Source organism: Tachyglossus aculeatus, chromosome 16 (genome assembly GCF_015852505.1).
Source record: "Tachyglossus aculeatus isolate mTacAcu1 chromosome 16, mTacAcu1.pri, whole genome shotgun sequence".
NCBI classification, from domain to species: Eukaryota; Metazoa; Chordata; class Mammalia; order Monotremata; family Tachyglossidae; genus Tachyglossus; species Tachyglossus aculeatus.
This window is the reverse complement of record NC_052081.1, coordinates 5,256,316-5,540,296: the sequence shown is the minus strand read 5'-3', so window position 1 is coordinate 5,540,296 and position 283,981 is coordinate 5,256,316. Positions and strand designations below refer to the sequence as shown.

Here is a 283,981-nt window from a genome sequence, read left to right as displayed (position 1 = left end):
CCCCTTTAGCCTGCAAGCTTGTTGTGGCCAGGGAATGGGCCTATCAACTCTGCGGTAGTGTATTCTCCTAAGCGCTTTGTATAATGCAGTGCACACAGTAAGCGCTCCATAAATATGATTGACTGATTGGGTGGATGAGCAAGTTTTTACCCCTGTTGGTCTCAACCTTCCCCTCTGCAGTAACGCTCTTCTGGACCAGCAACATGGGTGGTTTGGGAGCTGCGGTGAGGTGATCGTGAATCCTAAACAGGAACGTCAAACCCAAAGGATTAAAGAGTCTGGAAGGCTAATGTATGTACCTTGCTTTTCTTTTTCTAGCAATGGAAAAGGTTAGTATCGTTTCTTCGGAAACAAATCAATGTGTTTTAAATTGAATCCAAAAGAAGCAATCTTGTCCAGTGAAATGATGACTTAATTCCGTCAAGGATAACAGAGAAGAACCTTAAAGAAAAGGGTAAACAGCTGCCCTTCGTGCTATACTGAAACTGCTTTTTGATTTCGGGAAGGAACATGGCCTAAGAACAAGTTCCATCTGGAAGGGCTAGAATGTACACTCTTTTTTTTTAAAGATATTTGTTAAGCGTTTATTATGTGTCAAGTACTGTGCTGAGGACTGGGGTAGATATAAATTAATCTGATCAGAGTGCCTGTCACACATGGGACTCACAGTGCTCTGCACATAGTCAGAGCTCAAAAAATACAATTGAATGAATGAAAAGGCTTTGAACCCCCATTTTTCAGTTAAGGAAATAGAGGCACAGCAGACAAGTGGAGGTCGGGATTCGAACCCAAGTCCTCTGACTCCCAAGACAAGCCGCTTCTCATGCAACACTTCCTTTAAAGGAGACTTTGTGCTCTGGCCCTTGGTCCAGGACCACAGGGTTTAAGTTACATTGCTTCCCGCCGGATCGCTGATTGCCTTTTGCTTTACATAGGGATGGGGAAAACTGGCATTGGATGGGTACGTCCCTAAGCAGGATCTGTTTTGGGCCAAATCCTTTGACCAGGGTGTGTCTAATTGTGGTATCATCATCATCATCAATCATATTTATTGAGCACTTACTATGTGCAGAGCACTGTACAAAGCTCTTGGGAAGTACAAATTGGCAACATATAGAGACAGTCCCTACCCAACAGTGGGCTCACAGTCTAAAAGGGGGAGACAGAGAACAAAACCAAACACACTAACAAAATAAAATAAATGAGTTTTAAGTGCTGTAATGAGCTCTGGCGTAGATGCAAGATAATCAAGTCAGACCCAAAGGGGGCTCACAATCAAAGGGGAAGGGAGAACCGGTACCCTATCCTCATTTTACAGACGAAGAAATTGAGGTACAGAGAAGTAAAGTAATTTGTCCAGGGCCACACAGCAGGCAAGTGGCAGAGCAGGATTGAGAATAATAATAAAAATAATCATTGTGGTATTTGTAAAGCACTTACTGTGTGCCAGGCACTGTACTAAGCACTGGGGTGGATACAAGCATATCAGGTCGGACAAAGTCCCTGTCCCAAATAAGGCTCACAGTCTCAATCCCCATTTTTTAGAACCCGGGTCCTCTAGTTCCCAGGCCCGTGCTCTTTCCTTTGGGCCATGCTACATGTCTTGGGAAAGTACTATACAATAGAGTTGCAGGTGTGATCCCTGCCCAAAAGGATCTTAAAATCTACAGGAGGAGGTAAAAGGGTGTGAATTGCCCATGATAATGAGTGATGATGAAGAGTTTCCTTTCGTACTCATAAAAAGCATTAACTGAGGATGAAGCTTACCTGTAAGTGTGTGACTGAAATGAAGATATGAGGGCATTTTTACGAGAAGTATCCTCAGGACACAGAGTTATTACCATGCTGTTCCAAAAATACTGGACTCCGATGAAATGGAAATGTTTGTCAGCAAACTTGACCAACAAGAAAGCAGCTGTTCCATAACTGAAAGAGGAGAACAGTTTGTTGGGAAAAGGAAAGTGATGGAAGCCCAAGAGGGTTTCGTCCCCATTTGGAGAACGACAGTGGCTAGAGGACGGGGATGTCAAACCTAGGTTTTGCAGAAAGGCTTTCTGCAGCCCCCGAAGTCCCTGGCCCAAGCAGAGCTGAGATGTCCACCCCACCCCTTCCCTCTGCCCTCCTGGAATAATAATAATAATAATAATAATAATAATAAGTAAGCATTTAATAAATACTATTGTTATTATGGTATTTATTTAGCACTTACTGTATGCCAGCGAGGCTTAGTGGAAAGAGCCTGGGCTTGTGAGTCATGGGTTCTAATCCCAGCTCCACCACTTGTCAGCTATGTGACTTTTGGGCAAGTCACTTCACTTCTCTGTGCCTCAGTTCCCTCATCTCTAAAATGGGGATCAAGATTGTGAGCCCCAAGTGGGACAACCTAATAACCTTGTATCTATCCCAGCGCTTAGAACAGTGCTTGGCACATAGTAAGCGCTTAACAAATACCAACATTATTATTATTATTATTACATGCAAATCAGGTCCCTGTCCCATGTGAGGCTAATGCTCTCAATCCCCATTCTACAGATGAGGGAACTGAGGCCAAGAAAAGTGAAACGACTTGCCCAAGTTCACACAGCAGACAAGTGGCAGAGCTGGGAATAGAGCCCGTGCTCTATTCTATTCTTACTGTGTGCCCGTGCACACAGTAAGCGCTCAATACGATTGATTGGTTTAATTTCTCTGGGTCTCAGTTTCCTCCTCTGAAAAATGGGGATTAAGACTGTGAGCCCATGTGGGACAAGCACTGTGTCCACCCTGATTACCTTATATCTACCCTGGCGTTTAGAACGGTGCCTGGCACATATTAACCGCTTAATACCGTAAAAAAAATACCTGCTTGCCTTACCCCTCAGATTGTGAACACCATGTGGGACGGGGAGGTGACTGATCTCATTTTTCTCCCAGCATTTGGCACGGTGCTTGGCACCTAATAAGGACTTAATAACACCAAACCAGTGATGAGGGGTTAACAGGAGGCACAGCCCCAATCAATCATCAATCGTATTTATTGAGCACTTACTGTGTGCAGAGCACTGGACCAAGCGCTTGGAAAGTACAAGTTGGCAACATATAGAGACAGTCCCTACCCAAAAGTGGGCTCACAGTCTAAAAGAAGCTATTTACAGGTACTCCCACCCATGAGAGTGGTTTTGAGGAGGCAACTGAAAATCTATTCTGGGTGAGGAGACATTAGGTAGCACTCCCTGCTATAAAATGGTTAAAAGTAGTGGGGTGGCACCTGATCAGATAGCTGCATTATTATTTACAGTTCAGTACAGACCCACTGTGGCCTGAAGCTATTTCAGTCTATTGATAGTTCAGGTGACTGAACTTCATGAAGTAAAATTGGGGAATCCCCTAGGTGTTCCATAAAGGGCTGTTGGTTGACTTTGGTCAATTTTGGCAGGCGCTTGTGGTTTTTCCTTTTCCAAATTTCTGGCTTCAGGAATGGGCCAGAAAAAAAAAAGTCCCTCTTTCCCTACGGGTGTGACTGTATATCAGTGTTTGTTTTCTTTATCACTGTATCACCCGAGGCTCAGCTCCTGGCCAGAGATAATTTCTAATCCCTGTTCTGCCACTTCCTTATCTGCTGGGTGATAATGAGCTCGACTTTTCTGGGCCTCAGCTTCCTCCTCTGTAAAATGGGGTTGGAATACCTGTCCTCAACCCCATGTGGGGCAGGGACTGTGCGTAGCTCAGTGGAAAGTTCTCTCCCCCTCGTCCCCCTCTCCATCCCCCCATTTTACCTCCTTCTCTTCCCCACAGCACCTGTATAAATGTATATATGTTTGTACATATTTATTACTCTATTTATTTATTTTACTTGTACATACCTATTCTATTTATTTTATTTTGTTAGTATGTTTGGTTTTGTTCTCTGTCTCCCCCTTTTAGACTGTGAGCCCACTGTTGGGTAGGGACTGTCTCTTTATGTTGCCAACTTATATATGTTTGTACATATTTATTACTCTATTTATTTTACTTGTACATATCTATTCTATTTATTTTATTTTGTTAGTACGTTTAGTTTTGTTCTCTGTCTCCCCCTTTTAGACTGTGAGCCCGCTGTTGGGTAGGGACTGTCTCTAGATGTTGCCAACTTGTACTTCCCAAGCACTTAGTACAGTGCTCTGCACACAGTAAGCACTCAATAAATACGATTGATTGATTGATTGATTGAAAGAGCACGGGCTTGGAAGTCAGAGGTCATGGGTTCTAATCCCGGCTCCACCACTTGTCAGCTGTGTGACTTTGGGCAAGTCACTTCACTTCTCTGTGCCTCAGTTACCTCATCTGGAAAATGGGGATTAAGATTTGTGAGCCCCAAGTGGGACAACCTGATTACCTTGTATCCCTCCCAGGGCTTAGAACAGTGCATTGCACACAGTAAGCGCTTAATAAATGCCATCATTATTATTATTATTATTATTATCCTGGATCTGCCACTTATCAGCTGTGTGACTTTGGGCAAGTCACTTCACTTCTCTGGGCCTCAGTTACCTCATCTGTAAAATGGGGATTAAGACTGCGAGCCCCACGTGGGACGACCTGACCACCTTGTATTCTCCCCGGCAGCTTAGAACAGTGCTTTGCACATAGTAAGTGCTTAACAAATGCCATCATTATTAACTTGGACCTACCCCAGCATTTAGCACAGTGTCAATATTGTGAAACAGAGATTGTCCCCGGCCTGAACTTTCTCTAGACTATAAACCCATTGGGTAGGGGCTGTCTCTATATGTTGCCAACTTGTACTTCCCAAGCGTTTAGTACAGTGCTCTGCACACAGTAAGCGCTCAATAAATACGATTGATTGATTGATTGATTGATTGTAATTTCCCCCAGTGCTTAGTGCAGTGCTTAGCATGTAGTAAGCGCTTAATAAATAGCATCTGGACTCAAGCTGGGTCTGGGGAGACCAGAATACTAACCAATTTTTTGCAGTGCAGATAGGAGATGGGAGCAGCGTAGCTTAGTGGAAAGAGCCCGGGCTTGGGAGTCAGAGGTCGTGGGTTCAAATCCCGGCTCCGCCACTTGTCTGCTGTGTGACCTTGGGCAAGTCACTTCACTTCTGTGGGCCTCAGTTCCCTCCTCTGTAAAATGGGGATTGAGATCGTGAGCCCCGCATGGGACAGGGACTGTGTCCAACTAGATTTGCTGTAATAATGGCATTTATTAAGCACTTACTATGTGCAAAGCACTGTTCTAAGCGCTGGGGAGGTTACAAGGTGATCAGGTTGTCCCATGTGGGGCTCACGGTCTTAATCCCCATTTTGCAGATGAGGTAACTGAGGCCCAGAGAAGTTAAATGACTTGCCCAAAGTCACACAGCTGACAAGTGGCGGAGCCGGGATTTGAACCCATGACCTCTGACTCCAAAGCCCGGGCTCTTTCCATTGAGCCACGCTGCTTCTCTTTGCTGTATTCACCCCAGCATTTGGTACAGTGCCTGGCACATAGTAAGCGTTTAACAAATACCATCATTATTATCACCATCCAAGACTATGAGCCCCCAGTGGGACAACCTGATGATCTTGTATCTACCCCAGTGCTTAGCACATAGGAAGCGCTTACTAAATACCATCATTATTATTATTATTATTAGATCTGAACTTTGGAGGAGGCTTAGAACAGCGTTCGGCATGTAGTAAGCGCTTAATAAATACCATTTGGACACTAGCTGGATCTGGGGAGAGGAGAACACGGACAAATTCTTTCCAATGCAGCAGCAGGGGCCGCAGATCTGAACTTTGGAGCATTTGGCTGCGGGGAAAGAGGAAAAGAGCTGGAGGCTGGAGTCGGGAATTCCGGTCACGCTGGGAAGCACGGCCAAGCCAAGGGCATGGAGAAGGAGAAGGGGCAGGCCATGGGGCAAAGTGCCAATTTAACGTGGCCGAAGAAACGTGGCCGGAGGAGGGAAAAGCTGAAAGCTGAAAGCAGAAATCAGAAAGCCCGTCCTCTCTTCAAGGTTAAACCTTTGCCTCGACTCGGCCTTTTTCAGCCGGGAAAACCTGAGAGGAAAATAGCAGGCTGGTTGAATCAATCAATTTAAATGTTGGGAAGTTTTCTGATCCGTTCCTCTGGACCTCCTCGGGGACGCCTTCGTCCTGCAGGGACTGGAAAGAAGGGGCCTGGAGACCTACAGTGCCAGCGCTTAGAACAGTGCTTTACACATAGTAAGCGCTTAATAAATCAATCATATTTATTGAGCGCTTACTGTGTGCAGAGCACTGGACTAAGCGCTTGGGAAGTCCAAGTTGGCAACATAAAGAGACAGTCCCTACCCAACAGCGGGCTCACAGTCTAAAAGGGGGAGACGGAGAACAAAACCAAACATACTAACAAAATAAAATAAATAGAATAGATATGTACAAGTAAAATAAACAGAGTAATGAATATGTACAAGCATATATACATATATACAGGTGCTGTGGGGAAGGGAAGGAGGTAAGATGGGGGGGATGGAGAGGGGGACGAGGGGGAGAGGAAGGAAGGCCTCCTGGAGGAGGTGAGCTCTCAGGAGGGCCTGGAAGGGAGGAAGAGAGCTAGCTTGGCGGATGGGCAGAGGGAGGGCATTCCGGTAAAATGCCATTATTATTATTATTACTAGAAGAAACGTGGCCGGAGGAGGGAAAAGCTGAAAGCAGAAATCAGAAAGCCCGTCCTCTCTTCAAGGTTAAACCTTTGCCTCGACTCGGCCTTCTTCAGCCGGGGAAACCTGAGAGGAAAATAGCAGGCTGGTTGAATCAATCAATCAATCAATCAATCGTATTTATTGAGCGCTTACTGTGTGCAGAGCACTGGACTAAGCGCTTGGGAAGTACAAGTTGGCAAGAGATAGAGACAGTCCCTACCCAACAGTGGGCTCACAGTCTAAACTCTAACTCTAAACTCTAGCTTAGAGAAGCAGAGTGGCTTAGTTGAAAGAGTCGGGCTTGGGAGTCAGAGGATGTGGGTTCTAATCCCGGCTCCACCACTTGTCTGCTGTGTAACCTTGGGCAAGACACTTAACTTCCCTGTGCCTCGGTTACCTCATCTGGAAAATGGGGATTCAGAGCCCCACGTGGGACAACCTGATTACCTTGTATCTACCCCGGTGCTTACTTAGAACAGTGCTTGGTACATAGCTTGGTACATTGGAAAGAGCATGGGCTTTGGAGTCAGAGGTCACGGGTTCAAATCCCGGCTCCGTCAGTTGTCAGCTGTGTGACTTTGGGCAAGTCACTTCACTTCTCTGGGCCTCAGTTACCTCATCTGGAAAATGGGGATTAAGACTGTGAGCCCCAAGTGGGACAACCTGATCACCTTGTATCCTCCCTAGCGCTTAGAACAGTGCTTTGCACATAGTAAGCGCTTAACAAATGCCACTATTAGTAGTAGTAGTAGTAAGCACTGAACAAATACTATAATCATTATTATTATTATTATTGGAAGAAGGCATGTTCCTTTCATTCCCCTCCGGGGAATACCCACGAAGCAGTGTGGCTCAGGGCAGGGGGTCCCAGGATACCGGCTCTGTGACCTTGAGCGGGTCACTAAACTTCGCGCCTCAGTTTTCTTGTCTGTAAAATGGGACTCGTGGTGGGCAGGGAATATCACCGTTTCTTGTTACGTTGTATTTTTCCCCAGCGCTCAGTACAGCGCTCTGCACACAGTAAGCGCTCAATAAATACGACTGAATGGATGAATGGGGGTGAAATGCCGACTGTTTCCTCTCCCTCAAACTGTGCACCGAGTGAACCGGATTGAATGAATGAATGATATCACTATTCATTCATTCGATCGTATTTATTGAGGTCTTTCTGTGTGCAGAGCACTGTACTAAGCGCTTGGGAAAGTGCAACAATAATGCTGCTGAATGATCTGGAGAAGCAGCGTGGCTCAGTGGAAAGAGCACGGGTCAGAGGTCATGGGTTCAAATCACAACTCCGCCCATTCTCAGCTGTGTGACCTTGGGCAAGTCACTTAGCTTCTCTGTGCCTCAGTGACCTCATCTGTAAAATGGGGATGAAGACTGTGAGCCCCACGTGGGGCAATCTGATCACCTTGTAACCTCCCCAGTGCTTAGAACAGTGCTTCGCACATAGTAAGCGCTTAATAAATGCCATTACTATTATTATTATCTAGTGATCTAATAATGGCCTAATTGAAGTGCATCTACCTCGGAGGTTGCCAACCTGCTATGCGCTGAACAAATTCATTCATTCATTCAATCGTATTTATTGAGCGCTTACTGTGTGCAGAGCACTGTACTAAGCGCTTGGGAAGTACAAGTTGGCAACATATCGAGACAGTCCCTACCCAACAGTGGGCTCACAGTCTAGAAGATACAATTATTATTATTATTATTATTATTACTATTGCTGTTGTTATTATTATCATCACCCCTGAGAAAAGCAGATAAAGTTACCTGGGAAGCAGCAAGATGCAGCGGATGGAGCCCTTCTGGGAGTCAGAAGGTCGTGGGTTCTAATTCCGACTCGGCCACTTGTCCGCTGTGTGACGTGGGGCGGGTCACTTCACTTCTCCGTGCCTCAGTTACCTCAGCTGGAAAATGGGGATTGGGACTGGGAGCCCCACGTGGGACAGGAACTGTGTCCAACTCGATTTGCTTGTATCCACCCCGGCGCTTAGTCCAGTGCCCGCCGCATAGTACGCGTTTAACAAGTACCATGATGATGATTATGATGACAGTGGAAAGAGCACGGGGTTGGGAGTCAGAGGTCGTGGGTTCAAATCCCTGCTCCGCCACTTGTCAGCTGTGTGACTTTGGGCAAGTCACTTCATTCATTCAATCGTATTTATTGAGCGCTTACTGTGTGCAGAGCACTGTACTAAGCGCTTAGGGAAGTACAGGTTGGCAACATATAGAGACGGTCCCTACCCAACAGCGGGCTCACAGTCACTCCTCTGGGCCTCAGTTCCCTCCTTTGGAAAATGGGGATGAAGACTGCGAGCCCCCCGTGGGACAACCTGATCACCTTGTAATCTACCCGGCCCTTAGAACAGTGTTTTGCACATAGTAAGCGTGTACTTCCCAAGCCAACTTGTAATAATAATAATAATAATAATGATGGTATTTGTTAAGCGCTTACTATGTGCAAAGCACTGTTCTAAGTGCTGGGGAGGTTACAAGGTGATCAGGTTGTCCCACGGCTGGGGGGGGGGGGGGTGCTCACAGTTTTAATCCCCATTTTCCAGATGAGGTAACTGAGGCCCAGAGAAGTGAAGTGACTTGCCCACAGTCACACAGCTGACAGTTGGCGGAGGCGGGATTTGAACCCATGACCTTTTAGACTGTGAGCCCACTGTTGGGTAGGGACTGTCTCTATATGTTGCCAATTTGTACTTCCCAAGTACTTAGTACAGTGCTCTGCACATAGTAAGCGCTCAATAAATACGATTGATGATGATGATGACCTCTGACTCCAAAGCCCGGGCTCTTTCCACTGAGCCACGCAAATATGATAAGGGTGGTATTGGACTTCCCAAGCGCTTAGTCCAGTGCTCTGCACACAGTGAGCGCTCATTAAATACGACTGAATGAACGAATAATAAAGAGGCCATTATGATGATAATGCGATTGAATGAATGAATGAATGAATGAATGAATGAATGAATGAATGATGATGTCCTTCAGGAAGAGGGGTCGGTGGGGTCCAGCCCGCCTCCAGACACGTGCGGCCTCCGGGCCCCAGCCCCCGGATCCCCGGCCTCCCATTGGCTCGTCGGGAGAGGGCGGGGCGGCTCCGTCCAATGGGAGGCCGTCGCGCTGTCGGCGGCCGCTGGGGATTGGCGGACAGTGGCGCCAGAAGGAGGGAGCCGGCGGAGAGGGCGGGGCGGCTCCGTCCAATGGGACGCCGGAGCAATGTCGGCGGCCGCTGGGGATTGGCGGAGAGTGGCGCCAGGAGGAGGGAGCCGGCGGGAGGGCGGGGCGGCTCCGTCCAATGAGAGGCCGGAGCAATGTCGGCGGCCGCTGGGGATTGGCGGAGAGTGGCGCCAGAAGGAGGGAGCCGGCGGAGAGGGCGGGGCGGCTCCGTCCAATGGGAGGCCGGCGCAATGTCGGCGGCCGCTGGGGATTGGCGGAGAGTAGCGCCAGAAGCAGCGTGGCTCAGTGGAAAGAGCCGGGGCTTTGGAGTCAGAGGTCATGGGTTCAAATCCCGACTCCGCCACTTGTCAACTGTGTGACTTTGGGCAAGTCACTTCACTTCTCTGGGCCTCAGTTCCCTCATCTGGAAAATGGGGATGAAGACTGTGAGCCCCCTGTGGGACAAACTGATCACCTTGTAACCTCCCCAGCGATTAGAACAGTGCTTTGCACGTAGTAAGCGCTTAATAAATGCCATTATTATTATAAGGGGGAGCCGGTGGGAGGGCGGGGCGGCTCCGTCCAATGGGAGGCCGGCGCAATGTCGGCGGCCGCTGGGGATTGGCGGAGAGTGGCGCCAGAAGGGGGAGCCGGCGGGAGGGAGGGGCGGCTCCGTCCAATGGGAGGCCGGCGCAATGTCAGCGGCCGCTGGGGATTGGCGGAGAGTGGCGCCAGAAGGGGGAGCCGGCGGGAGGGAGGGGCGGCTCCGTCCAATGGGAGGCCGGCGCAATGTCAGCGGCCGCTGGGGATTGGCGGAGAGTAGCGCCAGAAGCAGCGTGGCTCAGTGGAAAGAGCCCGGGCTTTGGAGTCAGAGGTCATGGGTTCAAATCCCGACTCCGCCACTTGTCAACTGTGTGACTTTGGGCAAGTCACTTCACTTCTCTGGGCCTCAGTTCCCTCATCTGGAAAATGGGGATGAAGACTGTGAGCCCCCTGTGGGACAAACTGATCACCTTGTAACCTCCCCAGCGATTAGAACAGTGCTTTGCACGTAGTAAGCGCTTAATAAATGCCATTATTATTATAAGGGGGAGCCGGTGGGAGGGCGGGGCGGCTCCGTCCAATGGGAGGCCGGCGCAATGTCGGCGGCCGCTGGGGATTGGCGGAGAGTGGCGCCAGAAGGGGGAGCCGGCGGGAGGGAGGGGCGGCTCCGTCCAATGGGAGGCCGGCGCAATGTCAGCGGCCGCTGGGGATTGGCGGAGAGTGGCGCCAGAAGGGGGAGCCGGCGGGAGGGAGGGGCGGCTCCGTCCAATGGGAGGCCGGCGCAATGTCAGCGGCCGCTGGGGATTGGCGGAGAGTAGCGCCAGAAGCAGCGTGGCTCAGTGGAAAGAGCCCGGGCTTTGGAGTCAGAGGTCATGGGTTCAAATCCCGACTCCGCCACTTGTCAACTGTGTGACTTTGGGCAAGTCACTTCACTTCTCTGGGCCTCAGTTCCCTCATCTGGAAAATGGGGATGAAGACTGTGAGCCCCCTGTGGGACAAACTGATCACCTTGTAACCTCCCCAGCGATTAGAACAGTGCTTTGCACGTAGTAAGCGCTTAATAAATGCCATTATTATTATAAGGGGGAGCCGGTGGGAGGGCGGGGCGGCTCCGTCCAATGGGAGGCCGGCGCAATGTCGGCGGCCGCTGGGGATTGGCGGAGAGTAGCGCCAGAAGCAGCGTGGCTCAGTGGAAAGAGCCCGGGCTTTGGAGTCAGAGGTCATGGCTTCAAATTCCGACTCCGCCACTTGTCAACTGTGTGACTTTGGGCAAGTCACTTCACTTCTCTGGGCCTCAGTTACCTCATCTGGAAAATGGGGATGAAGACTGTGAGCCCCCTGTGGGACAAACTGATCACCTTGTAACCTCCCCAGCGCTTAGAACAGTGCTTTGCACGTAGTAAGCGCTTAATAAATGCCATTATTATTATAAGGGGGAGCCGGCGGGAGGGCGGGGCGGCTCCGTCCTGTGGGAGGCCGGCGCAATGTCGGCGGCCGCTGGGGATTGGCGGAGAGTGGCGCCAGAAGGGGGAGCCGGCGGGAGGGAGGGGCGGCTCCGTCCAATGGGAGGCCGGCGCAATGTCAGCGGCCGCTGGGGATTGGCGGAGAGTGGCGCCAGAAAGGGGGAGCCGGCGGGAGGGCGGGGCGGCTCCGTCCAATGGGAGGCCGGCGCACTGTCGGCGGCCGCTGGGGATTGGCGGAGAGTAGCGCCAGAAGGAGGGAGACGGCGGGAGGGCGGGGCGGCTCCGTCCAATGGGAGGCCGGCGCAATGTCGGCGGCCGCTGGGGATTGGCGGAGAGTAGCGCCAGAAGGAGGGAGCAGGCGGGAGGGCGGGGCGGCTCCGTCCAATGGGAGGCCGGCGCAATGTCGGCGGCCGCTGGGGATTGGCGGAGAGTAGCGCCAGAAGGCGGGAGCCGGCGGAGAGGGGAGGGCGGCCGTTGGGGCCACGTGGGGAGGAGCCGCTCGGAGGATTCATTCATCATTCGGCCGTGTTGATTGAGCGGTTCCGGGGCGCAGAGCGCTGGGCTAAGCGCTTGGGGAGTCCAAGTCGGCGACGTGTAGAGCCGGGCCCTACGCGACGGTGGGCTCCCAGGAGGCTCGGGAGTGGGGGCCCATGGCCGTGAGGAGCGGAGGGCGCTGAGCCGGGCCCGGCCGGGATATGGAGGGGGCCAAGGCGGCCACGGCCACGGCCACGGCCACCCTGCTCCTGCCCCCCTCCTCCTCCTCCTCCGCCGCCGCCGCCGCCCCCGCCCCGCGGCCCTGCTGGTTCCTGCCCACCGCCCTGCTGTGCGCCTACGGCTTCTTCGCCAGCCTGCGCCCGTCCGAGCCCTTCCTCACCCCCTACCTGCTCGGCCCCGACAAGAACCTCACCGAGAGACAGGTACGGCCTTATCATCATCACCATCATTCATTCGTGGAGACGGAGAACAAAACCAAACAAACAAAATAAATAGAATGGATAGGTACAAGTGAAATAGAGTAATCAATATGTACAAACATGTATCCATATATGCAGGTGCTGTGGGGAAGGGAAGGAGGTAAGATGAGGGGGACGAGGGGGAGAGGAAGGAAGGGGCTCAGTCTGGGAAGGCCTCCTGGAGGAGGTGAGCTCTCAGCAGGGCCTTGAAGGGAGGAAGAGAGCTGGCTTGTCAGTCAGTCGTATTTATTGAGCGCATACTGTGTGCGGAGCGCTGGACTAAGCCCCGACAAGAACCTCACCGAGAGACGGGTACAGCTTTATCATCACTATCATTCAGTCAGTCAGTCGTATTTATTGAGCGCTTACTGTGTGCAGAGCGCTGGACTAAGCCCCGACAAGAACCTCACCGAGAGACGGGTACAGCTTTATCATCACTATCATTCAGTCAGTCAGTCGTATTTATTGAGCGCTTACTGTGTGCAGAGCGCTGGACTAAGCCCCGACAAGAACCTCACCGAGAGACGGGTACAGCTTTATCATCACTATCATTCAGTCAGTCAGTCGTATTTATTGAGCGCTTACTGTGTGCAGAGCGCTGGACCAAGCCCCGACAAGAACCTCACCGAGAGACAGGTACGGCTTTATCATCATCATCATTCATTCATTCATATTTATTGAGCGCTTACTGTGTGCAGAGCGCTGGACCAAGCCCCGACAAGAACCTCACCGAGAGACAGGTACGGCTTTATCATCATCATCATTCATTCATTCATATTTATTGAGCGCTTACTGTGCAGAGCGCTGGACCAAGCCCCGACAAGAACCTCACCGAGAGACAGGTACGGCTTTATCATCATCATCATCATTCATTCATATTTATTGAGCGCTTACTGTGTGCAGAGTGCTGGACTAAGCCCCGACAAGAACCTCACCGAGAGACAGGTACGGCTTTATCATCATCATCTTTCATTCATTCATATTTATTGAGCGCTTACTGTGTGCAGAGCGCTGGACTAAGCCCCGACAAGAACCTCACCGAGAGACAGGTACGGCTTTATCATCATCATCATCATTCATTCATATTTATTGAGCGCTTACTGTGTGCAGAGTGCTGGACTAAGCCCCGACAAGAACCTCACCGAGAGACAGGTACGGCTTTATCATCATCATCTTTCATTCATTCATATTTATTGAGCGCTTACTGTGTGCAGAGCGCTGGACTAAGCCCCGACAAGAACCTCACCGAGAGACAGGTACGGCTTTATCATCATCATCTTTCATTCATTCATATTTATTGAGCGCTTACTGTGTGCAGAGCGCTGGACTAAGCCCCGACAAGAACCTCACCGAGAGACAGGTACGGCTTTATCATCATCATCATTCAGTCAGTCAATCAATCAATCATATTTATTGAGCGCTTACTGTGTGCAGAGCACTGGACTAAGCGCTTGGGAAGTCCAAATTGGCAACATCTAGAGCCAGTCCCTACCCAACAGTGGGCTCACAGTCTAAAAGGGGGAGACAGAGAACAAAACCAAACGTACTAACAAAATAAAATAAATAGAATAGATATGTACAAAATAAATAAATAGAGTAATAAATATGTACAAACATGTATACACTGTTGGGAAGTGACTTGTTAGTATGTTTGGTTTCGTTCTCTGTCTCCCCCTTTTAGACTGTGAGCCCACTGTTGGGTTGGGACTGTCTCTATATGTTGCCAATTTGTACTTCCCAAGCGCTTAGTACAGTGCTCTGCACATAGTAAGCGCTCAATAAATACGATTGATGATGATGATGATGATGCCCAAGGTCACACAGCTGACAAGCGGCGGAGTTGGGATTTGAACCCCTGACCTCTGACTCCAAAGCCTGGGCTCTTGCCACAGAACAACCCTGCTTCTCTATACTGTACTATACTATAGTCCCCAAAGCCAGCTCTCTCTGGGCTGCCCCCACCAGCTTTCTCTGGAACCCACCCACCAGGTCTCTGGACCTGCCCCCCTGTACCTATATGCCCTCCCTCCCTTCCCCACATCACCTGTATATATGTATATATGTTTGTACATATTTATTACTCTATTTATTCTACTTGTACATATCTATTCTATTTATTTTATTTTGTTAGTATGTTTGGTTTTGTTCTCTGTCTCCCCCCTTTAGACTGTGAGCCCACTGTTGGAGAGGGACTGTCTCTAGATGTTGCCAATTTTGTACTTCCCAAGCGCTTAGTACAGTGCTCTGCACACAGTAAGCGCTCAATAAATACGATTGATGATGATGATGATGATGATAAGAACCTCACCGAGAGACAGGTACGGCTTTATCATCACCATCATTCATTCAGTCGTATTTAGACTGTGAGCCCACTGTTGGGTAGGGACTGTCTCTATATGTTGCCAACTTGGACTTCCCAAGCGCTTAGTCTGGTGCTCTGCACACAGTAAGCGCTCAATAAATACAATTGATTGATTGATTGATTGAGCGCTTACGGTGTGCAGAGCGCTGGACTAAGCCCCGACAAGAACCTCACCGAGAGACAGGTGCGGCTTTATCATCATCATCATCATCATCATCATTCATTCATTCATTCAGTCGTATTTATTGAGCGCTTACTGCATGCAGAGCGCTGAACTAAGCCCCGACAGGAACCTCACCGAGAGACAGGTACGGCTTTATCATCATCATCATTCAGTCAATCAATCATCAATCAATCATATTTATTGAGCGCTTACTGTGTGCAGAGCACTGGACTAAGCACTTGGGAAGTACAAGCTGGCAACGTATAGAGACAGTCCCTACCCAACAGTGGGCTCACAGTCTAAATGGGGGCGACAGAGAACAAAACCAAACAAACAAACAAAAAATAAATAGAATAGATAGGTACAAGTTAAATAATTAAATAAATAGAGTAATAAATCTGTACAAACATATATACAGGTGCTGTGGGGAAGGGAAGGAGGTAAGATGGGGGGGATGGAGAGGGGGACGAGGGGGAGAGGAAGGAAGGGGCTCAGTGTGGGAAGGCCTCCTGGAGGAGGTGAGCTCTCAGTAGGGCCTTGAAGGGAGGGAGAAAGCGAGCTTGGCGGATGGGCAGAGGGATTGGGGGCATTCCAGGCCCGGGGGAGGATGTGGGCCGGGGGTCGATGGCGGGACAGACGAGAACGAGGTACGGTGAGGAGATTAGCGGCAGAGTCGTTCCTCTTCTCCTCCTCCCTTCTGCGTGGCCCTGACTTCCTTTGTTTCCCCCCGTGCCAGCCCCACAGCACTTCTGTCCGTATCTGTCATTTATTGATTTCTATTATTATTATTAAAAATGATAATAATGATGGTGTTTGTCGCACGCTTACTATGTTCCAGGCACTATACTAAGCTCGAGGTAGATACAAGCAAATCGTGGTGGACGTAGTCCCGGTCCGATGTGGGGCGCACAGCCTCGATTTCCATTTTACAGCTGAGGGAACTGAGGCATAGAGAAGTAAAGTGGCTTGCCCAAGGTCACACTGCAGACAAGTGGTGGAGGCGAGATTAGAACCCATGACCTCCTGACTCTCAGGCCCCTGCTCTATCATCCATTATGCCATGCTCTCCCCCCCATCTAGGGTATAAGCTCATTGTGGGCAGGGAATGTGTCTGTTGATTGTTGTATTGGACTCTCCCAAGTGCTTAGTACAGTCTTCGGCGCACAGTAAGCGCTCAGTAAATACAATTGAATGAATGAATGCTCTGCCTGCTAGAATATGAGGAATATTCAGAATATTCCCAAACTGAGCCCCCTTTTTCCTATCCCCCGTCCTACCTCCTTCCCCTCCCCACAGCACCTGTATATATGTTTGTACAGATTTATCATTCTATTTTACTTGTACATATTTGCTATTCTGTTTATTTTGTCAGATGTGCATCTGGCTTTACCTCTGTTTATTCTCATGACTTGACACCTGACCACATGTTTTGTTTTGTTGTTTGACTCCCACTTCTAGACTGTGAGCCCGTTGTTGGGTAGGGACCGTCTCTATATGTCGCCAACTTGTACTTCCCAAGCACCTAGTCCAGTGCTCTGCACACAGTAAGCGCTCAATAAATACGATTGAATGAATGAATGAATGAATTCGGGAATCTAACCCCCGGGGGTAATATTGTACACTTCCTAAATCCGGCCTTTCAGACATTAATTACCCCAGTCACCTCACACACTAGGTCCTGGTGGAGGCCATCAGTACCCTCCACCAGGAACGTTTAGACTGTGAGGATGTAATTCCCCATACCTCGATTTATGGCAGCCACTCCTCTAGTCTCAAGGGCACCTCTTGTCTTGTTTTCCCGCCCTTTATTTTTTTCTTTTCAAGTTATCTGGGGCATCTAGGGGTCAGAACAGGGCTCTTTGGCTTCCATTACGTCACTGGTTCGCCCTTAGCACGGCTCTGATGACCATTCGCCTCCAGATCACGCAAAGGTGATTGCTTACTGAAGAGGGGCTCCATGTTTTCTTGTCATCTATATAAGCCCTCCTTTGCCCATCAGCAAAGATTAAATATACCCTCCTTGGTCCTGAAGGTTAATTTCCTCCTCCCTTACAGTCTCCTCATCTGCCCAGATTTGGGGAGCAGAGATGGTTATGAGGCAGAAGAATGCTAGATATTAAATTGGCTTATTCATTTACTGGTATTTTCTGAGTGCCAAGCACTGGGTATATACCTATCTATCCTTGGCGCTTTAAGAGTTTATCAATCAATCGTATTTATTGAGCGCTTACTATGTGCAGAGCACTGTACTAAGAGTTTGACAGGGACAGTGAAATTCACCCATGGGTGCGGGGGTGAGCAAAAAGGCCAGTGCAGGACTCCCCTGCCCACAGCTTTGCGCGCCTTTTCTTATGCCGTCTGTTTATTTTTTGTGGCACTTTTACTAGGCGCCTGGGGCTGGGGGTGGGGAGGTGGTTACCGGAAGAATAAGGCCCGGTTCCTGCCCTTGAGGAGCGTATAGTCTAATTCATTCATTCATTCAATCATATTTATTGAGCGCTTACTGTGTGCAGAACACTGTACTAAGTGCTTGGAAAGTACAATTCGGCAATATAATAGAGACAGTCCCTACCCAACAAGGGGCTCACAGTCTAGAAGGGGGAGACAGATAGCAAAACAGAACAAATAGACAGGTGTCAATACCATCAAAATAAATAGAATTATAGATATATGCATGCTATTAATAAAATAGAGTAATACATATGAACAAATATGCACAAGTGCTGTGGGGAGGGGCAGAGGGAGGGAGAGGGGGTGAAGGGGAGGGGAGGAGGAGGAGAGGATAATAATAATAATAGCATTTATTAAGCACTTACAATGTGCAAAGCACTGTTCTAAGTGCTGGGGAGGTTAGAAGGTGATCGGGGGGGGGGCGCTCACAGTCTTAATCTCCATGTTACAGATGAGGTAACTGAGGCACAGAGAAGTGAAGTGACTTGCCCAAAGTCACAGAGCTGACAGTTGGCGGAGCCAGGATTTGAACCCAAGGCCTTTGCTCTTTCCACTGAGCCACGCTGCTTTAGAGGGGGTGCTCAGTGTGGGAAGGCCTGTGGGAGACAAATTGCAAACCTATAGGAGGAAAAATAGATACACAACTGATAATAGCAAGCAAATGGATAAAATGGATTACTGAAAGTACCATGAGGTTGGCTGCTGGGATGATAATCATTCAGTGGTATTTACTGAGTACTTACTGAGTCCTTGGGAATGTACAATACAATGGAGGAGACAGACATGAAGATAAAATATTGGGAGACATCATACAATGAGGGGAGAAGGGAACTTGATTGTAATCTGCATTGTAGCTTTAGAGGTAGAGAAGTAATTGCCAGGGTGTGATGCTTACAAGTAAAGTTGCATCATAGCCTCTTGTGAAAACCCTTTCTTTCCTGCAGTGAGTGCATTTAACACAATGGAGAGGCACAAAGCTCCCTACTAGGTGGATGTTTAGTAAACTGATTGCTTTGTCATGGGGCTCCCTCCTGGCTACATCGGGTGAGTGGGTGAAGGGAGTGGAAGAAAAGGAAAAGGAAGGCCTCTTGGAGGAGTTGTGCCTTCAATTAGGCTTTGAAAGGGGGGAGAATAATTGTTGGATATGAAGAGGCAGGGCATTCCAGGCCAGGGGCAGGGCCTGGGTGAGAGGTCGGCGTTGAGATACATGAGGTTGCGGTACAGTGAGTAGGTTGGCATTAGAGGAGCAAAGTGTGTGGGCTGGGTGATGTTGGGAGAGCAGAGAGGTGAGGTAGGAGGGCTTACAGCACTGCTCATTATGGGCAGGGAAGGTGTCTGCTAATTCTGTTGTACAGTGTTCTGCACGTAGTAAGCGCTCAATAAATGCCATTGGTTGATTGATTGATAATCAGGTCCCACATGGGGCTCCCAGGCTAAGTAGGAGGGAGAAGAGGTATTGAACCCCCCCATTATGTAGATGAGGAAACTGAAGCACCATGAAGAGAAGTGACTTGCCCAAGGTCCCACAGCAGAGCCCACGTCCTCTAACTACCAGTCCCTGGCTCTTTCCAATAGGCTCCGCTGCATCCAATGTAAACGTGCTGCTGCTAAGGCAAGGTGAATTCATTCATTCAATCGTATTTATTGAGCACTTACTGTGTGCAGAGCACTGCACTAAGCACTTGGGAAGTGCAAGTTGGCGACATACAGAGACGGTCCCTACCCAACAACGGGCTCACAGTCTAGAAGGGGGAGACAGACAACAAAATAAAACGTGTGGATGGGTGTCGTCAGAATAAATAGCATTAAAGCTAAATGTACATCATTAACAAAATAAATAGAATAGTAAATATGTACAAGTAAAATAGAGTAATAAATCTGTACAAACATATACAGGTGCTGTGGGGAGGGGAAGGAGGTAGGGTGGGGGGGTGGGGAGGAGTAGAGGAAAAAGGGGGCTCAGTCAGGGAAGGCCTCTTGGAGGAGGTGAGCTCTCAGTAGGGATGAGGAACAGGGTGAGAGAGTTGAAGGCTTGATTTAGGGGTGAAGGGTGGCATCTTCCAGAATCAATCATACACTATGGGCTCCCCGAGGTGGGCCTTGGATTCTGTCACTTTCACTGAAATGAACAGCAGCATCTCCTCCACCTTGCTGTGTTTCAATTTCCAGATGGGAGTGTAGGCAACTTCCCAAAATGTTGAATGGTTTGTAGGGAATATTGTGGGGGAACTGCTAACATCTCTTCTCCAGCCTCCTACTTCACAACTGCTGAAGGTTAGATTTGGCCCCCGGGGGTTGGCAGAGACGCTAAGTTAGACGCTGACAGTTGGAGCTGTTGTGACCTGTGGCTTTTTCCCATCTTGAGTGGATTTTCCTTTCAACACTCCAGAAAAGTTACTTTGGTCTCTGAGACTGGTTACATGAAATTTCAGCCTGACGGAAGCAATTGAACAGTTTTAAAATTGTTGGAAATTGGTCATTTTCCATGAACTCTGGGTAGTAAATATCAGGAGCGAAGAAAATAAACAATTTTAAGAAATGAGTTGGTATATCCTTGTGCCATTTCTGTATGATAGAGCAGGTGTCCCTTATTTGTTTGGACTTTATAAATTTTGGCGGGGGGCAGTGAGATCTTAGCATGTTTACAGTGTAGAAAAAGTACTTTAATCACCAGACTAAGGGGGAAAAGGTCCATTTAGAAATTAGCACCATGACTTCTACTTAGGAAGCAGGGGCAAAATTCTCCCCCTGGACCCAGAGTTCCTTTGACGCTATGGAAGCTCTTCTTGTGAACCCAGTAGAGATTGTACATATTTATTACTCTATTTATTTTACTTTTATTCTTTTTATTTTGTTAATATGTTTTGTTTTGTTGTCTGTCTCCCCCTTCTAGAATGTGAGCCCGCTGTTGAGTAGGGACCGTCTCTATATGTCACCGACTTGTACTTCCCAAGCGCTTAGTACAGTGCTCTGCACACAGTAAGCACTCAGTAAATACGATTGAATGAATGAATGAATGAATTCAGGATTCTTAGGTATTATGGGCTGGTAATAAGTCTTTTGGCACACTGACACTGTATTGAAGGAAGGGTAAGAGGGGGCGGGAGAAGGTGGAGGGAACCAACTGGTTTCAGCCCGAGGCTGTAGTAGCCAGAACAGCAGAGTGGCCCTGGTTTTCCCCAAGGGCTCTTGGGGGTGGAACACTATATCAATCCATCAACCCCTTTGCCTGTATAACAAAAGACTCCCCTCTAGACTGCAAACTTGTGGGTAGGGAACCTGTCTGCCAAGTCCATTGTATTGTACTCTCCCAAGTGCTTAGTACAGTACTCTGTATGTAGTTAATGCTCAGTAAATCCCATTGATTATGGTGATATGAGGAAAGGGATTTCTGGGGCAACCTGAAGATTACAGTGTCCAAATCATCATCATCATCAATCGTATTTATTGAGCGCTTACTATGTGCAGAGCACTGTACTAAGCACTTGGGAAGTACAAATTGGCAACATATAGAGACAGTCCCTACCCGACAGTGGGCTCACAGTCTAAAAGGGTGCTGTTTGTTAAGCATTTAGAATGTACCAAACACTGTACTAAGCACCCGGGTAGAGACGAGATCCTCAGATGGGATACAGTCCCCGTCCCACTTGGGGCTCATGGTCCCAGTGCTTAGAACAGTGCTTTGCACATAGTAAGCGCTCAATAAATGCCATCATTATTATTATTATTATTTAGGGGGTGTGAGGATGATGTGGATGATGATGATGATGTCTTGTGGGGGGGAGAGGTCAGAACCTTATCTGTCCAAGATTTTCTCTGACTGATGTCTGGTTACACAGCAAAGCAGCTGATTGCATCACCTTATTAGCTGCTGTATCTACTCAGCCGGTTGACTGTGAGCCCACTGTTGGGTAGGGACTGCCTCTGTATGTTGCCAACTTGTACCTCCCAAACGCTTAGTACAGTGCTCTGCACCCAGTAAGCGCTCAATAAGTATGATTGAATGAATGAAATAGAGATTAGGGAACTAGCAGGCAAGCCGGTGGGTTTCCCACTGTTAGAATTAGAATTATGTGGACTATGCTGAATTTACAGTGAGCTAACTACTGGGTCTTTGTCTTATCCGTATGGAACACCCCTCCTTCCCTTCACCAACCCCTGTTGAGAAACTGTGTGCGGCAGCATTTCTTTAAGGGAAAACTGAGGACTTGGGTGTTCGGGGGGGATGGAGGAGGGTCCTTGATATATAAGGCTTCTCATGCTCTCCTAGCACTAATTGGAAGAAATAGGGTCAGAGACAGATGAGATGGGGAGATGAGGGAAAGCGGGGAGAGAAGGAATAATGAATAAAGGGGTTATTCTGAAAGGGAGGGTTGCATGGGGCCGTGGGTGTGGACGAGACGGCGGGGGAGACATTGTGGAGGTAAAGAAACACTCATTGTGGAGCGGAGGTGGGAAGGCGAGGTAGAAATTTACCTCATTATCTCCAAGATAAAATTACCCTAAGTTTGTGGGGCCTGATACAGTGAGCCCCCCAGCCCTAGGAGGTCCGACAGCCAGTCGCAAGGGTGGCCATACAGGTTGAACCAGCATGGCTCCCTCCTCCCCCAAACTGGGAGATAGGCCATACCGCTCATGCCCACAAGGTAGGCATCATCATTTCCTAGTATCAATTTCCAAATAACCTATTGTCCTGGGGGGAGGGGAACGACTAAAAATAGTATAAAAACCTCACCCTGTTTCAGCACACTTTAATATAGTCGAAGGAGACGATCTGCAGAAGTAAAGATGACTGAAAGTTTCCCTGACCAGCAACAGTCTGGAGTCCTGGGGCCCACTGTGTGAGAAAATTGATCGATCAATCAGTCCATCAGTGATATTTATTGAGCGCTTACTGTGTGCAGAACCCTGTTCTAAGTGCATGGGAGAGTGCAGTACAACAGAATTAGCTGTCACGTCCCCGGCCCATAACGAGCTTACAGTTATATGACCTAAAATACGTACATAAAGGCTGTGGGAAAAGCCTTCACTTCTCACTGGTCTCTTATTCCAGGGTGTTTATAGCCTGTTTAAACACAGGGGGGATGGGGGAAGTGGGATGTAGTTTGGACATCCCAGCTGACTGGGGGTGGAACATTATATCTTGGGTACTTGGGGATCATCCTGAAGAAATACAAAGTGCCCCCTGACCGGCCCTCGAGGAGTTTGCAATCTGAGTCCACTGCAGTTATACTGGTAATTTTGGACCTCGTCAGTGGACACTTGGTTCTTCGGTCTGAGGTTCTTGGGGAGAGTGGGCTCTTAGTCTTCGGCCTTCAATCAGTCAAGTGGTATTCATTGGGTGTGAGCATTGTACTGTGCGCATGGGAAAGTACAAATCAACCGAGTTGATAGACACTATCCCCACTCACCTAAGTCACACCAGCTGGGACCCCAGGATAAAGTCGCAAGGGGTGATTTATGATTTGTCGAACCATCTGCTTGGCTGCATGGATGCTAAGGAAAAGGGAGAAGTTCCCCTGGATATAAAACCCAACTGGGACCCCAGGATAAAGTTGCAAGGAGTGATGTATGAGTTGTCGAACCATCTGCTTGACTGCGTGAATGCTAAGGAAAAGGGAGAGGTTCCCCTGGAATTAAAGTCCAACTAGTAAGGCTTTTTTTGTTCTTTTGTTTCTGTTTTTTGGTGTTTGTTAAGCACTTACTATGTGCCAGACACTGTACTAAGTACTGAGGTAAATACAGTTAGGTTGGACACAGTCCGTGCCCCACATGGGGCTCACGGTCTTAATCCCATTTTCCACATGAGGTAGATAAGTAACTTGCCCGAGGTCACACAGCAATCAGTTGTGTGCTAACTGTGTGCAGAGGACTGTACTAAGCACTTGGGAGAGCACAGTATAACAGAGTTGGTAGAAATGTTCCCTGCCCACGATGAGCTTACAGTCTAGAGGACATGTAAGCAGACGAGGGGCAGAGCCGGGATTAAAACCCAGGTCCTTCTCCCTCCCAGGCCTATGCTCTATCCACTGGGCCACGCTGTTTCCCATTTGTGGAGAGTTTATTTAACATTTTGTGTTGGTTACTTATTATTTACCGATCGTATTGGTAACTGGTCACTATCTGGTCATTTCCATTATTATGGCTATGTCATGGTTGAGAAAAGTGAGGCACATTGGAATTCAATAAAATCACCTGAGAACATGCAGGAAATTCATGTGGAAAGTAGCAAGTATTTAATTCCATTTTACAGATGAGGACACTGAGGTCCAGAGAAGTTAAATGACTTGCCCAAGGTCACATAGTAAGCAAGTGGCAAAGCCGGGATTAGAACCCAGGCTTTTCTTCTAGGTCATGCTGCTCCTGTCATTCCTTCTGTCAGAAAATTGGCACGGCAGGATCCTGGATTCTATCCAGTACCCTAGGCTGTTTTGGAAAAAAAAAAAACAAAAACCACTCCCTAAATAACCTTAACACAAACACAAACAACCCAGATTACCAGAGTGGCCTTTCACTCCCCTGGTCAGCACTGGGTCAGCGTGGTGGGGGTAGGAGTGGAGGAGACCAGAAGAACCCTCAATTTTCCTGGATTACCGTCAAGGCAGGCCTGAAAACTGGCATTCTAGTACGGGTCTGGTCTGCTGTGTGACCTTGGGTAAGTCACTTAATTTCTCTGGCCCTCAGTTCCCTCATCTGTATAATGGGGATAAAGACTGTGAGCTCCATGTAGGACAGGGACTGGGTCCAACCTGATCAGCTGGTATCTACCCCGGTGCTTAGAACAGAGCTTGCACATAGTAAGCGCTTAAGAAATACCATCATCATCGTCATCGTAGCCAGGTATGGGGTCCAATAACAATAATAATTGTGGTATTAAGCATTTACTATGTCAAGCACTGTACTAAGCGCTGGAGTGGATACAAGCAAATCGGGTTGGACACAGTCCTTGTCCTACGTCGGGCTCACAGTCTCAATCCCCATTTTGCGATGAGGTAACTGAGGCCCAGAGAAGTGAAGTGATTTCCCCACGGCCACACGGCAGTCAAGTGGTGGAGCCGGGATTAGAACACATGACCTTTGGACACTCAGGCCCGTCCTGTATCGACTACGCCATGCTGCTTACCCATCCGACTGGCCCGCTCTGAACTCATCCTTGTTCTCCCCCGCTTCCAGGTCTTCAATGAAATTTACCCGGTCTGGACATACTCATATCTGGTGCTGCTGTTTCCCGTGTTCCTGGCCACGGACTACCTCCGCTACAAGCCCGTCGTCCTGCTGCAGGGCTTCAGCCTCATCGTCACGTGGTTCATGCTGCTGTACGCCCAAGGCCTGCTGGCCATCCAGTTCCTGGAGTTCTTCTACGGCGTGGCCACGGCCACGGAGATCGCCTACTACTCGTACATCTACAGCGTGGTGGACCTGGACATGTACCAGAAGGTCACCAGCTACTGCCGCAGCGCCACGCTGGTGGGCTTCACCGTGGGCTCGGTCCTGGGGCAGATCCTGGTGTCGGTGGCCGGGTGGTCCCTGTTCAGCCTGAACGTCATCTCCCTGACCTGCGTGGCGGTGGCCTTTGCCATGGCCTGGTTCCTGCCCATGCCGCAGAAGAGCCTTTTCTTCCACCACGTCGGCCCCGCCCCGCAGCGACCGAACGGGATCAAGGCACAGAACGGGGACGTGGTCAGCGGGGACCGGGCCTTGAATAACCTCCCGGGCTGGGAGGACATAGAGTCCAAGATTCCTTTAAATGTGGAGGACCTTCCCGCCGTGGAACCGGTAGGCGGAGGCCAGGCCATATGGTCTGGGGAGGGCCTGGGGGTCCAAAGATCGATCAATCAATCAATCATATTTATTGAGCGCTTACTGTGTGCAGAGCACTGTACTAAGCGCTTGGGAAGTACAAGTTGGCAACATATAGAGACAGTCCCTACCCAACAGTGGGCTCACAGTCTAAATCTGCCCCCCCTCCCCGATTCGTTTTGATCCAGCTCCGCTCCTTCTCTGCTTCCTCTCCCTTCCTTTCTTCTCCGCCCCTTCTCACCTCTCATTTACTCATTCGATTGTATCTATTGAGCGCTTACTGTATGCAAAGGACTACACTAAGCGCTTGGGAGAGTCCAAAAAAACAATAAACAGCGAGCTCACAGTCTAGAGGGGGAAACAGACATTAATATAAAAAAAAATAACAGATATGGACGTAAGTGCTGTGGGGATGGGAGGGGGGATGAATAAGCAAGTCGGCAATGCAGGAGGGAGTGGGAAATGAGGAAAGTAAGGCTTAGTCAGGTAAGGCCTCCCTCTCACCTAATAGTAATAATTGTGGTATTTGTTAAATGCTTACTGTGGGTCAAACACAGTACGAAGTGTTGGGGTTAAATATGGTCCCTGTCCCTCGTGGGGCTCGCGATCTAAGTGGGTGGGGTGGGGGGGAGCAGGTATTGGGTCCCCATTTTATAGATGAAGACACTGAGGTACGGAGAACTGAAGTGACTTACCCAAGGTCACACAGCAGACAAGGGGCGGAGCTGGAATCGGAACCCTGGTCACCTGACTTTCCACTAAGCTAAGCTGCCTTCCCACCGGAAAACTTTTACCAGGCAGCCAGAGAGAATATTGCCTCCCTCCTTAGCTTTCCCCTTTCCTCGGAGGACGTTTAAGTCCCCAAAATGTGGAGGAAGCCACCTGTTTCCTAGATATTAACGTGTGGGCTTCATCGGACTCATTCACCTCTATAGCTGGGCTGCCATCAGCCAGGTCCATCAGGGACAGCCTCTCTTGAGTCCCAAAGATGAGTTGGGGCCTGAGTGCTTACTGAGAGCAGAGCACTGTACTAAGCACTTGGGAAAAGACAGCGTGACAGAGTTGGTAGATGTGATCCTTGCCCACGAGGGGCTTTCAGTCTACAGGGAGAGACAGCCACAAGCTCTGAGGTTCAACAGCTGGGGCGGGGTGCGTTCTCCAAAGGACCCTGACTAAGCCCTTTCCTCATCTCCCGCTCCCTCCTGCCTCGCCCTGACTTGCTCCCTTTATTCATCCCCCCTCCCAGCCCCACAGTGCTTATATCCATATCTGTCATTTAGTTATATTAATTTTTGTCTCCCCTTTTAGTCTGTGAGGTCATTGTGGGCAGGGAATGTGTCTGTTTATCGGTCTAATTTCCCAGAGTGTTTAGTACTGTGCTTGGTGGAGAGTAAGCTTTTAGCAAATACCACCCTTATTGCTATTCACAGGGAGAATCCTCGAGGTTTAACCATCATTTTCTTGGCAAATATCCACGGAAGGTTGGTAGGGGTCTCCCATCCCAAGAGTGGGCCTGGGTGTCAAAAAGACCTGGGTTCTAATCCTGGCCCTGCCATCTGTCTGCTGTTTGATGGGCAAATCACTTTACTTCTCTAGGCCTCAAATACCTCATCTGGAAAATGGGAATTAAGAATGGGAGCCCCACTTGGGACAGGGACTGTGTCCAACCTGATTAGCTCATAGCTACCCCAGTGCTTAGTACAGTACCTAGAGTATAGTAAGTGTTTAACAAATACCTTTTTTTAAAAAAAAAGTCACTTCTCCCAGGGCAATAATTCATTCATTCAGTCATATTTATTGAGTGCTTACTGTGTGCAGAGCACTGTACTAAGTGCTTGGGAAGTACAAATTGGCAACATATAATCCAGAAGCTCTTCACAGGAGGCTCTACGGACTCAGAACTCACCACAAAAACCATCATTTTGAAGCCATCGGTCTTCTGATTTTCATCCTGCCCTTCTCCTAAGGAGTCCTGAGCCCTTTGCCCATATCATCAGTCAATGAGTTATTGAGCACTTACTGTGTTCAGACCACTGTACTAAGCGCTTGGGAGAGGCCAGCACAACAGAGTCGGTAGGCATGTAAAGTCTGACTCATCCTTACAACCGCCTTGTGAGTTCAGACGGGGTTGATACTAGTTCCCCATGTGAGTTTAGGAAAAGTGAGATGTGGGCAAGTTTGGTGACCGTCTTAGCCTCACCCAGGTCATGGGAAGACTCACCATCAGAATCTTGGCCTCAACTGCATTTGTTTAGGCAGGAAAAGGTTGGGAGGAGGGCTGCCGGGGCCACTCGTATTTCCCTCCCTCCTCCTCCTCCTCCTTCTCCTCTTCCTCTCCCCCTCCAGCCCGTGTCTCTTCAAGGCCCGGGTCTCGGTATCATGGTGACTCAGCTGACAGATTATTCATTCCAGGGCAGGGTTTTTGACCCTGAATGGTTTGTTTGGGTGTCTGGGCGACTCAGAATCCACATCTGCACTGGACGACGGCCTTGGGCCTGGGCTGAGGCTTCCAAACTGGAGCTGGGCCTAGCCACTGGGCCATGCTGCTGTTTTAGAAAACTAAAACAAGGAGAGATGAATCTTGTCCATCAGGACAAGCCAAAACTTTGGCAGGCTTTCTTTCACCGACCTGCTTGGCTGCTCCCTCAGAAGGAAAGGGACTGTTTTACCCCCAGACTCCAGACCAGAAACCGAGGGCCCAAAAGGAGCAGCAGACTCTGGCGGCCTTCCCCTCCCTTAGTTACATGGACTTGACCCGAGCCCTGCCAGCTTCGGAGCCTGTAGAAATCCTTCCCTTTCGCCCCGTTGACCTACTTTGTTAGACTGTAAACTTGCCCTCCAGACTGTAAGCTTATGATGGGCAGGGAACGTAACCAGCATTGTACTCAGTCGTATTTATTGAGCGCTTACTGTGTGCAGAGCGCTGTACTAAGCGCTTGGGAAGTACAAGTTGGCAACATAGAGACGGTCCCTACCCAAGAGCGGACTCACAGTCTAGAAGGGGGAGACAGACAACAAAACAAAACATATTAACAAAATAAAATAAATAGAATAAATATGTACAAGTAAAATATAGAAATAAATAGAGTAATAAATATGTACAAATATATATACATATATAAAGGTGCTGTGGGGAGGGGAAGGAGGTAAGGCGGGGGGATAGGGAGGGGAAGGTGGAGGAGAGAAAGGAGGGGGCTCAGTCTGATTGAATTAAATACGATTGAATTGTACTCACCCAAGCACTATTACTGTGCTCTGCACACAGTAAATGCTCAATAAATAGCTTCGATTGATAGATTGATTGATCAAAGTAGGGGCAGGAAGAGGCAGAGAGGTGAGAGGTGAGACAGACAGCCCCAAAGGGAGGACAGCTGTTTGTGCCTAATGTTCCAGGAATCAATCAGTGGTATTTATTGAGCGCTTACTGCATGCAGAGCCCTGTGCTCAGCACTTGGAAGAGGACAATGCAACAGAGTCGGTAGACATATTCCCTGCCCACAGTGAACTTATTGTCTAGAGTCTACAGTCTAGGGAACATGTAAGAGGTGAGAGGAAAGTGTGTGTGGGAAGCTAAACTTTTTCTTCCCATCATCCACCCCACCCACTCTTCCTCCAACTCCTTGCCCCCCTCAATCCTCCAGGGTAGAAATTTAAATATTTAGTTTAGATGGGGGGAGGGTGCTGCTGTGGTTTGTGCATTTCTGTCTGACATAGGCCCTGTGTATTGAGGTTCTAAGAACCTGCCGGTTCCAGGGTCCAAGAAAGACATTCCTACTTGTCACCCCTTCTGGATCGGAACCGAGGACAGGAAATTCTGAGGTGGATGGTGATTTCACTTTCCTTCCAGGAGTAGGAACTTTTTAGCGGCCAAAACTTTTCAATGTGGCCCAAATTTTTTTTTTTTAAATGGTACTTGTTAAGCACTTACTATGTGTCAAACACCGTTCTAAAGCACTAGGGTCTAAACAAAGTGAATTAGGTTGGACGCAGTCCCTCTCCCAAGTGGGGCTCACAGTCTTAGTGGGGGGGGAGAACTGAGGCACAGAGAAGTTAACTGGCTTACCCAGGGTCACCCAGCAGATAAGTGGCAGAGCTGGGCCTGGGCTCCTTCCACTAGACCACACTGCTTCTCAGATTGTAAAATGGCGGGGCCACCCTGTCTGAGGAATCTCCGGAAGGTTAACACTCTTTCCCAGTTTATTGTAAAAGCTCCTTCCTCGTTAGTTAATGACCAGGGGCAAGGTTCACCTGGAGCCTAGGCAAACCGGACCCAGCTCTACTAGGGCCCTACTGGGAATTAAACCGATGAACATTCCAAGCGTTTAATCGGCCAGATTAGCCTGGTGGAAATCACAGCTCCCCAGGACGAGGACAGGGATATGTCTAGACCTCCTTAGACTGTGAGGTCCAGCTGGGACAGGGATATGTCTGACCTGATTATCTTGTATCTACCCCAGCTCTTAGTCGAGTGTGTGGCTCAAAGTAAGTGCTTAAATACCAAAAACCCATAATCCCTGCCCTTTAGATTGTGAGCCTCGTATAGGATGAGGTCACTGAGGCCCAGAGAAGCAAAGTGACTTGCCCAGCGTCACACAGCAGACAAATGGTGGAGCCAGGAGTGTAACCAGGTCCTTCTGACCCCCAGCCCCAGGCACTTTCCACTAGGCCACGCCATTTCTCTCCCGCCTCTCAAGATCAATTCTCCGGTCTTAACATTGCCCCTCTCAGCACGGAGATGGTCGTTTGCCATCTGTGGTTACCGGTATCTGACCAGCACCTTTGGGACCGTGAACCCCAGGTGGAGTGGAACTGTCTGATCCGTCGTGCCTGCCTCTACCCCAGGGCTTCCCATAGTGGTTGGCACATAGTGAGCGCTTAATAAGCACGCACAGAGCTGCCATCCTAGCAGCGTCTGACTTATGGCAGCCTCCAGCCCCGTTCCTGGAGTTGGACTAGAATCATTTTACGGGACAGGTTTGTGGGGTGTTGAAGGAACCCCACTCCAAGTCCCGGTGCATTCATTCATTGTCGTATTTATTGAGCGCTTACTGTGTGCAGAGCACCATACTAAGTGCTTGAGTGTACAATATAACAATAAACAGAGACATTCCCTGCCCACAACAAAGCTCTTATCCGCGGTCGAGCACCGAGCACTTCGTATCAAAGTTTACTGTTTTCCATCACCTCCTATTATCTTGTTGTGTCTGTTTCTTCTGCCTGATGCGTAATAAAAGATATATCTCATTTTCAAACACACAATAGGAGTGCAGGCAAACAGTAATAATAATAATGATGATATTTGTTAAGCGCCTACTATGTGTCAAGCCCTGTTTTAAGCGCTGGGGTAGGTACAAGCTAATCAGGTTCGACACGGTCCCTGTCGCACAACCTTAGTAAAGTCCACAAGAAGCGTGGGACTTGGCATAGCAGGTCAGGACAGTGAGTGGACCAAGGGAAAGGACAGGAAGGAGCTTCTGAAACACTCCCAGGTCCAGAAGAGAGAGCCCACAATCTGACTCCAGCATTTTGAAGCCAGACAAAGAGGATCCCACCGCCCCCCTCAAAACACACCGGCAGTATAAACTTGCCAATCCTGGAACCTATGGATTCCCTCGTTTCCTGCCCGGAGGAACGGGGCCGCGCTGCCCACCAACCTGCCCGATGGTTGTGAAAACCCTGGCAAGACTCCCCCAGCTCCCATTTCCTCCTGACTTGGGCACCCAGTCCAGTTCCGGTTCTTGCCTTACACTGACCGGCGGCTAACTTTAGCCCCCGGCTGTTAACTTTCAGAGCCCCGGTTAAGATCTCAGTGTCGTTTTATTTTAGTCTCGGTTGTCTGACCCCGTTTTCCAGTGATTCGTCATTCCAGGCGGGAGGTAGAGGGTGGTGAGGGGGAGCGGTTGGCCTGGTTAATATTATCATCCCAATCACAGCCCCAAACTTGGATGGGAGCCGGCCCTCTGGGCTATGGGAACCACACAGCTGAATCCCCTCCTGCTATCTGGGGCTCCTGAAGGTCATCTGGTCCAGCCCCCTGCCTCCACGCAGGTGGCTGCCAAACCTTTCTGGCCAAAGGGTTGCCTTATCCTTAAAGCTCTCTAGGGAATGGCAACTTGGAAAGAACTTAACTTCCTTGCCGGTTGGTTTTATGCCTTTTTGTTTATAGTAATAATATTTATTATGTCATTCATTAAACGCTGGGGTAGAGGATCCTTTGATCCGATGATTGCTCTCCCACGTGGAGTCCACAGCCTAAGAGGGAGGGAGAGTGGTTATCATATTCCCATTTTAAGGTTGAGGAAACTCAGGGCCAGAGAGGATAAGTGACTTGTCCAAGGCTGTACAGCAGGCCAGTGGCAGAGCTGGGACTTGAGTCGAGATCTCTTGACTTCCAGTCCTGGGCTCTTTCCACTGGGCCACCCCACCTCCCAATACACCTGCTGCTCCACTCCTAAGGCAGAGGAATCAGGCAGGGCACCTGGGTGAAGAAACGACGGTTCGGAGAGGCTTGATTTTTGCTGGTAGAGGAGAGTGTTTTCTCAGGTAAAACTTGGTTTTCTCAGAAGAGAAAGGGGCTTCGAAAGGTGGAAGGGGCTTTGACAGTGGGTGTGGCCAGTTACTGATTCCTCTAAGCTGTTTTGGGGATGAGGTTAAGTGGATCCAAGCTGGAGAAAAAGGGGTGACAAGGAATAATCATAACCCTAGTATTTGTAGAACACTTACTACATGCCAAGCACTGGCCTAGAAACAAGGTAGTCATGTTGGGCGCGGTCCCTGTCCTACGTAGGGCTCACAGTCTGAATAGGAGGGAAAACAGGTATTTAATCCTCATTTTATAACAGTTGAAGAAACTGAGGCCCAGTGAAGTGATCTTCCCAAGGTCACCCGGAAGACAGGTGGCAGAGTGGGGATTAAAACCCGGGTCCTCTTGACTCTCAGTCGTGGGCTCTATCCACTAGGCCACATTGCTTCTCTAGGGGTGTTTGTCCTTGCTCTCTCCCTTTCTTTTACCCAGATGTGGTGGTAGTGCTCCTTGTGGGCAGGGAACACGTCTACCAACACTGTACAGGTAAATTGTCCCAAGTGCTTTGTATAGTGTTCTGCACACAGTTAAGTGCTCGATAAATACCACTGATTGATTGATTGCCTGGTCTCCTGCCCCCCACCCCACCCCACCATCAGCCACCCTTCTGCCCACTGAAGCCAGGGATGTCATCCCCCCCATCTTACCTCCTTCCCTTCCCCACAGCACCTGTATATATGTATATATGTTTGTACATATTTTTTTACTCTATTTTATTTGTACATATCTATTCTATTTATTTTATTTTGTTAGTATGTTTGGTTTTGTTCTCTGTCTCCCCCTTTTAGACTGTGAGCCCACTGTTGGGTAGGGACTGTCTCTATATGTTGCCAATTTGTACTTCCCAAGCGCTTAGTCCAGTGCTCTGCACATACTAAGCGCTCAATAAATACGATTGATGATGATCTGTCTCTCTGACTGCACCGTCACTCCAGACTGGGTTGGTTCCCGGCAGGTGGCTGACCTCATCGTTTTCATGCTTTGGGAATGGGCAGGACCCACAAGCCATCCATCATGGGAAGCTCTACCCATTAGTCCGCCCTTTGTTTCTTTCTTCCTCCCCCCGACCCAGGAGCAGAAAGACCACCTCCTCGTGCTGAAGGTGCTCTGGAACGACTTCCTGATGTGCTACTCCTCCCGCCCCCTGCTCTGCTGGTCCGTGTGGTGGGCGCTGTCCACCTGTGGCTATTTCCAGGTGATCAACTACACCCAGGGGCTCTGGGAGAAAGTGATGCCCTCCCGCCACGCATCCATCTACAACGGTGGAGTGGAGGCCGTCTCTACCCTGCTCGGTGAGATAGGGGTCTGGGGACGGGGGAAGGGTAGAGGAGAGGATGGGGATGTCCAGATTTCCCTTGGGCAAGTTCAAGAATGGAGAAGGACTCATTTTGGGTTTTTTGTTTTGTGGTATTTAAGTACTTACTCTGTGCCAGGCACTTTGCTGAGCACTGAGGTAGGCATGAGCTAATCAGGTTGGACACAGTCCGTGTCCTACATGGGGCTCACGGTCTTAATCCCCATTTTGCAGATGAGATGACATCTTTTAGACTGTGAGCCCACTGTTGGGTAGGGACTGCCTCTGTATGTTGCCAACTTGTACTTCCCAAGCGCTAAGTACAGTGCTCTGCACACAGTAAGCGCTCAATAAATATGATTGATGATGATGACACACCTGTTACAGAGAAGTGAAGTGAGTTGCTCACAGTTACACAGCCAACAAGTGGCGAAGTCAGGATTAGAACCCAGGTCCTTTGAACACCCAGGCCTGTGCTCTGTCCAGTAGGCCACGCTGCTTCTCGGTTGTTTTGGCCTTTGGTTCTGCGAGCCGCCGAGGGAGTTTGGAAATACCTTGGCCTTGACAGCTCACTTTTGAGATTATTAGTTTTCTCTCTTGTCTCCTGGAGTCCCTCTTTCAAGGTTTGCCTGGGTCTCGAGTTCAGTTCCCATGTTGAAAGGTGGTCTTTGTTTGGTCATTTTTGATGTGGGACTTTCCTCGCCAACACCATCCTTCAGGCAGACAGATTTACAGGCTCAAAGTCGAAGTGAGAGACTCTTCCCAGTTGTGTCACTGAATCGTGTTTGGAACGGTGGCCGTATTGATGCTCTCCCCTTGGTAGGAGCCGTTGCGGTGTTCGCTGTTGGTTACATCAAGATATCGTGGTCGACATGGGGCGAGATGACCCTGTCCCTGTTCTCCCTCCTGATCGCGGCCGCGGTGTACATCATGGACACGGCGGGGAATATCTGGGTATGCTACGCAAGCTATGTTATCTTCAGGATTATCTACATGCTGCTCATCACTATCGCAACGTAAGTATTCTCCGCTGTTAAAAGGAATCTTGGAGAGAGTCGTGTAGGAAAATTGGGGCAAGGGCATGCTTTTGTTTTTTTTTTTCCCCCTTTTTTTGAGGTGCACATTGTTCCTGGAAAAATGGGGGGAAATTCACCTTTTAGCCAACTCCCTCTGACTTAGAGTGTTAGCCCCAATATGGGACAGGGACTGCGTCCAACCTGATTTATCTTGTGACCTCTCCAGTGCTTATTACAGTGCTGAGCACATAGTGTGCACTGTTAAAGAAAAAGAAGGGAAGAAACAAAAACACAGAAAATACTATGTTCTCCTTTCCTCCAAAGAAGTACGTCTGTGGCTTCCATATATGCCTTGTGTGAAGTTTTGTTTTTGCTTATGTGCTTGCACACATGGGTACAAAAAAGCTGTTCTCCGACTTCGGAACGTACCAGAATACATCATCCCTTTGCCCCCACGGCCAGTAATGGTCTCGTCTGTACTTTCTGCATCATGGCCTTTTTGAAATATGCATTTCCTATATTAGGGTCATTTCACCTGCCCCTGAGCGGGAGGATGGTAATCAACAGACCCACAGCCAAGCGAAACAGACCTTTAGAGCTTGAAATGAATGGTCAAGTTTGATGTGGTTAGAACTGGAGGGAAGGTGAAGCTCCTCGGTGGGAGCACTTGGTGTATTTTCTTTTTTTTTTTTCCCATCGGTCTGCTGTTGTGCTGGGGTTGTACATATTTAATACTCTATTTATTTATTTATTTATTTTACTTGTGCGTATCTGTCCTATTTATTTTATTTTGTTAGTATGTTTGGTTTTGTTCTCTGCCTCCCCCTTTTAGACTGTGAGCCCACTGTTGGGTAGGGACTGTCTCTATATGTTGCCAATTTGTACTTCCCAAGCGCTTAGTACAGTGCTCTGCACATAGTAAGCGCTCAATAAATACGATTGATGATGATGATGATGATACAAACAATCACGGTTCGAGAAGACGAAATCCTGCCGGGGGATGTCCTCCTTTCTCAGTTCCCAGCTCACTGCTGTCTGTTCAACCAGGCACACTGGATGAGTTCCTAGGGCAGGGTCACAAACACAGTCGGGTTGGAAACAAAGGTAGCGTAAGGCGACTTGGGCCTCCCTTCTCCGCCCCATCCCTGCTCCACGGCGTTGCTATTCAGTGTCTCCTCCTCTTCCTCCTCTGAAGGTTCCAGATAGCTGCCAACCTCAGCATGGAGCGCTACGCCTTGGTGTTCGGGGTGAACACCTTCATTGCCTTGGCTCTGCAGACTGTTCTCACCCTGGTGGTGGTCGACGCCAGCGGCCTGGGCTTAGAAATCACTACCCAGGTAAGGTCCATCCCCGGGTGGGATCCAAGAGTCTCACTGCATGTTGGAGCTTTGGGCCTACTGGACCACCCACCCACTCCGCGGCTGAGACCCCCATCCTACCCCGAGGGATGGAGGAGGAGCGTGGGACACCTAACCCTAATTTTCAAAGTCAAATTGGCTGGCTTCTGGTTATTTTAGCCAGGAGCGGGTGATGGATGTCTGCTCTCACACATACTCTGTCCAGGGGCTGGAATCCCTCTCTCCTGACTCTTTCCATCAGGCTTTGCCTCTGTGCCTTTGTGTTGGCGCTTAGAAAAGTCTTCTCTGCCTGGTTTAGGGGCAGCTGCGAGTCGGAGGATATGGTTGAAGTGTTGCTGCCCACCTCAGGGCAAAAAATATTCACCTCCAGGTGTCCAAAGGCCCTCACGAACTCCAGCCGGAAGAAAAGTGCTAATGTCAACATCATTTTGTTGTCTCTACCTCTTTATGCTCTACTCACAGATTCCCTCTATTGATAATAATGATTGTGGCATTTAATTTGTGCCAAGCACTATAGGGTAAATACAAGATAGCCAGGTCCCACAAGGGGCTGACAGTCTAGCAGGGAGAACAGGTATTGAACCCCCATTTTGCAGACGAGGGCCTGGAGAAGTGAAGTGACTGGCCCAAGGTCACACAACAGGACGATGGCGAATCTGGGATTGGAACCGAGGTCCTCTGACACCCAGGCCCCTTTATTCTTTCCCCTGGGTCACGCTGCTTCCCTAACCACTCTCCTCTTGTTTTCCTTCCTGCAGTTCCTGATCTATGCTGGTTACTTTGCACTAATAGCCCTGGTTTTCTTGGTCAATGGTGCAGTCAGTATTATGAAGAAGTACCGAAAGCGGGAAGATCCAGAAGCCAGTTCTCCAGTGAGGTCCTCATAGGGCACCGAAGGATGGCATCTCAAAGCCAGAGCCGTGCGCGGCAACCTGTGCCTCGATGTCTTTTTATTTTTTCCAAACTGTAGGCGTATATTTATGACAGTGTTTGAATGTGCATTTCATTGCTTCAGAGCAATAAGTGGAATTTTCCTTTGACGCTCCTGGTGTTACACAGTTGAGCTCCAAGTTGGAGGAAACAGAGCTTCTCTCGTAGGTTGTGTGTGGGGAGAGTATTTAAGAGTGGGAGGGGTGGGAGTGGGGGGGTTGTTTCAAAGGTGCCCTTGGAGAGACGGGCTTTTGGACTTTCGGCTCGGGATACTGGGGCGTCTCTTGCCCATAGGAAGTCCACCGCATGGGTCAGCGAGAGCGAAGGTCAGCGTTCCAAAGGTCACGTCCTTCTACATCCCCTTGGCTAGCGCTCAGGGCTATCTGGGGTTGTTGCATGATTTCACATTGCTGTCCACTCCCGAGTTTTTATGTGCGTCGGACTCGGTGAATGTTGTCCATTTCCTGGCGGTACCTGCTGTGAGTTAGTGTCCCGTCGCCTGAGGAGTGGCTGCCGTTTGCGCATCTCGAGTTATTATTTTTCCACTGGTCCCGGTTTTTCCGCCGCCCACGGGGTCCGCGTTTGCTTTCAGTCATGCGATACGCGCCATTCGTTTGGCCGCTGGACTGGAATTAAGACACAGAGGCCGGGGGATCACTCCCAGTGTAAGCGAACGGGTGTTTTTAGAAAATTTGGAGACGGTGAGATGCCTTTAGGGTGCCGCCATGAGGGAATCTAATCTGTGGTGAGAAGCGGCCCGGCTATTCCCAGACAAGGCTGAAATGGTCACGTACCAAACCCCCTGCTGCTGTTGAAGAAGTTGGAGGAAATCCCTCCCAGGGGGTCTTGCCATGCCATTCTGCCTGGGGCCTCTTTCCAACCGAGTTGATGGGTTCAGGGTAAGTATACTCAGTACAGTGTTCTGCACACAGTAAGTGCTCAACAAATGCCATCGAATGGTGGTGTCAAGGGAGGCAGAGCCAGATTGGTACCTCCAGTTGGCTCTGCAGTTGGTGAGTTTGGAAGCTCCGATCAGCTCCCTTAGAGTTGTTTGTTGGTGCCCACCTGAGACAGAGGTGGGTCCCTGGAACAAGTGGCGGGGGGAGCTGCCCCATCTCGGCTCCAGTCGAACCTCGGTTGGCAGGAGCCGTCCCCTGAAACTGGACTCCATGTGAGAGTCGACCCCCACCCCAGCACTTCCCCTTCCCCCAGGGGAAGGGGCTGGAGATCACACCCCTAAGAGGGTCACACAGATCTGCCTCTCCCCCAAGATCGGCTTACCCTGTGACCCCCTTGGCCAAGGAAGTGACCAGTGACCCATTCACTCTCTCCCTCCTTCCTCCTCACTCTTCCTCCCAATCAGTCAGTCAATCATATTTATTGAGCGTTTACTTTTTTTTTGTTTTTACACCACGGTTCTAAGTGCTTATTGGTGCCTGGCACTGTACTAAGCGCTGGGTTAGATGCAAAGATACAAGGTGGTCACTGTGGACACGATCCACATCCCACATGGAGCTCGCAGTCTTGGTCCCACAGATGAGGGAACTGAGGCACAGAGAAGTTACAGGGTGCAGCGCACTGTACTAAGCACTTGGGAGAGTGTGCTATACAGAGCCAGTAGGCAGGTTGCCTACCCGCAGTGAGCTTACAGGCTAGAAGGGACCTCCCACCACTGGGGCCAAGGGAGGAGGAGGAAGACCAGAGATTTTCTTCCAGGCTTCCGGGTGTTCCAGAGACACAGCCCCTGCCTTCTGGCCAGGCCTAGGCAGCTTGGAATGGAGGTTTACTGTAGAGAAGCCCAAAAAAAGATGGGGTTTGCACTAATTAACTGTGGGTCTGCCAAGGTGAGGAAGGAATGACCACCCCTGTTTTGCAAGCCTTGAATCAGACAAAATAAACTCCCAAACTTTGTTCGCCTGTCGCAAGAGCCTCTGAATAGTGGCTTTTCAGAGGACACAGTGGAACAGTTAAAAGAGAACAAAAGAAAGACCCAGGTATTTTCCCTAGTATGGAATTGTTCACTCCGAAGCAAGTTACAAGGTGATGTTTACTGTTTTTGTGTCTTGTTTTTGTTGGCCATTAAAAAGATATCTTGCCTGATGAAGTGGATGGTGGTTCAATCAGAATGTTCAACTACCAAAGCAATATTTCCCTGTTACTTAAAGAGAAGGTAGTGGGGTGTGTTCTAAACTGAGCCTTTTACCACCGAATATGTTTTGTTTCGTTTTTTGTTCCACCCGGGGAGATTGGGATTGTTTGTAGAGGTACCCCCCATTTTGCACAGATGTACTGTATGCAGTTTTGTGAACAAGCAAGAATTGTGTTGAACTTTTTACTCAATTCTGTACACAGATGATTAAACTATTTTTTATCAAATAAATATTTTACAGTATGCTTTTCCCTTTGGTGTTTTAAAAGTTCTTTTCAGTCTCCTGCAGAGATAACAGACGTTGTAATCAGCCCTCACATCGCATTCCCCAGGTATGAAATTCCACGTCATCTATTCCTCTTCCTCCTCTCCCTGGATCTCCCTACGGTCATGTGCTCCTCAGTTAAATTTCACCTCTGTGGCTCCAGGTCTACGCTGATCTCCACTTTGTTTACTTCATGTCTTTTCACCCTGCTCATTCCTTCTTCACTCTTTCCTGGTGACTCGCATCGGATCCAACTCCTATATATATATATTTTTTTAGGCACCTTCTGGGCTGTAGTGTCAAGATCCAGAATAGTTTTTCCCTCTGCCCATCAAGTCAGTACCATCGTCTTTCAAGTTCCCTTTGGGAATCCGCCTCACCATCGCAACCTTTCATTGTCCCTCCCCATCCCCGCCCCACCCGCCCGACATTCCCCACGGATCCCCACGCATCGGGAGGGCGATTGTCTGCCGGGATTGCAATCCGTTCGGGTCTTGCGGGAGATTGTAAGACTTTTCAGCAGGGTGTGACCTTTCCTGTTGGCCTTGGGCTGCACGGGGTGTGTACTGTTGCCCCCCGGGCCGCTGAAAGGTACATGTCGTGTGCATGTTTGGTGGATTCAACCTGCTAAAGCCACTGGGGCTATTCAACCAAAATGGCCATCATTTTTAGTTCGTCGCTTTCATCTAAACGTGAGATTAAAATGCCTGTCAATGAATTCTAGTGCACTGAATGTTTTATTCCAACTGCTGAGGATCAGTGTCAGACTCGAGTGCTGAAAAATGAATAATATATGTATATATACGTATTATAATTTTTATGGTATTTGTTATGCGCTTACTGTGTGCCAGGCACTGTACTAAACTCCGGAATAGGGTCAGGTTGATCAGGTTGGACACAGTCCCTGTTCCACGTAGGGCTCACAGTCTTAATCTTCATTTTACAGTTAAGGTAATTGAGGCCCAAAGAAGTGAAGTGTGGCTTGCCCAAAGCCACAGTTGGCAAGTGACAGCCAGGAGTAGAACCCACACCCTCTGACTTTTTTTTTTAATGACATTTATTAAGCGCTTACTATGTGCAAAGCACTGTTCTAAGCTCTGACTTATAGGCCTGTGCTCTTTCAACTAGGCCAGTTCCCTGAACCTTCGTAAGAAGGCTCTGTATTTCACATCCTTATGCATAATCATGCCATCAAAAGTTTTTATTGAGTGCTTAACCGTGCAGAGCACTGTACTGAGCACTTGGGAGAGAGCGATAGAATAAGTACACTCAATCCCTGCCCTCAAGGAGTTTGCAATCCAGTGAAAGAGCTTTAAAGGTGCAGTTTTGCTAAATGCTTTTGTTACCAAGCTGTTTTTACCCCCGCATCTGACCAGCTCAATCCGAGTGCCAGTTTGTTTATCCAATTGCATTCAAACCGGTTTCTCTAACCTGGAATCTTGACCGGAGGGAGAATCAAAATTCCAGGCACACCTGGAGCTTGGTGCGCAAAGGAAACTGCTCCCATGGGAAAATCTGGGAAAATCTTCTATATTTTGTTCTTTATGGTATTTTTAAGTGCTTACCATGTGCCAGGCATTGTTCTAAGCGCTGGGGTAGACACAAGCCATTCAGGTTGGACACAGTTCGTATCCCAGGTGGGACTTAAAGTCCTAATCCCAAGTATGGTAATTGGGGCACAGACAAGGTAGGTGACTTGTCCAAGGTGACCACACAACAGATAAGAAGTGGAGCTGAGTTTGCCTGGTTTACATGGCAACAACTAGTTCCATTCCAACCCTGGAGAAGGTCTCCGGCTATTTTTCTGCATTCCTGTCCCCGGGTTTCCAATTGGTGAATTCCCAAGGCCCAGCAGGATCCAGTCGCTGAAATGGAAACCAGTGGCAAAAGCCAGTTATGACGAGGCAGAGACTCCACTCTCTTTGTGAAGGTGATGAAGGAGCCTGGGGATTTCAGTTACAAATTGCTCAGGGTTCTATCGGGGGCTCCAGTTTGAAGGACCTAAGGAGCAGGGGCCAGAGGGGCCATAGTCTTCCCAGGGACTGGGATAACTACCTTTGCCTCCTCAAGAGGAGGAGGAAGCAGACTCACACGACTAAGGAAGATTCCCCCTGAGCAGAGGGAGATGGGTAGACCACCTCCATGTGTCCCTTGGCCCGAAGGGCAAGGTTCACCCAGGGGGAAAGAATTCTGCTCCCAGAATGTCAGCACTGGGACAAGCCATCTCGTTTAGGAGAGGCATTGGCTAGAGGGTACAAGGGAGAGATTGAAACAGGGTTCCCTCTCCATAACCCTTTTTTTGGGGGGGGCAGGGCAAATCAGTGGCCCACCCAGACTTTGGAAGGTTGTGGGGAATCTAGATTTCCTCTATGTGTCACAGCTACCATCCTCCAGGAGTCCGCACCCACCAAGATGGATGTGATGGTGCACTGAGATCCCACCAGAGATGTTGGACCTGAGAACACCTTATCTTCCCTCCCAAACCCTGTCCTCCCCTTGACTTTTCCATCCCTGGAAACAGTATCATCATCTTCCGTGTCCCCCAGATCAGTAACCGTGGCATTGCCCTCTACTCATCTCTCATTCAACTCACGTGTTCAATCTGTCACCGAATCTTGTGGGTTCTACACAGCACTGCTAAAATCTGCCCTTTCCTCTCCATCCAAACTGCTGCTACGCCGATCCAAGCGCTTGTCATATCCTACCTTAACTGCTGCATCAGCCTCCTTGCTGACCTCCATGCCTCTGCCTCTCCCCATTCTAGTCCGTACTTTACTCTGCCACCAGATTGTTTCTCTGAAAAGCAGACCAGCCCATATCTCCGCTCTCCTCAAGACCCATCCACCTCTGCATCAAACAGAAACTCCTTACCATTGACTTTAAAGCACTCACCCCTTTGTATTTTACCTCATTGATTTACTATACTATAGGCCAGCCCTCACACTTGACTTCTCTAATGCCAACCTACTCACCATACTTCAATCTCTTCTATCTCGCTACTGACCTTGGTCATGTTCTCCTTCAGGTCTGGAACTCTCTCCTCCATATAAAGCTGACCATACACTCCCCTTGTTAAAATCACATCTCCAAGTGGCCTTCCTGACTAAGCCCTCATTTCTGCTACTACTACTTCCTCTCTCTTCTGTGTCACCTATGTGCTTGGCTCTGTCCCCTTTAAACATTTGATATTCACTCCACCTCAGCCCCACGCACTTCCATAGATAGCCGTAATTTATGGACAGGAAACTTGCCTACCACCTCTGTTGTTTTGTCCTCTCCTAAGTGCTTAGTACAGTGCTCTGTTTGAGTAATATTAGGGATAAATTAGTACCAGGGAGTGCCCTTATTAAATCAATCAATCAATAGCCTTTACTCAATCAGTTACATCATGATTATTATGAGTTATGATAACTGAATGTCAATTTGTCTGTATTAGGTTTTTTGTTTGAGAAATGTTTGGGATAAATTAGTACCAGGGAACTTCCTTGTTCAATCAGTCAGTGGTATTGAGTGTTTTCCGTGTGCACAGCACTGTACTAAACACTTGGGGAAGGACAATGTAAAAGTTGGTCGACATCCCTTGCCCACAGTGAGCTTGCTTTATGTAGCGTCTTCTAGTTCACAGAATTTGGGAGAGTACAAATAGAGGTAGATGATTCCAGCTCTAAAAGAGTGCTTATTGACACAGAAGCCATTTAAAAGTTAACTTGTCTTCACTATAGGGTGGCACACTGTCCAGTTTGATACTGGACAGTCCGGATCCTATCTGGTTTGGTTGGAACAGCCTCGTGTCCGCTGCTTGTCATTACCATGTCCAGTTTCCCTCCACCACGGCTGCCCCTCAGCTCTGCAGCTCAGAAGTGACATCTGTTCAGAGACTTGCGGGGGAATGCAGTTTCTGGAGAAATAAGCAAGTTAGAGGCACCCCAAAGAACTGTTCAGGGTTTGGGTAAACATGATGGCATGTATGACATCATATTACCCTACATGTCTGGTGTGCTTTGTGTGACATCACATGCTTCTCAATGTCCTGTAGCTTTTTTTCTTTGAGTACTGTTTGCAGCTATTAATCAGCAAAGTAGTTTTTTTCTATATATAATTATTTGTGAAGGGGAAATTGAGTGCTCTGGCACTTCCAGTGATTTGGGGAACAGCTGGAAGTTTCATTTTCTTTCCCACAATAACTGTAGAATTTATGGGCTTTTGTGTCTTATGGTATTTAAGCGCTTGTAAGCTCTGCAGTAGATACAAAGTAATCAGGTTGGACAATGTCTTATGTCCCACATGGGGCTCACTGTCTTAATCCCCATTTTACAGATGAGGGAAATGAGGCACGGAGAAGTGAAGTGACTTGCCCAAGGTCACACAGCAGTCAAGTGGCGGAGGCCGGATTAGAAACCAGGTCCTTCCGACTCACAGACCTGTGCTCTATCCACTAGACCCCGCTGCTTCTTGTGTACCAAGCACAAGAATAGAATAAAAAAAAACCAATCAGACACCATCTCTGTTCCACACAGGACTCTCAGTCTAAGGGCTCACAGTTCCACAGAATGTTGGCAGATTTTTCCTCAAGACCAGAATTAAAAACTCGGTGTCCGGATTGCCTTATCCACTGAGAACAAAGAAGGCAAGGAAGTTGGCAGAGACAAAGGGACTGTTTGCTTCTGCCTGAAGCTGCTGGTGCCCCATCAGTGCCAACTCACCGGAAGGCCTGGAATCTGAGCCAAAGAGGTAGAAGCCCAGAACCTGGACACCTGCATGAAGTTCTCATTGTTCGGAGAGGCTCAGAATGATGCAATATGACACGACATCACTCTGTCCTTAGGCCCGATCGGAGGCAGGCCTCAGAGGCCATTTTTCCATTCGATTTTTAAAATCCGGTGGGCGGCTTTATTATGATTCCTCTTCCTTTTGAAAAGAAGAAAAAAACCGAGGAGTAGGAAAAGAAGACGGTGTTAATGATGGTATGGAAATAAAGTTCTTTTTCTGTCCTCAAGAGACCCAGTTTTCAGTAGGGTTCCCATGAACTCCTTCCCCCCCTTCTCTTCATCAAGATTTTTAAAGATTTAGTTCCGGGCTGATTAAGTGATAGGCACTGGGCAGCCCCTTGTCATCAGTGGGCTGTGATTCATTTGTGTAGCTGAGTCCTCCCCTTCTCTCAGGGCCAAGGCCCTGATCAAGTGGTTTTTTTCTTTGTTTTTACTGCTTCTTGTCAAGCACTTACTTAGTATATATGCTAAACCCTGGGGTAGATAAAGATAATCAGGTAGGGCACAGTCCCTGTCCCCACATAGGGTTCACAGTCAAAGTAGGAGGGAAAACAGGTATTTAATCCCTATTTTACAGAGAGATGACTGAGGCACAGGAAAGTTAAGCAACTTTCCCAAGGGCACCCAGCAGACTTTGGTTTCACCTACTTTTCTCCGCCAAATGGGAAGAGACACTTGCCATTCTCTGGAATGTTGTCTCTCCTCTGTCTTCGCAACAGAAAAGGGATGGTCAAAGCCACCAAACCACCCACCAGAATCACCCCTCGATCACGTCAGGGCCCTCCCAAACCTGGCTGTCCCAGTTGAACAATTCCAGGGGATTAGAGCAAAGGAATCAGAACAGCCGAGAACAGAGGAGAGTGGAAATGCTGCGCATAAATCGAGTGGGACCCCAGCCCCGGGTCCACTTCGGGAAGCCCAGCTTTTAGGCTTCGTGGACCCTTGCACCAAGTTGAAATTGGCAATTACGGTGAGAAATAACACTTCCCTCATCTTGGCTTGGTCCCATTAGAGGATGGGTATCCACACATTGGAGTCTTCCTTACAAGCGGCATACGTTGCGTGCCCGGCAGCGAGGGCCCAGATGATGCCACTCTGCAGAGAACAAAACTAACACCTCTCTATAGACGGGCAGCAGTCTTGCTGCTTCTACCTCAGCTGGCGGGGGGCACCTAAAAGACACCATTGGCAAAGTGGGGAATAACGTCTCTCATGGGACCGATCCAAAGAACAGCAGCCGATGCAAAATGACACTACTGGCTTCTCCACTCAGGAGTTCGCCCTGTGGCCTCCCATGTCTCTTCAGGGCAAGGAGGTATTGGAGACCGCCTCCCCAGACCCCAAACGCTGCCGCTTCTCCACCCACCCGAACTTCCTCGGTTGGCACAATGAGAGGAGGAGAGGACAGCGTCGCTCACCCATCTCTTGGCAGGCCACAACTCTCTGATCCAAGGGGAACAGGCCCAGGCAGCTTCTCCTTCTCGAAGGAGGAGAGGGATGCCATCTCGCATCCTCACTGCTAGAGGCACCATAGATTCTAAAATGGGCATTTGGACCTTTGGGCACCTAAGGTGAGCTCCGTGATTCCAAGCCCAGTATCATTACATGGTTTCTTTTTATCTGAGCCAGTTTGGAGAACCTGCCTTAAGTCATTTGAAGCTTGTAGGACAATCAGGGAAAGGAAGAACAATGGAATCCTTACACTTATCTTGACAGGAGTCCAGATTACAGGATTCCATCACTCCTTTCCCCATAACCTTCCTCCCCCATTTTCTTTAAACGTTTTTTCCTTGCGCATAATTTCTGATTCTTTCAAGAGCTCACATACTCAAAAAATCACATCTGTCATAACAGATGCGATTGTCACCAGCATCTTCTGGTCTGGTATTCCCATGAACACACCCATGTTCTTAACATGTCAGGTGGCCATAACAGGTGTAAAGGTCTCACAAAGGTTTGTTTGTAAGAAAACAAAGATGAGGTCATGACAGTGGGTATGTATTGAGGTAGGGCTGGTACTGGTTCCAGCGGGAGCAGACATTTGCTTACATCAGCTGTGTTAACTCCCTTTCAAGGAGATAATGTTCCTAGGCCTGCTCATTTGTCCTCCACTTTGAGAGGAACCCATTCCTCCGCACAAAAGCAACATAAATGAGGAAAAGACATTTCTGTCTATGGGAAATGTCCATCTCTGGGAAACTATGCCAGCTATATGCCTACAGACAAAACTTTTAAGAAGAAAAAAGTGTCCTCACAGAGAGTGATCTGACTTCATAGCCACTTCTTCATAGGCACTTCCTAAGCGGGAGAACCCATGAAACCAAGGAGGCGATAAAAGTATTGATTAAGCGCTTATTGTGTACAGGGCACTGTGCTAAGCTCTGGCAGAGAAGACGCAGTTGGAAATTAGACATCATCTCTGGCCTTGGGGGTGACTCACGATCAAAAAATTTAAAGTGGGGAGAAGGGATTGGAGGTAGACGCATTAAGAATGATGAAACATTAAAACACAACACAGACAGAATAGGCTCAAAGTCTCAACGACAAGAGGAATATGAGGTCTAGGTGAACAGTCATCTGCCTCCAGCTTGTTGTGGAAAAGATGCCAGATACCACCTTTTAGTATGGAATTTTTTTTTTCAGCACCCAGACATTCCCCTGCCTCGTTTCCAAGTTCCTTTGCTCAAAAGTGACTGTATTCAAAGATACGGAAAGTCTCTGAAACAACTGTTGGGGTCAGGGGTCACTCAGGATAGTTATATTCTTGTAGTTTTTAGCTTTGTTCTGAAAATGGTGCTTATGACATCAACACCATACTATTCTGTGTGTCTGGGTTAACACGTGTAGCCCCACAGGCCATCTCCTTGTCATTCTCATCACAAAGTTCTTGACCTGAAGAACGCATTACCACATGCTAGTTTACCTGGGAACATTGTAATACAATCACAACCGGTAACAAAGATTGGTTGCAGTCTTTTTAGATTGCGGGGCCCTCGAGGGTCAGGAACTAAGTCTCCATCCCAATCAGGAACGTTTTGCTACCCTGTTTCTTGTGCTGTTTCCCAGTGCTTTGGTCTAGAGTTCTGCACACGGTAAGTGCTTAATAAATACTATTGCAGCTACTTTGCAGTCCTATATTCCTTTTGCCTTTTCTTCAATACTCATGAAATCAATTTCTTTTACCAGAGATAGAAGGGAGCATGGTTTATAGACTCAAGAAAAGCCCCTCTTTTTTATATTCATCAGTATTTCACTAATTTCAATCACTTATCCTGAAAGGACACCTAGGATTGTGTCTACCACCACTACTGTATTATGGCCTCCCAAGCACTTAATATAGTGCTCTACAGCAAAAGATTAATAAAAATAGCATTGACTGATTATTTAGCTAGAAATCTGCATCACCATTATCCCTATTGGGAAGCCCCTATGCCCTCCTCCCCTTCCTCAGAGCCCTCTTGAAAAAGGTCGAACAATTTTTTGTTCAAAAAAAAAAATCGTATTTTCAAACATTACTTCAGAGGAAGTGCTTTGGAATACCCCTGATCCCTAGTAGCCTGAGTAGGAAACGATTCTTATTGCCAGTGACACTGCAAAGCCTACCAGTAGAGCCCATTTGGTCATCAACCCATCTTGCCCACCCTCCACCAACTCTCCCTGGAGGGAAAGTAACCCATTAGAGCTCTGAGCCATGCCTTATCTGGTAGAAGAGGATCTCATCTTTAATCTGTTCTCTGCTTTTATCTTCATAAGTGGAGTTTCAGACAAGTTTTTGTTCCCGATCCAGTTTCGCCAAAGGCCAAATGCTTGCAGGCGTGTTTCATAATAAACTGCCCCAGCACTTCGAAACAATAGTGAGTTACATGTGGGGAAAGGTCACTCCAAACTGATATTTTTTCTTCAGGACTGATTTGCTTCCCCTCATTTTCCCTGACATGGGTCCGGACTTTTTACCTCTCGCTCTCTTTGCCCCATTTGGTGGATATTTCCAAGTCTATATTGGAAAAAAAACCATATAAATACCTCTTAGAAAGTAAGGATTTAATTGGATGAGCCTAGAGTTCCAGGAGATACAAATATGAATTACTATTGCTGTTTATGGATAGATTGGGGAAGACAGTGAAGTGCTGGGTTCCCACCTCTTCTCTGGATGAGTGTGAAGCCCACATAGACTGTATACTGTTAATCAGTACTGGATCTAAATGTGCAAATTGAGTGAACATTCAATTGGGTGAGTACCCCAAAATTCAAATTAAGTGATTGCCAGATTGATTAAAATGAACAAGAGGATCATGTTTCTGATGGGTAGGTTGTGACCAGTGTACGTGAGGATGGTTGGAACAAAACAAAAATGAGTGATTGTTAGTAGGTATGTGTGTAACTAAGGGGGGCTGCTTGCCTTCCTGGAGAATATCCCAGTTCTGGGCCTACATCATGAAGGGCTTAAAAAAAAATCTGTGATTGACTGATAACACTAGGCTGGTCTATCAGGTTAGGAACATCACACGTCTTTGGATCACTAAACTATGATTTCCCACAGGTGACTAAACTTCCCAGAATACCCTACTCTTGGACCTGCCTCGTGGGGCCCCAATTTTAGAAGTCCTAAATTCCTCCCATTCAAGTCATTCATCCCTCAGTCAAGTTGCATAACCAAAACCCACAACCACCTGGGCTTTCTAGTCAGCTATGCCCACAGGCAAAACGCTTTCAAAGAAAAAATTCCCTGTTTACTTTGCAGTCAGCTCTCCCTGTGAGCAAGTGAGCTAAGGAAGCCTCCCTCTTGAGAGAAGACGTGTGGCTGGGATGGCCACCTTTTTCTTTATACAAGTAAGCTCTTCCCCAAACCGAGTGCCCCAAAACCCTCTGAGAGCAGACCTCCCTCTCAGATCTTTCCTTTTATTCACTTTCTTCATTTCCTTTTGAACAGAGGCCTGCTGGCCTGATGCTTCTCTACCAAACTGTGCGCCAACAAAGCAGAGTTCTCTGCCCTGCTATAGGGAAGGAATAAGTGCAGGGGTGCGATTTAAGAGAGGAATTCTAGATGTATGTGAACAGTGCCTGTGGGCAAGCCAAGAAAGTGAACCTGACAGCTTGCTTTTGTGATTATTAGTTTCCTCTCCTGCCTCGGCAACCTGCCATTTGTGAGTGTGCTTGGTGGAAGCATGGCAGTTGGATCCTTTAATATGAAACGTTGATTTGGGAGAAGGGTTTATTGTCTGAAGGCTGGGGATGACTCCTTCTCTTAGCAAAGCAACTATGATTCCAACAAGCTCTTAAAAGATTGCTGCATCTGGTTCATTTGCCCCTTATCCAGCAAGGTTCTAGTGAGGGAGAACTAGTCTCTAGGAGTTCTCCATTGCTTATTCCCAAGAGCTTATTGCAGTGCTAAGCACAGGGTAAGGGCTCAATAAATACCTTGTGATTGATTAGTAACAAGGCAGGTCTATCACATTAGATACACAACAAGTCTCTGGATCGCTTAACTAAGATTTCCTGCATCTTGCTACACTTCTGGCAGAAGGCTTAAAGTACTTGGAACAACGCTGACCACTGACTGCCTCATCATGACGGGCAAGACTTGGGGGAATTTGCCAGTAGTAGATCGCCCTCCATACAAGCCGTGTTTCCTTCATGGAAACTTTGTTCTATCTTCCCATCTTGTGAATAGTCTTTCAGTTTGCCACATAGCAGCTGCTGTCAAACATTCCCTTCAAGTCCCACCCACCCTGTGAAGTTGTATGCAATGACATTTCCTCAGTGGTAGGGAATTAATATTCCTAGACCTCCTACTTGTCTTTTGGATACTGAGTCTGGCTTTTGGGGGTCACTGGAAAACTGGGAAGCTGGGTGTTCCTTCTGGTGATTACATGGTGCTGAGGCCAAGAGGGTTAGATCTCACTGAAGTGAAAGTCTGTTTACATCAGGCTGAGGTTTTTGGTGTGTCTGTTATCTCTAAAAAGAACTCTTCCCATGTTGGGAAAAATTAATTTGTTTAATTGTTTATATTGCTATATATTAACTCAGACTTTTATTTATTTTACAAGGAATCAAGAAATATATAGCAACTTGGACATTTGATACTGTCAAAGAATGCTGTTAACTTTTTGTGTGAAATGATACGTTTCTATACTGCGATGAGCTATTTATATATATATTATATATACACATATATGTGTTCTATCCCTGGTTTAACTGCTATGCAACTGTAGAAGCAGGGCTGGTTGAATCTAAATGCCTTATTTGGCTTATTCTAGTTGAATTGGTTCATACTGTTGAAGGTCTACCAGTCCGTTCTATTGGTGATAAGATCTTAAATATTTTCAAAATGGTCAAAATGATGGATTCCGTTATAATCTCTAATTGGAGTTGATAGATGGCTTCCTGAATGGCATAACATCGGTTGATCTTTTCTTCAAGTACTCCTATACAGGTAGATTTAAGTTTGGATTTTGTTTTTTTATCTTTTTGATGTTCTTTAATTTTCCATATTATACAGACAATGGGAATTTTAAAGTGGACTGAAAAAGTAATTGCCTTTTAAAGAAAGTTTGAGTGCCTGTAAGTGCAAACATTTGGGAAGAAACTATCCGGAAACAAAATCCTGGAAAACCAGTTACTCTTTCTTTTGCATACTTTAAAATTTGCTTATCAGTCCGTAGTATTTGGTAAGTGCTTACTGTGTGCAGAGCACTGTATTAAACGCTTGGCAGCCTACCACACAAGCGTTGGTAGACATGTTCCCTGCCCTCAAGAGTTTTTTTCTCCTTTTGATTGGGGCACCGTCAGTTAACTTGCAAGAGCTTGCAAGAATCTTTGCCTTATTTTAAATGCCTCTCCTATAATTAAAATTTTGTAATGGTGAAAACCTGACATTTTGAATTCAGGTCCAGGTACATAAAGTGACTGAATCGTGATGAAACATGATACTGGGCTTCAAATTCAAAGCTGAGCATAGTTCCAAATAATTTTAACTTCATAAGGATCTTTCTACCCTCTGAATAACTGGCAGAATTGTCACATTTAAGCGAGCTAATATTCTGTGAGCTCTTGGTAGAAAGGCGATGCTGCTCATTTACCTCCTTAATTCTGTAATAATCTAAACCCTATTACAATGGAAGCTGCATTTTCCCTCTGCCCTAATTCCCATTTGGCTCTTCAGTGACAAGAGCAGTGAGGTAAAGAAATGTCCCTCAGAACATCAACATCAATCGTATTTATTGAGCGCTTACTGTGTGCAGAGCACTGTACTAAGCGCTTATTGTAACAACACTCTTAGATTCAAAATTTCTCTCGTTTCAAGATTACAACTTTAGGAAAAAACCCCTCCAGGCTGAAATGGCAACCTGGTCGGAGGTGGGAAGGGCTTTCCCAAGGAGTTTAGGCCTCAAGGATGCATTTTTGTTAAAAAAAAAAAACACACCAAAAAACCAGGTACTAGTGTGTCTAGCCAAGTAAGATTTGAGTATGGATTTGTTAAGCGTTTAATATGTGCCAGGCACTCTTCTAAGCGCTGGGTTGGATGCAAGGTAATCAGGTTGGATACAGTCCCTGTCTCACATGAGGCTCAGTCTTAATCCCCATTTTACAGATGAGGTAACCGAGGCACAGCGACGTCGTGACTTGCCCAAGGTCACATTAGCAGACAAGCGGGTAGGTCCGAGCTTCATGCATTCAAAAGTATTTATTTTAGCTTATTTTAGGAGGGAAAGTTCTTCTGCCTCTTTCGACCTGAGGGGAAACGATCGCAAATGACGGTTGAGCCCACAGGCGGCCTGAGGGGGAAAGCTTTGCCGTTTCCATGGAAACAGCAGAGCCCGTTCTCTCGCGAGAGTTGGGCGCGCGAGCAAGACAGGTGAGCCGCCCGCCGGCAGAGGTGAACGTAACGGCCCGCTGACGCGCATGCGCCGTGGAAGTCTGGCCCGGGCAGGTGAGAGGCCCGGATGGAAGGGGGTGGGGTACCTCCGTTGCCATGGGAACGAGATCCAGGCCTGCGTGGCTTGAGCCAAGCTGGAAAAGGAAGACGGAAAATCCTGCCTTCTGAGCGCAGAGGATGGAGAAAGGAATGGAGGGCAGAGGTCAGTCCCAGGGGGTGATGGTGCTAGTGGGAAGGGAGAGAGGAAATGCATACGTGGGTTTCACACTTTGGGTGCAAAAAAAAAAAAAAACAAAAAACCCTGCTCAGTTGCAACCTGTTAGTTGTGAAATCTGATCCCTGGATACAGTGGCCCTCTGGAGCCTGATCATTTTCAATTGCAGCCCTGTGGCTGCATAATCCATGGCTCTAAGTGCTTTTTCGACTCTTGATACAATAATAATAATGGTATTTGCTCAGCGCTTTCTATGCGCCAAGCACTGTGAGAAGCAGCGTGGCTCAGTGGAAATGGAGTCAGAGGTCATGGGTTACGATTGAATGAATATGTTTGTACATATTTATTACTCTATTTTACTTGTACATATTTATTCTATTTCTTTTATTTTGTTGATTTGTTTTGTTGTCTGTCTCCCCCTTCTAGACTGTGAGCCCGCTGTCGGGTAGGGACCGTCTCTAGATGTTGCCAGTGTGTACTTCCCAAGCGCTTGGTCCAGTGCTGTGCACACAGTAAGCACTCAATAAATACGATTGAAGGAATGAATGTTTGTACGTATTTATTACTCTACTTGTACATATTTATTCTATTTTGTTAATATGTTTTGTTTTGTTGTCTGTCTCCCCCTTACAGGCTGTGAGCCTGCTGTTGGGTAGGGACCGTCTCTAGATGTTGCCAAACTGTACTTCCCAAGCGCTTAGTACAGTGCTGTGCACACAGTAAGCGCTCAATAAATACGATTGAATGAATGAAGGAATGGGTTCTAATCCCAGCTCTGCCAATTGTCAGCTGTGTGACCTTGGGCAAGTCACTTAGCTTCCCTGTGCCTCAGTGACCTCATCTGTAAAATGGGGATTAAGACTGTGAGCCCCACACGGGACAATCTGATAATAATAATAATAATAATAATGGCATTTGTTAAGCGCTTACTATGTGCAGAGCACTGTTCTAAGCGCTGGGAGGGTTACAAGGTGATCAAGTTGTCCCATGTGGGGCTCACAGTCTTAATCCCCATTTTACAGATGAGGTAACTGAGGCTCAGAGAAGTTAAGTGACTTGCCCAAGGTCACACAAGCAGACATGTGGGGGAGTCGGGATTCGAACCCATGACCTCTGACTCCAAAGACAGCACTCTTTCCACTGAGCCACGCTGCTCCTCTAGCGCTCCTCTATCACCTTGTAGCCTTCCCAGCGCTTAGAACAGTGCTTTGCACATAGCACCTAACAAATGCTATTATTATTATTATTATTAAATGCAAGGTGATCAGGCTGGACCCAGTCCCACGTGGGGCTCACAGTCTCAATCCTCATTCTACAGATGAGGTAGTTGAGACACGGAGAAGTTAGGTGACTTGCCCAAGGTCACACAGCAGAAAAGTGGTGGAGCCGGGATTAGAACCCATGACCTTCTGATTCCCAGGCCCATGTGTTCTCTGCTATACCATACTGCTTCTCTAGAAAAAATCCGAGCAAAAGACAAAAAAAAAAACTTATGCTCCTTTTTTTTGGAAATATTAGAAATCCCAGGAGCACTAGGCATATAGTTCTCAAGCAGCCAGTGACCACTTTAAACTGGACAGGAAAACAGGTATTTTCTAAAATGGGCTCCAAAAAAAATTGACATGAATAAATGGCTTATTCTGGTTCAACCTGAAAATAATTTAATCTCATCGCTCTTTTGAGGTGCTCCGTTTAGACAGTACACAAGGAGGGAGTTGTTAATATGGCAGTAGCAACTTTCATTAGTACTTAATGTGACTATTACTGTTTGCCGCTGTATTACTCTACTAAAGGGCTAAGGTGTGCATTGCTTGAACTAGCTAGTAAAATAAAAATACAAGAAAATACTATTAGCATTTAATTCATAGATCTTTGAAAATGACTCTTTCAGCAGACTGCCCGGAGTGAGAATCATGTACAATGCTCCAGGGATAAAGCTTAATTGAGAGGGCTGAAGGGAGTTAAATCCTGTGACGCATTTCAGTAAGGCTCAAGAGACAGTCTTAAAAACACTCTCATAATCTCGAATCGAGTAGCAGGTTTTTAGAATTAAAAGAAAAACGTTCGATTAGTCAAACAGTAATATTTAGTGAGTGCTTATTAGGTGCAGAACACCCTACTAAGTGCTCGTGAGAGTTCAGTAACAAGGAGTTTACAGACTAGAAGGGGAGGCAGGCATTAAAATAAATTACAGATATGTTTATAAGTTTTGCGAGACTGAGGGTGGAGTGAATAGCCAGTGCTTAAAAGGTACAAATCCAAATGCATAAGCAACCCAGAAAGAAGAGGGAGTAGGGGAAATGAGGAATTAGTCCGGAAAGGCTTCTTGGAAATGTGATTTTTAGGAGAGTTTTGTAAGTGGAGAGAGTGGTGATCTGTCATAGATGGAAGAAGAGGGAGTTTTAGATGTGGCCAAGGGGTCAGCCATGAGATAGAGGAGTCTGAGGTACAGCGAGTCTGCCAACTCTATTGTATTGTTCTCTCCCAGAGTTCTGCTTTTCTCAAAGTAGGCAGACAATAAATGCCACTGACTGGTTGCTATGTAGATGCCATCCCAGCTCTCAGAGGTTTCAGTCTAGTGGGGAACTTTCAGTCCAAATTAATCTTTAAAAAAATTAACTTGATTCATCTCACACTCACGGCCTACTTGAATTAGCACTTCGATTTGGACGTCCCATTTTCAAATAAATGGGGCTGTTTTTAAACAGATGATGATCATGCCGCGTGTATTACCCTATCCTCTTCTGTATTTCCCAGCCCGCCTGAACCTTGTTTTGCCATTTGCTGAAAAGTTCGGGACTCTCCCCGAGAACTTATTCTAGGGATTGCTATTTCGGCTGCCTGGCAAAGTGAATTAAGACTCTTCCTAGGGAGAAAACTGGTCATTCAAGGCAGCTAGAGAAAAGCAACACTATTTATTCACTCAGTTGTGTTTACTGAGTGCTTACTGTGCACAGAGCACTGTACTAAGCGCTCAGGAGAGTACGATATAACAGGGTAGAATCAATCAATCATATTTATTGAGCGCTTACTATGTGCAGAGCACTGTACTAAGCGCTTGGGAAGTACAAATTGGCAACATATAGAGACAGTCCCTACCCAACATTGGGCACAGTCTAAAAGAAATGTCTAAATAGAAATGTTCCCTGCCCACAAGGAGCACACAGTAAGCGCTCAATAAATATGACAATGAATGAATTGATCGATTGGAGTCATCGGGGTAATAAATTGGCCTTGAAGAGAGATAGGGACCATGTCTAATTCCCACCTGGGTACTGTCTCTGAGCACTTAGTACAGTGCTCTGCACACAGTAAACGTTTAATGTATACTACTACTGTATACGAATTGGAATGCATGTCAGCTTTTTAAGTTATTCAGCCCTCTTATCCTTCGTATTTAAATCCCTTTAGAAACCTAACCAGTGTTAAAACTTCTGCCTGTCTTTTGTGATGAAAACTTTCATTATTCTCATTTTTTAAATGGTATTTAAGTGCTTACTGTGCCAGGCGCTGTACTAAACGCGGGGGTAGATACAAGCGAATCAGGCCCCTGTCCCACTTGGGGCTCACAGACTTAATCCCCGTTTTCCAGATGAGGTAACTGAGGCACCGAGGAAGAGAAGTGCCTTGCCCAAGGTCACACAGCAGACAAGTGGTTCTTATCCCAGGTCCAGGCTCTACCACTAGGCAATTCTGCTTCTTATTCTGCCTCCCAAACCTTGTCCTCTCCCTGACTTTCCCATCTCTGTTGACGGCACTACCATCCTTCCCGTCTCACAAGCCCGCAACCTTGGTGTCATCCTCGACTCCGCTCTCTCATTCACCCCTCACATCCAAGCCGTCACCAAAACCTGCCGGTCTCAGCTCCGCAACATTGCCAAGATCCGCCCTTTCCTCTCCATCCAAACCGCTACCCTGCTAATTCAAGCTCTCATCCTATCCCGTCTGGACTACTGCACTAGCCTTCTCTCTGATCTCCCATCCTCGTGTCTCTCTCCACTTCAATCCATACTTCATGCTGCTGCCCGGATTATCTTTGTCCAGAAACGCTCTGGACATATTACTCCCCTCCTCAAAAACCTCCAATGGCTACCGATCAATCTGCGCATCAGGCAGAAACTCCTCACCCTGGGCTTCCAGGCTGTCCATCCCCTCGCCCCCTCCTACCTCACCTCCCTTCTCTCCTTCTACTGCCCAGCCCGCACCCTCCGCTCCTCCACCGCTAATCTCCTCACCGTACCTCGCTCTCGCCTGTCCCGCCATCGACCCCCGGCCCACGTCATCCCCCGGGCCTGGAATGCCCTCCCTCTGCCCATCCGCCAAGCTAGCTCTCTTCCTCCCTTCAAGGCCCTGCTGAGAGCTCACCTCCTCCAGGAGGCCTTCCCAGACTGAGCCCCTTCTTTCCTCTCCCCCTCGTCCCCCTCTCCATCCCCCCGTCTTACCTCCTTCCCTCCCCCACAGCACCTGTATATATGTATATATGGTTGTACATATTTATTACTCTATTTATTTATTTATTTATTTATTTTACTTGTACATTTCTATCCTACTTATTTTATTTTGTTGGTATGTTTGGTTCTGTTCTCTGTCTCCCCCTTTTAGACTGTGAGCCCACTGTTGGGTAGGGACTGTCTCTATGTGATGCCAATTTGTACTTCCCAAGCGCTTAGTACAGTGCTCTGCACATAGTAAGCGCTCAATAAATACGATTGATTGATTGATTGATTGATTATTTCCAGCCGAAGGGGCCGACGTGGCTACTAGGGAGGTTGCTCTCCTCCTCCCTGTCGCCAGGTGAACATCTAAAGAGTGGAACAGGTTTTACCATCACAGGGCCCTGATTTTCAACTGGGATTTGTCTGTTTCCCTTTCTGGGAGGTGGAGTAGACATGTTTCTCTCACATCATCTGCTCAGTGTCTACATTTTAATGGCGGGGGCCGGGGGGCAGACACCCAAGTCCCTCTAGGCTGTAAATTCATTGTGGGCAGGGAAGGTGACTGCCAACTCTGTTGTATTATAATCTCCCAAGCGCTCAGGACAGTGTTCTGCCCATAGAAATGCTCAATAAATGCCACTAGTTAATTACAAAGTTGGGGAGGATTTCTCCCAGACACTTTTCTTGTGGGCATGTATCATGTACTATAGTTTGTTTTCCATCCTGTAGAATTCTTGAAAGACGACAGAATGAATGAAAGGGGAGGGTCTTGCTCCATGGAAACTGGAGAATATGAAGATGACTTTGAAAAGGATCTGGACTGGTTCATTAATGAAGAAGAAACACAGCACAGTGGCAACACTGAGGTACCAGTTATTTTTATTGATACCCATTAAGCTTGTGTACCCCTGGTTTTTTGTGGTATTAAGTGCTTTCATTCATTTATTGTCATATTGATTGAGCACTTACTGTGTGCAGAGTACTGTACTAAGCACTTGGGAGAGTACAGCAGTAAACAGACACGTTCCCTGCCCACAATGAGCTTACAGTCCAGAGACTACGATCTGCTTAATATGTGCCAGGTACTGTTCTAAGAACTGGGGTAGATACAAGGTAATCAGCTAATCAGGTTGGACGCAGTTCATGTTCCACATGGGGCTCACCGTCATAATCCCCACTTTACAGATGAGGAACTGAGGCACAGGGATGTGAAGTGACTTGCCAACGGTCACACAGCAGACAATTGGCAAACCTGGAATGAGAACCCAGGTCCTTCTGGTTTTCTTGATTTCAGAACACTGTACTAAGTGCTTACGAGAGTACAACCAAGTAGACACAATCCCTGAGGGCCTCTTGGAGGAGGTGTGATCCCTGACCTCAAGGAGCTTAAAATATTTTATTGAGCTCCCCTACATTAGTGCAGTGCTCTGTACTGAGCTCTCTGGAAGCACAACAGAAGCAGAATACACATTCCCTCTAGACTGTAAGCTCAGTGTGGGCAGGCAGTGTGTCTGTTATATTGTACTCTCCCAAACGCTTAATAGGGTGCTCTGCACATAGCCAATGTTCAATAAATAGGATTAACTGGCTGACTGATTCCTTGCCCACGAGGAACTTCCACTCCTAAGGACTGCAGGAGCCTTAACCCCAAAACTCCCGAGCGTTTAATCAATTATATTGAATTAATATTTGTGTGCTGTGTAAGTTTATATATGCAGTTCGGCAGGCTTCTCAGGTACGCTAAAGAACCTGGTTTCCTTTTAGATCCCCGGCGAGGCGGAAGAGGATATGAAAGTGGATATCAACCCAAAATCCAGAAGGGAGGAGAGAAGCGGAGACTTTGCACAACGGCCCCCACGTCACGACGGAGAAATGAAGGATGAGCCGTTCCCAAGGAGAAACGATTTCCTCTCCGGGCCGGGCTTTACATCTTCGGATCCCGGATCCGATTCAGAAAGCGAAAACTCCTCCCAAGAGTCCAAGCTGGAAAGTGACAACGTCGAGGACGAGGAGGACGAGGAGGAGGAAGAGGAGGAGGCGGAGGAAGCCAAGCGGTACATTTCGGAGAAGGTCATCCTCGCCAATAGGCTCCTGGAGAGCGAAGAGCCAGTGGATGAAAATCGAGAACGAAAGCTCAAGTTCAAAGAGAAACTGGTCGACCTGGAAGTGCCCCCTCCTCCGGAAGGCACGGACTTGGGGACAAAGGATTCTGAAATCGAGGGGGACGTCTCTGGGAAAATCTCCCAGCTGCACATTTCGAATGAAATCCGCCCCGAAAGCATACTCCTTTCATTTACTAACGGCAGCAGCAGCAGCAGCAACAACAGTCTAAAGGACGGACAGGTCCTCGTGGAGCGATCTGGAAAGTTTGAACTCTTGAATTTGCAAGATGTGGAGAGCCAGGGCTTCCTGCCTCCTATTGGGATGCCTTTCTCCAAAACGTTTTCTCAGGAGGAAGCTCCCCGCTCTTCCTGCCCAACTGCTAAAGGGCCAGGGCGGGTTAGAAAAGACAGACCTTCAGTCCGTCGACGCTTCAATGTTTTCTCATCCTCGGGAGAGCCGCTGGCTTGTTTCCCTCAGCCTGCGTCCAATCCCAAGCATCGCCCAAGCTCCGCGGTCAACACGGCAAGGAGCGGTGGGAACAGGAAATCTCCTCGCCGGGCCAAATCGGCCAGCATCTCCTCCGTCAACTCAACGTACTGCCTTTCGCCCCGACAGAAAGAACGGCAGAGGCAGCTAGAGCTCCAGAAGGAAGAGCTAAGGAAAGCGGTGAGAGCAGAAGCCGGTCACGGGCCCCGGGGGCTGTAAGAGAACTCTGTCCCCCTGGAAGTGCCAATCTGAAGGGGAAAGAAATCGCCGCTCCAGCGGGAATTCCCCATCGGCAGACTAAATGGTCACTTACAGGAATTTGAGTTTACATAATCAGGGTCGTACGTTAGAGAAGCTGCGGCCCAGTGGTTAGAGCACGGGCCTCGAAATCAGAACCGGGGTTCTAATCCCAGTTCTGCCACTTGTCTGCTGTGTGACCTTGGGCAATTCACTTGACTTCTCTGTTCCCTTGTCTCCCTCCTACTTGGACTGTGAGATCCCAGCGCTTAGTACAGTGCTTTGCACATAGTAAGCGCTTAAATGCCATCATTATTATTATTATTGTACTTGCAGGACAGAGACTGTGCCCAACCTGATTAACTTGTTCTACCCCAGTGTTTAGAACAGTGTTTGACACAAAGTCACCATTTAATCAGTCAGTGGTATTTGAGTGCTTACTATGTGCACAGCACTGTACCAAGCACTTGGGAGAATACAACAGAATTAGCATCATCAATCGTATTTATTGAGCACTTACTATGTGCAGAGCATGTACTAAGCGCTTAGTACAGACACATTAGCAGACACAGTCCCTCCCCACAATGAGCTTACAGTCTAGATTCCTCTGGCCAATGGCCTTTCCATGCTATTTAAGGCCTGATCCTCCATGATGGCAGATCCCAAAGGAAAGGCAGACTCAAAACTTTTGACTCTCTACCCCGTCTCCGAACGGACCTTGTTTTACCTACTGTGATTTCATTCATACCTTTGTAATTTTCCAACAGGAAGAAGAGCGGAAAAGAGAAGAGGAGGAGATGAAGAAAAAAGAGAATGAGTTGGTGTTCAAAGCTTGGCTGCTGAAGAAAAAAGGACAGGTTCTAGAAGAGAGGAGAATCCAGCGAGCAAAGGAGATGGAAGACATGAACAGCAGGGTATGTAAAAGAGCTGGCTAAGGAGGCATCCATTCTATATCTTGATTCATAGTGCAGCCTCAGAAGTCCTCTTGAGCATCCTGTAGCTTGAATGTGAGCTCCCTTGAAGGCAGGGATTTGGTTTACATAATCTGTTGTGCTTTCTCAAGTGCTTAGTACAGAGCTCAGCACACGGTAAGCGCTCACTGAATTCCGTTTGAGTTAAAAAAAAGTCGGTCTGCTAAATGATCAGCACCTGAAATTCATTTACACTTGGTGCCGCAGTTTATTTAATAGTAATAATAATACCAATTATGGTATTTGTTAAGTACTTACTTTGTGCCAGGCACCATTTTAAGCGCTGGGGTGGATACAACAAATCAGGTTGGACACAGTCCATGTCCCACATTGGGCTCATAGTCTTACTCCCCATTTTACCATTTTTCCAGGCTCACCAACAGGATCCAGGCTTCCATAAGTTGCTTGGCAGGCAGGCCCCACGTAATAATTATGGTATTTGTTAAGCACTTATGATGGGCCAGGAACTGTACTAACCGCTGGGGTGGATAGAAGCAAATCAGGTTGGACACAGTCCCTGTCCCACATGGGGCTCCCACTCTTAATCCCCATTTTACAAATGACACCTGTCCACGTTTTGTTGTCTGTCTCCCCCTTCTAGACTGTGAGCCCGTTGTTGCCAGTTGTATATGTTGCCAACTTGTACTTCAAGTGCTTAGTACAGTGCTCTGCACACAGTAAGCGCTCAATAAATACGATCGAATGAATGAAAATGAGGGAACCGAGGCCCAGTGAAGTGACTTGCCCAGGGTCACGCAGCAGACAAGCGGCAAAGGCGGGACTAGAACCCAGGTTCTTCTGAGTCCCAGGCCTGTGCTGTATCCACTGGGCCATGCTGTTCTTTGTAGGAAGGGGAAGTACAACTCTGAAAACAGTTTTGAATCCCCCAACTGGGCCCAAGGCTACCTCCTCAGACTGATGGGGTGTCCTCGGACCAAAAGCTAAGTATAGAAGCAAGGAGGAACCTAGGAGAGTTTGATGAACATTCAATTGAAAGGGATGTTAACACAAGTTTGTTTTTTCCAAACAGCTAGAGAACAGAGATCCACAGGAAGCTTTCCGGTTATGGCTTAAAAAAAAGCAGGAAGAACAGATGAAAGATAAACAGATCGAGGACCTGAAACGACAGGAGGAATGTTTGTTCTTCCTTAAGGGGGCAGAAAGCCGCGATAGGGCCTTTAAGCAGTAAGTTCAAACCTGGGGCCTAATTTAAAACCTAAATTGGAGAAACGTCCATGTAAAAACCAAAAACCCCTCTGTCCTGATTTTTAGTTTAACCTCCTAAAGAATGTGGGGCCCTGGAATTCAATTCTGTAAGTCTTCCGAGTGGTTATTCTACAACAGTGGAAAAAAATAATGTGCAAATTAGAGTTAAGAATGGATACAGTGTTTTATCCATTTGGACCGCAGCAAAATCGGGACTAGACTCTGAGGTTCTCACGCATCCAGGCTTGGGAGGTTAAGCATTTTCAGGTGAGATCTATACTTCATAAAGTCTGTTATAAGCAAGATGCAGGTAATTTAGGCCTCCAAATCTCCATTTTTGTCGTATCGTCTAAGTCGTTCTCTATATTCACAAACCGGATCCTGTTTCTCTAGATGGTTAAGGAGGAAACGAGTGGAAAAGCAAGCAGAGCAACAGGCCGCCAGAGAGCAAGCCAGACGGCACCGGATAGAAGCCAGACGAGTGAAACAACTCCAGCACATCTTAAGCGCCTTTTCGGAAATGACAGCCTTTCGGTTCACCGACAAACACAGCTGAAGAACTCAGACCTCCACCCAATACTTGTTCTCTTTCATGGCAATAGATATCCCTCCTAAGCTTACAGGCTGAGTAATTTTTTTTTGTATACTGAGTAAAAAATAATCATTCACTATCCAAATAGTAGTGACCTGTCACCCTCTCTCCAATGACTTTAACTTATTACACAGTAGTTTTCTGGACGGCAACAGAAGGGAATTGATCTTTATCAACTTCTTGCTTCTTCCCTTTCCATGCTACACAAGATGTCACGTAGCATAACCAGGGCCCTTTTTTTGCCCCATGGTATTTAAGTGCTATGGGTCAAACACTGTTCCAAGTGCTGGAGTAGATACAAATGCCCATGATATTCTTTTCTTGTCACCCACTGAATGATTTTTTTCTTGCTACCCTGAGGGCATATAGCTAAAGGAATAGCAGGGGTAGGAAACCAATTAAGGGGGCCAGCAGTTTGCATTCAAGAAGATATAATCACAACATCATTACCATTCAGGATACAGTAGGAAGAGGATTTTATTGCTCGCTGCCAGCTTGAGTTACAGCAAATGCAGCACCTAGAAATGGTTTTTTTGTTTTGTTTTTTCCTCAGTGGCACAAAACTCATGTCCAGTCAGAACATTAATCAGACTTGGAAGTCTCTCTGGCAGGCACTTCTGCAACAGATCTGCAAGATATGGTATAGGCGCATAGGTGGGGCCACTTTAAAGTAGGAAAAAGTAGCAATTTCGTAAAGCTTCCAATGAAGGGATAGTTTTCTTAGGCCTTCAGATGGCCGTTTTATGTTTTTACAAAACATTTTCAATATGCTATACAATTCTCAAATGTACACATTTGGATACATTTTTACTACGAACTTTGTGAAAGCCCAAACCAGGATATCAATAATAATAATAATAATGAATTGGCCAAACATTTTCTGAGGTGTGTATTATTGCCAAATACTGCAACTCTCAGAGCTAACAAAACGCCAAGGTCTTTTGCTCCTTTTCTTTATCCTTCCATCCACTTGCAAAAAGATTCCCTTGCACAAATCTCGCTTACACACACACACACACACACACACTCTCTCTCTCTCTCTCTCTCTCTCTCTCTCTCTCTCTCTCATTTTCAAGTTGCACCTTCACCAAACAAGAGCCCATTCAGCACTACACAGGAATTGTTTCCTCTTCCCATCCAGCAGAGGAGATATTTTTCATGACTGTCTCCTGCCTCTCATTTTGAAATTTACCATCACTACAACCTTGATTTTAATAGGAGCACCAAACCCCCCCAAAAACCTGACCAGCTAGAGGTCAGTAATACAGTAGAGCCTGACCTAGGAAGACTTAAAAAGATAAAATAAATAAGCAATTTATCTTAACTCTCAGGGCAGAAAAATTTTCGAATCAGTGAGGAAAAAAAATAAATCGCATTAACTGCTTGGACACAGGAAATCACCTTGAGAGTCCAAGGTTGTGCTTTGGAAAGCTGGCTCACTCACCTCTATGACCTCTTTTTCTCACCCTGAGAAGAAATCAGCTAGGGATCTGGAATCCAAAGCATGTAACAAGTCTATAGCATAAATACAATGTTTAAGTAAAAACAGCATGATACAACTGTCCAGCAAAAATCTCCACACCCAAAAGCAAAGAGATAATGACCTAGATGATAGGAAAGAGACAACAAGGTCCCCGAAACCCTAGCAGGAACTGCCTTAAATGTGGTATAATTTTAAAGGGCGATAAGTTCTCCTTGGCAGTGATTGCAGCAATTGAAAGTTATATTTTCATATCGGGTGAATGGGTGAAACCGCCCAATATTTTTTTTGGAAGCCAGGAAGGTGGCTGGAGTGGACTTGGAAAATGGTTCTTCCGACGACCCACTGGAACAGGAAACTGGATCCAAAACTCGCAGAACCTAATAGAAACAAGAGTTGAAAGCAAAAGATGAGATTTCCATTTAAAGGATGTACACCTGCTGTCTTCTAATAGAACTGAAAAGTACAGGTTGAGGCTGCTCCCGCATTCCATCCCTTTAAACATTTTGATCCATCTACTGAGTGCAGAGCCCTGTACTAAGCACTCGGGACAGTGCAATAGACAACAGTAGATATAATCCCTTCCCTCAAGGAGCTTCCAATTTAGAAGGCGCACACTAGAATCCATTAGAGGTAGGGGGAAGCACAATGTCAGGCTCAAAGAGAACGTTCTAGATGCAAATATAATGGCTAGCAAAAGTTATTAAGCACCTGTTGCATTTTACCTGAGAGACAAATTTGATCCTTATCCTCTGAAGGCTCAAAACTTAAGGCAGTGGTGTTTAGTAGGTAGGGTGGGTACCCAATAAATAACGTGACAAAAGCGGCGGTGATGTGGCCATCAGCATCAGCAGCCTATATACAATGGTTCCCTATTTTTATTAGAAACATTCCTGGGGGGCCACAAAACTCATTCTTTTAATAATAACAATAATAATGATGGCATTTATTAAGCGCTTACTATGTGCAAAGCGCTGTTCTAAGCGCTGGGGAGTTTACAAGGTGATCAGGTTGTCCCATGGGGGCTCACAGTCTTAATCCCCATTTTACAGATGAGGGAACTGAGGCCCAGAGAAGTGAAGTGACTTGCCCAAAGTCACACAGCTGACAATTGGCAGAGCCGGGATTTGAACCCATGAACTCTGACTCCAAAGCCTGGGCTCTTTCCGGTGGTGCTGATTTGAAAGCTTCATTTAGACATGAATAAATGCCCACTAGAGAAAACTGGTACCTAGGTTCCAAATAATTGTCATTTCCTTAAAGTCTTAATATCATTTGCACGGAATGGTCTTTAAAATTTGAACACTTCAAAATGATTGGAGTCACAGTGCCGTGCCGAATCTTTCCCTGTGGTTAGTGAGCAATCGATATAATTTATTGGCCTAAGTTTTATGGATTTAATTTTAGTTGTTCTATTCTTCCACCACCAAGACTCAGCCACCCGTGAGCCATTTGGGCTGGCCCATCAGCAGCTGGCCTTGGCTTTTTCCACCGATGTCCCTTTTCGGGTTGTAGCTTCACTTTCAGAGAAGCATCATGGCGCAGTTGAGAAGCGGCATGACGTAGTGGATAGAGCACGGGCCTGCGAGTCAGAAGGTCATGGGTTCTAATTCCGGCTCCGCCACATATCTGCTGTGTGACCTTGGGCAAGTCACGTCACTTCTCTGTGCCTCAGTTACCCCATCTGTAAAATGGGGATTGAGACTGTGAGCTCTACGTGGGACAGGGACTGTGTCCAACCCGATTTGCTTGTATCCCCCCTAGTGCTTAGGACAGCGCTTGGCACATAGTAAACACTTAAATACCATTATTATTATTATTAAGTCCCCAGGGCCTCTTCTTCTAGACTGTAAGCTCGTCCCTTAGACTGTAAACTCGCTGTGGGCACAGAACATGTCTGCCAACTCTGTTGTATTATACTCTCCCAAGCACTTGGTGCAGTGCTCTGCACACAGTAGGTGCTCAATAAACACCACTGACTAAATCTGAAGCAGCTTCTGCAGCCTTCCATGTTGCTATTTTGGTCATCCCTGGCTGCTCGAGGTAGGCGGGGATGGCAGCCCCGGGTCACAAGCCTCAGAAGAAGGTTTGTACCTTCTTTCCCACAGCCCACCCACAGGTTGGCACGATCACTGTTTCTTGTTGCCGAGGCCGGTCTGCACCAGCCCTTGAACTAACTTTACCTACACGGAGAGCCCAGGGACCACGAATGCTTTCTTTTCGGTTACAATGTTCAGCTCACTGCCCCCCACAGCCACGGACTTCTGTCATCTGGTTACCACACTTGCTGGGGATTTAGAAATCAGGTAACTTCAAAGCAGTGGCACGGCTACCAAGAGTAAACACCTTGCATACACTCAAGGAATTGGATGAAAGGATTCAGGATCCGAGCGGCAGTCCCTAAATCAAAATGGTTTTGTGGCAGAAAGGCTTAGGGACTTTTAGAGAGGGGGAGAGGGAAGGAGGGAAAAGGTGGCGGAGGGGGACGATAGAGGAGGAGGGAGGGAGAGAGAATGAATTTACCGTTTCGGCCATTTTCTCAGCAGGGCTGCTGCAGAATTCCACTGGCTGCGGAGTCTTTTTAGGAATCTTTGTGCCAACATTGCCCAGGAGATGTGAGTTCACTGCTTTGGCCAACTTGTGATTTGTTGCTGCCAGCTCTGCAGTGCTGTGGGGCTGGGCATTAGGGTAATAGGTCTGCTCTCTACCCCACTGCAGGGAAACCAATAGCTCCTCTAGTAATCTGCACACACATACAAAAAAAAATCCACATTACACTGTTGAAATAACTGTTGGGAAACAAAGCCCCAGTGGTAATTGCTTTTCATTAACGAAATGGAGGGCAGAAGCGGGTCTGTAGCTTATATAACAAAAACCAGTGATGTCTTAATCACGTAGCCTGAATAGGACTGAACCTTAAGAGACTGGCTATTTTTTTTTAAGTGGTATATGTTAAGTGCTTACTATGTGCCAGGCACTGTACTAAGCACTAGAGTAGATACACGCTAGTCAGTCCATTTCCCATATAGGGCTCACAGTCTTCATTTTACAGATGAGGGAACTGAAGTTTTGGCCTTCATCTCCTAGGACTAAGCCTGGCTTATCCCAAGGGTCCTTGTTCGTATGCCACACACCATTTACATATTTCTCCATTTACACCCCAAATGGACCTCCCGTCCCACTGCTCACGACTGAAATGGCTGGAGGGAGTACATATCTATTCTATTTATTTTGTTAGTATGTTTGGTTTTGTTCTCTGTCTCCCCCTTTGAGACTGTGAGCCCACTGTTGGGTAGGGACTGTCTCTAGATGTTGCCAACTTGTACTTCCCAAGCACTTAGTACAGTGCTCTGCACACAGTAAGCGCTCAATAAATATGATTGATTAGAATTTCTTGTCCCTGAGGCTGCCGGGAGATGTCAGCCTGTGGAGTGGGAGTCGAAACGAAGGGAGATATGTAAATCCATCACCCTTACTTTGATGTCTACTGCCAGCTGTATCATGAGCCCCATACGGGACAAGGGTGGTGTCTGACCTGTTCTGTTATCAAAAAGCAGCGTGGCCCAGTAGAAAGAGTAGGGGCCTGGGAGCCCAAGGACCTGGTTTCTAATCCTGGCTCTGCCACTTACCTGCTGTGTGACCCTGGGCCAGTCACTTCACTTCTACGGGCCTCAATCCCCTCAACTCCAAATGGGGTTCCCTCCAACTTGAGTATGAGGCCCGTGTGGCACCTAATTATCTTGCATCTGACACACAGTTAGCGCTTAACAAATACCATAGCCATTATTACATTTGTATCTATCCTGGTGCTTAGCATAAAGTGCTAAATACCATAACTGACAGACTAAACCCCACCTTAATTTGGTAGGCTTTTGGGAAAAGCCTTCCTCCACATACCCCCCGCCCTACCTCCTTCCCCTCCCCACAGCACTTGTATATATTTGTACAGATTTACTACTCTATTTATTTTACTTGTACATATTTTCTATTCTATTTATTTTGTTAATGATGTGCATATGGCTTTAATTCTATTTGTTCTGACGATTTTGACACCTGTCTACGCGTTTTGTTTTGTTTTCTGTCTCCCTCTTCTAGACTTGTGAGCCCATTGTTGGGTAGGGACCGTCTCTATAAGTTGCCGACTTGTACTTCCCAAGCACTTAGAACAGTGTTCTGTACACAGTATGCGCTCAATAAATATGATTGAATGAATGAAAAGCATGATTGGCTCTGAAAGACCCAAAGCCTGAAATTCTCTGTGTGACTTGCCTGCCTCGGGGGCTTCTGACCGGGCTGGGGGTCAGGGCTGGTGTATATTGTTGACAACCCAGAGCAGAATGTGCCGGAGGTAGATTATCACATCACTCATCTCCCTTACATGGTAGTTTCGATAATGAAAACAAAAGCGGGCAGGCCAGCTTCAGCTGTTGGCAGTTGGCAGGGGAAGGGGAGAAGGGAGGGAGAGGGAGCCCCCATGGGTCATACTTTTGGGTACCGATCATCTCCTGACGAAACTGTTCCCGTTCACTCAGGAGATCCTGGATTGCGCTGTGGGCTTCCCTGGTTTGACGCTGAAGAACGGCTCTGGCGTTGGTCAACTCGTCTGCCATAACCCTGGAAAAGATAAGATCGAAAATCTGGTCACTAGGCGAGGCCCCGACAGGTTTAAAGGTTAGTGTCCCCAACCACTTCCTTGGATGAACTGGCTTTTGCAAGGTGGAAACACCAACCGTGAGCACGTTCGTCATGAAACTACAACAGTTTAATTCACCTTCAAAATCTCCCGGAACGTGCCATGAAATAGGCCTAAAACGTCCCTTTTCTGAAGGGGCAGAATTTTTATTAATCACTTTAAAAAGACTTCATGAATTTTGTACTGATGAAAGGGTCAGATTTAAAGGCCAATATTTAATCTACAAAAAGGAGCCACAGATGGCTACTGGGTTAAGCCACGTCTACATGCAGACCTTTACCCTCTCGGCTGTAAACTCACTGTAGGCAGGGAAGTTGTCCATTCATTCTGTTGTACCGTACTTTGCCAGGCACTTAGTAGAGTGCTCTAAACCCAGTAAGTGCTCAATAAATACCATTGATTGCTTAACGGTAGGTGGGCCTCAATCTTATTCTGGACCCATCCAAGGTTTCTGAAAATAATAATGATGGTATCCACTAAGCGCTAAATATGTGCTTTGTGCTGGGAGAGATGATCAGTTTTGGTTTTCCTAGTGAGATTAGGAAGGGCCAATTAGAACTAGAGTTGCTCAGACTGTGAGCCCCATGTAGGACAGGGTCTTTGACTGAACTGATTATCCAGTCACCTGCAGGCCAGGAATTTGCTGCGCCACACGTCACACTGGATGGACATCCGCTCCAGCTGTTCCAACAGCTGGGCCGTGTTCCGGCCCAGGGCCTCATTCTCTAAAATCAACCGGTTTTTCTCCCGAGCCACCCGCTCGAAGTGGTACTGCGCGTCGTCCCCGACAGACGCCACCAGCAGCTTCTTTAATTCCCGGTTCACCTGCAGGACAGCAAGACGAAGACAAGCTTCAGAGACGCAGCGTGGCCCGCTGGACAGAGCCCGGGCCTGGGTTCGAATCCTGGCTCTGCCACTTGTCTGCTGGGTGACTCCGGGCAAGTCAGTTCACTTCTCTGGGCCTCAGTTTGGGAATTAAGACTGAGTCCCATGTGGGACATGGACTGTGTCCAACCTGATTAGCTCAAATCTACCCCGGTACTTGACACAGAGTAATGTATAGACAATATACCTATATACATATATATATATATATACACACACACACACACACACACACACACACACACACACACACATATATATACATATATATTATATATATAGAGAGAGGTCTATATTATGGCAATATATATATATATAGGTCTCTATATATATTAATATATATATTATAGGTCTATATTATGGCAATGGAACCCAAATAGTCTCCTCTCCGTGACTGAAACTACATAGTCTTGTTAATGTAAGGAAACTGATTGATTGAAAACTGATTGACTATAATCAATCAAGACTGATTGATGATAAGGATTAAGGTCCCAGTGAAGCTGGGTATCTGAGGAAGTTAGATTTCACTATAAGTTACCACTCTAATTTCATTAGATTTCATTTTATCCCTCACTAAACTGATACACATATATATTTGGCTTCATTAACACACACCTTTGACTTCGAGCTCCATAAAGCAGGAAAATACAAGTCCTCTTTATTTGAATAGCTATTGTTCTTTACACACTAGATCTCACATCAAAATTTTTAAATTGCAAACCATCCACATGTTGATAATGTCACATTCATCCACACGCTGACAATCAAAAAGACGATAAAAAGATAAAGGTAAAAAGATACAAAGATTTTTAAAATATTTTCCAAAGAGTTAAATTGCAAATGTTTTGCTTTGAAATATTTAGTTTGAAAATTACAGGGCCTGGTGGCTACAGCCCTGGGCTACGGCTCAGAACTACTTGTTCTAGCCCATGAACTGGGTGATTTCAGGTGACATTATTCAATGGTATTTATCGAATTCTTATCATGTGCAGGGCACTGCATTAAGCATGTGGGAGAGTCCAATACAACAGAATTGGCAGACACATTCCTAACCCACAGCAAGCTTACAGTCTAGAGCACAAGCTTGCGTCCAGAAGAAATCTCTGGACCTCAGTTTCCCCAACTATTAGGGAGGAAAAATTATAATAGTAATAATGCTTCTCAATCAGTCAATCAATCAATCGTATTTATTGAGCGCTTACTATGTGCAGAGCACTGTACTAAGCGCTTGGGAAGTACAAATTGGCAACACATAGAGACAGTCCCTACCCAACAGTGGGCTCACAGTCTAAAAGGGGGAGACAGAGAACAGAACCAAACATACCAACAAAATAAAATAGGATAGAAATGTACAAGCAAAATAAATAAATAAATAAATAAATAGAGTAATAAATATGTTTCTCCCTCCCTTACATGGATCCTATGAGGATAAAAATGAGGTAACAGATGTAAAACCATTCTGAGTTACTAAGAAGCAAATATTTTAGCAATTCACTACTCACTGAGCCAGCCGGGGGTTCTCCTACTCACCCTCCACCCTACTATCTGAAGTCACGGGCAGAGTTGGGCAGAAGTGGTGAAAGTTTCATGGGCCCCGGGGGTGGGAGATTTGGGATAGGGGCAGGGAGAAGAGCGGAACGCCATCTGCCAAGATGTGCAAAGAGCCGGAGCCGTCTGGCGAAGGTGTCAAGAGGCTGGGAAGGGGCAGCCTCCTGACCATCCTCACCTCCGTCTGGACGTGTAGCTGGTTGGAAAGCCCTTCTTTGTCCTGAAGTAGCCGCTTTTCCGAGTTCCTGAGCTTCTCGACCACACCCTTCAGCTCCTGCAGCTCCTTTCGGGGGTCCACGACACCTTCCGACGCCCCCAGGAAGTCACCCTTGTGGTGCCCCAGGGGCTTGGCCACCTTCCCGTTTCTGGGCGGGACCTCATGGGTGACCGCGGCCCTGGGCACCACGATGCGCACGGCTTCCACTTCCACTGCTTTGTGGGACGGGGCCTGGCCGAGCCGCAGGACGCCTGGGCCAAGGGGAGGCGGGGAAGGCGGAGGCCCGGCTTTCTTCCGAGGGCTCCGCAGGCCGGGCCGACCCAGCGGTTGGATCCCGCTCGGCGTCTCCACGCACTTTGGGGGCGGCTCTGTTTCCATGCCATCTCCCGCGCCACGGATGGGGACCGGAGGAGGCTGGACTGCTGACCGTTGGTGGTGGTAGGGGTGGGGAGGGGGAAAGAGAGAAAAAGAGAGAGAGAGAAAGACGATTACTCATCATGCAGGCAGGCTCTGCTCGGGAATTCTGAAAGAACGCAAAAGTAGGAACATTTTCCCAAATGTCCAACTCAAAGGACACCAACTCCCTGAGACTGATGTGTCTGCCCAGTTAAGCTGCAGAGCACAAGGCCCTTTTTAAAGTAACAGCTCTGAATCCTCCTTTCAAGCATTTTTTTACAAGGGGCACTCGGGTTAAACTGTCGAGTTTTTGGTACCATGTCTGACCCAATTTGCTTGTATCCACCCCAGCGCTTAGTATGGTGCCTGGCACATAGTAAGCGCTTAACAAAAAACCACATATAGCAATATTACTTAAAATCCAGTCTTTGTTCAAGACATATGAAGCTTCACTGGATTAAATGGATCAGGTTTTGAATCATAAGGTGCTGGAGAAGTTTTCATTTTTGCAGTTATTTATAAAAAGGGCTAACGGGTGAAAGGCAGCTTTGAATACATCTCAGTGATTCATCTGGCTGATACATGAAGGGTAGGAAAACTCCCTCCCTCTCTCTCGCTCTCCCCCCACCTCCAACTAACCAACCCCTATCTTAGACTAGCATTTGGACTTTAATTCTCAAGGCAACGGCAAATTTGAGGGTTCAGGAAGGAGACTGAAGATGGTGTCTTATCCCGAAAGTATGGGAACAAGTCAGGACTTGTAAGGGGAATTTCCACTGCATTATCTTTAAGATGGACGCCAGCTTCCCAACTGAGTATTTTACAAGAGTCACAGGGCCCAGGAGGCGACTTCCTAACATCCTTTTTTGGCCCTGTTTTCTACCTGAAAGCCCAAATGCAAGGCTGACACAGGTAGCCACAAAAGGACAGGGCTTAATAAAATGGTCTTTAACGGCTAACTTTGCAGACTATCAGCCAATTAATAGTATTCATAATTAATAGTATTTATTAAGCAACTACTGTACCAAGCACTTCAGAGAGGACAACAGAGAAGACACAATCACAATCCTTGCTCTCAAGGAGCGTACAGTTTACTGTGTGCAAAACACTGTTCCAAGCACTTGGGAGAATAACAACAGACTGGCAGACATAAGCAAACACCTAGCAAACAACAATTATACACATGCTTTTTTCCCTTGAGTAGATTCATTAGGAATATTTCCACCCAAGCATATCAAGTAAATGAATTCAATGTAATTCCCAAGTGCTGTTAGGTTCTATCTAAAGGAACTAATATCTGCTTGTTACAGCATTAGAAGTGAGATATTATGACCATTTAGGAGGGCAACGTCAGAGCCGCTACCACTAATCCATTGTATGTCGACATCACGTTATGGCTAATGGAAATGTAAGGGGAAGCAGTGTGGTCTAGTGGATAGAGCACGGCCCTGGGGGTAAGAAGGACCTGGGTTCTAATCCACGGCTTGTCTGCCGTGTGACCTTGGGCACTTCTCTGTGCCTCAATTCCCTCATCTGTAAAATGGGGATTAAGACTGTGAGCCTCATGTGGGATGTGGACTTTGTCCAACCTGTTCGGCCTGTATCTATCCCAGTGCTCATACAGTGACTGGCACATAGTAAGCACTTAAATACCATAAAAAAAGGGTTCAACGTTTGATCTTGCCTTATTTCCTCCTCACAACAAAAGTAACCTACGACGCAAATACAATTTGCAGCCTACACGATACTTTTACATCTCCTGAATCATCCTTACGATCATGAGTAATGTTTCCTCAACTAAAACAAAGGTGTAAGGCTTAAATTATCTTTCCAGGCCTTTGAAGGGACCAGACAAAATAATTACTACTAGGCTATATACATCTACACTGCTCCTGCCTCTCTGGATTATTTATAGCAAAGAAGAAAAAGAACACAGCTTGTTAACTTTATGGTCCTCTGGCTTTTCCCCAATCCGAAAGAAATACCAACTGCTGTTTCACGTCTGGGAGTAAAGGGGTTGGGGGAGGGGGGAGATAGGTCAAGGGAAGAGGTTAAGATTTCCCTTCTAAAGAACTACTTTTCTTATTATGCAACTACTGCTGTGGCCTTTTTATAAAAACGAAACCCCCTTGAAGGAGGATATGTCCTTATATACATAAGGTATATACATAAGCGCTGGGAAACAGCTGCACCATACTGGTCACTTTAAACTTTCTCTTTTATTCTTTTTTTTGCTGCACCATTAGTTGATATATATACATATACATATATACATTTTATATATATATATATATATATATATATTCTGTGCAGTGCTTTTTAGAGAAGCAGCATGGCGTTTTGTTGTCTGTCTCCCCCTTCTAGACCGTGAGCCTGTTGTTGGGTAGGGACTGTCTCCATATGTTGCTGACTTGTACTTCCCAAGCGCTTAGTAGAGTGCTCTGCACACAGTAAGCGCTCAATAAATACCATTGAATGAATGAATGATAAAGCACGGCCCTGGAAGTCAGAAGGTCAAGTGGCTTCACTTCTCTGTACCTCAGTTACTTCATCTGTAAAATGGACTGTGAGCCCCATGTGGGACAGGGACTGTGTCCAACCCAATTTGCTTGTATCTACCCCAGCGCTTAGTACAGTGCCTGGCCCATTGTAAGCACTTAAATACCACAATTATTATCATCATCTAGAGCATGAATTTGGAAATTCAACCTTTTCCACTCAGCCTGCAGCCATCCCTCCACAATCAATGGTATTTTTTGAGCGCTTATTGTGTGCAGAGCACTGTACTAAGTGCTTAACACTGTGACTTTCAGGATAAAAAGATTCATTTATTTGCTGAACGTACACTTACCTTTGCTTTCCACACTCCCCAGGGAAGTCATTTTTCCTTATCTTGGACAGCTGCCTTTTCGGTTAATCACTGCAAAATCCAGACATATAAAAAATTAAGGAGCTACAGTTATGGAACAACATAGAAACCAGCAAAGACCCGCTGCTTTCTCAGAACCTTTGGAAATGCCAACTTTTCCCATGCCTCTCACAGGGAGGAATTTACAGATTCTATGGAGGAGCTAGATGAAGTGGCCTAGTGTGGACATCATCACCCTGGTGTCAACCTAATCGCCAACAAAGCCATCAAGCTGACATTTGACTGATGATATCTGCATCAAGATGGTCCAGCTTCTTTCCACAGTCCAATCTGTGTAGGCTTTAATTGATATCTTGAAAAATCTCATTGTTTACTATGATTGTGTACACCGACGCTGTCAGGAGATATACTCTTGCTTTCCAGACAAACATTTTTGGCCAGAACAGGTGAAAAATCTCATTGCTTACTATGATTATATCCACCGACGCTGTAGTATTATGCTCTCTCAAGCGCTTAGTACAGTGCTCTATACCCGGTAAACCTTCAGTATATACGTATTTATTACTATATTTATTTATTTATTTTACTTGTACATATTTATTCTATTTATTTTACTCTGTTAATATGTTTTGTTCTCTGTCTCCCCCTCCTAGACTGTGAGCCCACTGTTGGGTAGGGACCGTCTCTATATGTTGCCAAATTGTACTTCCCAAGTGCTTAGTACAGTGCTCCGCACACAGTAAGCGCTCAATAAATACGACTGAATGAATGAATATCTTCTGTGCTCAATAAATACTTGTTGCTCCAGCTGATCGCAGTGATTTAACCTCCTCCTTCTGACTGGCTAGTACAGTGCTCTGCACACAGTAAGTGCTCAATACAATTAAATGAATGAACAAGTGTCTGAGACGCAGCAAGGCCTAGTGGATAGAGCATGGGCCTTGGAGTCGGAAGGACCTGGGTTCTAATCCCTGCTCCATCACTTGTCTGCTCTATGACCTTGGGCAAGTCACTTCACTTTTCTGGGACTCAATTACCTCACCTGAAAGATGAAGATTGGGGGCCCCACGTGGGACAGGGATTGTGTCCAACCTGATTATCTTGTATTTGAGGAGAAACGTCAAAAGTTTAGACACATTCATTGGTGATAAATCCATAATAATAATTTTGGTATTTGTTAAGCGCTTACTATGTGCCGAACACTGTTCGTAATAATTTATTTGAGGAGAAAAGTCAATAGTTTAGGTTTGTTCATTGATGATAAATCCGTAATAGGTTATTCGAGGAGAAAAGTCAGTGATGCTTTAGAGTGTGTAGGTTGTGCGAAGTTCAGTTCAAGCCCCTTGAGGGATGTGCAGAAACAGCGTAGGATGCAGTCTGTGCTCCTGAAAAGCGAATATTACGGGGATAAATCAGAGATGTTAATTACTGTCTCTGTCACCTAACAGACGGATGTCAAAGACAACACCTACCCACATCTAGACCCCAACGTCTAGAACAGTGCCTGGCCCACAGTAAGCGCTTAACAAATACCTTATGTATATAAAAAAAAGTAGCTTTCAGAACTCTAAAATGTATTACTATCCCTCTAGTCTGTCAGCTCCCTGTGAAGAGGAATTTACCTACTCCACTTTACTATACTCTCCCAATCGCTTAGTACAGTGCTCTGCACATAGTAAGCCCTCAATAAATACCATTGATTAATTGATACTGGCCTCGATTAGACATAGTGTCGGGCCAATTATCCTGCTAATCTTAAACTACCCTCACAGTAAGGTTCTAATGAATTATAATCCATGGTCTTGCTTTACCCCTGGTTTCACAGAGAATTAAGAACATGTCCCATTGGGTCACACCACACAAGTCCATCCAGCTCAGAACTCAATCTCTGCCTACCATACTTAAAGGACGCTCAGATGCATAATAGGGTAGAGGTTGTCTTTGACATCCATCTGTTAGGTGACAGAGACAGTAATTAACATCTCTGATTTATCCCTGTAATATTCGCTTTTCAGGAGCACAGACTGCATCCTACGCTGCTTCTGCACATCCCTCAAGGGTCTTGAACTGAACTTCGCACAACCTACACACTCTAAAGCATCACTGACTTTTCTCCTCGAATAACCTATTATGGATTTATCATCGATGAACAAACCTAAACTTTTGACTTTTCTCCTCAAATAAATTATTACGAACAGTGACTGGCACATCGTAAGCGCTTAACAAATACCAAAATTATTATTATGGATTTATCACCAGTGAATGTGTCTAAACTTTTGACTTTCCTCCTCAAATACCCTATGACAGACTTATCGCTATGAACATACCTAAACTTTTCTGGAATCCACAGCTAATTCTTATGCAATTTTTATAACAGGTGTGATAAAGTGCTTTGTTTTGTTCATCTTAACTTGCCACCCTCAACTTTCGCTGTCCCGATAATCACACTGCCCTCCCTCTTCTATGAGTTTAACCACGATCCCTCTCAGCCTTCTTCCCAATTCTAGACTTTTCTTTTTACCCTCCCATGGAATAATAATAATGATGGTATTTGTTAAGCACTTACTATGTGCCTGGCATTGCTTTAAGCGCTGGGAAACAGCTGCACCATACTGATCGCTTTAAACTTTCTCTTTTATTCTTTTTTTTTGCTGTGCCATTAGTTGATAGTTAAAGGGGAATAAGATCATCATCACCTCTCAAATTACTAATATCAATCACTGCTACTCTTTACTAAATACCGTGTATTGAGCACCTAGTGTGTGCAAAGCACTGTACTAAGTACTCCCATCTCGTTATCACCCCAAGTCACAGGAAGCTGGCATCTTAGCCTTCCCAGACTAAGCCCCTTTTTCCTCATCCTCCCTTTCCCTTCCGCATCCCCGACTTGCTCCCTTTGCTCTTCCCCCCTTCCCTGCCCCAAAGCCCACATAATAACAATGGCATTTATGAAGCGCTTACTATGTGCAAAGCACTGTTCTAAGCACTGAAGCACTCACATGTATAGATCTGCAATTGTATTTATTTATATCGATGCCTTTTTACTTGTATTGATGTTTGTCTCACCTCCCTTGACTGTGAGCTCATTGTGGGCAGAGATTGTCTCTAATGCTGTACTGTACTTTATCGCTTATCTGCATTCATTCATTCAATCAACCATATTTATTCAGCGTTTACTGTGTGCAGAGCACTGTACTAAGCGCTTGGAAAGCATAATTCAGCAACATATAGAGACGGTTCCTACCCAACAACGGGCTTACAGTTTTTTACTTGTACATATTTACTATTCTATTTATTTTGCTAATGATGTGCATATAGCTTTAATCCTATTTGTTCTGACGATTTTGACACCTGTCTACATGTTTTGTTTTGTTGTCTGTCTCCCCCTTCTAGACTGTGATCCCATTGTTGGGTAGGGACCATCTCTATATGTTGCCGACTTGTACTTCTCAAGCGCTTAGTACAGTGCTGTGCACACAGTCAGCGCTCAATAAACACGATTAAATGAATGAATGAATAGAAGGGAGGAGAGAGACAAGAAAACAAAACAAAGCAAGTACACAGGCATCAACAGGATCACACAGTAAGTTATCATTCATTCATTCAATCATGTTTATTGAGCGCTTTTTGTGTACAAGAGCACTGTACTGAGTACTTGGGAAGTACAAGTCCCAAGCTGGGTAGGGACCGTCTCTCTCTGTTGCCGACTTGTCCTTCCCAAGCGCTTAGTGTTTGTACATATTTATTACTCTATTTTACTTATACATATTTATTCTATTTATTTTATTTTGTTAATATGTTTTGTTTTGCCGTCTGTCTCCCCCTTCTAGACTATGAGCCCGCCGTTGGGTAGGGACCGTCTCTGTATGTTCCAACTTGTCCTTCCCAAGCGCTTAGTGTTTGTACAAATTACTCTATTTTACTTGTACATATTTATTCTATTTATTTTATTTTGCTAATATGTTTTGTTTTGCCGTCTGTCTCCCCCTTCTAGACTATGAGCCCGCCGTTGGGTAGGGACCGTCTCTGTATGTTGCCGACTTGTCCTTCCCAAGCGCTTAGTGTTCGTACATATTTATTACTCTATTTTACTTGTACATATTTATTCTATTTACTTTATTTTGTTAATATGTTTTCTTTTGTCGTCTTTCTCCCCCTTCGAGACTGTGAGCCCACTGTTGGGTAGGGACCGCCTCTATATGTTGCCGACTTGTACTTCCCAAGCGCTTAGTACAGTGTTCTGCACACAGTAAGCGCTCAATAAATACGATTGATTGACTGATTGATTGTATGAATACAAATCGGCAACAGAGACGGTCCCTCCCCACCAACGGGCTCACAGTCTAGACGGGGGAGACAGACAGCAAAACAAAACAAGTGGACGGGTGTCCATACCATCAGAATAAAGAGAATTATAGCTATTGAGACATGACGAATAAAGACAGCAAAACAGGTAGACGGGTGTCAATACCATCAGAATAAAGAGAATTGCAGCTATAGACACATGATGAATAAAAGAAATAAGTAATAAATCTGTACAAATATATATAAGTGCTGTGGGGAGGGGAAGGGAGTGGGACAGAGGGGAGGAGGAGGAGCAGAGGAAAATGGGGGGCTCAGTCTGGGAAGGCCTCCGGGAGGAGGTGAGCTCAATAAATAGGACTGATTGAATGTAGGGTGCTCCCTTCAGCCCTAGCTCTAATGCCCGGGCCTACTTAGAGAAGCAGCGTGGCTCAGTGGGAATTGGAGTCGGAGGTCATGGGTTCAAATCCCGGCGCCGCCAATTAGCTGTGTGACTTTGGGCAAGTCACTTCCCTTCTCTGGGCCTCAGTTCCCTCATCTGGAAAATGGGGGTGAAGACTGTGAGCCCCCCCGTGGGCCAACCCTATCATCTTAAGCGCTTAGTACAGGGCTCTGCACACAGTAAGCGCTCAATAAATACGATTGGTTGATCTTGTAACCTCTCCAGCACAGTGCTTTGCACATAGTAAGAGGTTAATAAATGCCACTATTATTATTATTATTAATAATTATTATTACTTACCGGGATGTCCTGGCAGCTGTCTTCACACGTGGATCATAGGCCCCTCCACTCCACTTGGCAGCTCCTGGCGGGGGGGGGGGGGGGGGGGGGGGGGGGGGGGGGGATAAGGATCCTGTGTGCCAACTGCACTGCTGCAGTCTTCCCAGCGTTTAGTGCAGTGCCCTGCACACAGCAGGCGCTCACTAAATACCACCAACTGCCTGGATCAACCCCCCTCCCATCCCGGGAAAAGCAGCCGCATCCTCTCTTCCAACAACTTCCGTTCCCTCTTGACTTCCTGTTTCCGGCTGCCTCTCTTATAATAATAATTAAAAATAATGATGGTATTTAAATAAATACATAAATACATAAATAAATACTATGTGCCAAGCACTGCTCTAAGCGCCGGGGTAGATACAAGGCCATCTGGTTGTCCCACCCGGGGCTCACAGTCTTCATCCCCATTTTACAGATGAGGGAACTGAAGCACAGAGAAATTAAGTGGTTTGCCCAAAGTCATACAGCGATCAATCAATCAATCAATCGTATTTATTGAGCGCTTACTGTGTGCAGAGCACTGGACTAAGCGCTTGGGAAGTACAAGTTGGCAACATATAGAGACAGTCCCTACCCAACAGCAGGCTCACAGTCTAGAAGGGGGAGACGGAGAACAAAACCAAACATACTAACTAAATAAAATAAATAGAATAGATATGTACAAGTAAAATAAATAAAGTAATAAATATGTACAAACATATATACATATATACAGTCTTTTAGACTGTGAGCCCACTAGAAGGGGGAGACAGAGAATAAAACCAAACGTGCTAACAAAATAAAATAGATTAGATATTTACAAGTAAAATAGAGTAATAAATATGTACAAACATATATACATATATACAGTCTTTTAGACTGTGAGCCCACTGTTGGGTAGGGACCGTCTCTATATGTTGCCAACTTGTTCTTCCCAAGCGCTTAGTACAGTGCTCTGCACACAGTAAGCGCTCAATAAATACGATTGATTGATTGATTGACTGAATGAATGAAAAACGATTGAATGAATAAATACGACTGAATGAATGAACAACTACCATCATTACTACTTCTAGACTGTGAGCCCACTGTTGGGTAGGGACTGTCTCTAGATGTTGCCAACTTGTACTTCTCAAGCGCTTAGTACAGTGCTCTGCACACAGTAAGCGCTCAATAAATACGATTGATTGATTGATTGACTGAATGAATGAAAAACGATTGAATGAATAAATACGACTGAATGAATGAACAACTACCATCTTTACTACTCTAGACTGTGAGCCCACTGTTGGGTAGGGACTGTCTCTAGATGTTGCCAACTTGTACTCCCCAAGCGCTTAGTACAGTGCCATACACACAGTAAGTGCTCAATAAATAATAATAATAATAATAATGGCATTTGTTAAGCACTTACTATGTGCAAAGCACTGTTCTAAGCGCTGGGGAGGTTACAAGGTGATCAGGTTGGCCCACGGAGGACTTACAGTTTTAATCCCCATTTTCCAGATGAGGTAACTGAGGTCCAGAGAAGTGAAGTGGCTTGCCCAAAGTCACCCAGCTGACAATTGGCGGAGCCGGGATTCGAACCCATGACCTCTGACTCCAAAGCCCGGGCCCTTTCCACTGAGCCACGCTGCTACGATTGACTGATTGATTATTACTTATTATTAAGTATAATTATCATTATGATGATACTTATTATTATTATAGTCAGTGGTCACGGGTTCAAATCCTGACTCCGCCAATTGCCGGCTGTGTGATCTTGGGCAAGTCACTTCTCTGTGCCTCAGTTACCTCATCTGTAAAATGGGGATGGACTGTGAGCCCCCCCCGTGGGGCAACCTGATCACCTTGTATCCCCCCAGCGCTTAGAACAGTGCTTAGTAAGCTTTTAATAAATGCCATTATTATTATTATTATTATTTTATTATTATTATTATTACTTCCAGCCCAGAGAGAGCCGAACATCCGGGTCACCGCGGCGTGACGTCGCCCCGGGTGACGTCACAGAGGGGATTTCCGGAAGAGGGCGGGCCCGCGGGCTGGGCGCCGTTGCCAGGGCGACGAGCCGTTTGGGCCGGTTGGGCAAAGTCTCGCGGGATTTCCCCGGCCTGGCGTCGCCGGCACCATGGTGAGTGGCGGCCGGCCGGGCTGATTGACGGGCGCTGGGGCGCGTTGTGCGGTTCCCTCAGGCGCGTTGTGCCGTTCCCTCAGGCGCGTTGTGCTGTTCCCTCAGGCGGGCCCGCTGCCCTTTGACCCCCCAGGCGGCCCTCTGCGGCCGGCCCTACCGCCGCCCCTTCGCCCAGGGGACGGAAGTGACCGTTAGCTGGGGGCCCCGCAGCCCACCTGCCCATCATCATCATCATCAATCGTATTTATTGAGCGCTTACTATGTGCAGAGCACTGGACTAAGCGCTTGGGAAGTACAAGTTGGCAACATATAGAGACAGTCCCTACCCAACAGTGGGCTCACAGTCTAAAAGGGGGAGACAGAGAACAAAACCAAACATACTAACAAAATAAAATAAATAGGATAGATATGTACAAGTAAAATAAATAGAGTAATAAATATGTACAAACATATATATATAGGTGCCCAATCTAATAATAATAATAATAATAATGTTGGCATTTGTTAAGCGCTTACTATGTGCAAAGCACTGTTCTAAGCGCTGGATAGCTCTCTTCCTCCCTTCAAGGCCCTACTGAGAGCTCACCTCCTCCAGGAGGCCTTCCCACACTGAGCCCCTCCCTTCCTCTCCCCCTCGTCCCCCTCTGCATCCCCCTCATCTTACCAGTCAATCAATCGTATTTATCAATCCATCGTATTTATTGAGCACTTACTATGTGCAGAGCACTGTACTAAGCGCTTGGGAAGTACAAATTGGCAACATAGAGAGACAGTCCCTACCCAACAGTGGGCTCCTTTGCCCAGGGGACGGAAGTGACCGTTAGCTGGGGGCCCCGCAGCCCACCTGCCCAATCTAATAATAATAATAATAATAATAATAATGTTGGCATTTGTTAAGCGCTTACTATGTGCAAAGCACTGTTCTAAGCGCTGGATAGCTCTCTTCCTTCAAGGCCCTACTGAGAGCTCACCTCCTCCAGGAGGCCCTCCCACACTGAGCCCCTCCCTTCCTCTCCCCCTCGTCCCCCTCTCCATCCCCCTCATCTTACCAATCAATCGTATTTATTGAGCACTTACTGTGTGCAGAGCACTGTACTAAGCGCTGGATAGCTCTCTTCCTCCCTTCAAGGCCCTACTGAGAGCTCACCTCCTCCAGGAGGCCCTCCCACACTGAGCCCCTCCCTTCCTCTCCCCCTCGTCCCCCTCTGCATCCCCCTCATCTTACCAATCAATCAATCGTATTTATCAATCCATTGTATTTATTGAGCGCTTACTGTGTGCAGAGCACTGTACTAAGCGCTTGGGAAGTACAAGTTGGCAACATATAGAGACGGTCCCTACCCAACGGTGGGCTCACAGTCTAAAAGCCTCCTTCCCTTCCCCACAGCACCTGTATATATGGATATATGTTTGTGCATGTTTATTACTCTATTTACTTGTACATATCATCATCATCATCAATCGTATTTATTGAGCACTTACTGTGTGCAGAAGACTGTACTAAGCGCTTGGGAAGTACAAGTTGGCAACATATAGAGACAGTCCCTACCCAACAGTGGGCTCACAGTCTAAAAGCCTCCTTCCCTTCCCCACAGCACCTGTATATATGGATATATGTTTGTACATGTTTATTACTCTATGTACTTGTACATATCATCATCATCAATCGTATTGACCGCTTACTGTGTGCAGAGCACTGTACTAAGCGCTTGGGAAGTACAAGTTGGCAACATATAGAGACAGTCCCTACCCAACTGGGCTCACAGTCTAAAAGCCTCCTTCCCTTCCCCACAGCACCTGTATATATGTTTGTACATGTTTATTACTCTATTTATTTTACTTGTACATATCTATTCTATTCATTTTATTTTGTTAATATGTTTGGTTTTGTTCTCTGTCTCCCCCTTTTAGACTGTGAGCCCACTGTTGGGTAGGGACTGTCTCTATATGTTGCCAACTTGTACTTCCCAAGCGCTTAGTACAGTGCTCTGCACACAGTAAGTGCTCACTAAATATTAGTGAATGAATGAATGAATGTGGTCCTGCCGGCCAAGTCCATCAGTCAGTAAATTGGATTTAATGAGCACGTACTGTGTGGAGAGCACCGTGATAATAATGGTTTTTGTTAAGCACTTACTGGGTGCCAGGCACTGTACTAAGCGCTGGGGTGGACACAAGCAAATTGGGTTGGACCCAATCCCTGTCCCTTGTGTATATATGTTTGTACATATTTATTACTCTATTTATTTATTTTACTTGTACATATCTATTCTATTTATTTTATTTTGTTAGTATGTTCGGTTTTGTTCTCTGTCTCCCCCTTTTAGACTGCGAGCCCACTATTGGGTAGGGACTGTCTCTATATGTTGCCAACTTGTACTTCCCAAGCGCTTAGTACAGTGCTCTGCACACAGTAAGCGCTCAATAAATACGATTGATGATGATGATGATGTGAAGCTCACAGTCTCAATCCCCATTTTCCAGATGAGGGAACCGAGGCCCAGTGAAGTGACTGGCCCAAGGTGTTTAGAACCCAAGGTCTTTCTGACGTCCAGGCCAGTGCTCTATGCGTTAACCACACTGCTTTCCATTGGTTCGTTTAAAAAAATTAAAGGCGAGGGAGAATTAGGGGTGCGGGAAGATCGGAGAATGGCTAAGAGGGAGAAGGAGCAGAGAGGGAATTTTACCACATAGGGGGGCTAGGCCCTAAGTATGATGGAGAAAATCCACAAATTGTGTAGGAACTTAACCACAGGTGACATATTATGGGATGGTTGTATCTAAGTATCATCATCAATCGTATTTATCGAGCGCTTACTGTGTGCAGAGCACTGTACTAAGTGCTTGGGAAGTACAAGTTGGCAACATATAGAGACAGTCCCTACCCAATAGTGGGCTCACGGTCTAAAAGTATCACCTTACTTCCCACCCCGTACCCACAACACTTACATTTATTCGTTCAATTGTATTTATTGAGCGCTTACTGTGTGCAGAGCACTGTACTAAGCGCTTGGGAAGTACATGTTGGCAACATCTAGAGACGGTCCCTACCCAACAGTGGGCTCACAGTCTAGAAGGGGGAGACAGAGAACAAAACAAAACATATTAACAAAATAAAATAAATAGAATAAATATGTACAAATAAAATAAATAAATAGAGTAATAAATACGTACAAATATATAAGCATATATACAAGTGCTGTGGGGAGGGGAAGGAGGTAAGGCGGGGGAGAGGAAGGAGGGGGCTCAGTCTGGGATAATAATGATGGAATTTGTTAAGTGCTTATTATGTGCAAAGCACTGTTCTAAGCGCTGGGGGTGGATACGAGGTGATCAGGTTGTCCCACGTGGAATGTAATGTTTGCAGATGAGGGAACTGAGGCTCAGAGAAGTTAAGTGACTTTACACCCATATCTGTATAATCTTTTTCCCAATAAATTCCACTGATTGTCATCCAAGATTCACCTGAAATCAGGTTTTGATGGTGGTTGGGGTGACTGAGTTAAAGTAGTATTTCATAAAGCAGCGCCCAGCGCCTAGAGCAGTGCCTGGCACATGGTAAGCGCTTAACAAATACCATTATAATAATAATTATTATAATTATTATTATTATTCTGTTCCTGTTAGTGCTGCGGGATTGGAAAACCAGTGAAACATCCCCATCTAGTGGTAAAGGAAGGATACAGCATCCAACCTCATCTAATTAGATGCCCCACAGTATTCATTCATTCATTCAATCGTATTTATTGAGCGCTTACTGTGTGCAGAGCACTGTACTAAGCGCTTGGGAAGTACAAGTTGGCAACATATAGAGACAGTCCCTACCCAACAGTGGGCTCACAGTCTAGAAGAGGGAGACAGAGAACAAAACAAAACATATTAACAAAATAAAATAAATAGAATAAATATGTACAAATAAAATAAATACATCAATAGAGTAATAAATACGTACAAATATATATACATATATACAGGTGCTGTGGGGAGGAGAAGGAGGTAAGGCGGGGGGATGGGGGAGAGGAAAGGGGGCTCAGTCTGGGATAATAATGATGGCATTTGTTAAGCGCTTACTATGTGCAAAGCACTGTTTTAAGTGGATACGAGGTGATCAGGTTGTCCCACGTGGAGTGTTTACAGATGAGGGTACTGAGGCTCAGAGAAGTTAAGTGACTTTACACCCATATCTGTATAATCTTTTCCCCAAAAATTCCACTGATTGTCATCCAAGATTCACCTGAAATCAGGCTTTGATGGTGGTTTAGGTGATTGAGTTAAAGTAGTATTTCTTAAAGCAGTGCCCAGCGGTTAGAACAGTGCCTGGCACATGGTAAGCGCTTAACAAATACCATTATAATAATTATTATTATAATTATTATTATTATTCTGTTCCTGTAAGTGCTGTGGGATTGGAAAACCAGTGAAACATCCCCATCTAGTGGTAGAGGAAGGATACAGCATTCAACATCATCTGATTAGATGCCCCACAGTAGACACACTTATAATAATAATAATAATAATAATAATAATAATGGCATTTGTTAAGCGCTTACTGTCTGCAAAGCACTGTTCTAAGCGCTGGGGAGGTTACAAGGCGATGAGGTTGTCCCACAGGGGGCTTACAGTCTTAATCCCCATTTTACAGATGAGGTAACTGAGGCACAGAGTAGTTATAAGAAGAATTGGGGTATTAAGCGCTTACTGTGTGTCACCCACTGTACTAAGTGCTGGGGTAGATACAAGATAATCAGATCCCAGATGATACAAGATAATCAGATCCCAGATGGGACTCACATTGTAAGTAGGAGAGAGAATAGGTAAGCTTTATTGAAGGTACATCAAGAGGCCTTCCCTTATTAGGCCCTCGTTTTTCCTCTCCTCCCACTCCCTTCTGCGCTGCCCTTGCACTTGGTTGATGATGATGATATACGTTAAGCACTTACTACGTGCCGGGCACTGTACTAAACGCTGGGCTGCATACAAGTGGATTTAGATGGGCACAGTCCCTGTCCCACATGGGGCTCACAGTCTCAGTCCCCATTACAGATGAGGTAACTGAGGCCCAGAGAAGTGAAGTGACTTGTCCAAGGTCACACAGCAGACAAGTGGTAGAGTTGGGATTAAGCCCCATAACCTTCTGATCCCCAGGCCCGGGTCCTCCCTCAGCCCCACAGCTGAGGGAATAATTTATAGAGACAGTTATTCTACATATGAATAATTTATATATATATATTAATGTCGGTCTCCCCCTCTAGACCGTAAGCTTGTTGTGGGCAGGGAACATGTCTTCCAACTATGATGTACTGTATTCTCCCAAGCCCTTAATACAGTGCTCTGCACATAGTAAGTGCTTAATAAATTACAATTGATTGACTGATTAATGTACTGGAAGTCTTACTGTTCAGTAGATGGCACTCCTGTTCCATCAACAACAAGGTCCTTTGAAATATGCCTCCTGTTGTATTGTTATATTGTACTCTCCCAAGCGCTTAGCACAGTGCTCTTTACACAGTAAGCGCTCTATAAATACTGTTGAGAGATTGAAAATACAGGGATAGTACTGGCACACACACACCCCCGCCCCTGCCATAACAGCAACAACCAAAAAATCTCTCCTCATCCATTGTAATAATAATGACTTTGACCTTGTTTCAGTTGAGAATCGTGGAGTATTTAGCAGTAGGAATTCAGTAATCTCAGCCCTTTCTGAAGTAGAAGATAATTATCGTTATTCTCTGTGCCTCAGTTACCCCATCTGGAAAATAAGGATTGAGAGTGTGAGCCCCACATGGGACAGGGACTGGGTCCAACCCGATTTGCTTGTGTCCGCCCCAGTGCTTAGTATAGTGCCTGGCACATAGTAAGCACTTAACAAATACCATAATTATTAATACTGTTATTATTGAGGGAAAAAAACGTGAAAAGATTATTTACTTGTATAGTAGTACACCTAATGATTTATTGGAGCTCCAGTGAATCAAATGAAGGCCAAACTGGCTCCCGTCCAGGGGGCTTATAATTGATTTCCTCTTCCCATTCACCTGGATCTCATCCGCCCCACTGTTGGGTAGGGACTGTCTCTAAATGTTGCCAATTTGTACTTCCCAAGCGCTTAGTACAGTGCTCTGCACACAGTAAGCGCTCAATAAATACGATTGATGATGATGATCCGAATAACTGATAGGACTGCTTCCTGCTCAATTTGGGGGCTTCCCTCTGATGGAGTCAGAGGGCAGGCACAGCCCTGGGGAGGTAATATGAACAAGGAGAATAATAATAATTGTGGTATTTGCTAAGAGCTTATTTTGTGTTAAGCACTGGGGTAGATACAAGATAATCAGTTCACAGTGTAAGAGGGAGAACAAGGTATCAAATCCCCGTTTTGCAAATCTGGGAGCTGAGACCAAGAGAAGTTGAGTGACTTGCCCAAGGTCACACAGCGGGTAAGTGGCCGAGCCAGGATTAGAACCCAGGTCCTCTGAGTCTCAGGCTCTTTCTGCTAGAGCAGGCTGCTTCTCAAGGGCACATTTACCTTAGAGTTGGACATTTGCTCCAAGCAACAGTACGGACACAGATGTTCCTCTTGAGGTTTTGTCTTGCAGGGGAGAAGCAGCGTGGCCTGGTGGATAGAACCCAGGCCTGGGAATCAGAGGACCTGGGTTCTCATAATAATAATAATAATAATAATAATGGTATTTATAAGTGCTTACTTTGTACATAGTACTGTTCTAAGCACTGGGGGGATACAAGGTGACCAGGTTGTCCCACGTGGGGCTCACAGTCTTAATCCCCATTTTACAGATGAGGGCACTGAGGCCCAGAGAAGTCAAGTGACTTGCCCAAAGTCACACAGCTGACAACTGGCGGAGCCGGGATTTGAACCCATGACCTCTGACTCCAAAGCCCGGGCTCTTGCCACTGAGCCACGCTGCTTCTCATCCCAGCTCTACCACCAGCCTTCTGTGTGACCTTGGGCAGGTCACTTAATTGTTCCGTGCCTCAGTTTCCTCATCTGTAAAGTGGGGATTCCAAGCCTGTTCTCCGTCCTACTTAGAGTCTGAGCCCCATGTGGGACAGGGACTTTGTCTGACATGATGATCTTGAATCTACCCCAGCCCTTAGTACAATGCTTAGCGCATAGTAAGAGTCCACTGTTGGGTAGGGACCGTCTCTATATGTTGCCAACTTGTATTTCCCAAGCGCTTAGTACAGTGCTGTGCACACAGTAAGCGCTCAATAAATACGATTGATTGATTGATTAACGAATACCACAATTATTATTATCATTATTATTGTTATCATCATTGTTGCTGCCATTGGTATCAGTGAATAGAAAAACGTAAGTATCATCATCAATCGTATTTATTGAGCACTAACTATGTGCAGAGCACTGTACTAAGCGCTTGGGAAGTACAAATTGGCAACATATAGAGAGAGTCCCTACCCGACAGTGGGCTCACAGTCTAAAAGTATCGTACATCTGGGTGAGAGAAGGATCAGACAAACCCCAAGCACTGACTTTTTCTGAGAGCAGATGGTCCACTGCAAACCACAGAAAAATGACGTTCTCAGAGCAAAAGAGATTTTGTTAACTCAGTTTGGCTTAAATCCTAATGCAATTAAAGTCTGTGAGCGGATTAGGCTTAGGAAGATTTAATGGTGTTTGATAATTCAGTTCTGCCCCCCTGAATTTCTTTTGCTAACCTCGCTTCTTAAGGGGGAGAATATGACAAGGGGCAGTGTCAGCCGATGGAAACAGAGCCAAAGGGAGGCAGGTCCGGCTTCCAGCTGCTTTCCCAGGGGCGGATTTATGACTGAGCAATCGTTCTCCGAGGACAATCTGTGCAGGCCAGAAACTCGTCTGGGCCCAACCGAAGCCGAGTTAATATTTGACATAATTCAGAGTAAATGGGTATCTGGATTTTGACGAACATGTGCGATCGGATGCAACTTCAGGCTGTTCAGAAATCCAGCCAGCGACAGAAAAGATGAAAGCGTAGACCTTCTGGTCACCGGCCTGCTATTTCTGTCGCTATCACCGCTGCATCTAAGAGTGCCACCTTACAGGAATTGCTGCGGTTACTTGCCTTCGGCATATGGTAATAAATCTTTAATAGGCCATTATATTCCCAGAATGTTCAAGGTAATGTGAAATGCGCTCTTTGGAACCCTCATTCAAACTACTTTGTTCTAACTCTCGCTGGTATCAGCTGGCTGAAGGTCACGATTTCCCTTACTTGTGGTTTCAAGACACAGTACTCCTAGTGTGTTTGAGAAAGCCATTCTAAAGGAATGTGGATTCAGAAAACACCAGAAGGGAGGGTTTCAAGAAGTATCAATCAAACTTATTGAGCGCTTACTATATGCAGAGCACTGTACTAAGCACTTGGGGAGAGTACTGTACAACGGAATTAGCAATTACGTTCCCTGCCCTCAAGGAACTCACAGTTTAGAGGAGGAGACAGACATCAATATAAATAAGTAATTGATAATATAGAATTTAAAGATATGGACGTAAGTGCTGTTTGAGGATGGGGCGACTCTCAAATAAAAAACACAGGTATATTGCACATTCTGTCGGATTTCAGAGGGGTGGAAAAGTTCTAGTTTACCAACCGGACAGGACACTCCAGAATATGTGAGTGGGTTACTGCATGAAGCATATATCGGCTTTGGAATAAATGACTTGTGAAATTATAAAAATTAGTTTGTTCATTCAGCCCCTATTTGGTTTGTTCAAGGTAGTTCCCCAAGTTATATCTCTTCTCATCCGACACCTTGTTGAGTCTGCTTTTTGGGGACTTCGTCATTGAAGGTTTTAATATTTTTGGGGAGGCAATTGTTGTGATGTCTATTTGATACATATTTATTGTTCTATTTATTTTATTAATGATGTTTATATAGCCATAATTCTATTTATTCTGATGGAATTGACACCTGTTTACTTGTTTTGTTTTGTTGTCTGGCCCCCCCTTCTAGACTGTGAGCCCATTGTTGGATAGGGACCGTCTCTATATGTTGCCGATTTGTACTTCCCAAGTGCTTAGTACAGTGCTCTGCACACAGTAAGTGCTCAATAAATACGATTGAATGAATGAATGAGTGAATTTTTATTACACAGTTTTTCCTGACGTACAGTTATGGTTCGGATTTTCTCTTTTTGGCATCAGTTTCCCATTTCAAAACATTTCCAGATCTGCGAGGCCTCCTGGAAGAGCAGATATTTGTTTGTTTACAGTGCCAAGCGCTTAGTACAGTGTTCTGCACATCGTAATCACAGTGACTGCTCAGGACATATAACTGATTAATTCTTTTGTTTAAAAAAACTCCTTAGGAGAATAATTGGGTTGCAGGAATCAAAAGCCATTGGTAAGAGCTATATAAATAGCTATACTGTACCTGCTGAGATGTAGAAGGGAGGGAAGAATTTGTTATCACTATTACTATTATCTCAGATGGCCTCTCTCTTTGAGCTGCAAAGGACTTGATGTAGATATGCTATTACTCCTCAAAATATCCCTCCCGGGTAGGGTGTATCTGCTGCAGTTCTGTCTCCCTGGGTTCAAGGAGTCTCAGAGTGATTCAGTAGATTGATTCACCCATGAGTCAGTGGAAGAACCGAGGCAAGGCCCCAGAGGTGGTTTAAGTGGTGGCTGTTCCTTCAATGTTCTCTCAGGCGCTGTTATTTCAGAAATGCAAATATTTGGAGACCTTCCAACTGGCACCGGCCCGCTTCGGTTGAGTTTGAATAATTTTTTGATACCACTCGGCGTCTGCCTCTTCAGAACCGAGACTCTTTTTAAACTGTAAATTATCCAACTTTTCCTCCTCCATTAAATACTAGCTGCTGTTAAGTAGTAGTAATAGTAGTAATAGTATCCATCAAGCCCTTACTGTGTGCAGAGCGCGGTACTAAGCACTGAGAAAGAATATTCAGGAGGGAATTAATAATGTAGATTGTAAGCTTCTTGAGGGCAGGTCTCCGTGTCTGCTTCCCCTATTGGGGTATATGATAAATATGGGCCTTTGCTGAAGTATGAAGGCCCACAAAATGACTGAGCACAGAGCTGGCTTACCTGCTGTGTGACCTTGGGTAAGTCACTTCACTTCTCTGTGCCTCAGTTACCTCATCTATAAAATGAAGATTAAGACTGTGAGCCTCATGTGCGTCCAACCTGATTAACTTGTATCTACCCCAGCCCTTAGTACAGTGCCTGGCACAGAAAGCCCCCTGAGATGACTTGATACTTATTTTTTTAGTATTATGCATTATGGTGTTTGTTAAGCGCTTACTATGTGTCAAGGATTGTTTTAAGCACTGGGGTAAGTACAAGTTAATCAGGTCGACACAGTCTCTGCCCTTCATCAATCAGTCAGTCAAATTGAGCGCTTATTGTGCATCTTACTGTGTACTAACTGCTTGGGAGCGTACAAGTAGTCACGTTCCCTGCCCACAGCGAGCTTACACTCCAGAGTGCGTACAGTCTAAGTAGGAGACAGTGACTCTCCAATTTTCAGATGAGGGAACCGAGGCCCAGAAACTGAAGTGACTTGTCCAAGTCTGTAAAACAGTCAAGTGGCAGAGCCGAGTCCTTTCTGACTCACGGCCCGGGCTCTTTCCACTAGGCCATGCTGCTCACCATCCCCATCTTGACGTTTAATCCCCTGCGTCAGCCTGGCAAGTGTGAGGGTCATTGTCTAGCCGCACTCCGGGCTTGAGAAAACATTTGCTTTGTGAGGAATTTTCCGTTTCCTCCCTTGATTGGGAGTTCGAGTTAGGCACACAGAAACCTAGGACACAGCACCCAGGATGTTTGATTTTTTGGTGGTGCTGTTGAGCCATCGGATAAAGAAGCATTTGACTAAACGTCAGATAGGTTCAAGTATTAGGGGAAAAATCACTACTAGCAATCAGCGCTTAATAGGATTACATCAGATAAGACAGCAGGCGTCCTAAGTCGAAGAAGCCTAAAACAAAATCCAGTCACATTCGTAGGCTTTCCTTCTCGTAGCTTTTGTTGCTTATTCATATTAATATCTGTCTCCCCTTCTAGACCGCAAGCTCGTCATGGGAAGGGAACGTGTCTACCAACTCCGTTGGATTTGACTCCCCAAAAGTGCTTGGTACAGTGCTCAGTCACCACTCAGTAAATACCAATCAATCAATCATATTTATTGAGTGCTTACTGTGTGCAGAGCACTGTACTAAGCGCTTGGGAAGTACAAGTTGGCAACATATAGAGACAGTCCCTACCCAACAGTGGGCTCACAGTCTAAAAGACTAAAATAATATGAAATACAATTCATTGATCTCCTCTCCCCACCTCTCTGAACTCCTCAGAGATGGCCTTTCTGGACTTTTGACCAACTGCTGTCCCGTGCACTGTAGAAGTGGGAGAGTTGGAATCATAAGGGCCAACTTGAGGCGACGGAAAGTCCTGTGATAAACTTAAATCTCGTGAATAAGAGGGATTTGATGGGAAGATGCCGGGTTGGGGGGAAGAAATGACTTCATGGGGGGAAGAAAGAGTAGAGCCATTGAGAACAGAAAACCCGCACAGGCTCAGAAATGTAGGAATTTGTGTCGTGGTTGAGGTAACTATTTTGGACAGGGCCAGCTGAGGCCTTCTCTCTCTGTTTCTGTAGCAACAAGAACAGAAAGTAAAATTTTAGAGGGACATTTGAAAACTATTTCTGTTTCATTTAGCTTCTCCAATCCAGTGAATAACAGCTATCAAATAAGGGAATGTACCCTGGAATTAGGAACAAAATTTGATGCTCAAAAATGCAGGAGGGTAGTTCTTTTATTTTCTGGCTGAGGGAAGATAGAGGGAAGAAGACAGTAATCTCATATTACCAACATATTCGCTAAATGCCTTGATGGGAAGAAAGGAAAATCACTAAGCTAGTCAGATCTTTGACCCCCCCCCAAAGGTATTTTAAACTTGATGTTTAATCATTAAGCTGGTACTCTAGAAGCTATAATTTGAGCTGGCCTGAATATAATGGCATTTATTCCCAGTAAGGCATTGTTATTATTTTTTTTTTTGTGGCAACATGTGTAAGAAGAATGATTTCAGAATCTCTGTTTCTTTTCACTTTGGGTTTGGTGGGGGTGGGGGTGGATTTTAAGTAATGGTTCTTTATTTTCCGTTGTGTTGCCTTGAATGGCCAAAGCCTTTTCCCACCCCAAGCTTCATCCATTTAAATGGAAAAACAAGCATTTATTTCATCCATTCAGTTTCCTATACAATATTTATCTCCTTATGCCTCCAGGACCTCAGGCCTCAGAATGTAGTGGCTGTCCTTCCAAAAGAGCTCAGGGTTATTGGTTCTTCAGAGGATGGTAAAGCCTACCCCGTCCCATTAAATACAACATCGAACAAACTGCAACTTAAAATATCCCGTCGCTTCCATGTGTTGGAAGGAAATTTGTACCTTTCTATCTGACAAGGATGTTGAAAAGATAATTGAAATTTGTTTGTAAAGCACTTTGAGCTCCCGAGAGAAAGGTCATTGTCTAAGTACAAAGTATTTTTGCTACTTTGTGAGATCAGCATTTTCAATATTGCTTCCCGGTGATTTTAAGCACAAATTGTCAGGAGGAGGAAGAGAGGGGGAGGAGATGACTTTCATTGGTATTATGTAACATTGCCAACAGGACGCTTTGCATTGCTCAAAAAGGAGGCAGTTTTAGTTCATTTAGTCTGAACTAGACAAAAAGATAAAACACAGGCACAGCAAGTTGGCAGTAGCCTTTAGTCCTGCGTTTAATTCGACCACAGAAATGGAGAAGCTGGCAGACACATGGTTGGAGAAATGGGGAGAGTTACTCTCCCAAGTGCTTAGTACAGTGCTCTGCACACAGTAAGCACTCAATAAATACGATTGAATGAATATTGGAAGGGATGGAGAGAGAGGTGGGGATATAGGGACAGAGAGATGGGGCAGAAGCAGGAACCCTTTTAAATATACAATCCATTAGCCTTTCACTGTTGTTCTAATTTTCAAACCGGGTGGGCACCATGATTTTTGGGTGGTCTCAGGAAAATTTTCCTTGAGACTGTTTTAGAAGATATACAGTGTGTTTAGGGGAAAATGACATCTGGGGATTTCTAATCAAAACCATTGATTGATGTCACATAAATTCAAGAAAGAGGAAATGTGGAATGGGTGTATATTTCCTGCCAACATATACCAGACCATCATATCTTGTCACCATACATAGTAGGCCTTTATAGGCAGGAATGGCATAAGTGTTTGCTATTTTCTGCTCCGAGGATAACATTGAATAATAATTGAGGTATTTAGGGGTTTACTTTTTAGGCAGGAATAACATTAACGTTTGCCATTTTCTGCTCTAAGAATCCCATTTAATAAGGGACTTCAGTGAGAAGTGACCCGTCCTCATTTCCTTATACGCTGAGGTCCCTATGTGGGACAGGGACTGTGTCCAACTTGATTGCCTTGCATCTACTCCAGCACTTCGTACAGTGCTTGACACATAGTGAGAGTTTAATAATACTAATAATAATAATTGTAGTATTTAAGTGCTTACTATATCTTAAGCAATAGGCTAGATACAAAATTATCAGATCGGACACAGTCCCTGTCCCATGTGGAGCTCACAATCTAATGGGGAGAGGGAGAATAGGTAGTGAATCTTCATTTTACAGTTGAGGAAACTGCAGCACAGAGAAGTGAGGCGACTTGCTCAAGGTCGCACAGCAAGGTTAACAAATGATGCTATTACTAGAGAAGCAGTGTGGCTCAGTGGAAAGAGCCCGGGCTTTGGAGTCAGAGGTCATGGGTTCAAATCCCGGCTCTGCCCCTTGTCAGCTGTGTGACTTTGGGCAAGTCACTTAACTTATCTGGGCCTCAGTTACCTTTCATTCATTCATTCAATCGTATTTATTGAGCGCTTACTGTGTGCAGAGCACTGTACTAAGCGCTTGGGAAGTACAAGTTGGCAACATATAGAGACGGTCCCTACCCAACAGCGGGCTCACGGTCTAGAAGGGGGAGACAGACAACAAAACAAAACATATTAACAAAATAAATAGAATAAATATGTACAAGTAAAATAAATAGAGTAATAAATATGTACAAACATATATACATATATACAGGTGCTGTAGGGAGGGGAAGGAGGTAAGGTGGGAGGGATGGGGAGGGGCCTTATCTGTAAAATGGGGATTAAGACTGTGAGCCCCACGTGGGACAACCTGATCACCTTGTAACCTCCCCAGCGCTTAGAACAGTGCTTTGCACATAGTAAGCGCTTAATAAATGCCATTATTATTATTATTATTATTATTATTATTATTATTATTATTACTACTACTATAATATTAAAATTGGCTCCAGCTCGAGCACTGAAAATATTTTCTAATACATGCTTTCATTTTGGGGAATCCCAGAGTGAATTTACAAGCACTCCTCTTTTCTGCATCAAATATTAAAATTCTTCGCTCTTACCTTTCAGAGTCAAGATGAGAGATTTGTGTTCCTCGCCGAATGGTATGACCCAAATGCATCTCTTCTTCGCCGTTTCGAGCTACTATTTTACCCGAAGGACGGGTCCGTGGAAATGGTAAATGAGTGTCTCTTTGCTTAGAAGTCAGCCTGTGGTAATCTTGTACTTTATTCATTAGGTTTGCTGCTATTTCAAATTTCTAGGAAATGAAAGTCTTTAGATTAAGAGAACCTTATCAGTTTTACCATTTTAATGAAGCCAAGAGGGAAAAAAGCCCTCAGTTTTTCCCAAAGAAATATTCACCCAAAGCAGGCTAGGCCTGTGTAGGCAATATGAAGGGAAAAGTGGTCAATTATCCAGTCATTTTCTCCATGTTGCAACCAAGCCAGATAATATAGGCCCAAAGTGGATTATTGGCTTGAATTATCCAGTTTGATGGATCAAATGAGCCAGATAATTGACAAATCTTAACATTGCATGTGATTTTGGATCCGGTCAGTGCCAGGAAGAGCTATAAACACCATTACTTAGACAAAAAACACATTTGTCCAGCTGAAAACTGGCATTTTGAAAGCCAAATTTAAAGAAAGGAACATCTCAGCGGGAAGTCGAATGTGAAAACAACAAAAGCCAACCACCAAATGCCAGAACCTTTGGGTAATGATTAGCTATTTAAATGATGGAGGAAAACAATCATAACGGCAGTAGGAGAGAGTCGAGGTTGGAGACTCGAGTTTACTGCATGGAAGGTGGCAGTGGTAAACCACTTCCGTATTTTTACCAAGAAAACCATATGGATCCGCTACTAGAACGATTGCAGATGGAGAGCAGGGCATTCTGCGAGAAATGTGTCCGTGGTGTCGCTATGGGTCGGAAACAACTCGACGGCCCAAGACAAGACTCTTGCAGTGAAGGATTTGATCACAAGTAGTTTAATTAAAAGGCAGGGGACCCACTTTTTGTGTTTGCATTTTAAAATGTCCATTTTCAAGAGTCCATTTGCTTTCCCTCCAGTGTATTGATGTTTGAAATGTTTTAGGTAAGAGATGGTTTCTCCCTCACCACCCCAGCCTACAGCACACAGAGAAATGACAGGGAGGCAGCCAGCTCCACCTTGTACCTTGGCAATTCCCACAAAAATGATCCCAGCTGCTAGGAGTGGAGCGAAGGGAAAAACAATCAATTATCCAGTCGGTTGGCTCCGTGAGGATAGCCAAGTTGGATAATGCACACTCCAAGTTGATTGTTTGGCTCGAATCGTCGCGTTGTGTCAGATCAATGGGTCAGTCGTATTTATCATCATCAATCATATTTATTGAGCGCTTAGTATGTGCAGAGCACTGTACTAAGTGCTTGGGAAGTACAAATTGGCAACATATAGAGACAGTCCCTACCCAACAGTGGGCTCACAGTCTAAAAGGGGGAGACAGAGAACAAAACCAAACATGCTAACAAAATAAAATAAATAGAATAGATATGTACAAGTAAAATAAATAGAGTAATAAATATGTACAAACATATATACATATATACAGGTGCTGTGGGGAAGGGAAGGAGGTAAGATGGGGGGGATGGAGAGGGGAGAGGAAGGAAGGGAGCACTTACTGTGTGCAGAGCACTACACTATACTAGGTGCTTGGGAGCACACACTATAACACACTATAACAGAGTCGGTAGAGACATTCCCTGTCTGCAGTGAGCTCACATTCTAGAGGGGGAGACAGACATTAATATGAAGAAATAAATGATGGATATGGACATGGATATGAGGGAGGGGTGAATAAAGGGAGCAAATCCAAGGGCGAGGGTGATGCAGAAGGGACTGGGGGAAGAGGAAATTAGGGTTTACTCAAGGAAGGCCTCTTGGAGGTGATGTGACTCCAGTAAGGCTAGTGGTGGTCTGGGGGATGTAAAGAGGGAGGGCATTCCAGGCCAGAGGCGATATACCCCAGGATCTGCCTTGGTTGACCTGGGCACTCAGGAGACTTCCAAGATAGCTGTCCGTGCCCCCCAATTCCTTCCCGGGCTCATCCTGGTCCCTACACAGCTTTGGGAGATGTGGCAAGAACAGGGTTGTTGTACACTTTCCATTATCATCATCATAATAATACTATGTAATTATTATTAGTAATAATAAATACTATTATTTATTAGTATTTATTGGTACCAATAATTGTGGTAATTATTATTATTACCACAATAATAATTGTGGTATTTGTTAAGTGCTTCCTATGCGCCAAGCTCTGTACTAAGCCCTAGCATGGATACAAGCAAATCAGGCTGGACACAGTCCCTGTCCCACATGGGGCTCACCATCTCAATCCCCATTTTACCGATGAGGTAACTGAGGCACAGAGAAGCCAAGTGAGTTGCCCAGGGTCACCCAGGACACAAGTGGCGAAGCCGGGATTAAGAACCCAGGTCCTTCTGACGCCCAGGCCCAAATTCTCTCTACTAGGCCACGCTGCTTCTCAGATGAGCCTTGTCGTTCACAAGCATCCAATCCTTTCTTGTAGTTCGACGTGAAGAATCACCGCACTTTCCTGAAGCGCACCAAATACGACAACGTTCACCTAGACGACTTCTTTATCGGCAATAAGGTGACCATCTTTTCCCGGCAGCTGATGCTCATTGACTACGGAGACCAGTACACTGCTCACAAACTCGGCAGCAGGAAAGAAAAGTAAGTAAGAGCGTGGCCGAGTTCTTCTCCTGAACGTTGTCATCATCATCATCATAATAATGGTATTTGTTAAGCGCTCACTGTGGGCCAAGCATCAGCAGCAGTGGTATTTATTGAGCACATTACTGTGTGCAGAGCACTGGACTAAATGTTTGGGAGAGTCCGTAGGTGTGATCCCCGCCTCTAAGGAGTTTATACCATCCCCCAAATGCCATTGATCCCCTCTCAGGGTCACACCTGGAGAGTTTCCAGTACTTTACCAGTCTTGGCTATGGGAGGGAGAGTCAAGCGGAGGCCTATCCATTCCATTCCTAGTTTGGCCAGTGGCTAGTAGTAGAAGGCGATCTGCTACAAGTCAAAACTCACCTGTGCCAGTCAGCAGCGGCATGGGAAAGAGTCGAGCGGGGAGACTCAAGTTTACTGTGTGGAAGGAGGAAAGGGGTAAACCGCTTCCGGATTTTTCCCGAGAAGACTCTATGGATCCACTACTAGAACGATTGCAGATGGCGAGCAGGGCGTTCGGAGAGAGACGTGTCCAGGGTGTCGCCATGGTTCGGAGACGCTCAACAGCATAAGACAAGACAAATGCCACTGATTTGCAAAGCATTCTTTCTTCAACATTCTGGAAATGTTGGGGATGGTCTGCCTGACAAGTCTAGTAGTAACAGCATTTATTAAGCACTTACTGTGTACAGAGCACTGCACTAAGCACTTGGGAGAGTACAGTACAGCAGAGCTGGTAGACGTGACCCTTGCCCATAAGGAGCTTATACTATTCCGTCAGTACCGCTGATTGATTCCTTAGGACTCCTCGTAAGACATGGGGATTGAGACTGTGAGCCCCATGTGGGACAGGGATTGTGTCCCAACCCAGTTGGCTTGTATCTACCCCAGCGCTTGGTACAGTGCCTGGCACACAGTAAGCACTTAATAAATGCCACAATAACATTTATTACTCTTTCTGCAGAATGTTGTGGATGGACTGCCTGACACGTCTAGTAGTAGTAGATACTGTATCAGCCTTCTCTTTGATCTCCCATCCTCATGTCTCTCCCCACTTCAATCCATACTTCATGCTGCTGCCCGGATTGTCTTTGTCCAGAAACGCTCTGGGCATGTTACTCCCCTCCTCAAAAATCTCCAGTGGCTACCAGTCAATCTGTGCATCAGGCAGAAACTCCTCACCCTGGGCTTCAAGGCTGTCCATCCATCACCTCGCCCCCTCCTACCTCACCTCCCTTCTCTCCTTCTACAGCCCACCCCGCACCGTCCGCTCTTCTGCCGTTAATCTCCTCACTGGGCCTCGTTCTCGCCTGTCCTGCCATCGACCCCCAGCCCACGTCCTCCCCCGGGCCTGGAATGCCCCCAATCCCTCTGCCCATCTGCCAAACTAGCTCTCTTCCTCCCTTCAAGGCCCTACTGAGAGCTCACCTCCTCCAGGAGGCCTTCCCAGACTGAGCCCCTTCCTTCCTCTCCCCCTCATCCCCCTCTCCACCCCCCCATCTTACCTCCTTCCCTTCCCCACAGCACCTGTATATATGTATATATGTCTGTACATATTTATTTATTTATTTTACTTGTACACATCTATTCTATTTATTTTATTTTGTTAGTATGTTTGGTTTTGTTCTCTGTCTCCCCCTTTTAGACTGTGAGCCCACTGTTGGGTAGGGACCGTCTCTATATGTTGCCAACTTGGACTTCCCAAGCGCTTAGTACAGTGCTCTGCACACAGTAAGCGCTCAATAAATACGATTGATTGATTGATTGATAGTATTAATAGTATTTATTGTGCACGTACTGTGTGCAGAGCACCACACTAAGCACTGGAAGAGAATACACAGGTGTGAATTAGACCTGGTCCCTGTCCCTCGGTGAGGGACTCACAGTCTAAGAGAAGAAAGATAAATTGTACAGATGGGGGAGGAGCAGGACTGCTAACACTCTCCCAAGCGCTTAGTACAGTGCTTTGCACACAGTAAGTGCTCAATAAATATGATTGAATGAATTGAATGAATGAGTCACACAAATAAGTCGTGCTGGTTTTTGCTTGGGGATAGCCATGCCAGGTCCTGAGTGTATTTCCACACCACCAACCACCGCACTGAAGAGCAGCATAGCCTAGTGGAAAGAGTTTGGACCTTGGAGTCAGAAGACCTGGGTTCTAATCCTCGCTCCACCACTTAATAATAATAATAATAATGATGGCATTTATTAAGCTCTTACTATGTGCAAAGCACTGTTCTAAGCACTGGAGGCTACAAGCTGATCAGGTTGTCCCACAGGGGGTTCACAATCAATCCCCATTTTATAGATGAGGGAACTGAGGCACAGAGAAGTGAAGTGACTTGCCCAAAGTCACACAGCTGGGATTTGAACCCATGACCCCTGACTCCAAAGCCCGGGCTCTTTCCACTGAGCCATGCTACTTGTTTAGTGTGTGACCCTGGGCAAGTCGCTTCACTTCTCTGTGCCTCAGTTCCCTCATCTGTAAAATAGAGATTCAGACTGTGTGTACCTGATTATCTTGTCTCTACCCCAGTGCTCAGTAAGTACAGTGCCTGGTACACGGCAAGTGCTTAACAAATACCGTAAACAACTGGGGTATTTGTTAAGCACCTACTATATGTTGTGCACCGTACTAAGCGTTGGGAAAGAGACAAGATAATCAGGTCAAGCCAAGTCTCTGTGCCGCATCTCGTTCTCGCCTGTCCCGCCATCAACCCCCGGCCCACGTCCTCCCCCGGGCCTGGAATGCCCTCCCTCTGCCCATCCGCCAAGCTAGCTCTCTTCCTCCCTTCAAGGCCCTGCTGAGAGCTCACCTCCTCCAGGAGGCCTTCCCAGACTGAGCCCCTTCCTTCCTCTCCCCCTCGTCCCCCTCTCCATCCCCCCCATCTTACCTCCTTCCCTTCCCCACAGCACCTGTATATATGTATATATGTTTGTACATATTTATTACTCTATTTATTTATTTATTTTACTTGTACCTATCTATTCTATTTATTTTATTTTGTTAGTATGTTTGGTTTTGTTCTCTGTCTCCCCCTCTTAAACTGTGAGCCCACTGTTGGGTAGGGACTGTCTCTATATGTTGCCAATTTGTACTTCCCAAGCGCTTAGTCCAGTGCTCTGCACATAGTAAGCGCTCAATAAATATGATAGATTGATTGATTTTTAGACAATGATCTGTGGAGTTCAGACTGGAAAGGGGAGAGACAGGAGGCTGATGCCGGAGTAGGAGAGGAAAAGGCCAACGGGATTTGCCGACTGATTGAATTACGTAGGTTGAATGAGAGGGGTGAGTCGAGGAGAACGCCAAGGTTACGTATCTTGACTTGTGAGACGGGGAGGATGGTGGTAAAGGCCTTACCGTATTAAAAAGCTGCAGGACTGAGGAAAGATCGGTCGTAACCAACTCAATATTTGGGGGCACAGCACCATTTTCCGTATTTATTTTAGGTAGCTGCAGTGTATGAATTTGGGAGGCAGATGGAGCTAATGAATTTAGGCCGGCAGAACTCTTAATATATTCCCTTCATTATTGAGGGGAAAGATGGATGGCTTCACGGGGGGAAAAAAGGCACCAAATGTTAGCGAAAACAGGAGAAACCGAAACGTTCGGGGCCCAACCATATTAAATCAGATACGGACTTGGCATAAGATATGTGCCTGGATATTTGAGAAATAAAAACGCGTATGATGTGTACCTTCATTGACTGTTCTGAGTCAGTTTTTACCTGTGTGTGGGATGTGGGATTAGACCACACTGGAGAGAATTACAGACGTATCTAAAATTGAAGTGTTTTAAAAACTGAAACCTTCACCTTAGTTCGCTATTTCCAGAAAGACGAGCCTGATGAGTGAGCGTGTGTATGTGTGTCTCTCCATCAACTATACAAGGCAGTGTCTGTGGTCTTTAAAATTTGCTAACATGGGAGTTAGTGGAGAGTAAATTGGATTTGATCCAGGCCAAGGGTGGGGTGTGAACTCGGATATCTCTTATTCCCCATAACAGTGAGGCCTAGTGGAAAGAGTTAGAGGACCTGAGTTCTAATCCCATCTCTGCCAATTATCATCATCATCAATCGTATTTATTGAGCGCTTACTGTGTGCAGAGCACTGTACTAAGCGCTTGGGAAGTACAAGTTGGCAATATATAGAGACAGTCCCTACCCAACAGTGGGCTCACAGTCTAAAAGGCCAATTGCTTGCCATGTGACCTTGGGCAAGTCACTGAATTTCTCTGTGCCTCAGTTCCCTCAACTGTAAAATGGGGATCCAGTACCTGTTCTCTCTCCTACTTAAACTGTGGCCCCCAGGCAGGACAGGGATTGTGACCCATCTAATTAACCTGTACCTTGAACAGGATTTGACACAGAGTAAGCACTTAACAAATACAATTTTTTAAAAAAAGTCTCAGCCTCTTGAAGTAAAGTAAGAATTTGAAGGTTCCATAGTTCTTGATTCATCATGGGCCCATGGGGCAGGGCAATCAATCAATCAATCAATCGTATTTATTGAGCGCTTACTATGTGCAGAGCACTGTACTAAGCGCTTGGGAAGTACAAATTGGCAACACATAGAGACAGTCCCTACCCAACAGTGGGCTCACAGTCTAAAAGGGGGAGACAGAGAACAGAACCAAACATACCAACAAAATAAAATAAATAGGATAGAAATGTACAAGTAAAATAAATAAATAAATAAATAAATAAACAGAGTAATAAATATGTACAACCATATATACATATATACAGGTGCTGTGGGGAAGGGAAGGAGGTAAGATGGGGGGATGGAGAGGGGGACGAGGGGGAGAGGAGGGAAGGGGCTCAGTCTGGGAAGGCCTCCTGGAGGAGGTGAGCTCTCAGCAGGGCCTTGAAGGGAGGAAGAGAGCTAGCTTGGCGGATGTGCAGGGGGAGGATGTGGGCCGGGGTTGACGGCGGGACAGGCGAGAACAAGGCACAGTGAGGAGGTTAGCGGCAGAGGAGCGGAGGGTGCAGGCTGGGCTGTAGAAGAAAAGAAGGGAGGTGAGGTAGGAGGGGGGCGAGGTGATGGACAGCCTTGAAGCCCAGGGTGAGGAGTCTCTGCCTGATGCGCAGATTGATCGGTAGCCACTGGAGATTTTTGAGGAGGGGAGTAATATGTCCAGAGCGTTTCTGGACAAAGATAATCCGGGCAGCAGCATGAAGTATGGATTGAAGTGGAGAGAGACACGAGGATGGGAGATCAGAGAGAAGGCTGGTGCAGTAGTCCAGACGGGATAGGATGAGAGCTTGAATGAGCAGGGTAGCGGTTTGGATGGAGAGGAAAGGGCGGATCTTGGCAATGTTGCGGAGCTGAGACCGGCAGGTTTTGGTGACGGCTTGGATGTGAGGGGTGAATGAGAGAGGGCACACAGTGACAAGCCCTTAGAACAATTAAGAGCTTAGTACAGTGCTCTGCACATAGTAAGCGCTCAATAAATACGATTGAATGAGTGAATGAACAGTGCTTGGCATGGAGTAAGCGCTTAACGAATACCATCATTATTAGATGGGGAGTCGAAGTGAAGGGAGAAGAAACACAATCCCTTAGACTGTAAGCTCATTATAGGCAGGGAATGTATCTGCTAATTCTGCTGTATTGTATTCTCTCGAGCGCTTAGTACAGTGCTGTGCACATAGTAAGCGCATAATAAATACCATTTCATTCTTTCAACTCAGTCGTGTTTACTGAGCACTTTCTGTGCGCAGAGCACTGTGCTAAGCTCTCGGGAGAGTACAATATGGTCATTGATTGATCTAAAAAAGATGAAGATGGAGGGTAACGCCAGATATTAGAAACCTTAGAGTCCAGGTTCAAGTCATCATCATCATCAGTCGTATTTATTGAACGCTTACTATGTGCAGAGCACTGTACTAAGCGCTTGGGAAGTACAAATTCAGTACAAAGTACAAGTCCAGTTCCAATGTTTCCCTACCGCTCTCTGCCAGATTTTTGGATATGGTATTTAAGTGCTTACTATGTGCCCATCACTGTTCTAAACCCTGGGGTAGATACAAGTTAATTAGGTTGAGCACAGTCCCTGTCCCACATGGGGCTCTCAGTCGTAATCCCCATTTTACAGATGAGGTAACCAAGGCCCAGCAACGTGACTGGCCCAGGGTCACACAGCAGGCAAGTGGTAGAGCTGGGATTCAAAGCCAGATCCTTCTGAATCCCAGGGCCGTGCTCTTTCCACTAGGCCACACTGCGTCCTTCAGTGAATAGGGCACAGGAAAGAGGAGTTCAGCGGCCTCAGATGAGTTTTCTCGGTTCCTGAAACGACCGGAGAAATTCCATTCCCAATATGCCCCCGCCCAGCCCCCAACCTCCAACGATCACGCTTTCACCCTCGCTTGATTACACGAGCTGTTATGGAAGCCAATTGAAATTCATTCCATTTGAACTCAAGTATATTCTGTCTGGAAAACAGAAAAAAAAAAACATTTCCAAGATTACAGTGGCGACCAACCTTTCGTGATGCGGCGTGGCGGTAGTCTGCCGAGAGATAACGGCAGCGGAAAGATCAGTTTGGGTTAACGGCAATAAGGAATTGGCTGGTCCTTTCGGGAAGATCGTGTTAGCAACAGGCAGAAAGACACGACATTGCCAAGAGTAAATACGGCCGCTTAGCAAAGGGATTGTGTTTGCTCACTGGTGTTTTTAGCCGTATCTACACATGTAAGCTCATTGTATCTGTTATATTGTTCCATTGTACTCTCTCGAGTGCTTAATACAATGCTAGGAACATAGTAAATGCCACTGATGATTGATGTGCATTAAATTTCCCGGTTACTTACCTTGTGAGTTGAAATATGAGCAAATTACATGCGGAGGTTGCGCTTCAGGTCAGGCTATTGAATTATAGCAGTTTCTTGAGCTCTAGGATATTCTTTCAATGGTATTTAAGCGTTTACTACGTGCCAGACATTGTACTGAGCACTCTGCAATGTTCAAGATAATCAGAGTGGACATAGTTCACGTCCTACATAGGGCGCACTGTCAGAATCCCCACTTACAGACACAGAGAGGTTAAGTGACTCGCCCACAGTCAAACAGCAGACATGTGGCGGAGCAGGGATTAGACCTCAGGTCCTCTGATTCCCAAGCCGGTGCTCTTTCCATTAGGCTACCCTGCTTTCTTTTCTGGAAGGTCTCGTCCAATGTGGATGTTACTTTCGTCACAAAGCTTGCGTTTGGCAAAAGTTGTGCTTGAGAAGACAGAGAATGTTCTGCACAGAAGAGGGGAAAATATGTCCCAGTATGGAAAATTTTTAAAATAACTATGGTAACTAATGCTTTACTGTGCATATATTAACTACTCAAAGCTCACAATGACTTGGAGGATGGGAAACATTATGGTGCTTGTTCAGGGCTTACTATACCAAATACCAAACAAATACTTGTGCCAGGAGGTGTACTAAGCACTGTGGTAAGTACAAGTTAATCAAGTTGGGCTACAGTCCCGGTCCCACTCGGAGGTCTTAATCCCCATTTTACAGATGAGGTAACTGAGGACCAGAGAAGTGGGCAAGTGCTCAATAAATACCTGTGATCGATGAAGATTGACTGAGTTAGGTAGCCACTCAGCAAGAAAGGCAACTGGGGCTTGTGGAGTGAGTCTGTGCTGTTTCCAAGGGGTAACCGCATCACAATAATAATAATAATAATAATAATAATAATAATAATTATTATTATTATTATTATTATTATTAAGCACTTACTTTGTGTCAAGCACTGTTCTAAGCCCCGGAGTAGATGCAAGGTAATCAGGTTGGACACAGTCCCTGTCCCACATGAGACTCACCGTCTTAATCCTCGTTTTACGGATGAGGTAACTGAGACCCAAAGAAGTGAAGTGACTTGTCCAAGGTCACACAGCAGACAAGTGGCAGAGCTGAGACTTTAACCCACGTCCTCCGACTCCCAAGCCTATGCTCTTGCCACCAGGTGATGGATTTTCATCCATGGTGGGCAAATTCTGATGCCATAAGTTTTCCACTCTTCTAGTCAAAGCCCAAGGCCCTGAAACCCATGTCGAATGAGAGTTTTCTTTAAGGATTGTTCAGGCTAGATTTCCCAATGTGCCTTACCCCAAAGACAAGGCAGATACTTTGAGAGGAGCGTCAACTTCTCCCGACAATGGGGATCAGGTGGTCCCATACAGTGTCCCTCCCTAAAGTCCTGACTTAGGCATTTGGAGGCCCAAGTCCCTTATAGAGGCCGTTCTAAGCGGTCGTCTTGGAAACAAACACATTTTCATTATGTCTTGTAGAGGTGTGCAGTGTTATGATTCAGCGTGTGGCAAGCAGTTTCCGAGATTAGATTTTGATTCATGTGGCCTATTTTAGTTTTTTGGGTTTTTTTTTTAATTTATTGGCAGTGTGTTTGGGGAATTGGAAGTGCCAATCAGATAATTGTATTTTGGAACAGTTATGTCTGGGGAGGAAGAAAGCAGTGAAACCAAGTTTAGTTATTTTGAAAGGAGACTGAAACATTATAAACCTTTTGTGAGCGTTCATTCGGAAGGCAGCGATTGATAAGAATGAAAGGACACTGTAGGCATAAATAAAAAGAGGGGGGTCATTAGGGAAGCAGCCTGGTCTAGTGGAAAGAGAGCAGGCCTGAGAGTTAGAGGATCTGAATTCTAATAGCAGCGGTGCAGCTTATCTGCTGTGTGACCTTGGCCAAGTCACTTCACTTCTCTGTGCTTCCGTTTCCTCATGTGTAAAATTGGGATTAAATTCTACTTCCTCTAGTGGGGCAGGGGTTGAGTCTGCCCTGATTAGCTTGTATCTACCCCAGCGCTTAGTACATTGCTGGGCACGTAGAAATCACCTAAAAAAAAATCTCATAACGATGATGATAATTATGACTATCCTTTAGTAAGAAAACAGAAGAAATTCTGGTAGTGTCCTCTCACTCTCCGGATTTCTGCGCAGACAGACCCTTTGAAGCAGCGTTTCTCAGTGGAAAAGAGCCCGGGCTTTGGAGTCAGAGGTCATGGGTTCAAATCCTGGCTCCACCAATTGTCAGCTGTGTGACTTTGGGCAAGTCACTTCACTTCTCTGGGCCTCAGTTCCCTCATCTGTAAAATGGGGATGAAGACTGTGAGCCCCCCGTGGGACAACCTGATCACCTTGTAACCTCCCCAGCGCTTAGAACAGCTCTTTGCACATAGTAAGCGCTTAATAAATGCCATTATTATTATTATTTGGCCATTACCGTTGGAACGAAGCATATTGGGTGGGTCATTAGCCCCATCCTGTTCAACTCATTCTACGCTTGAGGATGTGACAAGAGGTCTGCAAGTTGGTGTCAAAATGGGATTTCAGTCCCCAAGGCAACCCATTCCACGCAAAGGGCTATTTTTAGACTGTGAGCCCACTTTGGGTAGGGACTGTCTCTATATGTTGCCAATTTGTACTTCCCAAGCGCTTAGTACAGTGCTCTGCACACAGTAAGCGCTCAATAAATACGATTGATGATGATGATGATGATCAACATAAGCCTTTTTGATAGTTATCCAGGAGCTTCTAGATGGTAATAATGGCTCTCTGGAGGTATATGCCTGAGCGGGCTTGTAGAGAGTTCTCTCAAAGTCTCTGCAGCAGCGAGAAGCAGCGTGGCTCAGTGGAAAGAGCCCGGGCTTTGGAGTCAGAGGTCGTGGGTTCGAATCCCAGCTCCACCACAAGTCTGCTGTGTAACCTTAGGCAAGTCACTTAACTTCTCTGAGCCTCAGTTACCTCATCTGTAAAAATGGGGATTAAGACTGTAAGCCCTACGTGGGACAACTTGATCATATTGTATCCCCCCCAGCGCTTAGAACAGTGCTTTGCACGTAATAAGCGCTTAACAAATGCCATAAATACTATTATTATTCAGCACCAGCACTGTTCTCTTCAACAATCAGCTGAAAACAATTCAGGTGATGTGCTGTAGATTGTGAGCTCATTGTGGGCAGGGAATGTGTCTATTTTTTTATTGCATTCTCCCAAGTGCTTAGTACAACGCTTTGCCCATAGTAAGCGCTTAACAAATGCGACTGAATGAATGAATGTGCCGATCTGCTCCAAAGGCACCTGAAACACAATACAAAGTTTTCCTTTGACGATCCAGAACTTCTATCGCCGATGCTAAAGTCTGCATCCAAAGCAGTGCCTATTTGGGAAATTTTGCAGGGCTTAATCCCCTCAGAGCAGTGCCTATTTGGGAAATTTTGCAGGTCGTAACCCCCCACTTTGCAGTTGAGGGAACTGCAGCCCAGAGAGGTAAAACGACTTGCCCAAGGTCACTCAGCAGACGGATGGCGGAGCTGGAATGAGAACCCAGGCCCTCTAACTTCCCAATAGGCTATACTCCTTTTAATACCACACTGTTGCAGGACTCTGTCAGCCTCCCAAAGAGCGAGCTGGCCTTGATTTGCTTTCCTACTTTGCCTACCGACCCTCTGAGGATGGCATCTGAGGAGTTTGCAGTACTCTACCTGTCTTGGCTGTGGGAGGGAGAGTGAAGCAGAGGCCTACCCATTCCATTCCTAGCTTGGAAAGTGGCTAGCGAGTGGAAGGCAATCTGCTAGAAGTCAAAACTCACCTGTGCCAGTCAGCAGCGGCATGGGAAGGAGTCGAGTTTGCTGGGTGAAAGAAAGCAGTGATAAACCACTTCCGTATTTTTACCAAGAAAACTCTCTGGATCCACTACCAGGACCACCGCAGATGGAGGTGGGGGAGATGCGTCTGTGGCGTCGCTTTGGGTCGGAGATGACTCGACGGCATAAGACAAGACAAATCGCTGCCCACAAAGAGCTTCCAGTCTAGTGGGAGAGACACACACCAAGAATTTACCGCTGGGAGGGAGGCAGTGCTTAAATAGTAGAGTAGTTGAATCGATATGAACAAAACTGTAGTGAGAGGTCATGATTGCAAAAGCATTTCATAGTCATTGCAGTAAAAAAGGAAGCATTTCATGAAGTATCCTTTTCTAACCCATTTTTTAACAGGCACAATACCTCTTACTGTAAACTTGTTATGGGCAGGTAACCTGTCTGCTATTTCTGTTGGATTGGCCTCTCCCAACCGCTTAGTTCAGTGCCCTGCACGGAGTAAGCACTCGGGAAATAGCATCGATTGACTGATGGCTAGATGCTTCAAGGTCAAGAGCGAGGGATAGAACACAGTGAGGGTGGGTGGCTTCAGAGGGCACGTGCTTCCGTGTCGCTGGGAAGCTGAAAATAGAAAATCGGCTTAATTTCACCCAGTGTTGTCACCTGTCTGGAAGCAGAGGACAGATTCATTTAATCACTCAAACCCTTTCAACCCTGTTATTCTAAATAATGATATTCCATGCTTATTCTGCAGCTACCCTGTAAATTTAATACTATTAGAGCAGCGATAAATTCCCACAAATGACCGGCACATTCTCCGCCACGCTCCTCAGAACCCTCAGTGTCTCAGTCTACCCTTCCTGGAGAATGGGGGAGAAGAGAACTCATTCAGTCGGTCTTATTTTTGAAATAGCATCCCTAAAGACTATGGCAAATGCTATTGGGGGTATTTCTGAGGTAATGAATTTGCTCCCATTTCATGCTCCATCACTGCCGGAGTTCTGAATTTGCCAATAAGTTTTCTCGCAAAAGTAGTTATGATGAAAAGGCAGCAGTGACATTTAAAAGAGAGAGAAGTTGTTTTATGCAAATGTTTTTCATTTAGTGTAAATATCACAGAACTCACACTTATTACAATTTCACTTGAGCGATAAATGATGGGAATGGCTTGTGACAGGGAGAATGTTTCTTATGGGGTATCTTTCCTGGAGAGGAGTCTGTCTTGGGTTGAGGCATTCATTGCCAAACTGTGATGCCGATTTCAACTACTTGGCATGTCTCCTTAATCGTTCCTCAACTTCGGGTGACTTCTGTGTAAAGTGAAAGTAAGAGTAAGAATTTTGGGTGGTACCCTGTTCATAGGACGGAATGGTAACGAGCCAAATTCTAGAAATTTCCCCCTAGAAATAAATAGGCGCTACTGAAATTCGTGACTATAGTATTGATTGTAATTTATTCCTGTAATGTCTGTCTAGACTGGAAGCTCTCTGTGGGCAGGGAACATGTCTACTAACTCCATTGTATCATACTCTCCTAAGTGCTTAGAAGCACTGTGAGCATTCAAATAATTGATTTGATTTCAGGAGTGTTGCGTGTAGAGCACTGTATCAGGGACTTGGGAAACATGCAATAGAAATCAAAAATGAAATCTCTGCCCTCAGTGATATTAACAGACAGTAGATATATTTGAGAAAGCAGGGAATTTGAACAAAAGTTATCGCTGCTACATTTCAATATCACGGTAATTTTATTCTATTATGGCAGTGTAGAGAGCATGAAAAATCTTGTATAAAATTTAGCTATTATTGGCATGACCTCTTCTTCTCCTTTTCCTTTTCTCCACCCAAGCTTTGTTTAGTGGTCCTTTAAAAACTTTAACTTTTTGACCCCGTTCCCTTCAAAGAGCCAGACCTCTCCATTCAGTTTCGCATTTATTCTTGTTGCTCTGACAAAAATCTATAAACAAAACAACAAAAGCCCGTATTCAAGATCTTAGTTTTATTGGAATATTTAACATCATGGAAAAAAGCATTTAGCAATCCCAAATGACAAAATTTTAAATGAAGAGATCATCTGAAGGGAAGGCTAGCTTTACTTGTTTATCTGCATACTGAGTAGGCCTTTTATGGAAGCTATTATGGATCATGATTTCCTAGAACAATTTTCCATGAGCCCTAGGCTTCTTTGGGCCCTCACAGGATCCCTGTTTCTCAAGATTGATATTGAATTCTCAGCCTTATGGCCATGGTCATGACATTTGGGAAGCCATAATTCCTGAGATCTTGTTGAATGACTAATGCGCTCTGGATGCATTTAATATAGTCCAATCGGGAATGAGGAACTCTTTTTGTATATCAGTAAAACACAATTTGTTGTTTTTAAAGGGTCAATAAAATGAAACGCGGTGAGAAAAAAATAAGGGAAATACTGCTTTTACTCAGATTATGGACCTCAAAATAGAATGTTAGTATGTCCTACTTTTAAATGAGGATGTTTTTAGAAAATTGTCTTCATGGACTATATTGAAAGAATATCTTTAATAATAATAATGAAATTTGTTAAGCGCTTACTATGTCATCATCATCATCATCATCATCAATCGTATTTTTTGAGCGCTTACTATGTGCAGAGCACTGGACTGAGCGCTTGGGAAGTACAAATTGGCAACATATAGAGACAGTCCCTACCCAACAGTGGGCTCACATTCTAAAAGGGGGAGACAGAGAACAAAACCAAACATACTAACAAAATAAAATAAATAGAATAGCTATGTACAAGTAAAAGAAATAAATAAATAAAATAATTAATTAATATGTACAAACATATATACATATATACAGGTGCTGTGGGGAAGGGAAGGAGGTAAGATGGGGGGGATGGAGAGGGGGACGAGGGGGAGAGGAAGGAAGGGGCTCAGTGTCAAGCACTATTCCAAGTGCTGGGGGGAATACAAGGTAATCAGGTGTCCCACATGGGGCTCACTGTCTTAATCCCCATTTTACAGATGAGGTAACTAGGGCACAGACAAGTAAAGTGACTTGCCCAAAGTCACACAGCTGACAAGTGGCAGAGCCAGTATTAGAACCCATGACCTCCAACTCCCAAGCCCGGGCTCTTTCCACTGAACCACACTGCTTCTCAAAGTTTTCAATTATTTTTGTTCATATGTATTTCCATACTAAACCAATTCCTTTTACTTTTTATCTTCTGAAACATTTATTTTATGTTTGGAGCCCGTACATTTGAATGAGATTTTTCTTCAATACTGAATTTTATTTTTTTCTTTGCTCCATATTCTTCTTTCGCGTTTGGAGGAAAATCACTTTATTAAGCAAAACAATATGCTCTAAAAGAGATTGTTGCAGAAAGCAGAATTAGTACGGTATCTATAAATTATTATTTCTTTCTTCTCTAATGTATTTATCCAGACTTCCAGAAAGCAGGAATGAGATGTTGTTGTTATTCTTTCAGGGACTGGGTCATTAAGTATTGTAAGATATACCAAATGTCTACCATTAAATGACTTCTCAGTATCTAAGATTATTCATCCCAATCAGGTGGCTAACATTTAGTCAGTCAACGAGCTTTTAATGAAGGTGCATTATCTTGAGCAGCAGCATGGCAGAGTGGTTAGAGCACAGGCCCAAGAGTCAGAAGGCCATGGGTGCCAATCTTGACTCTGCCCTTTGTTGAGCACTTACTGTGGGCAGAGCACTGTACTAAGCACTTGAGAGAGTACAGTGCACCGGATTTAGCAGGTGTGTTCCCTACCCACAATGAGTTTACAGTCTAGAGGATAATATTATTCATCATAAAGCATGCAGCGTGGCTCAGTGGAAAGAGTCCGGGCTTTGGAGTCAGAGGTCATGGGTTCAAATCCCACCTCCGCCAATTGTCAGCTGTGTGACTTTAAGTCACTTAACTTCTCTGTGCCTCAGTTCCCTCATCTGTAAAATGGGGATTAAGACTGTGAGCCCCCCATGGGACAACTTGATCACCTTGTAACCTCCCCAGCACTTAGAACAGTGCTTTGCACATAGTAAGCACTTAATAAATTCCATTATTATTATTATTACTTCTCACAGATAGACTTTGGGCTGCAGTCCTAGGAGCTCTGCTTAAATGAGAATTCCTAGGAAATGTCAGTGGCTGGAAAACGGAAATTTGAGGTTTTCAGGGCTGGGGAAAACTCCACCGTAGAGAGAGGACTGTTAGCTATAGGGTAGCACTCCCCAGAATTAAATTCTCTTTTGACTGTTCTCTTTTTTGGTGATAGCGTCTCTTGTTGCAAGCTACCTAGCATACCCCAGTTTAGGCAAGACCCTCTAAGGCTGATGTTTTCCTTTTTAGGTACTATCTGTTAAAATACTCTGGAAGATAGATTATTGCCGCCCCTCTTGCTGTTCCTCCAAAACACATTTTGATTACCATTTGTGGATCAGTCCAGCCTGAGAGACAAGGCAGAGAATGTACTTAGTGTGAGGAATTATAGTCTCCAACTCATTATCTCCTGCAGGCTTTTAAATGTGCGGCAGTGAAGACAGAGCAGTCTGAGTTCTGTTGGTTTTTGACTGTCACGAGTCACCGCTCTCCGCGGAAAACGCTGCAGCTGGGATGCAGTTTATTGGCCCCCGAGGGCTGTTGAGGACGATCACCAGTCGAAAGGCAAGAGTTTTCCCGTTGTCTTTCACACGACGACCAGTGCTGTGGTGCTTGCTAGCCTGGCACCATTAAACCAAGAGGTCTAAAGTTCTACACCACATCCTTTTCTCCAACTAAGAGTAACTTTAAAACATAGAAAACCTCAGTTTTCAGATTTGCCAGCACAGGTAACTTTGGGAAGTCTGCTTGAGGGGGGCAGTTTCCACGCCTGAAACAACCACGCGATGTGATGGGGGAAAGACCCCACGTATGGGCTGGCACTGCATTTGATTATATCATCAGGTTTGGCAGTTGAGTTTGCCACATTGGTGCCGATTGGCATGTGCTTCCTCCGCCTTCTGCCATCCTTGTGCGCCCTGGATGTTTTCTGTATGAGGAGTTCTTTGCCTCAGGAGTGGCTTTACTTGAATTTTTTTTAAATGCCTATCATAACCAGATTTTAAAAATTGATCTCCCCTGGCTTTCAGGCTAGAATAAAGGGGCCTGATAAACGACGAGGGGACAGGAGGAAACATGGGGACAGTGGGAATTGTAACAGGCCAGTAAAAGCGGGAAAGGAGGCCTGCTGTTTTTGCCAGATTTGCCAGCCTTTCCAAGTTGTTTTTGCTGGCAAATCTGAAACTGAGGTCAATGTCTATGTTTTAAAGCTACTCTTAGTTGGAAAAAGGATGTGGCGTGGAACTTTAGACCACTGTTGGTTTAACGGTTCCAGGTTAGCAAGCACGGCGGCACTGGCCAGTGTGACAATGGGAAAACTTGTAGTGGGCCAGTAATGTCAGGAAAGGAGGCTGGAAAGATTGAACTGAAGAGAATTTGGCTCACAGAAGCAGGAGGGTAACAATGATAATTATAATAATTCATAATTATTGTATTTGTTTTGTTTTGTGTATTTGTATTGTATTTGAATTTGTTACTATGTGTCAGGCACTGTGCTAAGAGCCGGGATGGAAACAAGCAAATCAGGTTGGACACAGTCCCTGTCCCACATGGGGAATCACAGTCTCACCCCCCATTTTCCATATGAGGTAACCGAGGCACAGAGAAGTGAAGTGACTTGCCCAAGGTCATGGCAGAGCGGGGATTAGAGTTAAACACGTACTATGTGCCAGACACTATATTAAGCGCTGGGGTACATAAAAGGTTGGACACAGCCCATGTCCCATGTAAGACTCGCAGTCTTAATCCCCATTTTACAGATGAGGTAACTGAGATAGAGAGGTAAAGTGACTTGCTCAAAGTCACACAGCAGACAATGGCAGATCTGGGATTAGAACCCAGATCCTCTGACTCCCAGTCATGTGCTCTATCCACCAGGGCATGCTGCTTCTCACAAGGCAACTCCGCTTCCCAACCAGGTCCCTCTGGAAGCTGCAACGTCTTCCCGGTGATTTAACACCGGCAGGCTCATATTCTGGCTTTTTATACGTAATCTTCTCTTTTAATTTAGAAACACAATTTTCATTTGGCAGTACAAGACAGGAAAAATTCCAGTCTGACCTCAAAGCCAGGCTATTTTAAAATCCAGGCCCTCTGATACGTTGCAGTATTAAATACAATCATTCACTTTGCTGTGAAGCTGAATTCGCGGAGAATGGTTCTTTCGGAGAAGCCGTGACTGAACGTTTGTAATACCGTGGGCAGATTGGCCTCCTGAGAGCTATTTTTCTTTTCTCTTACAGAACCCTGGCATTAATCAAACCAGATGCTTTAGGGAAGATCGGCGAAATCATCGAAATAATTGGCAGTGCTGGACTTACCATAACTAAACTGAAAATGATGCTAATGTCCAGGTAAAAACTGTTGGTGACGGTCTGTTATGTCCGGTTTGCTTCTCGTCGTTTAATGCGAATCCCTTCCGTTATCTATCGCCTCTTATAAAAACAACCCTCTCGGGGATGACAGAAAAAATCATCGAGTCGCCTAATTGTGGTGAGGTTTTTTCCTAGAACAAGAGTAGTTAAAATGCAAAACCAGAAATGTTCTCCACCCCTTCCAGCAAACTAGCGCCGTATAAATAATTGAGTTGACGTTCATGTTCTCTCTGTTATTGAAATGTTTTGTTAGTTATCCCCTCTATTCCTCCACCCTTGCCTGCTTTTAGAATACAAAGTAGTGTGTTAATTGTAACTCTCTGTTCTGGTCTAAACATGTAATTTGCTATGTAACAAGGACAGAGAATAAAATGAGTGTTTGTTATATATCCTCAGCTTGGTTCATGGCATGGTAATGTCGAGGTTTGTACAAGGGCTCCCATCCCACCACGTTTCTTTTACCTTGTTGCTGCAATAGTAGGTGCACAATAAATGATTGATTGGTACGAAAAGCAATTATAAAACATTTTCTGCCATATATATTTCCAGGGGTACAGGATTCCTATTTAACCTGCCAGACAGTCACCCCACCGATCCTGACAGTGTCCCCTTACTAAGAATTAGACTACCCCCACTAAAGGGACCAGGAAAAACTTGGATACTAGGGATTGAGATGGACAATCATGTAGAGTTACCTCTCTCTTGCTTTTGAGTATCTTCTGCTCCCCCTTCCCCTTTCTCTCCCCTTTATCCCCCCATCTCCAGCTCTCTCCCCCTCTTTCTCTCCTCCCTCTCCCCCCTTCTCCTTTTTCCCCCAACACTCCCTCCTTCCTCTCCCTCCCTCCCCATCTCCCTTTCCCTCCAGTTGACCTGAGTACCTTTGAGAAAGTCAAAGGGATCAGTGGGCTCTTTGTAGGTAAATGTGGGATTCTCCGTCAAGTTGTTTGGCAAATATCTTTTTATTTCCATTTTAGTTGATTCCTGACTCTCAACTCAAGTTCATTTTTCTTTGAACTTCATTCATAAAGCTTCCCTGTCCACATCGTCTCTGAGGAAACTTCCCCGGTATCTGGAAACCTCCCCACCCTTTTCTAAACTTGTTTTGGAGCCTTGGCTATCAGGATTTAGGATTTCCAAAGGCCACTTGGGTACTTTCTCCTCTTAGGGCCATTATGGCAACCCGCTTAGTAGTGCAAGACACATGTATTGGTTTTGTCTTTGAGTTTTGGTGGAAGGATTTTTACATTTTTCTCTGGGGCAGATCTTTTTTTTATATTTTTCCATTTTTTGTTTGGGTAATTCATTTTTGGCCAGAAAAGCCTGAGCATTTCACTGACTCTTGCTTTCCATTGGGTTTTCAAAATATCATCATTAATTGTTTCTGGATAGCCTTACTCTGGAAGCACCCTTTTTATTATATTGCCGGGAACATGTCAGCACTACATAAATTTGGAGGCTTGAAAGATCAATTCCTCGATGAGGAAATTTTGGATTCTGTTGCTATTTTTTACGCCGGGTGCTGACAGCTCCTGGGAGCACGGGTCACATCTTTCTTAGAAACTGCTTTTTAGATAGGAGGGTGAGGGCAGACGCCTGCTTTGATAAGCAAGTTCTCCAGTCTTGTCAGCTAATCAGTTCACAGTCCGCTGTCCTGTATGTCTACTCTTTTCCCTGTCCTCAAGCGAATCTCTGGAGGGAAAGTAAATGAAGCAGGAAGCTCTTGTTCCAGTTCCTTGATCTCCGCATGCTCTTTATTTTACCCTTTTTGACAGAGGGCTAAAATACCCTTCTTACATTAGGTGAAGGTGGCAGCATATACATTCTTACCCACTGGGTTTCAGATCACCTAGGTGTCTGCTGTACACAGGCATTTGTCTCGGGAAGATCCAGGAAAGAGGAGGAATCCAGGAGAAACACTTTTAAATAAGACCATCCTGATCTAGTATCTGACTTCCAAGGCCAGGAGGACCCTAGTGCTTGTGTGCTTTCTCTCTCTCCCTGTCCTCTCTTCCCCCCTACCCCTTCTCTCTCCATTTTTCTCACCTTTTCTCTTCACTTCTCTCTCTCTCCACTTTTCTCTCTCCCCACTTCACTCTTTCTCCTTTTCTCCATTTTTCTCTCCGCTTTTTCTCTCTCTATTTCTCTCCCCCTCCATTTCTCTCCCCATTTCTCTCTCTCATTTCTCTCTCCCTCTTTCACCTCATCTCTCTCTTTCCAACTGACCTGAGTACCTCTGAGAAAATCAAAGGGACCCGTGGGTTTTTCTATCGGTCTTTATGTCCAAGGAAGGGTGAACTTCCATTTCATTTCTCTGGAGGATTTAGAGGGTAGGAGTTATTTGGAAATGGGAATGAATTTGTCTATTTTATAAACACACGAGCCTTACTTTCTTGGCAACCAACATTTCTGAAGCTATGAGCGGGGCCATGCCCGGGCTTTTTTGCCCGTGAGGGTAGGCCTGATGTCAAGCGCTTCCATTCATGGTGCCTGCCTGGCTGGGCCAGTCAGAAATGAGTGCTGCTGATGATATCTGTGAAGGAATTACTATGTGCAAGGCACTGTTCTAAGCTCTGGGGTAGATACAAGCTAATCAGGTTGGACACAGTCCATGTTTCACATGGGGCTCACGGCATTAATCCCCATTTGACAGATGAGGTAACCGAGCCACAGAGAAGTGAAGAGACTTGCCCAAAGTCACACAGCCCACAAGTGGCGGAGCCAGGATTAGAACCCATGTCCTTCTGACTCCTTCTGACTGGGCCATACTGCTTCTCATGTTGCTGGGAGGAGGGAGGGATGGGATCAGTGCCTTTGCAGGCGGCATCTTGCGACCCTTCTCTGTCAAGAATGGGTTCTGTCGTCCAGGTCGCCCTTCCGTCCCCGAGCATGTACCCATTCCCCCTCTGCCCCTATTTTGGGGGGCTGTTGCAGTGGCATATTGAACTGGAGTGTGGTGCTACCCTTCGGCTCACAATAAGGCCCCCCCGGCGGGAGCGGAGCTCTTCAGCGGTGCCAGATTTGCCATCCGTGCCATATGCTCCGTCTAGCTCCCGCGGCGCCTGTTTTGGAGTTATCATTAACAGGTGGGGAGAAAATCGTAAGCGTCAACTTTGAGAAAAACAAGTGGAACAGTTGCTTCCTAGTAGCATTGTGGTGGAGAGCACAACACAGTGCTCTGCACATAATAATCATTCCATAAATACAGCTGATTGATTGTAGAGCGTAAGCTCGTTGTGGGCAGGGGACGGCTCTGCTGATTTTGTGGTATCGTACTCTCCCAAGCGCTTATTCATTCACTCAGCCGTATTTATTGAGCACCTACTGTGTGCAAAGCGCTGTACTAAACGTTTGGGAGAGTGCAGTGTAACAATAAACAGACACATTCCTTGCCCACAGTGAGCTTACAGTCTAGAGATGGGTTCTATTTATTTAATTTATTCTATTTATTTATTTTATTTTGTTAGTATGTTTGGTTTTGTTCTCTGTCTCCCCCTTTTAGACTGTGAGCCCACTGTTGGGTAGGGACTGTCTCTATATGTTGCCAACTTGTACTTCCCAAGCACTTAGTACAGTGCTCTGCACACAGTAAGCGCTCAATAAATATGATTGATTGATTGATTGATTTAAAGTGCTCTGCACATAGTAAGTGCTCAGTAAATATCACTGATTTATTGAAAGCTAACCGTTCCCCTCCCTGACCTACAAAGTAACGGGTGTTACTTGATTGTGTCACAGGAAAGAAGCCACTGACTTCCACGTGGATCATCAAGCAAGACCTTTCTACAAGTAGGTACTCCATTCTGGGTTTTAAAAAGGTAGGGGGGCCCTGAAGGAAACCTGCCTTCAGGGCCAGTTGGGGTGTTTTTTGCAATTGTACATTTCCTATTTGCATCTTTTGCATCCCCCAAAGATGGTAATGGAGCTACACTGCTTCATAACGCGCTCCGTCCCTCTTATGAAGTGCTTTTTGGAAGATAAAAATACTCCCTGGCATCTCAATAGGAGTCTAATTATTAAATATGCCAAGCTTTAATTACATGGATCTTTCCATGTTCAGACACAATTAGCCTGTTTAATTAGAGTGAATAATGCACACGTCTCTTCTTTTTATACTGATGCTTTCATAATCGTCTGAGAATGAGTTTCGTCCTGCGGGTTTTTTAACCTGTTTTGCGATTTTTTTTCGGACAACTGTTTGGGTCAAAGTGTGCTTTCAGTGTCCGTGCGTGCCGTAAGATGGGAAGATGTCTGTTTTTCCATTGCAGTGGAGGTGTGAATCTAGTTGGGTATAATTCCGGAAAGGGCCAGAAAATTAAAATTGTAATGAACTCAACCCTCCCATCCGTGTCGCACGGTGGAGCCGGAACCTACATTTAGGAATCAGGGTAATAATAATTACGGTATTTGTTAAGCACTTACAATGTGCCAGGCACTGTACTAAGTGATGGATCATCGTTTATGGGAAAGGGAGAAGAGAACGTCTCTCCTTTCCCTTATTCTGTGCCTGAAGCAGGCTTATGTCGGCGTCAAATGGAGGCCCTGCCTTGGGCAGCAGGCTTTGTGCCGAGAGTGGATCAAATGAATCGACCGAACGAATGAATCATATGAATGAATGAACAAACGCGCCCCCCAAGTCTAATCCCAAATCCCCAAAGTGGTCCTCTAATTCAGGAGAAAAGCCGAGTGGAGAGGGTGCAGAGGGGTATTTATTGGCTGACATAGAGTAATACGATGAATCTCTTTTGCAGTGAACTTCTGCAGTTCATTACAAGCGGTCCCATTGTTGCCATGGAGATTTTGGGCAACGATTCTATAAAGGAATGGAAGGCGTTACTGGGACCAGCTAACTCCAGCGTGGCTCGTACAGATGCCCCAGAAAGCATCAGAGCAAAGTTTGGAACAGATAACATAAAAAATGCAGCCCACGGCCCTGATTCTTTCGCTACTGCCGCCCGAGTAAGATTTTTTTTTTTTTTACCGTTTTTCCTTTTGTGCTCCTAAGAAATATTTTCATTTGATCTGCTTTTACACTAGTCAAATGAAGTGGCAAGCATTTCTAGCTAACACAGTGTTTGTATTCCATTAGAGTCTTAGCAGAGATAATGTTATTCCTGTGTTTCAGGAAATATTTCTCTTGGCCACCAGAGAATAATAATGACGATGATGGTATTTGTTAAACGCTCACTATGTGCTAAGCACTGTTCTAAGCGCTGGGGGAGATGCAAGGTAATCAGATTGTCCCACGTGGGGATCATGGTCTTAAAATCCCCATCCTCTGTCCTCCCAAGCCCGTGCTTTTTCCACTAAGCCTCGCTGCTTCTCCGAAGAAATGGCAATCTAGATTTGTGTAAATAATCCACTTTTTTTTCTTGGGGTTCGTTAAGCGCTTACTGCATGTCAGGCATTGTTCTTAGCATTGGGGTGGTCAAGGCTGATACTGTCCCTGCCCCACGTGGGGCTCACGTTCTAAGTAGGAGGGAGAACAGGTATTTATTCCTCAATTTTCTGTTGAGGAAACTGAGGCATGGAGAAGTTAGGTGACTTGCCCTTGTCATGCAGCAGGGAAGTGGCAGAACTGGGATTGGAATCAGCTCCCAGGCCTGTGCACTTGCCACTGAGCTTCATGTTAATATTCATTCATTCAATCGTATTTATTGAGCGCTTACTGTGTGCAGAGCACTGTACTAAGCGCTTGGGAAGTGTAAGTTGGCAACATATAGAGATGGTCCCTACCCAACAACGGGCTCACAGTCTAGAAGGGGGAATAACGATGGTATTTGTTAAGTGTTTGCAAAGCACTGTTCTAAGCACTGGGGAGGTTACAGAGTGATCAGTTTGTCCCACGTGGGGCTCACAGTCTTAATCCCCATTTTACAGATGAGATAACTGGAGCACAGAGAAGTTAAGTGACCTGCCCAAAGTCACCCAGCTGACAGTTGGTGGAGTCAGGATTTGAACCCATGACCTCTGACTCCAAAACCCGGGCTCTTTCCACTGAGCCACACTGCTTCTCGATGACCCTTGGTTAGACGTAGGGGTGGCAGACTGGGGAAAAAACAGTATTGTGGGATTCTAGGAGTGTTTGAGAGGAGCAGGAGGAGGAGGGCAAGGAGGAGCAGAGAATGCGTCTCCAGGTTAGAAATTGACGTTTCAGCAAGTGTTTCCCCGTGAAAGAAACAAGAGTCATCACCACTTACTTGCTCATCTGGCAAGATCTTGAATCCAGAACATTTGTAAAGTCATTTCGGCCTCTTTATATCACATAAACTATTGCTGGGAATTGAATTTTCAAGATTGGTAGTGGCTGGATTTCGCCAGATAATTGTTGAAGTTTAAGTACATTTTGAGTTAGTGTGTTCCGTGAAAGCTCAGCTCAGTTAAGATCTTGCTTTGTTTCATCGAGCACTTTTGGAACATAAATCCTGGCTATCTTCAGTGGCTTCAAGAGTCCACTACTTTTTCTTTCCTCCTAATTTCCTAGAATTAGAACGTGCCTGAAAGCGTGCTTCCCCCCAGCCCCATTTAAACACCAGAAATGCTTTTGAGATGTGAACAATCATAATAATAATAGAACTTGTTAATCGCTTACTATATGCCAAGCCCTGTTCTAAGTGCTGAGGTAGATACAAGTTAATCAGGTTGGATGCAGTCTCTGTCCCACAAGGGGCTTACACTCTTAATCCCCATTTTACAGATGAGGTAGCTGAGGCCCAGAAAAGTTATGTGACTTGTCCAAGGTCACTTATTCTTGGTACCACTGCCACCATAGCAGTGTATTAAGTAGATGCAGAGGGGCAGGGAAAGTCCTGTGCCGTCTTACCAGGGTAAAAATAGATCCCTCTTTTTTGTTTTCCAATCACAGTGGAGAAATTCTCCGCTGTAGGCTTAGCCTGCAGGCTGTTATCATGTCCCCTTTAGTTGTCACTTAGTCAAGCCGAACAGATTTAGCTCCTTTAATCTTTCCTCATAAGTCATCCCCTCCATCCCCTTAATGATTTTGGTTTCTATTCCTGGGAACCCCCTCCAGTTCATCTAAGTCTGCCTGATAGCGATTCCAGCCGCATCCCATGGTAAAGGCGCTCTCGGGCAGGAATATTCCTTCTGGAAGCTTCCGTACCCTGAATGCGATAGCCGAGTTCCAGCTTCAGAGAGGCAGAGGCTATCGCTAATAGGGAAGGGCATCGGGGCGGGGAAGTGGTCTTTATGAGCGCTAACTATGTGCAGAACACTGTGCTACGTGCATAGGAGGGGAGGATAGAGCTGGGAGGTGCCGATCCCTGCCCACAAGAAGCTAACAATATCGTGGGGGAGACAGAGCCTAAAATCAATTGCAGTCAGTCAGTAGTATTTATTAAGTACTTACTGTGTGCAGAGCCCTGTTCTAAGCGCTTGGGAGAGAACAGTACAACAATAAACAAATGCATTCCATGCTCACAATGAGCTTACAGTCTAGAGACGAATTTGCAATCTAGAGAGCAGCAAAGAGCCTTTTTTGGAAAGATGGGCAGCCTGCACCTAGCCCTTGGTCTGGTTGAATTAAAGGCGAATTGGCCCTTGCCAATTGCAGATAGCAATCAATCAGTGGTATTTATTAATAATAATAATAATATGATGGTATTTGTTAAGCGCTTACTATGTGCAAAGCACTCTTCTAAGCGCTGGGGGGATACAAGGTGATCAAGTTGTCCCACGGGCGCTCACAGTCTTAATCCCCGTTTTACAGATGACGTAACCGAGGCTCAGAGAAGTTAAGTGACTTGCCCAAAGTCACACAGCTGACAAGTGGCGGAGGTGGGATTTGAACCCATGACCTCTGACTCCAAAGCCCGTGCTCTTTCCACTGAGCCACGCTGCTTCTCTATTGAGCGTTTACTGTGTGCAGAGTACTGTTCTGAGGATTTGGGATCAATCAACCAACAGTGGTGTTTATTGAGCACTATCTACAATAGAGTCGGTAGACACGTCCCCTACCCACAGTGAGCTTGCAGTCTACAGGCTATATTTGACTGCATTTTTATCCTACTCCTTTCCAGCCTCGCAGGTTAATTTCTGTTCTTAAAAGAGACCATCCGGATTTTGGGAAAGTTTTCTGATGCTTTCCTGTACCCCATCCCAGACAGTGATCCACAGACCCTTCCCTGCAGGTGCTGATAGGCCCTGAACAGGATAAGGTTATTTATAAAGTCCGTGCTTTCCTGATATGTGGCTAGAACGTGAGTAGAGGGGGAGGAGGTGAGGGCGCGGTGAGTGAGGGAGACTGGTGTGAAGCACCCCTTCCTCTGTACCTGACCTCAAAGTGGAGGGTGAACCCCTCCCTGATGTAGCTTCCGTCCCACTTGCCCCACTTTTCCTCCCTTATATCCCCAGAGACCTTCCCTCCAATCCAGACTTTGGGCTTGGAAGTGGTCCCCTACTCTTTCTTTCCTTCCCCAGCAACCCCCGTAAGCCTAGGCAGGAGGATTCTTTCATCATCCTAATAATAATAATTAAAATGATGATATTTGTTAAGTGCTTACTATGTGCCAAGCATAGCTGGGGTAGATATTAAGCGCTGGGGTAGATATAAGGTAATCAGGTTGTCCCACGTGGGGCTCACAGTCTTCATCCCCATTTGACAGATGAGGTAACTGAGACACAGAGAAGCGAGGTGACTTGTCCAAAAGCAACACAGCTGAGAAGTGGCAGAGCCGGGATTAGAACCCACGACCTGTAACTGCCAAGCCCGTGCTCTTCCCACCAAGCCTTACAATCATTCGTATGCCCTCCCGCATCTCACGCTTGAACTTGCTTCACGTTATTTGATTTTATTTTTTTTTGGTGGAGCATTTACCCGAACCCTTGAGCCAAGAGGGCACTTGACCCAGTGAACTCGAAAAGTTACAGATGCCGTTTTAGGCCACCAAAACACCAAGCCGTTCAAGGGCTCTTCACGGCCGACATCCAGTAATGGTCCTCATCTGTGTTTGTCTTCAGGAATTGGAGCTGTTCTTTCCCTCCGGCGGAGGTTGCGGCCCGGTGAACACGGCAAATTTTACCAACTGCACTTGCTGTGTTATTAAGCCTCACGCTATTAGTGAAGGTAAGAACTGTGCGGCGGTTATCAAACTTCTGCCTGAAAACGGGAATAGGTTATGACTGTCTTTGGTCCACCCATTTGTTGTACTCTGAAAACAGACTTTGTTTCTCTGCTGAAAGGAGGACAAGGCAAACTTGTTCACGGTACAAGAGGGCGAATAAAGGTGGAGGAGAAGTCAGACAGGCCTGCTTTATTTTTTAGTCCCAATGCTGACCCTTTCCTCACTCCCAAATTTCCCCAGGAGATCCCACCCTCCCTCCTCAAATCTGACAAGGCCCATCTTCTCCAAGAGGCTTTCCCTGACTAAGCTCTCCTCTTCCCCCACTCTTGCTCCCTTTGTTCTTCCCCCCTCCCAGCCCCAAAGCACATATATATGTATCTGACATTTATTGATTTATATTAATGTCTGTCTCCCCCCTCTCTAGACTGTAAGCTCATTGTGGGCAGGGAATGCGTCTGTTGATTGTTGTGTTGTACCCTCCCGATTGCTTAATATAGTGCTCTGCGCACAGTAAGTGCTCAATAAATACAATCGATTGAGTGAATGAATCAATGAATGAATTCCAAGCCTGGAGCTATAGAAAGCCAAAGAGATGAAATGTACTTTTGTTACTCACTAAGGCTGTTGAATATGCAATGGCTTCTCCCCATCCTATTGCAAAAAAACCATTGCGAATATTATATATTCTTTCAGCTTCTTGCTCTCTCAACTGTGACTTTCAACAGAGCCACACAAAGAGACTGTGAACCCACTGTTGGGTAGGGACTGTCTCTATATGTTGCCAATTTGTACTTCCCAAGCGCTTAGTACAGTGCTCTGCACACAGTAAGCACTCAATAAATACGATTGATGATAATGATGATAATAAAATTGAGGTTCGGTAGTTGGGCAAAATGGATTTATGTCTTTTTGGCCTAAACCAAGTATTCAAATTGATAGTGCAACACTGTACTTTCCCAAGAAATTTGTGTCGTACAGTAATATCTGGTTGAAATTTCTTTAGGTTTATTTACGAAGTCACCATTTTCTTGAGTTTCCTTTTGGTTTTTCCTCCTTCAAAGCCCAGGTTCCTTTGTTAAGTGTGTCCAAGTAAAGTCCGTAATTTATGTTATTTCCAAAATACCTTTATAAGAAGAAGATATGTAGCAGGCACTTGGCAGAATTTTTTTTTGTGGTAGTCTCCCCGCTTTCACTAGAGGTGGAGAATGGTTAGATTCTATGAGGCTCCCTTTGCAAATGGGAAGCCTGAAGCATGGAAAAATTCAGTTACCTGCCCAAGGTCACCCAGTCAGTGAATGACACAGCTTAAGCTCCAGCCAGAACAATACTCCGGAAGGCTAATTCGGATGGAAACATTTTAGAAATTGCAGGTACTGGGAGTAGCACTATTGTACTTTTTTGCCAAAGGTTTTCGGAAGCTGATTTTCAAAGTAGAGTGCCTCGCCCCTGTTTTCCAAAGGTGTGTTACATTCGATCCATGTAAACACACAGAAATAAACACCGAGCTGTGGTGTACAGCAGCTTCACGAGGTTGAGTCACGTCCTTCACCATTTGATGATGATGGTAGAGAAGCAGCGTGGCTCAGTGGAAAGAGCCCGGGCTCTGGAGTCAGAGGTCATGGGTTCAAATCCCGGCTTCTCCAGTTGTCAGCTGTGTGACTTTGGACAGGTCACTGAAGTTCTCTGTGCCTCAGTTCCCTCATCTGTAAAATGGGGATTAAGACTGTGAGCCCCACGTGGGACAACCTGATCACCTTGTAACCTCCCCAGCGCTTAGAACAGTGCTTTGCATGTAGTAAGCGCTTAATAAATGCCATCATTATGATTATTATTTGTTAAGCACCAACTATGTCACCTGCACTGTTCTAAGCACTGGGGGAGATACAAGCTGATCAAGTTGGACCCAGTCCGTGTCCCACATGGGGCTCGCGGCCTTAATCCCCATTTTACAGATGAGGGAACCGAGGCTAAGAGAAGTGAAGTGATTTGCCCAAGGTCACACAGCCAACAAGAGGTGGAGCCGGGATTAGAGCCCATGTCCTGACTCCCGAGCTGTGCTTTTTCCAGTAGGTCACACTGCTTCTCACCATTTAGGAGACTCAAACCATGTTTACGTCACTCTGTATTTGCAACAAATTTCATATATATGTGTATACATATATACATAATTTTAATAGCAAACCAGAATGTAGCATTCATTTATTTAAAGCACACCCCTTTAATTTTGGGCCCCCCCCCCCCCCCCCCGGGCACACACATAGAATACAAATAGCCCATCTAAAGCAAATCCTCCAGTTCAAATTCTTCATGAAAACAAAACTAAGGGAGATTACCTGTCAGGAAATACCAAGCCTAACCAGTGTTCATAACTGTCCCCTAAAGTTTAGAAATCAAAAACGATAACAACAATTGATCCTTTGACTTATGCACACAAAGAAACTAATGAAAAAGGAAGAATGTTTATATGAAGGAAATCTGCTTTTCCGGGGCAACTGTAATGGATAAAAGACAGTTGGCATTTGTGCGTGAGTGTGTGTTTTGTGCCCTCCCCGCCCCCCACAATTTCCCCTCAGGTTAGGGGACTATGGTGGCTATTTCCTTTGTTACTACTCAGAAAACTTTAGCACATGACTGGTACAAAATGGAGGCTTAGTAGATGCTACCTGATTAGCCGGAATTCCGAACAGAAAGATTTCTTTCAAGGAATTGGGAGGTGCTAAGGAAGGAACACCCATTTAGCCTGGCATTTTGTCATTAAGGAAGCTAGGCTGCCCATAGCAAATTCAATATGAGTGTTCACGTTCAAAAAGGTTTTCTTATTAACGTGGACATTTTCTGAATTAGTGACCACTGGGTAGGCAAAAGAAAAGTGAGAATCGTGTTTTCAGTCAGTGGTGTTTTCATTTTCAAAGGTGACCCTAGTGATTGTGAGATCGAATAGGTGCATGGAAAAAAAAATGATATGCGAGACTGACACTCCCTTCAAGAAGCAGCATGGCCTAGTGGCAAGAACACAAGCTTGGGAGTCAGAGGACTTGGGTTCTAATCCCTGTTCCGCCACTTGCCTGCTGTGTGACCTTAGGCAAGTCACTTCACTTCTCTGTGCCTTGTTATCTCATTTATAAAATGGGGATTAAGACTGTGAGCCCCATGTGGGATAGGGACTGTGTCCAACCTCATTACCTTGTATCTACCCCATCTTAACAAATACCATTTTTTAAAAATCCATCAATCAGTGGTATTTATTGAGTGCTTATTGTGCGCAGAACACTGTACAAAGCGTTTGGGAGAATACAATGTAACAGAGTTGGTAGATGTAATCCCTGCCCACAAGTAATTTACAAGTGGAAACAGACATTAAAATAAATTAAGACCACTTACGTAAGGGCTGTGGGGTGAATAGCAAATGCTCAAAGAGTACAGCATGGCCTAGGGGCAAGAGCCTAGGCTTGAGAGTCAGAGATCATGAGTTCTAATCCCGGCTCCGGGCACTTGTCTGCTGTGTGACCTTGGGCAAGTCACTTCACTTCTCCGGGCCTGTCACCTCATCTGTAAAATGGGGATTGAGACTGGGAGCCCCACGTGGGGCAACCTGATTACCTTGTATCTCCCCCAGCGCTTCGAACAGTGCTTGGCACATAGTAAGCACTTAACAAATACCATTGTTATTATTATTATTACTTCAGATCCAAGTGCATAAGCCACACAGAAGGGAGGGAGAGTAGGGGTAATGAGGATATAATTGGGGAAGGCCTCCTGGAGGAGAGGTAATTTTAACAAGGCTTTGAAGGTAGGGAGATTGGTCATCCGTCAGATATGAAGGGAGACTCAAACCATGTTTACGTCACAATGTATTTGCAACGAATTTCATATATATGTGTATATATATATATAATTTTAATAGCAAACCAGAATGTATCATTCATTTATTTAAAGCACACCCCTTAAGAGAGAGTCCCAAGCCAGAGGGAGGGTGTGGGCGAGGGGTCGGCAGCGAGATAGATGTGGTTGAGGTACAGTAAGTAAGGATGGCTTTAGCGGAGCGAAGTGGACAGGCTGGATTTTAGTAAGCAATCAGTGCTGTCAGAGGGGAGAGGGAGAGGTCATTGATTGCACACTAATTGCCCTTAAATATGGATTCTTGCTGCTCAGCTGGGGGGTTTGTCCCACTCAGGGCCTGCCTCTCCACAGATCTCCATAGAGCCTTTCTCCTTTCAGAAACGCTGCCCGAATAGCCGGTCTGTCTGCTGCCTTGAGCATCTCTACAGTTGAGTGCCAGGACACAGTGTACTTCACTGTGTCATAAAATCATTTATTCTCACTTCCTTCCCCACTTGCTCCAGCCTGCTTTCCGTTGAGGATATAACAGCTGCTGGGCTCTACTGCTGCCTTCATCCTCCTTGCGTGGTTTGCCCGGCAGCATTGGGTGGCTGTAAGCACTTTTTTTATGGTATTTGTTAAGAGCTGACTATTCTAAGTGCTGGGGTAGGTACAAATTAATTAGGTTGGACACAACCCTTATCCCTCATGGGGTTCACAGTCTAAGCAGGTGGGAGAACAGGTATTTGATCCCCATTTTACAGTTGAGGGAACTGAGGCACAGAGTAGCGAAGTGACTTGCCCACAGTTTAAGTAGAAGGGGAGAATAGGTATTGAGTCCCTATTTTACAGATAAGGCAACTGAGGCACAGGGAAGTGAAGTGACTCATCCAAGGTCACACAGCAGGCAGGTGGCAGAGCTGGGATTAGAACCCAGGTCCTTTGTCTCCCAGGCCCATTGTCTTTCCACTGGGCCATGTTGCTTCATTGCTTCGGGACTGGCGAGCTGACTGGATGCCAACATTGCGTTACTTTTTATCGTGCCTGCAGTATGATGTCAAATAAGGGTGATAGGTAACTCTGGAAGGATAGATCTGGTTTTTTTATTGGAAGAGAATATATCTATATAATGTCTAAACAAGATGCATGTTATATTTCATTTGGACTGTTTGTCAGACCAGCATTAGAGTAGTATTCAGTGAAGCAGTGAGGCCTAATTCATTCATTCATTCAACTGTATTTATTGAGCGCTTCCTCTGTGCAAAGCACTACACTAAGTGCTTGAGAGAGCATAATGCAATAACAGACACATTCTCTGCCCACAATAAGCTCACCGTCTTTAGAACAGTGCTCAGCGCTTAGAATAGTGCTTTGTATCATCATCATCATCAATCGTATTTATTGAGGGCTTACTGTGTGCAGAGCACTGTACTAAGCACTTGGGAAGTACAAATTGGCAACATACAGAGATAGTCCCTACCCAACAGTGGGCTCACAGTCTAAAAGGGGGAGACAGAGAACAAATACAAACATACTAACAAAATAAAATAAATAGAATAGATATGTACAAGTAAAATAAATAAATAGAGTAATAAATATGTACAAACATATATACATATATACAGGTGCTGTGGGGAAGGGAAGGAGGTAAGATGGGGGGGATGGAGAGGGGGAATTGTAAACTAATAGAACTGTAATTGGAATTGTACATAGTAAGCGCTTAATAAATGCCATTATTAGAGGGGGAGACAGAAGTTAATATACAAAAGTGAATGAAGGAATGACAGATATATACATATGTGCTGTGGGGATGGTAGGGAGGACGAATGAAAGGAGCAGCGGGGAGAAAAGGAGAGGAGGGCTCACCATAGCTAATGAGAAGAGCCCAGGCCTGGGAGTTGAGGACCTGAGTCCTAATCCAGGCTCTGCCACTTGCCTGTCATGTGACCTTGGGCTAGTCATTTCCCTTCCCTGGGCCTCATCTATTCAATACCTATTCTCCCTTCTTCTTAACCCGAGAGTTCCTTAGGGGACGGGGACCGTGTCCAACCCGATGAACTTGTATGTCCCCTATCGCTTAGAACAGTGCTTGACCTATAGTAAGCGCTTAAAAAACACTGCAATCATTATTATTACAGTAGTCTTTTCTATTCCACACCTGTTGCCATATTTGAAGGTGTTCAGCTCCTCCTGGTATTCCCTAATTAATTCATTTAATCATATTTATTGAGCACCTACTATGGGCAGAACACTGCACGAAGCGCTTGGAAAGTACAATGCAGCAAATTCCCACTCAACCCTCCCACTTCTAAGGAGGTGCCCATTTCCACAGAGGAATACAGTGGCTACTCTGACCCCGTGGGTTGTGGGTGATCTCATTCGGTCAGTGGTATTTACTGAGCCCTGACCGTGTTCAGAGCACTGTACTAAGCGCTTGGGAGAAAACAGCACAACAGAGTTGATGGATACATCCCCTGCCCCCAGTGAGTTTTGCAGCCTAGATGGGCCGGCGGACATTAATGTAAATAAACGACAGATTAAAAAAAATAAAATCAATCAGCCAATCAATCGTATTTATTGAATACGATTGAATATGTAATAAAAATGATGGCATTTGTTAAGCGCTTACAATGTGCAAAGCACTGTTCTAAGCACTGGGGGGGGATACAAGGTAATCAGGTTGTCCCATGTGGGGCTCACAGTCTTTATCCCCATTTCACAGATGAGGGAACTGAGGCACAGAGAAGTGAAGCAAAGTCACACAGCTGACAAGTTTCATAGCTGGAATTAGAACCCACGACCTCTGGCTCCCAAGCCTGGGCTCTTTCCAATCAATCAATCAATCATATTTATTGAGCGCTTACTGTGTGCAGAGCACTGTACTAAGCACTTGGGAAGTACAAGCTGGCAACATATAGAGACAGTCCCTACCCAACAGTGGGCTCACAGTCTAGAAGGGGGAGACAGAAAACCAAACCAAACATACTAACAAAATAAAATAAATAGAATAGATAGGTACAAGTAAAATAAATAAAGAAATAGGGTAATAAATATGTACAAACATATATACATGTATACAGGTGCTGTGGGGAAGGGAAGGAGGGAAGATGCGGGGGATGGAGAGGGGGATGAGGGGGAGAGGAAGGAAGGGGCTCAGTCACTGAGCCACGCTGCTTCTCATCCATCCGTACATAAGTGCTGCGGGGCTGAGGGTGGGGTGGATAAAGGATGCAAATCCAAGTGCAAGGATGATGCGAAAGGGAGTGGGAGAAGAGGAAATAGTCGGGGAAGGCCTCTTGGAGGAGATGGGCCTTTAATAAGGTTTGGAGGCTTAGAGATGAGAAGCCTCAAGCAGTTATCAGGGCCGAAAAGAAAAGCTGCCCGAGAGTGGGGAAATGACTAATGGGGTGTGTGATTTCTATGGGTGGGTGCAAACTGAGTCTATTAAAAATTTCAGGACGTGCCAGACGCACACAGGTGTAACTGATGTTTGCGTCAGCCACCCTGCAGTTCTATTAGTTTGTACTTGGGAAGGTTGAAGGTGACCTTGTGTTTTCAGTCCATAGTACACAAAGCAGCGTGGCTCGGTGGAAAGAGCACAGCTTGGGAGTCGGAGTCTAACCCCAACTCTGCCAATTACTTGTTGGGTGAACTTGGGCAACTTCTCCGTGCTTTATTCAGTACCTTTTCTCCCTCATATTTAGACCGCAACCCACGAGGGACAGGGTCTGTGTCCGACCTAACTAACTTATAACTATCCCAGCCGTTTAGAACAGTGCTTGACACATAGCAAGTGCTTAACAAATACTATAAAAAAAAGAACTTGGAGAAGCTATATAATAATAATAATAATAGCACTTATTAAGCGCTTACTATGTGCAAAGCACTGTTCTAAGCACCGGGGAGGTTACAAGGTGATCAGGTTATCCCTCCTGAGGCTCACAGTCTTAATCCCCATTTTATAGATGAGGGAACTGAGGCACAGAGAAGTTAAGTGGCTTGCCCAAAGTCACACAGCTGACAAGTGGCGGAGCCAGGATTTGAACCGCAAAGCACTGTTCTAAGCACCGGGGTGGTTACAAGGTGATCAGGTTGTCCCACCTGGGGCTCACAGTCTTAATCCCCATTTTATAGATGAGGGAACTGAGGCACAGAGAAGTTAAGTGGCTCGCCCAAAGTCACACAGCTGACAAGTGGCGGAGCCAGGATTTGAACCCACGACCTCTGACTCCAAAGCCCGGGCTCTTTCCACTGAGCCACGTTGCTTCTCTATATTACTCGTAAGTCAAGGAAATGACATATTAGAACATGAGATTTTTATGGGGATTTTAAAATTTTGCCTCCACATTTTCTTTGCTAGAACCATGGATATTGTGCAGGAAAAGCAAGTTTTGAGCTGGTCCATTTTATTAGGTCTAGATAAGGTAGGAAACCCTGGCTTCTGTCGCCTCAGTCAATCAATCAATCAATCAGTGGTATATGTTGAGTGCTTACTTTGTGCAGAGCACCATACTAAGCGCTTGAGAAAGGACAATACAACAGAGTTGGTAGACACATTTCCTGTACACAAGGAGCTTACCGTTCTTGGTTTGTACATAATAATAATAATAATAATAATAATGTTGGCATTTGTTAAGCATTTACTATGTGCAAAGCACTGTTCTAAACGCTGGGGGGGCTACAAAGTGATCAGGTTGTCCCACGTGGGGCTCACAGTCTTAATCCCCATTTTACAGATGAGGTAACTAAGGCTCAGAGAAGTTAAGTGACTTGCCCAAGGTCACACAGCAGACATGTGGTGGAGCCAGGATTCGAACCCATGATGACTAACTCCAAAGCCCGTGCTCTTTTCCACTGAGGCACGCTGCTTCTCTAAATTACATTACATCTGGAATGATGTTGGTGAATATTGCAGAATGCCTAATTTGGGCTACTAGAGTGGAGATTTCAAAGCAAAGCCATTTTTGCTTTCCGAGATTATCTTTTAAAAAGACAAACAAACATTGAAAAAACTTTGATAAATCAAGATCTCTTTATATAATTCAAAAGCTACCGAAACAATTTTCATAAAACCTTCCAGACAAATTCATATGTGGGTTGAGAACCAATATGAAAAATTGGCCCGGAAATTACATTCAGGCCAAAAGCTCGGAGTAACTCATCTTTAACTATATCATCCCCGCCGAGAATCTGTAATGTAATTTATAGGGCCTTTGGTGTCTTAAATCTCTCAGACTGACTTTGGGATCTGGTACTCTGGAAAAGATTAGGAAGTTGATGTTCAGCAGCTTGTGGTTAGCTTTGTCTTTGTGTTGCATTGAGCTTATGCCTGCCTGGTAATTTCAGTTGGTGTAGTTAAACTTTGCCATCCTGAACAGTTCCACTCTAATGTTTGTTCTTAGAGAGGGGAGAATACTTGTAGAACAACTTTAAACCTCAGAAAGTGACACTCCCATAAATTCAAGACATTTTTAGGATTAATTATTAGCACATTCATGCCCTACCTGATGATATTGTTTGTACCCCAGCACTTAGAACTGAGAGTTTGTGGAACCACATTTCTAAATTTACTAGTAAATACTTCTAGATTGTAAAGTCCTTGAGGACAGAGATCATTTCTCCCTCCTCTATTGTTGTACTCACCCAATCAATCGTATTAATCAATCATGTTTATTGAGCACTTCCTGTGTGCAGAGCACTGAACTAAGCACTTGGGAGAATACGATATAACGGCATTGATAGGCACGCTCCCTGCCCAAGGGCTGAGTGCAGTGCTGTGCACCCATTTAATTGGATGCTTTTAATTCTCCCAGCCCATCTTTCCCTCTCTACTTCTGGCTCTTCCTGGTCTTAGGGAGTTACAGTTTTATGCTGCAATTCCACATAACCCAGTATTTCTACCGCCAGTTGTCAGCTGGGTGACTCTGGGCAAGTCACTTCACTTCTCCGGGCCTCAGTTCCCTCATCCGTAAAATGGGGATGAAGCCTGTGAGCCCCCCGTGGGACAACCTGATTACCCTGTACCCGCCCCAGCACTTAGAACAGTGCTTTGCACATAGTAAGCGCTTAATAAAGGAAGCCCCTTCCTTCCTCTCCCCCTCGTCCCCCTCTCCATCCCCCGCATCTTACCTCCTTCCCTTCCCCACAGCACCTGTATATATGTATATATATTTGTACGGATTTATTGCTCTATTTATGTATTTATTTTACTTGTACCTATCTATTCTATTTATTTTATTTTGTTAGTATGTTTGGTTTTGTTCTCTGTCTCCCCCTTCTAGACTGTGAGCCCACTGTTGGGTAGGGACTGTCTCTATATATGTTGCCAGCTTGTACTTCCCAAGCGCATAGTACAGTGCTGTGCACACAGTAAGCGCTCAATAAATACGATTGATTGATTGATTGATTGATTTGTAGGTTCATCTAAGGAGTCTTACTTGGGCTCCTCAAATTGGCCTTCACAATGACTGTGACTTCAGCAAAATGCAACGTCATTTCCCCCCTCTTGATTGTAAGCTCGTTGTGGGCAGGGAATGTGTCCGTTTTTTGTTGTATTGCTGTATCTCTTCCTTGGGACATTTGGCTTGAGAGCAGTTCAAAAGTTTCAGTGAAGACCCTTGTTGTTTCCCGTAGACCTACAGACTCCTCACTGCGTTCAGGATCAGAGTAAAGACTCCGGGGAGCCCAGGGTAGGGGAATACCGAAAGTCTACTAAAGTTCATCTTCGACATTCATTCGGTCGTATTTATTGAGCGCTTACTGTGTGCAGAGCATGCCATTCATGTCTCCAGACACAGATTCCCCTCCCTGGCATCATTTTTAACACAGCAGAGATCAGAATGGGGTCGAGGGGTTGGGGTGGGGGGTCACTAAAGCGGTGCTGTTGGGGTAAGTTCTTGAGAGTTACTTTTTCTGCCACCCTGAGGAAGAAGGCTAAGGCAGCTGCCATTTTTTCCTCCAGGCCTAGTTGTATATTTATTTATATCATCATCATCATCATCAATCGTATTTATTGAGCGCTTACTATGTGCAGAGCACTGTACTAAGCGCTTGGGAAGTACAAATTGGCAACACATAGAGACAGTCCCTACCCAACAGTGGGCTCACAGTCTAAAAGGGGAAGACAGAGAACAAAACCAAACATACCAACAAAATAAATAGGATAGATATGACAAGTAAAATAAATAAATAAATAGAGTAATAAATATGTACAACCATATATACATATATCAGGTATACCTGTATATATACCTTCCCTTATTTATTTATTCTCATTTATTTCACCGTGGTATATTTGTATTTCTGGCTGTATCCTTCCCTCTGCTCCCCTCATTTGTAAATAATTATTGTCCTTTTTTTATTGCATCATAAACTCCTTAAGGGCAGGGAATAAGTCATCCCGCTTCCCTTATACCCTCCCAAGTGCTTAGGACAACAGGCTTTCAAGCTCAATATTCACCACTGATTGTAAACTCATTATGATCAGGGAGCGTGGCTCCTAATTCTGTTGAATGTACTCTCCCAAGTACTTATTACAGTGCTTTGCATATAGTAGGCATTCAATGTAAATATCATTGATTAGTTGATGTTCCCAACTATGTTTTTTCGGAATATGCTTCTCGTGGAAAAGTGGCTCACTTAGTCCTCAGTTTGAAAATTTGGGTCAAGTTAAATGACACTGGGGCAAATTCTCAGAGAATACTTTTTTGAGCCAAGTGAGTACGCAATTTTTAAATCCAACTTTATTTTCAGTCCTGTAATTTCAGGACAGATTTCTTCAGTGCTTGTAGCTGAAAAGACGAGCAAGAAAGGAGAAGCAGTGTGGTTTAGTGGAAATAGCTCCGGCCTAGGAGTCAGAGGAACTGCATCCTAATCCTGGGTCTGCCCCTTGTCTGCTGTGTGACTTTGGGCAAGCCACTTAACTTCTGTGGGCCTCAGTTTCCTCATCTGTAAAATGGGGATTAAACCCTACTCCCTCCTATCTAAACGGTGAGCCCTATGTGGGAAAGAGACTGTGTCCAATCTGATAACCTTGTAACTGATGCCAGAACAGCGCTTAGCACAGAGTAAGCGCTTAACAAATGCCATAATTATAATAATAGTAATTATTATTATGTGGGTACCTGGCCGTCCTGCCTCTGTTAGTCCTGCCCTCACTTGTTTCTTGGACTCAGCTTTGAGCTCTGCGGCTTAAACGTGATGTGGAGAAATTGGAGAACATCCAGAGGAGAGCAGCAAAAATGATTGAAAGTTTGAAAATTAAGGCAAAAGGAATGGGTCTCATAGAGACTAAAAAGTAGTAGGTTGAGAGGGAACTTCACAATTTAGTCTTCAAGCATAGAATAATTGTAATTATAATTCATTCAATCATATTTATTGAGCGCTTACTGTGTGCAGAGCACTGCACAGGGCACTTGAGAGAGTACACTGCAACAATAAACAGACACACTGCCCGATTGTTAAGTGCCTACTATCTGTTAATCCCTGTTTCAAGTGCTGGAGTAGATACAAGTTAATCACGTTGGATATAATCCCTATCCTACCTGGGGCTCACAGTCTAAATAGGAGGGAGGACAGGTATTGATTATATGAAGAGATTACTATATGTCAGGGAGCATCTTTTCTCCAAGAACAGGGTACCCTCAGTACAGTACAAGAGGGAAGCCAGAAGAATTTGAGGTAGCTATTAGGAAGAATTTCTTGACAGAGTTGATACCAAATTATTTTACAAGGGAAGTGGGCAAACTCTGTCCCTGGGGCTTTTAGAGAGGAAAAAAAAGGAATTGTTTCTTTCTGGCGCATTTCAGAGACAGTCAGTTGGACAAAATAACTTTTCATGGTTTCCTAGTCCTCCCCTTCTATGGCTCTGTGATAAGAGAGCCTCCTTTTCATGGCCAAGCAGTGGAAAATCACCCTTACTTCTATATTTTGAAGCCTGGCTTGGCTAATCACACCTGACGGGAATAAAGAAGCATCTGTTGCTAGGCAGCCAAAAATCCAGGAGCCTAGCAACCGTAGTACCTGCGGAGGGAGCGTGATGCAGCGATGAAAGACGTGTGATGTAAAACACAGTCAGAGAGAGCTCTGTAAATGTCTGCCTGGATGGAAAGAAGCTTTAGGGGACTAGATAAAGGAGTCACTGAGAGCAAGAAGAAATTCCACTTCATCTGCCAGGAATGGTTGACACGTAATGATCGGAACTGGGGTTACCCTGTAAAGGCATACAGTAGGAACCTGAATCTTTTAACATCATCATCATCATCATCAATCGTATTTATTGAGCGCTTACTATGTGCAGAGCACTGTACTAAGCGCTTGGGAAGTACAAATTGGCAACGTATAGCAACATTTAACACGTGCCGGTTAATTTAGTATGGTACAGATTGACGGCGACTTGAGCACCTGTGTAAGGAGAGAGCCTCACTGACATTTGTAGCATGCTTAATTTTTAACGTGCGATATCGGTCGATGCATGAACTCTGCAAAGTGATCGCGCATGCCCTAAAGAACTGAACATTTTTTCAATTTAATTCTCTTTCATTCATTGTCATATTTATGGAGTGCTTACTGTATGCAGAGCACTGTACTAAGCGCTTAGGAGAGGACAATAGAACAATGAATAGACACGTTCCCTACCCATAACGAGCTTGCAGTCTTACCGAAGTTCAAAAATAAACAGTTTAGGAAACTCCTAACTGTTGAGACTACCAATGGAGGTTCTCTTTCGAGATGTGGTTAGCGAATTTCTTTGATTTTAATTCGTTGGTTTGGATTCCCTGGTCTCGTCAGAGTCTGTTGCCCACTCCCCACCCTCCCTCCCTTCATTCATTCAGTCGTATTTATTGAGCGCTTACTGTGTGCAGAGTACTGTACTAAGCGCTTGGGAAGTACAAGTTGGCAACATATAGAGACGGTCCCTACCCACCAACGGGCTCACAGTCTGGAAACATGAATCTTGCGTTCAGTCTGAAGAGGTTACGGGCTCTGCATAAGCCAGCATGTCATCGATCAAGGAAGGAGGCAAGTTCATTCTATTTAAGTTTAAAAACTCAATTTCCACAGAAGGTTTGCGCAGACTAGAAACGTTAGCGGGTGCAAGAAGCAGCGTGGGCTGGTGAGTAGAGCCCAGGCTTGGGAGTCAGAAGGACCCATATTCTAATCCCGGTGTCCCCACTTGTCTGCCAAGTGACACTGGGCAAGTCACTTCACTTCTCTGGGCCTCAGTTACCTCATCTTTAAAACGGGCATTAAGACCGTGATCCCCACCTGGGACATATAGACTCTGTCCAACCTGATTAGCTTGTATTTACCCCAGCACTTAGAACAGTGCCTGGTACATAGTTATAGGCAGGAGACATGTCTGCTAACTCTGTTGTATTGTACTCTCCTAAGCACTTAGTACAGTGCTTTGCACAGAGTAAATACTCAGTAAATACCACTGATTGCTTGATTGAGCAGTTCAAAAAGCATGCATTTAATAATAATAATAATAATAATAATAGTAATAATAATAATAATAATAATGATGGCATTTGTTAAGCGCTTACTATGTGCAAAGCACTGTTCTAAGCGCTGGGGGATACAAGGTGATCAGGTTGTCCCGCGTGGGGCTTACAGTCATCATCCCCATTCTCCAGATGAGGGAACTGAGGCTCCGAGAAGTTAAGTGACAGGCCCAAGGTCACACAGCAGACATATGGTGGGGCCGGGATTTGAACCCATGACCTTTGACTCCAAAGCCCGGGCTCTTTCCACTGAGCCACGCTGCTTCTCTAACTAAGATTCTACTTATCACAAGCATTGGGAGGGTTGAAATATTTCTGTTTGGGGATTTCATGTCAAAGTGACATGTAGGTGGGTGGCTTGAATTACTCTTTTAGATAAAATTAAAAAGTATTCAGAACATTTATTCAGTTTTTATGTAGTTTATATGTAATATGTATATGCACATGCTTGCATTTAAATGAGCATATAGATATGACAGTGTATGGGTGCTTGTGTGAGAAGCAGTATGGCGTAGTGGAAAGAGCCCGGGCTTGGGAGTCACAAGGTCATGGGTTCTAATCCCGGCTCCACCACTTGTCTGCTGTGTGGCCTTGGGCAAGTCACTTTACTTTTCTGGGCCTCAGTTACCTCATCTGTAAAATGGGAATTGAGACTGTGAGCCCATGTGGGACTGTGTCCAACCCTATTTGTTTGTATGCACCCCAGCGCTTAATACAGTGCCTGGCACATAGTAACAGCTTAACAAATACCACAATTATTATTATTATTATTAGAAAAAGGAATAAGAAAGAGCACGTACTGTCCATAGCTTTGAAAATGCTGAAACTGGTGGATTTTCATCAGTGTCTGCAAGTGCAGCTGTTAAGGCCAAAACCCAACCGACAAGTCCTTCTCATTTGTGCACGCATCAACTTTCCCCTCTAATTTCTAGGACATAGATTCCAGGGATGACTTTGTATTCCGTCCCTATTCTCTTCCCATATTTCAAGAAATGCAGTGCTCATCCAAGCAGTTGCTTTGCCTGTGAGAAAATCCTCTTTCTAACCCTTTAATTCCCTTAACAAGTGAGGTGTCTTTTCTGTCGCAGTTTGGAGCAGCCTTCAAATAGATCCAGGCCAAAGGTAGGAGTTTGGGTTGGCTGTATTCTGAAGAAAGAGAAAACATTTGTAGCTTGAAGGCAGGGAGGGCAAGGAGCAGGCCAGTTAAGAGGGAATGGGAAGGTAGTTCTCCAGCTAACGTGCTGTTAAGGACATCAAGCGCTTAGTACAGTGCTCTGCACACAGTAAGCGCTCAATAAATACGATTGATGATGATGTCTAGTTAGCGTTCTGGAAAGTCACTTTTTTTTTTGATGGAATTTGTTAAGCTCTTTCTATGAGCCAGGCACTGTACTAAGCACTGGAGTAGAAACAAGCTAATCAGGTTGGACACAGTCCTAACCTCCCATTTTACAGATAATAATAATAATGATGGCATTTATTAAGCACTATGTGCAAAGCACTGTTCTAAGCGCTGGGGAGGTTACCAGGTGATCAGATTGTCCCACGTGAGGCTCACAATCTTAATCCCCATTTGACAGATGAGGGAACTGAGGCCCAGAGAAGTGAAGTGACTTGCCCAAGGCCACCCAGCAGACAAGTGATATAGCCGGGATTAGAACCCAGGTCCTTCTGACTCCCAGGCATGTGCCCTATCCACTAGGCCACCTTGCTTCACGGCAATGAGATAGAAGCGAAAATCTCCTGGAAAAAGGAGCCCGTTGGTTTGGGGAATTGAAAGTGGCAAATTTCACATAGAAAGATGAGCTGAAGTTGAGGGGATTTCCCCCTCCTTCCCGATCTTCTCCAAACCCGCAGATCAGAAACCTAGAGTCCACATAAGAGCCGTGAATCATCAATCGTATTTATTGAGTGCTTACTGTGTGCAGAACACTGTAACCATCCCCCTTGTCCCCCCTCCATCCCCCACATCTTACCTCCTTCCCTTCCCCACAGCACTTGTATATATGTATATATGTTTGTACATATTTATTACTCTATTAATTTATTTTACTGGTACATATCTATTCTATTTATTTTATTTTGTTAGTATGTTTGGTTTGGTTCTCTGTCTCCCCCTTTTAGACTGTGAGCCCACTGTTGGGGAGGGACTGTCTCTATATGTTGCCAACTTGTTCTTTCCAAGCGCTTAGTCCAGTGCTCTGCACACAGTAAGCGCTCAATAAATACGATTGATTTGATTGATTGATTGGAAAGTTTGAAGACCCAAGTTGACCTGCCTAGCGTACTTCTCAATCATCCTGTCGACTCAGTCCACACGGTCTCCTGCGCTTCAGGCCTACCACCCACACAAAGTCACAGAGCCACACCAACCCCGGGACAAGCCCGCAAACCTATTTCCGACCCTCCCTGCCTGCAGATGTTTTCACACAAAGCTTAAGTGTGTGGTGGCTTTTTTTTTAAAGCGTTTACTATATTCCAGGCCCTGTAAAAAGCCCCACAGTAGTCCCACAGTAGAACTCATGTTACACTGCTCTGTTAACTTCTAAAACACGAGCTTCCCTATGAATTTGCTCATTCATTCATTCAATTGTATTTATTGAGCGCTTACTGTGTGCAGAGCACTGTACTAAGCGCTTGGGAAGTACAAGTTGGCAACATATAGAGACGGTCCCTGCCCAACAGCGGGCTCTCAGTCTAGAAATGGGAATAAGGATGATGGCATTTAATTTGTAATTCTTCCAGGTTATTTTTTAGGATACAGTCTGTCCCGCTAGTAGATAGAGCACGGGCCTGGGCGCCAGACTGTCATGGGTTCTAATTCTGGCTCCGCTGCTAGTCTGCTGTGTGACCTTGGGCAAGTCACTTTGCTTTTCTGGGCCTCAGTTGCCTCATCTGCCAAGTGGGGATTGAGCCTTGAGCACCAGTGCTTTGAACAGTGCCTGGCACACAGTAAGCGCTTAACAAATACTATTATTATTATTATTCCTCATTTTTGCCCAGAGGAGGTTGTGTAGGTAAAACTGAGGGGAGAAGCTGCCTCTGCATCACCATTATGCAGATGTTTCCCGCATAACTGGCATTGGTTTTTTAGAAAGATTGTCTTTTCATCGCGTAAAAGTCTGTGTTTTTAGTCCTTAAAGATCATAATTTAAAAGATAGTAGTGTTGACCAGCCATTATACTTTCCAAGTGCTTAGTACAGTGCTCTGCACACAGTAAGCGCTCAATAAATACGATTGAATGAATGAATTAAACCCTATAAAATTTTAGTGCTCAGTGTGAGCTTTATATAGCCACTTTTAGAGGAAGAGGGAGGGTGGATAAGGAGTGCGCATGTTTCATTCATTCAGTCGTATTTATTGAGCGCTTACTATGTGCAGAGCACTGTACTAGGCACTTGGGAAGTACAAATGTTTAATAGCGGAAAGTGGGAAAATCCCCCCTCTAGACTGTAAGCTCCTTGTGGGCAGGGAACATGTCTCCCAACTTCACTGTTTTATATTCTCACAAGCACTTTGCACACAATAAGTGATATTGATGATGATGATGATAACAATAATAATGGCATTTATTGAGCACTTACTATGTGCAAAGCACTGTTCTAAGCGCTGGGGAGGTTACAAGGTGATCGGGTTGGCCCACGGGGGGCTCACAGTCTTAACCCCCATTTTACAGATGAGGTAACTGAGGCACGGAGAAGTTAAGTGACTTGCCCAAAGTCACACAGCTGACAATCGGCGGAGCCGGGATTTGAATCCATGACCTCTGACTCCAAAGTCGGGGCTTTTTTCACTGAGCCACGATGATGATGATTTATCTACTGTTCCTTAAAATTGGGATGTGGTGCTGGTTCTCAGTCTAGCAGCCCTTTACCAAATCCTGCTTCCTGTCCGCAGTTCATTAGATATGATTCTAAAATATGCCTGCTGACCTCAGAACAGAACAGTGTAGAAAAAAAAAATATGCAGCCAATGAGATCCAAGAGCCCATCTTTTCAACTGATTAAAAATTACTGGAAGATTATCAAGTGGTATAGCCTAGTAACCAATTGCTGTCTAGGAGACAGAAAGCTTTTGCGCCTGGTTTTTTATGCCCAAAGTTGTTTGTTATGCATATTTCCTAGGATTAGTATTAAATTCTCCCTGATGAATTTAGTAAGGCTTGTGCTTTCCTTTTTGTACTCTTGTCGTTGACTATTAATCCCAACTAGCACCTAATCTCTCACTTTGATTTGGCCCCGTTTTGAGGGCCATTAAGTGGTAACGTGTTTCTTTTTTCCACTGAGTTGCAACTTGAAGTCGATCAAATTCCCATCATTTTACTTTCGTAGAGAAGCAGCGTGGCTCAGTGGAAAAGAGCCCGGGCTTTGGAGTCAGAGGTCATGGGTTCAAATCCCGGCTCCGCCACTTGTCAGCTGTGTGACTTTGGGCAAGTCACTTCACTTCTCTGTGCCTCAGTTACCTCATCTGTAAAACTGGGATTAAGACTGTGAGCCCCATGTGGGACAACCTGGTCACCTTGTAACCTCCCCAGCGCTTAGAACAGTGCTTTGCACATAGTAAGCGCTTAATAAATGCCATTATTATTATTATTATTATTGTTATCTGTCCTCTTCCTCCCCGTATGACTTCAAGCGGAGGGTTTTTTAAATCCTTACTTTTGTTTCCCTGCACGTGGCTGTCACCCAAGGTAAATTCAACTTCTGTACTGCGGAAGTTCACATCCATTTTTTTATTTATTTTATTTTTTTTAATAGTATTTGTTAAGTGCTTACTTTGTGCCAGCCACTGTACTAAGCCCTGGGGTAGATACAAGCTAATCAGGTGGGACGCAGTCCATGTCCCCTGTGGGGTTCACAGTCTTAATCCCCATTTTATAGGTGAGGTAACTGAAGCCGAGAAGTGAAGCGACTTGGCCAAGGTCACACAGCAGACAAGTGGCGGAGTGGGAATTAGAACCCAGGTCCTTCTAGCTCCCAGACCTAGGCTTTTTCCACTAGGCCACACTCCTTCTATTTTCTTTCCTTGCTACCTTCGTTGTGATTTGGATAGGTAACCCTTTATCTGCATGCTTACAGAATTAATTTGACTCAGTGAGATAATTTCACGGAACTAGCATGGATTAAATCAGATGAAGATTAGGGATGCCTTCTCCCGAAGCAGAGGAATGAAGATTAAGGAATCTAACTGTTCCATTTTAGCCCAACACACCTTGATCAATCTTTAAGATTGATTATTCTAATTCTCATGCCCCAGAGGAACACTGCTTGTGTGTTCACAACTTGATAAATTTCCCTCTCAGTAAATACACTTACCCCTAGGAAAGAAACATATCATTAGAAGAACACATGACGGGAACCAGCATTTCCTGGTTGTCTCTAGCTGTGGCGGGCGGGGATAACAGCAGAAATTGAAAGTCACAGAGACTCCAAAATAATAATAATGGCATTTATTAAGCACTTACTATGTGCAGAGCACCGTTCTAAGCGCTGAAAGCCCCTTTAGTTACTAGTTTCAGCTCCTTACTCCACCAAACCTTGTAGGAGATTTATTAAACAAATAGAGAAACAGACTCTTTGGGATCAGGCTCTCCACCTCGGTGAGTTGCAGAGAAGCAGTGAAATGGCCGAAAGGTAGGATTGCCACGCACGCTGAATAATGAATTGTTTGTATTGCCTTGGGGCCCCTCTGCAGCGTATTTCACAAAATATGATCAGAGGATGAAATGGGCCTTGTTTAGTAGAACAAAGTTCTACTCGTCCAGTGGATGGCTAAGTAAAAAATGACTTCAGTAAGTGGAATGTGTGAGCATCAGTTAGGTTTGGGGGTGGGCGATTCCTTTGTAATAATAATAATAATAATAATAATAATAATAATAATGGCATTTATTAAGTGCTTACTATGTGCAAAGCACTGTTCTAAGTGCTGGGGAGGTTGCAAGGTGATCAGGTTGTCCCACGGGGGGCTCACAGTCTTAATCCCCATTTTACAGATGAGGTAACTGAGGCCCAGAGAAGGGAAGTGACTTGCCCAAAGTCACACAGCTGACAATTGGCGGAGCCGGGATTTGAACCCATGACCTCTGACTCCAAAGCCCGGGCTCTTTTCCATTGAGCCTCGCTGCTTCTCTTTGTAACTTGTTGGCCACTTAACCTCCCAAAAGTTAGTAACTAATAGCTCTCCTTTGGGCAGGTATGGTCATTGTTCATTCATTCAATCGTATTTATTGAGCGCTTACGGTGTGCAGAGCACTGGACTAAGTGCTTGGGAAGTACAAGTTGGCAACACATAGAGACGGTCCCTACCCAACAGTGGGCTCACAGTCTAGAAGGGGGAGACAGAGAACAAAACCAAACTTATTAACAAGATAAAATAAATAGAATAAATATGTACAAATAAAATAAATAGAGTAATAAATACGTACAAACATATATACATATATACAGGTGCTGTGGGGAGGGGAAGGAGGTAAGGTGGGGGGGATGGGGAGGGGGAGGAGAAGGAGGAGCATAGCATTGTTGCTATGCTGACTGTGGTTTTTCCGCCATCATTCTGCTCATCCTTAATGCCATTGTTGGGTAATCCATTTCCTGGTTCCTCTACCCATTGGTCCTTTTTCTTTTTTTTCTTTTCTGTTGCCTCTCAAATGCACCACCTTCCCTGGATCATACGAAATTGCCTATGGTGGAGTGGTTGATAATGCTAACCTAAAATTAAGAGTGGACAAATCCTTAGCAAATTTCTTCTGGAGGGATGGTGGTTTAGTTGGGTAGTGGAGAGAGTGGTCATGGGTTCTAATTCTGGCTGTGCCCTTTGTCTGCTGGGTGACCTTGGGCAAGTCACTTCATTCCCTGGGCCTCAGTTACCGCATCTGTAAAATGGGGGCTGTGAACACCATGTGGGACAGGGACTGTGTCCAACCCGATTTGCTCATATCCACCCCAGTGCTTAGTGCAGTGAGTGCTTAAAAAAATACCACAGTTATTATTATTATTATTATTAGAGCAGCATATAGACTCGAGAGTGGGGCTAAAGTCTGGCTAGGGCTGTGCTAGAGAAGGGGATGGAAAGTTAATATGGGCCTCAATTTCCAATCCTTGAATCCTTCAATCCACTCCAGTCCTTCAGTTCCCTTCTCCATCCTCTCCCCTTTCTGATTTGGCCGCCACCATCAGCAGGAAAGGACATAGCTGACGGCCCCCCGTACCATTACACGCACATGATTTTTCATTCACATGCACCCAAGGAGAATTCAAATCCCAGCAGTGCCCAGTGCCAATCCTTCTTACCCCCGCCGTACTCTTCCCCTTCAGGAAAAATGGCTCAGACCAAAGACATGAGTATCAGGCCAGAGGTGATCCCTGTCCCTGTTGAATTCAGTCCAGGTCAATGAATCAATCACATTTATTGAGCACTCACTGTGTGCAAACCACTGTACTAAGCACTTGGGAGAAGACAGTATAACAATGTTACAGACACAATCCCTGCCCACGATGGAATCGATCGTATTTTTTGAGCGCTTCCTGTTTGCAGAGCACTGTACTAAACACTTGGGAGAGTCCTATATATTGGAGTTGGTAGACGTTCCCTGCCCACAATGAGCTTACAGTCCAGAGATGGAGGCCAGGCTCAGTTTTTTTGACCCGTGCAGGTCACGATCCAAGTGGCAAACCAGGTCACCTATTGGGGTCTTATCAGTCTCCAACATCGGCGATCGTATCCCCTTCTCGGATGGACTCCGAGTGCCAATCAATCAATCAATCGTATTTATTGAGCGCTTACTGTGTGCAGAGCACTGTACTGAGCGCTTGGGAAGTACAAGTTGGCAACATCTAGAGACGGTCCATACCCAACAGTGGGCTCACAGTCTAGAAGGGGGAGACAGCCAACAAAACAAAACACATTAACAAAATAAAATAAATAGAATAGATATGTACAAGTAAAATAAATGAATAAATAGAGCAATAAATAGGTACAAATGGGAAGGGTCGGGCTGAAGCCGGGACCCCTCTCCACCCCACCCGCCGCCATCTCGTTCCCCTCCTCCTCCACTCAGCATTTACATGTGCCTCTGAACAGAGTTTATTTGGTCATTTTTGTTTTTAAGAGTCTTTTCTATTATATGTTTCTTCCCTCTGCATTTGATGGCCTTTGGCTTTGTAGGTCTGTATTAGTTTGGCCTTCCCCATTATGTCTTGAGCTCCTTGCCATCGGGTGGCTCTCCTCAACTTCCATTGCACCAGAATTTTCCATCGCTCCCAGCCTTTTGGGTATTTGGGAGTTAAATTGTTGGTGGCTATGAATTGGTTGAAAGAGCATGGTTAAGTTTCCCTAAAGTCCTATGCTGAACCCCCTCCTTTTTTTCTATGTGTGGTTTCTGTTAAGCCCTTACTGTGTTTCCAGCCCTGTTCTAATCTCTGGGATAGATAGCAGCGTGGCCCAATGGAAAGAGCCCGGGCTTTGGAGTCAGAGGTCACGGGTTCAAATCTCGGCTCCGCCAATTGTCAGCTGTGTGACTTTGGGCAAGTCACCTCACCTCTCTGTGCCTCAGTTACCCCATCTGTAAAATGGGGAATTAAGACTGTGAGCCCCCCCGCGGGACAATCTGATCACCTTGCAACCTCCCCAGTGCTTTGCACATAGTAAGCGCTTAATAAATGCCATCATTATTATTATAATTATAGCTTGGGAATCCCTATCCCCTTTTATGGTGGCGAGTCTAGCTGCAGAAATTCCTGATTTCAGATACGTTCAGAGGAGGAGCAGTGAAGCAACTTGCCCCAGGTCACAAAGCAGACAAGCGGCAGAGCCAGGATTAGAACCCAGGTCCTCCGTCTCCCAGGCCGGGGCTCTCTGCACTAGTTTTGAAAACAGCACTGCTTCTGCTGCTGCCCTCTCACAATTGGGAAAAAGCCGGTCGGTTGAACTCCGAGGTGTCGGAGGGTAAAAATCTGCTGCATTATTAAAAAAAAAAAATCACCTGAAAGATCCCGACCCCAGGACTGCTCTATTACCAAGCTGACCCAGATAAAGTTTGTCGAAGAGGTTTTGTTTTGGGTTTTTTTTTTTTCCTCTTTTATGCCCACACACTTCAGGGCAGCCTCGCTGTTCAGTCCCTGGCAGGTTTTCTTTCTGCAGCTAGATTAAGTGTACACGCTTTATTTGAAGTTCCTTGTTCCAGTTCCTGAAGTGTACTCTCCCTCCCACCTGCACGCACACGGCCGAATAGACAAAGCACAACATCCTTGGGCAAATAACAATCCGGAGGGTAGGTATTGTATGCCATAGCAACCACGGGATCCTGACTATTTATTTTATTTTGTTAGTATGTTTGGTTTTGTTCTCTGTCTCCCCCCTTTTAGACTGAGAGCCCACTGTTGGGTAGGGACTGTCTCTCTATGTTGCCAATTTGTACTTCCCAAGTGCTTAGTACAGTGCTCTGCACATAGTAAGCGCTCAATAAATACGATTGATGATGATGATGATGATGATGATGACAAATGTTAGAAGCCTTAAACAGGATTTGGGCTTTGAGCTAGTCAGGGTTTTCCCTGTGTGAAAGGCTTGTGTTCCTCGAGAAGCAGCGTGGCTTAGTGGAAAGAGCCCGGGCTTGGGAGTCAGAGGTCGTGGGTTCGAATCCCGGCTCCGCCACTTGTCAGCTGGGTGACTTTGGGCAAGTCACTTCACTTCTCTGTGCCTCAGTTCCCTCCTCTGTAAAATGGGGATTAAGCCTGTGAGCCCCACGTGGGACAACCTGATAATTTTGTATCTACCCCAGCGTTTAGAACAGTGCTTGGCACAGAGTTAGCGCTTAACAAATACCTTATTATTATTATTGTCATCTAGTCTTTCCTTTCCCAAAATCAGACTTGCCGAAGCAATCTCTGACCGAGATGGAACTGTCCAGAAAATTCAGTCCATCATCATCATCAATCGTATTTATTGAGCGCTTACTATGTGCAGAGCACTGTACTAAGCGCTTGGGAAGTGCAAATTGGCAACATATAGAGACAGTCCCTACCCAACAGTGGGCTCACAGTCTAAAAAGTGGGCTCACAGTCTAAAACGTGGGCTCACAGTCCATTCATCCATCCATCCATCCATCAATGGTATTTACTGAGCGCTTACTATGCGCAGAGCCTGATAGAGTGATAATAATAATCACTGTGGTATTTGGTAAGAGTTTACTATGTGCTGGCACTGTACTAAGCACTGGGGTGGATGCAAGCAAGTTGGGTTGGGCCCAGTCCCTGTCCCACATGGAGCTCACAGTCTTAATCCCCGTTTTACAGATGAAGCAATTGAGACATAGAGAAGTTGTGACTTCCCAAAGTCAAACAGCAGACATGTGGCAGAGGCGGGATTAGAACCCAGATCCTCTGACTCCCAAACCTGTGCTCTATCCACTAGGCCACAAAAATCCCCAACAAGCCCACAGCAAGCGTCTCTCAATCCACATTTTAATAAGACCTTTCACTGCGTTTTCACAGTCCTTTAATTACACATGGCTCTCATCCGGCTTTTAGGCCGTGAACCCATTTTTCAGTTGTTTCATTAGCTGTCGTGTCAGAGCCAACTTAGTCATTCATTTTCTGCTTCAGCTTTAATCAGCTCAACGTATTAATCAAATATTAATCCAAACTCCTGCAGCAGAGCTAACAAGGAAGACCATTTCTTTGAAAGTAAATTTCTAGTTAGCCTGTGGAACAAAGGGCTAAACAAGAAATAAGCTTTGACCTCAGGGAGCTAAAAATAAGCTCAAATTTATGAGCAAAAATAGTAACCAAAACAGACTCAACTCAAATGAAGGGAACACAAATATATCCATATATAATAAAAATAATAATGGCATTTATTAAGTGCTTACTATGTGCAAAGCACTGTTCTAAGCGCTGGGGAGGTTACAAGGTGATCAGGTTGTCCCTCAGGGGGCTCACAGTCTTAATCCTCATTTTACAGGTGAGGTAACTGAGGCACAGAGAAGTGAAGTGACTTCACACTGTATGTATATATGTGTGTGTATATGTATATGTATACATATGTATATACATATATATATATATATCCACCTATCTACCTATCTATTTATAGAGAGAGATATTCATTCATTCAGTCATATTTACTGAGCAATTACTGCATACAGAGCAGTGTACTAAGTGCTTGGGACAAATAATATTAGTTTAAGCAGATCAAGGTTTAATCCTCATTTTACAGATGAGGTAACTGAGGCACAGAGAAGTGAAGTGACTTCACACTGTATGTATATGTGTGTGTATATGTATATGTATACATATGTATATATATATATATATATATATCCACCTATCTACCTATCTATTTATAGAGAGAGATATCCACTCATTCAGTCATATTTATTGAGCGATTACTGCATACAGAGCAGTGTACTAAGTGCTTGGAACAAATAATAAGATTAGTTAAAGCAGATCAAGGTTTTAATACATAAATGGTGGGATAAAAGAGAATGCATCATGATTTGGCAAATGGGAGATAGAATCCTACATGTAATTGAAATCCGACAGTATTTAGAAAACAGAGATCGGGGAAATCTGACCCCGGAGAATCTGACTGGCCCATGGTCAAATTTGGTTTTCCTCTAAGAGGAGTTTCCTTTTCTATTTATTTTTGGATATGGGACAGACACCTCCGACTGTATGGGCAGGGAATGTGTCTGATTAATTGTTGTATTAAACTCTCCCAAGTGCTTAGGACAGTGTTCTGCACACAATAAGTGCACAATAATATGATTGAATGAATGAAGAAGGAAAGTTTGGGGGATTCAGCTTCATTCTGTAGTTTGGGAAATGATTCTGCCTCTTTGACTGTAAGATCCTATGAACGAGGAATGCCTTCCTCACCTTGTTTTATACTCCCCAGGTGCTTAGTACCCACTGATATTACTCTTTTTATTTATATTAAAGTCCATCCCCCCGCCCCCCCCTTACTGTAAGCTCATTGTGGGCAGGGAACGTATCTACCAGCTCTGTTGTATTGTAATCTCCCAAGCATTTATTCATTCATTCATTCATTCAGTCGTATTTATTGAGCGCTTACTATGTGCAGAGCACTGTACTAAGCGCTTGGGAAGTACAAGTTGGCAACATCTAGAGACGGTCCCTACCCAACAGTGGGCTCACAGTCTAGAAGGGGGAGACAGAGAACAAAACAAAACATATTAACAAAATAATGTAAATAGAATATGTACAAGTAAAATACATGAATAGAGTAATACATACAAACATATATACATGTATACATTTAGTACAGTGCTCCACACTAAATGCTCCATAAATACCACTGATAGATTGATTTAGCAGAGCACACGGTGCTATTAAGTCTACTGATGAAAATGCCCAGAATTTGCACCTTCTAAAATATGCTGAGCAACCGTCTGAGATCGACTTGAAACCTTCCAGTGACGTTCTCTGCTAAGGAAACCCATGATAATCTGCAGTACCTATGGGCAGAAAGCAACAGCTAACAAGAGAGCAGTTTAGAAGCAGCCCACGCTCTCACTTCAACGTTTGGCCCAGTGGAATGTTGTAGAAAAAATATATATATGTCTCAAAACTGGGTTTTCTAGGTGTCACAAAGGACATTTTAGGCTGAAGCAGCATTGTCACAGAATCACGTGTTCCTATTTGACCAGAGGCACTCATATCTGTACCCTTTGGGCACTTGGTATTCACCCCATCTTCAGCCCCACAGCACTTATGTACATACTTATAATTAGTTTATATTACTGCCTTATCCTCCTCTAGACCGTAAATTCATCTGGGCAGGGAATGTGTTTACCGACTCTGTTGTTTTCTCCTAAGCGCTTAGTGCAGTGCTCTTCACACAGCAGCTGCTCAGTAAATACCATCGATTCATTGATTAAATAAAACAAAATCAAACCGACGTCTCCCAGAACGGTCTAATTAAAAGCTGCCTGTTGATTCCTCAAAGGGTCCGCTACCTGAAGCTCGTCAATAGTTTATGATAATAATAACAATGGTGTTTATTAAGCGTTTACTATGTGCCAAGCACTGTTCTAAGCACTAGGGAGATACAAGGTAATCAGGTTGTCCCACATGGGGCCCACAGTCTTAATCCCCATTTTACAGATGAGGTAACTGAGGCCCAGAGAAGTTAAGTGACTTGCCCAAAGTCACACAGCTGACAAATGGCGGAGGCGGGATTAGAACCCGTGACCTCTGACTCCCAAGCCCCTGATCTCTCCACTGAGCCATGCTGTTTATCTGGGAAGCTAGGGCATGGAGTCGTCAGGAGAATCGATAAGCTTTGGAGCCCCGAAAGGTCTCTTCCCTCTGTTAAAATGATTGCACAACTATGCAGTCGATTCTGAATTCAGATTCTTTTTTATCATTTTCTTAGTATCATCATCATCAATCGTATTTATTGAGCGCTTACTATGTGCAGAGCACTGTACTAAGCGCTTGGGAAGTACAAGTTGGCAACAGAGACAGTCCCTACCCAACAGTGGGCTCACAGTCTAAAAGGGGGACGATGATGTCTGTGTAATTGAGTTTGCATCCCCATTTGCATAGGTTGGCAACCAAATTCCTTTAGAGTCCACATGCCCAACTGAATACAAATATTTCGGTGGGCATTAAAACAAGTTAGACTTGCTCATTATAGCTAGCAGTCACCTCTCGACAGAGGGCCACGTCGTTGATTTTTGGAACATAATAATAATCATCATCATCATCATCATCAATCGTATTTATTGAGCGCTTACTATGTGCAGAGCACTGTACTGAGCGCTTGGGAAGTACAAATTGGCAACATATAGAGACAGTCCCTACCCAACAGTGGGCTCACAGTCTAAAAGGGGGAGACAGAGAATAAAACCAAAAATACTAACAAAATAAAATAAATAGAATAGATATGTACAAGTAAAATAAATAAATAAATAAATAGAGTAATAAATATGTACAAATAATAATAATAATAATAATGTTGGTATTTGTTAAGCACTTACTATGTGCCAAGCACTGTTCTAAGCGCTGGGGTAGATACAAGATAATCAGGTTGTCCCACGTGGGGCTCACAATCTTCATCCCCATTTTCCAGATGAGGGAACTGAGGCCCAGAGAAGTTAAGTGACTTGCCCAAGGTCACACAGCTGACAAGTGGTGGAGCCGGGATTTGAACCCACGACCTCTGACTCCAAAGCCCGGGCTCTTTCCACTGAGCCACGCTGCTTCATGCTGAAAAAGCACAGTAATGATAGACTGTAAGCTCCTTGTGGGCAGAGATTGTGTCTCCAGTTCTATTATATTGGGGTTTTTTCCCCCTCAAGTGCTAAGTGTAGTGCTGGGCACCCAGTAAACAGTCAATAAATACCACTGATGGATTGAAAGCTTCAGTACAGCAAATTACTTATTTTCTAAAGGGGTGTCCTGGTTTGGGTTTCATTTTTCTCATTGTTTCATTTTAAAACCATTGAAGCCTAGTTTGGAAAAAAACACTGTTTAAATCAATCAATCAATCATATTTATTTAAACATGCAGTGCTAAAAACTAATATTTTCAAACTACATAAGGTATTTAACAAGTATCAAAAAGAAGGCAGAAGGAACCTGTTTAATAGTTTGAGCTCAGTTACAGACTGTCAACTTAGACTTCAAAGATGCATGCACCATAGGCAATTGGGTGAAAAAAAACTAATACATAAGGAAAAGTCAGATTCTGGTGAATAGAAGAAAATTAAAATTAAAAGCATATGCTTCAAGGACCCGCTGATACCATGAGGGGAAGACGGCATTAAAATTCATTTTCCACCAATTTTGGAAAGCAGGTGGCATATTCACATCAAAGAACAGAACCAAACGGGAGGAAGACCACGGTAGATCATGAAACTCTAAGGAGGCAGATTGAAATGGCTTTGAAGAGTGCCAAACTAAAATTTTTTTCAATGGCATTCCTTCAATATATTTTATTTTAAAATATATTTATTATATATATTTTAAAAAGACCTGTGCAAAAATACTTAAGGTACTGCGGTTTATTTGGCCTGAATTACTCGGAATAGCTGAGTGGTATTTCCCAATATATCAAAATCTCCAACTCGTAATGTTAGTGACCAGGCTGTTCTATATCACTGGTAGTGACAGAACAGAAAGAAATTGGATGGGAGGCAAGACCTAGTGAAAAGAGCATGCGCCAGGGAATCAGAAGACCTGAGTTCTAATTCATTCATTCCTTCAATCATATTCATTGAGCACTTACTGTCTGCAGAGCACTGTACTAATCCCTGCTTTGCCACTTGTTTTCTGTGTGAACTTGGGCAAGGCACTTCACTTCTCTGGGCCTCAGTTGCCTCACCTGTAAAATGGATATCAAGACTGCGAACCTCATATCCAACCTGATCAGCTTGTGTGTACTCCAGTGCATACTGCAGTGCCTGGCAATCAATCAATCAATCGTATTTATTGAGCACTTACTGTGTGCAGAGCACTGTACTAAGCGCTTGGGAAGCACAAGTTGGCAACATATAGAGACAGTCCCTACCCAACAGTGGGCTCACAGTCTAGAAGGGGGAGACAGAGAACAAAACAAAACATATTAACAAAATAAAATAAATAGAATAGATATGTACAAGTAAAATAAATAGAGTAACATAGTAAGTGCTTAACAAATACTCTCTCTCTCTGTTTGTGTGTCTTTCTCTCTCTGCTGGACTTTAGCATAGAAATTGTCAGTTTCCTAAATAGTAGATATTGGAGAACTACCAACAATGGTTTTGAGGTTCCTGGATGAAGGCAATCGTGAACTGAATCATGTTCAGTGAAAGCTCATGTCAATTTTTACTCTCTTTTATCCCCAGGACTTTTGGGCAAGATTCTAATAGCCATCCGTGACGCAGGCTTTGAAATTTCTGCCATGCAAATGGTAAGTGACTTGTGGTGGATAACCGTCTATTGGGTAATTGTTTTTTTTTTCCTTTGATAATTTTAATTGAGTTCAGTTTTGAACTGTCTGCATGACAAATGGTTTTATATGGACCGAGAAATGCAGTTCATTAGACACAACAGACTTTTGCTGGAATGTAAAATGTGTTTTAGCCCGAATTGTCATTCTTGAAATATGGCCACTTCCCCCGTAATGCCTTTCTCTGCAACTTTTGAATCATAACGGGCATCATTGGTGAATGCAAGGTTTAGAGAGATCAGCAATCAGTCGTTTGGTTTTGTAAAGCAAACTCAGCTAAACATAGGGCTCTAAATTGCGAAGCAGATAATAGCCCAGAAGTTCCAGATATGCCTTCCGCAAGCCTATTTATTTCAGCAAAAAGAATAATCATTAGTATTTATTGAGTCCCTGCTGTGTGCAGAGCATTGTACTAAGCACATGGGAGAGTAAAATAAAATAAAATAAAAATAAATATATAAAATAAATAAAATAAAATAAAATTAGTACAAGTGATCTCTGCCCTGAAGAAGCTTACCATCTATCTGGGGAGATGGACACTAAAATAAATTACAGATACAGTATGAAGACATGTACACAACTAAAGAATAAGGGCTTAACCTTTCATACTTCAATCCATCGTATTTATTGAGCACCTAATGTTTACAGAGCATGAGAGAGTAAAATAAAATGAGTACATGAGATCCCTACCTTGAAAAAGCTTACCATCTAGCCAGGGAGATGGACACTAAATTAATTACAGGTAATGGAATATGAAGGGGTGTACCCAACTAAAGAATAACGCCTAGAATTTATTATACTTCAATCACTCGTATTTATTGAGTGCTTACTGTGTGTGGAGCACTATACTAAGTGTGTGGGAGAGTAGAGTTTAACAGAGTTTTGTTTTTGGTTTTGTTCTGGTTTTGTTCTCTGTCTCCCCCTTTTAGACTGTGAGCCCACTGTTGGGTAGGGACTGTCTCTATATGTTGCCAACTTGTACTTCCCAAGCGCTTAGTCCAGTGCTCTGCACACAGTAAGCGCTCAATAAATACGATTGATGATGATGATGATGATGAGTTGGTAGGCAGGGACACGTTCCCTGCCCAGAACAAGCGCAGTTTAGAAAAGGATGAAAGATGTGAGTCCTCGAATTCAAGGTCAGTCAGTTATATTTATTGAATGCTCGCTGTGTGCGGAGTACTGTACCAAGTGCTTGGGAGAATACAATATAGCAACATAACAGACACATTCCAAGGCCGTGACGAGCTTACAGTCTAGAGGGGGAAGGGTCATTCCTTTCCTCAGAGACCGTTAGCGCTCTCCGCCTGTATCCTCTGTGATGGTGTACAGCAGTCTTAGCAGACTCAGGGTCCAGAGTGGAATTCAGTTCGGGTCACAGGACAACGCGCGGTGGGAGGAGAAAGTTGCAGCAAGCCTCCCCTCCCCAGTCTCCTCTCCTTGCTCTAGGATTGAAAGGTGACGATTGCTACTACATTTGCCACTGCCCAGGGACCCAGGATTTTAGAACTCTTCTCCTGCCCCTGCTGCTTTTCAAGGGGAAAATATCACCTGGCTGGTTGAATAAATGCCATTAAAAAAAAAAAAAGAAAATAAAAATGATGGCATTTATTAAGTGCTTACTATGTGCAAAGCACTGTTCCAAGCGCTGGGGAGGTTACAAGGTGATCAGGTTGTCCCACGGGGGGCTCATAGTTTTAATCCCCATTTTACAGATGAGATAACTGAGGCCCAGAGAAGTGAAGTGACTTGCCCAAAGTCGCACAGCTGACAAGTGGCAGAGCCAGGATTTGAACCCATGACCTCTGACTCCAAAGCCCGGGCTCTTTCCACTGAGCCACGCTGCTTAACACTGGTTCAAGAAAATAATAGAGAGTTCTATACACTAATTTCCTTTCCTCTTATGTTTAATAAGAACATATTAGGCTGCTGATAATTTTTACAGAAAATGTATTCTGGAATTGGTACTTCTTAAAAGCGAGACACATATACGAGTGTCTAACAGCACATATGGCTCATCTTTATTCATTCATTCATTCAGTCATATTTATTGAGCGCTAACTGTGTGCCGAGCACTGTACTAAGTGCTTGGGAAGTACAAGTCGGCAACATATAGAGACGGTCCCTACCCAACAACAGGCTCACAGTCTAGAAGGGGGAGACAGACAATAAAACAAGACATGTAGACAGGTGTCAAAATCGTCAGAACAAATACAGTTAAAGCTAGATGCACATCATTAACAAAATAAATAGAATGAGATTGACTTGCCTGATTTGTACAGAGGTAGTCTCTGAGCTGGTAGCCACCTAGATGCTTTAATTGGGGACATAATCAAGTTACATTCCACTTAGAACAGTTGCATATATGAACGCAATTTCTGTTCAGGATTACTCCCGACACACAGCATTCCAACACGCATTTTTCACTAGAAGGAGAATGGGGCTTTTCATTTTCTCCAGTATTAGGCTTTATTAATTGGATTTCTCTAGCATCCTTCTTCTAAAGCCTATATAAGGTGCATAAAACCCAGGTTGAAGACCAAATAATACTTGCCTAGTCATAACAGTCAAATGCTAAGTGATGCTTTCTTTCCTCCTAAAGTTCAGTTGACATGTTTTTTTTTCTGCATTCTCCCTCTCGCTTTTCTAGTTCAACCTGGACCAGGTTAATGCTGGAGAGTTTTACGAAGTGTACAAAGGAGTCATCACCGAATACAACGTAAGTACGGGAGCAGTCCTGAAACGGGCACAGTGAAAAAATGCCGATGATCTCAGTTTACTTTCAAAACATCGGTGCTGGAAATCCTCTTAGCCAATCATTTGCTTTAACTGTGGACCTGCTGGAGTATTCCAGATCCGAAGAGGCTATTGTTTTTCAGTGGAACAGAAGCCAAAAAAAAAAAGGGAGGGGGCGGGAAAGTGAGAAATGAGGTGTCAAATACTGAATTTTGGAATTTTCAACAAGGAAAGCCACTATTACTCAAGTTGGGCGCTGGACAAACCCCTTTTAAGTGAAGAACATATTTTCTGAAGCATTTTGGCCTAGATCCCATAGAGCAGTACTTAAAATATTAAACCCTCTTTTCCCCAACTCCCTCTCTGCATCGTCTGTGCCCCTGGATCTGTGCCCTTTGGACATCTGGTGTGCACACCACGCTCAGCCACACGGCACTTAGGTACATATGTGTAAATTATTTATATTAATGTCTGTGAGCTTACTGTGGGCTTGGGACGTGTCTTCCAACCCTGTTTTCTTGTACTCTTCCAAGACCTTAGTACAGTACTCTGCACACAGCAAGCACTCAGTAAATACCATTGATTGGTTGGCTGATTTAATCTAAAGGCGATCTTCAGTATAGTATGATAGTAAACGTGTCCCAGAGCAAGTAAATTAAAGGAACTCCAGCAATGTATTTATACGGCAATGAATGAAGCTTTATATAGCATTTGAAAACAAACGCTCTTACTGTCTAAATAGTCCAAATCTCATCCCGTTTTTCAAAATTAGACAATTTTGTGCCAGGTTTACAGCCCGATCAGCAATGCAGTTTCCTCCGTTTCCTTAGAAAACAGCTATTTAAGGCTTTAACGACCATCAAGATGACAGTGATTCCCTTGTTCTCGCCTTAAAGTCAGTTGAAGATGTTTTTCTTTTTCTCTTGGCCTCACGCACACACAAAAAAAGAATTGGAAAGGAATTATATGGGGTCCCTGGAGATCCTGCCAGTGATTGCCTGTTTGGGGAAGGAGTCTACTTTCTTCCTGAGTGATAGAGTTCTACTTTCTGCAGGAAAGACTTGAAGCCATCTTTAAACTGCAGTCCTGTCAGCAACTTAGAATTAAAGCAAAATTGAACTTAATTAGCACTCTGCTGTAAGAGTCAGGAAAACAGTGACCACTTCTAAATCATCCTGAAGTTACGTTGCATCTTCCCTTCCATTAATTTGTGTCTTTCTTATTTTTCCTTCATTTAAGCAAAATTGATAGACTCCTTTAAAAGAAAGTCCATGTTGCATTGGAACAGCAAGTGTATTTAAAATTGCGGAATGTAGAAAAGAATTTCCATAGCGACCGTAACTCAGTTCTTCTCTGCACTTGATTTATCATCCAGTCTTCCCATAGCACAGAGCAGAGTGACATTGGGGAATGAATGCTATTAGGTTTTTGTCTTTCTCTGTAATTAATTCATTGGCTGCTCATTCAAATCCTTTATATACTCTGATGCTAAATTTTTGCTCCTGGTAACGGAACGTTGTTAAACCAGGTTGAAGTCCTCTCATTTTTCAAAATGCTGCATATGTTTTTTACACACAATTAGTCTGACCGTATGGGCCAATTTAGGCAGGACTGGCCTGGAGTTTTGTCCCAGACAGTTTTAGAAAAATATATGAATGCCCCAGATTGGGACAATCTGATTAAACTGGACAGCCCGTCTTTTTATTAATAGCTAGGGATCTAGCTGTGGGAATGGAGCAAATTTAATTCAACTTCAGTTTTGAGAGAAATGTCACCCTTTCTCCCTTCCCTTCACGACTTCCCACTCCTAATATCCACCGTCCAAGTCACTAAGAGATGCACTGTGGACTAGTGGATAGAGCATGGGTCTGGGACGCAGAAGGACCTGGGTTTTAATCCTGGCTCTGCCGCTTGTCTTCTTTGTGACCTTGGACAAGTCACTTCACTGCTCTAGACCTCAGTTCCCTCATCTGTAAAATGGAGATTAAGACTGTGAGCCCCATTTGGGATATGGACTGTGTCCAACCCCATTAACTTTATATCTACCCTAGCTCTTAGTACATGCCTCGCATATAATAAGCTCTTAGCAAATACTATTAAAGACAAACAAGGAGAGGGGAAGTTTCACCAGCTAGGGATGGTGTCCTGACGCCTCCCTTTTCCACAGAAAGAATGTAGGGGTCATTGTTTGTGATCACCCTCATCTCATTTACGCAGTCTTGTGAATCTTTAGCATATGATTTCCTTTAGTCTAAAATAAGCCTATGTAACAAATCATTAGTATTTTAAAAGCAACAACAGAAAAGGACATGTTGAAGCAAACTGTTTTTTCTACCCCTCTTCACGTTTGGAGAATAAAAATAACATAAATTTGTTCATTGAAGCAGCGTTAATTGTTAATTGAAGCATAAGTTGAAGCAATGTGGCTCAGTGGAAAGAGCCTGGGCTTTGTCGTCAGAAGTCATGTGTTCAAATTCCGGCCCTGCCAATTGTCAGCTGTGTGACTTTGGGCAAGTCACTTAACTTCTCTGTGCCTCAGTTACCTCATCTGTAAAATGGGGATTAAGACTGTGAGCCCCCTGTGGGACAACCTGATCTCCTTGTAACCTCCCCAGTGCTTAGAACAGTGCTTTGTAGTAAGCACTTAATAAATGCCATCATTATTATTATTATAAATTGCTATCCATAATCTGTTTGCATGTTTGGCTCCCATAGGTTCCTTGTGGGCAAGGATCGCGTCTGCCGACTTTGTTGTATCATATTTTCCCAAGCTCATAGTCTGGTGCTCTGTACACAGTAAGCATTCATTATAAATGTGACTGATTAACTGATATTCAACTTTCTATCACGCAGGAGATGCTGACAGAAATGTGCGCTGGTCCTTGTGTGGCATTAGAGATTCAAGAAGGTGGTGCGTCCAAGACATTCCGAGAGTTCTGTGGGCCTGCTGACCCTGTAAGTGTCTGCGTTATCTTAAAAACAAGAAGACAATGCCTAAATGTTTTAAACGAAAGTATTTCAGTAGTGTAGAGTCCTGCAAGGTGCTTAATGGGTATTTTCAGTCCTGCACTCCAAAAACAGAGGAAACCTGACTTTTTGTATGGACTCCAGCGACACACAGTAACGTTAAAAAGTAATTGTTTATTTGTTTTGAGTTGGGCCTCTGTATCGTGGCCTGAGAAAAGCAAAAGGACTTCTCCAATATGATCATGGCATAATGAAACAGAGGCTACAGTGTAAAGTTATTTTCTCTCTCTTTTCCGGGCTAACTGAGCTGCCGATTCACCAGTCCAGAGAGAGATTATGTCAGGGCCTGTTATTTGGAACAGCGGTGCCTTAACCTACTAAACAAATTCATTCTGTGGGGCCGGGGAAGTTTTTGAGGATGAAGGAGTGTCTTCCCTTGCCTTATTTTTATATTTGAAGTTGCCTCTTGGAGATTTTCTTCCCCCCACTGGGCTAATTTGTGTTCAGGGATTTTCTTCACAGAGTCGGGCGAATTGAGTGGATCTAGGGAAGCAGCGTGGCTCAGTGGAAAGAACACGGGCTTTGGAGTCAGAGGTCATGGGTTCCAATTCCGGCTCCTCGGCTGTGTGACTTTGGGCAAGTCACTTAACTTCTCTGGGCCTCAGTTACCTCATCTGTAAAATTGGGATGAAGACTGTGAGCCCCCCGTGGGTAACCTCCTCAGCTCTTAGAACAGTGCTTTGCACATAGTAAGCACTTAATAAATGCCGTCATCGTTATTATTATTATCTAAGGGAGAAACAAAAGGTTAGATGGGATTTTTGAAGGATTGCATGGATTTCATTTGTCCACACTACTGTTTCCTGCTGTTTGTGTGCCTTATCAAAGTGAACTTTTGGGCTGCCTTTTTGTTTGGCTTTTATGGAAAATGGTGTTTGCCTAAGATTGTGTCCTTGGGTCCTTTTACCTAGTGAGGAGAGAAGTGGAAGGAAGGAATGGGCATGGCTAAGTGGGGTGAAGAGTGACACTGATAGGTGAGGGCAAGCTGTTGAAAAATTGCCTAGTCACACGAAGCTTTACTACTAGTACTACTACTACTACTACTAACCATTCATAAATAATAATTAACATATTAGTAATGATTATTAATACAATAGTATTAAGGCTGTATGTGACTAGGCAATTTTTAAATTAGTATTATTATGTTATTTGTTAAGCACTTACTCTGTGCCAATCACTGTTCTAAACACTGGAGTCAATACAAGTTAAGCAGGTTGGTCACAGACCCTGTCCCACTTGGGGCTGACAGTTTAAGTAGGAGGGAGTAGGATTTAATCTCCATTTAGGATTTAATCTCCAGTCGACAGATGAGGGAAAAGAGGCACAGAGAAGTGAAGTGACTTTTCCAAGGTCACCCAGCAGGCTAGTAGTAGAGTCAGAATAAGAGCTCGGGACTTCTGACTCCCAAATCTGAGCTTTTTCCACTATGCCACACTGCTTCCCTAATGTATTTCCTCATATGTCTTCTCTCCCAGTACTTAGAATAATGCTTTGCATCCAGTAAGCCCGTAATATAAATACTCTTATTACTAAAGCCAATCTCATGGAAATCTTGGTTTCAACTCTTTACCTTCAGCCATTACTCAAATCTTTAATAATCTTCCATTTTCAAATCTAAGGCAAACTTAATTCTTACCACAAATATTTTTCCATTTCCCTCATCTCCCAGAAACCACCCCATCATCAATCGTATTTATTGAGTGCTTACCATATGCAAAGCACTGTGCTAAGTGCTTGGGATAGTACAATACAACAGACATTCCCTGCCCACAGTGAGCTTCCAGGCCACAACTAAGAGAATTAGCCCACACCTGCCCATCTTCTGATGTAAAGAATAACAGACTACAGACTACTTTATTTAGCTGCAATACCCTATACAATGCTATATGGGTGAATAATATCGTGACCCCCAGGATGGGAAGAAAGACTTCCTAATCCCAAGCCTTCAGGTACCCGTTGTTTTCCATGAGTGCAGATTAATATGGTAAGACTTACACATTCTACGATCGCTTGCGACAAAATCGATACACATTTTCATTGTACCGTGAAAGAGTGTCTCTGACCCAGTTTAAATGAATCCATGCCTACTTCCTTTTAAAAGAGAGAATTCATGCCTGCAGCCCTATGTGCTTTCTTGCTTTGGATCTTTTTTTCTCCCTCAATTCTTCGTATTCTTCCTAACCCCTCCTAACCACCTCCAACGATGGGGTCTCCCATCAAGAACGATGGTTGAGCCATACCTGCCCATCACCTCCTTTTTCAACCCCAGCTGAGCCATTTCTCTCCATCTTTCAGTGGGAAATTGGGCCGTTTCCATGGGTGGCAAAGAAAACTGTTAAGTCATTTTTTTGTTGTTGTCTGTCTCCCCCTTCTAGACTGTGAGCCCACTGTTGGGTTGGGACCGTCTCTATGTGTTGTCAATTTGTACTTCCCAAGTGCTTAGTACAGTGCTCTGCACACAGTAAGCGCTCAACAAATATGACAATGAATGAATGAATGTGTAGGTCGGGGACGGCCCAGACCCACGTTCAAACAATAGTCCCTTCAATAGATTAAATCCTAAATGGAGATTAAATCCTACTCCCTCCTACTTAAACTGTGAGCCCCATGTGGGACAGGGACTTGTGTTCAAACTGATTATTTTGTTTCTACCCCAGGGTTTAGTATAGTGCTTGGCACACAGTAAGTGCTTAATAAATATTGTAATTATTATTATTATTGTTGGGAATTAGACTGGACCCTGTTCCCCGAGGGCTTAAGACTGCCAGCCCCATATGGGGCAGAGACGGTGTTCAACCAGACTACCTTTTATCTACCCCAGACTTAGAGCAGTGCTTGACTTATATTAAGTGCTTAACAAATATCATAAAACAAAACAAAAAAGAGAGCCGTATGCTCTCATGAATCAACAGAGGTAGAGGGCAAAATTAACAAGGCCAGCCTAGCTTTTTGGGCCATTTGTCAGTCAGAACTTGGCAACAATGGGGCTTCAAGGTTCATACCGAATTGAAATCCTGTAAAGCTAGAATGAGCACTGGACTTCTGCCTTGAAGACATCCCGGCTTCTTCAGCAGTTCCACCAAGGTCACTTATGAACCGTAATTCAACAGCAAGGAACAGGTCAAAGTGACCAAAATGGAGTCTTTGAATTCAGTCCCCTGCCCGCATTGATTATGGTAATAACAGTTTCAGTAGGCGGACCACTCGAGAAGAATGGCTGGTGGTGAGATCCGCAAGTGGTTGACGGAAAAAGGGGCTCATGTGAACAGGGAGGGCAGACTATATGATTTAACGATGCAATCAAGCACGGTCTCAAACACAACCACAACAGACACACTTGCCTGAAAGGCAGCAATCAGGAGAGGGGGGTTGTCGCTCTCCATGTTTAGAGGCTTCACGCAAACTGGGATGTCGAGAATCAGTCTGTTCATTTATTCATTCAGTTGCATCTGTTGAGCACTTACTGTTGCAGAGCATTGTATTAAGCACTTGGGAGAGTATGATATGACAATAAACAGACGTATTCCCTGAAACGCAAACAGGTCCCAAATAGAACAAACCCCTCAGGGCAGCAAGTGGACCCAATAGAAAAAGAGTGAACGACTCCCATTAGTCTTTCAGCCAAACCTGCGCTTTCAGATAAGACGTCACCTTCCAAAATGAAGGACAAATAGAGGGAGAGACTTTATTTTTACACAGTCTGCATTCTGCTGCTCCAGTCATCTTCCTGTCGTCTTTACAGATGGTCTTGAAATCCTCAAAGTCCCCTAGGTAGAGCATTTGTACACCACAAGGTATTAAGGTGATGATTTTGAATGATGATGAGGAACAAAGAGAGGAAAAAACAATGACAGTTGAATAGTTAAGTAACTACTTACGCAGGCAGTGAGCCCTACTATTTTGTTAGGGAGCACATTTTTACAAACACCTAACGGGCTGGCTTCAGATTGAAATGAAATGGGAAGAGCAGAAAATGTAATCAAAGTAATGAGGCTTGATAACAGAAAAGTTGATCAAGATAATTGGGCTGCATCAGGCAGACACAGACAGAGTTACCTAGATGCCTACAGGTAAACAGATCTAGATTTATGAATGCCAGCTGACTATTTCTAGGGCATTTATTTAAACTTCTAAGGCCTATTGACCAGGCACTCATTATTTATGGGTCTGTTTACTCTCTCTCCTCATTAAACTGACAGGTCATTATAGCCTCAAACTTACCCTGTGAAAGCAAATATTCCTATTTTGACTCATGTAAACATTTCTTAAATCAGGCCCACTGCAAACAAGAAGTAGCCATCTTTTGATAATTCAAGGGCTGATGTTGTAATCCGAGGATTATCCATGCCAACTTTCTTCTCCTTCTGTCACTTGCCAAAAAGACGGTCCCTTCAGCTGTTTCCCTCTTGGCTAGCCTTTTCACCCGAAAGTAGTCATGGCAGGGAGGAAGTGAAGCTCCAATCAGTCTGTTTGGCTACTCCTTACCCGCACTGGCATAAACCATTTAAAGGAGGTTATTGGTTTATCTGAGGATTTGAATTTTTCACATTGTCTCAGTTCCCCATTACCATCAATAATTAAGAGGCCTGAGGTCCATCTTGGGTTGGGCAGAACATATTACTTTCTGTTCTGGGGGTTTTGGTGGTTGTTTTTTCCTCTCTCCAAGACCATGATCCCTGAATTTTAACCAAGAAAGCACTTTGGTAAGTGGCCCGGTTTATTTATGAATATAGTCTGTGATTAAAGAGTAGATTGTGAAGACAGTTATGAAATAGATGAGAACTGAAACATCTGTCTGTTTTAACAAAACATTAAAACGGCTGGTTCAGATAGCTCACCCGCCAATCGCCTGCTGTTGCATATGTGAAAAATGATGTTCGGTATTGCTCTGTGGCCATGTTTGGGAATGATATCTCACAAACAGTTAGTTCCCATCTTTTAATGATTGCTGTCATGTGAAAGGCCTTCAGATTTTAGCAGCAAATGTTGAACAAAAGAACAGAAATGGAAAAACAGCGTGAAGAAAAGTTAAATAATGATCAGGCCTGTTTCAGAGCAGGGAAGAGACTGTAAAATCAGTCAATAACTGGCTTCATATTTGAAGGACGGATTCTCGCCCCTTCTCCCCATTCCTACCCTTCCCTTGTTTCTCACCTGGCTCTTCCTTCTCCTCTTCCCATTGTTCTGACAAAGGCCCTGGACGGCAGTGAAGAGAACCTAATGCCTGGATTCTGACCCACTGGCTGATAAAGCAGCATTTCCAGGAATGGGTTCCTGATTCCCAGTACAGTTTTTCTAAGACCCCTTTTCAGGCTCTGAACTCTGGCTCCTCAAAGGAAACAACGGAAAGAGAAATAGAGCTATTCAAAGGAGAACAACTTTGGCAAAATTGACCCATATTACAAAAGGCTATTTAGTTTGGACGGACACCTGGAATCCACTTGCTTAAAGAATCTGACAGCATTCATTTTTTAAAAAATCACCTTAAAACATTTCAGATGGCTAGATAGAATCCAAGTGATTCATGATGAATAACTGTGGTATTTGTTAAGCGCTTACTATGTGCCAAGCACTGTTTTAACCACTGGGGTAGATACAAGGTAGTTGGGTCGGACTCAGTCCCTGTCCCACTCGGGGCTCACAGTCTTAATCCCCATTTTCCAGTTGAGGTAACTGAGGCACAGAGAAGTGAAGAGAATTGCCCAAGGTCACACAACAGACATGTGGCAGAGCCGGGATTAGAACCGACGACCTCTGACTCCCAGATCTGTGGCTCTTTCCACTAGGTCACACTGCTTCTCTTCCCTTTTTGCCTTTATGGCCATTCAAAGGCATAATTTGAGACTGTAGCACTCACAAGCCACCCTCGATTGGAAGAAAACTTGACTGTCTTATTTATAGTTTTCATGAATTGGTTGATTAATCAAATTTGAAAGGAGCAAGTTTAAGATAGGGCCCCGAGAGTAGCAATGCAGTTCACTTTCTAATCAGATCTTTGGAGTGAAGAGAAAAAGAACGGTGAAAACCTTTCCACTCATGCACAGCACTCTAGCGTCTTCTAATTCAGTGGAGCACGTGAGTGGCCTAGTGGAAAGAGCCGGGGCCTGGGAATCAGAGGACCTGGGTTCTAATCCCGGCTCTGCCACTTGTCTGCTGTGGGCAAGTCACTTCTCTGTGCCTCAGTTACCCCATCAGAAAAATGGAGATTAAGACTGTGAGCCCCATGTGGGACTTGGACTGTGTCCAGCCTGATTAGCTTGTATCTACCACGGCATTTAGTATAGTGCCTGGCACATAGTAAGGGCTTAACAAATACCATTAAAAAAAAGTTCTGGAGATGATTGTGAACCTTTTTGTAAACCCTCCCCAGGGATTATAGACTGATGATAAATCTGAAGAGGCCAAGGTTTTACACTATACTTCCCAAGGGAACCCTCTGCACAATCCTCCACCCGGACCTGCATGTGGCCACCGGTTTCTGCTACTTAGGCAGCTCACCATCCAATAGTGCAAAGATAAGGTAGACGACAGAATCAAGAAGTTTAGCAATATGTTCTTTGGGAGATTGGCAGGACCAGAGCAAGTTTTCTGTGGGAGATTAAAGCCCCCTTTGGAGAACCGTAGTGATGAAACACCCTTCAGAATGACTTCCGCAGTATGTTGCATACGAAGTCATTGCATTACAGGAGGAGGTGGCCCATTCCCTCCCCCAAACCTTTCAAGGGGGTTCAAATTTCTGAAGCCAGGCCTGGCAGGCCTCTAGCTGCTTGGGATCCCCCACTAGGTCCATTTTCCATGTGGAAAATGACTTTTAAAATGCCATAAAAGGTCGAAGACATGAATTTTTCTCCTTTTCAACTGAATGAATTCCCAAGGAGCAGATCTGACCTAAAGGGATTTTTTTTCATTGTGCATCATGTTTCTTAATATTTTCGGTTGAAATCGGGCGAATTACATCCAGCATAACTGGACCTTCCAGTTTTGTAATGGGATAAGTCACTTAAACGGTAAAAAAATGCCATCCCCCCTGGAATCTGAGAAAGATGTGTTCTGGAGAGATATTCCAGGTTCATTCCTTCTGCCTCAGAACATTGGTGAAATGCCAAGAAAAGGCTTTCGTGGTGGACATACAATCAGTGTGCCCAATATCATTTTATGCTCATTAAACCATACAGTCACCGGAAAATTTGATTCTTTTGCTTGATTCCGCCAGGTACCAGCTGTTTTGTTGAATTTGTAATCCATTAAGTACAATGAGCAAATAGATTAAAAAAAAAAAGTCAAACCTGTATCAGGTGGCTTGATCAGCATATAATTTGAGAAAAAAGGTATTTGGGGTCTATCGATTGTATCAGTAGGAAGCAGTGTGGAAAGAGCAAAGGGCTGAGAGTCAGAAGGACCTGGTTTTTAATCCCAGCTCCCCACCTTGTCTACAGTGTGACCGTGGGCAAGTCACTTCCCTGTGCCTCAGTTTCCTGATCTGTAAAAAGGAGATTAAGACTTTGAGTCCCACGTGGGACAGGGACAGAGTCCAAGCTGATTTGCTTGTATCCACCCCAGCGCATAGTACAGTGCCTGGCACATAGTAAATGCTTAACGTACCATTATTATTATTATCATGAAGTGCATGTGAATCTTTTTGGAGGGAGTCATCAATCGTAATTTTAAAGAGCGGCTTCTGGGGTGGTGACAGTAAAGTGTAGAAGCTGGCTGCTTGCAGGCAAAGATCACATCCACCAACTCTCTATCAGACTTGTCCAAGGGCTTAGTGCAGTGCTGTGCCCTCAGTAAATGCTCAGTAAGTATCACAGATTACCTGGTTTAAATTTCTCCCATAGATAGAGTGAGCTCTAAGGGCCTCTGTTGAGTAGGGTTTGGAACTAACCACTTTTTTCTGAAAAGTTAGTATAGTGACACAAATGGAAAAATTCTTGTCTGTTGAATGCTATTATTTTAAAAGGGAGCCTTATAGACTTCTTTAAATGAGAAAATAATGGAAATGGGCAAGGTTTCAAACAAGTCGTTGGGTGGAGTAGTTACCTGCAGAATATGAAAATCACAACATAAATTCTCCATGGTGGACTCTAAAGTCCAGTGTTAAAAATACCATTTGAATTAGAGTAAATGAATTATCGTTCTAGGCAGTGCCTAGTAACTGTGTCTAGAAAGAAAAAGAATCTTGGTAAAAAGTCAAGTCAACCTTTTAAGGCAAAACTCTTGGGTACCTTAGCCCCAAGAGTTCAGGAATAACTTGCCCTAAAATTCTGACACCCCAGCATATTCCTTACTTTTGCAAAATGCATGCCAAAGCCTTTTGAATTGTGTTGAGGAATTATTGATATCCAGGATCCCAAAGCAGAATATTTTTTGCAGCTTTCCTCTTTATCCCGTTTCCAAGTTGTTCCATAACCTAAGAAACTTTTGCTTCAGCCCAGCTGGGTCAGATCATTGCTGTCCATCGCTGTCCTCTCTCCTGGGCCTTTTTCATTTCCTTGATTCTCCTCTTTGGCTCCTGGTCATTTCCCCTCCTCCTCCCTCCTCACTCCCTTCTTCTCCCTTTTGTCTCTTTGTTTTCCTCTCCTAATTCTGGAATTCTTTGGTCCTCAGTTTCCCTCTCAATTTCTTTTCCTTTTTTTGTCTTGTGGCCTCTTCCTCTCTGCTCTCTCCCCATTGTCTTCCTCCTCCTCCTTCATTTCCGTCTTTAATTTTTCCTTCTCACACCTTACCTCTTCTCTGTGCCATGAAACATCCCAAGATTCTCTTTCCCTGGCCCTTAATTCTCTCGCTATAGATTCATGTACTGTTCCTGCTGCTTTCTCTCCCCTTCTTCCATTCCTTCTTTTTTTAAATTGATATTTGTTAAACACTTTCTGTATCAAGAACCGTTCTAAGCACTGGGGTAAAATACCACTTTATCAGGGTGGACACAGTCCCTGTCCCACATGGGGCTCACCTCCTCCAGGACGCCTTTCCAGACTGAGCCCCCTCTTGCCTTACCTCCTTCCCCTCCCCGCAGCACCTGTATATATGTTTGTACATATTTATTACTCTATTTATGTTACTTGTACATATTTACTATTCTATTTTATTTTGTTAATATGTTTAGTTTTGTTGTCTGTCTCCCCCTTCTAGACTGTGAGCCCGGTGTTGGGTAGGGACCGTCTCTATATGTTGCCAACTTGTACTTCCCAAGCGCTTAGTACAGTGCTCTGCACACAGTAAATGCTCAATAAATATGATTGAATGAATGAATGGGGCTCACAGTCTAAGTAGGAGGGAGTAGGATTTAATCCCCATTTTCAGTTGAGGATTAAATACCAGTTCTCCTGCCTACTTTGACTTTGAGCCCCATGTGGAGCAGGGACTGTGTCCAACCTAATTAACTTGTATCTGCCCCAGTGCTTAGAAAAGGGTTTAACACATAGTAAGCGCTTAACAAATGCCATTAAAAATTCAAGTCCTTGTTTTACGTAGAGAAGCAGCCTGTCTTAGTAGACAGAGCAGGGACTGGGTGTCAGAAAACCTGGGTTTTAATCCTGACTCTGCCATGTGTCTGCTGTGTGACCTTGGGCAAGTCACTTTACTTCTCTGTATTTCAGTGTCTGTAAAATGGGGATTAAGTCTGTGAGCCCCATGTGGAACAGGGACTGTGTCCAATGTGATTAGCTTGTATCTACCCCAGTGCGTAGTGCCTGGCTTATAGTAAGCGCTTAACAAATAGCACTAAAAATAATAAATAAAGGGAATGGGAGAGATGAAAGGAAACCACCCAAGTGAAGGGAACCCATCCTGAATGGGAAGAAATAATTTTTGAACTAGGAGTCCCAGTTAGGGTCAGAGAGCAAGAGCTGGATGTGAGGAAAGGTGTCTAAATGCCTAATGACCTTATTAACTTGGCACTTTCCCTCAGGCGAATTAGAGGGTCAGTATGTGCCACTCTGAGATTTTTGGAGCATTTTTGAGGGGTCGCCTAGTTTGACTGGTAACTGTTTCCAGGTGGCTCCTTTAAAAAATAATTTTCACCACACTTTACATTTTCTCCTTTTAAAACGTTATTCATAATTCAGCAAATGTAGTGTAGAAGGAGCTGGCTCCTAAGGAGCAGGAGTTGAGCCCTTTTCTTCCTTTGTCCCTGAGTCAATGAGTGGCCAGTCACTTAATCTTACTAGACCATAGTTTATCCAAATAAAGGGATAACACAGTCAACTTCAAGGAGATAGGCACTGCCTTAACTCTACTTCATCTTTCAAAAGCTAACAAGGAAACTGATTCCCTAATAATATACGACATGGATTTTTTTTAAATGGTATTTGTTAAGCGCTTACTACGTGCCAAGCACTGTCCAAAACACTCGGGTAGATGTAAGATAATCAGGTTGGACACAGTCCCTGTCCCACATAGGGCTCACAGTCTAAATCTCCATTTTACAAACGAGGTAACTAAGGCACAGAGGAATTAAGCGACTTGCCCATTTTCCCACAGGGATTAGAACCCAGTTCCTTGGGGTCCCAGGCCCAAAATCTTTCCACTAGACCACACTGCTTCTGCGCTATCTGAGACAATAACTGGGAGAGAGCTACTGACTAAACAGAGAAGGTAGAGGGACATCAGTGATAGTAGAAGAAAATAAAAAAGAAAGAGATTTTAAAAAACACCGTGCCAAGATATGATTGTATTGGTTTTATTGAGGGAGTTAATGCAGTACGTTAAAACGAATAATCCTACACACATCATAAAATCTTTCTGTTACATTTCTGAAATTCATTTCTGCTCTTGCATTTTTTTTTAGCCTAAACCTAGAGATTATGGCAAATAGGGTTAAAGAAAAAGATGTAAAAGGGAGAGAGTGTGGCAGAGGAGAAAATGTCTCCAGGCTCCTGAAAGAAATAATCAGTTGGTAACTTGAGACATTTCTGCCCCAATAGAAGAGATGATAAAAGCCTGACTCAACTGTAATCTCAAATACTTTAAAGTATAAATTTTCCTGAGGGTATTAAGAGGGTGTAACATACATTTCTAAAAGCACAGTCGTTTGCTGGGGTAATGGCAGGCTTGAAATCTCAAGGATTTGAGGAAACTCAAACCCTTTCACTTTTCTTTGGTTGCTTTAGGGGAGTTCAACTAACCTATGGAATATATTTTCCATGTTAAAAGTTTCCATTTCCCTCCCCTCTTTTCAACAGAGGGACATCTCCCAGGACAGTATCATCCTCATATATGCTGGGATTTGGAGTTAATCTATCATCTGTTGGAGGAGGTTGTCAAAATATGACATTTTATATTACCATCTCCATCTCAACCTTATATGTTTCCTTTCCTCAGCATCACTATGTTCTTTTTTAAAGGGGACAGTGCTAAGTGTATCAAGGGTGATTATTATTGTATATAAATCAAATATTTCCAGCAGGCAGTTCAAAAGACAAAGGCAGATGTTAGAGAAGCACCATGACCTAGTGGAAAAAGCACAGGCAAGGGAGTCAGAAGACCTGGGTTCTAATCCCACCTATGCCGTTTGCCTGCTGTGTGAGTCACTTTACCCCAGCACTAAGTAGAGTGCTTGGTACATAGTAAGCGCTTTTCAAATACCATTTAAAAAAAAATCTGATGCCACTTATTCCTCTTCTCTATTTCCCCGCCTTCCTGTGTTTACTGGGGCCACTAATCTTCCATGTCTATTCTTTCAGTGATATCCCGCAGTTTCAAGTAGGTGCTTTTGCTTGTCAAATACCTCAGGGAATATTTATTCTTTGTTCTGATCAAGTAGCTGAAAGCGTGGCTTAGGTCATGAGTTTTCCTATTTCTATCTAAAGTTCTGCTTTAGGACGATCAACAAATTCCACTTGAATCTTTTAATATGTACATTCTCCGGTTCCTGTATTTTTTTAACAGTATTTATTAGGTACTTACTATGTGTTAGTCAGTCGTATTTATTGAGCGCTTACTGTGTGCAGAGCACTGTACTAAGCACTTGGGAAGTACAAGTTGGCAACATATAGAGACAGTCCCTACCCAACAGTGGGCTCACAGTCTAACAGTGTTTTAGACCCTGATTTACCTCTCACCCCCACCCTATTTTCCCCTCAGCTGTCATTTCAAAGTCACTCAAACAACAAGCATTCATATCTTCGCCCCGTACTGCTTATGTACATGCCCGTATACTCAATCACTTCCTCTTTCATGCAATGTGTTAAGTATTCTTCTAAAGAGCTGGAGTAGATACAAGGTTATCGGGTTAGACACAATCCCTGTCCCACGTGGGTCTACAGTGTAAATAGGAGGGAGTGGGATTTAATCGCCATTTTAGAGTTGAGGAAACTGAGGCACAGGGCAGTTAAGTGACTTGCCCAAGGTCACACAGTTGGCAGAGACGGAATTGGAACCCAGGTCCTCTGACTTCCAGGCCTGGGGTCTTTCTACTAAGCCACGCTAGCAGAGGGAAAGGACCCTCCCTACCTATTCTCCCTTCTACTTGACTGTGAGCCCCATGTGGGACAGGGACTGTGTCCGACGTGATTAAATTGTATCTTCCCCATCACTTAGAACAGTGCTTGACACAGAGTAAGGGAACTGGGTTCCAATTCCATCTCTGCCAACTGTGTGACCTTGGGCAAGTCACTTAACTGCCCTGTGCCTCAGTTTCCTCAACTGTAAAATGGGGATTAAATCCCACTCCCTCCTATTTACACTGTAGACCCACGTGGGACAGGGATTGTGTCTAACCTGATAACCTTGTATCTACCCCAGCACTTTAGAAGAATGCTTAACACATAGTAAGTACCTAATAAATACTGTTAAAAAAAAATACAGGAGCTGGAGAATGTACATATTAAATAGCATTTTTTAAAAAGCGTTGAGCACTGCTAGCCTGGAATGACTAATGTACATTTTTCTTATGGGATTGACTGATCGGTCTTTCCTTTTGGTTTTCTTCAAAAAAAAAAGTGAAAAAACAAATTAATGCATTACTGGGACAGAGTTTAAAGCCACAAAGAATTAGGCCATTCAAAGTTATTGTTCCCCTGCCTCCGTGTCCTTTAGATAATTTTCATGGTAAAGATAGCAATAGAGAGGGAGATCTAAACCCAGTGAATGGTGCCCTTGTGTTGTTAAGTAGGTTTGCCGTGACCTTAGAAAACAAACTCTCGACTCATTCATTCTTTGATTGTAGAGGACGGAATGACAAAGCTGGGGATAACCAGCTATGACCAGAGACTCTAAAATATTGAGCTGTACCATTTCCTAAATGCCCAAGGAAAGGTCCTCGATTATTTAATTGATAAATAGATAGGGACTGCACATTGTAGCAATTTATTCTATAAACAAAACAGAGCCACACTTACATAACCTAACCGTCAATCAGTGGTTTTGTGTGAGCGCTTACTATGTGCAGCACACTATACTGAGTGTTTTGAAGAGAACGATGCAGCAGAGTTAGCAGACACATTCCCTGCTCAAAGCAAGCTCCTAGTCTAGTGGATAGAGCCCTGGCCTAGGACCTGGGTTCTAATCTCGACTCTGCCACTTGTTTGCTGTGTGACTTCGAGCATGTCACTTCACTTCTCAGGGCCTCAGTTCCCTCATCTGTAAAACGGGGATTAAGACTGTGAGCCCCATACGGGACAGGGACTGTGTCCAGTCCAATTGGCTTGTACCCACCCCAGCGCTTAGTACAGTGCCTGGCACATAGTAAGGGCTTGGCAAATACCACAATTATTATTGTTAATATTATTATTAGGACTCCAAATGAGATGGGGCTTCTTACCTGCCAGCCTTAACTGAAGTCACTTGGGCTTCAGATCATCATCATCAATCGTATTTATTGAGCGCTTACTATGTGCAGAGCACTGTACTAAGCGCTTGGGAAGTACAAATTGGCAACATATAGAGACAGTCCCTACCCGACAGTGGGCTCACAGTCTAAAAATGGCTGATCCTCTGGGGTCATTCTCCACAGGTTAGCCATGGGTGGACATTTTAGCTCCCGCGGTCACAGTAAACTCTATTTGTGAAAACCTTGCTTTGAAGTTTTTTAATTTTTCTTCCCCTCTGAAATACCAACACTACTTCACTCTCTACTCTTACCAGGAGGTGCTGCATTTTGGTTAATGCTGCCAGAGAGTCCCCCAAGTGGGAGGAATGAATTGATTAAAATCCCAAAGCAGATGGGATAGCGATGACATTTAAATACCGTTTTTAAGAGGCTGAACGGCAACTGATAATGTTTTCTAACCCTGGTGGAGGTTCTGAGGCTTGAAAATATTGTAGTGCCCCACTCTCTGTTTGGATTGGAGGCAGATTCCACTTGGGCCTCCCTTTTTTTTTTTTAATGGTATTTGTTAAGCACTTACTACATGCCAGGCACTGTACTAGGCGCTGGGATAGATACAAGCTAGGCAGATTGGATGCGGTCCTTGTCCCACATGGGGCTCACAGTATGAATCCCTATTTTACAGATGAGGTAAACTGAGGCCCAGAAAAGTGAAGTAACTTGCCCCAAGTCACATAACAGACAAGTGGCAGAGTCAGGATTAGAACCCAGGTCCTTCTGACTCCCAAACCCATGCTCTATTCACTCTTAAATAGTATTCATTGAGCACTTACTGTGTGCAGAGCACTGTACTAAGTGATTGGGAGAGTAGAGTATAACATTATAACAGACACATTCCCCGCCCACAACAAACTTACAGTCTAGAGGGGAAGACGGATATTAATATTAAATAAATAAGTTACGGATATGCACATAAGTGCTGTGGGGCTGGGGAGTGGTGAAGAAAGGGAGCAAATCAAGGCAACATAGAAGGGAGGGGGAGAAAAGGAACAATGACAAAGACTTTAAGATCACTTTTCCGAGCTGCAATGGTAGCTCAGAGCCTAACAGCCTATACCTGCTGTTTGAATGATCCTTCCTGCTTCCTTGTGAGACAGGAGGGATGGTGGTGATGGGAAAATCTGGGGGAAGACAGGGTTTGGGTGGGAAGATGAGGAGTTCTGTTTTGGACATGTTTAGTTTGAAGTGATGGCAGGACATTCAAGTAGAGATGTCGCGAAGGCAGGAGGAAATGTGAGGTTCAGTGAGGGAGAGAGATCAGGGATGGAGATGTAGGCCGTGGCTGTTTCTTACTTTGGCATTTCTGCTCTGTTACCAATTAATGTAGGCCTTCCTGATCATCCCAAGTTCACCAGATGATCCTGCAGTACTCTGCAGACCTGGCTGGTAGTGACTGTTTTGACGAACGTACTTTGCCCCTATGGCTCTTTCAAGAGATGGGAGAGAGACATTTTACAATTGATGAACTATCCTGATAATCACGCATCTACCCCAGCACTTTGTACAGCATAGTAAGTGCTTAAAAAATACCATTAAAAAAAAAAAAAACCGGTGGCATGTAAGATCTGGACAATTGGAAACTTTGCATCTGTATTGACGTGAAAAATCTTGGTGCCTCCCATCTGCCTGCCTCTCAGTTTGGTGTTGGTGGGAGAGTGGCAGCCAAAGGTTATATACTTGGTGTAGAGTCACCTTAAGACAGAGGTTCACCATAGGGTAAGCCCCAATATTGTCCAAGTTGGGGAAAGATCTCAAAGGAATGTAACAATAAATTAGGAAAAGACATTTGTTTTCAAATAAAATTGCAACTGGCTCCTGTGGGCTTTGAATTAGGCTATATAAACACATTTTGGATTTCACTTCTCCTGCGAAGGAGTGAAAAATCACTATTGTATTTTATCTCTGCTAAGACTGTGAGCCCACTGTTGGGTAGGGACTGTCTCTATATGTTACCAACTTGTACTTCCCAAGTGCTTAGTACAGTGCTCTGCACACAGTAAGCACTCAATAAATACGATTGATGATGATGCTAAGAAAAATGGGCTTTAATACAGAATGAGTGATGGCTAAAATCCTATATAACTATGATAAAGGTCATTTAAATATCACCCAGCTAACTACTATATAGAAAACTTTATCATGTTGATTATAAAAGGTTTTCTAAATAGGGATTCATTAATATCCGGAAAAAAACACTAAATTGCTACCTTGGATTTTTTCCCCCCAGAAGATTCCTTTCAGATAAACAGTAAGTATAGCCTTAACAAAGAGTGTGATTGTGTTGTTGAATCTATTGACTTTCAGTGTCAGGAAACTTGTACGTTTGGAATTAGCAAAGTTCCGAGCTAAAGGCCTATTCTGGCAAACGCGGGCTAAAACAACAGTAAGACTAAAGTATATTTACAAGGGCATTTAGAGGTAAAATTCCCTCAGCAGCTCTGCCCGGTCAACACAAACAAAAGGGCCTTCCACACTACGAGCCACAATTTATTTGACGTATCCCCAGTCAATACTTAAGCTCGTCTGTGATTATAGGAGAATAACCAGTTCCTTTTGCTTCCATTTTGTAATCTGTCAGATACCGGTCCCAGGACCCTGTTGGTTATGGAATGAAAGATCTCATTGTGATCCTTGGGCAACTTCAATTTTTCTGATTGCTCTTAAACCCAGTATTACAAAGTTGTCCTTTCTCCAAATAATCATAGGTGAAATTGGTAGCCAGCTGTATCTGTCACAGAAAAGCTGCGTTCCCAGAGCTTTAGTTACCTCTTGGGCCTAAATGTGCCTAATATCTAAAAAGCAAATGAGCTCAGGTAAAATTTCATTCACCCAGGCAAAATGTTCTAAGGTAAGAAATCATTCATTCATTCAATTTTATTTATTGAGTGTTTACTGTGTGCAAAGCACTGCACTAAGCCCTTGGCTCAGTGGAAACAGCACAGGCTTTGGAGTCAGAGGTCAAGGGTTCAAATTCTGGCTCTGTCATTTGTCAGCTGTGTGACTTTAGGCAAGTCACTTAACGTCTCTGTGCCTCAGTTACCTCATCTGTAAATCAATCAATCAATCGTATTTATTGAGTGCTTACTGTGTGCAGAGCACTGTACTAAGCGCTTGGGAAGTACAAGTTGGCAACATATAGAGACAGTCCCTACCCAACAGTGGGCTCACAGTCTAAAAGGGGGAGACAGAGAACAAAACCAAACATACTAACAAAATAAAATAAATAGAATAGATATGTACAAGTAAAATAAAAAAATAAATAGAGTAATAAATATGTACAAACATATATACATATATTTATAAGAAATAATAATTATAGGTAAGGGAAGCAACCAAGTATAATGATATATGTATATATGTGCTGTGGGGGTGGAGCGTGTACTTCATCATCAGTGGTATTCATTGAATCCTTTTTGTGTGCAGAATACTGTACTGAGCGCTTGGTGGTGCTTAGTGGGTGGGCCACTCTGTAGTCTCTTTTTCTTGCCTGTTGGTACCTCCTTCCCTTCCCCACAGCACCTGTATATATGTATATATGTTTGTACATATTTTTTACTCTATTTATTTATTTTATTTGTACATATCTATTCTATTTATTTTATTTTGTTAGTATGTTTGGTTTTGTTCTCTGTCTCCCCCTTTTAGACTGTGAGCCCACTGTTGGGTAGGGACTGTCTCTATATGTTGCCAATTTGTACTTCCCAAGCGCTTAGTACAGTGCTCTGCACATAGTAAGCGCTCAATAAATACGATTGATTGATTGATTGATTGGAGTAACTGTGGAGTACCTGGAATATGGCTGGTCTGAAGCAGGGGCCAGGATCAGTCAACCAATGGTACAGAACACTGTATTGGGCACTTGGGAGAGTCCAGTGCAGTATCATCATCATCATCATCATCTTTCCACTGAGCAGCGTGGCTCAGTGGAAAGAGCCCGGGCTTTGGAGTCAGAGGCCATGGGTTCAAATCCCAGCTCCGCCACTTGTCAGCTGTGTGACTTTGGGCAAGTCACTTCACTTCTCTGGGCATCAGTTCCCTCATCTGTAAAATGGGGGTGAAGACTGTGAGCTCCTAGTGGGACAACCTGATTACCTTGTATTTACCCCAGCGCTTAGAACAGTGCTTTGCACATAGTAAGCGCTTAACAAATACCAACATTATTATTATTATTATCATCAATCGTATTTATTGAGCGCTTACTATGTGCATTAGCGGACCCGTTCCCTGCCCATAACGAAGATGCCCGTGAGGCCGCCTGCCAGATCTGTGTAGTAGCCGTCACTCGGGAGTCACTGCCATTTCCGAATCGCCAGAAGCAGCAGCACGTAGGGGCAGGAGCAGCTCTCCGAATAATAATAATAATGATGGTATTTGTTAAGCGCTTACTATGTGCCAAGCCCTGTTCTTGTGGCTGTTCCTCATCAGCTTCTAATGCCGGCAGCCTGGAGGCGGCAGGTTCCGTGCCAGGAAGGCTAGACTGCCGTAGATCCGAGAGGGAGAAGGGGGTTTGGAAAACCTCTTGGCCCTTTCACCGGCTAATTCCAGGTTAAGTCTGGGAGGCCTTCCCAGACTGAGCCCCTTCCTTCCTCTTCCCCTCGTCCCCCTCTCCATCCCCCCATCTTACCTCCTTCCCTTCCCCACAGCACCTGTATATATGTATATATGGTTGTACATATTTATTACTCTATTTATTTATTTATTTTACTTGTACATTTCTATCCTATTTATTTTATTTTGTTGGTATGTTTGGTTCTGTTCTCTGTCTCCCCCTTTTAGACCGTGAGCCCACTGTTGGGTAGGGACTGTCTCTGTGTGTTGCCAATTTGTACTTCCCAAGCGCTTAGTACAGTACTCTGCACATAGTAAGCGCTCAATAAATACGATTGATTGATTGATTGATTGATTAAGTCCCTGGCAGTGCCAGGTGCCCGCTCCGCCCTACCGGGCCCTGCCAACCTTGGCCCCGGAGCCAAGGTCGGCAACCGCTGCCGTTTTGCCCGGCGGAGCAGAAACGGGGCTGCGGTGTGCTGCCCGGAATGCTATTAGTAAGCGATTTCTCCCAAGTGCCGAGATACAAAGTCCCTCCGCTTGCACATTCACGATATGAACAGAAATGGGAAGGGAGGGTGAATTATTTATCTTATTATTAGAGCCTTTTCACCTCTGCTGAGAAGAGTCACCCCGTGGTCAGATCCCTTTAGGAAGCTGCTTTTTTAACGGCCACCAGATTCCCACAGACGTATCAAGTGATTCCTGAAAGGAACTCCAGCGCCATGGCACATTCTGGGGGAAATTCATTCAATTGTATTTATTGAGCGCTTGCTGTGTGCAAAGTACTGTACTAAGTGCTTGGGAGAGTACAGTACAAGAACGAACGGATGCATTCCCTGCCCACAACGAGCTCATAGTCTAGAGGTAAAGGCCTATAAATGTTCTTTCCTCTAGTTAAACTCTCATAATCAATCAGTGATATTTTTTGAGCACTTACTGAGTGCAGAGCACTGTACTAAGTGCTTGGGAGAGTGGCCTAATGGAAAGAACATGGGTAATTCCGGCTCCACCACGTAATAATAATACTAATGGCATTTATTAAGCGCTTACTATGTGCAAAGCACTGTTCTAAGCGCTGGGGAGGCTACAAGATTATCAGGTTGTCCCTCATGGGGCTCACAGTCTCAGTCCCCATTTTACAGATGAGGTAACTGAGGCACAGAGAAGTGAAGTGACTTGCCCAAAGTCACACAGCTGACAATTGGCGGAGCCGGGATTTGAACCCATGACCTCTGACTCCAAAGCCCGGGCTCTTTCCTACTGAGCCACGCTGCTTCTCTGCGTACCTGTCAATCAGTCAATCAATCATATTTATGGAGCGTTTACTGTGTGCAGAGCACTGTACTAAGTGCTTGGGAGAGTACAGTGCAATAATAAACAGACACATTCCCTGCCCATAATGAGCTTACAGTCTAGAACACCGTGTCCAGTGCTCAAAACATAATAAGCTCTTAAATCCTACAATTATTATTACAGTACGACAAGATTGGTAGACAAATTCCCTGCCCACAAGGAGCTTCTGGTCTAGAGTGCTTGTGAGAGTATTGTAGCTTTAGTGGACCCAATGCCTGCCCTCGAGGAGCTTCAGTTAGAAGCAGTGTGGCTCAGTGGAAAAGAGCATGGGTTTTGGAGTCAGAGTTCATGGGTTCAAATCCCGGCTCCACCACTTGTCAGCTGTGTGACTTTGGGCAAGTCACTTAACTTCTCTGGGCCTCAGTTCCCTCATCTGGAAAATGGGGATGAAGCCTGTGAGCCCCCCGTGGGACAACCTGATCACCTTGTAATCTCCCCAGCGCTTAGAACAGTGCTTTGCATATAGTAAGTGCTTAATAAATGCCATTCTTCTTCTTTTTTTTATGGCATTTGTTAAGCGCTTACTATGTGCAAAGCACTGTTCTAAACACTTCTTCTTCTTCTTCTTCTTCTTCAATTCTAGCGGCCTCATGGTACTTACCTACATTTCTGTGTCCGTGACGAGCACCTGGGTTCTAATCCCGGCTCTTCCATTTGTCTGCTGTGTGACCTTGGGCAAGTCACTTCCCCGGGTCTCAGTTCCCTCACCTGTGGGATGGAGGCCCGGCTTCTCTGACTGGTACCCTCCCAACAAAGGAAACTTGAAAGATGCTGCCAATTGGACTTGAAAACCGCATCTCTTTCCCTTTACAAAATAATAATAAGTGGGGTGTATGTTAAGTGATATGTGCCCAGCACTGTAAAAAGCACTGTGCCTGGCCCACAGCGGGTTCACAGTCTAAGTAGGGAGGGAGAACAGATACCGAGTTCCCATTTTACAGGTGAGGAAAATGGGACACAGAGCAGTTAAGTGACTTGACCATTGTCACACGATAAGTGAGGAATGAGCCCCTTCCCCTTCCTTTCTCTCCCCCTCGTCCCCCCTCCATCCCCCCATCTTACCTCCTTCCCTTCCCCACAGCACCTGTATATATGTATATATGTTTGTACATATTTATTACTCTATTTATTTATTTTACTTGTACATAGCTATTCTATTTATTTTATTTTGTTAGTATGTCTGGTTTTGTTCTCTGTCTCCCCCTTTTAGACTGTGAGCCCACTGTTGGGTAGGGACTGTCTCTATATGTTGCCAATTTGTACTTCCCAAGCGCTTAGTACAGTGCTCTGCACATAGTAAGCGCTCAATAAATACGATTGATGATGATGATGATGAATGGAGCTGGGATTAGAATCCTCTGATTCCTAGGCCTGAGCTCTTCCCACTGGGTCAAGCTGCTTCTCAAAAATCAGTATTTTAATAAACTCTTAAGGCGAGCAGCAAGCAGCGTGTCTAGTGGTTCGAACATGGGTCTGGGAGACATAATGACCTGGGTTCTAATTCTGGCTCCGCCACTTGTCTGCTGTGTGACCTTGGGCAAGTCACTTAACTTCTCTGTGCCTCAGTTACCTCTTCCATAAAATGGGGATTAAGACTGTGAGCCCCTTGTAAGGCATGGATTGTGTCCAGCGTGATTGGCTTGTATTTACCCCAGCACGTAGAACGATACCTGGCACATAGTGGTAAGCGCTTAACAAATACTGTAAAAAAAAAAAAAAAAGGCAAATCTGTATTGTGCTAACTACATCATTCTGAGTTTCACTTAGGCCTTCATAATAAATATTGTCTTGGCATGGCAAGCCTTACAATATATTCTCTGCTGTTGAAGGGCATTACTAATGCCACCCAAAGCAATTTAGTATTTGAAACCGTAATTAACTCAAGGAGATAATAAACAGTCTAACAGATTGGATTGGGCAGCACATATCAGTATTCTTATTGAAGTGGATTTATTAGGCATCCCTTTCGGGTGGCCTTGTCATTCCGGGGCAGTGCGTTTTACAAATATAGCTCACAAATAAATTTTAATTGAGAAACAATGGCGGCTTGCCAGAAGCGAGCTCTCTGTTCATTCTTTTTCCCCCCTGTGAGTGTAAGACATTTCATTTTGTGAACGTTCCACTCTGTGAGGCAAGAGAAAGATGCTAATAACTCAGGAGGTAAAATTATGCTGTTCATCCTGTTTGCATAATATGTTCAGGAGTATAAATTCTCAAAATCTCAGGAGTCTTTGTGTTTTTAAAACGTCAGGTCTAGGGAACCCGCAAAGGGTAAGGTTTACAGTGGACACACAGATGCTGGAAGCATCGCATTCACCAGGCCAGCCACACAGCCTAACATAATCATTCCATACCCCATTTTTGAATTCACTCGTGGCCCCCTGAACCGAGAGCATTTATCCAGAAGAATTGAGGAGCTCTCTTGGTTTTGCTTTCCGGCCTTTGTGTTTCCTTCCCAGGTCCCTGTAACCCAGGGGATGCTTCTGGGCAACAGGATTCCTTGATAGGAGTCAAGAAGGAGGGAGGCAAGATGCTTAAAATTTAAAAAAAAAAAAGAAAACAAAAGTGAACATGTGCATAGCCATACCGAGCAGAGGAAGAAGCAGTTCAAAACTCACCTGTCCACTATAAAGCCTCATGGTTTTCAGTAAAAAATGATCAACACACCATTTACCACCTCAGTGGTCTTTTGGTTGTATTTTCCCAGTCAAAGCAGAGCAGAAGAAATAGACTGTAAGCTCGCTTTGGGCAGGGACTGTGTCTGCTAATTCTGTTGTATTGTACTCTCCCAAGTACTTCGTACAGTGATCTGCAGTCATCAGTCATTTGGATTTATTGAGTACTTACTGTGCGCAGAGCACTGTATTAAGCACTTGGGAAGACAATATGGCAGACATATTCCCTGCCTACAACAAGCTTACAGTCTGCACATAGTAAGCACTCAATAAATATCATTTTTTGATTGATTGATGTGAATTGTGGCCACCAGTTCCACTGCTGATGGGAGAGGTGGGATTTAGAACACAAAGCCCTCACCTTGATCATTTTGGTGTAGGGACTGTCTCTATGTGTTGCCAATTTGTACTTCCCAAGCGCTTAGTACAGTGCTCTGCACATAGTAAGCGCTCAATAAATACGATTGATTGATTGATTGATTGATTTGGTTTTCTGATATGTCCAACATAGCTTTCCTTGGCAGGTCGTCTTTGAACACACATATCTCAGTTAAACATCATTTGATTAGACACTTATCTTTTCGGCCTGACAGGGTTTCCAGGGAGGGAGAGCGGGAGAGGGATTTTTCAATTCATTTTTAAGTTTCAGTTGATCAGTCATTCAGTTTGTTGAGCAGAGCACTGTAGTAAGGGCTTGGGAGCGTATAGTACAATAGAGTTGGTATCAATAAATCAATGGTATTTATTGAGAGCTTTCTAATAGTAATCACTCAGTTGTATTTATTCGGTGCTTACTGTGCACAAAACATTGCACTAACTGCCTGGAAGAGTGCAGTATAACAGCAAAAATAGTAATTATAGTATTTATTAAGCGCTTACTATGCACTTGGCATACCTACCCCAAGCACTGGCATAGATTCAAAATAATCAGGTTAGACACAGTCCTTGTCCCACATGGGACTCACACTCTTACTAAGAGGGGGTAGGATTTAATCCACATTTTAAAGATGAGGAAACCAAAGCACAGAGAAGTAAGTGACTTGCCCAAGGTCACACAGAAGGAAGTCGTGGAGCTGAGATTAGAACCCAGGTCCTCTGGCTCCCTAGCCTGTACTCTTTCCACTAGACCATGCTGCTTCCCTTTTTTCAAGGAACTATACAAAGTACTGAATTGTCAGTAATGATGACTGTCAATGTTGAATATAAATGTCTTTAATGATGCCTTTAAAAAATGTCAATGCTAAGTCACTTGGTTAAGCAGCTTATTTTATTATTGACAAGCAATACCAGGAAAAAAATAAACCCTTTCAAAGTTTCCTAAGCAACAAGAAAGCAGAAAAAAAGAGATGAGTAAAATTGATGGAAAGAAAGTGGAATTTTTCAGCGGTTCAAATTTGGTGTTTCAGGTTGATAGTAAGAATTTTCGATTCTTATTAAGAAAAGAAAATGCACTTTCTCCCCTGGATAAGTTAGCTTACTTAGTGTAACTGCCACTGACCAGATTTATTTCTATTTTTATCTGGGATCATTAAAGCATACCAGACCAAATGCCACCTAACAATAAAGACCTGGTAGTAGAATTAAGTTGCTTCCCAAGAACAAACAGTTCCTTCACACATTAAAAAAAAACAAATAAAAAAAGAGTTCAGTTGTCAGACACAGTTATTAAAACTGAAAATGAATTAGTGGACAAATATTAATGTGTTGACGTTAGAACCTACATCTATGGGCTAGAGAAGCAGCGTGGCTTAGTGGAAAGAGCATGGGCTTGGGAATCGGGACAAGGGTTCTAATCCTGGCTTGTCTGCTGTGTGACCTTGGTCAAGTCACTTTCTTTGCCTCAGTTCCCTCATCTGTAAAATGGGGATGAAGACTGTGAGCCCCACGTGGGACAACCTGATTACCTTGCATCTACCCCAGTGCTTAGAACAGTGGTTGGCACATAGTAAGCACTTAACAAATGCTATAATTATTAATATTATTATTATTATTATTAGAAATTCTGGGAAAGATTCAGCAGGTCATTGAAGAATTTGGTTACGTCCTTGCTTCAGGCTCCCAGACCTGTGTTCTATCCATTAGGCCGTGCTGCTTCCCAAATATTTAGAACAAATATTTAGCCAGGAGATGCTGCCCCTCTCAGGATCACACCTGGAGAGTTTCCAACCCTCTACCAGTCCCGGCTAGGGGAGGGAGAACGAAACAGAGGCCTGACCATTCCATCATCATCATCATCATCAATCGTATATATTGAGCGCTTACTATGTGCAGAGCACTGTACTAAGCGCTTGGGAAGTACAAATTGGCAACATATAGAGACAGTCCCTACCCAACAGTGGGCTCACAGTCTAAAAGGGGGAGACAGAGAACAAAACCAAACATACTAACAAAATAAAATGAATAGAATAGATATGTACAAATAAAATAAATAAATAAATAAATAAATAAATAAATGAAATAAATAATGAATGAATGAATGAATGAATGAATGAATTCCATTCCTAGCTTGGGTAGTGGCTAGTGAGAGGAAGGCAATCTGCTACAAGTCAAAACTCACCCGTGCTGGGCAACAGAGGCATCAGAAAGAGTCGGGCGAAGACTCAAGTTTGCTGCGGAAGTCGGCAGTGGTCAACCACTTCCGTATTTTTACCAAGAAAACTCTCTGAATACTCAAGTTTGCTGTGTGGAAGTCGGCAGTGGTCAACCACTTCCGTATTTTTACCAAGAAAACTCTCTGGATACACTACCAGAACGATTGCCAGAACTTCATGCTGCTGCCCGGATTATCTTTGTCCAGAAACGCTCTGGACATATCACTCCCCTCCTCAAAAACCTCCAATGGCTACCGATCAATCTGCGCATCAGGCAGAAACTCCTCACCCTGGGCTTCAAGGCTGTCCATCACCTCGCCCCCTCCTACCTCACCTCCCTTCTCTCCTTCTACTGCCCAGCCCGCACCCTCCGCTCCTCCACCACTAATCTCCTCACTGTACCTCGCTCTCGCCTGTCCCGCCATCGACCCCCGGCCCACGTCACCCCCCGGGCCTGGAATGCCCTCCCTCTGCCCATCCGCCAAGCTAGCTCTCTTCCTCCCTTCAAGGCCCTGCTGAGAGCTCACCTCCTCCAGGAGGCCTTCCCAGATTGAGCCCCTTCTTTCCTCTCCCCCTCGTCCCCCTCTCCATCCCCCCGCCTTACCGCCTTCCCCTCCCCACAGCACCTGTATATATGTATATATGGTTGTACATATTTATTACTCTGTTTATTTATTTATTTATTTATTTTACTTGTACATTTCTATCCTACTTATTTTATTTTGTTGGTATGTTTGGTTCTGTTCTCTGTCTCCCCCGTTTAGACTGTGAGCCCACTGTTGGGTAGGGACTGTCTCTATGTGATGCCAATTTGTACTTCCCAAGCGCTTAGTACAGTGCTCTGCACATAGTAAGCTCTCAATAAATACGATTGATTGATTGATTGCCGATGGAGAATGGGACATTCTGGGAGAGATGTGTCCATGGAGTCGGAGATGACTCTACAGCATAAGACAATCAATCAATCAATCTTATTTATTGAGTGCTTACTGTGTGCAGAGCACTGTACTAAGCGCTTGGAAAGTACAAGTTGGCAACATAGAGAGACAGTCCCTACCCAACAGTGGGCTCACAGTCTAGAAGGGGAAGACAAGACAAGGCTGAACTAAGTGCTGGGGAGGATCTATTTATTTATTTATTTATTTATTTTACTTGTACATATCTATTCCATTTATTTTATTTTGCTAGTATGGTTGGTTTTGTTCTCTGTCTCCCCCTTTTAGGCTGTGAGCCCACTGTTGGGTAGGGACTGTCTCTATATGCTGCCAACTTGTACTTCCCAAGCGCTTAGTACAGTGCTCTGCACACAGTAAGCGCTCAATAAATACGATTGATTGATTGATTGATACAAGATAAGTCCCACGTAGAACTCTCAGTCTAAATAAGAGGGAGAACATGTACTGAACCGCCGTTTTGCAGAGAGGGAACTGAGGCACCGAGAAGTTAAGTGAATTGCCCAAGGTCCCAAAGCAGACAAAGGGCAGAGCCAGGAGTAGAACCCAGGTCCTCTGACTTCCAAGTCTATCATCATCATCAATCGTATTTATTGAGCGCTTACTGTGTGCAGAGCACTGTACTAAGCGCTTGGGAAGTACAAATTGGCAACATATAGAGACAGTTCCAGCCCAACAGTGGGCTCACAGTCTAAGAGGGGGAGACAGAGAACAAAACCAAACATACTAACAAAATAAAATAAATAGAATAGATACGTACCAGTAAAATAAATAGAGTAATAAATATGTACAAACATATATACATATATACAGGTGCTGTGAGGAAGGGAAGGAGGTAAGATGGGGGGGATGGAGAGGGGGGCGAGGGGGAGAGGAGGGAAGGGGCTCAGTCTGGGAAGGCCTCCTGGAGGAGGTGAGCTCTGGCCTCTTTCACTAGGCCACACCGTTTCTCAACCTCTGGTAATGCAACTGCTGGCTCCTTAAATTTAAGATTTAAATTTAAGATTTAATTTTACATTTTAAATTTAAGATTTAAGACAACTAGAATCTCTATTTGGGATTATGGGGGACAGGCACATTTGCACACTCTGTGCAAATGGATCATCTTCATTCACTCATTCATTCAGTTGAATTTATTGAGCGCTTACCATATGCAGAGCACTGTACTAAGCACTTGGAAAAATACAACAATAAACAGACACATTCCCTGCCCACAACGAGCTTGTGGTCTGGAAGGAATCTTGAATCTACCCCAGTGCACTGCACATAGTAAGTGCTTAACAAATGCCACTATTATTATTATTATATCTTACCAGTTTCAAAGAAATAATTGTATTTTACCTCATCCTCATTTTTATATGTCAGTATAGATCTATGCCATCCTTTGTGCCTAGTTTCTGTGCAAGTATTGAATAACATGCTTGAAAGCAAGTATGATGGATTTCCCCAATTTTTTATGACGAAGAAGGATTTTGGGGTCATTATTTACATTTTCCAGCACCTCGTGAGTCACATGGAGATTTTCCATCAGCCCGGAGCCCATTTTTGGTTGAAGAAGCAAGCAGATCAATAGCAGGCAGCAGTTACTCTATCATGCTGTCTCTGGACGCCTAATGGAAAAGACAGGATTGAGTTGTTCAAGTGTCACCTGAAATAACACTTAATTATCTCCCCCTTCAGTTATATAAATTTATATTAGAGTTAATTCCGATTTAATGAAAAGTGAGACGCAGAGCCTGTCAGAGTTCATAAGCCAGATGCTCTCATGATTCTCTTATATGTAAACAGTTCATGTGGCCTCCAAAGATAATGAGAGACGGGCACTTGACGCTAGCTTTCTCGTGCCTCATTCACCGCTGACTCGTTAAATAACAAGTAGGACTGGTTTGGGGGGCGGGAAGGTTTGTTTATCAATATATTTACACTAACCACGAGGTTAATTGGATTAGGAGGAAAAGCAGCCTTTTAGAGAGAAAATCAGGGCCCGATAAAGAGGCCCATTGGGGAACCTCGGTTGTGAGCTTAGCGGTTCAGCTCTGACCTAATACGAAGACGGGACCAAAATTATAAAGCCGCAGCCTTTAAGACAGGTAGCTTTGGTCAATTCAAACTGGAAACGCTGCTTGGATGTCAACTTCCATAGAGGATTTTTGAAGTATCGGAGGAGAGAGTTCGAAGACCGAGTAGAGAGTGCTTTTTTGGATGAGCCAAAGAAGAAAAAGTGAATGAGGATAGGCAGCAGGGTCTAGTGGAAGAGCACGGAACTAGGCATCAGGACACCTAAAATGGGGATCATCAACATCAGTGGTATTTATTGAGTGCTTGCTGTGCGCAGAGCACTGTATTAAGCACTTGGAAGAATCCAGCAGAGTTGGTAGACACATTCCCTGCCCACAAGGAGCTTACAGTCTAGAGGCAGAGACAGACATTAATATGAATAAATAATTTATAATATATATGAAATAAAATACCTGTTCCTCCCTTCTCCTTAGATAGTGAGCCTTATGTGAGACTGGGTTTGATCACGGTACCTTTTACCTCCCCCAGTTCTTGGTCAATAATAAGCATTTCATAAATACAAGTGTAATTATTTTATATTGTAATTATCATTGCTATTCCTGCAGCTATTTCCCTGAAAGTACAAAGCTCTAGTGGTTGTGCTTATTTCAAAACTGTTTATTTATTAAAGAAAGCATTCACTTTTCCTACAGTACGGGGATCACATTCTTGGAGAACCCAACGTTAAGGAAAAATTATGCTTCAGTACTCACCAGTTCCAGCTCTTCCACATGTCTGCTGTGTGACCTTGGACAAGTCACTTCACTTCGTGCCTCAGTTACCTCATTTGTAAAATGAGGATAAGAGTGTGAGCCCCATGAGAGACAGGGACTATGCCCATACCTGATTACCTTGTATCTACCCCAGTGCTTAGAACTGTGCTTGGCACATAATAAGTGTTTAACAAGTACCATAATTACTATTACTATTCTTTTATCAATGATCAAAAGCCTTATTTCTGAAACCTTATCATGCTGCATCTAGCGAGGCTCGTGTTATAGAGAAGCAGCGTGGCTCAGTGGAAAGAGCCCGGGCTTGGGAGCCATAGGTCATGGGTTCTGATCCCGGCTCCACCAATTGTCAGCTGTGTGACTTTGGGCAAGTCACTTCACTTCTCTGTGCCTCAGTTCCCTCATCTGTAAAATGGGGATGAAGACTGTGAGCCCCATGTGGGACAACCTGATGACCTTGTATCTACACCAGGGCTTAGAACAGTGCTTCGCACATAGTAAGCGCTTAACAAATGCCATCACCATCATCATCTGAAGAGCGTTCCCTAATTTTGCCGTCGTGCCCTCGCCAAAGTGTGCAGTGAAAAATGCAGGCCACAGCAGAACTGAGTGTACATTCATTTCTCATCCCTCATTCTCTGTCTTAAAGCCTATTTTTAGTTCTTCTGGCCACTGGGTCACTGCTAATCTTCCTGACTGCTAATATGGTTACCTTTTGGGGTAGATAAGACTGCTTTATTGGGAATTAAGCCAGTGAACTAGGATAAGGAGCAAGTGACTCAGTGCAGATTTCCACTCCAGAGATGACTACATTTTTTAGATTAGTCAGGACTCCAAATATCTTTCGGATAATCTGTAGACTTCATTTCTCTTTTTAATCCATTTGAATGAATGATCTGCAAATGGAAGCTTCATTCTCCTCCCTTTATGCCCATTCATTCATTCATTCAATCGTATTTATTGAGCACTTGCTTTGTGCAAAGCAGTGTGCTAAGCACATGGGAGAGTACAACATAACAACAGATACATTCTCTGCCCATATTCTCCACCGTGGAGATCTAGAAAGAAGATTTAGTCGCCCACTGTGCTTGCATTGCAGTTTCTTTTTCCAGACAAGATGACTTCAGCCCTTAATTATCTTCTGTCTTTCCTTTTTTTTTTTTGAAAATCATGATTTTGTTCGGCCGCAATTGTGTCAACGTGGGAAAATCGAACTGGCAAGGACTCAGAGTCCACTGTCCTTATCAGTAACAGTGCTTTAGTGAGAAATGAAAAAGGTAAAACTATGGGATCAGATTGGAGCCAGGAAACTCCTCATTTGTTGGGGGAATGCAATTGGAATTCAGCAACTTTTCTTTGCTGCAGTTGAATGCGATTACCAAGAATTCAAGGCTTAGCCTAGAATATTTTATCACTCTCATAGTACCATTGAAAAAATGGAATTCTTCAATAGCTCCATGTGGGACAGGGGCTATTTAATAATAATTATTATTATTATGGTACTTGTTAAGCACTTGCTAAGTTCCACGCACTCTTCTAAGCACTGAGGTAAATAATAGTAATAATAATAATGTTGGTATTTGTTAAGCGCTTACTATGTGCAAAGCACTGTTCTAAGCGCTGGGGTAGGTACAAGGTAATCAGGTTGTCCCACGAGGGGCTCACAGTCTTCATCCCCATTTTACAGATGAGGGAACTGAGGCCCAGAAAAGTGAAGTGACTTGCCCAACATCACACAGCTGACAAGTGGCGGAGCCGGGATTTGAATTCTTCATGAGCTCCATGTGGGACAGGGGCTATTTAATAATAATAATTATTATTATGGTACTTGTTAAGCACTTGCTAAGTTCCACGCACTCTTCTAAGCACTGAGGTAAATAATAGTAATAATAATAATGTTGGTATTTGTTAAGCGCTTACTATGTGCAAAGCACTGTTCTAAGCGCTGGGGTAGGTACAAGGTAATCAGGTTGTCCCACGAGGGGCTCACAGTCTTCATCCCCATTTTACAGATGAGGGAACTGAGGCCCAGAAAAGTGAAGTGACTTGCCCAACATCACACAGCTGACAAGTGGCGGAGCCGGGATTTGAACCCACGACCTCTGACTCCAAAGCCCGTGCTCTTTCCACTGAGCTACGCTGCTGGACACTGCCCCTGTCCCACATTGAGCTCACACTCTTAATCCCCATTTTTTACAGATGAGGTAACTGAGGCACACAGAAGTTAAGTGACTTGCCCAAGGTAACTCAACAGACACGTGGAAGAGCTGGAATTAGAACCCAGGTCATTAAGCCACACTACTATGTCCAACCTGATTAACTTGTGTCTCCGCCAGCTCTGAGAAGATTGTTTGACACAAAGGAAGGGCATAGCAAACACAGTAATAGTAATCATCATCAATCGTATTTATTGAGCGCTTACTATGTGCAGAGCACTGTACTAAGCGCTTGGGAAGTACAAATTGGCAACATATAGAGACAGTCCCTACCCAACAGTGGGCTCAAAACAATTTTATTTAGAGCATTCTTGGCCCCTTTGAGATTTAGAGGTCGCTCTGTATGCTGCTATTCTCCTTTTTACTGCAATATAACCTGAGCAGAATTTTTAGTAGTTCCTCTTACTTATGACAGGCTGCACAATATCCAAACATTTGACTTTGTGTGTTGTGGAGGCAGAAAGGCAGTCCAGGAGAAGAGAGGAATCGGGTAGAGACTAATGAACAACAAAACCCTGACCGTAAACCATAACAGTGCTACGCTAAACAGCCTCTCAATTTTCACGGTGACCTAGATTTTCAAGACTGCCATTGCAGTTATATTAAATATATGAAGAATCTAACGACGTTGTAGTACATGAGGATTTTTTTTTTAAACAGGGCTTTGGTAATTATGCATGTTGCTAGCTATCGGGGTGCTCTAGGATTTTCCCTAGAGATTTTTTAAAAAGTAGATGGGTCTCCTAGCTGTCTGGAATAGTTTGGGTAAAACCTGCCTTGAAGCAGGGGAATGGGCTAAATGACCTTTGGAAGACATGTTTTGTTTTGTTGTCTGTCCCCCCCCCCGTTTTAGACTGTGAGCCTGTTGTTGGGTAGGGACCGTCTCTATATGTTGCCGACTTGTACTTCCCAAGCGCTTAGTAGAGTGCTCTGCACCCACAGTAAGCACTCCATAAATACAATTGAATGAATGAATGAATGAATGAAGACCTAATCCAGCCCAAATTGGAATTCCCAGTTGAGTTCCATAAATATTCAGGAGACTTCTCAAATTGCAAAATATCAAAGTTTTGGGTCAGAAAATCCTGCAAAGAACAATACTGGTTAAAGCGAAAGCCTAAGTTCTGAAAGGAGGAACTAAATAGCATATTCTACATGTGATGTTCTTTACTAGCAATATCTCTATTGCCGATAATACCCTGACAAGAGAACGGAAAGCAGAAATGTAGATTCAGACCTGAATGAGTGAATCCCATTTGGCTCTGGGAGAGTGCTGTTGGAGTAAAGAACATTTCTTTGCTGAAATGAAGAACAGTTAACAAAAGCATGAAGATTTATCTGTCACATGGGGTCACTAACCACTAGTCAATCAAATTATTTGAAAAAGATATGGAGTAACTTTTTATCTAAGATCATTTCATCTGCTAATATTCTTTCAAATTAATAGTTAATCTTTCATAATGCCACTGAAATGAACTGGGATGAAGTACCTAAACATACTATTAGATTTTAATAATTGATTCTTTTACTTAACCTCTAGAGGTAATCTGAAGCTCCTTTTCTGTATTTAATAACTTCCTTCATTTCAGAATCAAAAATTAAGGGAGAAAGCCATGGGAGATGTTACCTGTTCAAAGATAAATTTTTGCTGTGGCTGAGAGATTGTGCTAACTAGTCATCAGACTGTTTGGGTTGGTCGGAGATGTTGGTTCTCTGTGTTAAAATATGTAGAAATATGTCTTCTTGTTGCCGTAAGCCACACCGACTTTGACTCTTCTGCAGTTGATCAATCAATGGTGTTTATTGAGTGCTTACCAGGTGCAGAGCACTGTATTAAGCACTTGGGAGAGTACAGTGTAAATAGGGAGGAATTTGCCCCTCCCGGGGAACGACTTGCCTTCCATTCCCAGAAACTGCCATTTAGTCAGCCAGGAGGAAGTTGGATGGTGAAACTATTTATGCAAAGTAGAAGATGCCCCGAGCCCCAAAGAAATCAGATCAGCTTGAAGGGAATTAGGCGGGAATCTAAAAAATTCAGTAAAACCGAACATCTCTTTTCTCTTCTGTCTCAGTTAGATTTTCAAATCTCCCTTCTGGGTCACCTCTGCATTTAGATTTGAACCCTTTAAGGACTTGATATTCACCCCCCCCCCCTCAGCCCCACAGAGCACTGTTCTAAGCGCTTGGGGGAGCTTGTTAAAGTTGGAAGACACGATCCACAAGGAGTTTACAGACTTAACGAATACCAATCAGTCAATCAATCAATCGTATTTATTGAGCGCTTACTGTGTGCAGAACACTGGACTAAGCGCTTGGGAAGTACAAGCTGGCAACATAATATGTGGTATATGTGGTAACATAAGCTACCGCAATTATTATTGTTGTTGTAATTAGTAATAATAATAATATTAATCCATATTAAGGTTCCTTGCCTTATATAAATAGAAAACATCCTAAGAAATCTATTTTGACATCATGAATTTCCAAATTGCCATTTACTGAGAAGCCTGAGTATAATACCTAATGCCTCCATAGAGTGCAGAGTATGTCTTTGGCATATATGAATGGAATGAGATTTTATGATCATCCTCCTTTAAATAATAATAATAATAATGGCATTTATTAAGCACTCACTATGTGCAAAGCACTGTTCTAAGCGCTGGGGAGGTTACAAGGTGATCAGCTTGTCCCATGGGGGGCTCACAGTCTTCATCCCCATTTTACAGATGAGGTAACTGAGGCACAGAGAAGTTAAGTGACTTGCCCAAAGTCACACAGCTGACAGTTGGCAGAGCCGGGATTTGAACCCATGACCTCTGACTCCAAAGCCCATGCTCTTTCCACTGAGCCACTGTGCTTCTCTTAAAGAGCGTCAGTGCTATGTCCTGCTGCTAAACTGACAGTAATCACTTGCATGTAGGATTTTCCAAAATATGAATGAACACAATGAGGCAAGTTGAGGATCTTTGTCAGTCATTCATTATCAGATTCCACCAAATCGGATCATTTTTAACGAGGCATTGGAGTCCCTATTGTCCATAGAAAATGCAATCTAATAAATATCCCTGAGGTGGTCAGATGTTTTGTTCCCCAATCTGATCCAGCCAGGAAAATATAATCACCGTTTTACCAATTACTTAAGATGGAATTAACCCAGCATTCATTCATTCATTCAATTGTATTTATTGAGCGCTTACTGTGTGCAAAGCAGAGTAAAACTTAACAGTACAAAAGCACGGTCAGAAAACGTGAAATTTCCTCAGCTGCCATTTTCAGAAACTGTTATATGAGTCCCAGAAGGGATGAGGGAATTTGGGGTGGTACCACCTGATGGATTTCAGCCTGCATGCATCCGTTTCAAAACGTAATCACGCATATAAGAAATAATCGGGATGTGTTTTGCAGGAAATAGCCCGCCATCTTCGCCCTGGGACTCTCCGAGCTATTTTCGGCAAGACCAAGATTCAGAACGCGGTCCACTGTACCGACCTTCCTGAGGATGGACTCCTGGAGGTAAAGTGCCCCGTTTCGGTTTCCTACACTTAAACCCTCTTGTCCTTTTGAACTGCACCGTGGCCTAGTGGAAAGAGCCCAAGCCTGGGAAACAGAGGACCTGGGTTCTAATCCCGACCCTGCCACTTGCCTGCTGGATGACCTCAGGCAAGTCACTTAAAGCTTTTCTAGGCCTCAGTATTCTTCTCTGTAAAATGGGGATTCCATACCTGTTCTCCTTCCTACTTAGACTGTGAGCCCCATTTAGGGAAGGGACTGTGGTCAACCTGATTGATTTTGTTTCTACTCCAGTGCTTAGTACAGTGCTTGGTACATAATAAGCTCTTAACAAATTCCGTCATTATTAGTAGAAGTTGTGGTATTAAAGTGGTTTACACTCTCTATATTGCTGTCTGACAAATGTAGAAAGACCCCCTTATGAGGCCCCGTGGATAATTGGCCTTTTCAAGCAGAGCTTGTGTTCGTTGCATGTCAAAGTAATTCAATGCCTCACATTAAGTTCCTCTGCTGGAAGTAGTGAATTTATGTTATTTAAGTTTCCAGGAGGATCAGTGAATGCAGGTTGGGTTAAAAAAAAAAAACAACCAAAAAGAAAAAGTACTTTGCCAAATAATACTGCCTCCTCAAGTTGCAACCTGTTTCATATCCCAGGTGAAATCGAGAAGTAAAGCCAAGTAAATAATGTACTAGTGGCAGCTGGGAAGAAAGATGGTCTCATGCTTCTACTTCTTCGCCCACAAAGTTCTGTAACCTCTAGATCAATCAATCAATCAGTGATATTTATTGAGTGCTTACTATGCAGAGCACTGCAATAAGCGCTTGGGAGAGTACAATATGAGAAGCAGCGTGGCTCAGTGGAAAGAGCACGAGTTTGGGAGTCAGAGGTGGTGGGTTCTAATCCCAGCTCTGCCACTTATCAGCTGTGTGACTTTAAGCAAGTAACTTCTCTGCCCCTCAGTTACCTCATCTGTAAAATGGGGAGTAAAACTGTGAGCCCCATGTGGGACAACCTGATTACCTTGTATCTACCCCAGTGCTTAGTAAGCACTTAACAAATACCATCAACATTATAATTAATATAATCATTATTATTGCAATGCAACAATTAGCAGATACATTCCCTGCCTGAAGCAAGCTTACAGTCTAAAATGGGAGGTGGACATTAATATGAATAAATGTGATTTATAATATGTAATTTAAAGATAGGTATATAAGCACTGTGGGGTTGGGGCAAATATCATATGTCCAAAGGTCACAGATCCAAGCACATTGATTTATACCCAGATCAGGGATTTAGAGGCCCCCAAACTGTTGCCAAACATAGACCTACTCATGAAACTGAGCTACCAGCCTGACAAATCTGAAATGTGAGTGAATCTTCAAGGAACCTCGACCCGGTTCCAAACTAAATCCAGTAGGTATTCATCAGAGTCCTTGTTCAACAGTAACTAAAACCCTAATGAAACATCAACACTCATTTTCAAGCCAAATGTTGCCAACTTGTACTTCCCAAGCTCTTAGTACAGTGCTCTGCACACAGTAAGTGCTCAATAAATACGATTGAACGAATGAACGAATGAATGAAAGACTGAGTGAGTGTTCAAAGCCTGCCAGATTCAACATCCTTGGAAACTTCACTGTCCATTTATGTATTAGGACCTGTATTCCAATTCCGGCCCCACCACTTGTCTTCTGTGTGACCTGGGGCAAGTCACTTCACTTCTCTGTGTCTCAGTTACTTCATCTGGAAAATGGGAATTAAGACTGTGAGCCCGATGTGGGGCAGGGACTGCGTCCAACCCGATTTGCTTGGATCTGCCCCTGCGCTTAGTACAGTGCTGGGTACATAGTAAGCACTTAACAAATACCACAATTATCATTATTATATTAGTGTGACTTAGTAGATTAATCAAGACACCCAAAGACCATCGGCTTTCCTTGAGCTCTGCCGCTGGCGTGATCTTGCTTAAGTCATTTCATCTTTCCACGCCTTGCTCCCTTTATCTCCCAGATGGAACCAATAATGCTGACCCATCTCAAGGATCCTTTCTTTGTTAAGGATTAACTCATCGGTGACCATAAAGTACTTAGAAACCAAGAGCGACCTGTTAAATTCTTACTAAGGATTATCGCCACAGCCTTTTAGGATAAATTGTCCGCTTCTGGAGAAATTCAAATAAATGCAGGGTGGGCCTGTAACAAACTGATCCAGACAGATACCTTTAGCATAAAAGACATAAACGATATCCGTGGTTTGGATGTCTGTTCATTTGGATCTGTGACCTTTGGACGTTTGATGTTCCCCCCACCCTCAACCCCACAGCACTTAGGTACATATCTTTAAATTATACATTATAAATTATTCATATTAGCAACTATCTCCCCATCTAGACTGTAAGCTCCTTATGGGCAGGGAATGTGTCTGCTAATTCTTAGAACACTTAGAACAGTACTATACATAGTAAATGCTCAAACTTTTTTAGGGTATTTGTTAAGCTTTTACTATGTGCCAGGCAGGTACAAGGAAATCAGGTAGGGCACAGTCCCTGTCCCACGAGGGACTCACAGTCTCAATCCCCACTTTACAGATGAGGTAACTGAGGCCCAGAGAGGTGAAGTGACTTGCCCATAGCTCTCTTCCTCCCTTCAAGGCCCTACTGAGAGCTCACCTCCTCCAGGAGGCCTTCCCAGACTGAGCCCCTTCCTTCCTCTCCCCCTCGTCCCCCTCTCCATCCCCCCATCTTACCTCCTTCCCTTCCCCACAGCACCTGTATATATGTATATGTGCTTGTACATATTTATTACTCCATTTATTTATTTTACTTGTACATATCTATTCTATTTATTTTACTTTGTTAGTGTGTTTGGTTTTGTTCTCTGTCTCCCCCTTTTAGACTGTGAGCCCACTGTTGGGTAGGGACTGTCTCTATATGTTGCCAACTTGTACTTCCCAAGCGCTTAGTACAGTGCTGTGCACACAGTAAGCACTCAATAAATACGATTGATGAACCAGCAGCCAAGTGACAGAGACAGGATTAGAACTCAGATCCTCCTGACTCTCTGGCCCGTGCTCGATCCACATTGCTTCTCTGTGCCTCAGTTATCTGGCAGAGCCAGGATGCAAGTCTTCTTCTAGCTGCTCAAGGTTCTTCGAAATTTGTAGCCTCAACAAAGCAGAGGGGTGCGAAATAGCAAGATTTGATCTCTCTTCCAAGCAGCCCCGGTCCCGGGAAGATTTTTAGGGAAGCAAGCTGAAACCAGAAAAATCAGATGGTGAGCAGTCCCTTGTCAACAATCCTTCAGGGTGGCCTAGGAGAAAGAGCCAGGGCTTGGGAATCCGAGGACTTGGGTCCTAATACTTGTTCCGCCTCCTACCTGCTGTGTGACCTTGAGCAAGTCATTTCACTTCTCTGGGCCTCAGTTACCTCATCTGTAAAATGGAGAGTAAATCCTCTTCCCTCCAATTTGCAATTATTATTATTATTATTATTATTATTATCTGACCCACAGTCAGGAGAGAAGTATGGGTCAGAGCACAGAATATCGAGCTCAGCGCTTAGAACAGGGCTTCGCACATAGTAAGCGCTTAATATGCCAATGCCCTTTTTGTTGCCACTGAAAATTCTTCCTTTATACGGAGAAAAGATTGCGATGACAGGGTCGGAAGTTTAGTTAGAATTGAGAATAAATCTGTCCCCAAGGTGGAAATTTACTAATGTGGTGGTATTTTTTTTCCCTCTGGAGATTAAGGGTCAGATTGAATGAGTTTCTATTACTAAATGCAAAGGTGATGTCCAAAAGCTTAGATTTAATCTTCTCTCCTAGCCAGATAATGACCCACGAGAAGACTCAAGTAGACAAAAACTGATAGGATAAGATCGGCGATACCTTTACTTTTAGTAGATTTTACTTTCAGCCTTTCGGTTTTCCCAGTGATTCACACTATGGGATCATTCAAGCAATGATCTTACATGCCTAAGTGGAATTTACCATCCTCCCCAGAGTAGAGTCCAGAGATCCCTAATCAGTGATCTCTCCTCATTTCCACACCCTCAGTTTCGGATGTCTGTTGCTCTTTACAATCTAGAAAATCAAAAACCAGAGTCTCTGAGAAGAAATAGCCAAGATCTAGCTCAGATTGATATCTCACATTTTGTTTCCTGGGGGTAGGCACTGTGGACTGACTTTGCTTGTTTGCATAATAGTAATGGCAGTGAAGAGATGGAACAGTCCTTCCTAAATAAAACCATTATACCCATGAGTTGGGAAAGGACTTGTTGAACATATTCCTCTAGCCTGTAAGCTCCTTCTAGACAGGGACAGCCTCTATATGCTGCCAATTTGTACTTCCCAAGAGCTTAGTACAGTGCTCTGCACACAGTAAGCGCTCAATAAATAACGATTGAATGAATGAATATCATGCCTACCAATTTTTATTGTATCGTACCTAGATTGTCGGAGCCCCATATGGGACAGGAAGTGCTTAGTACAGTGCTCTGCACATAGTAAGCGCTCAATAAATATGATTGAATGAATGATTGTGTCCAAACAGATAATACTGTATCTACCCCGGTGCTTAGAACAATGCCTGGCACATAGGAAGTGCTTAACAAATGCCATTATCATTGTTATTATCATAATAAGTATTGTTATTATTATAACTCTCCCAAAAGCTTAGTACAGTGTTCTGCACACAGTAAGTCCTTCATCAGTAACACAGATGTATCCATTTCCCTCCAGGAACTCGATTCCCACTTGGTTGTAAGAAATAGTTCACCTGTTAATGGATCTTCTGTTTAACCTGCCCTCTCTTCCAGTAATGCATTTTGATTTTAATAACACTCCAGCCCCTTTGAGAAGGCAGGATGTCATATTGTTGCCACGTAAGGGAGGACGTGATCTTTTCTAGTTCCTTACCCATTTCCCTCAAGCTTGTACCTTTGCCCATGTCAGGAGATCTAGAGAAGGCAAAGTAGGAGAGGGAGGGGAAGAGCATTGGCCAAATCCTATTTAGATCCCAGGATCCTCATTCAGAACCCGTAGTATCAAGATCTGGGAGAAACAGAGTGACCTAGGGTAATGGCTAGAGCCTGGGCCTCGGAGTCAGAAGAATATGGGTTCTAATCCCGGTTCCCGTCACCTGTCTGCTGTGTGACCTTGAGCAAGTCACTTCACTTCTCTGTACCTCAGTTCCCTCATCTGTGAAGTGGGGATTGAGACTGTGAGCCCCGTGTGGGGCAGGGACTGTGTCCAACCTGATTACCTTGTAACTGACCCAAAGCTAAGAACATAATAAGCACATGGTAAGTGCTTGTTATTATTATTACTAATATAATAGTGCATATGGATGGGGAGGGAGGGAGGCCTGGAATGCCCTCCCTCTGCCCATCCGCCAAGCTAGCTCTCTTCCTCCCTTCAAGGCCCTGCTGAGAGCTCACCTCCTCCAGGAGGCCTTCCCAGACTGAGCCCCTTCTTTCCTCTCCCCCTCGTCCCCCTCTCTATCCCCCCGTCTTACCTCCTTCCCTTCCCCACAGGACCTGTATATATGTATATATGGTTGTACATATTTATTACTCTATTCATTTATTTATTTATTTATTTATTTATTTATTTATTTATTTATTTATTTATTTTACTTGTACATTTCTATCCTACTTATTTTATTTTGTTGGTATGTTTGGTTCTGTTCTCTGTCTCCCCCTTTTAGACTGTGAGCCCACTGTTGGGTAGGGACTGTCTCTATGTGATGCCAATTTGTACTTCCCAAGCGCTTAGTACAGTGCTCTGCACATAGTAAGTGCTCAATAAATACGATTGATTGATTGATTGATTGATTGAGGATGTGTGAAAGGGGTCGGTGGCGAGATAGACGAGATCGGAGCACAGTGAGTAAACCGGCACTAGAGGAGCGGAGTGGGCGGGTTGGGCTGTAGTAGGAGATTTGTGAGGTGAGGTAAGATGGGGTGACCTGATTGAGCGCTTCAAAAGCCAACGATAAGGAGTCACCAATGGTCTGGTTGCCAAATAGTCCACATATTTAGCACCCTCTGGGTGAGGAGGTGTTTCCATCTGTTCGTTTTTAACGTACTATTTTTGAGTTTCAGTAGCGCTCCCCCTCACCTCTTTCGTGTCGCTGCAGGGATCACAGGTTCTGTATTCACCCGGCCCACCCCCTTTGTGATTCTATAAACATCAACTACACACCCATAAAATCCCCCATCAGCCTTCGTCTTGCCAAAGCGCCCTGATCTTTTTCTGTGTATCCCCACAAAGCCTTTTCATCCTCATGATCATCTCGGTTGTCTTCTGTATTTCATCTTCAGTTCTATCACGTTCTCCATGAGATGTGGTGTGATACAGACAACATTTCCAAGGGCAGGTAGATCAGATTTGGGTTTTTTTAATATTTGTTAAGCACTTACTGTGAGCCAGAAACTGTTCTACGTGCTGGGGTAGATACAAAGTAAGTAGGTTGGACACAGTTTGTGGGGCTCACGGCATCAATTCCCATTTTACACATGAGGGAACTGAGGCACAGAGAAGTTATGACTTCCCCAAGGTCACACAGCAGACAGGTGGCAGAGCCAAGGTTAGGATGCAGGTCTAATTCCCGGGCCTGGGCTCTATACGCTAGGTCAGGCTGTTTTTCGTTTAGCAAATTGCATATGGTAGCAAATCTAGGCCTCTCTTCTCTCAATGGCCAGCTTTTTGCTGGCCATCTTAGCTGCTGATGCTGCAGGTTGGACTGATAATTCATTAGTCCTCTTGAAAGGCGCATCAGCATTGAAGAGCAGATTGTCATAATAGCAGAATTTAAATAATGTTTGACAGATAAAGATACTTCCAGACTAGCTGTGGTTAAAGGACTCTCTCTGCTAGAGACAAGTAAGCTGCTAGGCAAGCAGCGTGGCTTAGTGGAAAGAGGCCTGAGAATCAAAGGACCTCGATTCTAATCCTGGCTCCACCACTTGCCAACTGTGTGACCATGGACGAGTCACTTCAGTTCTCTGTGCCTTGGTTCCTTCATCTGTAAAATGGGGATTAAGACGATAAGCCCCATGTGGGACATGGACTGTGTCCAACCTGAGTAGTTTATATCTACCTCAGTACTTAGTACAGTGCCTGACACAATGGGTTTGGGAGTCAGAGCTCGTGGTTTCTAATCCCGCCTCCGCCACTTGTCTGTTGTGTGACCCTGGGCAAGTCACTTAACTTCCCAGTGCCTCAGTTCCCTTATCTGTAAAATGGGGATGGAGACTGTGAGCCCCACGTGGGACAACCTGATTTCCTTGTACCTACCCCAGCGCTTAGAACAGTGCTTGGCACATAGTAAGCACTTAATCAATCAATCAATCAATCGTATTTATTGAGCGCTTACTGTGTGCAGAGCACTGTACTAAGCGCTTGGGAAGTACAAGTCGGCAACATATAGAGACAGTCCCTACCCAACAGTGGGCTCACAGTCTAGAAGGGGGAGACAGAGAACAAAACCAAACATACTAACAAAATAAAATAAATAGAATAGATATGTATATGTAAGATAAATAAATAAATACCATTATTATTATTATTAACAAATTACTTTAAAAAGGATATCGCCCCAGTACATAAAAGCCAGGCAGGTGTACACTAGCTTAAATCATTCCATGCACATATATAATTGGTGTATCTCCTAAATTAATTGTGGGCAAGGAACATGTCTACCAACTCTGTTATATTGTACCTTTCGAAGCGTCTAGTACAGTGTTCTGCACACAGTTCGTGCTCAGTAAGTGCAGTTGGTGGATTAATTGATTGATATCAGTGAGGAGGATTGAATTGCAAGTTTTAACTTCCAGGATGTGTCCGTTTCCCTCTTTCATCTGGGTAGTGAGTTTACTTCACTGGCTCAGCCACTTGGCCAACTACTGGCTCTGATCTTAAAAAATGAGCAGAGAAGACGTTTGGAGAAAAAAACTCCACTTATTGTCACATGTCTTCTGAAGTTTGCCCCTGAACTCTTGCCTTTGTTCTGCAAACTGCTTCATATTTTAGCCAATGACTAAGCATGTTCTAAGTTAATATATAACCCCCAGGTGGCTGATTGGGAATCAGGAAGGAGGAGATGGAATCAATCATATTTATTGAGCACTTGCTATGTGCAGAGCGCTGTACTAAGCACGTGGGAGACTACAACACAAAATATAACAGATGCATTCCCTGCCCACAGCGAGCTTACAATCTAGAGGAAATGGATCCTAACACCACTGGCCTAATACGAATCATCCCATTTTTTATTCATAAAATATTACTATTCCCGTACTTGGATTTCACTATGGAAACAGTTCGACTTACTGTGCCATACCCATTAAAATAACATATGGGCAGCTCTAAATAAAGGGAGAGATAAAAATGACTCCTACTTCAAAGATTGATTGGCGTCTTTTTTTTTAAGAACCAAATGTTGCAAGTGGGCGTTTTTGGTTTACCTAAGGCTGCTGAAGTATTTATATAGGTTGCATTTCATTGAAAGAACTGCTGTCTTCCAGAGGAAAATTCCCTCCACTCTCATAGGACTTTTGAAAGACACCGTAAGCATGTTTCTTTGAGGAAATTGTGAAAGAATAGCGAGAGGTTGTAAATGGTTGCAGTTTACTCTTCTCCCTGATCTCCTTCATCCATTAATTCTTCCAAAAGTCCATCAGTCAATCATATTTATTGAATGCCTACTGTGTGCAGAGCACGGGCTTGGGAGTCAGAGGTCAGGGGTTCAAATCCCGGTTCTGCCAATTGTCAGCTGTGTGACTTTGGGCAAGTCACTTCACTTCTCTGGGCCTCAGTTCCCTCATCTGTAAAATGGGGATTAAGACTGTGAGCCCCACGTGGGACAACCTGATCACCTTGTATCCCCCCAGTGCTTAGAACAGTGCTTTGCACATAGTAAGCGCTTAACAAATGCCATCATTATTATTATTATTACTAAGCGCTGGGGAGAGTACAATACAACAGTAAGGAAATCAGCCACATGGATATCGTGGAAGCATCTTGCCTGAGGATATATCCTCACCAGTTTTTCCTCCAAAAATATAGATAAAATTAATCACTGCCACCATTAAAATTCCTTCTTGCAACACATTTTCACTCGATTTTATTTTATTACTTAGAGGATTAGGTTCTTGGTCTTTTAGTACAGTTGGTGTCCCCAAGTTGACTGTGATTCATTCTTTGGTGTATCTCAATAACTGATGTTTAGGTGTAAAGAGTTAGTTTTAGAGCTGCATTCTTGGCTTCTGTGGAGGATGTTAATTGTGAGGTGAGGCAGGGCCGGTAGGGTAGGCTCTTCGAATTGTGCGGCACAATGTCGAGGCAGAGAGAGAACCCAACAATCTTGTGAATCAGACACTCAACCATGAGAGACAGCATGGCCTAGAGGATCAAGCACAGGCCTGGGTGCCAGAGGACCTGGATTCTAACTGCTGGCTCCACCACCTGCCTGCTTGGTGACCTTGGACAAGTCTCTTCACTTCTCTGTGCCTCAATTTCCTCAACTGGAAAATGGGCATTCAGCACCTGTTCCCCCTCCTACTTAAACTGTGAGCCCCAGGTGGGACAGGGTCTGTGCCTGACCTGATTAGCGTGTACCTACCACAGCACTTAGAACAGTAAAAAAATTCCATGTGGTGAAGGCAAGCTGGTTTATGAGAAATTAGAGGTGTTCATTTGTGCCTCTGCGTATAATACTAATGGTATTTGTTAAGCGCTTAACTATGTGCCAGACACTGCAAATGTGCAGAAATTGAGTGCTGACCAGAAACACCAGAAGTATCTCACGCTGGCATATTGGGCCCAGACCAGGGGTTTGGCCATCTGCACATCCCACTCTTCCACTTTCCTACTCTATGAACTTTGGGCAAGTTACTTCACTTAGAACAGTGCTTGGCACATAGTAAGAGCTTAACAAGTACCATTAGTATTATTGTTATTATTCACTTCTCCAGGCCTCAGTTTCATTACCTGTTCTCCCCTTTACTTAGACTGTGAGCTCCATGAAGGGCAGGGACTACGTCCCACGTGATTATCCTGTATCTACCCCAGCGCTTACTAAGTGTTTGGCACATAGAACTTAACAAATACTATCATTATTATTACTATTATTATTACTAAAAACATAATAATAATAGTAATCAGTAGTATCTATTGAGCACCTCTGTGCAGAGCACTGTACTAAGTGCTTGGAAGAGTACAATACAACAGAATCAGTGGACATGTTTCCTGCCCATAATGAGCTGACCATGTAGAGGGGGATAATACTACTACAACTAATATCATTATTGCTAGTATTATTATTATCCCATGATCATAGTATTATTATTATTATTGCTATTGTTATTATCATTATCCCATGATAATGAGGGGCCTGATCAAGCAGCAGGGATTTTCAGTGAGTTTAATGTGGTGCAGACTTGGTGCTTTATTCGGGGACCTGGGGAATCATTCCAGATTCTGGGGATTCCGGGATCATCCCGGGCTCCAGGGACAAAGGGGTGCAGCGAAGCAGTTAGGGCTGCCCTCCCATCTCCAGGATTCCCCCCAAGCTGTGCCCTTTATAGGAAATTGGGCTCCCGGGACTAATAAAGAAGTGAGACTCTTGGGTTGCTGTGAAAGGTATTGTCTCGGATTTGTCCGTGGCAGACCCGTGGCATCCTCCGGTTTTATTGTCGATAAATACGATGGGATGAATGAACGAATGACTGGGCATTCACATTATGAGGGAACGATTCCCACATTCGTAGTTTAGGCTTGGACCCGAGCTGCAGCATCCTCACGTCCGTGGCTGGATCCGATGGGAAAGTGGAGGGAGGGAGAAGAGGAGAGTTTGGGAACCAGGCTCCAGCCGGAGCCAAACCTGACGGAACATGTTCATTTCAGGCCACCCTCTCTGTGTGTCAACTTCTAAGGGTGTAAGATCGTCACCGCAGGGTTGTCCTGAGGGCACGCCAAGGTGCTCAAGGCCAACTCCGGTAGTGTTAAGCAAATAAAGCCTCCTTCCTGCGTCAGATTTTGAATTACACAGAGTTGCGTCCAACGGGTAAAACTGAAGAACAATTGAAGGGAGAAACTGTGAAAGTAATTTCTCGGCCAGGAAATTTTGCATACGTAACTTTCTGTTCAAAGTTCTGCAGCTTTGCTTGTTATAGATTAACTTCTAAGTTACTGTACAATCTCCCGCCGAACACCAGGGCCTGGCTCTCACTATCCGTGGGGCAAAGAAACTCGTCAAACATTACACAGCTGCGGAGTGGAATGTGACATTGAACTCTTCAATGAAGGCGTTTTTTCCGCCACTCAGTAGTGGAGCTTTTCATCTTTAAATGGTTAAAGAAGCCACTGTTCCTCCCAGCCATAAGATGATTTTGCAATACAGCTTTGTATTATCAATAGTAATAGTAACTGTGGCTTTTTAAAGCACTTACTCTGTGCCAAGCCCTCTACTACATGCTGGGATAGATGCAAGGTAATCAGGTTGGACACAGTCCCTGTCCCACATGGGGCTCCCTGTCTAAATAGGGGCCAAACCCCAGGAGGGGCACAATCCAGAATAAACTGGTATCGTCCCTTTGAAAATTTGAAAAAGGTCTTATGAAATCAAATCAAGACAGTGCTCATTTTTGAAGATTCCATATTCCTAGTGTTCAATCTATTACTGGCATTCCACTCTGACGGTTCATTTGGAAAATGATCCATGGCCCTTCAAATCCAATTCAGTCCTGAATCTTTAAAACTACACCCACCCTGGACATAAATTGAAAGAGAGGATATTTTTCCTCTTTAATGTGGTGGAAATGTTGGGCCCATCGTAGTAGAGATCACATCATATGAAGCTTGTTGTGGGCAGCGGACATTTCTTCCAAGTGCCTAGTACAGTGCTCTGCACACAGTATGCGCTCGGTGAATAGGATTAATTGATTGATCTGACCCTTCACAGCTTCCACACAAAGATTCCACAAATCATGTGGAAAAAGGCCTGCAAATAAAAGTAGAGGGTTACCTCCTTGCTGTTTTTACTTCAGTTTTTAATGATGACCCAGTTGCTTCTTCCTGGAGTCTGGGGACTTGGGTTCTAGTCCTGGCTCTACCACCTGATTGCTGAAGGACTTAGAGAAGCAGCTTAGCTCAGTGGAAAGAGCACGGGCTTTGGAATCAGAGGTCATGGGTTCAAATGCCGACTCCGCCAATTGTCAGCTGTGTGACTTTGGGCAAGTCACTTAACATCTCTGGGCCTCAGTTCCCTCATCTGTAAAATGGGGATTAAGACTGTGAGCCCCACGTGGGACAACCAGCTCTTAGAACAGTGCTTTGCACATAGTAAGCGCTTAACAATTGCCATCATTATTATTATTATTATTATTACTTCTCCGGGCCTCAGTTTCCTCATATGTAAAATGGGGATTTGTGACCTGTTCTCTCTTCCCCTTAAGCTGAGAGCCCCATGTGGGACAGGGATTGGGTCTGATCTGATGATCTTGCATCTACTCCAGCATTTAGTACAGTGCTTGCACATAGTAAGTGCTCAACAAATACCACAAATATTGCTCATTATTAATTGTGTTAAGAGATGATTATAACAGGGGAGGCCAAACTTCAGGGTGCCACAGTTCCAGCCATTTTGGTGGTGGTCCCCCTGCCCATCCTCAGTGTCCTAAGCACTGGGGTAGATTCAAGTTAATCAGGTTGGACAAAGTCCCTGCCCAGTGCGAGCTGTCCCATCTGTATTAATGTGAGTCTCCCCGTTGAACTCTCCTAAGAGCTTAGTACAGTGCTCCTCACACAGGAAGCGTTCAATAAGTACCATTGAAGATGATGATGATCTCACTGTTTGGTGAAACCGAGGCCACAGAAAGTACAAAGGAGATACATTTGCACCTCCTCCACCCAAAACCCTTTTCTCATCTTCTGCTAACTCATGGCTTCTCTACATTTGACCTTTAAAATCCAGCAAACTTTCTCCATCTTCTTCCCGAGCCATTGCCCATGGACAGTCCAGCCCTTTGGCCGGAACAAATGAAATCTTGTCATCCCGTGAACGTAAGATCCCTAAAGTAGGAGTTAAAATGTTCATCCGGAATGGAAATAATCAGATTCTTATGAAAAGAGCAGCCCGGTCATTAAAAGATCTCGTTTTCAATCAGATTTGCTTCTCTCCAAATTAACTCTCCTTGGTTTGTCTGGGAGGGCTAGACACTAGATACTTTTAGTAAAAAAAATCCTTCCTGGAGAAATCCACTAGATTGTACGATTGCTTTCCAAGAGAAGAGGAGGAAACCACTACTAAAATTAGAGATGAACTCTAGAAAATGGGCTGCAGGATATTTTCCAACATTCCTCCAGTAGGATGGTTGAATCACCTAATAAGTCAATTCTGTTACTAACTTCTTTGATTCTCAAATTGTCATGACCCGTTGAAGGAAGTGCGCCAGGAACTGAGTCAAGATGAGCCTGCCAGATCTGTAGACGGCCACTGGGCCATCTGGTTTCAACTCCCTGAAGCTGCCAAAGATTGGGGATAACGACTCTTTTCTTCTGCAGGGAGAGGATGGTTTTGTGATCCTTCCCAGGTGCTGGATAAAAAACTACAGTGTCTCAAACAGTGGAAAATTCAGCCCTGAACCGTGTTGTTTTCAGGAATCCATCTCAGAGACATCTGCACCATGTCAGACAACAAGGCACAGGGAAACACTCCTATGCCATCCCATTCGTGGCCCAGACACAATTGCAGGGTTGCGATGATCGGTGGCATTTATTGAGTCCTTGCTGTGTGCAGAGCCCTGTACTAAATGCTTGGGAAAGGGCGATACAGTAGAGGTGGTAGACATGATCCCTGCCCGCTAGGAGTTTACAGTCTAGGAGCATCATGGCCAGTGGGTAGAGCCCAGCCTGGGAGTAAGAAGGGCCTGGGTTCTAATCCCAGCTCTGCCATTTGTCTGCTGGGTGACCTTGGGAAAGTCACTTCACTTCTCTGGGCCTCAGTTACCTCATCTTTAAAATGGGGAAGAAGACTGTGAGCCCATGTGGGACGGGGACAGTGTCCAACTCGATTGGCTTGAATTCACCCCAGTGCTTAGTACAGTGCCTGGCACATAGCAAATGCTTAACAAATACCACAATTAATAGTATCATTATTATTATTCATAATAATACTAATAACAACTTAGTTGCTCCGGGAGATTTTCAGATTTCCAATTCGAATCCAAGAATGACTTTGAAAACTTTTCAAATCCAATTTAAATTTGGGCCCATTGTAGCAAAATGCCACATTCCTACCAAAACTACGGGAGTACATCCTGGCTTGGGACATTCCATACCTCCAGATCAGGAAATTACCCGGAATGGGGGAGAGGGAGGGGAGGTATCTCCCTGGTGAGTTTCAGTATAGGTAAGAGCTACTTCAGGATCCACAGCCTACAACTTGCCTCTTTTGGAGTGTTTGCCGGAAGAGTGTGTGCACAAACGGCACGTCTCCCTTGCAGAGGACTTTGAAAGCTTCTTGAAATATGGTGGTAGGAATAAGGATGCTTCTACCAACATTTCATTTACTTGCTCCCAGAGAAGTATGAAAGCATGATTTCTTCAGAAATCGTGAGGAGAGCGTTCAAAGGGATTTCAGCATTTCCATGGCGAAGGCGAAAAGTGGGTTTTGGCGGCCAGACTTGAGTAACGGCCGGTGGCTTCTTAAGGCAGACTGTTTTCCTCACCCTGTTCCTGCCACCCGCCAAGCAGCTAGATGTGGTCTTTTTTCCTGTCAATCTCCCAAACAGACTCTTCGGAGCCTCACAGAACGCCTTGTGAGGCCAGTTCCTGACCTAATGAGACTTTGGTGGCCAAGCAGAAGCTGAATTAGACCAAGGTTTCTCAAGCAGCCAGGAAGCAGCTGACACTACGCGTCCGAATGGCACGTTTCTCGGGTTTGTGTTGCTCGGGGTACAGGGCATAATTAGCCACAGTCGCATTTTGCCGGCCATTCGGTGGTGCGAAAGGAAGCCCTATTCCCTGTTCAGATGCACCGATCATCAGGCCATTTGTAGACCCCATCTGAGTTTGGAATTCATGTGGGGAAACTTCGCCCAAGGGAGCGTGTCAGCCATTAGAAGGAAACGCTCTGATCATGGTGAAGCTCAACTTATTCGACGAAGCTGGCCTTATTTCCTCTTCAAGGTGAAATGCAGAACATTCCACCGGCCCTTCATTAGGGCCGCTAGACCCTCACCCCACAGCGCTGCATATTTCGTGGCTAATTTACATTTCAGAAAACTGGAATGTATTCTTAGCCTCGCTCCTCTGAGTACAGGATGTACTTATTGTGGCGTGACTGCCCTGTGAGCCATTTCTTCAGGAGCTTTCACGGGTCATGCTTGACCAGGGTTAAAAATGCTAGCGCAAACATAGAACAAGAGAGCCAAAGAGGACGTGAGCTAGGAGAGCTTGTGTGAACCCAACAGAGTGAGGTAGTTGGACTTTAGGAAGCAGCGTGGTATAGTGAATAGAGCACAGGACTGGGAGTCAGAAGGTCATGGATTCAAATCCTGGCTCTGCCACTTATCTGCTATGGACACGTCACTTCACTTCTCTGTGCCTCAGTTACCTTATCTGGAAAATAGGGATTGAGACAGTGAGTCCCACATAGGGCAGGGACTATGTCCAATCCACCCCAGCACTGTACGTACAGTGTCTGGCACATAGTAAGTGTTTAACAAATACCACAATTATCGTTGTTATTTGTTCGAGGAAAATCATCTCATAAAATGGCAGTTGTGTTCCTGGAAAATACCTTGTGTCTTAGATCTTTAAATCCGGGGGGAACGGGGGTTAGGTGCTCGTCTACTAGGCTGCACTGAGAATAGTGGACAGAGCCTGGGCTTGAGAGTCAGAAAGACCTGGGTTCTAATCCCGGCTCCACCACTTGTCTGCTGTATGACCTTGGGCAAGACATTTCAATTCTCTGTCCCTCAGTTCTTTCATCTGTAAAGTGGGGATTAATAATAATAATAATAATAATAATGATGGCATTTGTTAAGCGCTTACTATGTGCAGAGCACTGTTCTAAGCGCTGGGGGGGATACAAGGTGATCAAGTTGTCCCATGTGGGGCTCACAGTCTTAATCCCCATTTTACAGATGAGGGAACTGAGGCTCAGAGAAGTTAAGTGACTTGCCCAAGGTCACACAGCAGACATGTGGCGGAGCCGGGATTCGAACCCATGACCTCTGACTCCAAAGCCCGTGCTGTTTCCAATGAGCCACGCTGCTTCTCATAATAATGTTGGTATTTGTTAAGCGCTTCCTATGTGCAAAGCACTGTTCTAAGCGCTGGGGAGAACACAAGGAGATGAGCTTGTCCCACGTGGGGCTCACAGTCTTAATCCCCATTTTACAGATGAGGGAACTGAGGCACAGAGAAGTGAAGCGACTTGCCCAAGGTCACACAGCAGACATGTGGGGGAGGTGGGATTCGAACCCATGACCTCTGCCTCCCAAGGCCGCGCTCTTTCCACTGAGCCACGCTACTTCTCTGATTGACTGTGAGCCCATGTGGGACATAGACTTTGTCCAACCTGATTAGCTTGTATTTACCCCAGCGCTTAGTACAGTGCCTGGCACATAGCAAGTGATTAACAAATACCATTTAAAAACAAAACAAAACACAGACATTGTTCTTTTGGCCGCCACCAGGCGATCTCTGGGCTGTTAGGTTTGGCACCACGATGAACAGGGAAACCAAGAATTCCAGGGAAACCAAGAATTTTAAATCCTTCGTTTTCCGTTACCGCTTAGCATTCCAAGGGAAGTAATGCAAGATACACACCTGATCCTGGGTGGTTTTACCTGGACAGAAGTAAGCGGGGAATAACTAAGTGGCCAACTTGTGTAAAGACATTTCTCATGAAGGGACCCTCTAGACTTTAAGCTTGTTGTGGATTAGGAACACGCAACTCTGTTGTATTGTATGCTCCTAAGTGCTTAGTATAGTGCTCTGCACTTAGTAAGTGCTTATTAAATACCATTGAAGATGATGAGGTTGATAACCTGCCACAGGCTATGTAGAAAAAAGCCCATTTGGACTCCCTTGGTTCTTGTAAGTAGCACTTAGTAATAATAATGATGGCATCTGTTAAGCGCTTACTATGTGCACAGCACTGTTCTAAGCGCTGGGGGGAATACAAGGTGATCAAGTTGTCCCACGCTCTGCACAAGTAAGCACTCAATAAATATGAGTGAATGCACGAATCCCAGGCCAAGCTTCATTTGTTAAGTCTCAGCTTATCCTCTTGAGAAGTTGTCACTCAAAGAATCATTCCACAAAGTTGGAAAGCCAAGTTTTGTCTGTGACATCAGGCACTTGATCGTCTTTTTTTTTAAAATGGCATTTGTTAGTTGCTCACTGCGTCAAGTACCGTTCTAAGCGTTGGAGTCATTACAAGATAATCAGATCAGGCACAATCCCTGCCTCACATGGGGCTCACTGTCTAAGTCGGAGGGGCGAAGATTGAATCCCCATTTTCAACTAGGTACAAGGAAGTGAAGTGACTTGTCTAAGGTGACACAGCGTGGAATCCCCATTTTTCCAGATGAGGGAATGGAGGTACAGGGAGGTCACACAGCAGACAAGTGGCGGAGCTGGGATTAGAACCCAGTTCCACAGACTCCCAAGCCCTTTCCACAAGAGTACGCTGCCTGTTCTTTTCTTGGGCCACCTGCTAGCTGAAGAATCTGACCACCTAAGGCCTGGTAATGAAGGCAGCGGTTGAATGGTTTAGGGAGGCAGGGGAGAGGTGTATTTTTGGGTTGTCTCCAGGAGCCAGGCAATTTTCTCAACCTCAGTATAGGAAAGAGCACAGAAGGGAGAAGAGAAAGGCCCCTATCGACTTTAACTCTGAAAAAGATCTGCTCTCCCAGATCCAATTCAGCCTGCCTCTTCCAGCTGCCCTTGTTGACCCATCTTAAGAAACCTGAATCCTGAAACCACAGAAGCTTCAAATACCTGAGAAAGGTCACAGATGTAGACCCATTTAGCTAATGAATGCTTCTTCGTTAGCGTTACTTTCAGTGGGTTCTGTGTGTGGCACTTTCTAAGTGAAAATTTCTTTCTCAGTGTTTTCATTTCAAATGGCGTTAGGGTATAATTTCTTCCCCGTGAGTTACATATAGCGAAGGCCCAGATCGACGAAGGGATTGGGCCAAGGAAACAAAGCCAAGCAATCTGCTTTGCTGCAAAGGAATCACAGAATCCTCTTTGAGCCCAGCAAAAGAAACCTATACAGTCTGTAAATGTTCAAAGCTTGGTATATTAACATAGCATTTAGCGTCTATTGTATTTGCAATTTTTTTTTATTTTGACACTTTGATTCTCACCCTAGCCTCACAGCACTTATGCAGGTATCCTTATACTCTGTTAGTTTCCCTATCCATAGTTTATTTTAATGCCTGTCTCACCCTTAGACTGTAAGCTTCTTGTGGGCAGGGAGTAATCAAGTCCAGCCTTGTGGTGTGGTTTCCCACACTTATTGATTCAGTCATATTTATTGAGCATTTGCTGTGTGCAGAGCACTGTATTAAGCGCTTGGGAGGGTACAATATAACAACAACAGACACATTCCCTGACTCCAGTGAAAATGGCACAAGCCCAGTGCAGCTATTTCATCAGAGAGAGTTTCTTGTCTTCTTTTCTTTCTCTTTAATCTGGGTCCCTTCTTTTCTTCATGGCCTCCATTAACGGGGGAACTATCCACTCCTTCCATTTCCTCCTTTTTGTTTCTGGACAATTCTCCCTTTCTCCTTGGGATCGTCTTGATTCACCTGCCTATTGCTCTGAATAGGGAGTGTGTCTGTTTATTTCGATAGTGTACTCTCCCAAGTGCTTAATACAGTGCTCTTCAAACAGTAAGCGCTCAGTAAATATGATTGACTGACTGACTGACTGCCATCTTGCTCTTTGGAATCAATTGAATCGTTAAAGGATGGCCAGGTATAAAGGAAAGACTTGGAACTAGAATGAAGCGACAAATGCAGAAGGCACTAATGTTCAAATCAGCTCCAGAGGATATATATATATATATATATATATATATCAATAAAATAGGTAAAATTCCTGGTTGTGGTAATCCCTTGTGATGGGTTTATTCCCATCCAGCATTTGAACTCAGCAGGGTTCCCAACTAGAGCTGGGTCTACTGATCAGTAGTATTTATTGAACACTTACTGTGTACAGAGCATTGTGCTAAGCGCTTGGGAGAGTTCACCCCAGCATAGTTGGTAGCCTCAAGACTGTAAGCTTGTTGTGGGCAGGGAGTGTGTCCATTATATTGTTATAGTGGACTCTCCCAAGCACTTAGTAGAGTGCTCTGTGCACAGTAATGCTCAGTAAATACAGTTGACTGACTGATGTTCCCTACTGCTAGGGCCCTGGGTTCTGTTTCAGGCCTACCCCTTGATTCACTTGGTGGCAGCAGGGAAATCGCTGAAATTTTCGGCTTCAGAAACTCTATCCGCAAAATGAGAAGAGGAATATTAGCTGGTCTTACAGAGAGAGCGGGATTATGAATGAATTGGCACCTGGCCATTTAGACAGAAAACCATCGGCAAGACTAAAACCTTCAGGAGTTGGGGAATATTTGTAAGTTCATATCTTGTTGACCTTCCCAAGTATGCATTGCTTTCAAGCCCCTCAGGGGACAGGGTCTGTGTCTAATTTCCTCCTGTGCATTCTTTCCCAGCATTTAGTACAGTGCTGAGCACACAGGAAGCGCTTAATACATACTAAGACTACTATTAGTCCTACTATTATGTCAACACAGCCTAATGGAAATCAGAAATATATTTTTCTTCCATTTGACAGTACCTGGTGTCTTTAGGTACTTTATGTCTTTAGACTTTAGGTCTTTTAGACTGTGAGCCCACTGTTGGGTAGGGACTGTCTCTATATGTTGCCAACTTGTACTTCCCAAGCACTTAGTACAGTGCTCTGCACACAGTAAACGCTCAATAAATACGATTGATTGATTTAGGAAGCCTACTTCCCTTCTCTGGAGCCTCTGAACTGCTGAAGACTTTTCCTTTTCCCCGAAGAGTTTTTCTTTTGCTTATAATTGAGTATCCACCCACTCAGCAGTGTAGGGAACAGGCAGTGACACAGATGCTTGTTGGCAAGGTGTTACATTAAATGCTTTTTCATTGAATGTACAGCAAGGTACCCCTCTCAGGATCAAACCCGGAGAGTGTCCAGTACTCTACCAGTTTCGGCTAAGGGAGGGAGAGTCAAGCAGAGGCCTACCCATTTCATTCCTAGCTTGGGCAGTGGCTAGCGAGTGGAAGGCAATCTGCTACAAGTCAAAACTCACCCGTGCTGGGCAGCAGTGACATGGGAGAGAGTCGAGGGCGGAGACTCAAGTTTACTGCGCGGAAGAAGGCAATGGTCAACCCCTTCCGTAATTTAACCAAGAAACCTCTATGGATACATGACCAGAACGATTACAGATGGAGGTGAGGCGTTCTGGGAGAGATGTGTCCACGGAGTCACTGTGGGTCAGAGACGACTCGACAGCATAAAACAAGACAAGACCGCAAGGCGAATTTGCAGAGCCTCTGGACTGCCATGTCCCTGAGTGACCATTTCAAGACTACTTTCCTCCAACGTACGGATGTGTTCTTTTCCTTTCCTGTAAATGCCGGTCTCCGTGGCAGCAGGATAAATTTACATACCTGTGGAACCAGCCGGCCTGAACTTGACACCTCAGGACAACCCAGTGCAGATCTCTCCTTCAGAATCCTGATGCGGATCAGGCCTGGGATCAAATCCCACCGTCCCCCTTCCCACCCCACCCCCATCTCTCACAGGGAGGTAAGCCAATGTTAGCCTGCTAACCTCCCTGACTCCCACTTAAGTCCTCAGATGGATGAGCGGGTGGACAAAAGAAAATTGGAGGGGCAGTGTGATGAGCAGAGTTCCCAGGAGGTGGAAATTGGGGGATAATTATAATAATAATTTGGTACTTGGTAAGCGCTTACTAAATGCCAAGCACTGTTCTAAGCACTGGGGTAGATACAAGATAATCAGGTTGGACACAGTCCCTGTCCCACATGGGGCTCACATTCTTATCCCCATTTTACAAATATGGTACTGAGGCCCAGAGAAGTGAAGTGACTCACGGAGTGGCGGAGGTGGGATTAGAACCCGGGTCCTTCTGACTCTCAGTCCCAAAGCTGAATGTCCCTCTCCTGCAGGGACCGTTGGAGGCAGGCACAGGATGAGCATATCGAATAATAGCTCAGTGGCCCCCCAGTTTGGTGTCATGTGTAGAGTTCAGGTGAAAGCCTCGTGACAGCCAAATGACCAAAAAAGCCGACTTCTCCAAGTCCAGAAGTTGCTTGGTGGGGATGGCTGGGTAGGGGAAAGGATTTCCTTCAGCATCTCCCCGAAGCCGGGCCCCATCGGCCCGTGACTGGCAGCATTGTCGAAAGCACTAACCTGGTTTTGTTGATCATTTGATTTTTGAGGTGGGCCTCAAGAGGTAGTGAAAATAATTGTGGTTTTGTTAAGCGCTCAGGATGTGCCAAGCACTCTTAGAAACACTGGGTAGATACAAGGTAATTAGGGTGGATGCAGTCCCTGTCCCACGTGGGGCTTCAACAGTCTCAATCCCCATTTTACAGATAACTGAGGCACAGAAAAGTTCAGTGACTTGCCCAAGGTCAACAGTAGTATGGCAGAGTCAGGATTAGACCCCCAGGTCTGGGCTCTTTCCACTAGTCCATGCTGCTTCTGTGTTCTGATGCCAGTTCGGCATCTTGGCCTAGTGGAACCTCGGAGTCAGAGGACCTGGATTCTAATCCCGTCTCCCTCACTTGCCTGCTGCCCGGGACCTTGGGCAGGTCACTCCACTTCCGTGGACCTCAGTTTCCTCAGCTGTAAAATGGGGGTTCAGTATCTGTTTTCTCTTTCAGACTTAGACCGTGAGTCCCCTTGTGAGACAGGGACTGTGTCCGAACTGTTTATCTTGTATCTCCCCCAAGGTGCCTATTCAGTGCTTAGACCATAGTAAGCACTTAACAAAGGCCACAGTTATTACTATTATTATTGTTACAAAACCCAAGCAGGTAATTTGGGATCTGCATGTCCCCAAGACTTTTATTCGACAGAGCCAATGAGAGGCCCAACCCATAAACCGTAATTTCAGCGAGCAATTATCTCTCAGATTCTCTTTAACCTTGCCTGCCATCCCCTAAATATGAAGTTCCAGAAATAGAATCCCGAGAACGAGCACTCCCACCCCTTGCAGACTGTTCATAAACAAGGTTTCCTTTGGACCGGGCAGCAGCAAATCTTCATAATTACCCTTGGAAGGAATACAACGAGCGGATAATCTCCCACACGTACGGTAGTTATTGTTCTCCTTGTGGGCTTCGATGCTGCCGTGGCATTCTGAAAGGTTTATGGAAAATACATTCGAAAGTAATTTAAAAATAAATTCTCCAGACTCTGGAAGAACCTAAACCAAGAGAGAATTTAGGACAGTGCCATGGCTAAGGCATCTGGCCTCTCTCAAAGCTAAACATTTGATCTGATAAGGAGTAAAATGACTAACTGTTTGTATGACATCCAAACAAGTGAGAGCCACACACTGTTGTTTTTATCAGCCATTAGGGCATTAGTTGAGAGGAAACCTTGTGGAGGTTGGAATGGATTTGTGCATCTGCCCGGTATAGAAAACCCTGCTCCTTCTCCTCCACAAGAAGGAACACAACCCCTTCTTACATGGTTGTTGGTTTTTTTTTATGATATTAAGCACTTAGCATTGTGCCAGGCACTGTACCAAGTGCTGGGGTTGGCACAAGGTAATCGGGCTGGACACAGTCGCTGTCTCACATCGGGCTCGCAATCTTAATCCCCATTTTACAGATGAGGTAACTGAAGTACAGAGGAAGTGAAGTGACTCACCCAAGGTCACACAGCAGACAAGTGGCGGAGCCGGGATTAGAACCCAGGTCCCTCTGACTCCCAGCCCCGTGCTCTTTCCACTAGGCCAAACTTACTTCCTTGAAGCTAGTCCTCAAATCCTCACCATCTTATTTTCCATAACCACTTTGACCACTGTCTTTTCTGGTTGACCTGAGAGTCTATTTTATCCTGCCCCCTTCCAGAATTACTGGAAGTATTATTAATTTACTGTGGTTCTTGGTGCTTGACGGGAACAACACTTAAAAATATTGGGGAAACCTTTTGGAGGTGGGAGCTGAGATGGGGAAAAAGAGATGTGAAGGAAACGCCAAGAGAAATGAAGATGGAGTTGGAGGGGAGAAGGGAAAGGACAAAAAAGGAAGCCAGTAGGAGAGAGGAGAGTGAAAAGGAGGCAAAGAGAAAACAAAATGGTGCTATGCCTTGGGTTGGCTCGGTCCCAAAGGCGACAGGCGAGAGGGCAGGGATTGACACTGTTTATTGTTGTATTATACTTTCCCAAGCAGTTAGTAGAGTGCTCTGTAAATATGATGGAATGAATGAATGAAAAGAATCTTAAAGTGGAGGGGATTCCTGGGTGTCCCAACTCCCAGCCAAATGGCCACCACGCCAGGTTCCCAGCCTGGTGCCAGAGAACAAGGTTCACGTCCAGAATTCACACTGAATACACTTGGCTTTCAACTGCTTCCTCCCCGTTCTAACCATAAGAAGAATTAGGGTATTTGTGAAGTGCTCACTGTGTGCCAAGCAGTCTACTGAACACCGGGGTAGATTCAAGATCATCAGATCCCGCCCACATGGTGCTCACCATCTAAGTAGGAGCGAGAACAGAAATTGAATCTCCATTCTGCAGATGAAGGAACCGAGTCGCAGAAAAGTTCAGTGAGTGGGGGATAATTATATAATTAAATAATATTATATAATTATATGTGACCCAAGGTCACACAGCAGGCGGGTGGCAGAGAGGGGATTAACCACTAGGCCACAGTGCTTCTTTGTGGCTTTGGGGCTACTCACTTAACTTCTCTGGACCTCATCTGGCTGTTTCCTCCTCTCTAAAATAGGGATTCAGTAGCTCCCTCTCCTTAGACTGTGAGCCCCAGGTGGGACAAGGGACTCTGTCAGACCTGATTATCTTGTATCTACCCAAGCCCTCCCCATCTCAGGGTCACAACCTGGAGAGTTTCCAGTCCTCTACCAGTCTCAGCTATGGGAGGGAGAGTCAAGCAAAGGCCTACCTATTCCATTCCTAGCTTGGCCAGTGGCTAGCGAGTTGAAGGGAATCTGCTACAAGTCAAAACTCCCCCATGCTGGGCAGCAGCGACATGGGAGAGAAGCGAGGGCGGAGAGTCAAGTTTTCTGCGTGGAAGGCGGCAATGGTAAACTACTTCTGTATTTTTACCAAGAAAACTCTATGGATCCACTACCAGAACGATTGCAGATGGAGAGCAGTGCATTCCGGGAGAGATGTGTCCGTGGTGTCGCCGTGGGTCGGAAACGACTCGACGGCATAAGACCCAAGCCCTTAGTAAAGTGCCTAGCAGTCAGTCAACTATTTACTGAACGCTTACTGTGTACAGAGCACTCTACTTAAGTGCTTGGGAGAGTACAATATAACAATTATAAAGGACACGGTCCCTGCCCACAGCAAGCTTAACAAGTACGACAGTTATCATAATTACTTACCAGGAGCTACGGCCACAGTAAGCGCTTAATAAATACAGTTGCTCGATTGATTGATTCATTCATTCATTCATTCAGTCGTATTTATTGAGTGCTTACTGTGTGCAGAGCAGTGTACTAAGCGCTTGGGAAGTACAAGTTGGCAACATATAGAGACGGTCCCTACCCAGCAGCGGGCTCACAGTCTAGAAGGGGGATTGATTGATTACAAACCCACAGTCTGGGAATCATTGATTCTGATTTTGCTCCTTTCCCCATCCAGGAGGTGGAACTGCTGTAAGATTTTCAGTTAACCCCATCCAGAACCCCGTTGCCCCAAATATCAGGATTTTGACTTTCCCCTCGTGCTGAGCACCAAGTTGCCTCTCTGATCTGCGGATGCCATTCTGCACAATAACAAACGTTCTCCCCAGCTAGCGTGGAATCAGGCAGTCGTTCACTCATATTTCTTGAGTTAACTAGGTGCAGGGCACAGTTCTAAGTGCTTGGGAAAGTACAGGGAAGTTACAGTAAATCCCGGCTACGTAGCTAAGTGCGGCGGGGCTGATGGTGGGGTGGAAAAAGGGCACAGATCCAAATGCAGGAGCAACACAGAAGGGAGAGAGAATAGGAGAAACAAGGGCTTAGTTGGAGAAGGCCAGTTGGAAGAGGTGGGATTTTACTGAGGCTTTGAAGGTGGGGAGAGTGATCGTCGTTGGTGGCAGAACGTAAGTCGAAGCGGCCGTTTTCTGGATGTGCAAATCTAGCGGACCAGTGATGCAACTTGGATTGAACTACTGACCAACTGCAGTCTCCACCCCATCCAGCCCGCTCCGTTGGCTTTAACTGCCCTGTTTCTCACCTGGATGTTCTCTGGTGAGGATAGCCATTTGCCCAGTCTTTGGGAGTAAGCAAAGAGGTGTCTGATATTCCCCAGTGCAGCCAGTGGCCACCCTACTTCGGTTGAGTTGAAACTCGGGCCGAAACCATTGGCAGGAGCCAGGAAGGGTACAAGATGCCCTGAGGTCTCCTTTGGTAGAGACTGGCAGAGTTTCCCACTTCTCTGACAGTTCAGAACTGCTCTTCTTTGTAGCCTAGCTCCCTCCCGCTCTTTGCGTAAAAAAACCTGTATCATCAGCAAGCGTCAAAGATGCATCTTAATGAGGAAAATCCCTTCTCAGTCCCCCTGAGAGATGGTAGTACACGGAGATTCTTTGCTTTTTTTTATTATTAAGTAAGCAGGAAGGGGTAATCTGTTTATGTCGTTGGCACCTTAATTAATGAATTAATGCCGGTATTTGTTAAGTGCTTACTATGTGCCATGCATTGTTCTAAGCACTGGGGTAGATACAAGGTAATCTGGTTGCCCTGCTTGGGGCTCACAGTCTTCATCCCCATTTTACAGATGTGGTAACTGAGGCACAGAGGAGTTAAGTGACTTGCCCAGGGTCACACAGCTGACAAGTGGCGGAGCTGGGATTAGAACCCACGACCTCTGACTCCCAAGCCCGGGCTCTTTCCCCTAAGCCGTGCTGCTTCTCAGCTTGAATTTAGCAGCTGCATCCAAAATCTCCGTGAAGGCAGAGATAGCGGGAGAGGGCAAATTGTGATGAGTCACACAGCAGAGTCGAGAGCAAATGGCTTAGATCGGCCTTGTTCCCAGAAATCGGAAAAGAAATGCGGTGTTCTCCATCACGAGAATGATCTCTGCTAGGGTGGCAGAAGCGTCTCGGTATTGAATAAAAGTCTTGGCCTGCTGCTCTCCTTCCCCTTTATACCCTCGCCCCTCCCTCCCTCCTCCTCCTTTCTTCCACCTTGCCCTTCTCCCAGCCTCCCCTCCTCCCCCGTCTCCAAGGATGGGGAAAGATGAACAGAGGGCCAGTAAAGGTCCGAAAGTGACAGTTCCCAGGGCACCACTCTCCTGGCAGCCCGAGGCCAAACTGGATCCTCAATCTGGGCTGGAGAATTGTTGTGTCACATTTGGAGAGCAGGCACAAGTGCCTCAACTGACTCCAAGGGAGCAGAAGCCCCTTGAAGCCCTAAAGGCCTGGCCCGGCCCCACGCTAGACTCTTCAGCCTCTCTGGGCTTTTCCTGGCATTTGTGCGGCTACTAATAATAGACTTTCAGGCGCGCCATTCCGGGCCACCCTCTGCGCTAGTAAGGCAGCCATGGTTACAGGGACAATTCCCAGTGCCGGAGCTGTGGAAAGATCAGGCCATCTCTCTTTAACTTAAGCCTAGGGAGTGCTGGGCCTGAAGTGACCAGAAACCTGTAGCCTGAGATGGGATGGTTTGGGAAGAGAAGGGGAAAATAGGGAATGGAGGTAGTATGGCCTCATGGAAAGAGCAAAGGCCTGGGAGCTGAAGGACCTGTGTTCTAATCCCGGCTCCACCGCTTCTTTGCTGTGTGACCTCGGGCAAGTCACTCTATTTATTTATTTATTTTACTTGTACATATCTATTCTATTTATTTTATTTTGTTAGTATGTTTGGTTTTGTTCTCCGTCTCCCCCTTTTAGACTGTGAGCCCACTGTTGGGTAGGGACTGTCTCTATATGTTGCCAACTTGGACTTCCCAAGCGCTTAGTACAGTGCTCTGCACACAGTAAGCGTTCAATAAATACGATTGATGGTGATGATGATATGTTGCCAACTTGTACTTCCCAAGCGCTTAGTACAGTGCTCTGCACACAGTAAGCGCTCAATAAATACGATTGATTGATTAGAACAGTGCTTTTCACATAGTAAGCGCTTAACAAATGCCATCATTATTCTTATTATTTCTCTCTGCCTCTGTTCCCTCATCTGTAAAATGGGAATTCATTCTTTCAGTTATATGTATTGAGCACTTATTGTTTGCAGAACACTACTGAGAGCGTAGGAGAGTGCCATAGAACAATAAGCAGACACATTCGCTGTCCAACAAGTTTACAGTCTAAAGGGGTGTTGAGACTGTGAGCTCCATGTGGAAACTGATTATCTAGTTTCTATCCCATCAATCAATCAATCAATCATATTTATTGAGCACTTACTGTGTGCAGAGCACTGTACTAAGCACTTGGGAAGTACAAGTTGGCGACATATACAGTCCCTACCCAACAGTGGGCTCACAGTCTAAAAGGGGGAGACAGAGAACAAAACCAAACATACGGATTGTCCAACCTGATTATCTAGTTTCTATCCCAGTGCTTAGTACAGTGCCTGGTTCACAGTAAGCACTTGACAGATACCATTTGAAAAAAAAAAAGATGGGGAAAAGAGGGAGAGAGGAGCAAAGAAAATGAGCAAAAAGAAAATAGGGGGAGAAACAGAAAGGGTCAAGGGGAAAAAAAGGAGAGAGAAAAAGCAATGTCACTCAGCCCACCTTGCTTTACCTCGTCCACCCAGAGCCTCAGCAGAGATTCAGTCCAGGACGGACCTGGTCACCCATTTTCATCCTTCCTGCTTGGCCCCTGGAGGCAGCAGCTTTTGGCCCTAGCAAAACTCTAGACCATCAGCTTGTTGTGGGCAGACAGTGTGTTTATTTATTGTTGTGTTGAGCTCTCCCAATCGCTTAGTACGGTGCTCTGCACACAATAATTTCGATTGAATGAATAAATACGATTGAATGAGTGAATGAAACAGCCCGACCCAGGCCGTGTTTCCACTTAGGCCACCCTGCCAACTCCAGACCCACAGACCCAGGACTCGCGCCTTCCTCTCCCTCTACGGCCCCCTCCAGAATTCGGTATCCGAATCCTCTGGAGGATCAGAAAGTTCCCATTTTGCCCGATGCCTCTGAAGCAGGCCATCTTGGAAAAGCTCTCGGAAAATAACTCAACTTGACTCGAACTTGCCTTTACCTGAGCAGCCCGTTTCGCTGTTGAGCAGCATGAAGCTGTAAATCAGTCAGTCGATCGTATTTCTTGAGTGCTTACTGTGTGCAGAGTACTGTACTGAGCCCTTGGGAGAGGACAGTAGAACAATAGAACAGACACATTACCTGCCCTCAATGAGTTTACAGTCTAGAGGGGGTGACAGACAATATAAGTAAATAACATTACAGATGTGGACGTAAGTGCTGTGGGGCTGGGGGGGGGATGAATAAAGGGAGCAAGTCACGGCGACGCAGAAGGGAGTGGGAGAAGAGGAAAGGAGGGCTTAGTCTGGGAAGGCCTTTTGGAAGAGATGGGCCTTCAGTAAGGCTTTGAAGTTGGGGAGACTAATTGTCAGATATGAGGAGGGAGGGAATTCCAGTCCAGAGGCAGGACACAGGCAAGAAGTGGGCGGCGAGATAAACTAGATTGAGGTACAGTGTGTGGCTCAGTGGAAAGAGCACAGGCTTGGAAGTCAGAGGTCATGGATTCTAATCCTGGCTCCGCCACGTGTCTGCTGTGTGATCTTGGGCAAGTCACTTAACTTCTCTGAGCCACAGTTACCTCATCTGTAAAATGGGGATTAAGACGGTGAGCCCCACGTGGGACAGCCTGATCACCTTGTATCCTTCCCAGCGCTTAGAACAGTGCTTTGCACATAGTAAGCGCTTAACAAATGCCATCATTATTATTATTATTAGAGGAGCACAGTTTGTGGGCTGGGTTGTAATAGGAGACTAGCAAGATGAGGTGGAGGGGTCAAGGTGATTGAGTGGGGACCTAGCCAGAAGAGTGGATCAGGGTAGGCATAACTGGATTCCTGTCTCTCTCTCTCTCTTTCTCTCTCTCTCTCTGTTTCTGTGTGTGTCTCTGTGTGTGTCTCTCTGTGTGTGTGTGTGTGTGTGTGTGTGTGTGTGTGTGTGTGTGTGTGTGTCTTTTTCCCTCTCTCTGCCTCTTTCAGTCAAGGGCACCTCCAGCCAGACTGCTCCCAGACCACTAGAGTTTTCATCTTCTCATTAGACTGCAAGCTCGCTGTGGGCAGGGAATGTGTCTGTTCATTGATCTCTCGTACTCCCCTAAGCGCTTAGTACAGGGCCCTGCACACTGTAAGCACTCAATAAATACCACTGATGGATTGATTTTATTTATACTGGGCATTTACTCCTGGATTCCCAGTCAATCAGTGGTATTTATTAAGCACTTGGTGTGTGCAGAAGACTGTACAAAGCACTTGGGAGAGTACGATACAATAATAGTTGGTAGACATAATCCCTGCCCACAACGAGCGTATGGTGTATAGTCTCCAAGCTAAGTAGTAGAGCATTCACTGAGAGTGTATTTGCTGGGCAGCTGTGTGAGTAGTTTTTGGAGGTTGCTTTTTGTTGGTATTTGTTAAGCATTTACTATGTGCAGGCACTGTACTAAGCACTGGGGTAGGCACAAGCTAATCAGATTGGACGTAGTCCATGTCCCGCATGGGGCTCACAGCCTTAATCCCCATTTCACAGATGAGGTAACAGAGGCCCAGAGAAGTGAAGTGACATGCCCAGGGTCCCACAGCAGACAAGGGGCAGAGCTGGGATTAGAACCCAGGCCCGTGCTCTATCCCCAGGTCACGCTGTTTCTCAGGATAGAGGATAGTTGCCTCTATCGCTCTGTGTCCTACCTCCCAGTCAATCAATCAATCGTATTTATTGAGCGCCTACTGTGTGCAGAGCACTGTACCAAGCACTTGGGAAGTTGGCAACACATAGAGACAGTCCCTACCCAACAACGGGCTCACAGCCTAAAAGGGGGAGACAGAGAACAAAACCAAACATACTAACAAACTACTACTACTACTAAACAAAAACAAACATACTAACAAAATCAATCAATCAATCAATCAATCAATCGTATTTATTGAGCGCTTACTATGTGCAGAGCACTGTACTAAGCGCTTGGGAAGTACAAATTGGCAACACATAGAGACAGTCCCTACCCAACAGTGGGCTCACAGTCTAAAAGGGGGAGACAGAGAACAAAACCAAACACACCAACAAAATAAAATAAATAGGATAGATATGTACAAGTAAAATAAATAGAGTAATAAATATGTACAACCATATATACATGAGAGAGTTGTTGTTGATGAGGAGGCATGAGGATAAATGAGGAGGCAGTCCCTCCCTGCTTCTTCATTTCTCCCTCTCTCCTTTTGAAATGTCCTCGAGTTTGAGTTCTTCTGTCAGTGATCCTTTAACGATCTAGTGCCAGGAGCTATCACTGGGATTTGGTGGCTATAAATCCAGCTTTCCAAACCTTCCGGTCGCTGATAATGCCTTGAATTAGGGAGCTAGGGCGGTGCCCTGCTGAGGGCTGCCTGTTAAAACAAGGCCATCCTCTGTTCTGAGGGGGACTGGCCCCCGATTCCATTTTCCCAGAACAGGGAGTGAGCGGCAGAGACCTCAGCCTTCGGTCCCGAAGCCTGTCACCATGAAAGCCCGCCATTGAGATCGCCCATTCTTACATCATCATCATCATCATCAATCGTATTTATTGAGCGCTTACTATGTGCAGAGCACTGGACTAAGCGCTTGGGAAGTACAAATTGGCAACATCTAGAGACAGTCCCTACCCAACAGTGGGCTCACAGTCTAAAAGGGGGAGACAGAGAACAAAACCAAACATACTAACAAAATAAAATTAATAGAATAGATATGTACAAATAAAATAAATAGAGTAAAAAATATGTACAAACATATATACATATATACAGGTGCTGTGGGGAAGGGAAGCAGCGTGGCTCAGTGGAGAAGAGCCCGGGCTTTGGAGTCAGAGGTCATGGGTTCAAACCCCGGCTCCGCCAATTGTCAGCTGTGTGACTTTGGGCAAGTCACTTCACTTCTCTGTACCTCAGTTCCCTCATCTGTAAAATGGGGATTGAGACTGTGAGCCCCACGTGGGACAACCTGATCACCTCGTAACATCCCCAGCGCTTAGAACAGTGCTTTGCACATAGTAAGCGCTTAATAAATGCCATCATTATTATTATTATTATTATTATTATTATTATTATGTGGAAGAATGTATTTGGCGAGGTGCAAGGGACCCGGATTTTTTTTTTTTTCTGGTAGATTGCTTCGTTAGAATCCATTTCCATCTCTCTTCGAGACTACAGCCCTTATCGGGTGGGTCACATTTCCTCCTGTTTGGTGAAATGCGTCCTAGAGAAGCAGCGTGGCTCAGTGGGAAGAACGCGGGCTTGGGAGTCAGAGGTCATGGGTTCAAATCCCAGCTCCGCCAATTGTCAGCTGTGTGACTTTGGGCAAGTCACTTCTCTGGGCCTCAGATACCTCATCTGTAAAATGGGGATTAAGACTGTGAGCCCCACGTGGGACAACCTGATCACCTTGTATCCCCCCCAGCGCTTAGAACAGTGCTTTGCACATAGTAAGCGCTTAACAAATATTATCATTATTATTATCTCCAATCTGGAGTCTGACTTTGCCTTAACAGGTCTGACTTTCTCCAGTAACCTGGCACTGTAGCATCGAAACAGATTTCAAGTCCCAACTTAATGGCCCGTGTACCAAAAATAGGGTCTTTTAGATTGGAGGATTCCGGGGGGGGGGACGGGGAGGGGGTCTCAGCTCACTAGAAATAATTGCTTATTAGAGATCCTGGTTCAGCTTAAATAATTTGTAGACATAGACTCATGTCTCCTCCCTGTGCTTCCAGCTGCGTCAGCTGCAGAGCCCAAACAGTCTGGACCCATTTGGATCTGTCTTAAAAAGAGAAGCAGCACGGACTAGTTGATAGAGCCCTGGCCTGGGAATCAGAAGGACCTGGGTTCTAATCCCACCTCCACCCCTTGTCTGCAGTGTGACCTTTGGCAAGTCACTTCACTTGCCAGGACCTCAGTTCCCTCTTCTGTAAAATGGGGATTGAGACGGTGGGCCCCGTGCAGGACAAAGACTGTCCAAGCTTATTAGCTTTCATTCATTCATTCCATCGTATTTATTGAGCACTTACTGTGTGCAGAGCACTGTACTAAGTGCTTAGGAAGTACAAGTTGGCAACATATAGAGACGGTCCCTACCCAACAGCGGGCTCAAAGGCTAGAAGGGGGAGACAGAAAACCAAACAAAACATATTAACAAAATGAAATAAATGGAATAGTAAATATGTCCAAAATAATAGAGTAATAAATAGGTACAAACATATATACAGGTGCTGTGGGGAAGGGAAGGAGGTAAGATGGAGAGGGGGGCGAGGGGGAGAGGAAGGAGGGGGCTCAGTCTAGGAAGGCCTCCTGGAGGAGGTGAGCTCTCAGTAGGGCCTTGAAGGGAGGATGAGAGCTAGCTTTTATCATCTACCCCAGCGCTTAGTTCAGTTCCTGGCATGCAGTAGACGCTTAACAAATATCATAAAAAAAATAAAGGATCAACTGACCTCAACCTCCACTGAAAGTTCCCTGTTCTTAAATGATCCATCTTAAAGTTATTTCGTTGGGTTTTTTTCTGGTCTTTCTTAAGCACTTACGGTGTGCCAGGCACTGTGCTAAGCGCTAGTGTAGATACAAGATAACCAGGTTGGACACAGTGCATGCCCCACACGGGACTCACAGTCTCAATCCCCATTTTACAGATGAGGTAACTGACGCACAGAGACGTTAAATGACTTGCCCAAGGTCACCCAGCAGAGAAGTTGCAGAGTTGGGATTAGAGCCCAGATATTTCTGAATCCCAGGCCCCGGGGAATTATCCACTAGGCCATTCTAGCTATATGTACGGATTAGGCCTTCTGCAAAACCACTTTCCTTCATCAGTTCTTTGGCCAAGGATAAAAGGTTAAATGGTATTTGATCTAATGCTCTTTAGGTCTAATGGGGCACCATTACAATGAAACCGTTTTAGAAGTCATTTTCTCAATTTCCCTCTGCCAAAGGTTAATTTAGTGGAAGCAGTGACATTGTTCCACTTGGTATTCGTTTGCCGGTTTGGGCTATCTTGGAGGTAACTCAAGCCCCAGGTGATATTTTTCAAAAGTAAACGGCCGAAGCCGATGAAATTTCAACTCCAAACGGTGAATTTGAGAATGTGAAATGATTAGCCGGAGGAGTTTAAGGTGGACAATATTTGTACCTTAACTGGGGTGGCACTGGAATGATGTTGAAGAGTGTACTCTCCCAAGCACTTAGCACAGTGCTCCGCACATAGTAAATCATCATCATCATCATCAATCGTATTTATTGAGCGCTTACTGTGTGCAGAGCACTGTACTAAGCGCTTGGGAAGTACAAGTTTGCAACATATCATCATCATCATCATCAATCGTATTTATTGAGCGCTTACTGTGTGCAGAGCACTGTACTAGGCGCTTGGGAAGTACAAGTTGGCAACATATAGAGACAGTCCCTACCCAACAGTGGGCTCACAGTCTAAAATGCTCAATAAATACCATTGATTGATTGTGTATCACGTCACCGCGATTCTGGAGTGCAGCATTGTCTCTCTGTGAAGTATTCTACCAACTGTATTTTTTTTTTGAGTGCTTTCTTTGTGCCGAGCACTGTACTGAGTGCCTGTGAAAGACCAATATAAAAGAGTTAGTAGACGCATTCCCCTGCCCGCAATGACCTTACAGCCTAGAGAGGAAGACAGACATTAATATAAGCAAATCAATTACAGATATATACGTTAAGTGCCGCGGGGCTGAGGGAGTGGTGAATGCATATCTATTCTATTTATTTTATTTTGTTAGTATGTTTGGTTTTGTTCTCTGTCTCCCCCTTTTAGACTGTGAGCCCACTGTTGGGTAGGGACTGTATATGTTGCCAATTTGTGCTTCCCAAGCGCTTAGTACAGTGCTCTGCACATAGTAAGCGCTCAATAAATACGATTGATGATGATGATGGTGAAGAAAGCAAGCAAATCCAAGTCCAAGGGCGATGCAGAAGGGAGTGTGGAAGAAGAGGAAAGTCGGGGGCGAGGGTGGTTAATCAGGGAAGTTCTCTTAGAGATGTGGCTTCAATAAGGCTTTGAAGGTAGGGAGAGTAATCATCTGTCGGATATGAAGACAGAGATTGTACTTCCCAAGCGCTTAGTACAGTGCTCTGCACACAGTAAGCGCTCAATAAATACGATTGATGATGAAGAGAGAGGGTGTTCCAAGTCAGAGGCAGGACCGTTCCCCTTGCTGACATGTCAGTTGGTCTCGTATTAATAAATTTGTTTCCCTCAAATTCGGATGTGAAGGCATTAGCAATTCATTCAGTCAGTTCCCACGCAGACTCAATCCTAGCTGGTTTCTGCTTTCAGAACTATGATGCTGTTTTTCTAGTTTAAGCGCTTCCCGGGTGGGATAAGCAGGTGGGAAGCAGCGTGGCTCAGTGGAAAGAGCCCGGGCTTTGGAGTCAGAGATCCTGGGTTCAAATCCTGGCTCCACCGCTTGTCAGCTGGGTGACTCTGGGCAAGTCACTTCACTTCTCTGTGCCTCAGTTCCCTCATCTGTAAAATGGGGATTAAGACTGTGAGCCCCCCATGGGACAACCTGATCACCTTGTAACCTCCCCAGCACTTAGAACAGTGCTTTGCACATAGTAAGCGCTTAATAAATGCCATCATTATTATTATTATTATTATTATAAGCAACTTTGGATTTGCAGCTCAACTGGCCAAGTGTCTGACGTCTTGCTTTCCAGAAAGATGGAGCAAATGTTTTCAGCCGGCTTCCCCTTCCCTCCAACTTTAACGAGAAGCTGTTGACCCGCTTTTCAGCCTGGCTTTAATGGAGGGTGTACTGTGTGTCACAGGATCCCTAAATTCATTCGTTCTACCCCAGGTGTTGGTCGGAAGGTGACATTTCCAACCTCATCTTTAAGGTCTTTTGATGAGAAGCAGCGTGGTCTAGTAGAAAGGGCGTGGGCCTGGGTTCTAATCCTGGTTCTGCCAGTTGTTCGCTGGGTGACCTTGGGCAAGTCACTTAACGTCTCTGTGCCTCCTTTACCTCATCTGTTAGTGGAGATTAAATCCTCCTCCCTCCAGTTTAAGACTGTGAGCCCCGTGTGGTGCAGGGACTGTGTCCAACCTGATAAAACTTGTCTCTACCCCAGCGCTTAGAACAGTGCTTAGGCCCATATTGAGTACTTATCATCATCATCATCATCAATCGTATTTATTGAGCGCTTACTATGTGCAGAGCACTGTACTAAGCGCTTGGGAAGTACAAATTGGCAACATATACTCCCCCCCCCCCCCCCAAATCAAAGTCACTTCCCTAGGTTTCAGTTATCCCAGGGTTTTCCCTCCCCCTTAGACCAGAGTAGATGTTTTCCCTCCCCCATCCAACCGGACATCCCATGTAATAATAATAATGATGGCATTTATTAAGCGCTTACTATGTGCAAAGCACTGTTCTGAGCACTGGGGAGGTTACAAGGTGATCAGGTTGTCCCACGGGGGGCTCACAGTCTTAATCCCCATTTTACAGATGAGGTAACTGAGGCACAGAGAAGCTAAGTGACTTGCCCAAAGTCACACAGCTAAGTGGCAGAGCCGGGATTTGAACCCGTGACCTCTGACTCCAAAGCCCGGGCTCTTTCCGCTGAGCCACTCTACTTCTCTGATAATAATTGTGGTGTTTGTTAAGCGCTTACTCTGTGCCGGGCACTGTTCTAAGCGCTGGGGTAGATACAAGCAAACGGGGTTGGACAGAGTCCCTGTCCCACATGAGGCTCACACTCTTAATCCCCATTTTACAGATGAGGTAACTGAGGCATGGAGAAGTGAAGTGACTTGCCCATGGTAACACAGCAAAGTGGTGGAGGCGGGATGAGAACCCAGGTCCTTCTGTCTCCCAGAAGGAGAAGCAGCGTGGCTCAGTGGAAAGAGCCCGGGCTATGGAGTCAGAGGTCATGGGTTCAAATCCTGGCTCCGCCAATTGTCGGCTGTGTGACTTTGGGCAAGTCACTTAACTTCTCTGGGCCTCAGTTACCTCATCTGCAAAATGGGGATTAAGATTGTGAGCCCCCAGTGGGACAACCTGATCACCTTGTAACCTCCCCAGCGCTTAGAACAGTGCTTGCACATAGTAAGCGCTTAATAAATGCCATAATTATTATAATTATTATCCCAGGCCCAGGCTCCATCCACTAGGCCACGCTGCTTCTCATGGGAGACAGGTACATGTATGATCTGATTGAAGCGTGTCTACCGCAGCGCTGAGCTCAGTGCTCAGCACATTATGCCACAGGAATCATTTTTAGGTTGCAGTTGCATTCCACCAAGCACCTAGTAATAATAATAATACTAATGATGGCATTTATTAATCACTTACTGTGTGCAAAGCACCGTTCTAAGCGCTGGGGAGGTTCCAAGGTGATCAGGTTGTCCCTTGTGGGGCTCACGGATTTAATCCCCATTTTCCAGATGAGGTAACTGAGGCCCAGAGAAGTGAAGTGACTTGCCCAAAGTCACACAGCTGACAATTGGTGGAGCCGGGATTTGAACCCATGACCTCTGACTCCAAAGCCCGGGCTCTCTCCTACTGAGCCATGCCGCTTCTCTAGTGGCCCCGTTCTCCCGGAAGGTAGAGATCGGGGGTCCTCACGACTAGAGGCCGACGCGGGACCCCCGGGGGAACGAACACGGTATCTAGAAGGCAACTGTACTTCCAATTTGTACTTCCCAAGCGCTTAGTCCAGTGCTCTGCACACAGTAAGCGCTCAATAAATACGATTGATGATGATGAGAAGGCACCCATCTTGTCTTTTCAGGTGCAGTATTTCTTCAAGATCCTGGACAACTGAGCCCGGGAGACCAAACGTTTGCCGGTAGGACCCAGCCCCCCAAGAGCAGATCTCACACACTGCAGTAATGTGTTCATTCATTTATTGTCCAATGTTTTAACCTGACTGAATACAAGATCAACAAGAGCACTGTACTCCTGGCAATTATTACATATGTTAGAACAGAGATTTTTGCACTTCAGACGACATTTAACACCAGTCTAGGGGGGACTGCATTGCTTTTTATAAAGTTCAAAATAAAGATCTATTTTCAAACAAGTGACTTTGGTTTTATTTCATACATTACACTTTCTCTTGCAGAAAAAAAAAATAAAATTGTACAACTGCATAAATATAAAATTCTTCCACCATGAAAATGGTTAAAACATTCATAAAGACACAAGCACCAGCGGGTGATGCCTCCAGAGGGAAAGGAAAAGAAAATGTACAAAGCGAAAAGGACCCGCCCTGCCACCCAAGGTAAGCCCCCAGCCCCGAGCCAGGTCCTCTGGCCCAAAGGGACGGCTCGCTGGACGGCGGAGATCGGGAGGGGGAGATGGGGAGAGACAGAGCATCCAATACGAAGCACAATACAAGCCATCACCATGTTTCTTTAGCTTTACTGAAAAGTCAACAGGCAGTTCCTCCCCTCCCTCCCCCACCCAGACCCCCGGCCCCACCCCCGGCCCCAGAAGAGAAGGAAAAAATCAAACCAAATAAACCTTACGTCACGGGAAAAAGGCCCTATGGAGTGTGGGTGAGATCGGCTCACGCGCGGGCCTTCCTCTCGGAAAGAGCAGAACGAGAAAAGGATTCCATGCCAGTTTTATTCCCACCGAGTATTTACACCTTGGACAGCAAACTTCGCTCACGTAAAGTAGAAAACAGATACGATAAAACATGGCTTGAAAAATGACCGGAGTATGCACCTAGAGTACTGTACACTAAATCAAATACACAAGGCAGCTATACTTAGGGGCCAGAAACACGGCTTACTACAAGTCAGTTATGGAATCATAATTTACAGTAAAAATGGGCGCGTTCCCAAGGCTCAATTTTTTCTCGTTTTTTTCTTTTGTCATTTACAGTAGAATAAATATTTCGTTGCTATTGCTACACTTGAAATTTACATTCTAACCTAATAAATGCAGAAAGCTAGTGTAAAGCATATAGATTAAGTGTAGGTCCCATACGTATAACAGTTTGTTCAAGACTAGTAGGTTTTTTTGTTTTTTATCATTTTTTTTTTCAACTTTTTAAATGGCTAGAGCGGGGGGGGGGGGGCGGGGGCGGGGAGGGGGGTCGTGCTGGCGATCAGCTGCTCTTTATGTCAAATTTTACATCAAAGCGTCCCTGAAAACGGTCTTTTTCGCTGTAGTCGAAGTTCTCCCCGTACGCCTTGCACTCGATGCGCACTTCGGTGTCCGTGGTCAGGTTGGTGAACTGGACCGCCAGCAAGGGCTGCAGGTAGTTAGGTTGGAGGAGCTTGCCGTAGTAGGGGTAGAAGTGGAGGGGGAAGCCAGCGTAGCCCCCCAACCCGTAGTACTCCACGGTCCCGACCCTCTCTTTATCCTCTTCTCTCTGGAGGAGAGGCGGAAACGGTTAGACCGGCGCAGCGGCCCCGGGGCCCAGTGGCTACGGCCGCGGGAGGACCTGGGTTCTAATCCCACCCCGCCGCTTGTCTCCTGGGTGCCGTGGGGCAGGTCGCTTCGCCTCTCTGGGCCACGGTTCCCTCCTTTGAAAACGGGGATGAAGACTGTGAGCCCCGCGTGGGACAGGGACTGTGTCGCCCCGATTAGCTTGTAATAACGACGGCATTTATTAAGCACTTACTATGTGCAAAGCACCTGTGTCGCCCCGATTAGCTTGTAATAATGATGGCATTTATTAAGCGCTTACTATGTGCAAAGCACCGTTCTAAGCGCTGGGGAGGTTACAATCAATCAATCGTATTTATTGAGCGCTTACTGTGTGCAGAGCACTGTACTAAGCGCTTGCAAAAATATGGAACACTTCACGAATTTGCGTGTCATCCTTGCGCAGGGGCCATGCTAATTTCCTCTGTATCGTTCCAGTTTTAGTATACGTGCTGCCGAGGCCGATCACAAGACAATCAGGTCGTCCCATGGGACTCTCACGGTCTTCATCCCCCATTTTCCAGATGAGGTAACTGAGGCGCAGAGAAGTGAAGCGACTTGCCCAAAGTCACGCAGCTGACAGTTGGCGGAGCCGGGATTTGAACCCACGACCCCTGACTCCAAAGCCCGGGCTCTTTCCACCTGAGCCACGCTCCTTCTCATCTACCCCAGCGCTTAGAACGGTGCTTGGCACATAGTAAGTGCTTAAATACCATTTGTTTGTTTTTTAAAAGGGGGATGGAGGATTCTCTCCTGCCTTTTTAGAGAGAGAGGAATTCCTGATCATCATCAATCGTATTTATTGAGCGCTTACTATGTGCAGAGCACTGTACTAGGCGCTTGGGAAGTACAAATTCCTGATGCCCATCAGAAGTGAAGTGACTTGCCCAGGGTCACGTAGCAGACAAATGGTGGAACTGGGATTAGAACCCATGTCCTTCTGACTCCCAGCCCACTCTAACCTCTAGGCCGTGCTGCTTCACTTTCATTCATTCGATGTATTTATTAAGCGCTTACTGTGTGCCAAACACTGTACTAAGCGCTTGGGAGAGGACAATACAACAGTAAACAGACCCATTCCCCGCCAACAGACGCTGCACTTTCTTTACCCCGGCTGCAGAAGCTTCATACTTCCTCGGTTCAGTTAGGAAGCACGAGGCATCTTGCTGGGCCATCCTCTCAGCTCCTTCCCAGACTGAGCCCCTTCCTTCCTCTCCCCCTCGTCCCCCTCTCCATCCCCCCCATCTTACCTCCTTCCCTTCCCCACAGCACCTGTATATATGCATCTATGTTTGTACATATTTATTACTCTATTTATTTATTTTGCTTGTACATATCTATTCTATTTTATTTTGTTAGTATGTTTGGTTTTGTTCTCTGTCTCCCCCTTTTAGACTGTGAGCCCACTGTTGGGTAGGGACTGTCTCTAGATGTTGCCAATTTGTACTTCCCAAGCGCTTAGTACAGTGCTCTGCACATAGTAAGCGCTCAATAAATACGATTGATAATGATGATGATCGGAGCCCCAAGCTCTCTCCTGTTCTTGTCGCTCCCTTCCGGTTCAGCTCAGTGGAATAGCAGCTTGTTGCTATTCCCGTCTTTTCTACGGGCTCGGAAGGGGGTTGTCTGAGGGCAGACCTCCGGACAGAAGCCCTCCTACTGTTTCCCCGCTCTCGACACCCTGCACACCTCCTGCCGGATTGAAATTCAGCCGAGTTCAGCTCTGTGGGGGCTTCCAGAGAGTGGGAAATCCCAGTAGCAAAGACGGGTGTGGCTGAAAGGGTGATCCCGAGGCTAGAATTTGGAGGAGGGCAAGGGCCAAGAAGAGATCGTGTCCGAGAGGCAGGTCTCGGCCCCAGAGACGCGGCTTGAGTTGTTTTATTGGCAACAAAACCAACCACAAACCACTGCAACCGCCGCACTGACCCCCAAAGCACACCGGACTTCTCCTTACCTTGCCAGCACAATGGACAGGCAGGACGTACTGATGTAATTTGATCGTGATGTCCTTGTCCAGGGAGTCGTTTTTGGGCGGCTGAAAAGAAAACCCACAGAGCATGTTGAGACAACCAACAGGATGGCATTTTCTGCTCCTGTCCCTGTCCTTCCCAAGTGCTTAGTACAGTGCTCTGCACACAGTAAGCCTTCAATAAATACGATTGATGGTGATGATGATGATGAAGCCACTCCTGGGGAAATGCAGTCTGTAGTGAGTAGTGAGCCAGTGAGTGGCTGCACTTATGTCACCAATGGGTCAGAGGCACTGCGCTTCACCTGTTATTTATTAGGGTTTTCTCAGAAAGTGACTCCATCCTAAATTGTCCCAGAACCAGTGCGGGGCTCAGGCTGAACCGCTCGGCAGACACTGGAGCTGGTCCCTTCTTTTTCCACCGAGCCCCCAATCAGAACAACTGGGGAATTCAGCATAGTCAGGAAAGCACACCATGATGTCACCGTGACAACTGTTACCAAACTACAAAACAGGCAATCGATGGCCATCAGCCATGCCCGAGAGAACCAGACGTGGAAGGGAATGTGTCTGTTTATTGTTCTACTGGACTCTCCCAACCGCTCAGTACAGCGGTTCCCTTCAAGGCCCTACTGAGAGCTCACCTCCTCCAGAAGGCCTTCCCAGACTGAGCCCCTTCCTTCCTCTCCCCCTCGTCCCCCTCTCCATCTTACCTCCTTCCCTTCCCCACAGCACCTGTATATATGTTTGTATATATTTATTACTCTATTTATTTTACTCGTACATATCTATTCTATTTATTTTATTTTGTTAGTATGTTTGGTTTTGTTCTCTGTCTCCCCCTTTTAGACTGTGAGCCCACTGTTGGGTAGGGACTGTCTCTCTATGTTGCCAACTTGTACTTCCCAAGTGCTTAGTACAGTGCTCTGCACACAGTAAGCACTCAATAAATACGATTGACAGATTGATTGATTGATTACAGTGCTCTGCACACAGTAAGCGCTCAATAAATACTACTAACTGCCTGACAAAGAGCCCCACGCCCTCTTGGGTTCAGGTTTCTGAGGGACGTGGAGATGCTTCACTGGACAGGAGCCCAGATCCAAGGGCCCGGGCTGGGAGCAACAGGGCCGCAAAGGTGATGCCCGGTTTGGTCCAGACAAGATGCGGAGTTTTCCAGCCCTGTCCTGGAGGATAGAGACAACGTGTGGGCCTCTCTTATTTATTTATTTATTTTATTTGTACATATCTATTCTATTCATTTTATTTTGTTAGTATGTTTGGTTTTGTTCTCTGTCTCCCCCTTTCAGACTGTGAGCCCACTGTTGGGTAGGGACTGTCTCTATATGTTGCCAATTTGTACTTCCCAAGTGCTTAGTACAGTGCTCTGCACATAGGAAGCGCTCAATAAATACGATTGATGATGATGATGATGATAAGAGGGGGTAGTAGTAGCGGGACTTTGTGTCTCTTCATTTTGGTTGCTCTGAAAGCACTGTTCGGCCTGGGGAAGACCCCCCCGTCTGCAGGGCCCAGGGAACCTGCGAAATCTTTCGGGAATCTTTCCAAAAGAGTTTGCCTGGAGGACAGAGACAACGTGTGGGCCTCTCTTATTTATTTGTTTATTTTATTTGTACACATCTATTCTATTTATTTTATTTTGTTAGTATGTTTGGTTTTGTTCTCTGTCTCCCCCTTTTAGACTGTGAGCCCACTGTTGGGTAGGGACTGTCTCTATACGTTGCCAATTTGTACTTCCCAAGCGCTTAGTACAGTGCTCTGCACATAGTAAGTGCTCAATAAATACGATTGATGATGATGATGATAAGAGGGGGTAGTAGGAGCGGGACTTTGTGTCTCTCCATTTTGGTTGCTCTGAAAGCACTGTTCGGCCTGGGGAAGACCCCCCCGTCTGCAGGGCCCAGGGAACCTGCGAAATCTTTCGGGAATCTTTCCGAAAGAGTTTGCCGGTTGCTTCCCACACCTGTGTCCTGACCCCCTCACCACCAGAGAGAGCTCCATTTATTCATTCAATCCTATTTATTGAGCACCTAGTGGGTACAGAGCGCTGTACTGAATGCTTGGGAAAGTACAATACAGTAATAAACGGATACCCTCCCCGCCCACAACGAACTTACAATCTACTGCGGGGGAGTCAGACATTAATAGAAATAAATGATGGATATGGACCTAAGTGGCGTGGGGCTGGGAGGGGGGGGGATGAATAAATAATAATAATAATAATGATCATCATAATCAATCGTATTTATTGAGCGCTTACTGTGTGCAGAGCACTGTACTAAGCGCTTGGGAAGTACAATTTGGCAACAATAATGATGGCATTTAGTAAGCGCTTACTATGTGCAAAGCACTGTTCTAAGCACTGGGGGGGGATACAAGGTGATCAGGTTGCCCCACGCGGGGCTCACAGTCTTAATCCCCATTTTACAGATGAGGTAACTGAGGCTCGGAGAAGTTAAGTGACTTGCCCAAGGTCACACGGCGGACATGTGGCGGAGTCGGGAGTGAGAGTGATGCAGGAGGAAGTGGGAGAAGAGGAAAGGGGGGCTTAGTCAGGGATGGCCTCTTGGAGATGTGCCTTCAGTAAGGCTTTGAACGGGGGGAGAGTAATTGTCCATCTAGTCACCTATCCCTCTTTCCAAGGACGCAGCCATCCTGGGCTCTGTCTTTGATGGGGGAAGGAAGGAAGCTGAGGGAACCGAGCACTTTATCGACGCTCTTTCAGGCCGATCAGCCCTTGAAACGTCTACTCACCTTAGGTTTGAAGCCCAGAATTCGGTTGAGTTTTATAATGATGCACGGTTTGCCCTCTTTGTAGCCGAAAGACGTGTCATTCAATCCAGAGCAGTTTCCCAGCCACTCGCGCCTAAACCGGCAGGATTTCTTCTTCCCTTGTTCATCGCTAATTGCTCCCCGCAGTATGTAGTCACTTGGGGTACCTGAAAATGCAGGTGTCAATTAACCAGCACCACAACAGTCATTCGCTGAGCTTCACCAAGAATGGAGAATCCACTTCTCCCTCCTGCTCCAACCCACCTTGCTCGAATGGGCCAATTATTACTACTACTAATAATAAAATGGTGATTATGCTTATATTAAGTACTTACTATGAGTCAAGCACTGTTCTAAGAGCTGGAGTAGATACAAAAATCAGGTCGGACAGAGTCCCTGTCCCACATGGGGCTCATAGACTAAGTAATTAATCTCCATTAATCCACTTTCTCTGTTGTCCTCTCCCAAGTGATTAGTACAGTGCTCTGCACATAGTAAGCATTTATTAGACACCATGGACTGATTGAACAATTGAGTAGAAGCTCTCTGTGCGCAGGGAATGCATCACTTGCTAAGAGTGCTGTTTTCCCCCTTCAGTTCTTGCCATTCTTCATTTTGCCAAAATTTAGCCTCATCACTCAATAAATCAATCATCAATCAGAGGCATTTGAGTCTCTGAATGATGATTGATTTATGATTTATTTATTCATTATGATTTATTGATTGATGGAGAAGCAGCATGGCTCCGTGGCAAGAGCCCGGGCTTGGGAGTCAGAGGTCGTGGGTTCTAATGCCGGCTCTGCCACTTGTCAGCTGTGTGACTTTGGGCAATTCACTTCACTTCTCTGTGCCTCAGTTCCCTCATCTGTAAAATGGGGATTAAGACTGTGAGCCCCGCATGGGACAACCTGATTACCTTGTAATCTCCCCCAGTGCTTAGAATAGTGCTTGGCACGTAGCGCTTAACAAATACCATTATTATTATTATTGAGTGATGAGGCTTTGTCCCCATGAAACACACATTTTGTCATTTTGTTTAGTCACATCTCCCGTAGGTAGATCCAACAGCATATCTTAGCCACATAAACACTGAATTCGGTGTTTGGCAGGAATTTTACAGCAAAGGTGTGCTCTGACCTCTTAACAAAAACAGGTGTTTGCCCAGAAAGATCTCTTTTCTCTTTAATGTTAGATTGGTCCATTTCGTCATCATCAATGGTATTTATTGAACTCCTTTGTGCACAGCCCTGTATTAATCTCTTGGAAGAGCACTACCTCAGAACCAAAAGACAAGCTCCCTGCCTTCAAGAGGCTTAGACTTGAATGGATTATAACCCAATCGTGAGGAAATGGTTAACTCAAATCCTGGGATTCAGTGATAACTTAAGCAGCACAGATACTGGGTTTCCAACCTTGTAGGTTTTTCCTCGAGGTAGCTAAACCACCTGGGAAAACCTACATTCTTCTGGCCAGCCAAAATTCTGAGCCTTTGATTTATTTTCTTTCTTCCAAGGGCAAATCTCCCCAACTACTACCTCAGGGCTTTGGCACCACTTTCACGTTGACACACTCACAACCATCCACTGTATCTGTCTCCCCCTTGCTGGGGTATAATGATAATAATAATTGTTATATGCTTACTATGTGCCAAACATTGTTCTATGCGCTGGGCAAGATCCCAGATAATCAGGTCAAGCACAGTCCCTGTCCCACACAGAGTTCACAATCTAAGCAGGGAGAACGGATATTGAATTCCCATTTTACAGAACTGAGGAAGAGAAGTTGTGACTTTCCCAGCAGATAAGTGGCAGAACGGGGATTAGAACCCAGGTCCTCTGACTCCTAGGACCGTGATCTTTCCACTAGGCCAGGCTGTAAGCTCCTTGAGGGCAGGATCAGGTCTTCTAATTCTATTACACTCCCCCAAGCTCTTAATACAGGGCTCTGCACACAGTAGATGTTCAATCAATTCTATTGATCAACTGATTGATCGAGAACCCTACCCTAGGCAAGAGCAGCCTCATGGAGTGAGGCCCTGGAAGGAAAATGATTTCAAAGCTAGGCCGCCCACCTCAGAGCCTAGAATGACACTTACTCTGGCAGTCTTCAAAGTCCATATTGTTATTCTGAACGGCATCGTCATATTTCGTCAGAAACCGCTGAAGGCCGTTGACGTACTCATGGTAGCTTTGCGGGTTGTTGGCCGAAAAGGAAATTTCAGTCTTTATGATCTGCGGGACCTGGGTCAATCCTTGAAGAGAGCACAGAGTCGGGGGGGGTGGGGGGATTAGTGAACAGGAGGAGGGAGGTACAACAGCCTTTCAGAGGTGGATACGCTAAGATCACCCCCATCCAAATCTTCCTGTCCAGCCTCTGGAATTTCATGGTTCAGTGGGCAGAACAGAGAAATCTCCTCGGACCTTCCCACAGTCACTCACAAGGGTAGTAGAGTACTTCAGTTACCAGGAGAGGAGAAGTAAACTATTGGGAATTAATAGATTCCAGTCACGGGACAAAGCACAAGTAGAGAGAGCCCTGAAGCTTAAGTCCCCGACATTTTGGTTGGGGGTTTTTTTAATGGTATTTGTTAAGTGCTTACTAGGTGCCAAGCGCTGTATTAAGCACCAGGGAAGATACAAGCTAATCAGACTGTTCACAGTCCATGTCCCAGCTGGGGTTCGGTCTTAATCCTCACTTTACCGATGAGGTAGCCAAGACGGGGAAGTGAGGTGACTGCCCCAAGATCACACAGCAGATGAGTGGCTGAGCCGGGATTAGAACTCAGTTCCTCTGGCACCCAGGCCCAGGGTCTTTCCCCCTCGTCCCCCTCTCCATTCCCCCTCATCCCCCTCTCCATTCCCCCTCGTCCTCCTCTCCATCCCCCCATCTTACCTCCTTCCCTTCCCCCCAGCACCTGTATATATGTAAATGTTTGTACATATTTATTACTCTATTTATTTATTTTACTTGTGCATATCTATTCTATTTATTTTATTTTGTTAGTATGTTTGGTTTTGTTCTCTCTCTCCCCCTTTTTAGACTGTGAGCCCACTGCTGGGTAGGGACTGTCTCTATATGTTGCCAACTTGTACTTCCCAAGCACTTAGTACAATGCTCTGCACACAGTAAGCGCTCAATAAATACGATTGATTGATTGATCGATTGATTTCCACTGGGCCACACTTCCTTCCTAGTGGAAATTCATTCCCTAGTTCATTATCCTCCCCAAACTCTGCCTCTGTGATCCTCCTGGAACTCTCCAAATGTCTGATTAAGTGAAACAATTGAGGATGCCTGGAAGGAATCTAAAGAATAATGTCTGGTGACTGAAAATCTGGAGTCATTAGCTCCCAAGTTCTAATCCTGGTTCGCACTGGTGCCCAGCAATGACCTTGTTACGGGCCTCGGAGTCACCCGGAGAAAAATGGAAAAACTAATGCCGACTCCAGTTCTCCCAGAGAAAAAGCTTAGTTAAAAAATACCCTTCTCCCATCCAGTGCAGAAGGACTGAGGGCAAAGGTGTCAGCATAAACTCATACCTCCTCTTCCCCTCTCCCTTTCACTCCACTCTCTCCTCTTGCCACACCTGAAGGAGAATGACCCGCTCAGCCCACTGGATGTGGGGTGGAGGGGACAGTAGAAAGCCACGTCTAGTCGCCACGACAACTCAAAAGTGACGACTCCCACAGAACTCTCCTCAAAACCCATTCAAGTTAGTCCATAAGCTCCTGGAAGGTAGGGAATCCGTGTCTACCAACCGGATTGTATCGCCACCCCCTCCCAAGCGCTCAGCACAGTGTTCTGCCCAAAGCACGCACTCAGTAAATACCAACCATTGATGGGCTGATAACTCATTCACACTATTCGCTTTTCCACTCCCTGGGGAAACTGAGGAATGGGCCGGGGGCCATTTTAAGAGCTCGTGCTAGATCGGGCCCGTGGGTGGGTGGAACCAGATGATCTTGCTGAGAGCATGTGCGTTGGGAGGGAGCGTATGCGAGACGGGACCAGCGGGGAGGTGGCAAGGATGGAAACTGGATCTTGTCATTTGTGCTCTGGGCAGCAACTCTCAAGAGAAAAGTGTTGGAAGAACAGGGAAGGGAGAGGCAAGTTGGAAAAAATAAAGTGACAGTGTCTGGTTGTCTGCAACCAAAATCCTACCACTGGTCTTCACCCAACTGGGCCGGCAGGCTGCAAAGGTGGTAAAATAATAATTGTGGAATGTGTTAAATGCTTATTATGTGCCAGGCTCTGTACTAAGCCCTGGGGAAGATATATGATAATCAGGTCGAACACAGTCCCCATACCCCACGGGATTCACCGTCTAAATAAGACGGAGAATAGGTATCGAATCCCCATTTTACAAATGAGGAAACTGAGGCACAGGAAGTTAAGTCATACAGCAGGCACGTGGCGGAGCTGGGACTAGAACTCAGGTCCTCCGACTCCCAAGCCTGGGCTCTCTCAGCTAGGCCAGGCTGAAGCAAGGTGGGGAGTCTGACCAAAGCTTTGGGACTCACAAGGGCATGAATTTGGCCTGGAAGACCCCATCCCCAGTGACCTTTCCCAGATCCCAATGACAGTCTAGATTATAGAGGGATAAAACAGGGGAAATCTGGTTATCTCCACCTCCTTCCAATCGCGCTCTGAATTTTCTCTCTTCTGTCCTTTGCGGAGCAGAAAAATGCGACTTGGGTTAGGTTCCGGTCTTCGCTAGGATGTGGAATCCAAGGTGACCTGATGTGAGAATCGTGGCTCTGAATGGCAAACCCACAGCTACTTCAGGATATTGTAGTATTCTGAAATACCTACTGCAATCATCCACCGCTCCTAGCGGGAACTGTTTAGGCGTATCACTAGGGTCGCATAACTTGACTGTTCTCTAATCACTCATGGAAGAGGGTGAGTGAAAGAACACGTACGCAGGCAACCCCTTCACAGGCTGCCAAGTGATCAGAGGAAAAGGCAGTCCCCAGGCAGTGGCTACTCTTAGCCTTATCTCTCCCGGTGCGTTCTGCGGAGTTGCTCACTCTCGTGACCAGCTCCACAGTCTTCTCCTCTGTCTCTTCCCCCCCGTATCTCTCTCTCTCCCCCACCTGTCTCTGTGTGCCTCTGTCTCTCTTTCCTCTCCTCCGCTGGCATTTTACAGCATTCCCTGTCCTAGCAGCCGGTGAAGCTGATTCACACCCCGACGAGTGCAGACAGCTTTCCGGTCACAGGGGCATTTGAACTAGGAGAGGAGGCGGGCTTTGGGCTGCCATTCTGAACACCGAGGAAAATTCCACTTCACAGGAATCATTTAAACAAGATGGCAGGGGGCTGCGATGAGATGCGACGTACGTGTCTGGAAAGGAGGCAGGGATGTTGAGGGAAGAGTGCTTGAGGAAAGGGGATATTTAGATTGAGGGTTTCCCTCATGTCGCGGTTCCGTAGCATCCACAAATAACTCTCTGGGGAGATTTGCACCAGATTTCAAATGCCTGGAATCAAAACAATTGCCTCAAAGTCACAGGAAGACGAATTCAGGTGGCTCGTGACTGCTCTCTGACCACACGGCGGGCACAGATGTCCGTTTCATTCTCGGTTCATCATTTCACATCGATCGCCCAAATTGAAAGGAGAAGTAGACGGGAATGGGATTTGGTTCAGCAACTTCCGCTGACCGACTTTCGTCTACAAGTAACGGTCCGTGCCCAGCCAGGCTGGAAGCCCCTTGCCTCCCCCCACCCCCGTCCCCACATCTCCACAGGTCCCTTCTCAAAGTGCCACTCACCACCTCGGACAAGGCTGAGCTTTGTTCCCACCAGTAACTCCTGGGAGCCAAAGATAGCAGAATACCCAATCAGCAGTTGGTTTCAAGTTTTATTCCAGGAAGCTTAGCTAACCTTTTCCCTGGTCAGAATCCCCAGAAGTTGAACTGGGTTAAATCATGTGCTGTTACAGCTTCGCTCAGACTTTTTTTCAACCCCGTTGACTTGAGCTGCATTGAAAAAGCCCAGAAGTTTGGGCATCTGATTGATGCTCAATGGAGATTTTACTACATTGGGCCACTAAACTCATGGCAACTATATGGTCACTGGATCTGCTATCCGCTCCTCCTCCTGCCCCCTTCTCTGAAACCACGCAGAGTTGAACTCCATCCTATTCAACAAATAAATCCTGGAGACTTTTTATGCCAGGTGGGCGCCCGTTATTTATAGTTAGCTTGATTCAGCAACAACCTCTTTTAAATGAGAGGTCGTACGGTCAGAGCGCAGTTTACTTCATATTGCTTTAGACCAAAACGGGATTACGGAAGCCTGATAATTTAATATACGATGTGGCGACACTTTAATATTGTTAATGAAAATTCTAGTGGGCAAACTCTTTTCCCATAGCCCCCTCCCTCCATAAGAAAAACAAAAGCCTTCATACATAATAGCAAGGCCGCAATAACTATTATTGGAGCTATTGATGTATTAGGAGCTAACCATTAACAGCTAATAATTACTAATAATATCTGGCTATCCCTTGGGCTCTGAGCTTTTTGCCCGGTAACTTCAATTTCCTTTTAAAATGATCTGCACGTGGATTTTGCGTCTCTGTTAGACATTCACTACACATACACAATGTTTTCAGTGACTTATAATATTTTGCAGGCAAGGTGAAAAGTATTTCTTTCAGACCTTTTCTAGTTATTTATAACTTTCAGCAAAACTCATGTTCTGTGCTTCTTCAGTCACTTTGTGCAATTCATTCAATTGTATTTATTGAGCACTTACTGCGTGCAGAGCACTGTACTAAACGCTTGGGAAGTACAAGTTGGCAACATATAGAGACTGTCCCTACCCAACAACGGAATGAACATCACATCCTTTAGGAGATTTTGGTCTTCCTTCCAGCAGCCCATAGCTTTGCCTATCCCACTGGCTGTTCCAGCCCTAATCTGGGATTTGGCTGCCTTAGAATCCATGGATCAGGAAGGCCCTTTAAGAGGTCATCTAGTCCATCTCCCTGCCTCCAGGCTGGGCCCACTGATTCCAGACAGATGAGCCTCCATCCTATTTTTAAAGCTTTCCAGGAGTTGTCATCCATCACCCTAATCGCTAGAAAATGATTTCGTATCTCCAACCTAAATCATCATCATCATCAATCGTATTTATTGAGCACTTATTATGTGCAGAGCACTGTACTAAGTGCTTGGGAAGTACAAATTGGCAACATATAGAGACAGTCCCTACCCAACAGTGGGCTCACAGTCTAAAAGGGGGAAATCCTCCTTGCTGCCATTTGAATCTATTTCTCACCATTTTCTTTGTAAGATCTGCTCATACTTTCCTTCTCCCTTGGACTGTGAGCCTAATGTGGGACAGGGGCTGCTTCCAACTTGCTTATCTTGCTTACCCTAGCATTTAGTGTTAATAACCACTTAATACCACAATTTTTAAAAAAGTATTATTATTATTACGAGGAGGAGGAGGAAGAATAGTGGTGCTGTTACTGGCCCCGGTTGTTTCACACATAACTGGTCTGAGAAACGGTCTTCAGTAATAATTATCATTTTGGCACTTGTTAAGGGCTTACTATGTGCCATGCACTGTACTAAGCATTGGGTTAAATACAGGTTAATCAGGTTGGACAGTCCCTGTCCCACATGGGGCTCACAATTAAGTAAGAGGGAGTAAGATTTAAGCCCTTTTTTACAGATGAGTTAACTGAGGAACTGAGGTGACTTGCCCAGGGTCACACAGCAGACAAGTGGCAGAGGCAGGATTAGAACCCAGGTCCTCTGACTCCCGGAACCGTGCTCTTTCCACTAGGCCATGCTGCTTGTAGGTTCCAGTCTGAATGGTTCTAAGGACACTATGAGGTAACACTACACCCTCAGGTGACTTAATTATAGAGCACACCCTTCTGTGCATGAAAAAACCACAAAAATAAGCCACTCCTAAGATCTTTTCAGTCGAGAGAAGAATTCAATCATGACCACGTTACCTTCCAAACTGAAGAGCAGAATACAAGACACATTTTATTTGTTTCAATCCATGAAGTGATCGTTCCCTACCTGACTCCCCTGGAATACGCTTCCCCATTCTCTCCCCCGGCCCCCAGGACGAGACGAATGTGGCGGGATCCTCTACCCAGTCAGGAGGGTGGTGGGATCCCGTCGTTCTGGCTGAGAAATCTGGTCTGCCACGTTTTAGGAGGAGGATGCGGCAAAAGTGGGGTAAGGGATTCTTGTAGCATTTTTGGCAACTTACTAACTTCAGCTAGGATTTATCTGATGGCCCCACGCCAGATATGTTTGTAGCATCCCTCACAAAATAGATAAATCCTGGAGCTAACACAGCCTTTTGTTTTTCTGGGAGGCAGGTTAGGGAAGAAAGGGGCAAGAAATGATTTAAAAGAGGCAGGGACCTCTTTCTTAAAGTCCCTTCAGGCCGAGTAGAGGCAGCTGTCTCCGCCTGCCGAAAATAAGGGCAAAGAGGCTTGCTGTCTATAGACAGAGAAGCAGAGAGCCCAGTGGAGTGGGATTATTTGGTTCCAAGCAATAAAACAGGGTGAGCAGTCTATATTGGGTTAGTAGCGATGTAGAGGGAAAAGCTAGAGAGATCAGGTGGTCCATCTTGAAGCATTAAGATGGAATGACAAGGCGGCCCTCCCTTCCATGGTTCCTCCCAAGTACCCTGTTATCCCTGACAGAGAAAGAACAGCGGACTAGACGGATGGTTGGTGTGACCCAAGGATGACCTTGCTTCTGCTTTCATACTGGGGCCAGCCAAGATTTAGACCCCGTTGCCCTGCTTGGAGCCCTCTGTCCAGCTACCGGGCCGGGCTGCTCCCTAAGGTAGTCAGGGTCGACTGAGACCTCAGCTCCACGGTAGCACGGATGTGACTAACTATTCCCCCTCCCTGAAATTCTGGGCCTGACTCACTGCCTTTTGAAATTCAAGGGAAAGAGCTTCACAAGGTGGGAGTGTTGGGGTGGAGGGGGTAGGAAAGAGAAGGGAAGCGGTGGTCCTCTCTCATTCCTGACTGATCGATGTTAAATTCAAGAATCAGTTATTACCTTTTTGGTAATTCAGAGGGAAGATACACCTAGAAATCTTCTATTCCTGTCTTGGGCCAGGTACGAATTTAAAATTTAGCGTCACGTTCGGACAATTGTGTGGCTGCCCTGCGAAGGTCTTCAGGGACCTCAGCTCAAACCTGACAGGGCGTCAACCTCATGAACCTCTCCACCAAAATGTAATCCACAAGGTGGAACTCATTTAGACCCTAAATGCTGGCTCCGTTACAATCTGCTAATCTCCCTATCCCACACCCCCACCCCCTTCCACCCGCACTGACTCTGGTTACTATGCCCACAGTATGCTAAGAATGTTGTCCTTCTAAAATGGGTTCTAGCCACTTACTGAAGTCAGCCAGTGCCAGCTTCTCAGCACACTTAAAAGAGGCCGAGGAAAGCCCAGGGGAACAAATGGTCACCTGCTTCACAAGAAGCTAACGAGCTTCGAATCTCTCCTGGATCCACCCACCAACATGTAGTGACCTTCACTTTATTTCACCACCCCTACACCAGGTAGAGGAAGCCAATCGACCTCCATAATGAAGGTTTCTCTTTTCCATCAGCATCCCCTTCCCTCCCAGGCAGAAGGGGAACCAGCCTCCAAGGGGCAGGGACCACTTTCGAATCTCCGCCTACGTCTCTTCCCTCTTTGGTTTCTTTATTTTACAAAAGCAGGGTCGGGCTCCGGCCTTTGGATAAGAAACAGGAGCTTCGGACAAGCCCGATCAGATCAAAGCGGCACGTGGCGCAGTTCGGACAATTCCAAGGGGGATCTGATCCGGGGGGTTCAGAGTGGCACTGAAACAGAACTGGGATTTGAATTTGTTGTGTCTGTGTTATCTATTGTGTCCCCTCTATTGTTTCTAATCTTTGCGTGTCTGCCGTTATCGATTCCATAAACGATATGGGCCGGGGGAAGCGACCCAGCCGTAGCAGGTATTTTCACCAGGCCCGGGGAGGTGGGCACGGCTGCAACAGCAACACAGATTGGGAAGGTCACCCCTTACCCCACACCCCACCAACTCTACCACTTAGCTCTAAGCAACTGGACCTGTCACTGCCCTCCCCAAACACACCCTTTCAAGTCCCGTTTTATAATCCAGGTAATCCGGCCCGTTTCCAGGGTGTCGTACGGCATTTCGGCCGCTACAGACAAAAGCCAATCCGAAAGGCACTTGGTGATGACCATTGCTTAATTTGGTCATGCTCGCTCACTCCCAGCTGCTTAAAGGGGATCCGGTTACCAAATATTCGCGGGCATAAAATCCTCATTCGCTGTTATACAAGCCAAGAAGGCACTTGATGTCTATGGTTACTCTGTAATGACACAATGCACGGAGGTCTCCATAAATGCTTTCGAGCCCAGCCGCAGAACCGGACTGGAAGCTGAAAAATCAGCTCTCCGTCACCTACGGGCAATGAATCCCATGGGGTTTGGAGGGCAGTGAGGACAAGGGAGGATGCCAGGCTGGGATTCTCTGAAAGCTGCCGAAGGATGGTATGAAAAAGGCCTTCTCCCGGGCACCCAGGGATGACCTTGCCTTGCTCAACTCCTGCTGGTGCTCCTTCGGGTTGGTGCACAACAGCACTGCGTGAGAGTGGCCGTTGCTGGGACATCCTCCTTTCTTTCTATCTTTTTTATGGTGCGAGTGCTTACTATGTGCCAGGCACCGTACTCAGCGCTGGGGGAGATACAAACTATTCAGGTGGAACACGGTTCTCGCCCCATGTCCTCCGATTCCCAGGCCCGTGCTCTACCCACTGGGCCATGCTGCTTCTCTTTGTGTGAATGAGGTTCCAGCCCGTAGAACGAGGTAGAAGTAGGGAAGCTGATGGACAGGGAGGAATAGAAAAAGGACAGAGACCCTGACTCAGCCCCTGGGACTGGCAGGCATATTTCCACTATGAGCCATCGTCATTCCTTTGAAGGGGAGGGGGTGAGGGTTTGTTAGGTCAGCCCAACTCCTGTGGAGACACTAAATTTAGGTGCTGAGGACCTGGTGGGGGAAGGGAAGCTTAAGAGAAAAATGAAACTTCATTAGGATTCAGATGACTATGGATGGCCAACTCCCGACAGTGGGTCTTGGTCAAAGATCATTTGAAAAGGTGGCATGTCTAGAGAGAGGAAAATTTGTAAAGGTGTGCGGCAGGATGGGGGTGTGATACCTTCCATGGCTTTTTTTTTTTTTACTGCCTTGCTTAGGATTTTTTTTTAAATCAATTACTTAACTTTAGGGTCAACTTGGCCTTGACCCTCATGAGCGGTTAAAGTGTCATTACTGAACTGAAAATGCTGACAGAAAAGGCATGGAGATGGAGCAAGAGTAATCACCCCGCTAGGAAATCTAAAAGGAGGAAGGCCTATTTCCTTGAGGTGCTTGGCTTTTGGGACTTAGGTCGTTAGTTTAGGCCTCTCCTTGCACTGCGGTTTCTTTTCACCCTACCAAGTCCCCCACCCTCCAAGGGACATTTAGGGATTTTTCCCTTGAGGATGCGAAAATGGGATATTCTGAGAAAAATTGAGGCAAGGTGAACTGTGGCCTCCACTCTGCCTCCTCGCTTGGTTACCTGGGGAGATACAGAGACCCTTTCCACCTGTGCTCTTTCCTCAGCAGAGGGTCTCTGTTTTCCCCGCTTCCTGTTGCCCTTCTGGCCTTTCCCCCCCGACTCCTAGGAATCACAGTCATGGCAGGGCTGGTCCAGGCAATGTGCCATATTATCTCACGGTGAGCTTCCCGATGGCCCGGAAATGCCAACGATATTAAAGGCGCCTGAAGAGTTTTCCACAGAAAGAGGAGAAGGACGGATCATCGGCATACCAACGCCGGGCTGCCTCAAGGTCATTTGTAATGTGGGAAAAGCGGGGGGGTTGAGACTCCACCCCTTCCTCTCCCGGACACTCCCACCACGGGATTGTACCAGGAGCCAGGCGTGGAAATTCAGCCGGTTCCTTTGCTGATTCATTCTGCCCACTCCCCACCTAAGGGGGTTGAAGTCCCTTGCCTTAATGGCCTCGATGGGTGAACTGTGGGGGATCCAGTCAAGTTGGGATTCGGCACTCGACAGAGATCATTCGGCTCCCACGAGATCAAAATGGTGGATAAAAAAGTCGCTTTGGGTCTTGTAGAAAAAAATGTCCTCCTTTCAAGCGTTTCTAGGCCCACCTCCTCACCAAGTTGGCATGGGACGCACAGGTAACCCAAGGCAAGAAGTGCAAGGACTGATTCAGAGACAGAAAAGATTAGGACCGAAAACCAGAGCCCAGCCCTATGGGTCCCTCAGCTTGCTAGGCTGTAGAGAAATACCGTCTTCTTCTTTTAAAGAAGGTTCTAAAATGGTAAAACTGGTTTCTGAGACCCTTGGGGCTCAGAGGAAGGCCCCTTCGTTGCTTCAAAATGGCTGCTCCAAACTCTTCCGCGCCCCTCCACCCCCACCGGGAGATATGTATGCATTGCAGAGAGGGCAGCATGCCAGGAAGGAAGCGTTTTCCCTCCTTCTCAGAGACCACTTAAAAGAGAAAAACCCAAATCAGCGCTTTCGACTGACCCCCGAACCCCCGAGAAAAGAACCGGCCGCTCTGTGGGTCTGTTACCTGGAGGAGCCACTCGGTCCTGATATTTGGGCTCAAACTCACTGATGGTGAGCAGCATCACCTGGATGGTTCCGATGAAGATGCCGGCGAGGCAGCCATAGAAGATCAGGTAGAACAGGAGGATCTTAACTGCAAGAGAGAACAGAAGGGTCCATAAAAGACTTTGACGCAGTCCCGGGCTTGGGACACCGACCTGTCCACAGTGATGCTCCTCCCTGTCTTCCCTGCTCCCACCGCCTGAGCAATGGGCTGGGGACCGACGGGAGCAAATCAGGGCTCAGAGGCTCTGCAGTGGGGCCGGCGATGCCAAAAGCCACCCCCTGCCAAGCCGGCTTAGGGTGCAAGAGGGGAAAACAGTCCAGTCGAACCAAAGTGACACAGAACCCATCACTGGTCCCAATACAGTGCTCTGCACCAGGCAGGTGCTCAAGAAATACAACAATCCGATGGACCCCCAGACAGTATCCCTCCTGCCACAGAATGGGGGTGAGACAGACCGTTCCCTGGCTTTGCCCCTTGTCCTCAGCGGCTGAGAAATGCCCTGTAGCGGTGCTGTTAGATCTTGTGTATTTTAGGCCGTGGATTTATGGAAGGTGGCTGCCCCAGCGCCGCATGGCTTGTCGTTGTGGGAAATCACGGGCCCCGGAGAGCTTCCCGGACCTTTCGGCGCCAGGGGAAACAGATCGAACCCAGGGCGGATGCCGGGGTCCCCTTTGGTTCCCTGCCCTGCTGCTGGGCCGCCGTCCAGGGGGAACCGTTTCCCTGGTTTCCGAGGGCCAAAATCCAAAGGCCAAAAGAAATCCGTCAGGAATGGAGGTGGGAGCCTTCTACCCGGTCGGTGAATGAAAGCGTGGGACGCAGCAGGCCGGATGACCGACTCCACGCCTCCCTTATTCCCACCGGGGTACCGGGGTCAGAGGACAGAGGAGGCCACCAACTGCAAGGAGGCTATCAGTTACTGGTTTACAGGGATTATCTCCCCCGATTAGCTGCACAGTAACATGCTGTACCAGGCATCGCCACGCCTAAAGGCCCCCATCCAAATAGGGAAACCAGACGCTGCTAACAAGTGGAAAGCAGAAAACCCCAGGGGGTTTCAGCAGAGCCCTTTGGGACCTCAAAGGGTCTTGGAGGCGTTAATCAATAGTGTTTTTCAAGCGCTTCCTCCGTGCAGCACACGAGAGCAGCGAGCACTTGCTGTGTGCAGAGCACTGGACTGAGTGCTTGGGAGAGTACAACGGGAGTTACCTGGAGCGAATCCTGCCCTCCAGGAGCTTACAATCTAGCTGATGGTTTATTTAAACAAAGCCTCATCTGAAAAGTCAAATGAACAAAAGGAAGGAGAGGGAGGGGTGGGGGAAGAAGCCACAGGAATCTGACAACCCCCAGGCTAGGAAAGTAAGCTCAATTTAGACCAATAAATGCTTCCCAAAGAGTCGTTTTTTTGAAAGCCTTTGGGTCTGGGACAGATTCAGATCCCCCAACTCTCTCCATCCCTGTTCCTTCCCTCTCCCCCAGAAACAAAGGGAAAGAAGGAGGCGAAGGAGGAAAGGCCGCAGCCCAAGCCAGTGCTGCACTGCACAATCTGCGGCTCCCTCCCAGTGACGGCTCTGCAAGGGTTAAGGGCAGTGTCCCCGTCTCCAGGCAGCAGTAGGCAAATGGCAGTGACGTCAAGAAAGATTTGGAAAAAATTTTCCAGCGCCTGCTCCTACGAGGCGAGGCACGACGGAGGAGTTGGTGCAACAAAACCCGGGGAGAAATCTACATGCTGCAGAGGCGTCGTCTTTGATTTCTCTCTCCCCCGTCTTCAACAGGGACCTTACGGTGGTTCCCGTGACAGACGACTAATGCTGAAGCCGCACCTCCAAAGGCACACGATCCCTCCTACTCTGTGCGCAAAGTAGCTTGCCCCGGGTCACATTTCCAGGCCCACAGGCTACACCAGCAGACATTCAATTATTATCTCCTTAGAAAGAGATAGGGCCAATCAGACCGTTGGCTCTGAGATCTGCGGGGACAATATCTGCCAAGGAAAAACCTGGTAGGGGGCTGATTAATACAGTGGAGGATTGGCCAGGGGAAGCTTCTGAAAAATCCAATGCCCTTCAAGAGGGTGAATAACTCTAACCCCCTGATTGGCCTTGCTGCCGTAATAAAGCCTCTCGACCTCGGCCCAAACGGCCTGGTGTGTGATTTGATTAATGCAGATAAAAAGTGGGGAAAGTTCAGAGTGGTTTAATGGCCCTTCCGCCGTGCCCATCCCTGGGTTTTCCACAGCTGCCAGAAGGCTTCCTCATCCATCCCAGGAAAAAAAAAAAATCACAGTAGCAAGGTGAGGAGAGCCAAGGGCATGCCGCCCTCTGGCCAAGGGCATCCGGGTTTAGCTCTCGCTTCGATGAGGGGCTTTGCCCCCGTTTCTGGGCTCGTGGGGGCCATCCCTTCCAGCTCCCACGGATGCTTTGGGGGGCAGAAGATGGGGGTCTGTGTGCTCTGCACACAGTAAGCGCTCAATAAATACGATTGATTGAATGAATGAATGGGTTGGGGGGCAGACCTATTTTGAAGAAATAGGCAGTTCCTCTACGAGCCGCCCCCTAGAAAACGGTGGCCGCACCCAAGCGGCTACATCGCCCACCCTACTGGATGCCCCAATTCACAGGGTCTGCCTTACACTGGGGCTGCGGACCCATTTGGCCCTTCCAGACCCCGGCTTCCTCTTAAAGCAAATACTATTCTGGGATGAATCCTGAAATGGGATTGAGGGGGTAAATAAAACACTAGAAGGCTGTGAAGGAAAGGGTGTTTCGGTGCGCTTCGAGTGTGGGCAGGCGTGTACGGTGTGGTGTGGTGTGGCAGAGGACACAGGCCACCCTTGCAGCGGCTGCAGCAGCAGCGATGCATCTCCAGCAGCCCAGCTGGGGTTACAATCAGTTGCTAGGAGATGGTCCTCGCAGGGAGCTCTCCAGGCTCCCTCTTGCTTCCTTCCCCCGCCGCAGCCCCCTGCCCCTTCTTCCTCCAAACCCAAGTCAAAATGACCAAGGCAGGGGGGCATCACACCCAACCGACCCCCAAAACGGCCCCCCACCGCCTCCGTGGGGGCCCCCCGGGCTTCACCTTGACCGGGCCTAGTCACCTTGACTAACCTTGAGGTGTGATGCATTATTAACCCTTTGCTGCCAAGAGAGGCGGATTCCCGCCGGGCTCTGGGCAGTCCTGGGGGGGTTGGGGGGAGGGTTTAGGTTGAGCCGGGGTCATATGCGTCCCCTTCTAACCGGGATCTTCTGGTGGCTGCTTCAATCCCAAAATGTCAGCCAGACACCTTGTTTCCCTGACTCATCCGGCTGCCTCTCATCCCAGAAATACTGCATCGCTCCGTGGCTCTGCCCGCCCCCTTTCCCCCCTCCCCAGGGGGCTGCTGGTGGTGGTGATGATGAGGATGAGGAGGAAGGGGGGGGGAAGTGATGCAGGAGGGGGGGAGTTCCCTCCCTCCCTTCTTCCCGGCCGCAGTCACGACTCTTACAGATTTGACTACACACTGCCCTTCAGAATGACCTTTCCCCCCCAAAAAACCCCACATGTCACCTTTTCCCAATGGTAAAGGGGGAGATTTCTACATTTTCAGAGGAAACTCTCCCTCACCACCCCCCGAACAGTCGGTTCCCCCCGACCCGCAGTGCAACCCAAAAGCCAAAAGATAATACTGGCCCTGCCCGTCCCCTTCCAAACCAACAAAACCACAGCACCAACCAGCCTCCCGTCCCAGCCGGGCAAAACATCCACCTCTGCCCGGGAGCTCGCCCAAATCCCCTTGGGGGGAAACGTTGAGTGGTTATTGGGGGGCAAAGGGGGGAGTCACTAGGTGGGCTTTGGACCGTGAAGACTGGGCAGGGAGGGGCAGTCCTTCCCCCCTCTTTTCCCCTCTGGTGCAACTGAGAGTCGAGGACAAAATAAAACTGCGGACACATACACCTTGATCCCCATCGCTTGTACATATCTATTCTATTTATTTTATTTTGTTTGTACGTTTGGTTTTGTTGTCTGTCTCCCCCTTTTAGACTGTGAGCCCACCGTTGGGTAAGGACTGTCTCTATATGTTGCCCACTTGGACTTCCCAAGCGCTTAGTACAGTGCTCTGCACACAGTAAGCGCTCAATAAATACAATTGATTGATTGATAGCTACCGAATCCCGGCCTATGCGAGGGCTGGAAAGTTGAGGGGGAAGGGGCATCCAATATCCACCTCAAAGCGCTTGGACATAATAATAATAACGATGGCATTCGTTAATAGTAATAAGGAATAATAATAACGATGGCATTCGTTAATAGTAATAAGGATGGCATCTGTTAAGCGCTTACTATGCGCCAAGCACTGTTCTGGGCGCTTACTAGGTGGCAAGCCCACCCCATCAAACGGAGATGGGGGGGGATCCGCCGACGACTGCGGGGGTCATGCGGCGGACTCTCTATATGTTGCCAACTTGGACTTCCCCAGCGCTTAGTACAGTGCTCTGCACACACTAGGCGCTCACTAAATACGACTGAAGGAATGAATGACTCCGCCGCTTGCATGCAGTCCTCCTCCCTCTGTGCCCCCTCCCCCCCCCAATTCCGCAAGGGAGGGCTGCAGAACCTGCAGCGCACTGCGGATTCCCAGCTCCGCCAATTGTCAGCTGTGTGACTCCGGGCGAGTCACTTCACTTCTCTGGGCCTCAGTTCCCTCATCTCTAAAATGGGGATGAAGACTGTGAGCCCCACGGGGGGGGCCACCCGATCACCTTGTAACCTCCCCAGCGCTTAGAACAGTCTTTCGCACATAGTAAGCGCTTAATAAAAGCCATTATTATTATATTATTAGACCACCCCATCACCTTGTAACCACCCCAGCACTTAGAACAGTCCTTCGCACATAGTAAGCGCTTAAAAAAAGGCCATTATCATTATATTATTAGACCACCCGATCACCTTGCATTATTAGACCACCCGATCACCTTGTAACCACCCCAGCGCTTAGAACAGTCCTTCGCACATAGTAAGCGCTTAATAAATGCCATTATTATTATAATAGACCACCCAATCACCTTGTAACCTCCCCAGCGCTTAGAACAGTCCTTTGCACACAGTAAGCGCTTAATAAAGGCCATTATCATTATATTATTAGACCACCCGATCACCTTGTAACCACCCCAGCGCTTAGAACAGTCCTTCGCACACAGTAAGCGCTTAATAAAGGCCATTATCATGATATTATTAGACCACCCGATCACCTTGCATTATTAGACCACCCGATCACCTTGTAACCACCCCGGCGCTTAGAACAGTCCTTCGCACATAGTAACCGCTAAATAAATGCCATTATTATGATAATAGACCACCCAATCACCTTGTAACCTCCCCAGCGCTTAGAACAGTCCTTCGCACATAGTAAGCGCTTAATAAAAGCCATTATTATTATATTATTAGACCACCCGATCACTCTTGCAACCACCCCAGCGCTTAGAACAGTCCTTCGCACATAGTAAGCGCTTAATAAAAGCCATTATTATTATATTATTAGACCACCCGATCACTCTTGCAACCACCCCAGCGCTTAGAACAGTCCTTCGCACACAGCAAGCGCTTAATAAAGGCCATTATCATCAGCATATTATCAGTCCCAAGCAGAACCAAGGCCAGCGGCGGGACCCCAGGGGGGCGCCCAGAATGGCATTTATTCATTTATTTTACTTGTACCTATCAATTGTATTTGTTATTTCGTTAGCATGGTTGGTTTTGTTGTCTGTCTCCCCCTTTTAAGCTGCGAGCCCGCTGTTGGGGAGGGACCGTCTGGATGTGCGGCCAACTTGGACTTCCCAAGCGCTTAGCCCAGTGCTCCGCACACTGATTGATTCATTGATTAGGGGATACTCACACCAGCTGCCTCCGGTGCGCCCCAAAAACTCCTTCTTCTCCGAATTCCAGATGAATTTCTTCCAGCCGCCGTCTTCCTTGGCTTTTCCCCGAGCCATGATGGGGATGCTGGGGATAACGGGGATGCTGGGGAGGGGGAGGGGGAGGGGGGGGCCTCTCCCGGGGCCCTTTCAAAAGGCTCGCCCGGGCCCTCCCGGGGGGTCCTGGGAGGGAGCCCGGGGAGGACTGTACTGGACGCCCAAGTGGCTCCCGGGCTCTGTAGGCGACGGCGGCAGGTGCCGGTGCCGCCGGCCCACGCCGCCCCCCGCCCGCACCCCTGCAAAAGCGGGACAGCGGGACGGACGGACGGTCCGCGGCGCGACCGAAGCGTCTCCCCCAGCCCCCCACCGCTACTATATAGCCGCCCCGCCGGCCCCGCCCCCCGCGCGGCCGGCCGGCCAATCGGAGGGCCGGCGGGCGGGCCCCCGCCCAATCAGAGCGCGGGAGGGGCGGGGCCTACCTCGCCTCGCCGGGGCCCACCAATCGGAGGGAGGGAGGGGCGGGGCCTGCCGCTCCGACCCATCCATCCGTCAATCAACGGAGCGCGGACCGTGTGCCAGCCCGGGCTTTGGAGTCATCATCAGTCGTATTTACTGAGCGCTTACTCTGTGCAGAGCACTGGACTAAGCGCTTGGGAAGTACAAATTGGCAACATCGAGAGACAGTCCCTACCCAACGGTGGGCTCACAGTCTAAAAGGGGGAGACAGAGAACAAAACCAAACATACTAACAAAATAAAATAAATAGAATAGCTAGGTACAAGTAAAATAAATAAATAAATAAATAAATAGTCGGGGGTCATGGGTTCAAATAATAATAATGTTGGCATTTGTTAAGCGCAAAGCCCTGTTCTAAGCGCTTGGGGGGATACAAGGTGATCGGGTCGCCCCACGTGGGGCTCACAGTCTTCATCCCCATTTTACAGACGAGGGAACTGAGGCCCAGAGAAGTTAAGTGACTTGCCCGAGGCCACACAGCGGACATGGGGCGGAGCCGGGATGCGAACCCATGACCTCTGACTCCCCAAAGCCCGGCCTCTTTCCACTGAGCCACGCCCGGCTCCGCCGATTGTCAGCTGGGTGACTTTGGGCAGGTCACTTCACTGTGCCTCAGTTACCTCGTCTGTCAAATGGGGATTGACATATGTGTTGCCGACTTGTACTGCCCAAGCGCTTAGTCCGGTGCTCTGCACACGGTAAGCGCTCAATAAATACGATTGATGATGACTGTGAGACCCCCGTGGGACAACCTGATCACCTTGTAGCTTCCCCAGCGCTTAGAACAGTGCTCTGCACATAGTAAGCGCTTAATAAATGCCATTATCATTATTATTATTATTATTATGGCATTTATTTATTTATTTATTATTATTATAATGGCATTTACTAAGCGCTTACTATGTGCAGAGCACTGTTCTAAGCGCTGGGGAAGCTACAAGGTGATCAGGTTGTCCCACGGGGGGCTCATAGTCTTCATCCCCATTTTACAGATGAGGGAACTGAGGCCCAGAGAAGTGAAGTGACTTGCCCAAAGTCACACAGTTGACAAGTGGTGGAGCTGGGATTTGAACCCATGACCTCTGACTTCAAAGCCCGTGCTTTTTCCACTGAGCCACGCTGCGCTTGGGAATAATAATAATAATAATGATAGCATTTATTAAGCGCTTACTTTGTGCAGAGCACTGTTCTAAGCGCTGGGGAAACTACAAGGTGATTGGGTTGTCCCACGGGTGGCTCACAGTCTTAAGCCCCATTTTACAGATGAGGGAACTGAGGCACAGAGAAGTTAAGTGACTCGCCCAAAGTCACCCAGCTGACAATTGGCAGAGGCGGTATTTGAACCCATGATCTCTGACTTCAAAGCCTGGGCTCTTTCCACTGAGCCATGCTACTTCTCCTAAGTACAATCAATCAATCAATCGTATTTATTGAGCGCTTACTGTGTGCAGAGCACTGTACTAAGCGCTTGGGAAGTCCAAGTCGGCAACACATAGAGACAGTCCCTACCCAACAGCGGGCTCACAGTCTAGAAGGGGGAGACAGAGAACAAAACCAAACATACTAACAAAATAAAATAAATAGAATAGATATATACAAGTAAGATAAATAAATAAATAGAGTAATAAATATGTACAAACATATATACATATATACAGGTGGCAGCATATACAAGTTGGCAACATATAGAGACAGTCCCTACCCAGCAGTGGGCTCACAGTCTAAAAGGGGGACCAATCATAGGTAGATTAATTCTACCTATCTACCTAATTCTGCCAATCATAGGTAGATTAATCCGTTAATAATCCAGAGAAGCAGCGTGGCTCAGTGGAAAGAGCCCGGGCTTTGGAGTCAGAGGTCATGGGTTCAAATCCAGGCTCCTCCACTGGTCAGCTGTGTGACTTTGGGCAAGTCACTTAACTTCTCTGTGCCTCGGTTACTCATCTGTAAAATGGGGATTAAGACTGGGAGCCCCACGTGGGACAACCTGATTACCTTGTACCCTCTCCAGCGCTTAGAATAGTGCTTTGCACTGAGAAGCTGTGTGGCTCAGTGGAAAGAGCACGGGCTTTGCAGTCAGAGGTCATGGGTTTGAATCCCAACTCCGCCACATGACTGCTGTGTGACCTTGGGCAAGGCACTTAACTTCTCTGAGCCTCAGTTCCCTCATCTGTAAAATGGGGATGAAGACTGTGAGCCCCCCCTTGGGACAACCTGATCACTTTGTGACCTCCCCAGCGCTTAGAACAGTGCTTTGCACATAGTAAGTGCTTAATAAATGCCATTATTACTATTATAGGTAAGGGGGCGGGGCCTTCTACTCAGAGGGGCGGGGCCTACCTCACCTCGGCGGGGCCGACCAATCGGAGGGCGGGAGGGGCGGGGCCGACCAATCGGAGGGCGGGAGGGGCGGGGCCGACCAATCGGAGGGTGGGAGGGGCGGGGCCTACCGCCCCTCATCCGGGCCGGCCAATCATAGAGAGGGAGGGGGCGGGGCCTCTCTGCTCAGGGGGGCGGGGACTACCGCTCCGCGGCCGGGCTGACCAATCATAGGTCCTCCCCCTCCCACAGCACCTGTATATTCATTCATTCATTCATTCATTCATTCATTCATCCAACCGTATTTATTGAGCGCTTACTGTGTGCAGAGCTCTGTACGAAGCGCTTGGATAGTACAATCAATCAATCAATCGTATTTATTGAGCGCTTACTGTGTGCAGAGCTCTGTACGAAGCGCTTGGGAAGTACAATCAATCAATCAGTCGTATTTATTGAGCACTTACTGTGTGCAGAGCTCTGTACGAAGCGCTTGGGAAGTACAATCAATCAATCAATTGTATTTATTGAGCGCTTACTGTGTGCAGAGCTCTGTACGAAGCACTTGGGAAGTACAATCAATCAATCAATCGTATTTATTGAGTGCTTACTGTGTGCAGAGCTCTGTACGAAGCGCTTGGGAAGTACAATCAATCAATCAATTAATCAATCGTATTTATTGAGCGCTTACTGTGTGCAGAGCTCTGTACGAAGCACTTGGGAAGTACAATCAATCAATCAATCGTATTTATTGAGTGCTTACTGTGTGCAGAGCTCTGTACGAAGCACTTGGGAAGTACAATCAATCAATCAGTCGTATTTATTGAGTGCTTACTGTGTGCAGAGCTCTGTACGAAGGGCTTGGGAAGTACAATCAATCAATCAATCAATCGTATTTATTGAGCACTTACTGTGTGGAGGGCTCTGTACGAAGCGCTTGGGAAGTACAAGTTGGCAACATATAGAGACGGTCCCTACCCCACAACGGGCTCACTGTATATATGTTTGTACGTATTTATTACTCTATTTATTTATTTTATTGGTACATATTTATTCTATTTATTTTATTTCGTTAATATGTTTTGTTTTGTTCTCTGTCTCCCCCTTCTAGACTGTGAGCCCGCTGTGGGGTAGGGACCGTCTCTATATGTTGCCAACTTGGACTTCCCAAGCGCTCAGTACAGTGCTCTGCACATGTAAGCACTCAATTGAATGAATGAATGAATGAATATGTTTGTACGTATTGATTACTCCATTTTATTTGTACATATTTATTCTATTTATTTTATTTTGTTAATATGTCTTGTTTTGCTCTCTGTCTCCCCCTTCTAGACTGTGAGCCCGCTGTTGGGTAGGGACCGTCTCTATATGTTGCCAACTTGGACTTCCCAAGCGCTTAGTACAGTGCTCTGCACACAGTAAGCGCTCAATAAATACGATTGAATGAATGAATGAATGAATAAATGTTGGGTAGGGACAATCTCTATATGTTGCCAACTTGTACTTCCCAAGCGCCTAGTACAGTGCTCTGCACACAGTAAGCGCTCGATAAATGCGATTGAATGAATGAATGAATGAATGAATGTTGGGTAGGGACAATCTCTATATGATGTCAACTTGTACTTCCCAAGCGCTTAGTACAGTGCTCTGCACACAGTAAGCCCTCGATAAATACGATTGAATGAATGAATGAATACATGTTGGGTAGGGACCGTCTCTATATGTTGCCAACTTGTACTTCCCAAGCGCTTAGTCCAGTGCTCTGCACACAGTAAGCGCTCAATTAATGCGATTGAATGAATGAATGAATGTTGGGTAGGGACCATCTCCATATGTTGCCAACTTGTACTTCCCAAGCGCTTAGTACAGTGCTCTGCACACAGTAAGCGCTCAATAAATACGATTGAATGAATGAATGAATACATGTTGGGTAGGGACCGTCTCCATATGTTGCCAACTTGTACTTCCCAAGCGCTTAGTACAGTGCTCTGCACACAGTAAGCGCTCAATAAATACGATTGAATGAATGAATGAATACATGTTGGGTAGGGACCGTCTCTATATGTTGCCAACTTGGACTTCCCAAGCGCTTAGTACAGTGCTCTGCACACAGTAAGCGCTCGATAAATACGATTGAATGAATGAATGTTGCGTAGGGACCGTCTCTATATGTTGCCAACTTGTACATTCCAAGCGCTTAGTACAGTGCTCTGCACACAGTAAGCGCTCAATAAATACGATTGAATGAATGGAGAGGGAGGGGCGGGGCCTCTGAGGAGGAGGGCGGGGCCTACCGCTCCACGGCCCGGCAGTCCAATCATAGGGAAGGAGGGGCGTGTCCTTCTGCATAAGGGGGCGTGGCCTAAAGCTCCGGCCAATCAGCGGGCAGGAGGGGCGTGGCCTTCTGCTCTGCGGGCGCAAGGGCCGCACAAAGGAGCCGGCGGGCGGCGGGGCGGGACGTTGTCTTGCATCGCTCCTTGTCCCGCACAGGGTCAATCAATCAATAATAATAATAATAATAATGGCATTTATTAAGCGCTCACTATATGCAAAGCACTGTTCTAAGCGCTGGGGAGGTTACAAGGTGATCAGGTTGTCCCACGGGGGGCTCACAGTCTTCATCCCCATTTTACAGATGAGGGAACTGAGGCCCAGAGAAGTTACGTGACTTGCCCAAAGTCACCCAGCTGACAGTTGGCGGAGCCGGGATTTGAACCCATGACCTCTGACTCCAAAGCCCGGGCTCTTTCCACTGAGCCACGCTGCTTCTCAATCAATCAATCAATCAATCGTATTTATTGAGCGCTTACTGTGTGCAGAGCACTGGACTAAGCGCTTGGGAAGGACCGGACCAGGAGGAGCCTCACCGGGCCTCGTTCTCCCCCTGGAATGCCCTCCCTCTGCCCACCCGCCAAGCTACCTCTCTTTCTCCCTTCAAAGCCCTTCTGAGAGCTCACCTCCTCCAGGAGGCCTTCCCACACTCAGCCCCCTCCTTCCACTCCCCATTGCCTTACCTCCTTCCTTCCTTCATTCATTCAATCGTATTTATTGAGCGCTTACTGTGTGCGGAGCACTGTACTAAGCGCTTGGGAAGTATAAGTTGGCAACATATAGAGACGGTCCCTACCCAACAATGGGCTCACAGTCTAGAACAGTCTAATCCCCTCCCCGCAGCACCTGTATATATGTATATGTGTTTGTACATATTTACTACTCCATTGTACTTGTACATATTTATTCTATTTATTTTATTTCGTTAATGTGTTTTGTTGTCTGTTTCCCCCTTCTAGACTGTGAACCCGCGGGCTCACAGTCTAGAACAGTCTAGTCAATCAATCAATCAATCGTATTTATTGAGCGCTTACTGTGTGCAGAGCACTGGACTAAGCACGTGGGAAGTACAAGTTGGCAACATATAGAGACGGTCCCTACCCAACAGTGGGCTCACAGTCTAGAACTGTCTAGTCCCCTCCCCACAGCACCTGTATATGTGTTTGTACATATGTATTACTCTATTTTACTTGCACATATTTATTCTATTTATTTTATTTCATTAATATGTTTTGTTGTCTGTCTCCCCTTTCTAGACTGAACCCGCGGGCTCACAGTCTAGAACAGTCTAGTCCCCTCCCCACAGCACCTGTATATGTGTTTGTACGTATTTATTACTCTATTGTACTTGTACATACTTATTCTATTTTATTTCATTAATTTGTTTTGTTGACTGTCTTCCCCTCCTTCTGGATTGTGAACCCGTAGGCTCACAGTCTAGAACAGTCTAGTCCCCTCCCCACAGCACCTGTATATATGTATATACGTTTGTACGTATTTATTACTCTATTTTACTTGCACATATTTATTCTATTTATTTTATTTCATTAATATGTTTTGTTGTCTGTCCCCCACTTCTAGACTGTGAACCCGCGGGCTCACAGTCTAGAACAGTCTAGTCCCCTCCCCACAGCACCTGTATATGTGTATATATGTTTGTACATATTTATTACTCTATTGTAGCTGCACAAATTTATTCTATTTATTTTATTTCATTAATATGTTTTGTTTTGTTGTCTGTCTCCCCACTTCTAGACTGTGAACCTGCGGGCTCACAGTCTAGAACAGTCTAGTCCCCTCCCCATAGCACCTGTATATATGTACATATATTTGTGCGTATTTATTACTCTATTTTACTTGCACATATTTATTCTATTTATTTTATTTCGTTAATATGTTTTGTTTTGTTGTCTGTCTCCCCCTTCTAGACTGTGAACCCACGGGCTCACAGTCTAGAACAGTCTAGTCCTCGCCCCACAGCCCCTGTATATATGTTTGTACATATTTATTACTCTATTGTACTTGTACATATTTATTCTATTTATTTTATTTCGTTAATGTGTTTTGTTTTGTTGTCCATCTCCTCCCTTCTAGACTGTGAACCCATGGGCTCACAGTCTAGAACAGTCTAGTCCCCTCCCCACAGCACCTGTATATATGTTTATATGTTTGTACGTATTTATTACTCTATTTTACTTGTACATATTTATTCCATTTATTTTATATCCTTAATATGTTTCGTTTTGTTGTCTGTCTCCCCCTTCTAGACTGTGAGCCCGCTGTTGGGTAGGGACTGTCTCTATATGTTGCCAACTTGGACTTCCCAAGCGCTTAGTACAGTGCTCTGCACACAGTAAGCACTCAATAAATGCGATTGAACGAATGAATGAGTGAATGAGCCCCGATCCTGCCGGCGGTCTGCACCTCCCCTTGCTGGCCATCCCCACCCCGGAAGGACCCTCAGATGCCCCTGCAGGCTGTCCGACGAGGGGGGACAATCAATCAATCAATCAATCAATCAATCATATTTATTGAGCGCTTACTGTGTGCAGAGCACTGTAGTAAGCGCTTGGGAAGTACAAGTTGGCCAACATATAGAGACGGTCCCTACCCAACAGTGGGTTCGCAGTCTAAAAGGGGGAGACAGAGAACAAAACCAAACGTACTAACAAAATAAAATAAACAGAATAGATATGGACAAGTAAATAAACCCACCAACCCAGGGTCACTTCCTGGGTGTCTTCTTGTTGGAAACCCCCCACATTGGGGTTGGCAGGGAGGGGGGCAGTAAGGAAGAGGCAGCACTGGAGTCCATTTGGGGTTCAAGGAGAAATCGAGCCACAGGGGGAATTCCCAACAGACCGGCCTAGGCAGGACAGGTCAGATGTGGCAAAACTCTTGGGTGGGGAAGGAGGAAGTGGCGTCGGTGGGAAGGGTATGGCCCCTGCTCATTCATCATCACTTCACCCTTCTCCTACCCCAGGCTGTCATTCAAGGACAAGTGCAACCTTTCCCTGGCTCTTCTCTCTCTTCCCCCCCAATCCCAGCCCCCTCCAGGGGTGCAGGAGTAGGATATGGTAAAAGAAACTGAAGGATGGACAGTCTCCCAGCTACAGACTTTAATGAGATCTTTTATTTTTTTTTAAGAAGGAAAGAGAGAGGGAAAAACAACCCGTGTCTCAGCTTTCCCGCAGATGCAGACTGGATCGATCTGGCCAGCTTTGTGCCTGGCGAAGTAATACCTCTGTCCCACTAGCTGCCTTGAAGCAATCCGGCCCGCTTTCCACCCACTGCAACCTGGCTGGGCTCCATTACCCCTCCCGCCAACCCTCCACCTCTCCATGTCCACGTCGATGAGTCACTCAATCTGTGGTATTCATTCCTTCATTCCTTCAATCATATTTATTGAGCGCTTACTGTGTGCAGAGCACTGGACTAAGCACTTGGTAAAAGGCGGCAACATATAGAGACCGTCCCTACCCAACAACGGGCTCACAGTCTAGAAGGGGGAGACAGACAACAAAACAAAACACGTAGACGGGTGTCAAGATTGTCGGAACAGATAGAATTATAGCTCTATGCACGTCATTAACAAAATAAATAGAATAGTAAATATGTATAAGTAAAATAAATAGAGTAATAAATCTGTACAAATATATACAAGTGCTGTGGGGAGGGGAAGAGGAGAGGAAAAAGGGGGCTCAGTCTGGGAAGGCCTCCTGGAGGAGGTGAGCCCTTGAGTGCTTACTTGTGTACAGAGTACTGTACTAAGCGCTTGGGAAAATACAGTCAACTTGGTAGACCCTATCCCTGCCCATGAGGAGCTTACAGTCTATAGGGAGAGAAGCAGTGTAGTCTGCCGGGCAGAACACGGGCCCGGGCGTCAGAGGACCTGGGTTCTAATCCCGGCTCCGCCACTTGTCAGCTGTGTGACCTCGAGCAAGTCAATTCTCTTTGCCTGTTATCTGTAAAATGGGGATTAAGACTGAATTCCAAGTAGGACGTGGACTGTGTCCAACTTGATTAGCTTGTATCTATTCCAGCGCTTAGTACGATGCCTGGTACATAGTAAGCGCTTAACAAATACCATTATGATGAAATAAAAAACAGATATTAAAATAAATTACAGATAGTCTTCTGAGGAAGCTGGTTGCCTAATCTTTTCCTCATTCCCAAACTTCTAATCAGCTCCCTACCCCGAACCACCCACATTAAGGTACCCTTAAAACAGGGCTCGTAGCCACAACTGCTGTCCTGGAGTTTGGCGATGAGAAGGGGCTCCTTTTCCCTCAGTATCTTCTCTTGAAGCCTTTCCTATCCAGCACACTGGTACATCCCCGTGCCACGCTGTTTCCTTCCAACCATGACTCCACCTTCATCTTTGCATAATTCCCCTCCCACCTTGGCATCCACTGAGGCCAAAGGTCTTGGGTCCACTCCCTTCCCTGGTCACCCAACCCTCTCTCCTCTTTAAAGATAAGCCAGTCGGCTCCCCTCCTTCTCTGCCCCCTTTTCCATCCTGACCTCTCCTTTGGTTTGCCAGGCTGTGATCTGTGACCTTCCCTGACCTTAGTGGAGGTAATGAATAACTCAGGCACATAGTTTCCCCCACCCACACCCCTTCCCATCAGGATGGGCTGGACTCTTCTGTTCAAGGTAAAGAAGAGGGTGAGAGCTGCCTGCTGGGAACAGGAAGCGTGGTTCTCTTGGTATGGGGAAGTCCAGAGAAGAAGGAGCAGGCAGTGTGAAGAGAGATGAGGGCTTGGGGAATTGTTGGGTCCGTTGAAGCTCTGCAGAGACTGCAAGGGAAGTGGGAGACTTAGCGATGCAAAGAAGAGAACAAGGGGTGCTTTTTTATCCTGCTCAGAAGAAAAGGAGAGGAGGGTTCGTTACGCCTCGAGTTGGTTGGGGACTGGGCGGAGAAAGAAGGTGGGTCTGGCAGGGAAGGTGGAAAAAAGACCACCTGACCCCAGTGCCCAGGGCAGGACCCAAACAGGATATGGCTGGGTCTTGCTTGGTTCGGGGAGCTGCAGGAAAACAGCAGCGGAGGACACCGCTCTGTTCTGGAGTAAGATGGATTAGGGAGAAGGGGTGCAAAGGCACGTTGCTGAATCCAACCAGCGGCAGCCTGGTGCTGCCAGTCGGAAAGGCTCCTTCTGTTTCCCGCTGAGGCCGGGGGGAGAGCCACCCAGCAACAAGGAAGCAGCTCACAACGGCGTGGATTAAAAAGGGGGAACACCCACAGAGTCAGAGGGTCACTGAGCACTAAGGCAAGGGGCAGTGCCTGCGCTGGAGTCGGAAATCGCTGGCTGGGTCTGAGGGACGCACACACAAACACACACACTACACTGCTATGCCTTTGCCTGAACAGGTACACACACACACACACACACACACACGTAAACAGCCAAGCATTTGGTTCATCGAGCTCTAGAGTAGAAGGGGGAGGGCGCGAGGGAGATGAGTGAGAGAAAGGAAGGTGAATCCACGATGACTCATCCTGGCAGCAGAAACCCAATATTTGCATTGCTCGGGCGACCGGCTTCATGACAGGCCGGGTTTGCAGGGGAAAGTGGAGCAGGTGCCCGGAGAGCAGGGAAGGGAAGGGAGGAGCAGAAGGAGATGGCGGGGTGGAGGACGAGGTGGGCCCGGCGGACCAAGGTAGGGATGGAGTCAGGGAACGCGTCGACCAACTCTGCTCTATTGGACTCTCCCAAGTGCTCTGCACACAGTAAGATCTCAATAGGTCATGGGTTCTAATCTCAGCTCTGCCACTTGTCTGCTATGTGACCTTGGGCAAATCACTTCATTTCTCTGGGCCTCAGTTACCTCCTCTGGAAAACGGGGAATTGAGATTGTGAGCCCCATACTGGGCAGGGACTGTGTCCAGCCCGATTTGCTTCTATCCACCCCAGTGCTTACAGTAATGCTGGCACATAGTTAAGTGCTTAACAAATACCATCATTATTATTATTATAAAAAATACCATTGATTGATTGATTCATGCTCTGGGCAACACACTGTGCAAAACAACCATCTGTACCAGGGACTCGATGGCTAACAACGTCGCTGTGTTCACTTAGTGTGCTTCAGTTAAGCTGTGGCAAAATCAATCAGTCCCCAGTCAATCAATCAGTCAAAAGTACTGAGCAACTACTGTGTGCCAAGCACTTTACTAAGAGCTTGAGAGAGCATTCATTCATTCATTCAATCATATTTATTGAATGCTTACTGTGTGCAGAGCACTGTACTAAGCATTTGGGAGAGACCAATCTAACAATAAAGTTCATTGTCGTATTTATTCATTGTCGTATTTATTGAGCGCTTACTGTGTGCAGAGCACTGTACTAAGCGCTTGGGAAGTACAAGTTGGCAACATATAGAGACGGTCCCTACCCAGCAGTGGGCTCACAGTCTAGAAGATGAAATGAGGACTTGGTCCCCAACCCAGAGACAAACAGCCCCAAGCCCCCCATTCTGGAAGTCTCCTCTTCAAATAGCAAACAGCTCAGCATGTCCCGTCCCGTCCCCGGTTGCGCCAGGAAAAAACCCCAGACACACACATACTTCCCCATTTATCCAGTCAGCTCTCAGCTCTACAAACTTGCGGTATTAGCACCTTGTTTCTTTGTTCACTGTAAATGAGTCTGGGACTTCTGTGCACGGGTCTTGATGAAGCTCCCCTTCATCCCCCACGTCCTTGTTGCTTCGTATTGACTCCTTAAAGACTACAGGCAACCGTCTTCCACAACCTGTCTCCACTTCTGGAGGCGGATGATCCTGGGCCTTCCTCTAGGACCAGAAAATCTTCAGAGGCTTCTCCGCCTTGCCGGGATGACTCCCTGATGATTCTCCACTCCTCATGGATTCGTGAGCCCCTCTCTGGGCTCTGGCCTGGTCCTTCCCAGATCAATCAACAGTATGTTTTGAGCGCTTTCTTGCGATAAAGTCAGATTCCCTGCCCACAACGAGGTGCTGACAGTCTAGAACAGACCCTGAAATACATAACTTAGGGAGAAATGATCGAGTATAATAATATAATAATAGTGGCATTAATTAAGCACTCACTATGCACTAGGTGCTGGGTTAAATGCACGATTATAAAATGAAACACTGTCCCCAAGCATCCAAGGGCTCGCAATCCCTCATTTCTATTTTACAGTTGAGAAAAGGAGGTCCAGAGAGGCTAAGTGATTTGCCCAAGGTCACTCAGCAGTCCAGTGGGATAACTAGGTTTCCAGACTCCCAGTCTCATTCACTTTCCATAGCTCCACTTCCTCCCCCCTTTCCTCCAAATGCTTCGGGAAGATCTAACTTATCTGCATCTTGTGTGAAGGGAGTGTGCGTTTTATATTGTCCTCTCCCGAATGCTTAGAACAGTGCTCTGCACACAGTAAATGTTCAATAAATACAATTGATTGATTGAATGAAAGCCCGGCCCCTTTGAAGGGACCCACCATTGGATGGTGCACAGCAAGTGGGAGAATCACCGAGGATCCAATTGGAAGGAAAAAGGATACTTTTAGCAACAGCAGCAGCAAACAGTGGAGCCTGGGGTTTGATGCCTGGATAGGTGGGTGACACACTCATTGAAGATTCACAATCAGTAGATTGGGTTCTTTCATCATCATCATCAATCGTATTTATTGAGCGCTTACTATGTGCAGAGCACTGTACTAAGCGCTTGGGAAGTACAAATTGGCAACATATAGAGACAGTCCCTACCCAACAGTGGGCTCACAGTCTTTCCAGAGGGGAATGATTGGAAACAATGGACAACGTGCAACCTTCGCCTCCCCTTCCAGCACTAAAGGTCCTTGTGATAATAATAATAATTATTGTATTGAGTGTTTACTATGTGCCAAGCCCTGTACTAAGCCCCGGGGTGGATACAAGCAAATCAGGTGGGACCCAGTCCATGGCCCACGAGGGGCTCACAGTCTCAATCCCCACTTTATAGATGAGGTAACTTGAGGCCCGGAGAAATAAAGTGGCAGAGCAGGATTAGAACCCGTGACATTCTGATTCCCAGGTCCACTGTGCCACGCTGCTCATAGCCAGCTCTGAGACACCTCCATCACCACCACGGTTCGGAGCCTATTTTGTCTATTTGTTGGTGTTCTTATGTCTCCTTATTCCTGATGTGTGTCTCTCTCTCTGCTCCATTCTCCCCTCGTGAGCCCTAGAAGGTACGAGGAACAGGTTTAATTCCCACCTGAGAATTTTCTCCCAGCACTTAGTACTGTGCTCTGCAGATAGTGCTTAATAAATACTACTACTACAATTAGAGAAGCAGCATCACGTAGCAGATTGAGCACGGACCTGGGTTCTAATCCTGGCTCAGCCACGTGTCGGGTGGGTGACCTTGGGCAAGTCACTTCACTTTTCTATGCCTCAATTACTTCATCCGGAGATTGAGACTGTGAGTGGCATGTGGGACAGGAACTGTGTCTAACAGGATTTGCTTGTATCCACTCCAGTGCTTAGTACAGTGCTTGGCACATTGTAACCACTTAACAAATACCACAGTTATTATTATTATTGTTATCATCATTGCTATTGCTACTACCCACCAGCTTATACCCGATTCTGGCTGGCAGGGACTCTCTAAGTAGAGAAGCAGCATGGCTCAGTGGAAAGAGCCCGGGCTTTGGAGTCAGAGATCATGGGTTCAAATTCTGGCTCTGCCAATTGTCAGCTGTGTGACCTTGGGCAAGTCACTTCACTTCTCTGTGCCTCAGTAACCTCATCTGTAAAATGGGGATTAAGACTGTGAGCCCCTTGCAGCACAACCTGATCACTTTGTAACCTCCCCAGCACTTAGAACAGTGCTTTGCACATAGTAAGCACTTAATAAATACCATTATTATTATTATTATTATTGGGCCCTCTTTTCTCCAAATCCTTCTAACTTCTGGGTCATCTATGCACTTGGGTCTGTATCCAACCTCAAGGCACTTGTGTACATGTCCTAAATTTATTTATGTTAATGTCTTTCCCCCCATCCCCTAGACTGTAAACTCCTTGTGGGCAGGGAACGTTTCTACCAACTCTTTTGTATTGTACTCTCCCAAGAACTTAGTAGAGAGCTTTGCACAATGTAAGCGTTTAATAAATATCATCGATTGATTGATTGATTGCTTGATCCTGATCCTCTCACCCTCAGGGCCGGGGAGATGCACTTGTCTCCTTGCACCCCACTGGAGGGAAGCAAATTCACTGGGCACTTGGAGCAGCCGTGCTGTCTCGATGGAAGATCCTGGGACTGGGAGTCGAAGGACCTGGGTTCTATTCTTTCCTCTGCCACTTGTCTGCTGTGTGACCTCAGGCAAGTCACTTACCTTCACCGGGCCTCAGTTTCCTCTTCTGCAAAATGGGGGTGCACCTGTTCTCCCTCCCTCTTAAACTGTGAGCCCCTATCGGGCAGGGATTGCATCTGACCTGATTATTTTGCATCCATCCCAGCACTCAGACCAGCGTTTGACACAGAGTAAGCCCTAGGCAAGTCAATAGCGGGCTTCTCTATGGAGGTTGTAGCCAGGGGCCAGTTAGTAAAACCGGGGCAACCGGGTTGTACTGACTGTGTGGTCCAGATGAGACTGAATGGAGAGCAAAAATCTCCAATTCCCCAAGATCACAGATCAGCCGGATTCACGGCTTTTCCTCCCCATGAGGCTGTTTGAACCCATGACCTGAAAGGGAAAATCCTCCAGCATCCTATCATTGTCAGTGAGCTCTGGAGCCAAGAGCTATATGTGAACCTGATGCATATAAGTAATTTTACTCTCTCTCTCTCTCTCTCTCTCTCTCTCTCTCTCTCTCTCTCTTTCTCTCTCTCTCTCTCTCTCTTTTTTTTTTCCAGGAGGCCTTCCCAGACTAAGCCCCCCTTTTCCTCAACTCCCCTTCCCCTCCCCATCACCCTGACTTGCTCCCTTTGCTCTACTCCCCCTCCCCTCCCCACCCCACAGCACTTGTGTATATATGTACATATCTATAATTTTATTTATATTAATGATGTGTATATATAATTCTATTTATTTATATTGATGCCTGTTTACTTGCTTTGATGTCTGTTTCCCCCCCCTTCTAGACTGTGAGCCCGTTGTGGGCAGGGATTGTCTCTCTTTGTTGCTGAATTGTACTTTCCAAGCGCTTAGTACAGTGCTCTGAACACAGTAAGCATTCAGTTAAATACGATTGCATGAATGAATGAGAATAGGGACAAACCTATTTGGCAAGTGAAGAAACTGAGGCCCAGAGAAGTACTTCCCAAGCGGTTGTACTTCCCAAGCGCTTAGTACAGTGCTCTGCACACAGTAAGTGCTCCGTAAATAGGATTGATTGATTGATTGATCCAAAGTCTTCTTCTGATGTTGTAAAATGAGCCAGGATTTGAGCTCAGAGGTTGAGGATCCCAGTTCCTTGATTTATTCTCTAGGCCATCCCGAGTTGCTCTTGTGCTGGAGGGGGAGGATCAGTATGGGCTAGTGGATACAACATGGGCCTGGAAATCAGAAGGATCTGAATTCTAATCCCGACTCCCCCCTCGTCTGCTGTGTGACCGTGGGCAAGTCACTTCACTTCTCTTGTGCCTCAGTTCCCTCTTTTGTAAAACGGGGATTAAGACTGTGAGCCCCATGTGGGACAGGGATTGTGTCCAATCTGATAAACTTGAATCTACTCCAGCACCTAGAACAGGCCTGGCACATAGTAAGCACTTAAGAAATACCATTTAAAAAGGAAAAAAACCTGAAGGGGATACCGTCATTTGCAACACACTCCCACACACAGATGTCTGTAAACCTGAAGCAGGTACTGTAATTTGCAACCCACACACAACCCCCAATTCCTGCAGCTCTGTTTCGGGGTCTTCAGGGGAGGAAACCCTAGGGCCCAGATATCGACCTGCTCCTGCAGAAAGTGAAGGGTGAGCAGAAATCGGGCCAACAGATCCTCGCGAGGCGCAGGGACTGTATCCTACCTAATTATCTTGCATCAGTACAGTGCTTGGCACACAGTAAGCGCTGAACAAATTCCCTCCGTTATTATTACAATAAGCCTCACTTTCCCACCCCGTTGCTAAATTTCCTTCTCCAACCCCTCCCATACTGAGATGGTCCAGAGAAAAGAATGTCAAATCGGCTTTCCCCTTGACCCCCTTTCCTGTATTGTTCTCCAAGAGCATGACCAGGGAGACACTTAGTAACCACAGTGCAAGCTAGCCCCTGGCTGTCTGCAGAAAACAAAAGATTCCCCGGGGGAAGTTAAACTAGAAACAATGAAGGATTCTTGTGCTGGCCTGCAGAGGTTTAGGAGATAGCTAGCTGGCTGCTCCCATTGTACTCCAGCTGGGGTCTATCACCCATTTGCTGATGCCTCCATCACCTAGTTCAATCTAGGGGTTGAACACCGAGCAGTTCCAAATCACCCCAGGAAATAAAGCTCACCCCTAAATGACCCCTGCCCGGGTCACAAGGCCACAGGGAGGATGGCCTTGTAATTTGAGGGCATCTCCCTTTTTTCATTCATTCCTTCCTTCAATTCAGTTGTATTTATTGAGCATTGATCACAATTAATAATAATTATTGTTATGGTACTTGTTAAGCATTTACTATGTACCAAGCACTGGGATAGATGCAGATTAATCAGGGATACAGATTAGTCAGGTTGAACACAGTCCCTGTCCCACATTAAGCTCAAACTCATAATCCTCATTTTTTACAGATGAGGTAACTGAGGTACAGAGATGTTAAGTGACTTGTCCAGGTAAACACAGCAGACAAGTGGTGGAGCCGGGATTAGAACTCATGCCTACTGCGTGCAGAGCACTGTACTAAGCACTTGGGAGAGTACAGTCCAACCATAAACAGACACATCCCCTGCCCACAATGAGCTTACAGTTTAAAGTGGAGGAGACGGACATTAATCGAAATAAATAAAGGGCAGAAGTGGACATAAGTGTTGTGGGGCTGGGAGGAGGAGGTGAATGAAGGGAGCAAGTCAGGGCGACCCAGAAGGGAGTGGGAGAAGAGGAAAGGGGGTCTCAGTCAGGAAAGGCCTCTTGGAGGAGATGAGCCTTCAATTAGGCTTTGAAGGCAGGGAGAGGAATTGCCTGCCAGATTTGAGGAGTTACTTTTGGGTTGGTTTTGGTTTGATTTCCCTGTGGATCCGTGCATGGGACAGAACTCTGGGTGTCACCCAGGAACGTGGAAAGCAGTAGGAGGGGGTAGGAAGCAGCGCGATCTACTGGAAAGAGCCCGGGCCTGGGTGTCAGAAGACCTACATTGTAATCCTGGCTCTGCCACTTAGCTGTTGTGTGATGTTGGCAAGTCACTTCACTTCTCTGGGCCTCAGTTGCATCATCAGTAAAATGAGCCCACTTTTAGACTGTGAGCCCACTGTTGGGTAGGGACTGTCTCTATGTGTTGCCAATTTGTACTTCCCAAGCGCTTAGTACAGTGCTCTGCACATAGTAAGCGCTCAATAAATACGATTGATTGATTGATTGATTGATTAAGAGTGTGAGCCCCACGTGGGACAGGACTGTGTCCAACCTGATTAGTTTGTAAGCACCCCAGAGCTTAGTACAGTGCCTGGCACAAAGTCAGTATTTAACATATACAGTCTGGGAGGCCTTCCCAGACTGAGCCCCTTCCTTCCTCTCCTCCTTGTCCCCCTCTCCATTCCCCCCATCTTACCTCCTTCCCTTCCCCACAACACCTGTATATATGTATATATGTTTGTACATATTTATTACTCTATTTATTTTACTTATACATATCTATTCTATTTATTTTATTTTGTTAGTATGTTTGGTTTTGTTCTCTGTCTCCCCCTTTTAGACTGTGAGCCCACTGTTGGGTAGGGACTGTCTCTATATGTTGCCAATTTGTACTTCCCAAGCACTTAGTACAGTGCTCTGCACATAGTAAGCGCTCAATAAATACAATTGATGATGATGATGATATACAGCAATTATTATTATTAATATTGATAATAATGAAAGAGGTGGGTCCCCACCTTGGGCTCTGACAGTTGGGGTACCCCCAAAACCGTTGAGGGTCAGTGGTAGAGGCTGGGGGAGAAATCAAACCCAAGCGCTTGACATTTGCTTCCTCTTCCTTAGCTTTGGCTGCTTTAATATAATGATGATAATAATAATAATACTTAAATTTATGTCTCCGCAGTTCTAGCATCCTCCTGTAAGTCTTGGGTCAGTTGGACAGGAGCAACTTAGTAAGTCACTTTTTTTTCCCCTCAAGATGGCAAGGATTATTTCCCTAGGGGTTCTATTCCTTTTTAATCCAATCATCCAGTAAGAGGCACTGAAAGGTGTGGAACAAATACTGTTACCATCATCCTCATCTCTCATCACCCCACCACGCCCTAAGTGCCGAAGGGAAAAAAGAGAAGATGATCTCGAATCGGTCTGGAGGTATATCTTTAAATGATATATTATGAATTATTTATTTACAGTAATGTCTGCCTCCCACTCTAGACCGTAAGGTCATTGTGGGCAGGGAGCATGTCTGCCCATTCTGGTATATTGTACTCTCCCAAGTGCTTACCATAGTGCTCTGCAGTCTAGCAGGCATTCAATAATACCATTGATTGATTGACTGATGTTACCGCTCAGATTTTCAGGGATTGTATTTAGCAGAGGATTCAGCTTTGGGGAAGCTGTGTGGCCTAATGGATAGACCACAAGCCTGGGAGTCAGGGGCCCTGGGTTCTAATCCCAGCTCTGCCACTTGTCTGTTGTGTGATCTTGGGCAAGTCACTTAACTTCTCTGTGCCTCAGTTTCCTCACCTATAAAATGGGGCTTCAACACCTTTCCTTCTTCCTACTTAGACTGTGAGTCCCATATTGGACAGGGGCTATTGCCAACCCGATTATTTTGTATCTATTCCCGGAGATGGCACATAGTAAATGCTTAACAAGTGTAATGATGATGATGATGATGTTGATTAATAATAATGATAGAGATTTTACACCTTGGCACTTGCATACTTTCTCTGTTCATAATTAGGACTTCTGTGCTAAGAAAGACCTGAGTCCTTTTTCCCCACTTTGTCAGCTAACTCTGCCTCACTCCCCCTCTCAAAAATAGTATTAGTACTGACTAAGCAGTCCTATTGGCCACACATTTGGGGCTGATAGAAGAAAACAAGATCAGATGCACCATGGCATAAAGGCTAGATCCTGGGCCCGAGAGTCACGAGGTCATGGGTTCTAGTCCCAGCTCTGCTGTGTGACCTTGGGCAAGTCATTTTATTTCTCTCTTCCTCCCTTCAAGGCCCTACTGAGAGCTCACCTCCTCCAGGAGGCCTTCCCAGATTGAGCCCCCTCCTTCCTCTCCCCCTCGTCCCCCTCTCCATCTCCCCCGTCTTACCTCCTTCCCTTCCCCACAGCACCTGTATATATGTATATATGTTTGTATATACAAACTGGGGAGGGGAGGGGAGATTACAAGGTGATCAGGTTGTCCCATGGGGGCTCACAGTCTTAATCCCCATTTTACAGATGAGGTAACTGAGGCCCAGAGAAGTTAAGGGACTTGCCCAAAGTCACACAGCCGACAAGTGGTGGAGCCGGGATTTGAACCCATGACCTCTGGCTCCAAAGCTCGGGCTCTTTCCACTGAGCTACGCTGCTTCTCTATGTACTTAAATGCTGTGGAGCTGGGGATGGGGTGATCATCAAGTGTTTAGGGGTACCAATCCATGTGTATAGGTGAAGCAGAGGGGAGGTAGGAGAAATGAGGGATTTGTCAAGGAAGGCTTCTTGGAGGAGATGCGATTTTAGGAGGGTTTTCAAGGTAGGGAGAGCAGTGAACTGTTGGATATGGAGGGAGAAGGATTTCCAGGACAGAGGGAGGATGTGGGTGAGGGGGTGGCTTATACACTGTAAGCTCCTCGTGGGCGGAGATTGTGACTATCAACTCTGTTCTTTCTTTCAGTCATTCAATTCATTCAGTGGTATTTATTGAGCATTTACTGTGGGAAAAGCACTGAACTAAGCGCTTGGGAAGTACAGTATAACAATAAGCAGTCACAGTCCTTGCCCTTCTTCAGGAGAATGGAAAGCCTGAGAAGAAAACGATGGAGAAATGCAAAGCACAGGTACCCACTTAAATAATAATTATGGTATTTGTTCAGTGTGTCTATGTGCCAAACACTGTTCTAAGCTCCGGGGTAGATACAAGTTAATCAGATTGGACACAGTCCCTGTCCCATGCGGGGCTCAAGGTCTCAATCCCCATTTTACAGATAGGTCACTGAGCCGCAGAGAAATGAAGTGATGTGCCCAAGGTCACAGAGCAAACAAGTGGTGGAGGCAGGATTAGAATCCAGATCCCTCTGACTCCCAGGCTCTGGCTGTATCATCATCAATCGTATTTATTGAACGCTTACTATGTGCAGAGCACTGTACTAAGCGCTTGGGAAGTACAAATTGGCAACATATAGAGACAGTCCCTACCCAACAGTGGGCTCACAGTCTAAAAGGGGGAGACAGAGAACAAAACCAAACATACTAACAAAATAAAATAAATAGAATAGATATGTACAAGCCACTAAGTGTATCCACTAAGCCAGGCTGCTTCTCTATCAGGCTGCCATCTAAGGCAGCTTGACTTTGTTTTGTTTTTTTTGGGGGGGGGGGGGGTTTAATGGTATTTGTTAAGTGCTTACTACGTGCCAGGCACTGTACTAAGCTCCGGGATAGACACAAGCTAGTCAGGTTGGATACAGTCCATGTCCCATATGGATGTTGTGGGCAGGGAACATGTCTACCAAATCTGTTGTATTCCCCCAAGTGCTTAGTACAATGCTCTGCACAGAGTAATTGCTCCATAAATATGATTGACGGGGGCCTCCAGTCTTCATCCCCATTTTACATACAACATAACAGGCACAGAGAAGTTAAGTGACTTGCTTGGGGTCACACAGCAGACAAGTTGTAGAACCTGTGTTCAAGAAGATGGTGTTCAACCTGATTAGCTTGTATCTTCCCCAGTGCTTAGTACAGTGCCTGTTACCTAGTAATCACTTAACAAATACCATAAAAAACTGAATTAGAACCGAGGTCCTCTAATTCCCGGGCCCATGCTCTTTTCACTATCAATCAATCAATCACATTTATTGAGCGCTTACTGTGTGCAGAGCACTGTACTAAGCGCTTGGGAAGTACAAGTTGGCAACATATAGAGACAGTCCCTACCCAACAGTGGGCTTGATGGATTCACTAGGCCAGGTCAACTAACTTCTGGGTCAGTAAAGATGTCTGGATCCCTGTGACTGGAGGCGGTATGGTCACCCAACCCATATCTGTTGGCAGGGAAGGAGACGACTGATATAATCTCCTAAAATCGCTTGTCTGCTGCGTGACCTTGGACAAGTCACTTCACTTCTCTGGGCCTCAGTTTCTTCCTCTGTAAAATGAAGGATAAATGCCTATTTTCCCTTTCCCCCTGATCATGAGCCCGTGTGGGACTGGGGCTGTGTCTGATGCTGAACCAGAAAGCACTTTACAAATACCGGGGCAATTATTGTTATTATTCAAAATGGCACCAAGTGATCAAGGGAGGGAGGCGCAACTCCAAACTGGAGCTAGCCTGCTTGGACTATAAAAGGACAGACTAGGCCTGGAGTCCTAGCCCTTCTCAGGTAATAAAGAAAAGCAGTAAACCCTGCTAAGGGTTCCAAGCCTTGGGGCTAGAAATTCTAATTTGACCTTTGCTCCAGAAATTCTCTTCCTGGAAACAAGTTATACAATGCCCCTTCCCCTCCCCGCTCCCTCTCCCAACCCACCAACCTTTGTTAAGCTCTTACTATGGGCCAAGCATTGTACAAGTGCTGGGGTAGATACAGATAATCAGGCTGGACATGGTCCCTGTCCTCCATGGACTTCACAGTCTAAATCTCCTAATTCCACCCTCCGCCTTGCCACACTGCTGTTGTTTTTTATGTCCCAAAGTGTTTTGCTTTCAGGGGTCTAAAGACCCTTGTCACACATGGTGGGAAGGGTAGGGAGGTGACAAAGACGCATGATGGGAGGGGGACAGGGAAGGGGACTTTAGTGGCCCGGGTGGCCAGAAGAAGAAGGAGAGCACGGGGCCTGAGGACTAGAAAATCATTCAATCAATCAATTGTATTTATTGAGTGCTTACTGTGTGCAGGGCACTGTACTAAGCGCTTGGGAAGTACAAGTTGGCAACATATAGAGACAGTCCCTACTCAACAGTGGGCTCACAGTCTAAAAGGCCTCTCAGTCTGTCCAGCTGTCTGTCTGTCTGTCTTTCTGCATCTTTTGGGGTCAACTCAGCTGTGTTTGTCCTTGCCTGACTGGAATTTTTCCGTGATTTCCACCTTACCATTCTCCTGCCCTTCATTTGCCCTTATTCCAGCTCCCTCCCACCCCGCCAAAATACGTGAACTGAAATACCTGTTCTCCCTCCCTCATAGATTGTGAGCAACATGGCCTAATGGATAGAGCCTGAATCTGAGAGTCAGAAGGACCTGAGTTCTAACTCCGGCTCTACCACATGTCTGCTATATGACCTTGGGCAAGTTACTTCTCTTCTCTGTGCCTCAGATTCCTCATCTGTAAAATGGGGATTAAGGCTGTGAGCCCCATGTGGGACAAGGACTGTGCCAACATGATCATCTTGTATCTACCTCAGTGCTTAGTATAGTGTAGTAAGAGCTTAACAAATACCATTAAAAAGAAGAAAAGGAGCAGCAGGATTTCAGGTTTCTTGTGGCTCAGGCTAGGTGACTTTGGGGAGGTCCATAATAGAAGCTCTGGCATCTGTTAAGGATTGCTGGGGATAATACAATATCATCACTTTGACAATCCCCCCTCTCCCCGTCCCACAGAACTTATAATAATAATAATAATCATTACAATATTTCTTATGTACTTACTATATGCCAGGCACTGTACCAAGCTCTGGGATGGATAAAAGCAAATCAGGTTGGACACAGTCCCTGTTCCATGTGGGGCTCACAGTCTCAATCACCATTTTACAGATGAGGGAACTAAAGCCAAGAGAAGTTAAGTGACTTGCCCAGGATCACACAGCAGACATATGTTCATGTACACGTCCATCTGTAATTTATTTTACTGTCTAGTCTTTTATATCACTGTGGGCAGTGAATGTGTCTCCCACCTCTGTTATATCATACTTTCCCATGCAGTTAGTACAGTGCTCTGCACACAGTGAGTGCTCAATAAATACCATTGATTTGAGGGTTAATCAGACACTCTCCCATCCCACATGAGCTCACAATATAAGGGAGGAAGAGAACTTCCATTCTTTCATTCATTAATTCAATTGTATTTATTGAACGCTTACTGTGTGCAGAACACTGTACTAAGCGGTTGGGAGAGTATAATACGACAGTAATCAGACACATGCCCTGCCCACAGTGAGCTTACAGTCTAGAGGGGGGGATATACAGGCCCATCAATTTTACAGCCGAGGAAACTGAGGCCCAGAGAAGTGAAGTGACCAGTCCAAGGTCACACAGCAAGCAAGTGGTAGAGCCGGGGGTTAGAAAACAGGTCCTCTGACTCCCGGGTCTGGGCTCTTTTCACTAGGCCACGTTGCTTCTCTGCAGGTTGAGCATAAAGTTGGCGAGCCACAGGGTCTATTCCTGTTTACAAATAATAATAATAATTGTGTTTATTAAACGCTTACTATGTGCAAAGCACTGTTCTAAGCGCTGGGGTGGTTACAAGGTGATCAAGTTGTCCCACAGGGGGCTCACAGTCTTCACCCCCATTTTACAGATGAGGTAACTGAGGCCCAGAGAAGTTAAGGGACTTGCCCAAAGTCACACAGCTGACAATTGGCGGAGCCGGGATTAGAACCCATGACCTCCGACTCCAAAGCCCGTGCTCTTTCCACTGAGCCATGCTGCTTCTCAAATGTCCCCTCCATCCTGTACTGTCCCCCGCCCTGTGAAGCAATGCCCCCCCGCCAAAAAAGGGGGGAAGGGGCCACTGCAAAGTGACTGCAAGGGTGGCTTCGTAACGTGTGGCAGTTGGAGACAGACTTAAAATGAGAGGCGAGTTGGGGACACGTTGTCTCTTATAAAACCTCCATTACACTGCAATCCGCCTGAGACACACAGACCTAATGTATTGACTTTGGCACCCCATCCACCTTGTCAAGCCAATAAAGTTAACTGAAGTTGAAAACTGAATTGATAATCCAACTCCGTCCTCTTCGCTTCTTAATTCACTCGGCCGCAGGTTTGGGACGCTCAAATGTCACGCGATAGCTCCTCAGGCCCAGCGATCGTTCTGATTTGTCAAGGGGGTGCCGGGAGTAGGGGAGGGTCTCCCTGGATGTTCCCCGCCACCAGGCCCGAGGAGCAGGCTTGTAGACCGAGGGGAGCGGGAAAGAGATTATTCAGAATGGCTCAGCCATCCTGGCTGCCATCCACCGGGACATTACTTTTGTTTAAGAGAAATGCAGTTTTTATTTACCCTGCAAAGAGCAGCCAACAGGGTTGGGTACACAGATGTGGGTATGCCTTGCTGATCCAGTTGTGCCGAAAAATGTCTCCAGCTCCAGCGGAAGCTATGGGAGTGAATCCTCCCTCACAGCGGCCCACAGGGCCAGTTTCCCAACCGCCCCCAGCCCGGGACTCCAAACAGTGGGGAAGCTTCCCAGTATAATAATAACAATAATAATGATGGCATTTGTTAAGCGCTTTCTATGTGCAAAGCACTGTTCTAAGCGCTGGGGAGGATAAAGGTGATCAGGTTGTCCCACGTGGGGCTCACAGTCTTAATCCCCATTTTACAGATGAGGTAACTGAAGCCCAGAGAGGTTAAGTGACTTGCCCAGTCACACAGCTGACAATTGGCGGAGCCGGAATTTGAACCCATGACCTCTGACTCCAAAGCCCCTGCTCTTTCCACTGAGCCACGCTGCTTCTCTAAGTATGCGAGGGATGGCACTGTACTAAACTCTTAGGAGAGTTCAGTAGAACAATAGAACAGACATATTCCCTGCCCACAAGGAGCTAACAGTCTAGAGGGAGAGACAGGCATATTTATTACTCTATTTATTTTACTTGTACATATTTACTATTCTATTTATTTTGTTAATGATGTGCATCTAGCTTTAATTCTATTTGTTCTGATGACTTGACACCTGTCCACATGTTTTGTTTTGTTGTCTGTCTCCCCCTTCTAGACTGTGAGCCTGTTGCTGCCAACTTGTACTTCCCAAGCGCTTAGTACAGTGCTCTGCACACAGTAAGCGCTCAATAAATATGATTGAATGAATGAATGAAGTAATATAAATAAATAAATGATGTATATGGACATAAGTGCTGTGGGGTTGATGGGGGGAGATGAATAAAGGGAACGAGTCAGGGCGACGCAGAAGGGAGTGGGAGAAACGGAAAAGAGGGCTTAGTCAGGGAAGATCTCTAGGACGAGACTTGTCTTCAACAAGGGAGAGTGGTGATCTGTCAGATGTAAAGAGGGAGGATATTTCAGGCCAGAGGCAGGGCGTAGGCATAGAAGTCGGTGGTGAGATCGACGAAATCAAGATAGGTTGGCGTTAGAGGAGCGAAATGTGCGGATTGGGTTGGAATGGGAGAGCAGCGAGGTGAGGTAGGAGGGGACAAGGTGAGTGAGTGCCTTAAAGCCGATGAGGAGGGTGCAGAGCATTGTGAAGTGCCCATGCAAGCTTCTTACACGAAGAACCAATTGACGCCTGAAGCGACCCCAGGGTGATGTCCACGCTGGACTGTGACACCATGATCTAGTGGGTAGCTTGTAAACTTGTTGTGGGCCGGGAATGTGTCTGTTTATTGTTATATTGCACTCTCCCCAGTCTTTAGTACAGTGCTTTGCGTACAGAAAGTGCTCAGTAAATACAATTGACTGACTTATTGACGGGAGGTCTTCACAGCTGCTGCAGTCTCCACCTCCCATGTTGTCCAGCTATTTTTCAGGATTCTCACTAGGCCTGTTCAGCTCACAGAATGCGCCAAGTTGTTCCTTTTTTTAACGGTATTTGTCAAGCACTTAGTATGTGCCAGACGCTGTATGAAGCGCTGGGGTAGATACAAGCTAAGCAGGTTGGACGCAGTCCGTGTCCCTCCTGGGGCTCACAGCCTTAATCCCCATTTTACAGATGAGGGAACTGAGGCCCAGAAAATCAATCAATCAATCAATCGTATTTATTGAGCGCTTACTGTGTGCAGAGCACTGTACTAAGCGCTTGGGAAGTACAAGTTGGCAACATATAGAGACAGTCCCTACCCCACAGTGGGCTCACAGTCTAAAAGGGGGAGACAGAGGACAAAACCAAACATACTAACAAAATAAAATAAATAGAATAGATATGTATAGAATAGATATAGAAAAGGGAAGTGACTCACCCAAGATGACATA

The 283,981-nt window shown here is 45.6% G+C and overlaps 5 protein-coding genes and 3 non-coding genes across 11 annotated transcripts; 5 read left to right on the top strand and 3 right to left on the bottom strand.

Annotated features, from left to right (window-relative positions):
• The first annotated feature begins 15,436 nt into the window (after positions 1-15,436).
• On the top strand, positions 15,437-35,962 carry SLC19A2 (solute carrier family 19 member 2). The gene is made up of 5 exons (XM_038758664.1): positions 15,437-15,446; positions 24,926-25,528; positions 33,208-33,427; positions 34,253-34,445; positions 35,641-35,962. The coding sequence occupies exons 2-5, from the start codon at positions 25,061-25,063 to the stop codon at positions 35,960-35,962; spliced, it is 1,203 nt and encodes a 400-aa protein (XP_038614592.1). The 5' UTR covers positions 15,437-15,446; positions 24,926-25,060.
• A 15,881-nt stretch (positions 35,963-51,843) lies between these two features.
• CCDC181 (coiled-coil domain containing 181) lies at positions 51,844-62,423 on the top strand. 2 transcript variants are annotated; one of them, XM_038757705.1, is made up of 6 exons: positions 51,874-51,994; positions 57,172-57,308; positions 58,207-59,211; positions 60,036-60,182; positions 61,270-61,424; positions 61,839-62,423. In XM_038757705.1, exons 1-6 carry the CDS (start codon positions 51,970-51,972, stop codon positions 61,999-62,001), a joined length of 1,632 nt encoding a protein of 543 aa, XP_038613633.1. In that variant the 5' UTR covers positions 51,874-51,969; the 3' UTR covers positions 62,002-62,423. The 2 variants fall into 2 exon arrangements, with proteins under 2 accessions (XP_038613634.1, XP_038613633.1); XM_038757706.1 differs by lacking the exon at positions 57,172-57,308 and having other exon boundaries at positions 51,844-51,994.
• A 70-nt stretch (positions 62,424-62,493) lies between these two features.
• Positions 62,494-75,494, bottom strand: BLZF1 (basic leucine zipper nuclear factor 1). Of its 2 annotated transcripts, none has more exons than XM_038757707.1 (7): positions 75,315-75,494; positions 74,108-74,176; positions 70,822-71,282; positions 68,836-69,035; positions 68,003-68,131; positions 66,041-66,260; positions 62,494-63,897 (listed from the first exon to the last, which is right to left on the bottom strand). In XM_038757707.1, exons 2-7 carry the CDS (start codon positions 74,136-74,138, stop codon positions 63,712-63,714), a joined length of 1,227 nt encoding a protein of 408 aa, XP_038613635.1. In that variant the 5' UTR covers positions 74,139-74,176; positions 75,315-75,494; the 3' UTR covers positions 62,494-63,711. The 2 variants fall into 2 exon arrangements, with proteins under 2 accessions (XP_038613635.1, XP_038613636.1); XM_038757708.1 differs by having other exon boundaries at positions 70,822-71,279; positions 75,315-75,493.
• Positions 75,495-81,222: 5,728 nt separating this feature from the next.
• Positions 81,223-232,707, top strand: NME7 (NME/NM23 family member 7). Of its 2 annotated transcripts, none has more exons than XM_038757528.1 (12): positions 81,223-81,315; positions 95,798-95,905; positions 98,305-98,471; positions 115,437-115,547; positions 119,304-119,354; positions 120,317-120,524; positions 124,542-124,647; positions 154,820-154,884; positions 157,574-157,642; positions 160,513-160,614; positions 195,048-195,155; positions 232,416-232,707. In XM_038757528.1, exons 1-12 carry the CDS (start codon positions 81,313-81,315, stop codon positions 232,446-232,448), a joined length of 1,131 nt encoding a protein of 376 aa, XP_038613456.1. In that variant the 5' UTR covers positions 81,223-81,312; the 3' UTR covers positions 232,449-232,707. The 2 variants fall into 2 exon arrangements, with proteins under 2 accessions (XP_038613456.1, XP_038613457.1); XM_038757529.1 differs by lacking the exon at positions 81,223-81,315 and adding an exon at positions 89,393-89,411.
• LOC119938884 lies at positions 98,691-98,827 on the top strand. The gene has a single exon (XR_005454579.1). It is a non-coding gene; the product is annotated as a small nucleolar RNA SNORA7 (small nucleolar RNA).
• Positions 215,379-215,516, top strand: LOC119938941. Its single transcript, XR_005454625.1, has one exon. It is a non-coding gene; the product is annotated as a small nucleolar RNA SNORA7 (small nucleolar RNA).
• ATP1B1 (ATPase Na+/K+ transporting subunit beta 1) lies at positions 232,514-257,508 on the bottom strand. The gene is made up of 6 exons (XM_038757530.1): positions 257,376-257,508; positions 251,468-251,596; positions 240,922-241,077; positions 238,809-238,993; positions 236,019-236,099; positions 232,514-234,008 (listed from the first exon to the last, which is right to left on the bottom strand). Exons 1-6 carry the CDS (start codon positions 257,470-257,472, stop codon positions 233,742-233,744), a joined length of 915 nt encoding a protein of 304 aa, XP_038613458.1. The 5' UTR covers positions 257,473-257,508; the 3' UTR covers positions 232,514-233,741.
• LOC119938861 lies at positions 234,426-234,533 on the bottom strand. The gene has a single exon (XR_005454558.1). It is a non-coding gene; the product is annotated as a U6 spliceosomal RNA (small nuclear RNA).
• Positions 257,509-283,981: the final 26,473 nt, after the last annotated feature.

What these genes read in the sequence shown, in the direction of transcription:
- NME7 (XM_038757528.1), top strand. An exon ending in AAAATGATGCTAATGTCCAG is followed by an intron (nt 115,548 to 119,303) that starts GTAAAAACTGTT and finishes ATTGTGTCACAG; the next exon opens with GAAAGAAGCCACTGACTTCC. An exon ending in CTTTCGCTACTGCCGCCCGA is followed by an intron (nt 120,525 to 124,541) that starts GTAAGATTTTTT and finishes GTTTGTCTTCAG; the next exon opens with GAATTGGAGCTGTTCTTTCC.
- CCDC181 (XM_038757705.1), top strand. Translation starts at nt 51,970, where the DNA reads ATGGAGAAAGGAATGGAGGGCAGAG. An exon ending in AGCACAGTGGCAACACTGAG is followed by an intron (nt 57,309 to 58,206) that starts GTACCAGTTATT and finishes GTTTCCTTTTAG; the next exon opens with ATCCCCGGCGAGGCGGAAGA. An exon ending in AGGAAGAGCTAAGGAAAGCG is followed by an intron (nt 59,212 to 60,035) that starts GTGAGAGCAGAA and finishes ATTTTCCAACAG; the next exon opens with GAAGAAGAGCGGAAAAGAGA.
- BLZF1 (XM_038757707.1), bottom strand. Translation starts at nt 74,138, where the DNA reads ATGACTTCCCTGGGGAGTGTGGAAAGCAAAG. An exon ending in AGCTACACGTCCAGACGGAG is followed by an intron (nt 69,036 to 70,821) that starts GTGAGGATGGTC and finishes GCTGTCCTGCAG; the next exon opens with GTGAACCGGGAATTAAAGAA. An exon ending in AGCAAATTCCTGGCCTGCAG is followed by an intron (nt 68,132 to 68,835) that starts GTGACTGGATAA and finishes TATCTTTTCCAG; the next exon opens with GGTTATGGCAGACGAGTTGA.
- SLC19A2 (XM_038758664.1), top strand. Translation starts at nt 25,061, where the DNA reads ATGCTGCTGTACGCCCAAGGCCTGCTGGCCATCCAGTTCCTGGAGTTC. An exon ending in GGCCGTCTCTACCCTGCTCG is followed by an intron (nt 33,428 to 34,252) that starts GTGAGATAGGGG and finishes TCCCCTTGGTAG; the next exon opens with GAGCCGTTGCGGTGTTCGCT. An exon ending in CTGCTCATCACTATCGCAAC is followed by an intron (nt 34,446 to 35,640) that starts GTAAGTATTCTC and finishes CCTCCTCTGAAG; the next exon opens with GTTCCAGATAGCTGCCAACC.
- ATP1B1 (XM_038757530.1), bottom strand. Translation starts at nt 257,472, where the DNA reads ATGGCTCGGGGAAAAGCCAAGGAAGACGGCGGCTGGAAGAAATTCATC. An exon ending in GCGCACCGGAGGCAGCTGGT is followed by an intron (nt 251,597 to 257,375) that starts GTGAGTATCCCC and finishes TCTCTCTTGCAG; the next exon opens with TTAAGATCCTCCTGTTCTAC. An exon ending in GGACCGAGTGGCTCCTCCAG is followed by an intron (nt 241,078 to 251,467) that starts GTAACAGACCCA and finishes GCTCTCTTCAAG; the next exon opens with GATTGACCCAGGTCCCGCAG.